We start from the raw sequence: 288358 nt of genomic DNA on the forward strand, positions 1-288358 counted from the left end.
AATGGGGGTAATAATAGTACCTGCATCCGGGGCATGATTAAGATTCTACCTGTAAAGTTTTTAGTACAATGCCTGACACAGCAAACTCTCAATGATGGATAGCTTCTTTTTTGAGTTGTTATTTAAACATATCTTAGTCTTGTGTCTTTGCAATCAGCCATTATAGCCACCCTTCCCTGGCTTCAAAGAAAAGGCTGCCCCTTGTGTCTTCCATACTCACCTGGGAGGCTGCCATGTGGTGCTGTCTTTGCTCCTTCAAGGCTGCCTCTGATGTTCATCAGGATGCTTCATCAGGATGGTTCAGAGCCAGATAGCCGATTTAGATCTTCCCCCTGAAATCACAAGGAGACAAGGCTTCATCGCCCTTCAGAACTAAAATCCAGGGAATTCCGTGGTGGTCCAGTGGTTAGGGCTCCACGCTTTCACTGCCGAGGAGGTGGGTTCAATCCCTGGTCAGGGAACTAAGATCCTGCAAGCTGCACAGTATAGCCAAAAAACCCCACTAAAATCCAATGTTGATAAACAGTAAGAACAGCCCCTCTCCAGTGGGGAGGGATGGGCTTAAGTAAACCCTGCAAGACAGAAAGACCAACCATCACCAGCTCTCTGGGAGCCACCTCCCCCATGCCATCCACAAGACAGCACACATGTCCTGTGTCTCCACCAGGGCATGATGGGGCTTGCCTCTGGGGTTCGGTTTCCTGGGGACTTCTCAGTGACCCTATGAAAACCCAGTTCACCTGGTTGTTGATCCTATTCCCAGACACCAGAAGGTTACTTAGGGCACTTGAAGGTTTTCTTCAGACAATGACAAAATCTTCATCCTCCTCTGGTGAAATCCTTAGCATCGGAGGTCCTGGTTCCTGGTTTCCTCTGTTGAGATGTGGCTCCCGTCTCTGTTATCTCTAGCCTTGAAACAAGGGGTCGGGAGGAGGAAGCAGACTCTTCTCAGTCGGGCGCAGATCCTGGATATGCAGAGGAGGCAGGAGCTGTGGCTTTTGTCTAGAGAGGCTTTGGACTGTGGGGCCGGGCACAGGGACCTAGGAACAAAAGCCAAGCACCTGCTCTGTGCTTCTGGGTCTGGTTAGCCAGGGTATCTGACACCAGGGAACATCTTTCCTTTCACACTCCATTGTCCTGTGGCTTCAATTACATTCTTGACTCAGAGCCCAGGAATGGGGATAGCAGGCACTCCAGAAATTCTTAGAGCAGTGACTCACTAGAGTTTGCAGTCTCCCTTCCTCCCTAACCACTCTGCACGCCACTGGTCTTGCAGGTGGAGGGTGTCACCACCACCTCCACACAGCTGGGCGAGGGTCCCTTAGCCTCAGAACTGGTGTTAAGTTGGGTCCTACAGGGCTGTGTACTGAGCACATCAGCAAAAGTAGGGGAGCCAAAAGAATGAGAAAAAAAGATAGAATTTAGTATTTTATATTTCCCCCCAAAAAAGCACTGATGAAATCATCATTGGAAAAATCTGAATATCCTTACTTCCACTTATTTTTTTCATTCTTTTTTTTTTATGAAGTATAGTTGATTTTGTGTTTCAAGTGTACAGCAAAGTGATTCAGTTATACATACATATATATTTTTTTCAGATTCTTTTCCCATATACGTTATTACAAACAATAGTTCCCTATGCTATACAGCAGGTGCTTGTTGTTCCACTTATTTTAAATTACAAATGTGTGAAGTCTTAAGCTGACTGTATATGTCATTGATGCCATGGCCCACCACCACGAAGAGCTAGGCCCCTCTGCAAGCTTCTCACTTGTACACTTGCCCTTGACTCTCCTGAGGACCCCAGCCCACTGTCCCCCAACACACGTTCACGCACGTGCACGCCTAGAGCCATCATCAACCTCCACCACTTCTCTCATACAGGGCAAAGGCCGCCCACGGTTATGTGTTAACATTTCACGTGTTTTGGTGAGTCTGCAACATGGACAAAACCTGGGTTCAGTCCCTGGTTCTTCCCAGGTAACAAATGGATGATTTGAGGCAAGTTGTTTTGGCCTCTCTGAATTTGTTTCCTCCTCTGTCTAAGCCTGTCCTTTATGGTTGCATGAAAGAATCAAACAGGAAATATGTCCCGGGTCTGGTGCGTGGCAGGCTATCAGTAAATACTGGGGTTGTTGATGCCCTTTCCCCACTCCCCATTCTGAAAGGAAGGGAGAACAGCTGTCTGTGTCTAAAAAAGAACCACCGCCATCCCATACTAGCCCAAGACCAAGGGGTCTCGTAGGGTGCTTTTACCCTTTGAAGTAGCCTCCTGAGTCTCCCGCCTCCACTGCCCCAAACTTTTAAAGGGAAGGGGCATCTCTGGAGAGAGGCTTGTTCAAAGGGTGGTGCTGGCATCATTCTCTGAAATTAATGCCTAATTTTTTTCTTTTGTTTTAGAGTCAACCATTAACAGAACACCAGATGTGTGTGTCTGAGGACTCTTCAGGGAGGGAGGCCCATCTGGGAAGGGCAGGGCCAGCCCTGAGCCTCCTTGCGTTTCAGCAAGTGGTGCATTTCCCTTTCCCAGGCCCCTGTGTTGTGAAGCTCAAGGCCAGCAGCAAAGGCCATACGTGGCGGGAGGGGCGGGGGGATGCAAGGTGTGGGTTAATGCTCCCCACACTTGCAGGCGCACGAGAATCACCTGGGGACCTTGTCAAAATGCAGATTCTGACTATGGTCTGGGGCAGGCCTGAGGCTCTACATTTCTCACCAGCACCGGGCAATGCCGGTGCTGCTGGTCCGTGGACCACACTTGGAGTAGCAGGGCTCTGAGGTGTCACTTGGACTGGAATGTTGGCATTACTCAGACTGTAGGTGGTGGGAAGAAACAGGAACCAACTCATTCAGCCCAGGAGTCGCAGGCCAGAAGGGAGCATGTGATGCCCACACCAGCCTGGACTCAGGGGGGAGGAGGCCCTGGGGAAGTCCCACAAGACCGGATACAGTGAGAAAGAAGTAATTCCTCACCAGGGAACTGGGGCGTCTCAGGTAACCTAAACTCACAAGTGCCGACTCCAGCCCTCCCAGGCTCACAGCAGGCACTGAGGGAGCTAAGGCACCAGTCAGGGCTACAGGGAGGCAAGTGCTAGGGTGCAAAATTCAAGGAGGTGCCCACTCTTGAGGTCATGCAAGTATGTGCATGTGAAGGCCTCCTTGGCTTTTTTTTTCTTTTCTTTTCTTTTAAATTTATTATTTTCTTTCTTTCTTTCTTCCTTCCTTCCTTCCTTCCTTTTCTCTTTCGGCTGTGTTGGGTCTTCGTTGCTGCAAGCGGGCTTTCTCTAGTTGCGGCGAGCGGGCTTCTCATTGCGGTGGCTTTTCTTGTTGCGGAGCATGGGCTCTAGGCGCACGGGCTTCAGTAGTTGCAGCACGTGGGCTCAGTAGTTGTGGCTCGCAGGCTCTAGAGTGCAGGCTCAGTAGTTGTGGCACACGGGCTTAGTTGCTCTGTGGCATGTGGGATCTTCCCGGACCAGGGCTCGAACCCGTGTCCCCTGCATTGGCAGGCAGATTCTTAACCACTGCGCCACCAGGGAAGCCCGGCCTCCTTGGCTTTTGCACCCTGGAGGCCTCACTCACCTCTGCCTAGTCCAGCCCTGCTAAGGCAGACACCAGTCACTCTTCGGTCTCCCTCTTTGATGTTCCATCTGGGACAGCCAGCTTGACCCTCTGTGCCCCTGTTTGTCCCTCAAGAAAATAGAGATAACAAAGTGAAAGCGAGGAAGACAGTGCTTACCATAAACATCTTCAGAATCTATTTATCTTGGAATGTCTGGCACCTAACCCAGGACCTGGAATGTAGTAGTAGGTGCTCAGTAAATGTTTTGTTCAATGAATGATTGAATCTTATCACTCAATGGAAAGGACCTTTCCTTATCTAATTGCCGTTCTCCCCTATCAGAGGGCGGGGGCTGTTTTTCATCATCTCTGTACTTAGTGTGCTCCTGGAATATAATAGAGACCAACAGAAGTCTGTTGAATTTACTAGAAGTGAAACTCATTCTCCCTGAAGGTAATAAAGTCAGTAGTTGTTTACAAGGCGGCAAATGAGGGGCCTTCTTCAAACTATTTCCCTTGTTCTTCTTGAAATTCCTGTGTTGATAATTTGTTCCTTTGACTTTCCTTTTCCTTACCCACTTATCTTACTTTATTTTTATTTTCATTTTTTTTAGCCTTATTGTGGCTTTTAATTTGATATGCCGTCTTCCAGAACGTGCCCCCGGTTAAAGGGATTTCAGCTCTCATGGAGGAGGCGGGAAGGTTTGGTCTTGTTCAGGGTGGGGATGCAGGGGTACCTTTACCACCAGAGGAAGCCCTGAGTGGTTCTTTTTTTCCCCGGAGTGGAATTTTTTTTTTAATTGAGATATAGTTGATTTACAATGTTGTGTTAGTGTCTGCTGTATGGCAAAGTAATTCAGTTATACATATATATATTCTTTTTTCATATTCTTTTCCATTATGGTTTATCACAGGATATTGAATATAGTTCCCTGTGCTATACAGTAGGACCTTGTTGTTTACCTATTTTATACATAGTAGTTTGTATCTGTTAATCTCAAACTCCTAATTTACACCCCCCCCCCACTGTCTTACTTTAAAATAACAGGCCCATAGGGAAAGGATTACATTAACCAAAAACAAAACTTTGCCTTCATTGAATTTTTTCCTTGGGGATTTTGTAAACCAGGCAGGCTATCTCTTGTGGGCCCTATTCAAGCCACTGCCTGTTTTTGTACAACCTGAGCGCTAAGAATGGCTTTTAAATTTTTTAATGGTTGAAAAAAGCTCAAAAGAAGAATAATAGTTCATGATATATGAAAACTATATAAAATTCCAAAGTCAGTGTTTATAAGTAAAGTTTTACTGGGACACAGTCACATGCATTCAGTTCTGTGATGTCTGTGGCTGTTTTGTGCTACAATAGTGGAGCTGAGTGGCTATGACAGAAACTTAGAGTCCACAAAGTCTAAAATATTTACTATTTGGCTCCTTTACAGAAAAAGTTTGTTGACTCCCTACTCTCAGAAGAGGCTGTTTGTACTCCAGCACTTATCCTATTGGCTTGTTCCAGTATTTTTTACAAAATCACTAAATACAACCTAATTTTAGTGAGGAAGCGACACTCATTTTAGAAGCTACCTGGATTCCCAGAAAGTTATGTGTAAGTAGAAATCTTATGAATGAAATCATGGTTTAAATATTTTTTATATTTCTACTTAAAATAATTATTTAGGTGTAGAGAGATGTTAATATTCTCTCTCTGAGTTCTGGAGTCAGGTTTGTTTGAAGCAGGCACTGTGTTACCGCAGAGGCACCTCCTCTTTATCTTGTCTTTTCACTGCTCATAATTCTTGGGGCTCAGGCCGTCGGCGCTGGTGCACTCCATGCTTAATCTCAGTCTCGGCTCCCTGGAGGCAGACTGCTTGAATTATGCTCCTACAAGAGAGGGACAGTTATCTCAGGGCTGGAGGAGGAAGTGATTTATTCCAGGTACTCCCAACAATATGCCTGGGAAATCATCTGTCTGCAGCTAAATGGTTTCCATACTGCAAGGAGTAGGGGTGGGCAGCAACAGGCAAGGATAGGAATTCCAGAATTGGTATTTCTCCCCTTGTCCCCCACACCACCCTCACGGTTAGCAGTAAGTGTGAGGTTGTCCTTCTGGCCCCCATATCCCCACATGGACTCTCTCCGCAAACTTTTGGTTTTGCAGCTGGTCGGCTTGAAGGAATGTGAACTTAGGCTGAGTTGGCAGCACAGAGATTTTCAAGTGTGACATCACCTCCCAGTCGGGAAAGCTGATGAAGTCTGATCCCAGCCTGAAAGTTGTGATTTCCCCTGGCTCTCTGGAATTCTGGGTGTTCCTGGATTTGCCGGAGATATTCTGTTGCTCTCAGCAGTGTGAGTCTTGGAGCTCCATTTTCCCTTCTCACCTTACTGCCGCATGAGAATTCACAGGCCACTGGCAGGATGGGAGCCTTCTAGCCAGCCTCCGGATTGCAGGTGAGCAATTTGAAAGTCAAGTCCACCTTCAGGATGGAGGAGAGTTAATGGAAGGCTACAGGCTTTCACTCTGCCTCCCCCAGTGAATTTTTCCATCTCCCGTTTTCGTAGTGTAATGTGGTATATGTCAAGAAATACCTTTAAACCAAGAATCCCCAATCTTTTCCTGAGGTGAAGAGACTTTGCCTTTGCCAAGAATCATAAAATCCCAGTAATACCACACAACACTTCTGTCACCAGATGTACGGGTTTTCCACACATCAAGCAATTCTCTGACACCAGCTGGGTGTCCTACCATTCAGTTCAGTTCTGCACTATGTACTTAGAGTTAGCATTAGATTCCACAGGTTAAGGGCTCCGTCCCACAAGACTGTTCCCACTCCAGGTGCCAAGCCCAAGTCCCAGGCTGTCATCCCTACTTCTGACTATCCACTGGCTATAAATCGAAGTTCCTTGACCCCCTCCTTGGGTTAAAAAATTTGCTAGGATGGCTCACAGAACTCAGGAAAATATTTACTTATGTTTACCAGTTTACTATAAAGGATATAATAAAGATATGAGGGAATTCCCTGGTGGTCCAGTGGTTAGGACTCGGAGCTTTCACAACCGGGGGGCCTGGGTTCGATCCCTGGTGGGGGAACTAAGATCCCACAAGCCGCATGGCGTGGCACGGCAAAAAAATAAAAAAGATTTGAATGAATAGCCAGATGAAGAGATACAGGGCAAGGTTCCGTAGGGTCCCGAGTGCAGGAGTTTCTGTGCCCATGGAGTTGGGACATACCACCATCCTAGCTTGGAGGTGGGTGGCAGGTAGAACCATGAAGACAGATTATTAATGGATGGGACTAAGTCATTAAAAAGGAGTGAGAGGAACTACTATATGCCAGACAGAGGAAGCACCATCTTTGATGCAGCTATCAGTATTTCTTTATATTACAGAAAGTATAAAAATACAGCTTCAAGACACGTGGCCTAGACTCTGCTCTCAGACTGCCAACCATAAGCTCCCACTGGTTCCTTGGACTTTGCACAGGTTCTCTTATTCAGCGCTTGCAATATATATGAACAGGTAATATTATCCCCTTTTTAAATGAAAACAAAATTGAGGCTCAGAAAGCACACAGAGCTGGGAAGTGGTAGAGCTGGGATTGGAACACAGAACTGGCACGTGCAAAGTTCAAGTTCTTTTTTTTTACCATTTTCTGCTACTTTTCTGCTGAGAATGCTAATGAGCTTCAGGGAGGAGAGGAGGGGCCCAGTGGGAGTGGCTGGTTTGAGGACGGGCCAGGCAAGGCTCCAAGGGAGAAGACAGATGTCCCCCAGGCAGAGAAAGCTGAGCCGCCTTCCCCCACAGTGTGGGCCATGGCTTTACAAGAGGATTGGGCAGTTGGACCCAATCCATGTTGACCCAGATGACAGAATCAGCCTTTTTAATTAGTTCATCTGGTTCACCTGGTGGAAGTGACAGTCACTCATAGCTCAGGAGGTGCCAATTTTCCATCCCCCGAGTAACACAACCATCCCTTTAAAGGGACTTCACTTGTAAAGTTCAGTGAGGAGACCCCTGCCCACCAGTACCACATTATAACTGCTGTGGACCCTGGGTACTCTGACTTTTATGGACTCCTTCCTCCATAAAAAATGTTTAAATTTTATTTTATGTCTGCATTGGTATGAAGACAAATATATTAATATTATATATTAAAACATTTTCTTCAACCTAAAAATTCTTTTTTTTCTGCTGATTTTAAAAGAAATTAAAACACATTCATGGGCCTCCTGAAGTGTCATGTGCCCTGGGCACTGCACCTCTCATGATTTAACAGAGAAGTCGGCCCTGCTGCCCACCCCTTCACCCTCTGCTCCATCCCACCTCCGTGGCCCTGTTTGCTCAAACAAGCAAAGAGTCTGTATTTGCTGAAGGAAATTCACGGTACACTGCATTTCTTCCCGGAAGAAAGCCGAGTAATAAAAGGCAGTCGAAGGGAAAGAGACCCTGAGAAAGCCCAGGACTGGGAGTTGAGAGGCCTTGGTCTCAGTTGGGACTTTGCCACCTGACTCCTCAGTTGTCCTGTGGAGACAGGGATATGTTGTTTCAGGGGTGTGTTGAAGGTCAGAGGACCCAGAGGCAGGACCATGAGCGGGAGTAAAGTTTCAATGAAGCCAGAGCTCAGATTGATCTAATTACTTTCTAACGGTGAAAAAGGCAAGCAAAAGCCTTGACCTGAGAGATGGGAGGTCCCCATCCCGGAAGTGGCCAGCAGGGGCTCCTGCCCAGGTGCTCTCAGGGTCTGGATGCACCAGATAATGCTTGTGAAAGGAGACAGAAAATTCAAGGGACCTGGAGAGTGCAGGCATTCCTGGCAAGTCTGCTGTTTGAGAGAGAAGCAGGCAGACAAGGGAAGGGGACAGTGTGACCTAGGCTCCCTGGAGAGCAGCCCTGGGCAGGGTGGCCACACTGCTGGCACAGGCAGCTTGGAGGATGTGGGGTGAGAGAGAGTGGGCACGGGGCGGAAAGGGTAGCGCCGACCAGATGGCAGGAAGCTGCGAGGGACTTGAGTGACCTCTCTCCACGGCCCTCAGAATTTGTCACATCTCCCACTTCATGAAATGTTCAGTGTGGTTGGATATTTTGTAGGAAACAACGAAGGAGCTGAGCTCTGTGACCAGTTTCGATACCAGCTGAAACCGAAACATGAGCAGATACGCAAGAGCAAAGAATCAGAAGATGCCAGAAGTGAGGTGAGGGACGGGTCAGAGTCTTGGGAAGGGCTTTTAGCAACAGCAATCAGGGCCGTCTGGCCAGCAGGCCCCGCTGGCACAGGGCCTCTTGCAGACCAGCTTTTTCAAAAGCCTGTGAAAACGTGTGAGATGAGAAAAAAAATTAATGGATCTAAAACACAAAAAGTATAAAATTGAAAGTAATACATTTTAATGAAGCATCCATAAGACATACAATTATGTCACCTTCATTCATTTTTCAATTTAGTGTTTATAAATTATTTACATTTGAAAAGAAAGCTACGGTTTGATTCTCTCACTCTATAAAATTTCCTGTGTGTGTGTGTGTGATGACAGCCCACAAATCATAGTCAGTCATATAGTCAGTGAATAACTGGTAGCTAAGTAATTTCAAAAGCAAAATTAAGAAAACCCTTTTGATTTCTTCCACAGCAAAATATGTTATATTTCATGTGAAATGTGGGTATACGCTAATGTGTTTGATATGATGTGGAATGTGGACTCCATAATTAAAAGGCCCTGGGGCTTGTTACGGTCTGAAACCAGCCCTGGTCATAGGCCCTGGAATTGGGGTGCAGGCCAAGTTGAACCAGATCTATGAGGAGTGAGATGGGAGCCTCAGCTGATGTCAGATAATAACTGCATCAGGTGAACTCAACGAGCCTTCCAATTCGGAGTCCATCTGTACACAAGTCCTTTCAACCCTGAAGGGCTAGTCAGATGTATAAGCTTTTATTTGTATTTTTATTTTTTATCTTTTATATACAATGTGTTTTGCATTTTTTAATCATTTTTAAATTTTTTTATTTTTTATACAATTTTGAAAGGTTACCCTCCATTTACAAAATATTGGCCATATTCCCCATGTTGTACAATACATCCTTGTAGCCTGTCTTAACACCCAGTAGTTTGTACCTCTCGCTCCCCGATCCCTTTAATGCCCCTCCTCCACACTGGTAACCAGTAGCTTGTTATCTGTATCTGTGAATCTGCTTCTTTTCTGTCATATTCATTCGTTTATTGTATTTTTTAGATTCCACATATAAGTGATATCATACAGTATTTGTCTTTCTTTGTCTGACACTGAGCATAATGCCCTCCAAGTCCATCTATGTTGCTGCACATGGCAACATTTCATTCTTTTTTATGGCTGAGTAGTATTCCTCTGTGTGTGTGTGTGTGTGTGTGTGTGTGTGTGTGTGTGTGTGTGTGTGTATCACCTCTTCTTTATCCAGATAGATGAGCTTTTAGATATAGCGAGCGTAAAGCTCTCTGGAAGGAAGAAGCACCTTACAAGTGTAGTGAACTGTTATATTAAGTCTCCACTAGGGCTAAAGTAACTCATGGAGGAGAAAGTGACCCAGAATGAGCAGGTGATAAATTACTACTTGGCTGGTGGCAGGGAGCCTACACATGTCAGGAGACCTGGGTATGAGGCAAGGAGCCACTGGGGGGCCTCTGGCCTGCACTGGCTGACGTGTAGCATCGCTTAGGGGTGGTAGGTGCCCTGGTGGCAGCTGGAATGTACTGTCACCCACTCAAGCACTAAAAGCCGACACTGATTGCCATCTTCCCCTTTTTTCCCCCCTTAATGATTTTACTCTGACACTTGAGAAAAGGGAGGAGAAATTAAAAGTGCTCTCCAGACTTCTCTCTCCCCCCTCATTTTTTGTCTTGGTCTTTTTCCCGGGCTCCTGTTGTGCCATTGCCCTTTCTCATCACACCCAGCTGTGTTCTCTCCCTGCCCCAGCCCTCCGCAGCCAGGTTTCTTTGCCTGCATGTTTCTTTCAGTGAGGCCACAAAGGTGGGACCAGTAGATACCCCACTGGAAGCCTCGCAGGCTGGGTGCAGAGCTGTGAGTGGTAGAGAGGGGGGAGGCCAGCCTGAGGAGCCCCAGGGGTAACGACGGGAGAACCCAGGCCCCCCATCACCCCACCACCAGTGGTTCTGGGCAGAGGACCTCAGCCCTGAAGTAGCAGTGAGGAGGCGCTGGCTGTAAGGCCCTTGGTGTTTGCTCCTCATGGCAGGTGACCTGGGGAAGGCAGTTTAATGGGTCTGTGTGTCTCTCTATCATGGGTGTCAGTGATCAGAAAGGAGCAGCCAAAGAGCAAAGGGGAGCAGTGGCCCTCCTTCCCCAAGGAGACCCCGCCCCTTCCCAGGGCTACCTCCATCACACCAGGGTCACTTCAGACCCTGAAGTCTAATCGTTTTCACAGCCATGAACTAACATTCATCTAGTACTTCTCTGCACCCTGTGATGCCAGGAACAAGGTGGGGCAGGTGTCAGAATTATGCCCATTTTACAGGTGAGGAAACAGTTCGGGAGTAAACTGACTGGCCAGTGTTCTGGGGCTAGTAATGGATGAGCTGATTGAGATGGGAACCTCATTCTTCTGACTCCAAGCTCACGGAGTGTGGGCTTGAGCTCTGAGCCCACAGGAAGCGCCGGCTCCCACTAAGCCGCCAGTTAGGCCATGAGTGAGTATTTGGAGTAGGAGTATGCACGCAGTGAGTACATTCGATCCCAGAACCAGAATTTCTGTCTCAGGCAACCCTCAAGGCTCTTAAAATGCAGACGTCACGTACAGCTGTTGAATTTTAGAGGGGAAGATTATTTCTTTTATGGCAAAATTCATTCATTCATTTATTCATGTATTTATTCACTCAACAAGTATATATATTAAGCAATACTTCATCTCCAATAAATGCAAGCCAATTTGCCAAAAATCAGCACCCCCCTAAAATCCCATCTGCAACATAATCAACTCACTCCATTTGTCGATTTAATCACTTTGTTAACTGACTAGTTTACTAGTTTTACCAAATTTACTCATTTTATGAGCTTGAACAGTAATGTTTTGTTTTTTTTTTAAAGGAGAGTTCCCTTTCCTTTGGTTTTAATTTTTTTTTTTTTTTTTAATTTTTGGCTGTGTTGGGTCTTCGTTTCTGTGCGAGGGCTTTCTCTAGTTGAACAGTAATGTTTTAACAATTAAAATATTGGCTACACAGACATAGTAGAAATTAACATTTTTTCCACATGAAATACTACTTTTCCAGGCAAAATTCCAGCCTTTAACTATACGATAGGATTATTTTGTCTACCTCTGGTTTCTTTACGTGCTTTATTTTCAAACTTGAAACATTTAAATATTTTTTTGTCAGTTTCTTGAAATGATATAAGCTTGAACTTTATAGGGGCAGTGCAGGGAAATGGCTACGTAGGAAGGCCTGGACCTGGACCCAGCCTGCCCGGGGTGTCAGCCCAGCTCTGCCACTTAATTAGGGACAGCTTACTTGTACATATGTGATGTGATCTCAGCCATTTTATGTACAAACACTGGGAGAAGAAAAAACACATCATGATAATAACGGGGTTATTTCTGGGTGGTGGGATCATGAGTAACTTTACTTGCCTTCCTTATAACTTTTGTCAGTAAAAAGAATTAATCAGACAGCAACAGTCAGCTCTACCCACCACCAGAGCCTATCATCAAGCCTCTTAGATAGCCTCAACCACCAGAGGGCAGAGAGCAGAAGCAAGAAAAACTACAATCCTGCAGCCTGCGGACCAAAAACCACAGTTACAGAAAGATAGAGAAGATGAAAAGGCAGAGGGCTATATACCAGATGAAGGAACAAGAAAAAACCCCAGAAAAACAACTAAATGAAGTGGAGATAGGCAACCTTCCAGAGAAAGAATTCAGAATAATGATAGTGAAGATGATCCAGGACCTCGGAATAAGGATGGAGGCAAAGATTGAGAAGATGCAAGAAATGATTAACAAAGACCTAGAAGAATTAAAGAACAAACAAACAGAGATGACCAATACAATAACTGAAATGAAAACTACACTAGAAGGAATCAATAGCAGAATAACTGAGGCAGAAGAACGGATAAGTGACCTGGAAGACAGAATGGTGGAATTCACTGCTGCGGAACAGACTAAAGAAAAAAGAATGAAAAGAAATGAAGACAGCCTAAGAGACCTCTGGGACAACATTAAACACAACAACATTCGCATTATAGGGGTCCCAGAAGGAGAAGAGAGAGAGAAAGGACCAGAGAAAATATTTGAAGAGATTATAGTCGAAAACTTCCCTAACATGGGAAAGGAGATAGCCACCCAAGTCCAGGAAGCGCAGAGAGTCCCATACAGAATAAACCCAAGGAGAAACACGCCGAGACACATAGTAATCAAAGTGGCAAAAATTAAAGACAAAGAAAAATTATTGAAAGCAGCAAGGGAAAAACGACAAATAACATACAAGGGAACTCCCATAAGGTTAACAGCTGATTTCTCAGCAGAAACTCTGCAAGCCAGAAGGGAGTGGCATGATATACTTAAAGTGATGAAAGGGAAGAACCTACAACCAAGATTACTCTACCCGGCAAGGATCTCATTTAGATTTGATGGAGAAATCAAAAGCTTTACAGACAAGCAAAAGCTAAGAGAATTCAGCACCACCAAACCAGCTCTACAACAAATGCTAAAGGAACTTCTCTAAGTGGGAAACACAAGAGAAGAAAAGGACCTACAAAAACAAACCCAAAACAATTAAGAAAATGGTCATAGGAACATACATATCGATAATTACCTTAAACGTGAATGGATTAAACGCCCCAACCAAAAGACATAGACTGGCTGAATGGATACAAAAACAGGACCCATATATATGCTGTCTACAAGAGACCCACTTTAGACCTAGGGACACATACAGACTGAAAGTTAGGGGATGGAAAAAGATATTCCATGCAAATGGAAATCAAAAGAAAGCTGGAGTAGCTATACTCATATCAGATAAAATAGACTTTAAAATAAAGAATGTTACAAGAGACAAGGAAGGACACTACATAATGATCCAGGGATCAATCCAAGAAGAAGATATAACAATTATAAATATATATGCACCCAACATAGGAGCACCTCAATACATAAGGCAACTGCTAACAGCTATAAAAGAGGAAATCGACAGTAACACAATAATAGTGGGGGACTTTAACACTTCACTTACACCAATGGACAGATCATCCAAAATGAAAATAAATAAGGAAACAGAAGCTTTAAATGACACAATAGACCAGATAGATTTAATTGATATATATAGGACATTCCATCCAAAAACAGCAGATTACACATTCTTCTCAAGTGCGCACGGAACATTCTCCAGGATAGATCACATCTTGGGTCACAAATCAAGCCTCAGTAAATTTAAGAAAATTGAAATCATACCAAGCATCTTTTCTGACCACAACGCTATGAGATTAGAAATGAATTACAGGGAAAAAAACGTAAAAAAGACAAACACATGGAGGCTAAACAATACGTTACTAAATAACCAAAAGATCACTGAAGAAATCAAAGAGGAAATCAAAAAATACCTAGAGACAAATGACAATGAAAACACGACGACCCAAAACCTATGGGATGCAGCAAAAGCGGTTCTAAGAGGGAAGTTTATAGCTATACAAGCCTACCTAAAGAAACAAGAAAAATCTCAAGTAAACAATCTAACCTTACACCTAAAGAAACTAGAGAAAGAAGAACAAACAAAACCCAAAGTTAGCAGAAGGAAAGAAATCATAAAGATCAGAGCAGAAATAAATGAGATAGAAACAAAGAAAACAATAGCAAAGATCAATAAAACTAAAAGTTGGTTCTTTGAGAAGATAAACAAAATTGATAAGCCATTAGCCAGACTCATCAAGAAAAAGAGGGAGAGGACTCAAATCAATAAAATCAGAAATGAAAAAGGAGAAGTTACAACAGACACTGCAGAAATACAAAACATCCTAAGAGACTACTATAAGCAACTTTATGCCAATAAAATGGACAACCTGGAAGAAATGGACAAATTCTTAGAAAGGTATAACCTTCCAAGACTGAACCAGGAAGAAATAGAAAATATGAACAGACCAATCACAAGTAATGAAATTGAAACTGTGATTAAAAATCTTCCAACAAACAAAAGTCCAGGACCAGATGGCTTCACAGGTGAATTCTATCAAACATTTAGAGAAGAGCTAACACCCATCCTTCTCAAACTCTTCCAAAAAATTGCAGAGGAAGGAACACTCCCAAACTCATTCTATGAGGCCACCATCACCCTGATACCAAAACCAGACAAAGACACTACAAAAAAAGAAAATTACAGACCAATATCACTGATGAATATAGATGCAAAAATCCTCAACAAAATACTAGCAAACAGAATCCAACAACACATTAAAAGGATCATACACCACGATCAAGTGGGATTTATCCCAGGGATGCAAGGATTCTTCAATATACGCAAATCAATCAATGTGATACACCATATTAACAAACTGAAGAATAAAAATCATATGATCATCTCAATAGATGCAGAAAAAGCTTTTGACAAAATTCAACACCCATTTATGATAAAAACTCTCCAGAAAGTGGGCATAGAGGGAACCTACCTCAACATAATAAAGGCCATATATGACAAACCCACAGCAAACATCATTCTCAATGGTGAAAAACTGAAAGCATTTCCTCTAAGATCAGGAACGAGACAAGGATGTCCACTCTCACCACTATTATTCAACATAGTTCTGGAAGTCCTAGCCACGGCAATCAGAGAAGAAAAAGAAATAAAAGGAATACAAATTGGAAAAGAGGAAGTAAAACTGTCACTGTTTGCGGATGACATGATACTATACATAGAGAATCCTAAAACTGCCACCAGAAAACTGCTAGAGCTAATTAATGAATATGGTAAAGTTGCAGGATACAAAATTAATGCACAGAAATCTCTTGCATTCCTATACACTAATGATGAAAATTCTGAAAGAGAAATTATGGAAACACTCCCATTTACCATTGCAACAAAAAGAATAAAATACCTAGGAATAAACCTACCTAGGGAGACAAAAGACCTGTATGCAGAAAACTATAAGACACTGATGAAAGAAATTAAAGATGATACCAACAGATGGAGAGATATACCATGTTCTTGGATTGGAAGAATCAACATTGTGAAAATGAGTATACTACCCAAAGCAATCTACAGATTCAATGCAATCCCTATCAAATTACCAATGGCATTTTTTACGGAGCTAGAACAAATCATCTTAAAATTTGTATGGAGACACAAAAGACCCCGAATAGCCAAAGCAGTCTTGAGGCAAAAAAATGGAGCTGGAGGAATCAGACTCCCTGACTTCAGACTATACTACAAAGCTACAGTAATCAAGACAATATGGTACTGGCACAAAAACAGAAACATAGATCAATGGAACAAGATAGAAAGCCCAGAGATTAACCCACGCACCTATGGTCAACTAATCTATGACAAAGGAGGCAAAGATATACAATGGAGAAAAGACAGTCTCTTCAATAAGTGGTGCTGGGAAAACTGGACAGCTACATGTAAAAGAATGAAATTAGAATACTCCCTAACACCATACACAAAAATAAACTCAAAATGGATTAGAGACCTAAATATAAGACTGGACACTATAAAACTCTTAGAGGAAAACATAGGAAGAACACTCTTTGACATAAATCACAGCAAGATCTTTTTTGATCCACCTCCTAGAGTAATGGAAATAAAAACAAAAATAAACAAGTGGGACCTAATGAAACTTAAAAGCTTTTGCACAGCAAAGGAAACCATAAACAAGACGAAAAGACAACCCTCAGAATGGGAGAAAATATTTGCAAATGAATCAACGGACAAAGGATTAATCTCCAAAATATATAAACAGCTCATTCAGCTCAATATCAAAGAAACAAACACCCCAATCCAAAAATGGGCAGAAGACCTAAATAGACATTTCTCCAAAGAAGACATACAGACGGCCACGAAGCACATGAAAAGCTGCTCAACATCACTAATTATTAGAGAAATGCAAATCAAAACTACAATGAGGTATCACCTCACTCCTGTTAGAATGGGGATCATCAGAAAATCTACAAACAACAAATGCTGGAGAGGGTGTGGAGAAAAGGGAACCCTCTTGCACTGTTGGTGGGAATGTAAATTGATACAGCCACTCTGGAGAACAATATGGAGGTTCCTTAAAAAACTAAAAATAGAATTACCATATGACCCAGCAATCCCACTACTGGGCATATACCCAGAGAAAACCGTAATTCAAAAAGACACATGCACCCAAATGTTCATTGCAGCACTATTTACAATAGCCAGGTCATGGAAGCAACCTAAATGCCCATCAACAGACGAATGGATAAAGAAGATGTGGTACATATATACAATGGAATATTACTCAGCCATAAAAAGGAACGAAATTGAGTCATTTGTTGAGACGTGGATGGATCTAGAGACTGTCATACAGAGTGAAGTAAGTCAGAAAGAGAAAAACAAATATCATATATTAATGCATGTATGTGGAACCTAGAAAAATGGTACAGATGAGCCAGTTTGCAGGGCAGAAGTTGAGACACAGATGTAGAGAATGGACATATGGACACCAAGGGGGGAAAACTGCGGTGAGGTGGGGATGGTGGTGTGCTGAATTGGGCGATTGGGATTGACAAAAAAAAAAAAAAAAAAAAAGAATTAATCAGTGGTCAATCTAAGAAAGAAAGGGAAAATTTTATTCGAGCCAAGCTGAGGACTATAGCCCAGGAGACAGCCAGCTACTCTGAGAAACTGCTCTGAAGAGGTAAGGGGAGAGGTCAGTAATGTGATTTTGGGGAAGAGGGTATGTACAGTCAAGCACACATCTCAGTAGAAGGTTGCTGCTAGTCACAAGAAACAGCTTAGTTGATGATTGTAGTACTTTTCTAAGTATGGGAAGATGCAAGAATCCAGGTCATAAAAAATTTTTCCTTAAAATATCTAACTATCTAAAGGCCTGTTCTGCCAGATTTCCCAGAGTACAGAGTGCTTTATTCCAGATCTTTACTCTGAACTCCTTTCTCGGGTGTACTGTACATCAGCAACTGCAGTAGCTAATGACTTGATTCTTGTAGAACTAGATGGTGGGCAACATTCTTTATTTTACAATCACTTACCTTTTGGTCTTAATTTCAACCAAGGTTTGGGAGGCATTTGGTGACCAATTTGTCCCACAGTGCTAGAAATGCTCATTCCCAGGTTAGGTGAGGATTTCATTCATAGGCCACTCAATGTGCTATTACTGGACCAGGCCCTGTGAACAGTAGCCCAAAGTCTGTTATGGTCCAGGAAATGGTCCCCTCTTGTTGCTTCTTCCCATATAGAGATACACCATTACAGTCCTTGATCATATAGAACTATATATTTGGCCAATCATTTCAAGTCACCTAATCATCATTAATTTTATCTGAGGCTCAGTCACATATTTGATAATGCAAGAAATAATCTTGTAAAATAGACAAAATACAAGTAATATAGCTGGTAACATTAATAAGATCATAAGTAAGTATTTAAGCTGAGAACTTCCATTAGCTGTGGCCCAGTATCTCCCCAGGTAGTCTAACCAGTCTGTTCTGCATTAAGGGATGATATACTGACGTGGTACATAAAGTTCACCAAAGATGTCTGCACACACAAGGTGAGTGGTGGGTCATCGTGACCCCTTGCAGGATTGAGAAAGGAATGTTATCTTCTAAGGAGTTACATAGCTGGCACCAGAAGGAGAAAAATTGATCTTTATGGTTGAGCAGGTATTTCCGCTGTTGGGGAAGTCTGGTTAACACATAATGCAGGTGCACAATGCACACTAGAGGGGAGAGAGGAAGCCAAAGGGCAGAGAAAAAGTTTTATGTTTAAATTTTTCTTGTCTTGCCTTAAAATGTGAATTTTATTGCAACACTTTTCTATATGTTTTAAGACATCCTTTTCATGATTTTAAGTGTAACTACATAAGAGGAACTATACCAGAGGGCTTCGTATATGTTGTTTTATTTAGTCCTCACAACCAACACCCAAGATAGGTAATATTATCACCATTTTACAGAAAAAGAAACTGAGGCTCCAAAGCATTAAGTAACTTGCATGTGGTCCCACATCCCCGAGGAATCTGGCTTCCTCATCTCATGCTAATATTACTTCCTCTGGCTCAACCTAAGAGTCCTTCTCTGTTAAATGTGTGATATCTGCATCTCAAAATATGGTGGAAGGATGGAGTGAGATGTTGATGTATGAAAGCCCACTGCAATGATACAGCCCTCTATAAAGAATAATATGAATGAGGAGCATGTGTTGTATTCACTGTGCTGTCCTAAGGCTCTGTATATATTATGTTCCTTCCATCAGCTCAATGAGCCTTCAAGGCAGGTGGCCATTATTATCCTCATTTTACAGAAAAGCGTATCAAGGAACAGAGAGGGTAACATGCCAAGCTCACACAACTGTACGTGATATTGATGATCTCAGTGGGAGCGTTTCCATTGTAAATGACTTCTGGGTCATCTTTCCTGATCTCCCCTTTGAGTTCCTCAGGGAGAGAGAGGGAAGCACCCTACTAGACATCAGACAGTCCACCTGGCTCAGCAGGAGGTAGATGAGGGGTGGGAGGCAGGTCAGAGATCAGAGGTCAGGCATTAGGATCAGCACCTTAATTGGTGCCTGTTGACCTTGCTTTCCAAGGACTGTAGGGGACAACCACAAACTCCAAGGACACTGCTGCCACCTGCTGTTCACACATTTTCCAACCAAGGGCTTCTCCCCAACATCAAGATCTTCACCACCGTCTTCCCCAGACCCCTTCTGTGGCCTGGGTAAGAGAATTTCAACCTTTGCTCAATTTCAAATGCGGGAAGGGTAAGCCCTTAGCAGAAGTAGAAGGGCTCCAATAAGAGAGTGCAGAGATGCTTCTGAGCCATGCAACCTGGGGGCAAGACCTTGCTTCTTTGAATCTGTGTCTTCATCTGTAAAACAAAGACAACCATAATATCTGCTTCATACAATTGCTTTTAAGATGAAATAAGATTTTTTCCCTCTACAATCTACCTTCTTTTTATATATATATATATATATATATATATTTATTTATTTATTTGGCTGCATTGGGTCTTAGTTGCAGCACACGGGATCTTCATTGCAGCATGCGGGATCTTTCATTGCGGCCCGCAGGCTTCTCTCTAGTTGTGGTGTGTGGGCTCAGTAGTTGCGGCGCACGGGCTCTCTAGTTGTGACACGCAGGATCTAGAGCACGTGGGCTTAGTTGCCCCGTGGCATATGGGATCTTAGTTCCCCAACAAGTGATTGAACCCACGTCCCTGCATTGCGGGGCGGATTCTTAACCACTGGACCACCAGGAAAGTCCCACAGTCTACCTTCTTTTTTTTTTTCTTTTTAAAAAGTTTTTTAAATTTACGTATTTATTTATTTTTGGCTGTGTTGGGTCTTCGTTGCTGCGCACGGACTTTCTCTAGTTGTGGCGAGCGGGGGCTACTCATTGCTGAGCATGGGCTCTAGGCTCACGGGCTTCAGTAGTAGTGGCTCATGGGGTCTAGAGCGGAGGCTCTGTAGTTGCGGCACACGGGCTTAGTTGCTCCGCGGCATGTGGGATCTTCCCGGACCAGGGCTAGAACCCATGTCCCCTACATTGGCAGGCGGATTCTTAACCACTGCGCCACCAGGGAAGACCCCAGTCTACCTTCTTACCAGAAAAAAAGTTAGCTATGTAAAGGACAAGTCAGGATGGGGAACAATTAAGCATCCCCAAATGTCTAAAATCAACCTCTGCTTACATTAACATTTTTAACAATTAAAAAATTTTTTACATAGTAAAGCATTTCCCTTTATATTTTGCTACTGATTTTGAAATTATCAAAATTAAGTCTCAAGTCATTTTTTGTGCATTTTATTGAGTATCTGAACCAGAATGTGAAATACTGAAAAGGATATCTGATTTTTTTTTTTTTTTAGGAGAAAAAGCTTTCATAATTGAAAGTGTCTCTCCCATCTGAGACTGCCAGAGTCATTTCCAAGATTCTGGTTCACAAGTTTCACATCACTTCTTTCAGGCAAGGCATCTAGCAAATGGGCAACGTAAAACTGAGAAAACTAGAGGGAGATTTTTCCACTCAAGTTCCCTTGGGAACTGACCCAAAGAGCAAAGCTAAGAGGCCTGGCTCCCTCTCAGCAGCTAAAAACATCACAACAGATTCTGTTTGCCTTAACATTCCTTCTGACTAGTTCTAGACGCTAGCAGTTGGATTCCAATTAACTTTCATGTTGCCAGTCTAATAGTCCTTCTAGAATATTTGCAATTTGTATTGCTGGTTTAAAAGTTCAGCGAAACTGAAACTCTCAGGCTTCCCTGGTGGCGCAGTGGTTGAGTATCTGCCTGCCAATGCAGGGAACACGGGTTCGAGCCCTGGTCTGGGAAGATCCCACATGCCGCGGAGCAACTAAGCCCGTGAGCCACAACTACTGAGCCTGCGCGTCTAGAGCCTGTGCTCCGCAACAAGAGAGGCCGCGATAGTGAGAGGCCCGCGCACCGCGATGAAGAGTGGCCCCCGCTTGCCGCAACTAGAGAAAGCCCTCACACAGAAACGAAGACACAACATAGCCAAAAATAAATAAAAATAATAAAGAAAAAAAAACCAAAACAAAACCTGAAACTCTCAATGGCTGAGTTCCGGTAAGTACCTGTAAACGATTTCAGGACTATCCACTCTACTACACATTACAGGCCTGGCTGTGATGTGGGTTCCAGGGGCAGGTCTGGCTGTTCTCATCCTGTAAAAGGGAGGTTGGGTACCAACTTGCTCTCTCACCTTCTTGGTTTTTGGACAGAGTACTAAATGAAGATACTATCTGCTGCCTGGATTTGTCTTGTGAGACACGAGTGTTTCCAGAACCTGGGAGAAGCACACAGTGCCCTGTTGGAGAACCTAATGGCAAGGTGGTTAAGGCAGAGTGTGGGACAGCTGAAGGCAGATGACTCAGGACCTCTGCACGCAGAGCAAGGAGGTGTCTGTGAGAGGGAGACAAGGCTTACGAAGGGCCTGATGGAGACTTTGGGAGGAAGAACTAATGGTGGACCTGGACTTAGGTCTTTGGTTTTTCAGTGATGAAGGAAGCTGAGAAGAAGACATTTCAGACTGAGCCCCCGAAACATAGAAATAAGAAGAATAACTCTTAAGACGGTATTTAGGTACCGCTCTTAAGAAGCTACTCAGTAACCACACAATAGGTGGTAAGAACAGCAGGATTTCCAGTGACTCTGGGCCGCTGTCGGGCTTCTCCACCTGGGACCTGCAGACTCACCCTCAGGCATCCGTGAGTGCTCTGTAAGTACTTCCACATTTTATCTTTTCACTTGATGCCTATTTGAAATAAGATTAATGTTTGCAGATTCTGGGTCATCTGTATAGCCACTGAGTACCATAACACAGTTTCAGCTTCTACATGGGCACTGTGTCTAGATAGGATTGGGGCCAAGTAATGCTATTTGAATTGTCAGAACTAGAGGAAAAAAGAATAGATATAGATTTAATATGTAAACAAGTAGAGACCAAAGGACATCACAAAACACTGTATGGGGGCTTCCCTGGTGGCGCAGTGGTTGGGAATCTGCCTGCCAATGCAGGGGACACGGGTTCGAGCCCTGGTCTGGGAAGATCCCACATGCCACGGAGCAACTGGGCCCGTGAGCCACAATTGCTGAGCCTGCGCGTCTGGAGCCTGTGCTCCGCAACAAGAGAGGCCGCGATGGTGAGAGGCCCGCGCACCGCGATGAAGAGTGGTCCCCACTTGCCGCAACTAGAGAAAGCCCTCGCACAGAAACGAAGACTCAACACAGTCATAAATAAATAAATAAATAAATAAAAGAACGTGAATTTCTAAAAAAACAAAACACTGTATGACGATCACTCACCCAGTCATTCAACCAGAAAACTGGTGGGTACACAGAGTTATCACCCAGCCCCTGGGGTATAGGCATGCCAAATACAGAAGAACCCTGTCAAGAAAAGATATACAACAAAGGTGTCATACAGGGATGACAGCCCGCCCAAAGATGATCTTTTTGGTTTCAGGATCTATTTACATCTTTAAAATTATCGAGAATCCCAAGGAGCTTTTGTTTGTGTGGGTTGTATCTATCAATATTTATGTATTAGAAACTAAAACTGAGAAATTTATTTACTAATTCATTTTTAAATGACAATAATAAACCCATTATATATTAACATAGCTAACATTTTTAATGAAAATATATTTTGCAAAACACAACTTTAGTAAGAAGAGTAGCATTATTTTACACTTTTGCAAATCCATTTGACATCCGGCTAAATAAAAGCTAAATTCTTGTGTCTGCTTATGTATTCAACCCATTTTGATATATTGTTTTGGTTTATGTTGGGATCAGGGCGGGCCGCCCCAAATTATGCCACAATGGCATATTGATTATTTTGAATTAGGAAATGGCCAGTGCAAGAGGGACACTCTTTTCTGCTTCCCTGAAAGCAGGAAATAAATCTCTCCTGTGAAAGGTGTACTCCCTGCATCTGGAGGTAGAAGGACACCCTTATCACCAGACAGGGAATTGGGGCTGAGAAGCCTGTATAAACAAACCTTGTTGTTTCTTTAATTTACTACCCCAAGCCCAAATTCTGTTGAGATTCTTTACTAATTGAGCACCCAAAAGCTAAGTTTCTTTGTCCTGTCAATTCCTCACAAATATATTGTCTCTTTGTCTAAAAAGTATAAAAGCTGCCTGCTTTGACCACCTCTTTGTTCCCATTTTATGAGACCTCTGTGCGCATGAATTAAAATTTGTTTCTTTTTCTCCTCTTAATCTGTCTTTTTTAAAAAAATAAATTTATTTATTCATTTATGGCCACATTGGGTCTTCGTTGCTGCTCACGGGCTTTCTCTAGTTGCCGCGAGCAGGGGCTATTCTTCATTGCGGTGCACGGGCTTCTCATTGCAGTGGCTTCTCTTGTTGCGGAGCACGGGCTCTAGGCGCGTGGGCTTCAGTAGTTGTGGCACTTGGGCTCAGTAGTTGTGTCTCGCGGGCTCTAGAGCGCAGGCTCAGTAGTTGTGGCGCATGGGCTTAGTTGCTCTGCGGTATGTGGGATCTTCCCGGACCAGGGCTCGAACCCATGTCCACTGCATTGGCAAGTGGATTCTTAATCACTACACCACCAGGGAAGTCCCTCTTAATTTGTCTTGTGTCGACTTTATTATTAGTCCAGCCACAAAAATCAAGAGGGGCGGGGGCGGAAATTTCCCCCTCCTGGACATTGACACATTTGAAGAAAATGTGACCTCACACATACACGTTGTTGGAAAAAAGGAAGAGTATTTTAATAGACGTTTCAGATAACTGTGGATGTTCTTCTTGGATATTGCACTAAAATTTGACAAATGGTAGCTTCTTAAACATCAATTGCAAGGTAGAATCTAGAACCACATTGATGAACTTTTCAAAATTTGGTTACATTAAAATTCAGGAATTCATGATGCATTTTGAATGTCTCGTGTATATTTTCCATTTTATCACACCGAATATTAAAAAGATTTATACTCAACGGTCAAGATTTAATGGAAGTAATTTTTACAGCTTCATCAAGGACATTCTTAAGTGAAACAAGCTTTTTTTTTTTTTCCCCATGAGTGCATGGTGATGAAGAATACAGGGGCTACTAGTTCTATTTGGTGCCACTGCCTTGATTTGTGTGAAAGTGACAGCAGTTCTACCCACCATTTCTTTTGCACCATCAATACAAGTGTTAACCCAGTGAAAAAGATAATGTCTTAGTATTATGATGATGATGATGAAGAAGAAGAAGAAGGAGGAGGAGGAGAAAGAAGAAGAGAAGAAGAAGAAAATATTTTTGAATGCAGAACCCCTGAAAGCTTCTCCAGGATTACTGAGGGGTCTCATGGACCAAATTTAGAACCACTGAACTAGGGTAAGTACTTAATTGGAGTCATTGTTTATTAAAGTTCCCAGACTTAGAGAAATTATTTGTTAGCTTATAGATTTTTGCCTAGTAGAAATTATTTTTGCTCAGTAGAAAAGGTAACTCCAAAGGTTTTAATCTATTGCCTTACAGGACATTAACCAGTTTTGAATGTAACCCAGCAATTGTATCCTAATATTCCTTTACTCAATTACTGAGAAGTACGTAATTTCTCAAACACTTTCTACACCGGTCTTTATATCTTCCTGTTTCCCTCATTAATTGATGAATTCAGTAAAATCTTTGACACACATTCATTTTATATTTGCATGAGTCACAGTTTTAACTTCTTTCAAAATTATCCTTTGGCAACCTCAAGTTTCACCATCAGCATCATTATCACGTTACTAGTGGCAAATCACTTGTTTAGCAAAACATCTTTAAATAATGTCGTTCTTAATTATTTGGGCTTTGTGGTTTTGAACATTTAAAGGGAAATATCTTGTAGCCCTCTAGACTTACTAAAATTAATTTTATTTGAATGCTACTTAAATATATACTGACATGGAATTATGTATAAACTGCTTATGCTTATAACTGTTACACAGCTGTAAAAACAAAACATATTAAATACATACAGAGCCACAAATCCAGAATAATACATACCTGAATCTATGCCACCATGAAGAATTCCTGACCCAAGAAAGATAAGTATGAGCAGAAAATCAGCACTTGACTGTGGTTGAGACTGGTACAATATTCATGAACCCACAGACCTGAAAATACCATTGTCATCAGTGGAAAACACACATGGACACGTAGCAACCTGCTGAGAAATTTTAGGTGCCCCTACACTAGAATTTCACCCCTCTGAGCTCCTCTGTAAAATAAGAGTATGTCTACCTATCCCACAGCATAATACAGGGATTCACTTGGGAGGTAAAGGTGCAACTGTTTTTGCCAAAGAAGGTTAAGAAAGCTTTTCACTCTTTCATTCTTCTCTCTCCCCTTTCAAGAACAGTCTTAGTCTCTAATTTTGTTCTTGGGCCTGGTCCCAGAGCCAAAGTTCTATCCTTCACTAACGATAGACCTTAAACAAATTATTTAATCTCTCACTTCAGATACCTCTTCTGTAAACTGGAGGTGATAATAAGCTCTACCTCATAAGTTTATTGAGTGTATTATTGAGAATAATGCACGTAAAGCACCTGACATATAGAAAAAACACAATAGATGATCATTATTTTTTTTTTAAAGCTTGACTATTTATTTATTTATTTATTTATTTATTTATTTATTTATTTATTTATGGCTGTGTTGGGTCTTCGTTTCTGTGTGAGGGCTTTCTCCAGTTGCGGCAAGTGGGGGCCATTCTTCATCGCGGTGCGCGGGCCTCTCACCATCGCGGCCTCTCTTGTTGCGGAGCACAGGCTCCAGACGCGCAGGCTCAGTAATTGTGGCTCACGGGCCCAGTCGCTCCGCGGCATGTGGGATCTTCCCAGACCAGGGCTCGAACCCGTGTCCCCTGCATTGGCAGGCAGATTCTCAACCACTGCGCCACCAGGGAAGCCCGATGATCATTATTTTTAACGCAATGCTCAGCACCTAAGAGCTAAATAAATGTTGGTTATCATTATTCAGATGTAAGGTGATAGGTAAGGGGATGGTCCCTCCTAAAATGATATTTTAAGAAGGAGGACAAGAAAGAAAACATAACATTTAGTGAATGCACACCTGTGCCAGGCACTTTGCACACATGTAATTTCATCTTCACAAATCCCTGTGATTCAGATATTAGTATCCAGAGCAGAACGAGGGTGAGGGGAGTGAGGCACCTAGGGTCCAAAATTAAGGAGGCCCCTCAAAAAAATTTAAGGAAGCACTCCCACTCAGGGTTGTGCTGAGGAAAATGAGGGTCAAACAGGGTAGCTTGGTAACAGAGTGGTGAGCAACAGAGATGAGATTTACCCTCTGGTCTGCCAACTGAAGCCAAAGTGGATGCCCTGAAGTGGACGGACCATGGGGCTTCCTTGCTACAGGTTCTCACCCTTCACCCCATCCTGATGGTGCAGATCTCTGAGAAACTGCCCAGCTCGTTCTAGAAAATTCCTAACTGTGATTGACCTAACTGTGACTCAAGTCCCTGACGATCTAAAATGTTCTAACTTTCCTTTCACAGGAGGGCCCTGCTGACATAGCTGCACTTTAAGCTTCTAGAAGGTATTAGATTAAGGGCCTCTTAAGATTTTTTTCTCAGTGAGCCCAGATTCTAACTTCTAACAACTTGATAAGAAAAGCCTCTTAGGCCAAAGCTGGGAAGTTCTGATCTCTCCTGAGAGAAGCTAACCCTTTGACCTCACACAGTGGAGTATGCTTCTGGAAGCCATTGCTGTCACTGGGGTGAGCCTTCAGGCCTGCACTTGGGATTGTTTTCCAGCATCCTCTTTACTTGAGTGTAAAATGGCTCTGGGGATAAGAAAAGCTTCCCCGTTAGTGTTTCCCTTTCCTTAAGATGGAAAAATTGGCCGGATTCAACAGAGCGTTGAATCCAAGGTAGAAGCCAGATTCTTAGAATTGGGGGAGCTTTCTCTGCGAATCCCTGAGACATTTGTGTGAATAACCAACCTAAGGGCAGGAAAAACCTTTGAAAGGAACAATTAAAGTCTGTTTGCATAAGCTTTCCTGGAGCCTGAGGGTAAAAGGTGCCCCTCCCTCCTCCCTGCCTCAGGAAAGGAGACTGAGCAGAGAAATGATTTATTGGGAAGGAATGTGTAAATAAAAAGATGACACTTGTGTTCTTTTCAAGATTTAGTGATTTCTCTAGAAACATGTTATAGACTGACTTGTGTCCCCCCCCAAATTTCTAAAGTGAAGCTCTAATCCCTAATGTGACTGTATTTGGAGATAGAACCCATTAGGAGTTAATTAAGGTTACCTGAGGTCATAGGGTGGGGCCCTGATACTATAGGATTGGTATAGTTATAAGAGAAACATGAGGTCCACCGTGTGATCTAGCCAAGAAGAGGGTCTCACCTGAACCCGACCTTGCTGGCACCGTGATCTCAGACTTCCAACTTCCAAAACTGTGAGTAAATAAATTTCTGTTGTTTAAGTCACTACAGTATGTTGTCATAGCAGCCAGAATTAATACAAAACACTTGGGGGTAACATACCCACAATTTATTCAGTGGCTCCCAATGACTCGTCTTATTTATACTAGTCTCACTAAATTTGCATCTGTATCTCTTTAATCCTCACCATCCAAGTAAGTGGGTAATGATTTTTGCTCTTTTAACAGCTGAAATTAGAATAATGGACTCTTTGGATGATGGAATCAAAAGCAGTAAAATCCAGAGCTGGGTGGTCTTATACGGAGCACTTAACCTTTCTGGGCATTAATTTCTCCAAGTGTAAAATGGGGAGCACATTAGTTCCTACTTCATAGATTGCCTATGAGGATCTAAGTAGCTGCCCACAATCCCCAGTGGGAGGTGTAGGCACTGACCAAGCAGGTCGTTGACAGGGAATAGGGACTGGGTTCCAACAGGAAACACAGGTGAGTGCCTTGTTGGGGGGAAGAATGTGCTGGACAGGTAGAACAGATGACAGAACAGAACTGAAGTGGCCATAGCTTGCCTTATAGGATCAGGTAAGGTACAAATGGAGTGAGTTGGGTGACTCACCTATCATGCGGCAATGATTGAGATCATTACCAAAGACATTTGTTTGTTGAAACCCTCATCTCCCACACCTCTACCTCCATGATGTAAAGGGCAGGTTGAGAATCACAGATGTTAATAATGAAGTAGGGGTTTGATGACGGTCAGGGCTCAGGTGTACATAGATCTCAACTATGAGATTTCGGAGTTAGATGTGCGTTGGATGCAATCGTTATTAAGCATTCGTTTGTTTTCCTCATTCCTTCCCCTTTTGTAATGTGTAATTGAATGTAATGGCCCAGTTCTGAGTTCACTGGCCATGCTTCCTGCTTGGGAGCCTTCAGGGATCGTCCCAGGATACACACTTCTCTCCTCACTGCCCCTCTGCTGAGCTGGGAGGTCCAGGTCTCTGACCCTTGAGTAGCAGAATCTGACAGGATGTTCCAAAAGAGCCCACTCACTTTAACAAGTGATTTTAATTAGGAACATCCAAGTGGTGCCACCAGGATACTTAGGACCAGAGACTCAAGTTTGAAATCTTAGAAATTCTGTCCCAGTGAAGCAACCAAATGCCTTGTTATAGAAAAGCATATCGAGAAAAACATGTTCATGCAGATTCTCATTAGACCAGAGAATCTGTTGTAACTGAGAAGAGAAAAGGGCAAGGATTCAGAGACCTGCCCAATAAAGACATCTAAGCTGAAACAATGAGCCAGAGATTGTTTTGGACTCCGTTGCTTTTGCACCCCAGAGTTATTTGGTTTGAATGACTGCCAAACCCTAAAGTTCAAAAGACAGTCACAAGTGGGGAAGGAGGCCAACATTCTTGGGGTTGAATTCCCAGAATCCTTTCATTTACTGTAAGTCTCTCAGTCTAAGGTCAGCCCACTCTGGCTGATGGTTTGGTTTTAGAGACAGCCTCTCCCCCTACTACGAAGCCTGTTAGAGGGATTCTGATGGTAAAATCGTCAACCATGTTGTCCTCCCAAGGACCTGAACTTGGGTAGGTCATCTTCTTCCAGAAGCCACCACTGTGGTCATTTCTGGGGTTCATAAGGATGGGCAACCCTCTTACAATGAATGCAGCTGTTCTCGTTAGGCCTGTCATAAAATACACCAGAGCGAGCATTTCGGTCTTTTTAAAAGTGTTTGATTGCAATTGAATGTAAACACGAATTCAGTTAATAGGAGTTTATGTAAGCCTCTAAGCTTGGTTTCATCACTGAAATCTTCCACTCTTTTGCCGCCCCTGTTAAACATTCACCATGCCCTGATGGGTTTTACCTCCAAGGAACCAGCCCCTTCTCTCCTCCACTGCCACCACGCTAGCCAAGTCACCTTCATGTCTTGCCTCTGTTACCCTGAGAGCCTCCTCACTGCTCTCTCTGCTCCAGTTCTGCCCTCTCCTCCCCACAAAATCTCCGTTCTCCATGCTCTAACCAGAACAATGGCAGCACCCCAGCCTGACTGTGTCACCCTCCCCTTGCTAAAAACCTTTTGCTCTTATTAGGCTAAAACTCAAAACCCTTCCCTTGGCCCCTGCCTGCCTCTGCCTCATCTTGACCCTTCTCCCCGGTCCGTCCCTCTCTGCCCGCAGCTGCATTAACCTCCCGGCTTCCCCCAACCTTTCCGCTCCACTCACCCAATGATCACAGTTCAAATGGCATTTCCTAGGGAAGTTTCCCATGAAACCGCCCTGTCTTGGGCAGGTCTCTTTAAGTTTTCATTAACCATGCTTCTTAAGAGTAATTACCTCCATTTTAAATTACATATTCATGAGTGTGATTATCTGATTAAGCTCCATCTTCCCTACTGGTCTCTAGGCTCCGTGAGAGGAGGGGCACAACTGCTCACTATCGTATCCCGGGACCCTTAACCCAGTGCCTGGCACATAACATAAACAGGTTCTCATGGAACATTCTTTGGATGAATTTCAGAGAGGTAGACACTGAGTGGAGAACACATACAACTATGAATCAGAATTGTTTTTTAAAAAGGTCAGTACAGGGCTTCCCTGGTGGCGCAGTGGTTGAGAATCTGCCTGCCAATGCAGGGGACACGGGTTCGAGCCCTGGTCTGGGAAGATCCCACATGCCACGGAGCAACTGGGCCCGTGAGCCACAATTACTGAGCCTGCGCGTCTGGAGCCTGTGCTCCGCAACAAGAGAGGCCGCGATGGTGAGAGGCCCGCGCACTGCGATGAAGAGTGGTCCCCACTTGCCACAACTAGAGAAAGCCCTCGCACAGAAACGAAGACCCAACACAGTCATAAATAAATAAATAAATAAATAAAAGAACGTGAATTTCTAAAAAAAAAAAAAAAAGGTCAGTACATTTGAAGGTAAAGTAAATTATTCTCAAAACTTCAAGACAGGGTTACTCATAAAAATCAACACATAATGGATGAGATTATCTGTGCACAGAATCCAGGGAAAAAAGAAATCCTAATAGCTTGTCAAAACCACAGAGGAAGGGCAGAGAGGATTTTGGAGTCTGGAGTATATGGTCAAGTCAGAGAGATAGGGAGAGAGGGCAGGGAGCAGTGAGGCCCTGGGCATACCTGGGTTAAACGCTGTCTCTGGAGACTGGTTGGTAACATTGTCTGTCAGACCACGTTAATGGGTACAATTAACGGGGACCCAGGGTGAGACAGGTGCCATCAAGTAACCGTAAAAAATGATTTGTAGACGGGCCCAGTCGGGGAGTTGGGAGCCAGCGAAATCTATAAGTAGAGATCAGTAACCGACCATCAGCGTGTGGTCTACCTGATGAAAGTGCATGGCATCTATGAGAAGGGAGGCCTGAGTACCAGAAGTTCCCACTCCCTGTTTTTTGGATGGAGGAGTGGTGCCCAGCTGGCTCATGGTTGACTGATGACTCTGACTGTGGAGACCATCCACACCGCGAGGCTTTGTCTCAGGTTCCCCAAACAGCCCCTGATCATAGACTAGGCTTAACGTGGAGCCTTTCCTGCTATAGTGGAGAGAAAAACTGGCCCACTGTGGTAGGTTGAATAATGGCCCCCACAGATGTTCATGTTTAAATCCCTGGAACTTGTCAATATGTTACCTTATGTGGCAAAAGGGACTTTGCAGATGTGATTAATAAGGATTTTGAGATGGGGAGATTATGCTGGATTATCTAGATAAACCAAATGTAATCTCAAGGGGGAGGCAGGAGCACAGGGTCAGAGAGAGATGGGAAGATGCAATGCTGCCGGCTTTGAAAATAGATGAAAGGCAAAGAATGAGGGATGTCTCTAGAAGCTGGAAAAGTCAAGGAAACATTCTCCTCTAGAGCCTCCAGAAGGAATGCACGCATACCCTCACCTTGATTTTAGACCAGTGAAACTGACTTCAGGCTTCTAAACTCCAGAACTGCAAGATAATAAATCTATGGGGGGTTTTGTTGTTGTTTTTATTTTCTTTTTATTGAAGTATAGTTAATTTACAATGTTGTGTTAGTTTCAGGTGTACAGCATAGTGATTCAGTTATACATATATGTCTTTTTCTTCAGATTCTTTTCCCTTATAGGTTATTACAAAATATTGAGTATAGCTGCCTGTGCTATACAGCACGTCCTTGTTGGTTATCTATTTATATACAGTAGTGTGTATATGTTAATCCCAAATTCCTAATTTATCCCTCCCCCCACCCTTTCCCCTTTGGTAACTGTAAGTTTGTTTTCTATGTCTGTGGGTCTATTTCTGTTCTCTATATAAGTTCATTTGTATCACTTTTTTTTTTTTAGATTCCACATATAAGACAACAATATTTGTCTTTCTCTGTCTGGCTTACTTCATTTAGTAAGATAATCTCTAGGTCCAACTCTGTGTTGTTTGAAGCCACTAAGTTTGTGGAAATTTGTTACAGCAGCCGTAGGAAACTAATACAGTAGGTAATAAGAGTATCTGGTCAACAGTTTAATACCTGGATCATACATGAGTCTCTGGAGAGTTTAGTTGTTTTCATTCAGTTCCCCTGGGCCAGACCACTGTTAGAGGCATAGACCAAATTTCTGGATCTGCTGAGAACCAGTATGGATGACCTCAACTTCCCTAAGTTCCTTCCTTCCACCCTGGGAAGCCTGGCCTGACCTGAGGCACCACTGGCTCTTCTTTGTAGAGATCACACTGGTCGCTGATAATTACTCATTATGTGTGGGCTATTAGGTGAGCTCTTGGGAATAGAGCACAGACTTTGCCACCAGAAAGGCCTGAGTTCAAATCCCTTCTCCATGCCACTTGACAGTCACAGATTGTCAACAAGTTACTTAACTTCCTTCAATCATGGTTTCCTAACCTGTAAAACAGAGGTGACATCTTCCTGCTTTATAGTGTGGCTATACGGATTGATAGAGGTAATGTATGTCTAACACCAAACACAGGATCAGGACCAGAGTAGGCATCCAAACAAGGTCACCCCTTCTTCCTCCCACATCCCACCTCCACCGTGAGCCTTCCCCGTGCTCAGCTGTTTTTTATGTGGGACTCTTCAGCTACTTCCTCTGTAGCTTTGCAAGCCCTATGGTGGCCCTGTCTTTTGTTAGCACCCTGACTACCAATCAATGACCTCAGTGTCACCCTCCCAGTGACCTGATGTCTAGTTGGGATTTCCCCAGAAATGGTATCTGAGACAAGGATTGCAGCACGGGTGGTGTGTCTGGGAGATGGTCCCAGGAAATACCAGTGGAGAGGTGATGTAGGGGGAGGAAGGATATGTGATCATGTAAGTTGCCACTGGGTTCATCTGGGGCTTAACCCCCTGGGAAACTCTGGGAGATGGTTATCCCACCCAAGGGGCAAGGCAGTTGGGGCATATACCTAATCTTTCTTTTTTTGGGGGTGTGGGCAGCAATTAATTCTCCAGTACCTCCTGACTGCTGCACTCATGGGCAGAACAGTCTCTGGCACCAAAGAATCCTCAGGCACAGGGATGCAGGTACTAACGGCTGGCAGGGGTGGCAGGAACTGTGGGTGTAACACCAACAGTTCTGCCTGACCTGAGGAGCATCTTCTAAATGCATGGGCTTCCTGGTCACAGCTCCCACTCTGGTCTTAACCTTTCCTTGACCACTAGTGAGCTTAACATACCTATTGCAGTGTTCTGGACTAATGGCCTCCTAGGCGCAGGCTCTCCCAATTCGCAAACTGATAAACAGAGGAAATTTATAATTGTCTTTGGATTTGGGATGGGAAGGAACACCATTTCTGCAGCAAACCAAAGGCTGCTTTTTCTGGTATATGCTTTGTATTATACTTTCAAATAACCTACATACCTACCTCCATTTGGCAAAGTTTAAAGCCAAAATCTGCATATAGTAATGGCTGTTTAAGCCCAAGAAAAAGTTTTCATCACCTTTTAAAACCTGTACTTCTGGGACTTCCCTGGTGGTCCAGGGGCTAAGACTCTGCACTCCCAATGCAGGGGGCCCGGGTTTGATCCCTGGTCAGGGAACTAGATCCCACATGCCGCAATGAAAAGAGCCCGCATGCTGCAACAAAGATCCCACATGCGGCAACGAAGATCCTGTGTGCCGCAACTAAGACACGGTGCAGCCAAATACATAAATTTTCTTTTTAATTTTTAAAAAAAGGAATATATTTTTTTTAAAAATCTTTACTTCTTTCCCCCATCCAATCACCTAAATGTTACAGCCTCTCAGGGTTTTTGTTATCATTACCTGAGAATATTTTAAAGCACCCAGATAATTGAGAGCCCTAATTAATAAGTTTGGATAATAGGAGGGTCACCATATGAAATGCCTGCTGATCATTGACTGGATAAAGCACAGAGGAGGCATTTCAGATGTGCCCAGCCCTGAAGAGCCCACTCTGACACCCTGATGCTATTCATCATTAAGCCATATGTGTCGAGTGCCTGCAAGGTGCAGGGCACTGTGCTGGGTGCCGTGAGGCACAGAGAGGCTTGAGAAGGTTTCAGGAAAAAAGAACTTTCCTTCCCCAAAGCAACTCTGACTCTGTTCCAACTTCCACTACTAGAGTCTTTTTTTTTTTTCCAGCCTTATCCAGCATCCTCTTATATAATGAACTTCTCACTAGGAGGGATCAAAGCCTCATACCAAATGGCTGACAGGGGCCTCCAAGGTCCTGTTGGTGTACAGAGACTCAGAGGGGAAATCATTATTAGCCTGAAGTGACCCAACCCACAGGTGGTAGAGCTGGGCCTGAAATCTTTGCCTTTGTCCCTAATGTCTGCTTTCTTCACATTTTAAGCTGTTACCTGACCTTTGCGCTTGGGGGGTGCAGATTAATTAAGAGCTGGGCTCTGAGATAGCTTTCTAAGAGCGCGTACTGGCAAAGGAGACTTCCCCAGCTGTCCCACTCTCCACTTGGCAGCTGGCGATCTTTGCTCCAGTGAGCCTGGCAAACCCTCTGCTGCCTAAACTCCTCTGAACACCCTTTTATCCAAGCACTGTTTCTCCTCTGACCACTATATCAAAATCCTATAGGAAAATCATTTTAAATGTGCATTCTTGGGCCCCTCCCCAGACCTACTGAATCAGAACCCATCCCTGGGACTCGGGCCAAGGAAGCTACACTTGTAACAAGCTTTCCACGTGTTTCAGACCACACCAGAGTTTGAGAACCATCAGCCTATGGGCTGCAGCCCAGCATCCTCAGGGTGGCTTAGAAGCCTGGCACCATCTGGCTCTGCCTACCTTCTGATCTACCTCCCTCAGCCAGATTGAGCTACTCCCTATTCTAGAAACAGATGTTGCAATGTCAAGCCCTGCATCTTTGCTCACTCTATTTCCCCTGCCTGTTTGCTTTTCTTTCACTAATTCTAACAAGCAAATTCCTGTTCCTCTTCCAAGGCCCTCATGAAATGTCCCTCAATCTCTGTCACTCCCGTTAACTCCTTCCCTACGAAGACTCACCTACTCTCTCCTTCCTTCTCGTAGCTATTGATAGCTGCCTCCATCACGGCACTTTTCTTATTGTATTAATGAGTTCTAAGGCTGTACCTCAGACCAGGGCTGTGGGGAGCACACATTGTTCACTTGCGCATATTAGAAAAAGGCACCTCTTCTTCCAGAGCTAGACACACAGCTCGGCAATAGGAGAACAGGCTGGATCTCAGCTCACTCGCCCTTCTGCAGGCACCTGAGTGCAGGACAGAGCCTGTCGACCATGTGCAGAGGCTCTGCGCCTGTTGCCTCTACTAATGGCGAGCTCCTGAGAGTCCCTGGTGCTTGTTCACGTTTGTGCATCCCCAGCATAAAAGTCTGGCCCTGTAACGACTCTCCATAAAAGGTTTTATAAGCTGCTGTGAACTGACCGCAGCCTGTAAGCACAGGCAGGCTTGCTCCACACAGGCGTCGTCAAACCCTGTGAACTGCAGAAAACCCTCAGAGCAGCAGAGGCATGATGAGTAATGTCATCTGTTCTGTTCTCCGTGGATTCTGGATATTTTAACATCTGCAACTGGAAATTGTTTAGAGCTGTGAGACTAAAATAGATACCTACAGCAGTCCGGGATCTCATCCTTCACTCTGTGGACCTACAAAAAAAAAACCCTTGTCTACTTCCCCAGGAGGTAAATCTGTCTGAGACTGGTTGTTACTAAGGCCACTGGAGAAATCACGTGACTGAGAAGCCCTCCGTTGGATCCCTTCTGCACAACTTGCTCAGCAGTGAAGTGGGGACACCCATCAGGCCCTTGGGGACACAGTCAGCTGCAACAACAGAGCTCCTGAGCCATGTTTCCGACTTCCTGTTGACCTGTAGAGAAAGGACATGGAATGGCTTTAGGGTTGGTCCCAGTTCCTAAGACTTTAAGATTCCCATTACTACAGTGAGAATGTATTCATGTATGACTTGATTAGTTTCTTTAAAAAAGTCATTATGACATTTCAAGACAGGGCTATTTGCTAAACTTCCATCAATCCCAATCCAAGAGAGGCATAGGCTGGCTCTTCAGATGATTGAAATTGAATTCCTATTTTGTCTTTAATCACTGAGGCAGTGACTAAACAATTAAGTTGACGAATTGAGGGAAGGAGATGCAGGAGGAAAATAACCATACAAACATAAGCTGAAAGATTACTTCACATGTAGCAGGAAAAGAACTAGGGACTTTAGTAGTTGACAGCTTGTTTTCTACTTTCACCAAAAATGATATTAGAGGGGAATACACAGTTCTAATCTTTCCTCCTACTCAGTCCACTTTCTAAGGCTTATATTTTATCGTTTTACAGGTTGAAGCACATTTAATCTTTCACAACAAACCTTCAATGTCATTGTTATTAACCTAACTTATAGACGGAGAAACTGAGGTTCGGAACTCATCACCCAAATTCAGACCCATCAGACCACAAAACAAATCCTGAGCTTTGCATGTGAGGGACATAAACATGTGTAAGACAAAGTTATGCCTTCAATGGTTTGCAATCTAAACCAGAATAAACAACATAAACAACAATTAGAAAACAAAAGATTGAGGTAGAAGAGAGAGCATTTAGGTCTTATATTGATCAAATAAGTCTACGTGCAGGAGACAGGAATTGAGTTGGGCTTTGGAAGTTGTGCGATAACCACATTCAAGACAAGACATGAAAATATTTTGAGGATGATAAGGTGTTTTTTGTTGTTGCTGGGTTTTTTAATTTATTTATTTATTTATTTATTTTTTTGGCAGCCTTGGATCTTCATTGCTGCACACGGGCTTTCTCTAGTTGCGGTGAGCAGGGGCTACTCTTCGTTGCGGTGCACGGGCTTCTCATTGCAGTGGCTTCTCGTTGTGGAGCACGGGCTTCAGTAGTTATGGTGCACAGGCTTCAGTAGTTGTGGCTCATGGGCTTTAGAGCACAGGCTCAGTAGCTGTGGCGCACGGGCTTAGTTGCTCCGTGGCATGTGGGATCTTCCCAGACCAGGGCTCGAACCTGTGTCCCCTGCATTGGCAGGTGGATTCTTAACCACTGTGCCACCAGGGAAGTCCCTGTTGTTGTTTTTATACAGTTAGTACCAGAGCAGGGATTTGAACTCACTTCAGTGCTCATCACAACTTCATTTGCACCCTAAGCCTTTTAAAATAGACTATTTCTTTAGGGTAGTTTAAAGTTACCAGCGACAGTGAGCCAAAGGTACAGAGATTTCTCTTATACCCCCTGCCCCACACATGCATAGCCTCCCCCATTATCAACGTTCCCTACCAGAGTGGTACATTTGTTACAACTGATGAACCTACACTGACACATCATTACCACCCAGAGTCCACACTTTACGTTAGGGTTCACTTTAGGGTCATTCTATGTGTTTGGACAAATTTATAATCATATAGAATAGTTTCGCTGCCCTAAAAATCCTCTGTTCTCCACCTATTTATCCCTCCTTCACCCCTAACCTCTGGTGACCACTGATCTTTTAACTGTCTCTAGTTTTTCCTTTTCCAGAATGTCCTGTAGTTGAAATCACACTGTATGTAACCTTTTCAAACTGGCTTCTTTCACTTAGTAATATGCATTTAAGTTTCCTCCTTGTCTTTTCATGGCTTGATAGCTTATTTTTTATTTTACTGCTGAATAATCTTCTATTGTCTGGCTGTACCACAGTTTATCCATTCACCCACTGAAGGACATCTTGGTTGCTTCCAAGTTTTGGCAACTATGAATAAAGCTTCTGTAAACATCCATGTGCAGGTTTTTGTGTGGGTATAAGTTTTCACCTCCTTTGTGTAAATACCAAGGAGAGTGATTGCTGGATTATATGGTAAAAGTATGTTTAGTTTTATAATAAAGTCCTAAACTGTCTTCCAAAGTGGCTGTGCCATTTTGCATTCCTACCAGCAAAGGATGAGAGTTCCTGTTGCTCCATATCCTTGCCAGCATTTAGTGTTGTCAGTAGTCAGGATTTTGACCATTCTAATAGGTGTATAGTGGGATCTCGTTGTTTTAACTTGCATTTCCCTGACGGCATATGATGTGAATCATCTTTTCATATGCTTGTTTGCCATCTGTATATATTCTTTGGTGAGGTGTCTATTAAGGCCTTTGGCCCATTTATAATTGGGTTGTTTGTTTTATTATTGTTGAGTTTTAAAAGTTCTCTATATATTTTGGATAATAGTCCTTTATCATACGTGTCTTACACAAGTTTTTTCTCCCAGTCTGTGGCTTGTCTCCTCATTCTCTTGATACTGTCTTTCACAGAGCAGTTTTAATTTTTATGAAGTCTAGCATATCAATAAACTCTTTCATGTAATCATGTCCTTGGTATTGTTCCTAAAAAGACATTGCCATACCCAAGATCATCTAGGTTTTCTTCTATGTTATCTTCTAGGAGTTTATAGTTTTGCATTTAGGTAATTTTGAGTTAATGTTTGTAAAGGGTGTAAGGTCTGTTTATGTATGTATGTATGTGAATGTTCAGTTGTTCCAGCACTCTTTATTGAAGAGACTATCTTTGCTCCATTGTACTGCCTTTCTTCTTTGTCAAAGAGCAGTTGACTGTATTTATGTGGGTCTATTTCTGGGCTCTTTATTCTTTTTTTTAAATTTTTTAGTTTTTATTGGAGTATAGTTGATTTACAATGTTGTGTTAGTTTCAGATGTACAGCAAGGTGATTCAGTTATACATATATACATATATCTATTCTTTTTCAGATTCTTTTCCCATATAGGTTATTACAGAGTATTGAGTAGAGTTCCTTGTGCTATACAGTAGATCCTGTTGGTTATCTATTATATATATTTTTTTCTATGTGGTACTTTTTTTTTAGGTTATTAGATGTCCTTATGTATATTACTTTTTTTTTTAGTTTATTTATTTATTTATAGGCTGCACTTGGTCTTTGTTGTGGCGTGCGGGGCTCTTTGTTGCATGCTTCTCTCTAGTTGCAGCACACGGGTTTCTCTAGTTGTGGCACATGGGCTCTAGAGCGCAAGAGCTCAGTAGTTGTGGCACATGGGCTTCTGTAGTTGTGGTTCACGGGCTCCAGAGTGCTTGGGCTCAGTAGTTGCGGCATGTGGGCTCCAGAGTGTGTGGGCTCAGTAGTTGCAGCCCAAGGGCTTCTCTCTAGTTGCAGTGCATGGGTTTAGTTGCCCCCCAGCATGTAGGATCTTAGTTCCCCAACCAGGAATTGAACCCGTGTCTCCTGCATTGGAAGGCAGATTCTTAACCACTGGACCACCAGGGAAGTCCCTGGTTATCTATTTTATATATAGTAGTGTGTATGTGTTAATCCCAACCTCCTAATTTATCCCTCCTCCCCCAACTTTCCCCTTTGGTAACCATAAGTTTGTTTTCTAAGTCTGTGTCTGTTTCTGTTTTATAAATAAGTTCATTTATATCATTTTTTTTTAGATTCCACATATAAATGATATCATATGATATTTGTCTTTCTCTGTTTGACTTACTTCACTTAGTATGATAATCTTTAGATCCATCCATGTTGCTGCAAATGGCATTATTTCATTCTTTGTTATGGCTGAGTAATATTCCATGATACATATATACCACATCTTCTTTATCCATTCATCTGTCAATGGACATTTATTTAGGTTGCTTCCATGTCTTGGCTATTGTAAATAATGATGCTATGAACACTAGGGTGCGTGTATCTTTTCGAATTATGGTTTTCTCCAGATATATAACCAGGAGTGGGACTGCTGGATCATGTGGTAGCTCTGTTTTTAGTTTTATAAGGAACCTCGATACTGTTCTCCATAGTGGCTGTACCAATTTACATTCCCACCAACAGTGTAGGAGGGTTCCCTTCTCTCCACACCTGCTGCAGCATTTATTGTTTGTAGACTTTTTGATGATGGCCATTCTGACCAGTGTGAGGTGATACCTCATTGTAGTTTTGATTTGCATTTGTCTAATAATTAGCGATATTGAGCATCTTTTCATGTGCTTTTTGGCCATCTGTATATCTTCCTTGGAGAAATGTCTATTTAGATTTTCTGCCCATTTTTTGATTGGGTTTTTTGGTTTTCTGATATTGAGCTGCATAAGTTGTTTGTGTATTTTGGAGAATAATCCTTTGTCAGTCGCATCATTCGCAAATATTTTCTCCCATTCTGTGGGTTGTCTTTTCGTTTCCTTTGCTGTGCAAAAGCTTTGAAGTTTAATTAGGTCCCATTTGTTTATTTTTGTTTTTATTTTTATTACTCTAGGAGGTGGATCTAAAAAGATATTGCTGTGATTTATGTCAAAGAGTGTTCTGCCTATGTTTTCCTATAAGAGTTTTATAGTATCCAGTCTTACATTTAGGTCTTTAATCCATTTTTAGTTTATTTTTCTGTATGGTGTTAGAGAATGTTCTAATTTCATTCTTTTATATGTGGCTGGCCAGTTTTCCCAGCACCACTTATTGAAGAGACTGTCCTTTCCCCATTGTATATTCTTGCCTCCTTTGTCATAGATTAACTGACCACAGGTGTGTGGGTGTATTTCTGGACTTTCTATCCTGTTCCATTGATCTATAAGTCTGTCTTTGTGCCAGTACCATACTGTTTTGATTACTGTAGCCTTGTATTATAGTCTGAAGTCAGGGAGACTGATTCCTCCAGCTCCATTTTTCTTTGTCAAGGTTGCTTTGGCTATTCAGGGTCTTTGTGTTTCCACATGAATTTTAAGGGTTTTTTTTTTTATAAATTTATTTATTTATGGCTGTGTTGGGTCTTTGTCTCCATGCGAGGGCCCTCTCCAGTTGCGGTGAGCAGGGCCCACTCTTCATCATGGTGCGCGGGCCTCTCACCGCCGTGGCCTCTCCCATTGCGGAGCACAGGCTCCAGATGCGCAGGCTCAGTAATTGTGGCTCATGGGCCTAGCCGCTCCACGGCATGTGGGATCCTCCCAGACCAGGGCTCGAACCCACGTCCCCTGCATTGGCAGGCGGACTCTTAACCACTGCACCACCAGGGAAGCCCAAGGGTTTTTTAATCCTAGATCTGCAAAAAATTCTAGGCTCTTTATTCTGTTCCATCGATCTAGCTGTCTGTTTTTTCCACCAATACTTGATATTAGCTTTACAGCAACTCTTGAAGTTGGTTAGTGTCAATCCTCCAACTTTTTTCTTCTCCTTAATTATTGTGTTAGCTATTCTGAGTCTTTTGCTTTTCCGTATAAACTTTAGAATCAGTTTGTTAATATCCACAAAATAACTTGCTAGGATTTTAATTGAGATTGTATTGCATCTATAGATCAAGTTGCAAAGAACTGACATCTTGACAATATTGAACCTTCCTATATATGAACATGAAATAGCTCTCCACTTATTTAGTTCTTTAATTTCATTCATCAGAGTTTTGTAGTTTTCCTCATAAAAATTTTGTTCATATTTTGTTAGATTTATACCTAAGTATTTCATTTTGGGTGTGCTAATGTAAATGGTATTACTTTTTTTAGATTAACTTTTTTTAAATTGAAGTATAGTTGCTGTACAATATCATGTAAGTTAACAGGTGTAGAATATAGTAATTCACAATTTTTAAAGGTTATACTCCATTTATAGTTATTATAAAATATTGGCTATATTCCCCATGTTGCTCAATATATCCTTGTAGCTTCTTTTATACCTAATAGTTTGTACCTCTTACTTCCCTACCCCTATGTTACCCCTCCGCCTTCCCTCTCCCCACTGGTAGCCACTAGTTTGTTCTCTATATCTGTGAGTCTGCTTCTTTTATGTCATATTCACTAGTTTGTTGTATTTTTTATATTCCATATATAAGTGATATCATGATTTGTCTTTCTCTGTCTGACTTATTTCACTTAGCATAATGCCCTCCAAGTCCATCTATGTTGCTGCAAATGGCAAAATTTTGTTCCTTTTTATGGCTGAGTAGTATTCCATTATATATGTGTGTGTGTGTGTGTGTGTGTGTATATATATATATATATATATATATATATATATATATATATACACCACATCTTCTTTATCCATTCATCTGTTGATGGACACTTAGGTTGCTTCCATAACTAGAAATAAAATTAGAAAATGAAAAACTCACTGGTAAAGGCAAGCATACAGAAAAGGTAGGAAATCATCCAAACACAAAACTAGTAGGGAGGTTAAAAGACAAAAGTAGTAAAATCATCTATATCCACAATAAGCAGTTAAGGGATACACAAAACAGTTAAATATAAAATATGATATCAAAAACACTAATTGACAGCACAAATGCAGGGTTTTTAAAATGCATTTGAAATTAAGAGATCAGTAACTTAAAACAATCACATATATATAGACTACTATACAAAAACCTCATGGTAACCACAAAGCAAAAATCTATAATAGATACACACACACGCACACACACACACACACTAATGGAATCCAAATGGTATTATATTTTAAATTTCAAATTCACTTATTCATTGTTGGTATGTAGGAAAGCAATTAACTTTTATATATTAACCTTGTATCTTGTGACTTTGCTATAATGGCTTATTCAGGAGTTTGTTGTTGTTGTTGATTCCTTCAGATTTTCTATATAGATGGTCATGTAATTTACAGACATAGTTTTATTTCTTACTTTCCAATCTGTATACAATTTATTTCTTTTTCTTGCTTTATTACATTAGCTAGGACTTCCAGTACAATGTGAAAAAGCAGTGAGAGGGGACATCTTTGCCTTGTTCCTGATCTTAGCAGGAAAGCTTCGAGTTTCTCACCATTAAGTAGATGTTAGTTGTAGGATTTTTATAGATATTCTTTATCAAGTTGAGGAAATTCTCCTCTATTGCTAGTTAACTGAGAATTTTTTATCACGAATGGGTGTTGAATTTTGTCAAATGCTTCTTCTATATCTATTGATATGATCATGTGATTTTTCTTCTTTATCCTATTGATGTGATAGACACATTAAATTGAACATTGAAGCAGCCTTCCTTACCTGGGATAAACCCCACTTGCCCATGGTGTACTATTCTTTTTATATATTGCTGGATTCAATTTGCTAATATTTTGTTGAGGATTTTTGCTTATTTGTTCATGAAAGATATTGGTTCACAGTTTTCTTTTCTTGTAATGTCTTTGGTTTTGATATTAGGGTAATGCTAGCCTCATGGAATAAGGAAGTATTCCCTCTGCTTCTAACCTCTGAGAGAGATTGTAGAGAATTGATATAATTTCTTCCTGAAATGTTTGCTAGGATGCACCAGTGAACCCATCTGAGCCTGGCTTTCTGTTTTGGAAGGTTATTAATTATTGATTCAATTTCTTTGAGATATATATATAGGCCTACTCAGACTGTCTGTTTCTTCTTGTGTGAGTTTTGGCAGATTGTGTCCTTCAAGTAATTTGTGCATTTCATCTAGGGTATGAAATTTGTGGGCATAGAGTTGTTCATAGTATTCCTTGATTATCCTTTTAATGTCCATGGGGTCTGTGGTGAAGTCCCTTTTTTCATTTCTGATATTAGTAATTTACATCTTCTCCCTTTTTTTCTTAGTTATCCTGGTTAGAGGATAATTTTATTTTCCTTTTCAAAGAACCAGCTTTTGGCTTCATTGATTTTTTCCCTATTAATTTTGTTTTCAATTTCATTGATTTTTGCTTGAATTTTTATTATTTTTTCTGCTTACTTTGGATTTAATTTGCTCTTTTTCTAGTTTCCTAAGATGGAAGTTTACAAGATTGATTTTACATCTTTCTTTTTATCTAATATATGCATTCAGTGCTATAAATTTCCCTATAATCATTGCTTTCACTGCATGCCACAAATTTTGATGTTCTGTGTTTCCATTTTCATTTAGTTCAATAATTTTTTAAATCTCCCTTGAGATTTCTTCTTTGATCTATGTGTTATTTAGAAGTGTATTATTAAGTCTCCAAGTTGGGAATTTTTCCAGCTATCTGTCTGTTATTAATTTCTAGTTTAAATCTATTGGGGTCTGAACACAGACATTGTAGGAATTCTATTCTTATAAATTTGTTGAGGTTTGTTTTGTATTTTATGGTCCAGAATGTAGTCTATCTTGGCAAATGTTTCCCGTGAGCTTGAGAAGAATATGTATTCTGCTGTGACTGGATGATGTTGTCTAGAGTTGTCCATTATATCCAGTAGATTGATGGTGTTATTGAGTTCAGCTAGGTTCTTCCTGCTGGATCTATTTCTGATGAAGAGTTGTTGAAGTCTCTAACTGTGATAGTAGATTCATCTATTTCTCCTTGCAGTTCTGTCAGTTTTTGCCTCGCATAGTTTGACTTTCTGTTGTTACAGAAAGGGATGTTACATCTCGTTAAAGAATTGATCATAAGGGTTTTTTAAATTGCAGTTTTTAATTAAACTTTTTATTTTTTGAGGTAATTGTAGATTCCCATGTACTGGTAAATAGTACAGAGAAATCCCATATATCCTTTATCCAGTTTTCCCCAACGGTAACATCTTACAAAACTATAGTATAATATCACAACCAGGATATTGATATAAAATCAATCCACCAATAAGAATCAGGTTTCCCCAGTTTTATTTGTACTCATTTGAATGTGTGTGTACTTAATTACATGTAATTTAGTCACATGTGTAGGTTCATGTATTCACCACCACAGTCAAGATAAAGAACAAGCTCCATCACCATCAATTTCCTTAATGTTGACTTTTTATAAAACACCACCCCTCTCTTTTCTCCTCCTCCCACCCCAGTCCCTAATGCCTTGTAACCACTAATCTGTTCTCCATTTCCATAATTTTGTCATTTCAAGAATGTTATATAAATGGGCAAAGGAACTGAATAAACATTTCTCCAAAGAAGACGTAGAAATGGCCAATAAGCTCAACATTATTCGCCATCAGGGAAATGCAAAGCAAAACCACATGAGATACCGCTTCACACCTGCAAGTATGGTTATTATCAAAAAGTCAGTGTTAGCAAGGATGTGGAAAAATTGAAGCTCTCATACTGTGCTGGTAGAAAATTAAAATGATGTAGCTGCTTTGAAAACAATCTGGCAGATACTCAAAAGATTAAACAGAGTTATCATATGACCCAGCAATTCCAGGTGCTTGGTGTATATCCAAGAAAAATGAAAACTTATGTTCACACAAAAACTTGTATATGAATGTTCGTAGCAGCTCTATTTGTAATAGTCAAAACCTGGAAATAACCCAAATGTCCATCAACAGGTAAGTATATAAACAAAATGTGGTATACCTATACAATGCAATGTTACTCATCAGTAAAAAGGAATGAACTATTATATACGAACTAGCGTGTGTTAATTTCAAAATACGTATGCTGAGTGAAAGAAGCCAGGTCAAAAAAAAAAGAGTACATACATACTATATGATTTCATATATAAATATATAATTCTAAAAAATGCAAATGAATCCATAGTGACAGAAAACGTGTCAGTGGTTGCTGGGGATTATTTCTTAACTTACCCTTTGTTATCAAGTTTTTCATGTTTTTATTTTGTCATACATGAACTTTTACATTAAAGTATAAAAAGATAAGATATAGACAGAATAGTGCACAAATCATAAGTGTACGAATTATCACAAAGTGAACACACCCATGAGACCTTGTTGTGGAAACAAGATCCCTGTTTCTCAAGGGTGGTATTTTGGGCAGAACAATTTTTTGTGAACTGTCAGAGATAAACACAGCTGGACGTTAGTTAAAGTGGTGAAAACAGATTTATTCAGAAACCACTGACAGTAGGGGGAGAGCTGAGCACCAGTTCTATTCGTGCAGAGGGAATGGGGGAGTAGGAAGGAGCTGAAGTAAGAAGTAGGAAGGAGCTGTCAGGGAAGTAAAAATTACAAAAAGCTGGACAAGGGTGTTAGTCCACATGAAAGCCATCTCGATTTGCTAACTGGCTTATTGATTGAAGTTAGGCTTTTTTTTTTTTTTAATTTTTAATTTTTAATTAATTAATTTATTTATTTTTTATTTTTGGCTGTGTTGGGTCTTCATTTCTGTGCAAGGGCTTTCTCTAGCTGCGGCAAGCGGGGGCCACTCTTCATCGCGGTGCGCGGGCCTCTCACTATCGTGGCCTCTCTTGTTGCGGAGCACAGGCTCCAGACGCGCAGGCTCAGTAGTTGTGGCTCACGGGCCTAGTTGCTCCGCGGCATGTGGGATCTTCCCAGACCAGGGCTCGAACCCGTGTCCCCTGCATTGGCAGGCAGATTCTCAACCACTGCGTCACCAGGGAAGCCCGGCTTATTAACTATTCATTGAAGTTAGGCTCCTGCCCTCGCATAGAGACTGGGAGGTAGGGGCCCTATCATCGGGTGTTGCTGAAGCAAACAGTACATGATTTTGGCAGCCTTGGGTTTTCTCAGACAGACACTTTAGGGGGCCCTTGAACGGTTAGAAACTGTTAGTTCCAAGTCTTTACAGTCAAAGTTGAGGCCTCGTCAAGAAGAGGGCTCAGTAGAGGCTGGCTAGAGTTTGGTCAAGGAGAGAATCTTTGTCAGCATAACTGTCTCACAGATTGAGGACTTTCAAAATCATCCCCCTACCACCACATTATGATAAGCAAAAAAAAAAAAAAAAAAAAAAATAGCTCTGTGCATTTCCAGATGCCCTATCTCACAGAAACCACACTAGGTAACATCTAATGTGCCTACCAGCTTTGAAATCCTACAGTACTGTCCCTGGCTATTTTGTCTCTATTTGAAGATAGAGGTAAAGAAACAGGCTGAAAAGACAGTACACAGAAGTGCTGGGCAGGGGGATGGAGGCTGTAGGAGGTTATGACCTTCCTTCCTCTGCAAATTTTCATGTGGAATGCACACTCTGTTGCCTGAATTACTTTGCACAAATTCCCAGGAAAACCAGGCAAGGAAGTGGGCAGACTGTGGAGTGAACCCCAATTCAAATTCTGATTATGCCATTTAACTTTATTTCCATGAGCAACTTAGCCTCTCCTGGCCTCACTGAGCTTTGCAAATCCATGATCTTTGGTGGGTCCTGCTCAAGGTGCACGCACAGCCACGCCTTCTGAGGCAGGTTCTCCAAGGCTCTGCCAGCTGCGTGGCCCAGACTCAAGGCCATACTCTCGGAACCTGCACCAACCACCATTCTCCAGTCTGCTTCCTTTCCCCACACCTGCTCCTGACAGTGGGTGTGGGTGTGAGCGACTGGAAGGAAGGCAACCAGGAGATGAAAGAAAGCGAGCAGACGCCCATCCCTGCACAACTTCCACTCAAGCCCTGCCAAGGCCTCCATGGAGGAGGCACCTGCCCAGCTCTAGGAGAGGGGGCATTGAAATGAACTTGGCCAAGGAAATATTACCTAAAGCAACTGAATATGCCCTTGAAAATACACTATTTTAATAGCTAGATATGGCTGAAAAGGTTTTGGACCAGAAAGAGATGTCACAGAAGTTCCCCTCTACTCAGCTGGAAAGGGATTTGGCCAAGCAAATTAGATAGCTAGGAAAGACAAAACCGTCTCTGTTTATATGCTTCATTGGGCTTGAGACCTCTCAAACGATGAGTTACAGTTGCTAACTACCCCCCTGGGGGGTAAGGAAAGCCCAGACCTTCAGGACCCAGAGGTCTGGCTACCCTCTTGGCAGGGGAGATAATGTGGTTCACTCCTTTGTGGAATTTTTTTTTCCCCTGGGGAAAAATAGTTTTTCTCAGTAGGATATCAACATGCCTAACCACAGGCATCTGGACTTTCTCCTATTGGTAAAGGGAACTTTAAAGCATTTCAAGTAGGGGATAGATATGACTGTATCTGAGTTTCAGAATACTCACCCTGGTTCCTACCACATCTTTTACTTTTTCTTTAATTTTTAAAATTTTTTTCTTTTACTTTTAAATAAGCTTTTTTATTTTAAGTAATTGTAGATTCACATGCAGTTCTAAGAAATAAGACAGAAAGATCCTGTGTATTCCTTTCCCAGTCCCCATGGTAACATCTTACAAAACCATGGTACATTAATCACAACCAGGATACTGACGATTGATACAGTCAAGAAACAGAAAAGTTCCATCACCATAAGGATCCCTCATGTTGCCTTTTTAAAGCAACATCTACTTCCCTCTCACTCCTACCGCCTCCTTAACCCTTGGCAAACACTAATCTGTTCTCCATTTCTATCATTTTGTCATTTCAAGAATGTTAAATGAATGGAATCATACACATACATGCCTTTGGGAATTGCTTTTATCACTCACCATAATACTCTAGAGATCCATCTAGGTTGTTGTGTGTATCAACAGTTTATTCCCGTTTTTTTGCTGAGTAGTATTCCATAGTACGGATGTACCACAATTTTTTTTAACTACTCACCCGTTGAAGGACATCTGAGTTGCTTCCAGTTTGGACTATTATGAATAAATCTAGTATAAATATTCGTGTACAGGCTTTTGTATGAACATAAGTCCTCATTTCTCTGGGCTAAGTGCTCAGAATTGCAAGTACTGGGTCATATGGTAGTTGCACGTTTTATTTTTTTTTAAAGAAACTGCCAAACTATTTTTCAGAGTGGCTGAACCATTTTACATTTCTGCCAGCAATGTATGAGTAAATCAGTTTCTCTGCGTCCTTGCCAGCATTTGGTGTTGTCACTGTTTTCTATTTTTGCCATTTCAATAGATGTGTATTAATGTTCCATTGTAGTTTTAGTTTTTGTTTCTGTAGTGAAATGATGTTGAATATCTTTTCATGTGCTTATTTGCCATCTGTATATTCTCTTCAGTGAAATGTCTCTTTATGTCTTCTGGCCATGTGCTAATTGTGTTGTTTGGTTTTTATACTGTCGAGGTTTGAGAGTTCTTTAAATATTCTAGATACTAGTCCTTTGTTGGATATGTGGTTTGCAAATATTTTCTCCCACTTTGTAGCTTGTCTTTTTATCCTCTTAACAGAGTCTTTCTCAGAGCAAGTTTTTAATTTTGATTGAGCCCAATTTATTCATTTTTCCTTTTATGGCTCATGCTTTTGGTGTCAAGTCTATGGACTCTTTCAGTAGCCCCAGACCCTAATGATTTTCTCCTAAGTTTTTTCCTAAAAGTTTTATAGTTTTACATTTACATTTAAATGTATAATCCATTTTGAGTAAACTTTTGTATAATGCGTGAGACTTAGATTGAGACTTTTTTTTGCCTATGAGTGTCCTATTGTTCCAACATGATTTGTTAAAAAGACTATTTTTCTTCCATTGAATTACTTTTGCATAATTGTCAAAAATCAGTTGGACATATTTGTATTGGTCTCTTTTTATGTTCTCTATTCTATTCCATTGATCTATATGTCTATTTCTCTGTCAGTACCACACAGTCTTAATTACTCTGCTATATAATATGCCTTGAAATCAGGTAGACTAGTTTCTTCCACTTTATTCTTCTTTTTCAAAATTGTTTTAGCTATTCTGGTTTCTTTGTCTTTCCATATAAATTTTAATATATTCTTGCCTGTATCTACAAAAAAAAAATCTTGCTTTTTTTTTATAGTAATTGTATTAAACTTATCTATCAATTTAGGGAGAATTGGCATCTGTACTATGTTGACTCTTCCAATCCTTGAATATGGTAGGTCGCTCCATTTATTTAGATCTTATTTGATTTCTTTCATCACTGTTATGTAGTTTTCAGGATACAAGTCCTATACATACTTTGTTAGATTTACACCTAAAACTTTGGGGATTTTTTTGAGTGATAAAACATGGTATTGCATTTAAAATTTTGGGGTCCAAATTGCTATTACATAGAAATCCAGTTAGTATTTGTATGCTTTTCTTATAGCCTATGACCTTGTTGGACTTATTAATTCTATGAGGTTTTATTTGTTTTTAAGATTCCTTTGGGATTTTTCTACCTAGATAATCATGTCCTCTGCATATAGGGATGGTTTTACCTCTTCCTTTCTAATCTGTATACCTTTTACTTTCTTTCCTACCTTATTGTACTGGTTAGAATTTCTAGCACTGTGTTGAATAAGAGTGATGAGGATGGAGGTACATACCACCAGCACAACCACTCAAGAAAGACTGACCAGAATTTCTGTACCACAGTTACAAAGTTCTGGGACAGAGAACCTGATTTGGCCTACCTTGAGTAAGGGTCTACCTGTCATCCAGTCATTTGTGACAAGTATGTACAGGCACATGAACTTCTGTCCTCTGCTCAATAAAAGCTTTGGAGCAAGTTCTCAGAGTAGGTTTTGCAAGAGGGTATAGGGATGGGATGAAAATGAATTACAATGCTGGGACTCCCCTGGTGGTGCAGTGGTTAAGAATCCGCCTGCCAGTGCAGGGGACATGGGTTCGAGCCCTGGTCCGGGAAGATCCCACATGCCACAGAGCAACTAAGCCCATGTGCCACAACTGCTGAGCCTGCACTCTAGAGCCTGTGAGCCACAGCTACTGAGCCCGAGTGCCACAACTACTGAAGCCTGCATGCCTAGAGCCCGTGCTCCATAGCGAGAGGAGCCCGCGCACCACAACGAAGAGTAGCCCCCGCTTGCTGCAACTAGAGAGCCAGCGCGCAGCAATGAAGACCCAACGCAGCCAAAAATAAATAAATAAATTTTTAAAAAAAGAAAATGACAATGCTAACACAGTATGTGATCCCTGCTAAGAGATGACATCTATCTATGTAATCATGACAAGGTTCACTGGAAGGTATGCATCTTCCCAGATCCAGATTTGGTTAAGCCCCACCATTCACAGCTCTTTTCTCTGATAAACATGGAACTCCATGATGCAGTAAGAAAAAACCTAGAATTTCTTGCTAACGACTTGAAGATAAGGGTCAGAAAATGAAGGACTTAGAGACTAAAATGATGGGAACTTGGCAAAAGATTGAGTGCTCCTGGCAACTAGTACAGTGCATAGAACACAGCAGTCTTCACTAAATGTGACTGAGTGAATGACAGAATCTCATAACGACCTGGAAGAACACGCCAAAGAAGAGACTTATCCTGAAATGAGCTTCCTACTAAATTTGTGTTTTATCTTTAAATTTTTAATTTCACAGAACACATATAAATGTGTTTTTAAAATGAGAACCTAACAGATAAAGCTAATATCCTCTCTGACTACCACTTTGAATTCTTGCCTCCTTTCCCACTCTCCAAGAGTAATCCCTGGTATAAGTTAGATGTATATACTTCTAGACTTTCTGTAATACTTTCATAAATGTGTTATATGTACCCATCAGAAATATATAATATTGTGTAGGTTTTAAGAATATATGAATGGTAGGGACTTGCCTGGTGGTCCAGTGGGTAAGACTCTGCGCTCCCAATGCAGGGGACCCGAGTTCAATCCCTGGTTGGGGAACTAGATTATGCATGCATGCCGCAACTAAGAAACCCGCATGCCATAACTAAGAAGCCCGCATGCTGCAACTATTAAAAGATCCCGCATGCCACAACGAAGACCTGGTGCAGCCTAAATAAATAAATAAATAGAGGTGCTTATTAAAAAAAAAAATATATATATATATATATATATATATATGAACGGTATTCTTTCAAATTGCTCTTCAGTTTCCTTTTTTTCATTAAAAAAAAAAAGTTTTTTATTTCTAGTTGACCTAGAAAGAGACCTAGCTCATTCGTTTCAATGGATACATAGTATTCCTTGGTATGTATGTGCCACAATCTGCCCATTCCCTTACTGAAGGGTATTTAAGTTGTTTTCATTGTTTTGTTATCATCAAAAATGGTGCAATAAACAACCTTATATTGTTTCTATATGCACCTGTGTAGAAGATGACCAAAAAAAAAAAAAAAGAGTCACAATCTCCACCCTCCCTGTATCCACACACTTTGCAATTTGATTTTGCAGCTCTTCCCACCCACAGGTCAAGTCCTTTTTCCTCCCCCTGAATCTAGGACGACCTTGGACTTAATTCAGCCAATAGAATGCAGCAGACACGTCAGTGTGCCAATTTCAAGCCTAGGCCTCAAGAGGCCTTGAATGCTTCTGCTTTCTATCCCTTGGAGTTTTGTCCAGCCACCAGGTGAACAAACCCAGGCCAGACTGTTGGGGAAAGAGAGACCACACTGAACAGAGTTGAGCTGTGTCAGCTGAGGGCATCCTACACCAGCCAGCCCCCAGCTATCCCAGCAGCGGACTGCTGACAATGACTGAGCCAGAGGAAATCAGAACCGCCTAGCTGGGTCCAGCCAAAGTTGCCAACCTGGAGACCTGTGAGCTAAATAAATACTTGTTCTAACAGCAAAAGTTATCTGATACAATGTGTGCAGATATTTCTTTAGAGTAGATTTTTTTCAAACTTTAGTATGTATCAGTATCAGCTGGTGGGGTTTTAAAATCAGATTGCTGGGCACCACTGATTTAGTAGATCTGGGTGGGACTTGAGCATTTGCATTTCTAACAAGTTCTCAGGTGATGCTAATGACGCCGGTCCAAGGGCCATACTTTGAAAATCACTGCTGTAGAATATATAACCTAAAAATGGTAAAAGGGGGAAGTAACTCACTAATTCTTGGGGTTGGAAGATGGAGCAGGAAGCTGATTAACAGTAATATTTATGACCAAAGCACAGAGTATGAATGATGAAGTAAACCTGAAATGTTAAGCCAAGAAAATAATAGTATTTCATAATATTACATATTACAGTATATACTAGAGCTGGACGTATAAGGAGAAGGTGCTCTAGAAGAGTATTCCTTCTTCTAAAGAAATAACAGGGGAGAGAGAGATAAGGTCCTAAATGGTCAGTCCCCACCCTCATCCCTCACCTCACTTCCCTTAGTTCTCCATGCCAGCTGCCATGGTTATCTTTTACTTCCTTGAATGAAACCTCCTCTCTCCCACCACAGGGCCTTTGCACTTACTGATTCCTCTGCATGGAACACTTCCTCTTTCTTTCTGCCCATATTCAACCAAGTTAATTCCCATTTAACCTTAAGGTTTTAGATCTAATTTCACTTAATCAGGAAAGCCTAATCTCCCAGACTAGGTCAAATTTCACTATTATAAACTCTCAACACACTGCATTTCTCCTACACAGCACTTAATACAGTTGGGATTTTACCTTTATTTGTGTATTTATGTGATTTATGACTATCTTACCCTCCCAGAAGGGCTGAGAGTGTGTCTCTTTTGAGTGACCATTGTAACCTCAACACTTTGTCTGGCAAAGAGCAGATACCCATAAATATGTGTTGGATGAATAAAGTAGGGTTTTGCAAAAGCTTTCAATGAACCTGAGGTCAAGATTGCAATGGGAAACATTCAGAAGAGGAAAAAAAAGAGGAAACAGAAGTACTATCTTCATAATAGTACTAGAGGGTCTATCACACTAGAGGGTCACAGAATAGCAATGATGAGCTCCTGTCTGTTTGAACAACCATATCAAAAGAGTATTGGATACTGGACCTCTGATCTCCTGGAGAGAAGTTTCTACTGGTGTACTAGTGGGTTCTATTTAAGGTCCAGCCCTATTCAGTATTTTGAACAAGACAGAAAGCTTGCCTATCTTGTTTGCAGATAAGATGAAAGTCAAAAGGTTTATTTTGACAGAATTTAGATTAAAAATAATACCATGGAAATACAAAGCCAAAACCAATAAGATAAAGGTCAATAGAGACACTGTCTATGTTAAATCAATCTTGCAAGTACCTGATACAGAAGAGAAGCTGGGTTTGACTACATGGTTTATGTAAAAAAAAGACTTGATTGCTGACAACAAATTCATTATGAACAAATGCCGTGATACAACTGGTAAAAAATGGTAACTGTCCAGAGGATGGGAACTGATGGTCTCACTTTACTGGTAGATTCTCGAGTACTGTGTCTAGTTCTTAGAGCCAGTTTGAGGCCTGGAAACCTTGAGAAATGAAGAATAGTTAGAGCAGCTGGAGACATTTCGCCTGCAAAAGTAAACACTAAAGGAAAACAAAAACTGACCTCGTATAGAGACAGCTCACCAAATTTGTACTTCCAACTTAGGAAGAGATACTCTTTCTGAAGCTCTCATGATTTTTTATTTACATGATTTCCGATAAGTTCTTTTGCATCCTTATGTTCTTGTTTCATTTATTCTTATTTCATAATTCCTTGTTTGTTTTGTGAATATTATGATTCATTTCTCTCTTTGAGAATTCTTTGAAAAGAACATGTTTATTTTGTTTTCTATTAATCCATCTTTTTTTAGCCAGGGAATGGCCATTTTTCTCTTCCTTTCTTTCTTCCTTTTTTTTCTTTTTCTTTTCTTTTCTGTAGATTGTTCTACTGCGTTCATTTGTCTGAGCTGATTTCACTTCTTTTTTTTTTTTTTTTTTGATTTCACTTCTTGATTATTGATTTTGGTGCCAGTCTTTTTAGAAATATTTTCCTTATATGTTTCAGAAATTTGGTTGGTAGGTTTATTTTCAGTGGAAAATTTCTTTCCTTCTTCCTTTGCCTTCCTCTCCTTTTCCTTTCTTTTTCTGTCATTGCACACCTCTCCCTGTCTTGTGGTTTACTTTTCTTCTACCTGGTTTCTGTGGCTCCCAGTCCAGAGCCAGCTGACATATCGGCGCTCTGGGCTTCTGCCTTACAGTGATAGTAAAAATCCTGCCAACGTGTCTGCCAGCTGCTTGGTTAAGTTGCCTCCTAGGCACCTGGCTTTCACGGAGAACATCTATTCTTCACTACCTTCACAGAAGCCATACTTTGTGTGGTCTCTACCTGCTTCTAAAGTGGAAGAAGTCCATCAGGACTTTGGCTTTTGCTCTATGGCTCTCTGCTTCTGTTCCATTTCTGATCCAAGGAGAGGTACAGAAGAGTGCATAAAACATATATGTATAGTTTTTAAAAGAATGATAAAGTGAGAATTTATTGTAACCACCACTGGCTATGTCTTTTACATTCTTCTCTTTATATTTTTTTCTCTCACTGACATGTGCTTGGAATAGTGGGGGCCCCTATGATGGGAACCTCCAATACCATCTTGACAGGCTGCACCTGTCCACTCTAACAGCAGGTGGTGCTCCAGGAACCTCAGTGAGTTTCACTGCCAAACCCTCTGGGTCCTAAGATACACTGATCTCTTCAGGGTTGTAGGCTTTATGAACAGCCCACCACTTTATAATTATTTAGCCCCAGTATCTTCTGACTAGATGTGGTTACTGTTATTGCGTTTTCCTTAAACAGTAGCTCAAGATGTTTATGCCTTTTTCTCTTGACAATAGCTTGTCAATTCAAGTCTGAGAATTCTCTCTCTACAAATTCCACCTGTAAGGAAAGACAGACTCATTTTATACATTGGGTATATTGTCCCAGTACTAAGGCTTACAGGCTTTCAAAAATCTTTGGGAAATATACATTTATTATTTATTTAAATAATTTTATTTAATATTTAAAATATTTTTAATTTAAAAAATAATAAAATTTAAAGTAGATAGTATATATAATATTATATGTAATATATAAAAAATAATTATATATCCCGAAGTATAAAGAGAAAATTGTAAAAATTGGAATGGATGTTTATCTTCAAAATTAACATAATTAACGGTTCAATTAGGATTATACACATTTTACATTTTGTAGTATTGATAATTTGAGGTTAGGTTTCTTATTTCATAAGAACCTCTGATCATCTACAGCTGTCAGAAATCATAGCTAACTAAATTATATGATTTACTTTTGGATTAAAAGTTTTAAGTGCAAATTTTATTTTATTTTTTATTCTTTTTTTCTTTTTTTTTTTGGCTGCATTGCATCTTCGTTGCTGCGCGAGGGCTTTCTCTAATTGCTGCGAGCGGGGGCCGCTCTTCCTTGCGGTGCGCGGGCTTCTCACCGCGGAGGCTTCTCTTTGTTGTGGAGCACGGGTTCTAGGTGCTCAGGCTCAGTAGTTGTAGCACGTGGACTCAGCAGCTGTGGCTTGCAGGCTCTAGAGCGCAGGCTCAGTAGTTGTGGCGCACGGGCTTAGTTGCTCTGAGGCATGTGGGATCTTCCCGGACCAGGGCTCGAACCTGTGTCCCCTGCGTTGGCAGGCGGATGCTTAACCACTGCGCCGCCAGAGAAGTCTGCAGATTTTATTTACAACTTTCTTTTTTTACAACAACAACAAAGTTTTTTAAAAATATGAGGCGTAGATATAACGATATGTTTGATGTGGTGTGGAGCTAGACTTTGAGAAGTAAGATTTTAAAGGGCCTCAGAGAAATGGAAGGAGCCCAAAAGAGACAAAGACTGCAGACAGTTAAGAGAGAGAAAAGCGGGTCCTGGGGGAAAAGGAGACGCCTGCTGAGCGGCTGCTGTGTGCCAAGCGCTGTTGCAGGAGATGAAGATCCAAAAGTAAAAGTCAAGGCTCTGCAAAGGGTCACAGTCTGGTAAGAAATCAGATTAGTTCAGTGAAACATAAGTGTTAAGTGTTATTAAGGAGGCGTGCGCACTGGGGGTCTAGGTGTGGCGAGAGCTCCCATGGGGACGGGGACTAGGAAGGCTTCTCTGAGGAGGTGACACTTGATCTAAGGGGAGGCAGAGAAGGAAAAGTGGGGGGCGGGGGAGAAAGATGAAGAAATATCAAGAAAGAGACGAGGCAAAGAGAAAAAGGAAAAGAGGAAGGACTCGATGCGATTGGCGCTCCAGCCATCGGGCCTCGACTGCTAGGGCCTGAGCGCAGTCACCGCCCCCTCCCCTCCTCCCCTCCCTTCCCCGCACCTCTGCCGCCCGCCAGGCCTGCGCGAGCTCTGAAGCTGCCGGCTCGCCAGAGACGCCATGTACCGGCTCCTGTCAGCCGTGACAACCCGGGCCGCGACCCACGGGAGCTGCGCCTGGGGCTGCGGGCGGCGCGCAGCTCACCAGCGTGCCAGGCTGCCGCCGCTCGGCCCCGTCTGGGTCGGGGGCCTCGGGCTGGGTCTGGGGCTGGCGCTCGGGGTGAAGCTGGCCGGCGGGCTGAGGGGTGCGTCCCCCGCGCCGCCCACCGCGGCCCCAGACCCCGAGACGCCGCCTCAGGCCGAGCCGCTGCCGCCGCAGGAGCAGCCCCTCGCCCAGTGGTCTCTGCAGACCCCGACGCCGCCGCACTCCAGGCGCTTTGCCAGAGCCATCGACCGCAGCCGCGATCTCCTGCACAGGATCAAGGTGCGGCTACGGGGGGCGTAGGCGGCCGGGAACCCGGCGCCCCACCCCCGGCGTCACCCCAGCATGAGGCCGTTTGGTGGTCATCTCTCGGGGCGAGCGGACGCCACCCCGGGCGGCTGGATGCCCGCGGTCGGCTTCCGAGAAAGACTTCCCGTTTCCCGACCTCCCGGCCACGGTCAGATGCTCTCGAGGGGTTGCCCAAGTCGGGGCGGAGGTCACGGCCCGCCTCAGGGACCGCCCCTTCCCCTGAGTGCTCCCAGTGGGCACACCCCTCACGGTTAACTCCCGGCTGGCCGAGCCGAGGTGGGCGGGGCCCGAGCCGAGGTGGGCGGGGCTCGGGCCGAGGGAAGCCCCACCGGAGGAAGGCGCTGGCGGACGTGCGAGGGATTTCGGCCTGTCTTTGAACTGTTCTTTCCCCTTGGCTCTTAGGATGAGGTGGGCGCACCGGGCATTGTGGTTGGAGTCTCTGTAGATGGAAAAGAAGTCTGGTCAGAAGGTGGGCTCAGAATAGTTTTATTTATTGGCTTGTTTTGTGCCAGTCGGTGAATGAAATCTTGATGTGTTACTGTTTGGCGTGAATCCCATGAAGTGCTGTTCAGTTTTCATAAAACCATACATACTGATACTGTAGAGAAAACTAACAGACTAAAGAATTGGACTTTCTATAAACAGCAGGGTTTAAAGTGTGACTCTGATGAGTAAACTGAAGTCTTAAAGATGGTTTGTTGTATTCTCAAAGTGGTGTATAGAACGGTCTGTTAACTGCACATTTGTAGATAACCCTTATGACTAGATAAAACGTCAGAATTTAATGTTTTTCTTTTTTAGTTCAGTCAACAATTTACTGAGTCCCCCATTCTGTAAAATGCACTGTACTAAGAACAGGGGATACACATGATTCCTTGTCCTTAATGAGCTTACAATCTACTTTATTAGTTTTTTTTTTGTTTTTACCTATGCAGAGGTGTCAGCTATTTTTTCAAACGAAAAGCTAGCAGTTTTGGAAGAGAGACTTATAATCATTTTATGATACTTTTATCAAAGCATTTTATAATTTGATTTACTTTTTCATTGCACACAAATTGGTCCAACTCATCACAGCAGGTTTTTAGGTAGTACCTTTAGAAGTTGATAGGAGCAGTAAGGTTTTGAATTTAAAGAAAAATGATTCTTCCTTCAAGTTTAAGTGTACCCCGATCAACATTTATGACAGATATTGTAATCCAAAATTATATAAAAGTCAGCTCTATAGGTGAGGGCTTTGTTTTTATGCAGATATTTTTCAGCATAATCTGCATTTACAGGTGAAAATAATTATTTTATGCCTTTTCGTTCTTTTCAGATCTCAGTTCATTGTGTCTCAGTTTTCCACATCTTTATCCTGTAGAAGATGAAACCAAACTTAAAATATTTTCTAGAAGGAGCTTTAAATTAGTAGTACATTGTTTTTCTTCTGACTTGCGCTGAATTAAATTGATGATTAACTAGATTGGGTTTGCAGGGCATCTTTTCACATTTGTTTTTATTGGTTATTTTAAGGAATTTAGTAGAAACTCACTGAAAAATCAAGAATAAATGTAATCTGAAGAACAATGATATTTTCTTTAAAGAATGTAGAGTTAACTTATTTAAAATGTGGAATAACCAAATTGTTTAGATAAGCTAAGAAACATTAGTAACTGAATCACAAAATTACTGTTGTGTACAGGGTACAATTTCAGTTTAGTTATAAGGTTAAATTGTTAGGCTTACTGTTGTCAGTATTGCTAAGACTCATCCCTTATATATTGAGTTTTAATTAATTTATACAAGTGGAATATCTTTTCCTTTAGATAAACACATAGAATGTTTTAAGATAGTATTATTACAGTTTTTGAAGACTCCTTTGACCATGAAGCCTATTAATAGTGACTTTTTGCTTTTTTTCCCAAAGGTTTAGGTTATGCTGATGTTGAGAATCGTGTACCATGCAAGCCAGAGACAGTTATGAGAATTGCCAGTATCAGCAAAAGCCTCACCATGGTTGCTATTGCCAAACTGTGGGAAGCAGGGAAACTGGATCTTGATATTCCAGTACAACATTATGTTCCTGAATTCCCAGAAAAAGAATATGAAGGTGAAAAGGTAATAAATCTCGCAGTTCATTTTTCTAATGACATTTAAGTGGTTTAAAAGCTTTCATAGGATTCTTTAGTTTGTTTTTAATTATTGTTAATGGATTAAAGTTTTGTTTTATCCAGATAATAACCGAGTGGGTATTTTTCTGAAGTTTGAGGCTAAAGGTGTGTACAGGACACATTATTCTAGCAGCAGTTTAAAATGGAAAATATTGCTGAAACATTATTCCAGGGCTACTAACTTTTTATTACGCAGTTTCATATTGTAATTAAATTTTCATGTTTTTACAATTAGGTTTCTGTCACAACAAGATTATTGATTTCCCACTTAAGTGGAATTCGTCATTATGAAAAGGACATGAAAAAGGTGAAAGAAGAGAAAGCTTATAAAGCCTTAAAGATGATGAAAGGGACGATGGAATCTGACCAAGAAAAAGAGTTAAAAGAAAAAGGAGGCAAAAGTAATGAAAAGAATGACTTTGCTAAAGCTAAGATAGAGCAAGATAATGAAGCCAAAGGCCGCAATTCAAAACCTTGCAAGAGAAAGAATGATTTTGAACAAGGCGAATTATATTTGAAAGAAAAATTTGAAAATTCAATTGAATCCCTAAGATTATTTAAAAATGACCCTTTGTTCTTTAAACCTGGTGAGTGTTAATTTCTTCTTTTTACAAAGTCATCATTACTGAAGTATTAATTTTCAGAAAATGCAAAGTGATACCATCCTGAGTGCATTCAGTGTGGTTGATGATTATGGCATGGGTTTTGTTGTCAGATGTTTGCTTTTTTGTCTGTAGTTCTTAACAAAGCCTAGCATCCAGGCAGTTAGTTGTTTGATTTAGCTTCATTGGAGGCTACCTAGACATTTAGAGGATTCTCAGTATCAAGATATTCATGGAAAAAATTAAATATTGGAATAATTCTCCAAATAAAATCTAAACCGAAGTTGGCATGATAAAGTATTGCTAATATTTTAGTATTTCATTAGTATTTAACTTAGTATTTAAATTGTTCAACTTCTTTTGTGCTTTCATTTCTTAAAGAAATTAGTATGCATCAACTAAATTTTATTTCCCAAAAAGCTGACCTATAAAAATAACTTTCTCTGTATATTTTTTGATATGATGCCTACTGAAACCACTTTATCTTTAAATTTATTGCAGGTTTATGTACTTGTATTCCATTTTCATTTTAAAACTTGATTGTGGGAATTCCCTGGTGGTCCAGTGGTTAGGGCTCTGTGCTTCCATGGCAGGGGGCACAGGGTTCATCCCTGGTTGGGGAACTAAGATCCCACAGGCCGCGCAGTGCAGCCAGAAAAAACCAAAAAACCAACAAAAAAACTGATAAGTGTATGGATCATCATTTTATTCTTGTGTTAGAGACATGGAATAAGCAGGGCCATTGCAAAGTTGACTAAATTTGTTAATATATCATCCATGATCTTTACCTAAATGCTAAAGTAAAATATTCCAGTTTTAAAGATATGCCAGTTTTCAGTGGGAAAATATTTTACATGTTTTTAAATAATAATGAAGCATTTTCTTTTTTTTCCCCCTTAAAATGATGTCTCAAGGTAGTCAGTTTTTGTATTCAACTTTTGGCTATACCCTATTGGCAGCCATAGTAGAAAGAGCTTCAGGATATAAATATTTGGACTATATGCAGAAAATATTCCATGACTTGGATATGCTGACAACTGTGCAGGAAGAAAATGAGCCAGTGATTTACAATAGAGCAAGGTAAATGAATACCTTCTGGTGTGTCTAGCTGTATTGCATCTTTACAATGTTATCAATTTAAAGTCACATTTTGCTTGTCTCCATTCCAAAATCAACTTGCCACATTTTGGGAGCTTTTCTACATGTCTGTTTTTCCACCAATAATGTAAGGAAAATAAAATATATTTTATTTTTCAAATACACATATATTTGAAGTACCCCAAGATCCTTAGGTGAAAGATAGCAATAATAATTTAAGCACATGAATAATTAAACCAAAATTGCACCCATCATGGGCATCTATAATTTGCTCTTCCATCATCCCTTTTTTTATGTTTTCGTTAACGCTTTATTTACCTTTTATTTTTTTAATTGTTTTTTTAATTTTGAAATTATCTCATACTTATAGAAAAGTTACACGAACTAGTACAAAGAATTTTCATATATGCTTCAACCAGATTCCCCACATGTTAATCATTTTACCACATTGCTTTATCTGTCAGTCTCTGTTATTTTTTTCTCAGCCATTTGGAAATCAGTTGCAGACATGGTACCCCTTATACTTAAATGGTACCCATAAATACTTAAATGTGTATTTTCTAAAAATAAGGACATCCAGGAAATTAATATCAACACAAGGTTCATATCAAATCTACAAACCTTATTCAAATTTTGCCAGTTGTCCCAATAATGTCCTTTATAACAAAAGGAAAAAAACTTTTTTTCTGGTGCAGGGTCTAATATAAGCTCACACATTACGTTTAGTCGTCAAGTCTCTCAGAAGTCACGTGAGTTCAATTTGTTCCATTACTGGTGATGGTAATTTTAATCACTTTGTTGAGGTGGTATATACCAGGTTTCTCCACTGTAAAAGTTTGAAAATCATTTTATTGAAATATATCAAACTAAAATTTTATCATAATTTTTACAAGTAATTTGTAAAAAAGGCATAGGAAGAGAATTTGGGGACTAAAGACTAACATGAGTTTTACGATTATGGTGTTTTCTTTTCCATTTTACTCTTATTATTTGGTTTGTTAGAAAGGTAACAACACATTTAACTGTGTTTAAATCAGCTGTTACTTTTACTTTTTATGTTTCCATTAGAGAACATGCTTTACAAATGGCTTAATGGTACTTGACTAGATGAAATGGTAGATTTTTTAGCTTTATCTTCCTATCCCCATACTAGTTTTGTTCAATTTTCTGTTGTATTTAGTTAAATTACCATTTTTAAATTACCAGCTTATTCAAAAGGATCAAATATGCATTGCAAATCAGCCTGAAAGTTTTTTTGAACCTAAAAGAAATTAGGTTAGCAGCAAGCAATGAATTTTAATTTTTAAATGGCCTGTAGTTTTTTTGTTTGGGGTTTTTTTTTAATATTTATTTATTTATTTGGTTGAGCTGCATCTTAGTTGTGGCAGGCGGGCTCCTTAGTTGCAGCTTGCGGGCTCCTTACTTGTGGCTCACAGGCTCCTTAGTTGTGGCATGCGAACTCTTAGTTGCAGCGTGCATGTGGGATCTAGTTCCCTGACCAGGGATCAAACCCGAGCCCCCTGCATTGGCAGCACGGAGTCTTAACCACTGCTCCGCCAGGGAAGTCCCTGTAGTTTTTTTCTTTTTTATTCTCTCTCTTTTTTTTTTATTGAAGTGTAGTTGATTTACAATGTTGTGCTAATTTCTGCTGTATAGCAAAGAGACTCAGTTATACACATATATACACTCTTTTTTTATATTCTTTTCCATTATGTTTTATCCCAGGAGATTATGGATACAGTCCCCTGTGCTATACAGTGAGACCTTGCTGTTTATCCATTCTAAATGTAATAGTTTGCATCAAGTAACCCCAAACTCCCAGTCCATCCCTCTCCCTTCCTCACCACTCTTGGCAACCACAAGTCTGTTCTCTATGTCTGTGAGTCTGTTTCTGTTTTGTAGATAGGTTCATTTGTGCCATATTTTAGATTCCACATATAAGTGATACCGTATGGTATTTGTCTTTCTCTTTCTGACTTACTTCACTTAGTATGATAATCTCTAGTTGCATCCATGTTGCTGCAAATGGCATTATTTCATTCTTTTTTTATAGCTGAGTAGTATTTCATTGTATATATGTACCACATCTTCTTTATTCATCTGTTGATGGACATTTGGATTGTTTCCGTGTCTTGGCTATTGTGAATAGTGCTGCTATGAACATAGGTGTGCATATATCTTTTTGAATTACAGTTTTATCCAGGTATATGCCCAGGAGTGGGATTGCTGGGTCACATGCTAACTCTATTTTTAGTTTTTTGAGGAACCTCCATACTGTTTTCCATAGTGGCTGCACCAAGTTACATTCCCAAGCAACAGTGTAGGAGGGTTCCCTATTCTCCACACCCTCTCCAGCATTTGTTATTTGTAGACTTTGTAATGATGGAAATGGCCTGTAGTTTTCAACCACTTCAGACAGTGTTTATTATTTTTAGGTCCAACATTATATTCTACTGGAAAGCATAAGAAAAAATGACAAATACCTGAAGTTGTCAGTTGAATCTAGAAAAGATTCTTTAATAAAGATGGCATAGACGCATGACCTTATTTTGATTCAAATCTAGGCATTTGATAACAAATGCCTACACTTAGATATAAGGGAGAATCATTGAGCCTCTTTTCTCAGCTGAAAATTAAGGCTCCATGAATGTGCAGACTGCAAGGCAGCTATCATTTGCTGTTTTGTTAATGAGTGATTAATTTATGATGCACAGAAATCAAAATATGGCATATGATGGTGAGTTAATTTCATTTTATCTCCCATTCTTTGAAAAAGGCAGTGGGTTTCTGTTTCTACTGTTAAAGGTTCCTGTCAACTCTGGGTTTTTTCTTTAGGTTTTAGTTGTGCCCGATAATGCTAAAGGGGTAAGTGATTCATTTTAGGTAGATTAAATGGGCTGCAGAAATAAAATAGGACACTAAAAGAAGAAGGAAATATGTTACCAAGGAAAATGTTCTGTCCATTTGCTTTGTTTTTATTTTACTTGATACAGTATCTGTTTGGGCCTCTAAAGCTCAACTCTGTGATTCTTTTTTTATTTTTGTAGTAATTATTTCAAAAGAGCTTAGTAATTATTTCACCAGCTTTGGGGAAAAGTTCAGGGAGTAAAAGAAATCTTTTCATAGATGTGTGTTTAAAAAAAAAAACCTTAAAGTAAAATTTAGTAAATGCATGTGTTTCTATTCATTTGTTTTATGGTACCATTGTACAAGAAATAAAATTCCCAGCAAAAGTTTGCAGCTTTGTTATCTAGTCTACTGACCCCTTGTTATAACCATAAATATGTTTACATTATCTTGACTTAGGCTTTTTAGAGTTACTGTATCCCAAGAGTAAATATTTATCATCTTTATCATTTCTCTGTATGTATGTGTGTGTGTTTAAAATAGTGCCTCCCAGTGTCTGTCACCTGTTTAAGGTATTCCCCCAGAATCTCACTCCAAAATACTACTTACATTTCTTTGGCCAGAATTTTAACAACAGGCCACATTCAGCTGTAAGGAATGCAGAGAAATTAGTTTTTAGCTGGGTGCACCGTTGTCCTGAATAAAACTGGGGTTTCTTAAATGGAAGAATAGGAACATTGATTCTGTATATGCAAATAAATACATTGATTCTGTATTTCAAGTATACTCTGTATAGGCAAGTAAACTAAATAACCCTTTAAGCAAAGACCACAGGGGAATGGAGTGAATGTTCTTGCCACTGAAAGACACTCAGTTTGTTGATGGGGGAATTCCTTAGTCAATGCATTAGCTTATTATTAGACTCTGTTCGTATTTTCTCTGTGTTTGGCACAATACTTGCAACAAAAATCTCTTTCATAATTGGATAGGACCAAAATCAAATAAAATGAATGTTTTCTGAAGGGTTTGCTGTATTTTGACAGTATAGATATGGTCTTTACCTTCTCTTATTATCTTAATTATTATTTATTATCTTTATTTTCTAGAGTATCTTCTAAAATTAAGCATTGTTCCTTATGAAGCTCTTTTTTATGCCTTTAGCTGATGGACTCTAGTAGTAGGTTCAGTCCATGTTAATGCTAAATGTTAGAGTGGGATTGGTGTTTATAATATGCATTTTAAATTCTGTGGTTTTTTTTAACTTCTCATAGCAATAAAATACAAAGTGATGCATAATTGTTTGTAAAGGCATTTAAGAAGCTTTTAAAAATTTATTTTGAATTTATAAGTTTGTAGATGTGTATTTCTTTGATAATATAATCTTGTGCAGAAACTAGGGATTCTTAAATAAGTAGGAAGAGGCTGTTTGTCATCTGGCATCATTCCATCAATTATTCAGTTACAAAGATGTCCCAGTAACTTAAGAACTTGTGTCTATAATTCCATTCTTTTTAGTGCAGAAATTCCTTAAGAATTTGAAATAGTAAAGTTATCTTTCAGCTGAACAGAATTATTTTCATGAGAAGTCATTAATTTGTCCTCTGTGAAAAGGAATTAAAGTCTTGAATTTACCTTTTTAAAGTTTAGAATTCTATATTAAAGTCTAAAATTCTCCATATATTTATATTTGAAAAAAGGAGTGACTGAGTCATCCTAATTTCCAGCCTTGATGTAGGTGCTTTGAAATGCTTTATTAAAAGTTGCACAAAGCTGATTATTAACCAAAATAGAGTTCACTGTAATAAATATATTTCTCAGTGAGAAAACGTATTTTTGTTATTCTGTTATGTGGCTTCTTTGAGATTTGATTGGCTGGGAATACAAGTATAATCAGAGTTGAGGCAGAAAGTAATGGGGACCTAAAATACAGGAGTAGCCATAGGAATGGAAGGAGGGAGAAAGGTCAGACAGAAAGCTGAGGTTGAATGAGGATTTATCATTATTGGATATGAGAGATTTGAGGGCAAGAGAGGCAAGAAGGGTATTAATGGAGAGGAGAAATATACGAAGGTTCAGCAGAGAGTAGTTTTGGACATGTTCATTTTGAGAACTGAGGAGACCACATATCAAATCATTGGTTCTCAGGAGAGCATATTAAGATCCTCTGTAGACTTTTTTCTTTTTTTTAACCTTCAGAGCACATACCTGTGGTCACTCCTGCTTCACCCAGTATTATGACTTGGACTTTTGGGGGACATATAAGAATCTTGACAGAAGAAAGAGGAGTCCTTTTTCAAATTATATATGCCCACTATCCCTTCAGAGTTATGAATTTTGAAGGGAGGGATGAGGCCCACTGCTGATTCTGATAAACAACATTGAGAAGAAAACAAATCTGAGAATTATTAATGCTAGTAGAAAATCCGATGGTACATTTGGGACAGAGTTTGTGGTACAGCTGCAGTTTTGTAGTTATCTCTGTATAAAAGAAGACCTGGGACACTGGAACCACTGGTGATTGGAGGGATATGGGGAATCATAGGATTGAGAGAAGAGAGAGCGCAGAGCAAAGTGGCTTGCGGGGAGTCTCAGCGAAGTGCTGGGTCACAGTGCTACAGGGGCAGTTAGGATGAGGACCATAAAAAGGGAATTAGAAGATCTTGATAACCCGCAAGAGAGCTGTTTAGCAGAGATGGGGGAACAGAAGCCAGATTTTACGGAATTGAATGAATGGAGAGGGTGAATGCATGGAAACAGCAGGTGCGGACTGTCTCATGTAGTTTGGCAATGAATGAGAGTGAAAGGACTGGTAGCTGGAAGCTGTAACAAGGGTAAAAAAAAAAAAGAAAAGTTTTTTTTTCCTTAGGATATAGAAAACTAGAGCATTTTGTGAACTAAGGTGAAGGAGTCAAAATTCCTAGCATGGCACAGAAAGTCCTTTGTGAGCTGTGCCCTGTCCCATATCTACTCCTCCGGCATCACCTTTTAAAGCTCTCTGCTTCAGTCAGACTGAACTATTTTGCTCCCCAGCAAAGTGAGGAACCATTTCAACAAGGCTAGCTCTCACTAGTGCTCAGGATTCCTCACGTCCATCTTGCTAGTCATCCCACAACCTGTTACTCAAAGCGATATTGGAATCACGTGGGAGCCTGTTAGAACTGCAGAATTTGGGGCCCTCCCCAGATGTACTGAAGCAGAATCTGCATTGTAACAAAATCTCCAGGTGATTCATATGGTGCTCTGAAATTTAAGAACTGTCCCACAAGATTATTGGACGGTTAGCCCTTTGAGAGCAGCCACGGGTGTATGGTTTTTCTTTGCTCTCCAGTGCCTTGCAAGGGGTCTCCATTAAATACTAGCCAACAAATGATGCTTTCATGTGTTCAACATATTTAACAAGTACTTAGTGGATGGCCAGTACTGTTCTAGATAAGGGAAGCATCAATGAACCAGGTAGATAAGATTCGTGCCTTTATGAAACTTACATTCTATGGGAAGAGACAGACAAGTACGTAAACTAAGAATCTCAGATATGAGAAGAAAATAGAACAGGGTGATGGGATATAGAGGGAGAGGATGTTAGTGGGGAGATCTATTTAAAATATATTGGTTTTAGGCCATGTTTGTTGAGTTGAAACACGAATAATAAGGAAAGCTAGTTTGCCTTATTGCAAATACGGAAAGAAGTCTGGCATGAAAGAAGTAAGGCAAGATGTTGTATGTGATGAGGTCAAATAGGTAAGCAAGGGCTAAATTATACTGGACAATGAGTATCAATGCCTTTAAACCCACTGCCCCTTAATTTAACAAATATGTTATAACACCTCCTGTAATATCTGAAATGAAAGAGATCATATAACCTACACTCAATACTCTAAAATATAAAGAAGAAATAAAAGGAATATTTATAATTTATAATAAATAATAGATATCTCAATATGATAATGTTTACTCAAAACAACATGAGAAGACATAATAAAGTCAACTGCAACTTAATACATAAAATTACTTTAAATGTGTCAACAAAATGCAGACCAATACAGGTTTATTGCATTGGTGCTTCAACTCATGTCCTTGGTGGCTAACTCTGGCTAAAGTTTTGAGCAAAATAGAGTGTGATCTTCAGTTTTCACAGTGGTTACATTCAAGAAAAATACATTGTAGAGTACAAAGTACTTCGTATTTACATATAAAATGGAGAGGGTTCTAGGCTCAGCTAGTTATAAACAGATTCTTTACTTACATGGGTATCTTGTAGGATAGTTGATCTCACAGGATATAGGAGAATGCACCACTGTGTGGGACTTTCCCATACACCACGGGACATTAGGACCCTTGGGCCCCTATCCACTAAATGTCAGTAAGAGCCCTCTAATAATTTTGACAACTAAAAAAATGCCTCTTAAAAACAATAGGAAATTTTTTAAAGATTGGATGATGATGTAAATGCATTTTAAAATAAAGATGGGAGTTTCTAGCTCACTTTGGATGGCCTCAATCTTCTCAGTAAAATGACTGGACCTGAGATAGGGTAGAGGACTGAGGGTGGAAGAGGTTGGGAATACGTATTATGAAGAGTATACCAAGGAGTAACCAGGAAAAGAATAAAAGGATTTGAGAACAGCAGTGAAAACCCTTAGCAAGAGTATGAATTTATACCAGTCAGCTTTGTTATATGAATTCCTGGAGCCGTTCTTGATAGATAAGGGGTACCTAGATTTATTTAGGATTGATGGATTGGTGTAGTGTTAGTTCAAAAACGTGCTAATGAGACCACAGCTGAAATAGTTGAAACGGCTGATGTAGTTCAGCCTAGAAGAGAAAATCAGGGGAAACCACTGGGAACTAAAAGACCTGGGAAAATTGGGACGACTCAAGGGGAATGGATGAAGGTCCCATTGAGGGCAGAAAGCAGGTTCATCTGGAGAGCGGGAAGGGCTGGAAGTCATAGTCCTAGGAAGAAATGTCTGAGTTTGAGACCTTAGTGATAAAACAGTTTAAAGTGATGATGAGATTCAGGTCTGACAGTGCTTATGAATAGCCAAGTTAGGATGAAGATGAAGGTCATTACAGGTGAGACTGTCAGCAAACTGAAAACCTAAGAACACCATTTTTTTTTTAATTTATTTATTTTATTATTTATTTTTGGTTGCATTGAGTCTTCATTGCTACGCGCAGCTTTCTCTAGTTGTGGCGAGTGAGGGCTACTCTTCGTTGCGGTGCACGGGCTTCTCATTGCAGTGGCTTCTCGTTGTGGAGCACAGGCTCTAGGCACGCGGGCTTCAGTAGTTGTGGCACGCAGACTCAGTAGTTGTGGCTCCTGGGCCCTAGAGCACAGGCTCAGTAGTTGTGGCTCACGGGCTTATTTGCTCCATGGCATGTGGGATCTTCCCAGACCAGGGCTCGAACCCATGTCCCCTGCATTGGCAGGTGGATTCTTAACCACTGTGCCACCAGGGAAGCCCTAAAACACCATTTTATTATGAAACTTGAAAGGAAGGAGGCTCATGAGCCAAGTGTCCTTTTTTTGTTTATGTTGTGATTTCATTTCATGTACCTAATGTTTATGGTACCGTCTCCTCATATTAGAATGGAAACCCCATGAGGTTATTCTCTTTTGTTTACACTTTATCCCAACATCCAAACAGTGCCTGGCACATAGTGAGTGTTCCATCAGTAACTGTTGAATGCTTGAATGAATAACAGCTACCATTTATTCAGTACCTATCAGAAATATGCAAAGTGCTTTATACATTTATTTCTAACTCTGCAAAGTAGCTGTTTTTGTCCCCATTTTACAAATTAGGATGGAAGCAGAGAGGCAACAGACTGCCTGGATTTTAATCCAACTCTGCCTCTTAAAAACTCTGTGGCTTTGGACAAGTTATTTATATTCTCTGTGCCTCAGTTTCCTCATCTGTAAAATAGGAATTATAATATTACCTACCTCCTAACATTGTTACAAGAATAAATTAGTTCATACTTATATAGTTCTTAGAACAATGCCTGGAACATAGTAAGAACTGTATAAGTCAGGGGTCCCCAACCCCCGGACCACAGACCGTTACTGGTCTGTGGCCTATTAGAAACTGGGCCGCACAGCAGGAGGTGAGCGGCGGACAAGCGAGTGAAGCTTCATCTGTATTTACAGCCACTCCCCATCGCTCGCATTACAGCCTGAGCTCTGCCTTCTGTCAGATCAGCAGTGGCATTAGATTCTCATAGCAGCACAAACCCTACTGTGAACTGCACATGCGAGGGATCTAGGTTGCGTGCTCCTTATGAGAATCTAATGCCTGATGATCTGAGGTGGAGCTGAGGTGGTGATGCTAGCACTGGGGAGTGGCTGCAAATACAGATTATCATTAGCAGAGGGTTTGACTGCACAGAGACCATAATAAAGCAACTGCTTGCAGACTCATATCAAAGCCCTATCAGTGAGTGGCAAGTGAAAACATGCTCAGAGCTCCCACTGATTCTGCATTATGGTGAGTCATATAATTATTTCATTATATATTACAATGGAATCATAATAGAAATAAATTGCCCAATAAATGTAATGTGCTTGAATCATCCCGAAACCATCCCCCCTCCACCCTGGTCCGTGGAAAAATTGTCTTCCATGAAACCGGTCCCTGGTGCCAAAAAGGTTGGGGACCGCTGGTATAAGTGTTTGTTAATCAAGTCAAATAAGCGTAGCCAGTAAGGGTGAGAGTTGGGATTCAAACTGAGATTTGCTAACTCCTGCTTCTTCCACTACACCAAGAAAGTACCATATCACATCATTATGCACAGTATATCTATGTATTTTTAACCAGGAGATATAGTCTCCTTACAAATATTAACCTTATTTCTGAACATCCCCATATGTACATTTTCAGTTATAAAATTTACATGTGGCACATGAATCATTGAGCCCAGGGACTGAAAATGTCTACCAAACATTAGGTGTTTCTGCATGTGCACGGGGAAAATATATATCATGTGTAGTACTAATCAGTACAGTTTTTACAGGTATTAGAAGTTTGATACACTTAGCACGGGCAAGCCTTGCCAATGGAAAAAACAACCCACTTTCTACACTTTAATTAGTTATCTGTGTTTCATTTGATTTGAATCATACTGAAAATTAGTGGTTAGCTTCTGAGAAAGTATGTTCACTACAGTGAAATACAATCTGTCTCATGTATACGTTTTCCTATTCATCTTCATGTATAAAGTCAATAAAAGACTATCAAATTTTTAATGACTATTCTTATTTCATTTTAGATTTTATGTTTACAATAAAAAGAGACGTCTTGTCAACACACCTTACGTGGATAACTCCTATAAATGGGCTGGTGGTGGATTTCTGTCTACAGTAGGTGACCTTCTGAAATTTGGGAATGCAATGCTGTATGGTTACCAAGTCGGGCTGTTTAAGAACTCACATGAAAATCTTTTACCTGGATATCTCAAACCAGAAACAATGCTTATGATTTGGACACCAGTGCCTAACACAGAGATGTCTTGGGATAGAGAGGGTAAATATGCAATGGCATGGGGTGTTGTGGAAAAGAAGCAAACATATGGTTCTTGTAGGAAGCAACGGCATTATGCCTCACATACTGGAGGTGCAGTGGGTGCCAGTAGTGTCCTACTGGTCCTTCCTGAAGAACTGGATGCAGCAACTATAAATAACAAGTTTCCCCCAAGAGGAATAGTTGTTTCTATCATATGTAACATGCAATCTGTTGGCCTCAACAACACTGCTTTAAAGATTTCTCTGGAATTTGATAAAGACAGATCAGACATGCCTTAACATCACAGGTGCAAAACGAGCCGTTACGGTTTTGTTTTTATTTGTTTGTTTTTTTGAAACATTAAAGTCCCCAAATACATGAGATTTTAAAGAATAAATTTGTAATAGAGGATAATTGAATGCAGAGAATTGTGTACCTCTAATTGCTTAATTTTGTAATTGTCTTTTATTGTAAGATGAATTCTTTATACTCAGGGAAGTAACTATATTTTTACTTTTTGAAAAAAGTGTTAATTCTTGAAATAAAATATTCTGATAAAAATGTACTTTTTAAATGTGTAATATAGAGAAAATCTCATTCCACAGGAACCACATAATATTGTTCTTTTAATATGAGAGCAGAAACAAGATGATGAGAAATGGTATATTAGTTATCTATTGCAGCTTAAAAGAACACACATTTATTATCCTATGGTTTCTGAGGCTAAGGAATTCAGGAGTAGATTGGCTGGGTGGGTCTGGCACCAGGGCCTGTAATGAGGTTGCAGATAAGATGTTGTAGTCTTCTAAAGACTTCTCTGGTCCTGGAGGAAATCCTTCCCAAATGGCTCATTCACTCACAGATCCTAAGACCTGTGAACTGAAGATGTTCTTTGTTCCCCACATCCAACCAGACACAGGTTGGCAGCTGCTTGATTAGTACTCAAGGCTTGAGAATAATTCTTGGCTCCTGGCTGTGTTCTCAGAGCTCTTAGTTCTGCCCTCTGAGTTACTGTTTTTTTCATGAAAGGCAATATGTGTTTGCATCTGAGTGGCTTTCTCAGCCTGCTTTCTGCTTATACAAGTTTGAGGGTCCAGAGGGCTCTTTTGTACTCTCCTTTCAGTCTAAGTTAACAGTCCTCCTGCTAATATAATTTTTAAAAACTTTGTGAGTCCCATTGAGGTTCTTGCTAATCTCATTGAGGTTCATGCTAATAAACAAAAGCCATACCCAAAAATCTCTTCAAAATATATCCCTCTCTAACTTGGAATTCTGCTGAGACAATTGGAGAAAACACTGTTAAGTTTCTATTAAGGCCTATTGTTTAAATAGCTTTCGAGGCACCATCTTGGTTCTTTCCACAGTCATAAAGGGTTTTATAGTCATACCCTCAACTTCGTCTTTAGACTGTTTTTTTTCCTGGAAGTGCCGTAAATTTTATCTTTGCTTTGAAATTGTTTCTTAATTTTAGCATCTTTTGTCATCTGGGGAGTCTGGGAACTTTCCAAACCATCAATTATTGATTCATTTTTGTTTAGTAGTCCTTCCTTCAGCTTATCTCTCTTCTGCTTTTTAGTATAAGCAACAAGAAGAAGCCAAGAGTCAGCACTGTGTCTGGAAATCTCAGCTAAATTCACCCGGTTCATGAGGCATATTTTCTACTTTCTGTGGTCTTGCAGGCAACAGTGTTGCTAAACTTTCTGCCACTGGAGAACAATAATCCTCTTTCCTCCAATTTCCAGTAACATTTTTCCTTACTTTCCTTTAAGTCCACGCCTGCAGCCTCCTCAAAGGCCGCCATACTTCTAAACAGTTTCTTCAGGGTTCCTCAGGCTTTCACTGACGCTCTTTTCAAAGTCCTTTCAACTTCTGTTCACTGTTCTCTTCCAAATTCACCCCCACGTTTCATGTGTTTGTTACAGCTGCACTCCACTTCCAGGTATCAAAGTCTGTAATGTAAAAAAATAGGTATTTCAGATAGAATTCACAATTCACATACCTTAAAATTCAACCTTTAAAGTGTACAATTTAGTGGTTTTAGTGTAATCACAAGATTGTGTACCCATTCAATTCCAGAACATCTTCACCCAAAAAAGAAATCTTATACCCATTAACATTTGCTCTACATTCCTCTCTACTCCCGGGCCCTGGCAACCACCAATCTACTCTCTGTCTCTTTGGATTTGCCTATTATGGATGTTTCATGTAAGTGGAATCATATAATATGTGGCCTTCTGTGTCTAGCTTCTTTTATTTAGCATAATGTGCATTAATTATCTATTGCTGCATAACAAACTACCCCATCTCACAAATTTTCTGTTTCTTAAGTTCTGGGAGCAGTTTAGCTGAGTAGTTCTAGCTCAGGGTCTCTCCTATGGCTGCAGGCAAGATGTCAGCAGGAGTTTCGGTCACCTGAAGGCTTGACCGAGGCTAGAGGATCTCATTCCAAGATAGTTCACCCATGTGGCTATAGGCAAGAGGCTTCTGTTACTTGCTGGCTTTTGGGAACAGGTCTCAAATGTCTCACTTCATGGACTTCTCCATAGGTCTGCTTGACTGTCCTATGGCTTCCCTCAGATTGAGTGATTAAAGAGAGAAATAAGGCAAAAGCCACAGTCTCTTTCATAATCTACCCTTGGAGGTCATACACTATCACCTATGCCAAATTCTACTGGTTACACAGACCCACCCTGATTCAGTGTAGGAGAAGGCTACACAAAGGCTAAACACCAGAAGATAGGGTTCATTGGGAACTATCTTGGAGACTGGCTCCATGGATGGCTTATTGTAGTGTTGATGTACTGGGAAATATTGTGTAACAGCCATAGATGACGAATATTGGAGACTGAATTCAGGAAAATTCAAAAAGAAATCAAAGTTTTAATACAGTGTAATAAAAGAGAGCTTTTCTATAGTTCTGAGCTCTCAGCCTGTTTCTTCACTCCACTTTGATCTGTGAAGGTAAGTAGATGGATATTTCTGAGGGGTCAAAGTACAGAGAAAGCAGCTCCCTACAACAGATGCATTTCATCTCCTTATTTTTTTCAGGCTTCTGACCTCTAGGTCTTCTATTCATATTTGTCAAATTTTTCAATCCATGCTGTCTTTGATAAATATAAAATGTCTTCCTTTAGTGTTCTTCTAAATTTTAAACATTAAATACTGTGACTAAAAGCAAATCAAATTAATGGCAATTTTAAAAAATATTTCTGATATTGGCAGATACATGTTTTTAGTTTGATCATGTGATATCAATGTGAGCTTTGAACCTTAGCACAGACCACAGAGCGAACTGCTTGGAGCTGCCAAGGAGGTGACATTTACATTGGGAGAGGAGGAAAGAGCATTGTCTGGGTGTCCGGGAGAAGTGCAGCGTGACTGAACTGTTTGTGCGGGAAGAGCCACAAAGTGTGAAGAGCCCTGTGAAGTTAGTGAATGTGCATTACGAGCAGGGTACTTGCTTTAGACTGGTTTTTCACTTTTTAGAATTCTTGTTGAAGCTCGGAGAAGAGCTGGGAATCTTCTCAGAAAATGAACCAATGTACAAACATCCAGGGGTTCACAGACCCCAGATGGAATTCCTATTTGCTATGATAACTTATTTTCTTACTTAATATTGTTAGAAACAGCATTGATACATTTCCACATCTTCCAAGGTGGTAATTCCGGTGCGGCTGATCCTTAGTATTAGGGAAAAGAACGCAAGAGAACTTGACACAACTTTCTTGTGTTTTTGTTCTTTCTTTTTTTTCTGAAATTTACAACTTGTCAAGGTGGTTATTGGCAACAAATGATTTGCTTTACCTTCCTATCACAGAATACAAAATTTTAAAATTCTACCCCAGATGTAAAAGCTGAGATTCTGGAAATATGCCTTTGTAGTTTTTAATAGAAAAAAGGTAGATGGGTTAGAGTTCATTGTAGCATTTTATAAAGAAAAAAGATTACTTTTATAGAATAATAACCTTGTAACCTTTTAGGATTTTACAGCTACATTTTCACAACTATAGGCTTAAAGAATTATATTGTTAAGATATTTGCTATTGATTCAGGTTCAAATAGTCTGAGTTCTGTTCCTTAGAGGATACCAGAATAGCTAATTGATGTTTTATTTTGTGGAAAAAAAAAAAAATACTAGAAAGCACAAAAGGTTCACATGGCAAATACCCATATAATCCCAATACCCAGAATTTAAAATGTTAACATTTAGTCAAATTTTCTTCATTTAAAAAATACTAGGGACTTCCCTGGTGGCGCAGTGGTTAAGACTCCGTGTCCTGGTCCAGGAGCTAGATCCCACATGCGTGCCACAACTAAGAGTTCGCATGCCACAGCTAAGGAGCCCATGTGCTGCAACTAAGACCCGGTGCAACCAAATAAATAAATATTTAAAAAAATACTAATAGATAAAACATAATAGATAAAGCTGAAGAGCCCTAGAACCACCACCCAGAGTCCCACTCCTTTTGCCCTGCAGGAATCTGCTGTCAGGAGTTGGGGTATATCCTTCCAGTCCCTTATTTAATACTTTCACAGCCAAGTATATATGTTCATATCTGATATAGTATTAAATTGTATTATTTACATTTACACAAATAGCACCATAGTATAGATGTTTTCTACACTCTCCTTTTAAATTTAACATTGTTTTGTGATCTGGTCAAGTTGGGAAATATAAATTCAGTTTATTTTAACTGCTATGAAATATTACACTGTATGACTATATCACATTATACTATCCATTTTCTTATTGATGGATTTTTTTTTTTACTATTATATGCGGTGCTATAAGGAACATCCTTTGACCATATGAAATTGCAGTTTTTCTACATCAAAAATGCATGAATATAAACAATTTTATATGGTTGAACCTAATTCTGTTGTTTATATGACAACACTGACTTTCAATATTTGACTATGCAATGGATGGGAGATGGTATCTGGTTGTTTTTACTTGCATTTACCTATTGTTAGTGAAGTTAGACCTATTTTCATACGTTCATTGGCCATCTGGATTTCCTCTAATGTAAATTTCCCACTTATATTCTGTGCTCATCCAGAATAGGGAAATGAATAAAGCATTTCTTTAAGAATTGACTGTGGACATGTTCATGGGTTGGAGAATGAATAACCGTGATAAATATTGGAGTTCTCCCAACATGTGGTAAAAATTTTAATAGCCACAAATTCCTCCCATTCCATTGTGCATGCTCCTTTGCAATGTGATTTTGCCTCTCTTCTCAACCAAAGGTGGTGTCTGTTTCTCCACTCCCTTGAACCTGAGGTGGCCTTGTGACTTGCTTTGACCCAGGGAACGTGGTGGAAATGATGTTGCACAAGTTCCAACGCTTAGGCTTCAAGAGACCATCAAACTTCCATCTTCACCCTCCAAGAACACTGCCCCCAAGACAGCCACGTAAGGAAACCAGACTACCTTACTGGATAACCCAGCTGACGGCCAGTACAAGACATGTGACTGAAGCCATCTTGGACCTTCCAGTCCAGTTGAGCCTCCATGCATGAGTGAGCCCAGGTAAGACCAACCCACAGAATCATGAAAAAGAATGTCATCATTATTTTAAGCCACTAAATTTTGGGGTGACTTCCTTTGCAGCAATAGTTAACACAGCTATGCTATGCTCCAGTGTGGTAATGAAGTGGGTAAATAATTTGGAAGAAAAAAACAGAACTTGAAAGTGCTTGATTTTGAATACACAGGATCCTTTTTTATTTAAAAGAATACTATTAACATAGTACTTACTATGTGTCAGGCATTGTGCTAAGCACTTTATATATGTTATCTTCAAAACAACCCGATTAAGTAGAAATTATTGTACTTATTTTGCCCAAAGTCACACAAGCATTAACCATTAGAACTCATTTCAAATCCAGGCATATCTGACTCAAAAGCCTGTTCTAAAACTATCTTGTCTTCCCATAAAAAAAGCATCTCTAAAAATTTACGGACCCAATAAAAGGACAGTTAGTGGCATGCAATTTTATAAGATGGAGTGCTTAGCAAAAAAAAAAAAGGTTAAGTCACATAAAATGAATAAAAAAAAACATGTATTGGGATTTTAATTAGTAAATCTGGCTGCAAATAAAGAAAAATACACAACTTTTGTTATTAATATGCAAATTAAAGACAAAACAAAGATGGCACAGTAGAGTCATGCTTTTACACACCCCCTCTCTTATATACATGGCATGATATATAAAATGTGAAATGAGGGGCTTTCCTGGTGGCGCAGTGGTTGAGAATCTGCCTGCCAATGCAGGGGACACGGGTTCGAGCCCTGGTCTGGGAAGATCCCACATGCCGCAGAGCAGCTAGGCCCATGAGCCACAACTACTGAGCCTGCGCGTCTGGAGCCTGTGCTCCGCAACAGGAGAGGCTGCGATAGTGAGAGGCCCGCGCACCGCGATGAAGAGTGGCCCCCGCTCGCCGCAACTGGAGAAAGCCCTCGCACAGAAACGAAGACCCAGCACAGCCAAAAATAAATAAATAAATAAATAAATTTATAAAAAAAAAAAAAGCAAAGCCCAAGAGGATTAAAGAAAAAAAATACTGTTTAAAAAAAAATGTGAAATGAAAAAATGAAAAAGACACTCATGGACTTAAGAATACAAACACAAAATATCGACCCGGGCTGAAGCTGGTGTCTCCTGAGCTCTGGGTCCAGAAGGCAGTGGCAGCTCCAATATTCTGTTCCTGTAGAATAATCGAAACTAAACCTGCTTCCCTAAGAAAAATTTAAAATGTAGGCTTTTAACTAAATCTGACAGGACTAGTCTCCCAAATTTTTTTCTAAGGTGAGGTTTTGCTAGGTAAGAAAATAACAGTCAACCTGGTATAGGTCTGCTATGAATATTGGGGTACACATATCCTTTCGAATTATGGTTTTCTCCAGATAATCGATATATGCCCAGGAGTGGGATTGTTGGGTCAAATGGTAACTCTTATTTTTAGCTTTTTAAGGAAACTCCATACTGTTTTCCATATCTAATTAGATAAATCAGACTTCATAAAAATTTAAAATGTTTGTGTTTCTAAGGACAAAAGGTGAAAAGACAACCTACAGAATGGGAGAAAATATTTGCAAACCGTATATATGAGGGATTTGTATCTAAAATACGTAAGAACTCTTACAACTCAAAAATAAAAAGGCAACCCAGTTAACAATGGGCAAAGGATCTGAATAGACATTTCTCCAAAGAAGATATACAAATAGCCAATAAGCACATTTAAATATGGTCAACAGGGGGAGGGAGGGAGATGCGGGAGGGAGGAGATATGGGAACGTGTGTATATGTGTAGCTGATTCACTTTGTTATAAAGCAGAAACTAACACACCATTGTGAAACAATTATACTTCAATAAAGATGTTTAAAAAAATATATATGGTCAACATCATTAGTCATCAGGGAAATACACATCAAACCCTAATGAGATAACTCTTCACACACACTAAGATGGCTACAATCAAAAAAATAGACAATAGCAAGTATGGCAAGGATGTAGGAAATTGGAATGCTTGTGCATTGCTAGTAGGAATGTAAAATAGTGCAGCTGCTTTGGAAAACAGGCAGTTCCTCAAAAAGCTAAATACAGAGTTACTGTATGACGTAGCAATTCCACTCCTAAGTCTATACCCAAGAGAGTTTAAAACATGTCTACACAAAAATGTGTACACATAAGTTCACAGCAGCATTATTTATAGTAGCCAAAAAGTGAAGACAACCCAAATGTCCATCAACTGATTAATAGATAAAATTTACATATATATATATATTTTTTCTAAATAGTTTTTTTGTTTTTTGTTTTTGGCTGCGTTGGGTCTTCATTGCTGCACGTGGGCTTTCTCTAGTGGCGGCGAGCAGAGGCTACTCTTGTTGCGGTGCGCGGGCTTCTCCTTGCAGTGGCTTCTCTTGTTGCAGAGCACAGGCTCTAGGTGCGCGGGCTGTAGAGCGCAGGCTCAGTAGTTGTGGCGCACGGGCTTAGTTGCTCCGCAGCATGTGGGATCTTCCCAGACCAGGGCTTGAACCCGTGTCCCTTGCATTGGCAGGCAGATTCTTAACCACTGTGCTACCAGGGAAGTCCAAAATGTATATTCTTACAACAGAATATTATTCAGTCAAAAAGGGAATAAAATACTGATACATGCATGAATGGCCATGATATACATTATGCTAGTGAAGGAAGCCAGACACAATAGGCCACGTATTGTATGATCCCATTTATATAAAATGTCCAGAGCAGGCAAATCCAAGGAGATAGAAAGTCTGTAGTGGTTGCCAGGAGCTGGGAGGAGGAAGAAATGGGGAGTGAATGCTAATGAGTATGGAGTTTCTTTCTGGAGAGATGAAAATTGTCTGAGATTAGATAGTAGTAGTGGTTGTACAACGTTGTGAATATACTAAAAACCACTGAAATTTACATTGTAAAGTGTTGAATTTTATGGTATCTACATTATATCGCAAACCAAAAACACTGACCTTTATCAGATGACTTACAGGGGCAACCAGATAAGAAACCATTTGTCACCCGACCAGGTCAGAAGCCAAGAATTTCATTTTATTTTTAATTATCTTTATGTAACTTTTTTTTTAATTTATGGAAGAGAGATATAAGGTTTCCTTTAAAAATACATTTATGTTAAAAAATGAAGACAATATAAATAATAGTATTAAAGAAAAAATTTCAGTAAAAATGTATGTGGCAAACCTTGAAGTTTGGAAAAGTCTGAGTGTTCTCTACTGAGCATTTTTCAAACCCAGTAATATGTTTAATCATGAAGTAAAACTTAATATACCATTCAGTTCCCAGTGCCAAGTATCTCTTTAAATTAATCCTTAGATAGATTCTTTAAAGTACAATACTTTCTTCCAATACTATTTCCAAGAAAATTTTCAGGAATTTGCTCCTTATTTACCACAGATTTTTCCAAGGTTCCTAAACTGTGCAAGCTGAGGTGGCTTGGAGCATCATGGGAGAAACATTGATACTTGACATCTTTTGGATACCATGCAAACTTCTAGTTCCAGGTAACTGTTACATTAGATAGCACCACATTTCCTTTGATGATGTATCTTTGTGAAGCTGGGTTTTGGGCCATTGCTGTGATAAAAAGCTAGTACTATGCAAAAATCAATGTGAAAAAAATGAGGATGGAAGTGTCCAACATGATCCCAATTTTAAGAAACTGCAGTGCCCAAAAGGCACACTCATTCCATTAGTAGGTAATTTAAGAATGAGATAAAAATTATCACTTTGCTTTTAATTTATGTGTTCTTTTTTTTCAAATGGCTACTACAGTTGCTAGAACCTAACTACTTAATAAATTTAACTGTTAGGTATTTCTTTTGGCCAGGGGACTCCATGAAAAAATTACTGAGACTAAAGATGCCATAAACCAAGAAAGTTTGGGAAGCTCTGAGTTATTTATTTCTCCATATCATTAAATACGCTCCAAACTTTCCATAGTTCTTCAGTTCTCATGCAACATTCCTCTGATATACCAATCAGTATGTTAAAGGATCAGTCTCTAGGATTGGGGGTGTATATGTAGGAACACCTCTTGATAGGAAATGATCGTCTTCAGTGCCTGCCTTAAAGGTAACAGGTAAAAGAGAAGCGGTTACCTTCCCAGTCTAACGAGCAGTCATATAGGTGCTAGAGAGGGAAAGATACACTCTACCCCCTAACTCCCAAGGGTCACTTCATAAACCATAAAAGTGACAATGAGACAACAGAACCACTCAACACATTTTTCAGTCAGGAGTGCTCACCTGTCTGGACCAGAGAATTCAATACCATCTACTGCCCCCTGCCAGAACATCCTGAGTAAATCATGCTACTCCTGATTCCTCCTCTCCAGTTTTCTACCCCAAAAAGAGCTTTCTATAACTCAGACCCCAGCTGCAGTTACTGTACTAAAGTATACAGTATGTTATGGGCATGTAAATCCAAGGCACTACACTGTGATTGTTACTGCATTAAGTATGTACTTCTATAAATATGTTTCCATAGTTACAATACCAAAACTATATTTAGAATTAATAAATAATGAACTTCTTTCCATTTGTAATCATTTAGTCCCCTCACAGAAATTTGGAAGAGGACTGAAAATCAAATATTTAAAGTTTCTACTCCTGAAGCGAGACACAAACTAATCAGAATACCCTTTTAAAAATGTTTAAACCAAATTCATATACACAGCATATATAAACGTATAGCACATTAACACATACTTGAAAAAAAGAAAAGGAGTAGTTTGCCCGTAATCAAAACTTTATTGAAAAACTGACACCAAAATAGGAGAGCGCTGCTGTATACCTTACAAAATTAAACATAATTACATTATCGTGGTAGATTAGCTGGAATTACTGAACTGATAAGGCTTTCTGCGATAGAAGGCAAATTCAGGAAGGTGTGGGGATCATTAGTGTTGCTTTCTTCTAAACGAACACCCTGCAAAGGAATCCCAAGAGCATATTAAACACAAGTCTGCTCTATCTTTGGTACAGAGTTTTAATGACAGAAAATACTTTTTACGTAAAAGCTTAAGTTTTAGAAATACTAGAGTAATATTCATATACAGGTTATTTATTTTTTTATACCAGAAATTTGCTAAAAGATATCTTTTATATTTGAATTTACTCTGATGTGACTGTCACTCCCTGTTCTCAAATGTTATAATGGAGTTCAAGAAAATAATTTTGATTAGAGTTCATTTCAGGTCTTTTAGGAAAATTCTGGTACAGATGCACCCTTTTAATCATCTGTCAGCACATGGACACAAAATTCTAAAATCATGGCATGATATAAAGGTTTTGGCAATCTTGCAAGTACATTTTTTAAGAGCGATACTGCATTTAAATATTGTGCTAATTTCACAGTTAGATCTCATGAAGTCACACCAGATAGATCTTGGATTTATTGCCAATCCACTTATAACTCTTCCAATGAGAATAACATGGAATTCACAGCTCCCCAAAATACCACAAGCAAACTTCAAATATCACTATTGAGCTGTAAATCTCTAAGTACTACTATGGAAAATTATATACATATGTATTATTTTTTCTTCACAAAAGTGAAAGAATTAAAATTAGACTATATTAATCATAAGTAGTTGCTCAGAGAAATCAAACCTCTGACATTTTAATTATCTGTTGCTCAGCTAGCAATGATTAAAACTATCTTAAATCATATGTACCAAATACATTTGAAACAAAATATTTACAGGAGAAATTTTTAAATCCTATGTTTTTAGATATCTTATGTATTTATTCTTTTGCTCCATTCTGATTTATGTCTAACATTCCAAGTTCAGCAAACTGACTAAATACAACAGAATCAGGTGCTCTAAACTAAGAAAAATAATAAAGCAATTCTTTGCAAGGTCAAGAGTACAAACTTATCTCATTGAACAGGGCACTCTTTACTAAAAGAGCAATGAAAGATAAAGATATTTTGGTAATTATGAATTTAAGATTTCTTTAAAACTGATTTTTAGTAAAGAGAGAGATTTTAAAATCATAAAATCTGATCACTGGGTTAGAAAATGCCAAATGATTTACCTTCTGTGAGTCTGGCCTTTCCTCCTGTCGGCTGGCACAACACGGTTGAACAACCTACACAAAGCACCACAGTCTGAGCATGGCTGAAAACCGTGGTAATCTTGTAGCAGCCTGAAAAAGGGAAGTGTTAAAAGTGAAAAGCAGAAAAAAACACAGTACCTGTTCAACATATTTCTAGTAAAGACTTGTAAAAGATTAGGAACTTCAGTGCTGTGCAGTAGCAAGCCACATATGTAACAAACTTTTCTAGTAGCCACATTAAAAACAAGTTTTTTTTAAAGGTGAAATTAATAATATATTCTATTGAACTCAGTATTTCCAAAATATTATCATTTCACCATATAAACAAAGCCTTTTTTTTTCAATGCTACATCTTCAAAATCTGGTGTACATTTCACACTTAAAGATACAGCATGAAAAAAAAAAACAAGATACAGTATGGTGACCATAGTTAATAATACCCTACTGAATATTTGAAAGTTGCTAAGAGAGTATATCTTAAAAGTTCTTATCACAAGAAAAAAAAATTCTGTAACTATGTATGGTGACAGATATTAACTAGACTTATTGTGGTGATCATTTACCAATATATACAAATACGGAATCATGAGGTCACACACCTGAAACTAATATAATGGTTTATGTCAATTATACCTCAAGAAAAAAAGAATGAGAAAGAATTTTTCCATTTTGACTAGCCACATTTCAAGTGCTCAGTAGCCACATATGGCTAATGGCCACCATACCGGACCCCGCAGCTTTACACTGAAGAATCAATATACTTTTCATTGCATCGTGAAAAAGAAAACTTATCATCTGAACAGCTTAAAGACTTAAGTTCAGTGTCATGTCCCCTCTGGAGTCCCATCTTCACACACCCCACCCCCGAAATGTTTCTAAAGTGGTTTATTATGGAAATAACCCTTATGACATTCTAATTCTGTAATCCCACTTTGGGTCCTAATATCAAAACATACACAACACACTATGAGCAACCCTTATAGAAATTCTGTAAGTAATCCTTACAGAAATTTTCCTTAGGAAAGGAGTTAAAGTTTGAAATTTTACCTGGACATTTTACATCCATAAAATAAGAATTTGGACTTTGGACCAGCCGTTTCTTTTTATGTTTTTTCTTCTCCTCTTCCAAGGAAGGATGCAGTAAATCTCTAGCCAACTGAATAAAAAAGCATATTATTACTACTAGAATGACACCACAACTCTGGCCGATTTAACCATATGTGAAATATACATGCAAAAAACAGGAATAACGGTCATATTCAGCAGAGACAACACTTTAGATGTTACTTATTTTAAAGCCTGTTAACTTTCATCAACACTTTTTATAATGCTTGTGTTCTCCAAGTTCCGGTTAAGGGGAACGATCAGGAAACATGTGGTAAGGTTAGCTCCGTTCTTTTTAACTAATAACAGTCGCCAGTGAAAATAAAACTGTGGTGCTAAGTAAGAACGTGATCTGGACCCTGGACCCGCTGAGAGTAGTAGTCGCTGAGGTAGACCCAGCGAATACCAACGCCGAGGTGATTTCTGCCCCCAGGGTTCAACATCTGATAAGAACTCTTAAGTGGCTGACGCGAGACGGTCCTTGATAGAGTTAATTTGTAAGGCAACTGCGAAGACAGTTTTTAAAAAGGAAACAAGTAGGAAATCGCTTCCGAGAGAAGGCACGGGGGGCAAGACCCACGAAGCAAAAGGAGAGCAAGAAGACTTCAACGATCACAGCCTCGCGGGTTCCCACCGAAACCCAGGAGGGCTGAGTAGGGTAGCCGGGGAGCTGTCCCCTCCCAGCCATCGACTCCAGACTGCACCCAGGGCGGCGCCGGGTCCTCCCAACTCCACGCCCAGGCAGGGCCCGACTCGCCGCGCCGCCGGGCAAGTCCCAACAAGTCCGCCACGCGCGAAAGAGCCGCGGGATCCGAGCCGCCGAGCCGTGTTCGGCAGGGAGCCCCGGGGGCCCGCGGAGCCATCGAGCTAGCCCGCCCCTGGGGCCCCTCGGCCGACCGAGAAGGCAGACACAAACGCGAAGCCCGAAAGTAAACAACTCACAGGCATGTCGATCCTTTCGCAAGCCCAGCCCGTGCAGATCTCTAAGGCGACACCCCTAGCGAGCAGCACGCGACCGGGAGCGCGGCGTCAACTTCCGCGATAGAGGAGACTGGGAGGAGCGGAGCGGCGGCCCCGTCGACTCTAGGCGCTCCTCTCGGTGGTGAGGGCTGGCTCCGGCCGGGATCCGCGGGCGGCGGGCGAGGGGAGGTGCTGAGGCGCTCGCCCATTCGAGCTCCCAAAGCCCGCGATCCTAACGGGCTCCTGGGCTAAGGCCGCTTCGCCCTGGGCAAGTGGTGCCTGGGGCCAGGCTCAGGCGGTGCACGCCCGAATGGGAAGCCCCCTCGAGCTTCGGGAGCGCCGGCACCGCTGCAGAGCGGACCCGGCTGGGCACGCTGGGTCACTTGTCATAGGTCCCGCCGCCAAGCCTTCCGCCCTCGGCTGCCCTGCGGGCGAGCACACGGGCGGTGCCTCTGTTCTGTTCTTTTATGTATTAAAAACAATATTATTAATTAAAACCGTTAACACGTCCCAGCGAGATTATGAAAGAGGCTCGTTTACTTGCTCATCCTGCTTCCAAGGTACCGGTACCGGTTATTAAGTTCTTTGCGGGATGTAGCTGTGCCTTGGGTTTGCTTGGCCTTGAAAAAAGTTTTTAAGAAGCACCGATTCGCTGCCGTGCTTAGTTCACCGTGTGGCTCCTTCCTGTCCTCCGTGGGTCACACTTTCCAGAGCAGACAGCTGGAGCCTGAAAAAAACAGCGAGTGTCACCGATGGCCAGACTTGAAATATTTTTGATGAAGAGGACCATCCTGTGAGCGCGTGTGGTCAAAAGCTAAGAAACCAGGGAGACGCTTCATCAGAAAATTGTCCTAGATAGACGTTCTCGATCAACTTTTATTTCTCTTCGAAAAGATAGTACATGTGTAATGTACATTTTGGAAAATGCAGAAAAACAGAAGAAAATTTAAATCACCATCCAGAGATAAGCATTGTTCATATTTTTTCCTTTATCATTCCAGACATTTTTTTATTCACTTGCATGTATGTTTGTTTTGGGTTTTGGTATTACATAATTGGTATCATCTTGTATATATTCTTTTATAGACTTGATCCCCTCCCCCCACAACTTACTGTGTAATGAACATTACTCGATGTTACTACATGTTCTCCTACATTATGACTTTTAATGGGCACATAGCATTCATCCTGTGAATATATATCCTTATTTCATCCATACACTAAAATAGACATTAGGGGGACTTCCCTGGTGGTGCAGTGGTTAAGAACCTACCTGCCAATGCAGGGGACACAGGTTCGAGCCCCGGTCCTGGAAGATCCCACCTGCCGTGGAGCAACTAAGCCCGTGTGCCACAATTACTGAGCCTGAGCTCTAGAGCCTGCGAGCCAAAACTACTGAGCCCCCATGCCACAAAAATAATAAATAAATAAAATAAAAATTCTGTCTGGAAAAAAAATAAAGTAAAATAGACATTAGGGCTGGGTTTTAAATACTTAATATTTAAAATATTAATTAATATTAAATACTTTCAGACAGATAAGTATATGGAATAATACAATTGTGTACGCAGAATCATGGCCCCCAAAGACTTCTTAATCCCCAGGACCTGTAGTTATATGGCAGGTGGGAATAAGATTGCTAATTAGCTGGCTTTAAACTAGGAAAATTATCCTGGATTATCCTTAAAAGTGGAAGAGAAAGAAAGAGAGATGTGGTGATGAAAGAAGAGCCTGAGAGATGCCATGTTGTTGGCTTTGAAGATGGAAGAAGGGGGTGGTGAGCCAAGGATTGCAGGCAGCCTCTTAGAAGCTGGAAAAGACAAGGAAATGGACTCTCCCCTAGAACCTCCAGAAGGAACACAGCCCTGCCAGGCCTCAATTTTTCTCCCAGTGAGACCCAGGTCAGACTTTGAACTACAGAACTGTAAGATAACAAATTTGTGTTGTTTTATCTATTTTTATCATTTATTTATTTATTTTTTTGGATACAGTTGACATGTCACATTGTATAAATTTAAGGTATACATGTGTTACTCTGATATATTTATGTAATATGGTTGCCATTGTAACAATAATTATCACATTACATTCTTACAATATTCTATGTTCAATAAACTGTACATTAACTCTTTATACACTAATGATGAAAAATCTGAAAGAGAAATTAAGGAAACACTCCCATTTACCACTGCAACAAAAAGAATAAAATACCTAGGAATAAACCTACCTAAGGAGACAAAAGACCTGTATGCAGAAAACTATAAGACACTGATGAAAGAAATTAAAGATGATCCAAACAGATGGGGAGATATACCATGTTCTTGGATTGGAAGAATCAACATTGTGAAAATGACTATACTACCCAAAGGAATCTACAGATTCAAGGCAATCCCTATCAAACTACTAATGGCATTTTTCACAGAAGTAGAACAAAAATTTGCACAATTTGTATGGAAATACAAAAGACCCCAAATAGCCAAAGCAATCTTGAGAAAGAAAAATGGAGCTGGAGGAATCAGGCTCCTGGACTTCAGACTATATATACTACAAAGCTACAGTAATCAAGACAGTATAGTAAGTATGGTATTGGCACAAAAACAGAAATATAGATCAATGGAACAGGATAGAAAGCCCAGAGATAAACCCACGCACATGTGGTCACCTTATTTTTGATAAAGGAGGCAAGAATATACAATGGAGAAAAGACAGCCTCTTCCATAAGTGGTGCTGGGAAAACTGGACAGCTACATGTAAAAGAATGAAATTAGAACACTCCCTAATACCACACACAAAAATAAACTCAAAATGGATTAAAAACCTAAATGTAAGGCCAGGCACTATAAAACTATTAGAGGAAAACATAGGCAGAACACTCTATGACATAAATCACAGTAAAATCCTTTTTGACCCACCTCCTAGAGAAATGGAAGTAAAAACAAAAATAAACAAATAGGACCTAATGAAACAAAAGCTTTTGCACGACAAAGGAAACCATAAAAAAGACGAAAAGACAACCCTCAGAATAGGAGAAAATATTTGCAAATGAAGCAACTGACAAAGGATTAATCTCCAAAATATACAAGCAGCTCATGCAGCTCAATATCAGGAAAACAAACAACCCAATCCAAAAATGGGCAGAAGACCTAAATAGACATTTCTCCAAAGAAGATACACAGATTGCCAACAAACACATGAAAAGAAGCTCAACATCACTAATCATTAGAGAAATGCAAATCAAAACTACAATGAGGTATCACCTCACACCAGTCAGAATGGCCATCATCAAAAAACCTACAAACAATAAATTCTGGAGAGGGTGTGGAGAAAAGGGAACCCTCTGGCACTGTTGGTGGGAATGTAAACTGATACAGCCACTATGGAGAACAGTATGGAGGTTCCTTAAAAAACTAAGACTAGAACTACCGTATGACCCAGCAATCCCACTACTGGGCATATACCCTGAGAAAACCATAATTCAAAAAGAGTCATGAAAAAAAAAAAAAAAGAGTCATGTACCACAATGTTCATTGCAGCTCTATTTACAATAGCCAGGACATGGAAGCAACCTAAGTGTCCATCGACAGATGAATGGAAAAAAGATGTGGCACGTATATACAATGGAATATTACTCAGCCATAAAAAGAAATGAAATTGAGTTATTTGTAGTGAGGTGGATGGACCTAGAGTCTGTCATACACAGTGAAGTAAGTCAGAAAGAGACAAACAAATACTATATGCTAACTCATATATATTGAATCTAAAAAAAAATGGTTCTGATGAACCTAGGGGCAGGACAGGAATAAAGACACAGACATAGAGAATGGACTTGAGGACACGGGGAGGGGGAAGGATAAGCTGGGATGAAGTGAGAGAGTGGCATGGACTTATATATACTACCAAATGTAAAATAGGTAGCTAGTGGGAAGCAGCTGCTTCATACGGGGAGATCAGCTCGGTGCTTTGTGACCACCTAGAGGGGTGGGATAAGGAGGGTGGGAGGGAAGCCCAAGAGGGAGGGGATATCGGGATATATGTATACATATAGCTGATTCACTTTGTTATACAGCAGAAACTAACACAACATTGTAAACAATTATATTCCAATAAAGATGTTAAAAAAATCTTTATGGCTATTTTAGTACTTGTTACAAGTTTGTACCCTTAAACACCATGAATCTTATCCCCCCACTCCCCATTCCTTGGTAACCACCATTTTACTCTGTTTCTTGGGGTATTTTTTACAAGTTTGATTTTTTTAGATTCCACATATAATGTACAGTACTTGTCTTTCTCTGTCTGGCTTATCTCACTTAGCATAAGGTGCTCAAGGGCCATCCGTGATGTTGCAAATAAATTTGTGTTGTTTTAAGCCACTAACTTTATGTAGTAATTTGTTACAGCAACAATAGAAAATGAATACAATAATGAAGACCCCTCTACCCACCGCCCAGCTCTGTCAAATCTAACACTCAATACTCCATCCCCCCAATTTTTCACTATTAAAATAATGCTGTAGTAAACATTCTTGTAGATAAGTCTGGGTGTCCATCCTTGATCATTTCCTTAGGATATTCCTAAAAAGGAACTGCTGAGTCAAAAGTTATGCACATTTTAAGATTTATAATATAAACTGCCAAATTACCCTCCAGAAAAGTCAAACCAATTTACAATCCAGATGTAAATGTCTGAGAATGCCCCTTTCTTTGCAACGTTGACAATACTGGATATTATGTTTTTCCCTATCTCAGTCAATCCAAGAGAAGTAAATGGTATTTTGTCATAATATCATGTATTATGGAATAGTAAATGAAACTTTGCTGTAAGTCTTCCATGAAAATTGAGAGCAGTTGTTTGCAAGTGTCTGGACTTGTCACTGTCTTCCCCTAATTTGAAGGAGAACATTGTGTTGTCAGCTCTCTTGTGAGCCAGATGCAGACATTTTAGAGACCCATGCATATTCTCTTTCTCAAAAAATTATCTTCCACTATCACTACAAATTACAAAAAAAAAACCAAAAACCTGTAATAAGAAACAGGTGTGAAAGACTACGCTCATGGTAAACACTGAAAATGTTTAACTTTTGGAAAAGCTGACTATGCTCTCCTCTCATTTCCCCATAGACTAGCAAAAAAACTTCACCATCTACTAGAGTTTGGGAACTACTCTCTGGAAAGTCTCCAAACACATGCAGGGATAAGACTGAGTATTAAAGGAAATTCATTTTCCTGTAAGCTCTTTAATCTCTTCTCCCTACCTAAGATTTCAATTCTTTGCACATAACTTATATCCTTTTCCCTCCCATTTTTTATTGTAGTAAAATACACGTAAAATTAACCATCGCAAAACATTTTTTATCATATTTCACTGTTGTCTTCATTAATATTTTTCAAATGCTCATTGGCCATTAGCACTTACAAAGTGAGATGATCATCTATTTCTTCTCTATGTATCCTTTTAGATTAAGGATATTAACCACTGATCATAGATACTGCAAATATTTTTCTCAACTTTTTTCCTATTAATATTTTGGCAATTTTTTAATCATAGAGGAATTTATATATATTTCAAATCTATAATTTTTTTCCTTTTTGCTATTGTGTTTAGACAGGCCTTGGCCCCCTTAGGATCAGCTAAATATTTGCCTATGCTTTCTTTTAATTCTTTTATTGTAGCATTTATTCTTTAACTTTTTAATTAACCTGGAATTTTTTTTTTTTCTTGCTGTGCAGCTCAGCTTGCAGGATTTCAGTTCCCCAACTAGGAATTGAACCCCTGGTTAGGGATAGAACCCGGGCCATGGAAGTGAAAGCCCAGAATCCTAACCACCAGCCCACCAGGGAACTCCCTAACCTGGAATTTATTTTGGCACTTGATGTGTAGTAGGTCTCAGAACAATTTCTAATCATCAGGCCTAGTTATTGCTTCAGTTACTTAACCAATGCCCAGTACAGTCACATTGTCAAAAGCCTTCAACTTCTGAGACACTGTAATAGTGTGAGAAATAAAACTCAAGGTCAAGAAGACCTGGACTCTATTTATAACTCTGCCTCCTCGTCCAAAGCTCAGTTTCTCCTAACATGTCCCCACGCCCTTGCACTGATGGCAGATAAAGGGACATGCAGGCAGGTGCAGGGACACAGAGTCCCTTTGCCTTGGCAGCCTACACTCAGGGCCTGCACAAGGAGCTCCTGCCTGGCTTCCCAAAGGACTGAGAAGTGCCAGTTGAAATTCTGTGTGCTGGGGACTTCCCTGGTGGTGCAGTGGTTAAGAATCCGCCCGCCAATGCAGGGGACATGGGTTCGAGCCCTGGTCTGGGAAGCTCCCACATGCCAAAGAGCAACTAAGCCCGTGCACCACAGCTATTGAGCCTGCGCTCTACAGCCCTCGAGCCACAACTACTGAGCCCGTGTGCCACAACTACTGAAGCCCACGCACCTGGAGCCCGTGCTCAGCAACAAGAGAAGCCACCGCAATGAGAAGCCCACGCACCTTAACGAAGAGTAGCCCCCGCTCTCTGCAACTAGAGAAAGCCTGTGCACAGCAACGAAGACCCAACACAGCCAAAAATAAATAAATAAATAAATTAATTAATTAATTAATTAAAAAGAAAGAAATTCTGTGTGCTGCCTGAAAACTTTCCAGCTGTTCTATCTGGCCAGGTCTGAGAAGGTGCTGCTGAACCCTCCTTTTCAGCACCCGGCCCCCTTCACCTTAGAAGTGTGCGGCCATTTTCACCCCCTTCTTCCTTTGCCAAACTTCAGATGCTGGGAAAACTCACAGGTGTTCAGGGTAAGCCAGGAACCCACTGATGCTAAACTTCAAGCCGGCCCAAACCAGTTCTAAATAGGTCAGTTACCCACTTTCCCCTGGGTTGGAGTTCCTCAGGCTTGTGCCCTTCTTTTCCCAGAAAGATGGTCAGAGGTTTAGTTTAGTCTTGACTTTAAGAAATTCAGGGTGTGAGGTGGGGCCCTAAAGTTAACTTTTCTTACCCCTGCCTTTCTAAGTATTTTTCTGAGAAGCTCAAAGAAATCCATGTTGTCAGCAAAACTTTAACAAGGCAGCATTCTTTTTCTCTTCCTTCTATTGTCCACCTGTTGGCAGGTTGCAAAGCACGTGTGGCTTATTCTCAACACATTCCTGAAAGCAGCAGCAACTTCTGAAACCGACCTCTTCTCTGCATATCAGTTCTCCAACAGGGTCACAAACATTATCCCCAAAGCTCTGCTGTTCGGGTTGCGATTCATCTGCCGCGCATGAGGATCCTTGACACTTCAGGTAAGCTCCAATCTTAAGGGGTAAGAGTCTCAGATACAAACGCTGGTGTCATTTTCTTTATTTTCCATACCAACTTAATTTCTGACTGAGGCTGAGCCCCCGTTGGACTGGTACTATAGACAAAATGTTTGTGTCCCCCGCAAAATTCATATGTTGAATCCTAACCCCCAATGTGATGGTATTGGAGGGTGGGGCCTTTGGGAGGTGATTAGGTCATTAGGATGGAGCCCTCATGTTGGAATTGTTGTCAAACCCAAGTTCGTGTGCCTGACACGCAGTGAGGCCAAACAAACTGAAATGTTGGAGTTGGGAGCAAAGAAAGGTTTATTGCAGGGCTGAGCAAGAACAGGCAGCTTGTGCTCAAAAGACCTGAACTCCCCAATGGGTTTCAAGGAAGCATTTTTAAAGACAAGGTGAGGGAGGGGAGTCACAGGGTGTGTGAATCGAAGAATTGTGGTTGATGGTGAGGTAACAGGGTGGGGTCACAGGGATCAACATTATCAATCCTTAGGCTCCAGTAGGTCTGGGGGCTAAGTGCTCATGGTCATCAAGTAGTTAACTTCTTCCATTTGGTGGCAGTTTTAGCATCTGTAAAACAACTCAGGAAATGTGCATCAGATATTGTTATCCAGGTACTTCAGGCAGGAACTAAAAATCCTGTGACTGCCATATAGCTGTTTGACTGTTTAAATTCTTAGCAGTTCTCCTGGCCCAACTGCTATTTTTGTCACTACATGTTCACATCCTTTCAATCATTAATTCTTGAGGCAGGCTTTTGTGACTCAGGGGAGGCCTGGGAGACTACAGCTTTTCTACAAACAAGAGGCAGGGGGAGGACATTGCGGCGGTGGGGGGGGGGCGGTCTGTTCCGGGAAGGCCCCATAGGGTCCTACTCCATTATAGAATTCGTGCCATTAAAAAAGAGGCCCCAGAGAGCTCCCTCACTCCTTCTGTCGTGTAAGGACACAGAAATATGCCATCTATAAACCAAGAAGCAGGCTCTCACTAGACACCAAGTCTGTTGATGCCTGGATCTTGGACTTCCCAGCCTCCAGAACTGTAAGAAATAAATGTCTAGTGTTTAAACTACCCAGTCCATAGTATTTTGTTATAGCAGCCCAAACAGACTAAGATAGCTGGCCTGGCGAACACTTCACCTCATTCTTGAGGATTGTGCTAAGTTTCCTGTATGTGTCCCCCACCAGCTCTGTGCCCATCCTTCACCCTGCTCTGTGCCCGGGAGGCTGACTTTGATGGGCCGTATCAGCTGGCTTCTCTTGCCCTCTGGTTTCTAGACCCCTTTTGAGTGGGTCATCTGTGATCTGCCAGTATCCCCTGACAGGATATGCTCCCCTTTTAGTCTAGAAGGCTTTGCAGATGGGGTCCATCGGCTTTTCAGTTGTCAGTCTAACCAGGTCACTGCACAGATGTCTACTGTCCCTGTCTGTGGAACCCTTCAGGTTTGACAGGTCATGGCTCCTCCTATTCGTTGCTTTAGATGGATAGGAGAATCTTAAGGGAGACGGCCTAGGCCTTGGCTATGCAGATCTTTGCCAGTTTGTGGACCAGCAGCATTGGGATCACCTAGGAACTTTTTGGAAATGCAGACTCTCAGGCCCCATCCAGACCTACTGAGTCAGAATCTACATTTTAACAAGATCCCCTGTGATCCGTGTGTATATCCCAGTGTGAGAAGCCCTGGCCACCACACAGCCATTCTCTCTGGAGTCTTCCTACCTCCCCCATGGGGCTGTGCGGAAGCCAGACCCAGATTCCTACTACTCCAGGGTAGCAAATCAAGGCTATTTCTCTAGATGGCAGCAGGGAAGTTCCCCACCTCTCCTGTTTCTCCAAGATACTTTGTTCATTCTAGCAAATTTCATTCTCTCTTATCATGTCAAGGAACCCTTTAAGTCAATGATACTCAAACTTGATTGCTCATTAGAATCACCAAAGGAGCCCCCTAGGTCAATTAGAGTATTTGGGCGTGGGACCCAGGTGGCAGTGTTTTAAAAACTCCCCAGGTGATTCCAAGAGGAGCCAAGGTTGAGAGTTCTCTGGAGGGCTTAAAAATTTCAAAAGCGAAGTCCAGGACTTCCCTGGTGGCGTAGTGGTTAAGAATCCGCCTGCCAATGCAGGGGACACGGGTTCGAGCCCTGGTCCAGGAAGATCCCACATGCCGCTTAGCAACTGGGCCCGTGAGCCACAATTACTGAGCCTGCGCTCTAAAGCCCACGTGCCACAACCACTGAAGCCCACCCGCCTAGAGCCTGTGCACCTCAACAAGAGAAGCCACCGCAATGAGAAGCCCGTGCACCGCAAAGAAGAATAGCCCCCCCTCGCCGCAACTAGAGAAAGCCCGCGCGCAGCAACGAAGACCCAACGCAGCCAAATACAAATAAATAAAATAAATAAATTAAAAAAAAAAAAAAAAAAAAGCGAAGTCCAGGAAGAACTCCAGGCTACTTTTGCTTAAAGGTAGAAAGAGGGAAAAATACAGAGAGAGAAACATCATTAATTAATAATTCAGAACATCCAGGCTCAGTAGCCACATGAGCTGTCCCAGCACCATCTTGCTGGTCTTGATGATCAGGTCTCTGGTCTTCTCCTCATCTCTCTATTACTTCCTGCAAACCCCCTCATGATCTGCTCAAGTCTCCAGGGAAGAAAGTGAGCTCCTTGGAAGCCAGGTGCTCTCTCAAACGTCATTGTCTTCCCACAGCTCATAGTGAAGATGCTGAGGTCAGCATAAATTTATGCAAATATAATCGCTCCCTTTTCTGAACTCCTGCAATGCTTATTGCCTGCGTTAATCATTTCTCAATAACCACCGCTGTCTTGTCTGCTTTTCATTTTTACACTCTCGTACTGCAAATTCACTTTCCCTATGTGTATGTGTCTATGTCTTCTCTTCCCTAAAAGCCCATAGGCTTCTCAAAATCAGGTTTTGGTCTTATCTCCCCCATGCCCACTCCAGTGCTTAGTAAGCACAGAACCCTGTCCATTGAGTGACATACTCAGCAGAACTGACTTGTGGTCACTCTTTGAGGACTGTTTCCCTCCGGGTTTATCTAGAACCCTTTTTTCTTGTCATAACTTTACTAGGTTCTTTTTTTTTTTTCCCTTTATGTTCAAGCTCATTTCTTTTTTTTTTTATTTTATTTTATTGAAGTATAGTTGATTTACAATGTTGTGTTAATTTCTACTGTATAGCAAAGCGATTCAGTTATACATATATATCCATTCTTTTTCCTATTTTTTTCCATTATGGCTTATCACAGAATACTGAATATAGTTCCCTGTGTTATACAGTAGGAACTAAGTTCTTCTTAATGCATGCCTTTGGTCTTTCCTCTGCCTTGACTTGGTGTGATGAAAACATCAAAAGACAACCTAATTCCAGCTAAGCCTCCATTAACTTGTTGCTAAAATTGGGAAAGTAATTCTATGTCATTGTAGGGTTAATGAGATATTACAGGGAGCTCTGCCCTTGGAATGTATGTAGAAGCAAAATAAATGAAAATCATTCTGATTTTCCATTAGATAAAAGCTGCTTAAAAGGCTAATAGGTCAAAGGGCTCAAAGTATTAAGAAGAATGGTGCTCTATTTATTCACATTAAAAAACTGATTCAACTATTTATGGAATGTCTGCTATATACAAAGCAGTAGGCAATGTAAACCCTGTTTCCTAGGAGCACAGAAACTTTTTAACTCTAATAGCCACTTAACCACTTGAAGTTGTTTCCCCATCTGTAAAATGAAAATATTTATACCTATTACATAAGGTTATACGAAGATAAAATGAGACAATGCTTGTAAGGTACATAGTATACTGAGAGTGTTCAATAAATGCCGACTGTAATTCCCGGAGCTTGTTGATGATAAAGAAACCAGTTGGCCCTGGGAATCTTGGGCTGATGGTGATTTCCCTCATAACAACGCGTACAATGCAAAGTTTTTACAATAGTTCTGCCTTAAGGAAGATTACGAATATATTCCATCTGCAGAAAATACTTGCTGGAGTCTTAACCTTTGAATCAAAAGCTGAGAGATTGTTCTTTCAAAATCCAATAGGTGGCACAAGGAGTACTGGCCAGCAGAGAGCTTTATCTTCCCACTTCCAGAGGGCCTTCATCTTGGACATGTCTTCCTAGTCTGTCACATGGTCACTCCATAAGTAGCTGTGCATAATAGACTCTTCAAATATACAGACCATGGTTATTATGGGTTTTCCTTAAAGAAAAAAGAGATGTAGTCTAGAAAGCAGTTGAGAATGAGTCCAGTTTTTCCCAAATACTTTCCCCTAAATATTCCGCTCATCTGAAACTAGTTAATTGCACTAAACTACTTAAATTCGAAATTGCCCTTATATGAAAGTTAAATACCGTTGTCTGTAAATGTATTTCTTATAGAGACACATGGTCCAAAAATCTAGTAGAAGGTCTGTCATCATTATTAACAGTGCCAGCTCTGTCATCACTGGGTGGTGTGGATGCTAAAGCAGTGGGCACTGGTCGATGAGCTGGGGGAGTGGGGGAAGATGGTCTGCCGTATTTGCTAATTTCTGTAGATGTTTCCACCATGGCCAGTTTCAAGTGCTAAGATGAACTCCCTTACACAGAGTAGGGAAGAGATGAGCACAATATCCTGATCAGGTAATGCCAAAGTCTTATTTTAGAAATATTTCCATTATCATCAGAAGTGCTACTAAAATACCCATGTTGATGATTTGAGGCTTCCTTTTCTCTGTCCTCTGATCAAAAAGCAGAGAGTGGGAATGAAAAATGGGAGGAAGAATGGACTACTAGACTCACCCAAACTGAATGATTGGCCTTAAGTAAAGAAGGGGTCACCTACTTGATTGTTTCACCCACCTGAGCTCGACACATAACAGAGTCAAAGCTCTATAAGGCGTAGCTCTCTGACTTGCTATTAAAGAGGTAATATATTAAATACAGAATTTCAGGTTAGGAAGGGACAATCCACTCCAATTTTAGACAGCTCTGATTGTTCCTTTATATCATGTCAAAATCTGCTTGCTTCTATTTGCAATAGCCAGGACATGGAAGCAACCTAAGTGTCCATCGACAGATGAATGGATAAAGAAGATGTGGCACATATATACAATGGAATATTACTCAGCCATAAAGAGATATGAAACTGAGTTATCTGTAGTGAGGTGGATGGACCTAGAGTCTGTCATACAGAGTGAAGTAAGTCAGAAAGAGAAAAACAGATACTGTATGCTAACATATATATATGGAATTAAAAAAAAATGGTTCTGCTGAACCTATGGGCAGAACAGGAATAAAGACGCAGACGTAGAGAATGGACTTGAGGACACAGTGGGGGAAGGGTAAGCTGGGACGAAGTGAGAGAGTGGCATGGACATATTTACACTACCAAATGTAAAATAGATAGCTAGTGGGAAGCAGCTGCATAGCACAGGGAGATCAGCTAGGTGCTTTGTGACCACCTAGAGGGGTGGGATAAGGAAGGTGTCAGGGAGGCACAAGAGGGAGAGGATATGGAGATAGATGTATACATAGAGCTGATTCACTTTGTTATACAGCAGAAACTAACACAACATTGTAAAGCAATTATACTCCAATAAAGATGTTAAAAAGCAAAAATCTGCTTGCTTTTAACGTAAATTCACTTATTGAGTTCTGGCCTAGCGAAAGAACATAGGAAATACATGTCATTCATTTTCCAAATGACAACCCAGAGCTACTTGAGGATGGGGTTTCATTTCCTCTTTGGGTTTACTTCTCCAGGGTGAATATCACAGGCTCCTACAAACAGTATTTGCTGTTTCTCGTCACCCTTTTCATGTTTCTCTGGACATGCTCCAATTTGCCCATATCCCTCTTAAACTAGGCCCAAGGTCTGAACACATGTCCAGCTCAGAATGACAGGGAACCACTCTCCATCTTGTTCTTATCATCACATGTGTATCTGTACAGCCCAAAATCGCATAAGATTTTTTGGCAATGCAATGGCACCACACTCTTGATTTATATAAAATTATAGCTGACTAAAATCCTACGTCTTTTTTTTTTTTAATTAGTTTATTTATTTATTTATTTTTGGCTGTGTTGGGTCCTCGTTTCTGTGCGAGGGCTTTCTCTAGTTGTGGCAAGCGGGGGCCACTCTTCATCGCGGTGCACCGGCCTCTCACTACCGCGGCCTCTCTTGTTGTGGAGCACAAGCTCCAGACGCGCAGGCTCAGTAGTTGTGGCTCACGGGCCCAGCTGCTCTGCGGCATGTGGGATCTTCCCGGACCAGGGCTCGAACCCATGTTCCCTGCACTAGCAGGCAGATTCTCAACCACTGCGCCACCAGGTAAGCCAATCCTACGTCTTTTTAACTGTTATTAATCCTCATATCCCTTATGCTATAATTACATTTTAAGAAATCTAAGTCCAATGAATATACTAAAAACCATTGAATTGTACCCTTTAAATCAGTGGGTTGAATGATATGTGGATATCTCAATAAAGCTGTTAGAAATATAAGTTCAAGAAAGAAAGACAGATGTGTTTTATTAAATGCTAAATTTGGTGGGGACTTCCCTGGTGGTCCAGTGGTGAAGACTACACACCTCCAATGCAGGGGATGCAGGTTTGATCCCTGGTCGGGGAACTAAGATCCCACATGCTGCGCGGTGCAGCCCCCGCCCAAAAAAAAAAAAAAAAAAAAAGCTAAATTTGGTGTTTTATTAAATAACTACTATATTTTGACAGGCACATTATCTCATAATTCTTTCAACAATACCTTATACCCTTGAGTCCTACAGACATTAAGGAACAGGTGCAAGTGGAGGAGCAAGGATTTGAACCCAGGTCTGCTCGGGATGCCCACGTTCATGTCATGCTCATTCCACCATGCCATCCCGCCTCCCTGTCACCTTGCTGTGTGCAAGGCTTTGTGATTGGTGCCCAACTGAAGTCAGTGGAGGAGGTCTGCCAGGCAGGCAGAGCTGCAGGACCACATGGGTCCTGAGAGTAGTAACAGGTGACATGATAATTGAGAGAGATTCAGTGTTAGAAAGACCTAGAAGGTAACAAAAGGTAGGTGTCCCATACGTGGAGCAAATAAGATTATTGGCAGTGGTGAAAGTGGGGGTGGGGGAATAGGAGAAACAGTGGGAGTGACCCAGACTGGCAGTGTGGGACAGACAGGACAAGTGGCAGTTAGCAAGCTCCCAGCCTGGTCTGCCTTTCATGGGTGTTACCTGGAGAAAATAGACGTAAGCAAGTTAGGGTCCTGATTTTGAAGAGACCAGGGTCCTGGTCAGGTTATGGAGGCAGGAGCTAAAGCCTGAGGAATCAAGGACTCATGCTTTACAACAAGGAATTAGAATAGGGACTCGATGCCTGGTTGAAGGCAAAAGCCCAGAGGCCAGAACCAGGGCATTTGATCAGAGCAGGACAAGTCACAGGATAACCTAACTTTGTCCCCTGAACTACTGAAGCAGGGCTCCTTAAAGCCTTCAGCTAGAGACAGGATTGGGCCCTGAATCTGGGGGAGGGCCAAAGCTATAGATGAGTGTCAAGTGGCACGGTGATGGGGACTGATAGCTCCTTAGGAGAGACCAGTGCCTATCGCATTGTGTTTTGCTTTGTTTCCTGCAACACGCATGACCAATGACAGCTCTAGGTACACGTACCCCTTTAAAAATAATTCAGGGATAGACACAATTCTGGGTGTGCCATCTATAATGCCAGCTGCTTCCTACTACACAAAAAAGCGTTTCAGGAAGTGACTAGGAGAGAGCACTGTTTTGGAATAACTATGAATCTGTTCTATTCAGTTTTATCATCAGCAAAAATTACTTGTATGCATGTCTGATTTTGGCAGGCCTGTGTGATGGGACCCCCCTGGGTGGGCATCCCCATGTGGACCCCGCCTGGCGTGGCCTCTCTTTCTGTGCCAGCTCCCTCACTCAGCCAAGGCTCCTTGGGTTTCACGTAACAGATACAGTTCAAGCTTGCCTGAGCTAAAACAGAGAGTGGACTGGACATGGGCCAGAGCCAGAAGGGCAGCTGGGCCTCAAGGGGGTTAGAACAAAGCCCTGAGAGGCCCATGGGAATGCAGACAGCTATTCTCTTGCCACCTCCCCTTTTCTCCCAGGGGCGACCTGGTTTCTCATCTCTACTTCTCCCTGACGTTTTTAGTCATCTTTTGCTACATTCCAGTTTTTTCTGCCTCCCAGAGTACATCGTGAAAATGGCCATGCCAGCCCCTTATTGTATGCTGTCCTAAATCTAGGGCCAATAGTGACTGACCAGAAGGGCTGTGTCCGCATTCCAGATGTCCTGCAGACAGAGTCTCAGCTTGGGTCAGGAGCGTCTCCTCCAATCAGCTGTAAGCGCTTGGGGTGGTAGTGACTCCTGGGGCCCACCCCTGTGGAAGCGGATACACAGAAGCTCTTTAAAAAGGAGGCACAGACTGAACTAAGACCCCCTAAGGTGCCTACTCTCTCCAAACTGTTGTCAAGGCAGCCAGTGGCTCTAAGTCCTCCCGTTCATGCTGCCTCACTGTAGCTCTGCCTTCTCCCTGAAACACTGAACAATACCTAAACATAGTTTGTTAACTGAAAAGGCCTTCATCATGAACTTCATTGATGATGAATGTCTGCAACAAAAACTTTTTTTTTTCATGTAGAATAATCAAATCTAGGGACCACACATTAAGGGGAGAAACCAGTTTAAGCAAAAGACCCACCAAGTACATTGGAAATGAGCCTGTTTACAAGGATCTACATTGCCTAACAATATATTTTACAACCAACAGAATTACTTAGGCATATGTACAAGTAGTTAATTTGCAAAGTGCCTTTTTAAACAGCCCTCAAATTATGTCTGAATGAAAACTATCTTATTCATACTTCTCTAGGTATCCAAAGAATAAAACCTGAAATCAGAGACTAGAAGCAGAAAATCTGGAGGTTCTGACTTACATGGCTTCCTGCTTCAGATTAATAAGGTAACATTAATGGAACCATGGGGCAGGTTACTAAATCTGAAGGCTGTACTCTTAGGCTCTGAGAGCAACCAAGACTCCTTCCCCTATAATCTCTAACGATGATGATGATGATGATGATGGTATTATCTGAGCACTGATTTTGTGCCAGCCACTGTGCTAAGCACTTTGCATAGATTATCACATTTAATCTTTATAACTTCTCTATGAGATAGATTAGGGGTCCCCAACCCTGTTAGGAACCGGGCCTCACAGCAGGAGGTGAGCGGCGGGGCGAGTGAGCGAAGCTTCATCTGTATTTACAGCCGCTCCGCATCGCTCGCATTACCGCCTGAGCTCCGCCTCCTGTCAGATCAGCGGCAGCACTGCATTCTCATAGGAGCATGAGCCCTACTGTGAACTGTGCATGCGAGGGATCTAGGTTGCGCGTTCCTTATGAGAATCTAACGCCTAATGATCTGAGGTGGAGCTGAGGCGGAGGTGATGCTAGCGCCGGGGAGAGGCTGCAAATACAGATTTTCATTAGCAAAGGGTTTGACTGCACAGAGACCATAATAAATGAATTGCTTGCAGACGCATATCAAAACCCTATCAGGGAGTGGCAAGTGAAAACACGCTCAGGGCTCCCACTGATTCTGCATTATGGTGAGCTGTATAATTATTTCATTATATGTTACAATGTAATAATAATAGAAATAAAGTACATAATAAATGGAATGTGGTTGAATCATCCCGAAACCTTCCCCCCGCCCTCCGCCCCACACCCCACTCTGTGGAAAAATTGTCTTCCACGAAACCGGTCCCTGGTGCCAAAAAGGTTGGGGACCGCTGTGATAGATAGTATTATTTTCCCCACTTTACGGATGAAGAAACTAAGGCAGCATGCTAGTTAAGGTCCCATGAATGGTAATTTGCAGAACAAGCATATAAGCCCAAGTCTGGCTGAAGCTGAAGACCTTAACCAATATAAAATACTTAGATCGTCCAACAAGAAATTTTTGTAAAAAATTGAAAACGAAGCTCCCTAATGGACAGTGGGAGTTCCTATCATTTTTTTATCTCATGAGGAGTTTTCATTTTCAATGCATCTAAACAAGTTGTTGGGGGTTTTGTTTTTGTTTTTTGTTTTTGTCTCCTATAAGGAAGGCACTGATGTCAAGGGTAATGCAAAAATGATTAAGACCCTCTTGGGTTTCTCAAGGAGCTCAAGGTCATCTAATACTTAACAAGAGGCTGTACAAAATAGTTAGAACGCTGAATATAGTGTCTCATCCCAGTAACATCCTAGCTCTAGGAGATGAAGGGAAGGAATGATCATGTCTACTAAGTATATAAAAGTTACGATTTGCTGCTGTTAGCTGAATCATGTCAGAGAGACAGAAATCCCCTGTTGGCCAAAGTAATCAACAATTCTCAGGTGTGATTCTCAGCAGGACCAGTACAACTTCTGGTTAATCATGTACCCGTGTCTTTAAGTGAACTGTGGGTTGTGACCCTTATGAATAAGACACAAGACTAAAGGAAGAAATGGATCCTAGACAGGATTGATCCTTGTGGCCTGTTCTCAGTAAACACTGTCCCTGAAGAAAACACCTCTGCTGTGAGCTGTCAGCCGGCAAACCGAGGCAGGGACAACAGGGAGAAGGGCAGGGGAGATCTTTGGAAAGAGCTGTCCCCTCAACGTGACACTTTCAATCTCAAGGATCTTTCCAGAGCAGTCCCAGGAATAAATGGGTACACCTGTTCTTTGTACTTTGATTGCAGAAACCAGTCCATCATCTGCCGCCAGCTGGACCCAGTGGATCTCAGTGCTGCCTGCCATCAGAAATCTGAACCATGCACCGATTGCTTGCTCTGTGCTCCACTTCCATGACCGAACCCTGCTTTCTGTTCAGGTAAGGCGAGCCCAGCTGTGTTTTTCTGAAGTTTCTCTGTTTCTCTGTTTTCCTGAAGTCTGCAGCGGTCTGTGATCAGGACGTAAAGTCTTATCGATGGCAGTGGAAAGCAGGATGCACTCCAGATTTTGGATAAAATAGCTCCAATGCTCCTTTTCATTTATATATGACTTTACATGACAAAGCCCATCACAATCATCATTAATTAAACCCGCCGCTTGGTGCCCTCTGAGGCAGGGCTGAAATAGTCTGCTCATTTTACAGCTGACAAAACAGATAGCAAGGCTTAGGGGTTTGCTGAAGTGAAGTGGTGTGCAACCAAGGAAGCCTGCCCCAATTCCCTTTCTAGTTCATTCTTTTTGGCCTGGAAGAGGCCTTCAAAGTGCCCAGCTCTTAACTCCAAACAGCTTAAGGAAGTCAGCTGGGAAGAGCTGCTTGGCAGGGGAACGGCAGCTGTCACAACCAGAGCACAGTGTGGGGCTTGAATTCTTTGAAAACAGCCAAGTCATATTTTTCTGGCTCTCAGTGGATGTTAAACACACATGCACATAAGGTTTCTCCTGCCAGGCCAGAGAGCAGGCCAGGAAATGTGGGCAATTGTAGCAATGTCACATTTGACCTGGTGGAAAGCCGCCTACCCACTACCCACACTTCACCCGTCTCTTACCAGATCCTTTATATTAAAATTTTAAATGAACTCAGAATTGAACCTATTCCAAGAGCAGACCTAGTCCCATATTTGTGGGATGTGGGGAACAGGAAAAATGGAGGCCCACCTATCATGTGTCTAAATATTAAAAAATTATAGCTGAAGCTAACAAGTTAGCCTTGACAGGCCAGTTCGCCTTTCCTACCTTGATAGATGTTTATAATGACCTATAAAATCAGTTTGATTGATGCAAAACTCCTCAGAGCTCCACACCAGAATGTGGTGGTTCCAAGAAAGCAGTTCTGGCCTGATGTCATTTCCCACCCGCCACCCTGGCCCATATCATAAAGGGCCTTATATACACACGACGATGATCCCACCCCACATACGTTCAAGCTCCTGCCACATCGGCACCCCCTCACAGCCACCGCTTTGGGCCTGTGGTACCACACCAATGGCACGGTCTCGCTTTGGAAGGGTAGATCGGGAAAAGAGGTTCATACCAGTCCTGGAAGCAGGGACTTTGGCAGGGAATTCTGGACCTAAAAGCAGGGCAAGGCTCTGAGTGAATAAATCACTTGGCCTGTGGATTCCTCACCCAGTGAAGAGGAATGAGCAGAAGAGAGCAAGAGTAGGGCTCTCTAAAGAGTGGGCCCCAGGGAGGGGCCTCTTGCCAAGACCTAAGAGCAAATGCTCTCTGGCCAAATAATAAATCAGCCAAAAGCGTGAGTTAATACTGGAGACGGCACAAATCTGGATACCGTAAATAATTTCACTTCAACTACAAGGCACAGAGGCATGAGCTGTTTCAAGTACTATGTCTGCTGCCTCCCACAAATAACTTACTTACTCTGGGCAGTAGGCGTGGTCTCCAGTAGGTGTCAAGGCCAGAAACCTAATGAATAAGCTCTGTAATTAAATATTTTACTCAAGAGGCTGAGCTCCCATAAAAAAACAGATACCAAAGCTCTAGGTGGTGACCCTAGGTTGGGTACCCCTACTATTGCCTCCCCAAAATGGACCAAGTGGGTAGAAGGAGAGATTCCCCGGGCCCCTGGGCGTGTGCCGCCTTGCTCTTTGTGGAGGGGTCCTTGGGTCAGCCGAGGTTTCAAGGAGCCATGGGACAAAACAGATCCCTCTGCCCACATCATTTCCCTTAGAGTCAGAGTCATGCTCCCAGTCCTGGGGCTTGAGATGCAAAGAGGTTAACATTACCAGCTCCCGTATTAACTCACAGATCAACTTTGTTTAAATTAATGATTTACAACATTTAATTTTAGGGGAACCATGTCCACATCTAAAAAGTACTTTTATCATCAAATTCTCAAGGCCAAAGATGTAAATAAGGAAATGTGTAAGATGTATATTCTGATGCTAATTTGTGACTGTGCTGTATGTCAATGGTAACAGCATTGAATTCTGGATTCTTGATTCAAAGGCTTTAGTCCTACCTTCTCTGACAGCATTGTTCCTAATATATGAAGGACATATTTCCTTAATGATCTTTCGATGGTGGTTATATAAATTAATACATTTAAATTTTTTTTTTTTTTTTGCTTTTAAAATGGAGATAAAAACAGAACCCAAATCAGAATAAAAGAGTCAATTCACACCATCACATAGTGGTCACATCTGTGGAGTGAACAGACAGGTCCTCTTCCTGCCCCTACAGCCTTCACCCCCACAGATCCACTATCTGTTCAGACACCCATTCTGTAGAGCCAGGGACAATCTGCGTGCCTATACTGACCCCATCTCTGGTTGTCACTTGATAACATGGCCCATCTACTTTTGTGTTGCCACCCACACAAGTATCCAACTTCCTGAAGGCATGCCCTCAGCCTCCCCACCACAGTTCAAGTTCCCACATTATCTGATCCATCCTCCTCGCCCATCCAGTTCAGGTGAATTGTATGTCCAAAGAAGGTGATGTGGTGCTGTCAATAAGACCTTGCTGGAACGGTACAGTCCTGTCATCGAATGAGATGAATGACTCTCAGACAATGTTGATGGCTGCTAGTAACACCTGATGTCACTGATATCGAGGAATGTAACCTTTCATTTATCCAGAATAGTCAGGGAACAGGGAGTTCTAATATACTGGATAATCCGCTTAACTATAGACTACCAGTTTTGAAAGAAAAATAAACTAATTTGGAAAGAACTATAAATAACACAACAGCACTTTACTGGCAGATCATAACTTTACCTGGCATTGTAATTATTTACCAGTGTGCTCCACCTCCCCTGCAAGGCCATCAGCTTCTTTCTTTTTTTGTTTTTTTGGCCCCACTGTGTGGCATGCAGGATCTTAGTTCCCCAACCAGGGATCGAACCTGCACCGCCTGCATTGGGAGTGCAGAGTCTTAACCACTGGACCACCAGGGAAGTCCTACCTTTGGCTTCTTTTTTTTTTTTTTTTTTACCATCTTTATTGGAGTATAATTGCTTTACAATGTTGTGTTAGTTTCTGCTGTACAACAAAGTGAATCAGCTATATGCATACATATATCCCCATACCCCTGCCCTCTTGCATCTCCCTCCCTCCCACCCTCCCTATCCCACCCCTCTAGGTGGTCACAGAGCACCGAGCTGATCTCCCCATGTGGTGCAGCTGCTTCCCACTAGCTATCTATTTTACATTTGGTAGTGTATATATGTCCATGCTACTCTCTCACTTCGTCCCAGCTTACCCTTCCCCCTCCCCGTGTCCTCAAGTCCATTCTCTATGTCTGTGTCTTTATTCCTGTCCTGCCCATAGGTTTATCAGAACCTTTTTTTTTTTTTTAGATTCCATATATATGTGTTAGCATATGGTGTTTGTTTTTCTCTTTCTGACTTACTTCACTTTGTATGACAGACTCTAGGTCCGTCCACCTCACTACAAATAACTCAATTTCATTTCTTTTTATGGCTGAGTAATATTCCATTGCATATATGTGCCACATCTTTTTTTTTTCTTTTTTAACATCTTTATTAGATTATAATTGCTTTACAATGGTGTGTCAGTTTCTGCTTTATAACAAAGTGAATCAGTTATACATATACATATGTCCCCATATCTCTTGCGTCTCCCTCCCTCCCACCCTCCCTACCCCACCCCTCTAGGTAGTCACAAAGCACCGAGCTGATCTCCCTGTGCTATGCGGCTGCTTCCCACTAGCTATCTATTTTACTTTTGGTAGTGTATATATGTCCCTGCCACTCTCTCACTTTGTCCCAGCTTACCCTTCCCCCTGCCTGTATCCTCAAGTCCATTCTCTAGTAGGTCTGTGTCTTTATTCCCATTTTGCCCCTAGGTTCTTCATGACCATTTTTTTTTTTTTTTTTTAGATTCCATATATATGTGTTAGCATATGGTATTTGTTTTTCTCTTTCTGAGTTACTTCACTTTGTATGACAGACTCTAGGTCCATCCATCTCACTACAAATAACTCAATTTCATTTCTCTTTATGGCTGAGTAATATTCCATTGTATATATGTGCCACATCTTCTTTATCCATTCATCTGTCGACCACCATTGGCTTCTGAAGAGATGGTCTGGATCAGTTTCATCTTTATTACACTTATAGTACCTGGAGAGTTGCTTTATATATTGTAGGTACTAAAAATTTTTTTTATTAAATAAAAATATAGTTGACCCTTGAACAATGTGGGGGCTTGGGGTGCCTACCCAACACGGTCAAAAATCTGCATATAACTTTTCACTCCCCCGAAACATACTGCTAAAAGCCTACTGTTGACTGGAAGCCTTACCGATGACATAAACAGTCCACTAATATATATTTTGTATGCTATATGTAATGTATACTCTATTCTTATAATGAAGTAAGCTACAGAAGAGAAAATTTTATTAAGAAAATCATAAAGTAGAAAAAAATTTACAGTACTATACTGTACTTATACTGTAAGTTTATGTTGTCTGTTTACAAGATGAATCTTCTGTCAGTACCTACATCAATATTATCTTATATAATACAAAACACTGTAGATGTTATCCAAGTAACTAACACTATTACCCAAAAACTGGGTTCACCTCTTGGTGGATGTTGAGCCAAAAGACACAACCAAGCCAAAGAGCAGGAGAAGGAAGGACTTAAGCAAGTAAGGAGAACACTGGGGATCTTTCCCAAAGAAGTGTCTCCGCTTAAGCTAAAGGTACATGCATATTTATGTAGGGGCTTGAGCAGAGGAGAATTCAGCATAGAATTGGGCAAAGGTCGACAAGAGTCCAAGCTTTAGTTGATTGAAGTCACAAGAGTCAGAAAAGGTCAACATCATCATCCTTTAGGTTCTGGTTGATCTGGTGATTGAGTGCTTCAGGCTCATCTTTACCACTGAAATAGAACTGGGAGTCTTTACAGCTGATTTGCTCTCTTTGCTATTGTTACTTACTTCTCTTGCCTGGTAACAGTCATTTGTTCCTGCTTCTTTTGTTCCCTTAAGATTATTAATTACTGAGATCTGTTCGAGGACAAGCACTGTGGCCAGGCTTAGATCACAAAATGACTTAGGCCAAAAGTGGCTTCTCTTTGTCAAGAAAGCCATGCCTGGTTCACTTTCTCTGGGGACCCTCTACCCAGTCTGCTTCCAAAATCCCCCCTTGAGATATTTCATTCTTCAATCCTGAGGGGTACTGGACTGAAGGTAAGTCTTCTGTAACTGCTTCCTGCTGAGAATGGATGTCTTAGTCTCCCTAGTTAGAGAAGTGAAACTCTCTTGCTGCTAGAGCTAGGTAAGTTTTGGGGTCCACCAAAGTAGTGTCTGAACCTTGCTTGAATAGCATTATTCTAGCAGGTGTAGAAGAGGCACAGTGGGAGAGACAGTTAACAGCAACTTTGCAACATCATTAGCACAGACTTGAGCCAAGAGCCCCCTAAACCAAACCATTTTTCTAATATTTTCCCTAAACTGGGAGGGGATCATTCAGAGAGGAGATTTGATTTTTTATGTGCATCATAAGGTGAGTTATATTAGAAGACTCATCAGGTATTAAAAACAGCATTTGGTATATATTATAGCATAAGTTCCTCCTTGAGAGGCTGTTAAAATATCAAGGGCCATGCAGTTTTGTAGGACCGCTTTTTCATCATAGAAACTTCTGAGTTCATTAGACTGACAGCCTGATTACTGTTGTTAAGGCTTGCTGGATAAATTTTGTTAAAGCCTCTATGTGAGTGATGATGACGTCCTCTCTGTTTGATTTCTTTCTTTCTATTTTTTTTTTTTTTTTTTTTTTTTGGCCACACCATGCAGCTTGCAGGATCTTAGTTCCCTGACCAGGGGTTGAACCCCAGGCCCACTGCAGTGAAAGCTGAAAGCACCAAGTCCTAACCACTGGACCACCAGGGAATTCCCCTCTATGTTTGATTTCTAAAAGCATTCCTCTCCTCAATGGCCAAAGCAGATGTACAATGCATGTTCTATAGGCCACAAAACAGGCCATTCTGGTCAGTAAAGTTTAAGTTAAACCATGTATAAGCCAGCATGACTTCCCCATATCTCAATATGAAGATTTTTTTTCATCATTTCCCCTCTTGATTGAAAGTCTTTCAACAGACAAAAATATTTTTCCCTTGATGCCAGGGTGGTTGCTGCCTGCCCTGGGTTCATCATGTCTCTTGGTGCTAAGCCTACTTTTTGTTAATATATAGCTATTCTTCTAGTTATCCACATTGGGGGAAGTTAATCAATATTGTGAACAGGCTCAGAGGTATGTTAATGGGGAAACATTTTGTAGGTTATATATACGTTTATCCATTATACCAAATTGTAACACAAACATTGTGCATGTGCTTATAGCAGTGGACTTAAAGCAAGCAGTGATACATGTCATGAGTAGTTACGCTCTGTGATAACTTCACTAGATAATTTTCTTTTCCTCCTGAACATCAGGGCAAACATATGGCTAACACAATAACATTCAATTTTGATAGGGCCTTGACATGGGGCATCTGATCTTCTTCTAGAGACACATTGTTGTGATAAGCTTCAGAAACAAATTTAGAGTGTATTTTTAGCAATTCATTTAAAATTTACAATTATGTAACGTAACAATACGTAGCTATCTGGGAGGTGAGTTTCAGGCAGTAAATACAGACCTCAATTAACAAAACTTGATTTTAGTATCCACTGATTCATTAGTTCACTCAATAGCTAATCCTTTTTGTTAACAGTTTTATGAAGCCATCAGGTTTTCATTAAGATTCTTTAATTTCTTACCCAGTTCAGTGGTATGATCAGAAATTTATCAGAGACCTGTACTTATCAAAACATCCTTCCTAAGAATCTTCTTGAAGATGAAGCACTTTTGCAAAACATCAGAGTATAACAATAACTGTCTGTAAATGACAAAAGACTTAAAAAGGCGTGATTAACACCTGATTACAATGTAATTGACAAAGAATGTTGGTTACTGCTGTGACATACAACATTTTAAGATAATACCTAGAATTATGACAGATAACATTATATACCAGGACATATCCAAATTTTAGAAATTTCATATAATTCTAGAGTATCTATATTAACAATAATAACATTTATCCCTACAGTATAACCTGAGAAAGCTTATCACTCATTTGACAATGCTTCCCATGTAATTTAACATACCAAATAATCCTAGTTAATTTAATATCTCTCTCTGAGGTGCTTCAGGGGTCCTCTGAAGCATCATAGTTATAGCTGGAGGTCAAAAGAACTTCAGTTAGAATTTGATATTTGGGGGACTTCCCTGGTGGTCCACTGGTTAAGACTCTGCACTTCCACTGCAGGGGGCACAGGTTCAGTCCCTGGTTGGGGAACTAAGATCCCACAAACCGTGTGGCATGGCCAAAAATTTTTTTAAAAAGAATATGATATTTGGGAATTTTGTCAAAAATATCAAAAGGAGGGGGTGGAGTCAAGATGGCATACTAGGAGAATGCAGAATTCGCGTCTCCTTCTCCTCACAACTAGGTCACCTACCAGGCACCGGTGGGGGACCACAGACACCTAAGGGGACAGGAGGAGCCCCCAGCGACCGGGTAGTACGTGGGGCGTGAGGGGAGTGAAGTGGGGGAGAAGGGGAGGTGGGATGGGACTGGCGCCCCTGAGGGGCGGCTGGGGGAGGGGAAGGGATCCCACACCCAAAGGGGGAAATTGGGGGACCACTGGGAGGGCAGAGGATCAAAAGGGAGCGTGGCCACACTTCCCCTGCCCACTTGGGCCCCCAGGAGCCTGCTGAGATCTGGGGCCTGATCCTCTGCCCGCCGAGGCCCCCTCCAGCTGCGGGTCCTGAGGGAGTGGGAGGGAGGGAAGGGGGAACAAAAGTAAAGGCCGGACCTCGGGACCAGCATCCCTGAGGGTTAGCTGGGGGAGGGAAGGAATTCCTACAGCCAGCGGGACCCACCCACAGCGGCGTCGGGGGAGACCCTGGGGGAGATAATGGGGGAGGGGTGCAAAGGGCCGGAAGGGAACTCGGCCAGTGCTTTCCCTGTCCACTTAGGCACCACGGCCTCCCAGGCCTAATGCTCTGCCCTCGGAGCAGATTTAAATTTTGCAAAATAGCTCAAGATGGTGCTTCAGGCTAGTCTTTACCATTGAAATAGAACTGGGAGTCTTTACAATTTGTTATCTTTGCTATTGTTACTTCTCTTGCCTAAATTTGTCCTTTTGTTCTCTTAAGATCATTATTACTGAGACCTGTTCAAGGACAAGTACTGTTGCCAGGCTCAGATAACAAAATGCCTTAGGCCAAAAATGGCTTCTCTTATGTCAAGAAAGCCATGCCTGGTTCTCTTTCTCCAGGGATCCCCTACCCTATCTGCTTACTGGACAAGATTAACTGCACAGTTCTTGAGTCATTCCTCCTCCCCTGTTGAGATGGGGACAGAAGCTGATTTGCTGGGTGAATGCCACTCACTTCTTCAAAGGGACCCTCCAGATCAAGATGTCTGGAGTAGCCTCTGAGTCTGATAAGTGAGTTGAGGTGCATGGACCTGACAACTCAGGCACCAAGAGGGATTCTCCTATGCCGTTGCCTGCAGGTCCCCAGCAACATAGAGCTGGGAGAACCCAAAGGGGCTAGACGAGATGTCCCTTCGTGGTCGCCAAAAATTTTTACCAAAAAACTGTGTTGGCCTCTTGGTGGGGGTCAAGCCAACAGATACAACCAAGCCAAAGATCAGGAGAAGGAAGGATTTGTTACTTGCAGCAAGTAAGGAGAACACTGGGGATCTTTCCCAAAGCAGTGTCTCCCTGAACAGCAAAATTGGCAAAGTTTTTGTTGTTGGTGTTGTTTGTTTGTTTGTTTTAATATTTATTTATTTTGGCTGTATCGGGTCTTAGTTGCAGCATGCGGGATCTTTGTTGTGGCATGCGGGATCTTTCGTTGCAGCGCGCAGGCTCCTCGTTGAGGCATGTGGGCTTCTCTCCAGTTGTGGCTTGCGGGTTCTAGAGCACGCAGGCTTAGTTGCCCTGCAGCATATGGGAATCTTAATTCCCTGACCAAGGATCAAACCCACATCCCCTGCATTGGAAGGCAGATTCTTAACCACTGGACCACCAGGAAAGTCCCAAAATTGGTGACATTTTAAGCTGAGGGTACATGCATATTAATTCATGAAGGGGCTTGAGCAGAGGAGAATTCAGCATACAATTGGGGGTTGACAGAGTCCAAGCTTTAGTTAATTGAAGTCACCAGGGTCAGAAAACGTCAACAGCATCATCCCTTAGGTTCCAGTTGATCTGGTGGTTGAGTGCTCCAGGGGGCTTTAAATTCTACAAAACAGCCCAAGAAAGTGCTTCAGGCTAATCTTTACCATTGAAGCAGAAATGGGAGTCTTTACAACTGACATGTTACCTTTGCTATTGTTACTTCTCTTGCCTGATAACAGTCATTTGCTCCTGCATTCTTTTGTTCCCTTAAGATCATTAATTACTGAGACCAGTTCAAGGACAAGCATTGTGTCCAGGCTTAGATCACAAAATGGCTTAGGCCAAAAATGGCTTCTCTTATGTCAAGAGGAGCCATGCTTGGCTGTCTTTCTCCAGGGACCCCCTACCCTATCTTCTTACAACACTAGGCATCAAAAATGAAAAGATAATGTGAAAAAGAAATTCATATTTATTTACAGATAAAATGATTCATGCATTAATAACAAAGGAGCAATATGATTGCTTTACGGTAGCCTAGTGTAATTGATACTATTACTTCACTGTAACTTAGCATATACCCACATGAATGGTTATACCATTTTTACGGCATACAGTATTACAGTCATATTCATACTACAGTATTAGAAACATTGTTATATTTTTTTCAAAAACCACGTACCTGTGATGATAGGCATATATGCAGTTTCTCCAGTTACGAGAGAGAGACAGATAGAGAGACAGAGAGAGAGGGAGGGAGAGAGAGGCATACTATATGGTCATGTAATTCTTTGAAAGCAAAGCTATAAAACAGTAAGAAAACTAACATATTAATTTCGTATTAAATATCACTCACCTCATGCTTACGTAAGGATAGGCTATCTACTTCAAGTCTTGCACAGGATGTTCCATATGTATATTTTTGGATATTTATTGAAAAAAAAATCTGCATGTAAGTGGACCCATGCAGTTCAAGCCCATGTTGTTCAAGGGTCAACTGTATAGAACACATACTATAATTTACCAACATGACTTAATCCTTCTTTGATGACTCAGAAGGCCCTCCAGGATCACACATTTCTTCAGGCTTATTATTATGTGTTTTATCTCTGGGGATGTTTAATATAGGCCAAGTGACGAAAGCAGAATTCTGTAATGACTGGAAGACAGAACTTGATGTCCACTGACTCATTCCAATTCTAAGTCTATGTGCATGTGTCTCAAAGTCAAATATAGAAGTGATCCCATTTATTACTACCTAAAAGAAACACCACATCACAGTGCAATTGTTTATGAAAATAGGTTACAAATAAGGAGTGTTAACCAGCTTCTGATTATAAACCTTAACCAGGGCAAGGAATGTATCTTAGAGATTTTTGAAAAGGTAGGCTATCATTAATTAGTACCATTAATATGTTATTACCAGGGGCCGCCTCCGCCCCCGTCAGCCGGGGTGCTCTAGCTCCTGCGCGGAGACCCCCTGTGCCCCTGCGAACATGGCGCTGCGAGCGTGCAGGCCGCGGTCTGCAGCCTGCGCGCCATCTCTGTGCCCGACGCACCCTGCTCGCCGCTACCTTGGGTACTGCGGGCTGGCGCCCTTTGGGCGCTGCGCACCGGCCCCAATCTGCTGTCGGTGCGTAAATTCACAAACATGAATGGGTAACAACAGAAAACAGTGTTGGACTAGTGCGAATCAGCAATTTTGCACAGGAAGCTTTGGGAGATGTTGTTTACTGTAGTCTGCCTGAAGTTGGGACAAAATTGAACAAACGAGGAATTTGGTGCTTTGGAAATTGTGAAAGCTGCTAGTGGACTCTATTCTCTTATCAGGAGAAGTAACTAAAATAATGAAGCTCTAGCAGAAAATCCAGGACTTGTCAACAGATCTTGTTATGAAGATGGTTGGCTGATCAAGATGACACTCAGTACCCCTTCAGAACTAGATGAACTAATGAGTGAAGAAGCATATGAGAAATACATAAAATCTATTGAGGAGTGAAAATGGAACCTCAAAATATACTAGTTTGAAACAAACAAAAAATATGTTATTAACATTATTTTATTAAAGCCTAATCATCAGATTATAATCTACTAATTAATGCAAACGTATTTATCATTATGTGCCTGATATATGCCAAGCCCTGTGTTAGTCATTAGGGATACAATGTAAATATAATTCATGCCCTCAAGAAATTTAAGTAATTCACCTTTAAAACCATTTTATTGTGCAGTTCATTTTACAGAACTTTAGATGTCACTGTAAGAAATTAGCCTGGGCGTGATGGGACTGTCTAACACATCCTATAACTCACTCAAAATATAGAATAATAGAAAAGAAAGAACGCGAATGTTAGCTTAATTACTTAACATTCGCCTTTTTTTCTGAAAAACACAGCATCCAGAATGTTCCTTTAAGGATCTAGTCTTTTGCACTTTCAGAATTCTGGGTGAATTTGCTTCTGCACATAAAATGATTTTCATTTCAGTTAGTACAATATCTGCCAGTCCCCCAGGACTTGACGGTAAAGCCCCAGGCGGGAAGGGAACAGCCATCACATTGCCCCCACCCCTTGGCTGGCCTTTCTGTGGGTGTGATGGTGACAGAGGCAGCATGAGGGAGCCCTGCCCTGGGAGTCAGGAGAAACCAGGAGGCAGAGACAGGTGCTCTGAGTCCAGTGTGTCAGGCACTCTGCTAACGGATGCTGCCTTGCTTCTGGACAACTTCTTGTAAACATGCTGATTCTCATCGTGACAGGAGGACTTTACAGCTTAGATCTTCATGTCTAAAACTAAGGGTTTAGGTTACATCAGAGTTTCCCAAATTATATTCTGCAAAACACAGGTCCTTTTTAAAGACATTTCTTCAGAAAGCAGCCTGGGGCAGCAGTGTAGGAAAAGCTGCCCACCACACCCAGTGGTGGAGAGTCACAAGGCACAGCAGCATATGAAGGGTTCTGAGAAGCTGTACCTTCAAAACACTTTGACAGCAGCATTTCTCAAACGAGTTTGACCATGAAACCCTCTCTTCTAGTTTCACCTACTAACATCTGCTGATTCACTTAGTATTCTGAGGTACAAACTTTGGAAACATTAGAATAAACGATCTCTTAAACGCATTGATTTTATAGCATCTTAAAGCAGAAAATAGTCTTAGAAATCAGAGGGCCATGAGGTTAAGATCTCATAGCTAGTCAATGGCCAAACTAGGTCCCTTTCAGTTGCCAATTTTTCACATTCTATGCGCTAACAATCGCAGTGAATGAAATTTTACTGTGAGGAAGTTTAGAAAAAGCGTCAGTAATTGAAATCTACAGATAATCTTAAAGCTCCAGGGTTTCCACTTTTGGTAAAACTCTGTCGTTTGAAGTTACTCCTGATGAAGCAAAACTAATGGTGTGTGTCCACAGACTGGTGGAGATGCTACTGAGCAGAGAATTATCCAGAATTCAAGAAGCTAATGAGAATGGGGGAAGGAGAAACAAATGGCACTGAGTCCAAAGCCAGGGTAATTAGCTCCTGGGTGACTAAGAGTAAATTACCTTTTTTTTTTTGATACTGAGCTCAAGGAGATCCTTGGCTTTTTTTTTTTTTTTTTTTTAAGTACTGAGTCATATATTCCTTTGGTGTCAGAACTAAGAAAAGAGAACCGATGCTTGCTACACTGACCTCAATGTCCTGTGCTCTGGATAGTGTCTCCTTAATGCCAACTCGAAAAACCCTCACACGTCACTTCACAATGGTCTTTGCCTCTACTTAAAAGGACGAAGATAATTTTAGGCTTCAATTTCTTTTCATGCCATTTGCTTGAAAAGAATTCTTTAAGTTGGTGGCTAAGTAAACAACAGTATTCTAGCAGTGAATTGGCTGTCCCACAATCCCAACTGTAGTATAGCCTAACCCCAAAGTAATTAAAGAACCAAGCGATTTGCATTCTTTTTCTATAAAACTACTCTTGAGTAGCAGATGGCAAACACAAATGATTTGCTCTAGAGACATATGGAAACCTCTCTGTTTCGTAAAAGCCTCAATGAATATTAAACGCCGAGTGATGTCACTCACTGCAGAAATAAAATGTTGTGATAATCCCCCAAACAGGCCTAATTAGGCCATACAGCTACTTGAGTTTCAGAAAGTAATAGGAGGGAAATTACTATGTGATTGGGATTTCATTAACAGTTCTTCTTAATCTGAATATTCATCCTGGCCCCAAAGAATTACCTATTCAGCCTTATTTCTTCAGCATGCTATTAGATTGTACCATAATTTATCAATGTAAATCTTAAAAATGAGTAATCAAAGAGATCTGCTTGATTTCATGTTAACTCTTCAGTTCTGCCTGAACAGCAAGAGCAAAAATTTCAAGAGAGATAGGGTGTTTTATCACAGGTTTGGGAGCATTCAACGTGCTCCCTGATAAACTCCGTTTTATAAGCCCTTTTGCTGCTGTTACATTGGTGGTGGGGGCGAAATCTATGTTTAAGGTTATTCAGGAAATGATTCTCCATATTAAGTAGGAATTGGAGGCAGGAATCTGATTGAATATGGCTCAAAATACAAAGGAGAATTTCATTTTTCTCTTCATCCTGTAGATTGGCAATCCAATAAGTTGTTGGCAACCCAGTAACTTGTTCTCGTCACAGAAAGGACTGAAACTTTGCACTCCTTGGAAAGAGAGAAGTACTGATAACTGAGTCATAGGGTGAACTGAATGCTTTTTAAAATAAGGAACTAGGTGTCTTGGGCTCCTTTCCAGCCCCACACTCTGCCTGGCCTCCAAGGCCTCCTAGGCCTGTTGATGAATCTCCTCAATTCACTACGGTGTTTAGTTGGCCTTGGAGACCAAAGTCTGTAAGACCAGAACCCCTAAGGCAGATCTCAGGACATCTGTTAGGAGCTTGGGTTCAAGAGCCAAAGGATTTTATAGACAGAAATGGATTCTCTAGTCCAGCCTCTTTCATTTTACAAATGAGGAAACTGAGGCACAGAAGGGTTGTTGTCCTTCTTTTAGGTCACAGAGCTAGTTAGGGGCAGAGCTAGGAACGGAACCCAGGTCACCTGATGCTTTGTCCAATCTTCCTTCCATTACAAAATCCCAGGACAGGCTTGTCAGGGCCTGACAGAGAATTTAGAAAGTTCAAGGCTATCAAAGTGTTTAACCTTAGCTGGTTGCTGAAGTGGGGTAGAAAAGGGACCAGGTGTCTAAGTGCCTGTGTTAATTCTAGCTTTGGACCACCCATCCCCTCCTCAAGGAAACAGTATTTCTCTCTTGCCTCTTCTTTCCAGTTCAACATCAATCCATCTGTTTAAGAGAAAGACAAGTCAGAATTTTCCTGGATTCAGCCCCATGACCTCTCCAGACATTCCAACATAACTGAACACGATATGAATATCTATATGCATTTGACACTGAAACAGGTAGTAGTTTTTGGTTTTTTTTTTGAGAAGTTTTTTTTTTTTAATTAATTAATTAATTTATTTTTGGCTGCGTTGGGTCTCGTTTCTGTGCGAGGGCTTTCTCTAGTTGTGGCAAGTGGGGGCCACTCTTCATCGCGATGCGCGGGCCTCTCACTGTCGCGGCCTCTCTTGTTGCGGAGCACAGGCTCCAGACGCGCAGGCTCAGTAGTCGTGGCTCATGGGCCTAGTTGCTCCGCGGCATGTGGGATCTTCCCAGACCAGGGCTCGAACCCGTGTGCTCTGCATTGGCAGGCAGATTCTCAACCACTGTGCCACCAGGGAAGCCCCAGGTAGTAGTTTTCAATGGTTGCTTCTACAGCCTTGTTGCCTCCTGTCTTCTCTATTTCTAACAGGACCCTATGATTTAGGGTGAGTTTGACCCCATATTCAGCTTGAATGACTTAAGCCAGTTGGGTTACGCCGTTCTCTTGGACCCTAGGATTTGTTCACGGAAGGGCAGTCAGGGCCCATGGAACTGAATTCTAGGGTATTAATTTGAACTCCTGAGAAAGAGGATTCTTTACATTCTGCTCTCTTTGAATCTAGGTGTCCCAGGAGTTTCAGCAAGTCATTTTGCAACCACATGAGGCTGGTCTGTTGAAATCAGTGTTACTTTGAGGAAGCATTGCTAAGAAACCAAGAGAGAGAAACCAGGTCCTGGGCATGTCATTTGAGCTGCTGGATCACTCACCTGTCACTAGTTCTAGATCTGATTATTTTAGTATATGATTAAGTAAATATTTTTATTATTTAAACCATTTATTATTCTATTTTTTACTGCCACACGTATCTCAATACCTCTTATGATGCTGATTGTGAGTTTCACAACATCTTGACTTTGCCATTGGATCAAAGTCCATTTTAAAGTTGGTTCCAAAAGGCTTTCTTTAATCACTCATTCTAACAAGAAACTCTACCCAAAACACATAGTACTTACTGTGTATGTGCCTTATTTGACACAAAATCCTACATAGCAATGCCCAGGCTAATGAAAGGAATGAATTTCACTAACATATTTTATTGTCAAAAACTTTATTATTAGAGAAAGAAATAATACAAGTGTATTAGAATAGATTCTTTCCAATCCACCCTATAGTAGAGTAAATTTCATGTAGCCATTTTTTGGTATTATCATGTCATTTTTATTTAATTTTTACATTCAGTGGAGATATGCAAAATATTTAACAATCAGTTTGACATAAGCACTTGACCAATCAGATTGGAGGTCTGACCAATCCGAATTAAAAGCCAATCAATCAGAACAGACACCTGACCCATCAGAATAGATGAAGTGTGTGTCTGCCAGATATCTGCCTCCCATTTATCACTGAACTTTTCGCTTGTGGGATCTCCCCTTAATTACCTGGGAAGCAAACTGAGGGCAGGGACCACATGATAGATACCTTTGTATCCTCCAGGTAGGCCTTGCTGAGCTGGTTTCACAGGGTGAGCTTGTTTGAGTAGATATTATTCAACCAGTGATTGCTCAGGAAACATCAGTGGGTGGAAAGAGTACAGTGTGTCCCTCTCTGATGAAGAAAATTGTAGAATTATCCCACTGGATTATCACTAAACAAATAGCATGGTTTGGGATGACAGACAGTTGATAAGAGAAATTGGTATTTTTGAGGAGTTATCATTCAATATGATCTTGACAAGCTAGAGAAATAATATATAATCACACTGATTTTTTAAACACAACAATAAATAGTATACTTTCAAAATGAATAACATATAAATACAAGGTAAAGTACAACCAGAAAGGTATTGGTGAGGCTAAAAATACCTAGGTCTTATAGCAAATAATAAACTGAAGGTGTCCCAGATGTTTTATAAATACCTAGACTGGGGACTTCCCTGGTGGTCCAGTGGTTAAGACTCCGCGCTTCCATTGCAGGGGTCACAGGTTCTATCCCTGGTCAGGGAACTAAGATCCCGCATGCCATGCGGTGTGGCAAAAAAAAAAAAACAACCTAGACTTCTGGCATGATAGTCAGATGTTCATTCATTCATTCAGCAACTTAACTGAGTACCTACTATGTGTAAGGCATCATTCTAGGCATGCTGGCGACACAGAAATCAGCAATGTCCCTTTCCTCAAAAGGCTCAAGTTTTAAGGGAGAAGACAGAGAAGTACACAGACTTTAGAAAACAGAGAGAGAACTTATTCGATGACTGAGTCATCTGTCATTGAAAATAATCACCATGAAGGACATCTCTGTAGCCCACCAGGACAGCTGTGCTCAACAGATGGCAGAAGACCAGAACCCAAGGGTGGCTGGACAGAAGCATCAGCACTGATGGGTACAGACTGACAACCAGAGGTTGCTTTGTCCCTCATTTTTCAGGACCATGTAAGCACCTGGATTCTTGTAGGATACAGTTAAGGGAAGGAAAAGTCCCAATAATGTTTGGTACCAGTTTTGCCAGCCCTTGATGAGTAGGGGTCTCAGCCAAGTTTAATTTCACTTAAGCAATTAAGAAAGGTGACATTTCTCGCATTCAAGTGTCATGGAACAATTTAAACCAGTTAAGGAATGCTTGAATTAATTTGAAAATTTGCCTAGAGAACACACAGACCCTCAAGAATGTGTTTGTAGATTCTTGGGGGTTAAAGACCCCCAGGATGAATAAACTACTGTAAGAAGTGAATAATGGCTCTTGGAATTGTGCAACATGGCAGTCCTGCTTGCTACCATGAGGAAAGCCAGACTGAGGACAAAGTAACCATATAGAGGAGGGCAGCAACAAGAGAATACAGGAAAATGAACTACATTCTGATCAACCAGCCTGAAGCTCACGAAGACCTCACATCAGCGAGACCTCCTTTCATCATCATCACCCCACCTTCCTAGAAAATTCACGGGTAAGAACTCAGTTTGACCTAGCCTGGCCATATGCCCACCTCTGTGGCTGAAGGAATAAAGTACCATGATTCACAGCCACCAGAGGGGGAGGAGCGGCTGCCCAAAAGCAGGAGGAAAAGAGTACTGGCCTGACAAAAACCACAGAGGGTAAACTCCTTGGACAGCTAGATTCCTGTTAAGTCAAGCTGCCATGTACATGTTAAACTTATCAAAGGCTTCAATAAACATTTACAGAATCAAATTGAAAGTGCTGGTCTGCCTAGTATCTGCAGTGACATAGCATTTTAAGGGTGGGTTTGGGCAACTGGCAAAAAAGTATTGATGTGGTTTTCTCAGAACATAGTAACGTGCCACTTGTAGAAAGAAAAGAAAGTGGCAGCCAGCAACCTGTTATCTGTGGGACCCTTAGGTCTACAAATACACTTATTGTCCAGTCTTTTGAGCAAAGTGCCTTGATTCAATAGTAGTTACTACCACCCAAATCTGATCTCTAAGTAACATGTTGTTATACAAAATATGAAAATTCACAATTCACAAAAGGAAAAAAATTGGATTCTTCTTGAAGTAGTGTCAGTATTTCAAAATGCTTGAATGGTTCAACAGTGGTATACAGACTTATCAGCTAGAAAGTCCCAAATGTTATACACACTTGCTAATAGAGAAAAGCCAGGGAAGTGAAAACAAGACAAAAAAATTTTTAATTCCCATCAATTAACAAAATTCCCCTAAGGAAACTTAGGGACTTTAAAATTCCTAACCCTAGCTTCTCTTATGAACTTAAGTTCTTTGCCACATCAGTGTGTTCTTATTCATACAGAGAGAGAATGCCAATAGTTGCATGCAGGTAGTGGAAATAAAAGTTATTTTAATCAGGACACGTTTTACAGAAGAAAGAGGATTCCAGTGGTCTTTGAAGATTTTTTTCACTTCTTTTCCAAATGAAGAGGAAGGTGCTGTCCACATTTGTTCATCCCTGGCTGAGGCCAAGTTCACAGACTTGCCCAAGAACTGGCTGGGACAAGGAGGCTCAGCCTGTGCCAGAGGACAGAATCCCTCCTCATTAGGGGATAGAAACTGTGACTTTGGCCTTCTTAGAGATCTGTTCCCATCAAGTGGACTCTAGAAATTACACATTAGATTAGCAGCAACCCTCTGGGTACTGTATGATTAAGATGTGTGAGTTAATGACACATTTTATCTTTTTTTCTTTTTTCACATAGAAGGTGAAAGCAGCTACTAGGCCCAACTGAATTTTCTCGTCTTTCTTGTCTCGCAACAAGACGAAGAATGGAATATCACTGGCATTGAACATAAAGTCACAAGGCACACAAGATGTGTTTTAGAAAAGCCTGCTGTCTTGTTCAACTAACTGTCCAAGTTTTCTCCTTAGTCTACTAATGGTTGAGTCCACTGGTTCCCTTAATAACCTTCTCTAACTTTCCAAAAGGTGTTTCCTTAGACCTAAGAATCATAGACTGTGGTTCTCGTATATTTTGGCCTCAGGAACCCTTTATCCTCTTAAAAATTATTGAGGACTCTAAAAAGTTTTTGTTGGTATTTGACATGTTAGAAATTAGAAGGGAGAAGGGATGAGAGACAGAGAGCCCTGAATGGATAGAGCTTCTGGTCCCAGACCTCCTTAGCTATTCGCTTGCCCTTCTGCTTTACCTGAGCCATTAAATCCCCCTTTCATGAGAGCGTGATCTGGTTGGGTTTCTGCCCCTAGCGACTGAAAGAGGCCTGAATCATACATCCACAAAGAATAGTCTAAGACAAGAAATAAAGGATTAAATTGAGTTTAACAGAATGCTGCTTTCCCCCCATTTGTTATCCGTAAAAGTGAGAGCCTACAGAGGGTTGAAGAAGGTAACCGTCACCACTAACATTTCTACATTGCCTTAAGGATTTCAAAGTGCTTTCACATTCAGTATTTCACTTAATTTTTCCTACAACCCTATGAAACAGCTTGTTTTATACCCATTTTACAGATGAGAAAACTGAGGTGCAGAAAGCCTCTGTGCTGTTAAGCAGCTGAGCCAAGACAAAATCCAAATCTTATCCTCCAGATCCCCACGGTCATAGTTCCTGCCTCGCATGAATGATTGCAGTTTTATAGGGCACAGGCCTGCAGCACAAGCCTTGAAAATTTCAATTCCCAGATTTTTTGTCCATCTTCCTGCGGGAGGAGGTAAGCGGTCTGCATAGCAGATCCTCTAAAATATCCACTGTACTTCGCTCTGCTCTGGAGGCGTGAAGAAGAGAACAGGAGTGGGGTTCAAGTGAGAACCGCAATCATTCTTTTCGAGCTCCGTAACTGACGGACTGCGGGAGGGGGCTCAGACGTGGTTCTGGGCAGCAGCTGGAGGAGAAGCCAGATAAGGCACTCTGCAGATAATCCACAGCCTGCGCCAGGGCAGCGGGAAGGAAAGAAAGCATCTCAGCTGCGGGTCGCGGTGGAAGAGATGCGGGATCGGCTGGACACAGATTCCGAGGTCCTGGATTTGAAAGGCACCAGCACACAAAGAAACGACGAAGTTAAGTTCCGGTGGTAGGACACGCAGAGCTGGAAACCGGCCCTCCCTGCCTACCTCGAGTGGAAACGCCTAATCCCCGATCACCCAGCCCAGAGCGGCTCTTCTTTAATCCTTTGGGGCCGCGGGGACAGGCCGCCCCGGGCACGCCCGAAGCTCCTCAAAGGAACTACAAGCCCCACCAAACACTGGGGCGCGGGCGGTGATGACGAAGCCTCTGCGGATTGGCCATGCGGGGCGGGGCGCGCAGGCCTTCTCCGAGGAAAGGGGCGGGGCGCGGGGCGGGGCGAGCGGCGGCGGCTCAGCGGGCACGCCCCCTCGCCCGCGGCCCCCTCCCCGCCTCTCTCCGCCGCTCCTCTCGCTCCGCGGTCAGAGGGCCGGAGCGAGAAGATGGCGAAGACATATGATTATCTGTTCAAGCTGCTGCTGATCGGCGACTCGGGGGTGGGCAAGACCTGCCTCCTATTCCGCTTTTCCGAGGACGCCTTCAACACCACCTTCATCTCCACCATCGGTGAGGGAGGGGCCGCGGCCGGGGACGGGGAGTGAGAAATGGGGAGCGGGTGCGAGGGGGCCGGGAGAGAGCGGTTGGAGGGCTTGGGAGCCCCAGGGAAGGGACCCCGGGGACAGCAGGGCTGCGAGGACAGGGGGAGAGGGTGAAGGCATGAGGGAGGGGGGCCGGTGGGGACGTGAGGCTGGGGGGGCGGGCGGTTGAAAGGAGGAACTTGGGGGCAAAGGAAGGGGAGGAGGAACCAGAAGAACAAGGACTAGGGGTGTTGAGAGAAATGAGAGGGTTGGGGGTGTGACAGGGAGGGGTCTTAGAGGGACAGAGTGGGGGGGGACACAGGAAATCTCATGGAGAGAGAGAAGGGAATAGTGGGTGTGAAATGGATTAAAAGACAGGAAAGAGGAAGGAAATGTGAAGGGGGAAATGAAGGGTTGGGGGAATGGGAATGGGAGGTCCGTGAAGTAGAGGACAGAGGACACAAGGGACAAGAGAGGTGAGAACTCGGGAATCCGGAAGGAGTTCGGAGGAATGAGTGATCAGGAGGTAAGGGATGAGGGGCACTGGCTACAAGAAGTCTGGTCATAGATATCATGGGAGGGGGCAGAAGAAAATTGCAGGTAGAAGATGAGTTCAGGGGGCCAGAGGATGGAATGAGGATACTTGGTGGAGAAAGTAAAGGAGAGCTGGCTGTGAAATAGAAAGGAAAAAGGGAAGCAGAATATACAGTAGAGAGGTTGAGCAGAGAAGAGAGAAGATGGGAAAGGGAGAGGAAATGGAAAGTAGGACTTTCTCCAGTAACTGGGAGCACTGGTTACCATTTTCTCTCTCTTTACTCCCTTTGGATCAAGTGCAGGAGAAAGAGCAAAAAGTGACTGATAATGAGATGCTGTCTATGGAGCATTAAATTGTTCTGTGAGTGTTAAGGGTGTTAAGAGGATGGGTGACTTTGGGAATGGTGTGGTCAGGAAAATGTGGTTCATTCCTTTACTATCTCCTGTGCCACAGCACTTCTCAATTTTTAAAGTTCTTAGCCTTGAAGGTTTAATAATTCTCAGCTGGGGAATTGATCTTACATTCTGCCTGCCTCCCTGTATATTTTCCTTTGGTTTTAATTATTACTTGCTAAACGAATCACAACATGCAATATACCCCTCAGTTACTTTCAATTGATTCTGATTTTTCTGGTCTTGGCTGGGAGCTGTCCTTCCTACTTTTGGAAGACTCTGGTCAGGTAACAAGATCTCTAACTTAACGTAAACCTGAAGAAGAGCAAATCAGAGCTGGTTTTAAGCTGCCTGTACAAGTGACCTTAACATCATTTCCCTTGTTAAATAGCTGTGGTTAATTAAGTACCTTAAGGATCTTAGCTCTTGGTTGTCTGGATAATGTCATGGCTTCTCATAGCGGCTCACTTAAGCATCTTTCAAATGGTTCTTACAGCATATTTCGCCAAGAATTGCTGGGATTATTAGGGGGCTAGTGCTATGGTAATGAGTTATGTTTTAAGGATAATTTATCATTTATAAAAGAAGAATATTGGGGTATAGAGCACTCTTCAGCCAAGCACTAGGAAGGGCTATGGTTTGTTTGTTCTGGCGTCTTTCATGTGGGTTGAGTGGTCTGAAACCTCCCGGGTGTTATGATGTCTGGGCTTAGGGAAGTTTGAGTTGCAAGTTCTTGGCAGTCATTCTTGAGTGGGACTTTTTCTCTTCAGAGGAAGCAGATTTTAAATGTCATGTCTCAAGTATATTCCTAAGAGATTTGATGGGAGCGGTTGCAGCAACCAAAAGGCGTTAATTTTTGATGCTGGTACTCATTTCAAAACCCCATAACCCTTTTTCATTGTTGAATGCACACTGCAGTCCAGATGGTAAAGGACGGTTTCTAACAAGTCGAGTGGGTCGCCTTTTGTCCGTTCTACGAGTGACCCTCCCAGAAGTATTCCCCTGCGTCGAAAGTGACTGAATCTCACTGATGCTGTTTCCATTAAGCTCCTTAAATGACTTTTGCTTGTTTGTAATAGTTTTATTAGTTTCCTCTTTTTTGGTCTTAATTTTTGTCCCACCTTTTCTGTGAGGGTGCCTGCTTCCTTTTACAATAGTAGCTTTGAAAAGTTACCTTTCATTCTGAAGGAGTACAATCTTTCTTCCGTGGATTTTTAAATTTTTTTTTTTAATGATTGAAATTTGGTTTTGTGGAGGGTTGCAGTTATTAAGGCAGGAAAACAAGTGTCCTGAAAGAGCTTAGAACTGGAGGTAGACGTTAAATGGGGTGAATCTCATGTGTGATGCTGGCCTTTGTATTTTCCGTAGGGTGGATGTGGTAAAGAGAGGCTCTGAGCTGTGTCTTCAGTTGACATGGAGGAGGGGAAATCCCATGCCTCTTATTTAGCCCCAGAGCTCTGACAGGAAGTGGTGGCCCACTGCCTTCAAACAGCACAAAAACTGTACATACCTGCAACCTAATGCTTTGGAGTTGAAGTTAAGCTAGGAAAATAAGGTGAATGTTAACATCATTCTAGTGAAAAGTTCCACACACACTGATCACAAGCATAGGCTTGGAGTGTACACATCTCTGGCAGCAATATCTACCCCCCTCCAACCGTCACCCCTGTTTCCAGGTGATCTGAGGTTGCTGAGGGGAGAGTTGGTGGTCCATCTCCTCCCAGTCATAATTATTTCTTGAAGCACCTCAGTGTGGAAGTTTCCAGGGCTTTTCTGACTGCCACATCATTGCTGACAAAACTTGATGAGGTCTGCGTCCCAGGAAATGTCCATTCTTTAATGGGCATTTCTTAACACATGAGGTTTGTGTGTGTGTGTGTGTGTGTGTGTTCTGGGAGATACGTATGGATGCCTCTTTCTTCCCTTGGAGATACATTTACAGTCTTAATTTTGCTTTGTTAAAATTTAAGTAGTTTTAAAAAAGGACATCTGCCACCTCTAGACACTGTTTTGATAGGGGTTCTGCATTCATGAAAGGAAGGAGACAATTAGTCATTTTGATTACAGAAACAGTTGTCTCACAGATGCTTTCTTCTTTCATGTATCTAAGGTTCTGGTATCTTCTCTGATGTCCCAGCTCCCCTCATTTCCTTTCTGCTCTTGGGGGTGGTAGAGGATACAGTTTTTCAACTGACTTGTTGGGACGCTTTTCGTATATCAGTCAGATAATATTTAACTTTTGAGTAGGGATGTTTTATCCATTTGAAGTTGTAGACCCAGTGTCTAGGACCAACAACCAACTAGCGTTTCAGTTCAAACATTTAAGAACTGAAAAAAAATTTTTTTGATTGACTCCCCAAGCCCCTTACATGATCATTAATAACGATTAATTAAATGTATGTAAAATGTAGCATTAAGACAACTAGGAAACGGTAATACAGTAGCTCTGAATTATATTTCCTATGGGATGTGGGTACATTTTAATATTGATGCGAGGGTCGTATCGATGTCTTGGAATGGACTGTACCGAACAAGGTGCTGGGAGAACAGAAAGAGAAAACCCAGCCCTGTCCTCTAACAGGACAGTCTAAGCTTCCTCCCTTAACTGTCTCTCCCCTGCCCTGCCCCCTTCTTCCTGTTAGGGTATTTCCTGAGTGGTTTTATTATTTAGTATAGTCATAGTTTGACAGCAGAGTCTTAGAAATTATCTACCTTATGCCCGTGGCCCAGTTTTATAAGTAAGAAAACTGAGCTTAGGTTGATACTGTCAAGATCACACAGCTGGTTGTAGAAGAGCCTCTAGTGAAACCCCAGATTCAAGTCTGGATCACTTTTCACAGCTGAGCTGCTGCTATTTCTGATCAGTATGATCACCACCATAGATTCAAGTCACCATCTTTTCCAGGGAGGAATTCGCTTTTGCACATTTGCTTTTATGTGAGGAAAGTTAAGGTGTTCCCATTTGGATTAGCTGTATCACTTCAGGGAAAACAGTAAATGCTAATACAACTCAGAGTCCTGTAGGAGTTTATATGGGCTAACTCAGCACGTTCTAACTGTCCTTTGCCCTTTCTATGTCTGGAGTTTCACGTTAGGAGATCAAAGTGTATCCTGCCATGAAAATTCCTTCCATGTGCAAAGTAACTAATGATGTCATATTAATGTGTGCTGATAATCGTTGCAGCCTAGTGCCTAACATTTTTATTCCCTAACATTTTTTTCTTGGATTCACTTACTTTCGTTTAGGGGTTGGCAAACTATGGCCCACAGGCCAAATGTGGCCTGCGGCCTGCAGCCTGTTTTTGTGCAGTCCACAAGCGAAGAATGGTTTTTACATTTTTAAAGGGTTATTAAAAAGTAACACAAAACAAAGAATATGCAACAGACACCATATGGGTCCCACAAAGCTTAAAAATATTTACTAACTGTTCCTTTACAGAAAGAGTTTGCTGACCCCAGCTTAAAATGAAAAACTGTTTTTGGTTGGTAGCAATTCAAAGTTTTTATCAAGACTGATTGACTGAAAAACAAACTTTGTCATATTTACATTTTTATCCAAGATGATATCAACATTTGGCTGAGCATAATCCAGATATGTAGTGCAAGTCTATTTTAATTTTCATAGTTGTTTTCCGTGGTTTCAACCTCTCAAACAAAAATATGTAAGGGACAGGCAACTTCAAATTGAACATTTTGTACATAAAGCCTTATTTTAATGTCACTGTCTTTTTTTTTTTTTTCCTCTTGTGAGTGTCAGTACTTTATTTTGGCATGAAGACGGGAAGCTGGAAAATACACTGTATTTAAAATTTTCTTGGTTCCTCCTCACATTGTGGAAACCCCCTCCTCCCAGAGCTAATCTGTTCAAACTCAAATACTTAAAAATTACAGCAACAAAACAAAAGCACTGAAAAAAGAAAACCGGATGGAGAAGGTAGCCAGGCCAGTAGTGTCGCTTGGTGTGGATGACGGAGGTGCTGAACAGGAGCTTCTGTTTGTTTTTTCTTTTCTTCCTCCTTTCTCTTCAGAGAGGGGATCTGAAGTAGCTGGCGTGTCCAGTTTCGTGAAGGCTGCTTCAATAGCTTGGCTGAAGGAATTCTGGAAACTGGGCACAGGAACACCGTCTGCGTTATCACTCTCCCCATCGGTGTCCACAGGGGCAGGAGGACCTGAGCTCTTTTCATCTTTCTTTGGAGCAGTTTTGGGCCACACATCTGCTTTTGCTTTTCCAATTCTCAGCATCTGGGCAAAGGAAGGGAAGGGAGAGTCTTCCTCCAGACTCCCAACGCAGAATGAAGAACTGCCCTGACTGGTGGTGGGTGACAGAGGGGTCAGCAGAAAGTCTGCTTGGGAACCTGGACTTCTGCTAAGAGGAGAAAGGGAGAGAGCCCCATGGCCCTTTCTTTCAAAGCTGTCGATAGACTTCCCATCTAGGTGATAGCTTTGAAAAGAACACTGTTTCAGGATTTTAATGCTTGATCATAAAGGGTTAAACTCATCTCCTCAGTTAGTGTTCTAGCGAATGCAAAAAGCCATTCAACAAATCAAGGATGGGAGTGGGAAACTGAGTCTTGGAGACAGACCTGGATGTGTCTTAAGAATAAGCGTACTTTCACAAAGAGCTTCACCAGCTGTTCCGCATGGCAGCAAACCAGGGAGGAGGTTCTCTTGGCAACAGCACCAAGATTGTTTGGATCCTCTAAGAAAAGCTGGAGGGAGATAGGTTTGGATATTGTCTTTGAAGACAAGGCAAAATTCAGCAGTTGATATTTTAGTGGAATCTGATAACTGAATCTAGAAGGAACCATGGAACCAGAAGTGGGAGACCAGGGAGCTGCCGGCATGGCCTGAGGCTGGCTGTAGGTCAGATCTGCCTGCCTGCACACAGGACCATTCTGGAGACCCGCTCTCTGGTGTGTGTTAGAATGAGTACGTGGGAAAATTCTGCAGGAAAGAGTTTTCATAGCAGGATGAGAAGAGGGTGGGAGTGGGGAATGGGGAAGTAGCTGTTAGATGGTGAGTAATATCGTGGAACATAACATAACATGGATCTTCTGAAACTTAAGTAGCCGATGTAGCGGCTTGGTTCATGTTTGCTGTTAGGGAGATTGCGTGGTCAATTAAGAGCAATAGGTCTGGGGTCAGATCAGGGTTCATGTCCTGACATCTGCCATTCCTACATTTCTTGCCTTTAGTGAGTCAGTCGTCCTTCTAAGGCCTTAGTTCCTTTATCTGTACTAGAGTATACTAATACTATACCAACTTTTCAGGGTTGATGTGAGTTCCCTAGGGCAGGAATCAAATCTTATTCACCTTTTAAGTCTCCAAGGCCTCTATTAAATGACTAATCAATTGGATGAATGAATTATGAAAGCACTATATGAGCTATAAAGCATTGCTTAAATTTTAGTTATTATCTTTCATAATATTCTAGATAATTAGACGATGTCTGAGGCAAGATTAATAGTGCTTAATTTGAATTCTTAATACAAGAATGGTATTTCCCCCACTATAAAATGCTGTCTTTCTATAATCAGTTTTAAAGGGATATTTTAGACTCTGAAAGATATTTCACTTGTCTTTCAGTCTCCATAATAAGCTGTTTAACACCCTGCTTCCAACCCCCCACTAACATAAATACCAAATAGAAAATGAGTGAAATCACTGGGTTTGCTTTAGAAGAGCCATTTCAGCTTTGTCTTTGCCCATTAGCTTCAAACAATGCAACAGATGCCTATTAACAGTTTCATGCCCGGTTTTAATTAGCAGATGGAGCTATGTTTGTGTCTGTGTTCTGCCCAGCACTGTTTGAGTGACAGGGTAGTGAGTGGTTTGGAATTGGGCTGGGCGTTTGGGTTGAATAAAGCCAAATTCTATTTTTAAAAAGATGGATATAAACATTTATTATATAGAACCGCTTGTGTATCTCAGTGGAACAGCATAGTGTCTAGAGTAAAACTAATGTTTGCAGTTATGTTTTCTGCTCTTATTATCCTTTAGAAATTACATAATATGAAAAAATACCTTTTTATGGCTTAAATGATGGTTTTTGGGTTGTCTTGAAGCTGTCATGTAGTGGCTTTCTCTGAAGATCTGTTTCAGTATTTTGGTATAGTGGGTTGAGGACTATGCAAAGCTGGGACGAAATGGGCTTCAGCATGAATGTCGATGCTGATGGGTTGGTAGCTGCCTCCCAGCATGCTGTGTTGTATAGAGTTCTGAGGTCCTGTCTGAGCTCAGCAAGACCGAGGGCTGTGATAGATTCCTGATGTGGGCCATGGGCAATGGATGGAGAGAGTGGATGGCAACATCCTACACATTTGCTATCTATTTTCTTTTTCTTTTTCTTTTCTTTATTTATTTTCTTTTTTTTTTTTTTTGGCTGTGTCGGTCTTAGTCGCGGCACACGGGATCTTCGTTGAGGCATGCGGGATCTTTCATGAGGCATGCAGGATCTTTTGTTGCAGCTCTCTGGCTTCTCTCTAGTTGTGGTGCACGGGCTTAGTTGCCCCGCAACATGTGGGATCTTAGTTCCCTGACCAGGGATCGAACCCGTGTCCCCTGTGTTGGAAGGCAGATTTTTTACCACTGGACCACCAGGGAAGTCCCTGCTATCTATTTTCTAAAGTGAATATGTAGTGTCTGCTGTGCAGTGTGTCATGGTTAAATTTCAGTATTAAAACATTATCTGTCAATGACTATTGCATATATATATATATATTTCTTTTTTAAAATAAATTTATTTATTTTTGGTTGCATTGGGTCTTTGTTGTGGTGCGCGGGCTTCTCATTGCGGTGGCTTCTCTTGTTGCGGAGCACTGGCTCTAGGCATGCGGGCTTCAGTAGTTGTGGCACACGGGCTCAGTAGTTGTGGCTCGTGGGCTCTAGAGCATGGGCTGTAGAGCAGAGGCTCAGTAGTTGTGGTGCATGGGCTTAGTTGCTCTACGGCATGTGGGATCTTCCCGGACCAGTGTCCCCTGCACTGGCAGGTGTATTCTTAACCACTGAGCCACCAGGGAAGTCCCTATTGGATACATTGTGTCTGGAGATGTGTCCTTTTCCTGTGTTCAGTTTTGACTTTTGGGATTTTCCTTATTTTGCGTTGAATTATTAAGAACCTTAAAGGAAGTAGGTGCCTGATTGTCCTTAGAGGAAGAAATGTCTGCACTGCTTTTTTTTAAAAAGTTACTTAGTTACTTAGGACTTCCTTAGGGAAGCCACATAAAGTGATGGAAACAACCTGGAAACAGTTCTTGCAGCAGCCCTGTTTCTTGACTGTGACAAAGTATTTTCTTGCTGTCTTGCCTGTAGCATCCAGCATCAGTTTAATTAGGCACTTTGGTATTTACCTGTTGCTGAAACTTTGGACGTTTTCTACGGAGCTCTCATCTTCCTCAGCCCAGAATTTTAATTCTTGGCTCCCAGGAGAAAGTGAGAAAGCTCTGCATGTCCTCATGTTCATTAGATTAGGCTTGCTGTCACTAAGACAGGCTGGGTGACAGTGCTGCTTGCAGTCCCATGACGGCATTGCAGGGTTTCAAAGCGCTTAGCAGAAGCTCGGTTAGGTATGGAATCCCACCTCATCGTGATAAAAACCAACCACAAAGTCGTTAAGCAGTATGTCGTGTTTCACAGCTTCCTGCTGGCAAAGTTGGGACTGGCGTGACTTACCCACATCATGTCGTAATTTTGCATATTTGAGGGAAGAACTTGGCAGTAATTCTTTTAATAATTCATAGATATTTTCCTGATGTATAAAGTAGAAGGGCAGTCTCTAAAATGTATGATCAACTTTTGACCTGAAATATAGGGTGATCTACTTAAAAGTTGAATTATAAGAGTTCATTTCTTATGACCCTATGCAATATTTGTTTAGCTGGAATAGGTCTCGCAAAATAGTTTAATCTCATGCAAATCTCATACACGAAATCCATTACGAAAAAAAAAGAAAGTTTGCATTGTGAGATGTCAGTGACTAACCCTACTGTAATTGGTTGCTTATGAATTTGGATGGGATAGCTGTTTATGTTTTTCAACAAGGAATTTTTTTATTTTTTCTTTTCTTAAGGTCTCTGAATAAAATCTTGAGATGGCATGGAAAACAATTCTTTATTGAGAGTTAACTATTCCATTTTTGGGATGATTCAGACCACTTAATCATTTCACTCTCCATTAACACCTCACCCCTATCAGGGTTTGGGGAGAGGGGATTGGATTGGGAAGAGAAGAATGAAAACAGCATTCCACCCTTCTCCTGTATCAGTTTCTTTGACTACTTGTTCAGTCTCTTTTGCTTTTGTTAACACTTGGAATAAACTGTTGGGTGAGGAGTTAGAAACTTCTGCCTAAGATATGGTGACTTTTGACTGCATTGCTTTCTTACATTGTTTAAAACTAAATAATAAAAAATCGTCATAACCATGTCTCAGTCATAACCAGCAATGAACAGATTAGGATGTTGTCCATAAACAAAATAATTTGAGTGAGTGCATTTCCTATTTTGTCTACTTACTATTGTTTTGAAAATTTCCAGTCTTATAGAAGCATGAAAAATTAACGAAACAAGCAAAATAATTTCTTTCACATCCACAAAATTCCATAACAATTACATTTAAAAACATGTATATATAAATATCATCAGAGGTGTGTCTCTGTCTTGGCCCTTCAGCCTTCAGCTTCGATAAACACCATTGTATTTTATTTTCTGTTGGAATCTCATTATATGATTTACCACATTTTTTTGGTCAGGTCGTCTCCTTGTTATTGCAAAATAAAGTATATAGTACGCTGAAAAACAATTGTTGCACGTTTCCAATCAGTGATGGCACAAGTCCTTCCTAAGGACATTAGACCAGGCCTGTTTTCTCATTGTGAAAGGCAAGTTCAGGCTTCGATGGTCTTCAGTCTCTTCTGGCTGCAGCATTCTGTGAGTCTATGAAATCAAGTAGTGTCTGTAAAGAAAAAAAGGGTTTGTCCTTTTTCAGTTAATGATTGTGGGGAGGTTTCTTTTTGCAGGTAGACACTAGGGTTTTGATGGCATGAAGACAGAAGGAAGAAGAAGTAGCATTAGTTAATCCAAGCAGAGCCTGTGTTGATCTTGTAATTTGATTAAACTTTTTATAGTACCAAAGAGACTGCTTAATGTTTTTGAATCCTGTCCTTAAAAATGTCTTGGTTTAAACAATAAAGCTAAATGTCACCAGAAAAATAACTATAGTCAGCCCTTTGTATCCATGGGTTCCACATCCACAGATTCTACATCTGAGGATTGAACCAAACTTGGATTGAAAATACTCAGGAAAAAAAACTCCAGGAAGTTCTTAAAAGCAAAACTTGCATTTGCCACGTGCCAGCATCTATTTACATAGCATTTACATTGTGTTAGGTATTGTAAGTAATACAGAGATGATTTAAAGTATATGGGAGGATGTGCATAGGTTATATGCCAAATACTGTGCCATTTTATATAAGGGACTTGAGCATCTGCAGATTTTGGTATGCATACTCTTCGGGGCGGGGGTGTCCTAGAACCAGTCCCCCACAGGTACCCAGGGATAACTGTACTTGAAAGCTGTAAAAATACTTCTTTGAGATGTATAAAGTATTTTCAGATTACCTCATTTTTGTCACATAAAACATGGCGAAGTGGGTGAAAAATAAACAAACAACAGGAAGCCTTTTGCTTCTTAGGTATGCTGATGCTAAATTTCTGTTTGACAGTTGGGGGGCCTGAGACCCAGAGGCATGGAGATTGTTCAGGGTCACACAGAGCCTGGCCTTGAGCAGTAGTTTTCTGATTTCAAGTCTCTTTTCTCTTACAACTCCTCTACCTTCAGTTCTCTTGCTATGGAAAGACATTGATGGTATAGCATAAAACCTGGACATAGTAAGTATTTTGTGGGAGAAAAGTCAGAGATTGAACTAGGAGACGTAGGGTGATTAGTCATTTGCTTTCGGGCAAGTTCTTTTAGCTTCTCGTGGCCTTTGTTTTCTTTTGTCTTTTTTTTTTTTTTTTTTTTGGCCTTTCTTTTCTTATCAGTAAAAAGGAGAGGCTGGGGTTGGGAACTGTAGTGATTTGTTAGTAGGCTACTAGTGTCAGACACTAAGTTATTTTCACTAAATTCACTCATTCAGTGAACAATGTTCTTTAGTCCACAAAATATTGAGAGGAGAAAAGAGTAGTGAGTATCCAGGCAGTTTGAACACAATGATTAAAAGGGCTTCAAAGGGATTAATGTAAGATGTTAAGAAAGCATGGAGGAGAGGTAGAGGAGGACGTCGAGGGGGGAATGACGTGGAAGTTAAAATCAGGCCCCCAGGACGGGCTAGTTGGGTAGAATGTGGAGTGTCAGGAGGGGGGGCTGTCCCCTGCAGGTGTGGGAGTCACAGCCCCTGGAGGAACTCCTCAAGTGACGGGCGTGTGACAAGAGGTCAAGTTGAAGGGTAATTAGAGGGCAGATTGTGAAGGGACTTTACACCTGTTCAGGAGTCTGGACTGTTATCCTGAGAGCAGTGGGGAGTCACTGGGGATTTTCCACACAGAGACCAGTTAGGAGATAAGCAGACTTCCTCGGCTGCCCCTTCGCTTCGCTTGGACCTTTACTGTTTACAGAGTACTTTCACTTACGTCCCTGTTTAAACTCCTCAGTAATCATGTCCATGGACAGAGATTGTCTTCATGTTCTAGGCAAGGAAGCTAAGGTTCTGAGAGGGGGACAGACTCTTGATCAATCAAGTAGGTAGGTGGAGGAGCCAAGACTTGAGTCTTGAACTTCAGTTCTGGACTGTAGTCTGTCGACAACAACCTGTTCCTCTCAGAATGGGCCCTGAAGTTTTCCGTGGGACTCAGTGCCCTGGCACTTAGCCTGTCTTAGCGGTCACTTCCAGTGGTCTGTAAGAACTGTGTAAACTGACCAGCAAACCCTTGAGAAGTGTGTTGAGTGGAGGGCTGAAATCAGCCTCTCCCTGGACAAGGCCCAGTAACAGCTACTACAAACATGCATCGTGTCGCCTGTTGGCCCTGGGACGTCAGTGAACTGTGGTTTCGGGTTGTCTCCTGGTCTCTAACCCAGTCCCTTAGGAAGCAATCAAATATATACACAGCAGGACGGGGGCAGGAGGAGACAGAGTTTAATTATGGATCCAGCTCTTTTGTGGAAAGGAAACTAATTATGTCAGGAATCTCAGCATTGCTTCTCCACATGGGGCCGATGGTTTGTTATGCTTGTACGTACGTTGTTGGCCTCAGATAGACTGTAGTGTGCTAGGAACAGCTGCTTTAATTGTGAGCTTCCTTCCTTTGACAAATTAAACTTCTCGTTAGCCTGTCCTTTCTTTTCTTCCAGGGTGAAATTGTCTCTACTCTGGGTTTTGTTTGTAAAGCCTCGTTCAGCAGTTTTCCTCAGATTCACAGTGACATTGTAGACCAGACCGACACCTGATTTGTTTGCTAACCCTGAGTCTCCAGAACGCTGCTGTGAGCCAGAAAGCGGAAAGGTCTAAGCAGCGAAACTGCATATAACCAAGTCCATTTGCTAATGAACTTGCCTCACTGGGGAGCCCCTGGGTCCAAACTTAGCCTTTGCATTCTTGATTTATACAGTGGTCATTGGAGCAGGGCTGGGGGCCTCCTAGAGACAGGCCACCAGCATCCAAGAGGAAAAAGCGGCAGCGTGGCACCGTGGCAGTGGCATTCATTATGTGACTTCGGGCAAGCCAGTAGCGAGCCTCCCAGGCTTCCATTTTTCTTCATAAGCAAACAGGGAATGTTGTGCTAGATACACTCAAAAGTCCCTTCCAAAACTCCGATCCTAAGTGATAGCAGTGGACTCACCAACACAATGGGAAAAGTAGACGTAAGAACTGAAGATAACATTGTGTAGATAAAAGAACTTGGGCTTTTGAGACAGAAACTCTCAAATTCCAATCCTGATTCTGCTACTTCCTACTTGAGAGCCTTGGGCGAATTATTTAACCATTTTCCTTATTGATAAAGGAAGGGTACTGACTCTCTTGCAGGAATTTTGTTATGTTTTATTTCGAGACTGAAATGCATTGTTGTGTGCATAATGTCTTTGGCACATGGGAGATACACAAAAAGGTGTGTGTGTGTGTGTGACTGTGTGTGGGTGAACTCAGTCTTGGTTCCCTGAGGGTGGGTTCGCTATGAGAACCTTGGTGATCCGTGGGGTTTCATTGTTCTAACACTTGCTTTTAATGATAAGAGCTAACATTTACCTAGTGTTTACTATATATCAGGTACAGTTCTAGGCATTTTACATGAATTAACATTTTTCATGGATTGACCCATTTAATTCTCACAACAACCTCTCAGGTACATTCTGTTATTATTTCCACTTTTTCCAGATGAGGTAATTGATGCACAGAGTGGTTGAATAACATCTTAGTGTCACACAGCTGGTAAGTGGTGGAACCAGCCCCGATCTGAATCCAGGCAGTCTGGTTCCAGAGTCTGTGTTTTTAACCACTATGCCTTTCTGCCCCAACAGTGACTCAGAAATGTTAAAAAAGAAACAAAAAAAAAGATTAGCTATCTTTAAGGAGGTGATGTGGCGCAAGGTGCACTGTGGGCGCTACTCCTTACCAGCTGGGTGACATCATCACATCCTTTAAACCTCCTTGGTCCCTGTCCCTTCTTCTGCAGAGAATTGGCGTGAGGCAGTTCAATGAAGTCCTGTAGGGAAGCATTTAGCATAGGGCCTCGCACGCAGCCAGGGTCAGTAGGTGGTGAGGGTTTGGTTTTTCTCCAGGTAACTTGAGAAACACCTGCTAGCACAAGTTCCATAAAAAATTTGAACGGGGACATTTTGGTTGCTTAATGGGGTGTGCTTTAGTTTTCTAGAAAATTAATCCTTAAAGTTTAGGACTACATGCGTTTTACTAAGCTAGAGTGAGAAGTATTTCTTTAAGCCCATTTCCAAAGTGAAGGTGATTGTCCTTGGCCTCAGCTGGTGTAAGGAGGTGTCCAACACAGCCCTTGACCTTGGGTGCAGGATGTCGGTATGATATAAGCAGCAAGTTCTTCAGAACCTTTTAGCTGCTGCAAACTCTCAGGCATCTTGAATTCCTCCTTCTGGTGAAAACAAAAACAAAAACAAAATCAGTGTCGAATGCCCTGTCTAGAAAGGACAAATGTTTCAATTTAAATATTCCAGCTCAATGTCCTCTGTTAGGGCCCTGAATTTTAAGTGCAGTGAGTTTCTGAGTGAGGTCACCTGAATTTTAATGAGTTTGTTTGCATACATGAATTTGAACAATACATTAAATCTTGAAACATCGTAGCTGATTTTAATGGAGTAAATTACCCTACTTGAAAGTTAGTTAATAGGCTTTTCTTTACCTAATAATCAGGATGATGATACTTTCATCTCAAAAAAGTCATTAATCATATTTTTGCAATATTGATACATGCTATTAATTTCTTTTTAATCATTAAAGTGTCTCATCAAGAGAATTAGGGAAATAAATGTGTCAGTGTGAGTGTAAAGCATGATCTTCCCCCCTTTTAACCCTTTTCCCCCCTGTGATATTTAGTACATACTGAATGGTTAAATGTACATGGTAGGAATAAAGCCAGAACTGGGTTTGGTTTTGTACAGTGCTTGCTTGGACCAGGAAGGTGAAGTGAGATGCTCTTTACTAGCATAAAAATGTTTTTAAACATTAAAAAAAAATTACACCCCCCCCACACACAAGGATGGTACAAGAGGTGACAGGGAACAAGTCATGAAGGGGTAAGGAGGATAGCTTTTATTGTGACTGTAGTTGAAAATACATATGTAGCGTTATGTGCAGGGAAGTGACACATTTAATTTATAATTTGAAAAGCTGCGGTGAAGAGAGTTCATCTTGGGGTTTAATGGCACTGAAAAACCATGCCATGGAACTTTCTGGTCCAGTGCATTCCCTAAAATCATGTTGCATCCAGAAAAGTATTTGTTAAAAATGTTCAGATAGCCAGTCTTACCTCCTAATGAAGCATAGAGATTTTGAGGGTTGGTTCAGTTAATGTTCTGAGCACTCAAATGTGCCAAAATGTTGGAATGAGCGGAAGCTTTCAGGACATCCCATCTGATGGTGACCTTCTGGAGGACAGGAACCATGGCTTGCCTCTTCAGAGCTCATTTGTCTGATGTTCAGGCATGCAGTATCTGTGGAATAAATGAACTAACACCATATATTTCCTTCTGATGAATGGATTTGGGCTCCTGTAATAGTGAGAATCTCATCCATTAGCACATACATAAGCTTCAAAGGATATGTAATTATCACCTGTTACTGCTTATGGTCTTTTTCTAGATGTGAGAATGATAAAATCAACCTGTTTCTCTTTTACCCAGAGTATTTGCCTATAGTAATAAATGCCTGCTGACTTCACTTATGCCCATGTGTAAATGCACAGTTTTTGGTGCCTGGAAGGCCCTCCGTAAATGCTTGTAGCGTGAATGTACAGTTGGTGGCCAATGGCACTTTCCAGCTGTTCATGTCTCACTCAAATCACAGCAAATGTCTCCCCCTTTCCCCTGTTTTCCAGCAAAGACCCCATGACCCCATAACAAGAGCTTCCTCAACGTCCTTTCTTGCCATTATAATTTCTGCATATTTTCACCTTCCCGTTGTTTCCTTTCCCCTTCTCTCCAAGGAGCCGGTGCTGACCTGTTGGTTGATGTTCTTGATGTAATACCCTCCTGCTCCTGGGGCTGGGCCCCGGCAGTCCTCCTCCTCCTCTCTTACATCTTCTCTCTCCTCTTTCTCTGCTGGCCCTTTCTGCTCTGCTCTCAATCCTGTTGAAATCATTCCCATTTTGATAAGGAGATCGCTTAAACTCACCCCTTCCTCAAGTCACCTTTCTCCCCATCGCCTTTCCTTTTGTCGTTTAACTTCTTGAAAGAGAAGTTTTGTCACTTGCACTTTTCTACCATCTCCTCACTCATTAACGCCTTGAAATCCGGCCCCGCCTGCTTCCACGCTGTGCTCAGGTTGTCCTGTCCTCAGTGAACAGGCCAGTGGCCTTTGCTCTTTCCTCATCCCTCTTGGCCTCTCAGCAGCACTTGGCACCATTTGTCACTTGTTCCTTGAAACGCTTCCTCCACCAGCTTCCAGGAATTGTCTGCTCAATTTGTTTCCTACTAACTGCCTTCTGGTTCCAGTGGCAGTCTCATTTTGCCTTTTAATTGAAGTCATTTTCCAAGTATCTGTTCTCTATTTTTTTTTTCCTTTTTCCTCTTTTGGAAATTAGGCATTCTAATGCAAGTTGTAATGACAACTGCCTGTGTGATTACTGCATGAACGTCTGTCTTTCCTGCCAGATTGGAGGTCCATGAGTGCAGGTCCCAGGTCTGCTGGTCTTCAGCATATCTGTAGCACCTAGTACAGTGCCTAGCATGTAGTGAGGGTTCAGACATGCCCAAGTGATGAAGGAGGTAAGCTTGCCCCCTTCCAAGCCTTCCATGTCTGACTCTCCAACGTCCTGTCTCATGTCCCCACCCTTTCCCAAACTCCTGCCCGGCATGTCCCACCCCAGCATGAATTCATTTCCTCCTCTTATCTAGTCCCCTAGATCTAGTACCCTTTCATGAATTTTCATATATCTGTTGACGCTACTGTCATTTTTTTTTTTTTCTTGTATGTAGGTTCAAAATCTGGAAATCTCTTTGACTCTGTCCTTTTCCTCAAGTCCTATTCAATATATGTAATCTGTTGCTAAGTCCTTTCCATTCTTCCAGCGCCCTGCTTTAGGCCCTCAACGCCTCTCACCTGGACTTTGCAATATTCTCCTAGGTGGCCTGAGCACCTCCAGTCTCACTTGGGCAGCAGCGCCCCCCTACCCCTCCCATTCCATCCCACACATTTTGATCAAATTAATTGTGGAGCATAGCCCTGATTATACATCATGTTAATCCCTTACCCCTTCCCGAAAAATCTTATTCTTCACTTTGCCGAATTGAATATATCTTCCTCAGTCTACCATTCCAAATCCCTACCATGTGGCTTCACCTGTATTTCCTTCAGCTCCTTACAGGAGTCCTAGACTCTAACCCACAGACTCCTACTAAACAGAGGTACCCGGTGGGCAGTGACCAAGTTTTCACCTGACCAGTGTAAGGTTTACTAGCTGCCCTTGCATGAGAAGGAATGCCATTTTTAAGTTTCTGAGGTGATGTGCTTCCTACATTTTTGGAATGAAAATGCTCCTTTACTTATAAAATGACAAGGCTAATAGATAGCCATTATTTATTTCATTATCATTTGCAAAATAAAAAATGCAATAGAATTCTTGCTGTTTTGTTTCTCTGAGGGGGAAAAATCTTTCCAGTCCAGTTTTCTCCCCAAGCAAATTTTTTAATTTTTTTTTTATTTTTTTAATGCTATTCTTGTCTGCTTACATTCTTTTTAATTTTTATTTTATTTATTTATGGCTGTGTTGGGTCTTCGTTTCTGTGCGAGGGCTTTCTCTAGTTGTGGCAAGCGGGGGCCACTCTTCATCACGGTGCGCGGGCCTCTCACTACCGTGGCCTCTCTTGTTGCGGAGCACAGGCTCCAGACGCGCAGGCTCAGTAGTTGTGGCTCACGGGCCTAGTTGCTCCGCGGCATGTGGGATCTTCCCAGACCAGGGCTCGAACCCGCGTCCCCTGAATTGGCAGGCAGATTCTCAACCACTGCGCGACCAGGGAAGCCCTCCCCAAGCAAATTTTATGGAATACACAGTTCCTAGCTTAGTATGTTCCGTCTTTTAATTTCTTTCATTCTCCCCACCACTACCCTTTTTTTTTTTTTTTCCTGGAGATTTTACTAATTCACAAAATTAAAGAGTCTAAGAATCACCGCTCTACCAGAATGGGTGGTTCCACGAACACACCCCGTTCTGCCTGTTGTCATCCTACCTTTCCTTCCTGATGCTCCTCAGGTGTTACTTTCTTTATGCTGCCATGTCAGAGCCTTCTCCCTGCCCCCTCCCTGCACTGGAAGATGCTTTCTCTTTCCTCGGTGGTACTTTATGCCCTGTAGTACTTTGGACTTTTACATGGCACTTCCCGTGTTCTTCCTGTGTTAAAAGTAGAGCCGGCTTCCTTCTCCACTTTCCCAACTCCCCACTCCCATGATAACCTTGTTTGGGGCAGAAGCTTGTTTTATCTTGGTGTTCTCTGCATTGCCAGACATTGTACTTGGCACATATTTGGTGCTTGGAAAAATTGTCATCAAACTGAAATTTCAGGATGATACTGATGAAGTGATTAAGTAAAGCTCTCATCTTTGGGGATAGGGGTCCCCTAAAGGTACTAGTTCAGAAGTTTTTTCTTGATAATTCTGAAATTAGAATTAGTCACTTAACTAAAACACGTTAAGAATGATTGTCCGTTTATCTTTTAAAGATAAAATAATCTTAGACTGCAACTCTAGATATCTCAGTGTGGAGTGAAGGTTTGCTGTGGTTGAGTTGAGAAATTACACATTTCATTTGGCCTTTTTCTGTGAAACTTGTTTTGGAACGTTGATTTTGATTTCATTTTGACAGAGGAGGCCCTGAAAATCTTCTTTCTCCCAGGTGATAGGCTGCAATTTGTTTGCCTCTGGCTTTCTCTAGAGCTGTCAGCAATTGGCCTGATCTAGACAATGAGGCTTTCCCTGTGTCTGTGCGAAAGCCATCTTTGAACTATATACAGGCCTGTCACTTTTATTCTTCTTTAAAAAAAATTTTTTTGTAAGGAACTTCGTTTTTCTTCCCACTTTGTCTACGTCTACACTCTCCCACCAAATCTTTTGTTACTGAATTTGGATTGTGGAAAGTAAACCTGGCTGGGACATAGATAGGTAGCACCACAGCTGGACCTCCTAGTATACACGCCCGAGACAACCTTCTGTGCAAAGTACCTTCTACCTTGACCTCCTGTGCTGGAGCCATTTTTCAACTTTTTCCACAGAAGCACTGAGATTATTTTGGAGTTGGGGAAAATGGCAGGGTTTCTAACATGGAAGACCCTGAAAGGAGAAGGAAGAGGAAGCCACTGCCTCTTCTATCTTGTCTTTTCTACTGAAAAAGGGCCGGAGCGGATGGTGAATAGTGATGGTAATGGTGGTGACTGCAGCTATGGGTAGTTCTTGGCCTTCTTTTTCTAAACTGGCGGCTGGATTTGTGTTCTGAGTGACTGGTGTGTAAATAGAAGATGATAAATTGAATTGTCTCTTGAAGAGGATGAAAGCTTAACATCATACGACAGGCCTGTTCTAGCAGCGTGCTAAACAGTGCTATGTGGTGTGGTTCTAATTAGCTTTGAAGAGCCGGGACTTAACTCCTCCCAAGGAATTTTTTTTTTTTTTTCCGAAAGATACCACTGCATAGTGACCCACTGGAGTTCTTGCAACATCAAAAGATAAAAGCAGGAGTAGAGTTTGGGGAGCATTCTGTGCTTTGTTTGAGATGTGTGTCTTATCTGCAAAAGCCCAGATAAAAGTGAATGATCAACTCTGCTCTCATTGGCTTAAGTGTTTTACATTTAAATCTCTTTTGGCTTTTTTGGCCTAACTTTTCTGACAGGGGAAGAAATGAATAGAATATTATTGGTAGATCACAAGTATAGAAATTACTGGGATTAGGGGGAAATGTTTTACAGATGTTCCTGAAACTACAGCCAAATTGAGTGAATTCTTGCCCCTTTACGTGTTGGGAGCTTGGAGAGTACTGTCTCACTTACTGGGCTATTATAACTGTGCTGTGCTCCAGGCTGCATTCACTCACTGTCTCTCATTGACAGGCTTACGTAACCCCGTCATACCTTAACAGTTGATGGCCTTTTGAACAGGAAAGAATGTGTAAGACTTTAGAGTCATAGTTTGAAAATTTCCTTATAAAGCTTCTTGATATTGTACTTAGCAAATACTTCCTTTAAATATATCTTGTTAAAAGTAAAAGTGAGTCTGGTAGAGTTCAAAATTAACTTCCACTTAAATCCAGTTATGGCTTTGGTGGATTTTTTGCCAGGCACCTACATTTTCCTTAGTCTCACCACATATCGACTGACCAGTGCATCTCATACGTACCAGATCTGAAGATGAAATGCCCCTAGTTGATTGTTCTACATCATTCGGAGCCCTGTCTTCCTAGGACAATGCACTGTGGTCCTGCCTTCTAAGTTGTCGTGGAAGCATCCTTGGTGCAGGACAAGCAGAGCCTGCTGAACTAGTTCACAGCAAAAAGCAAACGCAACAAAAAGTTGATATCCAGGTTGTTGCATAGGTCACCATGTTTATCATTTTTAAGGATAGTTTTTAAGGGAGGGATTTCACCAGCACATTTGCTGTTTCAGTTCATGTTCAGCTGTGACTCATATTTATTCTAGTCTAACCCAATTTTTGCTTGGAAATTTTTTTGTAGTAGAAAATGTCACTTTCAACCAGGGGAGGGGAAATTCTGATTGGGGATCAGAAGAGCCAAGATACTGTAGTGATAATTTGGCATCACTGTTTTGTTTTGTTTTTTTTAATTAATTAATTATTTATTTATTTTTGTTTTTGGCTGTGTTGGGTCTTCGTTTCTGTGTGAGGGCTTTCTCTAGTTGTGGCAAGCGAGGGCCACTCTTCATCATGGTGCGCGGGCCTCTCACTGTCGCGGCCTCTCTTGTTGTGGAGCACAGGCTCCAGATGCGCAGGCTCAGTAGTTGTGGCTCACGGGCCCAGTTCCTCCGCGGCATGTGGGATCTTCCAAGACCAGGGCTCGAACCCATGTCCCCTGCATTAGCAGGCAGATTCTCACCACTGCGCCACCAGGGAAACCCTGGCATCACTTTTGACTTGAGGAAAAAATAGAGAACCCTTACAAAAGAGAGTGTTGAAAAGTACACAGTGATTCTTATAAACAGATAGGGGAAAGGAAAGTCACCTCTGAGCTTTACTGTGGGAAGGAGCGGGGGTGCGGGTCAGGGAAATTACTATAGAATTTTTATATGTGGCGGGGAAAGAGCCTTTGGACTTCCCCGCGTGTTGCCCCGTTCACTAAGCCAGCTGTAGTGAATTGCCTCACGATTGGTGTATGAATATAGAGAAAGACACTGGAACTCTCACACTTGATCTTTTTTTTTTTTTTTTTTTGTAAACATCTTTATTGGAGTATAATTGCTTTACAATGGTGTGTTAGTTTCTGCTTTATGACAAAGTGAATCAGGTATACATATACATATGTCCCCATATCTCTTCCCTCTTGTGTCTCCCTCCCTCCCACCCTCCCTATCCCACCCCTCTAGGTGGTCACAAAGCACCTAGCTGATCTCCCTGTGCTATACGGCTGCTTCCCACTAGCTATCTATTTTACGTTTGGTAGTGTATATATGTCCATACCACTCTCTCGCTTTGTCCCAGCTTACCCTTCCCCCTCCCCGTGTCCTCAAGTCCATTCTCCAGTAGGTCTGTGTCTTTATTCCCATCTTGCCCTTAGGTTCTTCATGACCATTTTTTTTTTTTTTTTTTTTTTTAGATTCCATATATATGTGTTAGCATACGGTATTTGTTTTTCTCTTTCTGACTTACTTCACTCTGTATGACAGACTCTAGGTCCATCCACCTCACTACAAATAACTCAATTTCGTTTCTTTTTATGGCTGAGTAATATTCCATTGTATATATGTGCCACATCTTCTTTATCCATTCATCTGTTGATGGACACTTAGGTTGCTTCCATGTCCTGGCTATTGTAAATAGAGCTGCAGTAAACATTGTGGTACATGACTCTTTTTGAATTATGGTTTTCTCAGGGTATATGCCCAGTAGTGGGATTGTTGGGTCGTATGGTAGTTCTATTTTTAGTTTTTTAAGGAACCTCCATACTGTTCTCCATAGTGGCTGTATCAATTTACATTCCCACCAACAGTGCAAGAGGGTTCCCTTTTCTCCACACCCTCTCCAGCAATTATTGTTTGTAGATTTTTTGATGATGTCCATTCTGACTGGTGTGAGATGATATCTCATTGTAGTTTTTTTTATTTTTTTATTTTTTTATTTTTGGCTGTGTTGGGTCTTCGTTTCTGTGCAAGGGCTTTCTCTAATTGCGGCAAGTGGGGGCCACTCTTCATCGCGGTGCGCGGGCCTCTCACTATCGCGGCCTCTCTTGTTGCGAAGCACAGGCTCCAGACGTGCAGGCTCAGTAGTTGTGGCTCACGGGCCTAGTTGCTCCGCGGCATGTGGGATCTTCCCAGACCAGGGCACGAACCCGTGTCCCCTGCATTGACAGGCAGATTCTCAACCACTGCGCCACCAGGGAAGCCCTCATTGTAGTTTTGATTTGCATTTCTCTAATGATTAATGATGTTGAGAATTCTTTCATGTGTTTGTTGGCAATCTGTATATCTTCTTTGGAGAAATGTCTGTTTAGGTCTTCTGCCCATTTTTGGATTGGGTTGTTTGTTTTTTTGATATTGAGCTGCATGAGCTGCTTGTAAATTTTGGAGATTAATCCTTTGTCAGTTGCTTCATTTGCAAATATTTTCTCCCATTCTGAGGGTTGTCTTTTCGTCTTGTTTATGGTTTCCTTTGCTGTGCAAAAGCTTTGAAGTTTCATTAGGTCCCATTTGTTTATTTTTGTTTTTATTTCCATTGCTCTAGGAGGTGGGTCAAAAAGGATCTTGCTGTGATTTATGTCATAGAGTGTTCTGCCTATGTTTTCCTCTAAGAGTTTGATAGTGTCTGGCCTTACATTTAGGTCTTTAATCCATTTTGAGTTTATTTTTGTGTGTGGTGTTAGGGAGTGTTCTGATTTCATTCTTTTACATGTAGCTGTCCAGTTTTCCCAGCACCACTTATTGAAGAGGCTGTCTTTTCTCCACTGTATATTCTTGCCTCCTTTATCAAAAATAAGGTGACCATATGTGCGTGGGTTTATCTCTGGGCTTTCTATCCTGTTCCATTGATCTATATTTCTGTTTTTGTGCCAGTACCATACTGTGTTGATTACTGTAGCTTTGTAGTATAGTCTGAAGTCCGGGAGCCTGATTCCTCCGGCTCCGTTTTTCTTTCTCAAGATTGCTTTGGCTATTCGGGGTCTTTTGTGTTTCCATACAAATTGTGAAATATTTTGTTCTAGTTCTATGAAAAATGTCATTGGTAGTTTGATAGGGATTGCATTGAATCTGTAGATTGCTTTGGGTAGTAAAGTCATTTTCACAATGTTGATTCTTCCAGTCCAAGAACATGGTATATCTCTCCATCTGTTTGTATCGTCTTTAATTTCTTTCATCAGTGTCTTATAGTTTTCTGCATACAGGTGTTTTGTCTCCTTAGGTAGGTTTATTCCTAGGTATTTTATTCTTTTTGTTGCAATGGTAAATGGGAGTGTTTTCTTAATTTCACTTTCAGATTTTTCATCATTAGTGTATAGGAATGCAAGAGATTTCTGTGCATTAATTTTTCTCACACTTTATCTTGAAAGGCCCATCTTCATATATAATCATCCACAGATGTCTGTGTGTGATTATATATTCCCGTAGTGAGGGAATGATAAATGTAAATGAGAACCATGATAAAATTTTGCCTCGCTTTCTTGCACATTTTCAGAATATGATTGAAAGCACATGCCACTGTCAGTAGTTAACTGTGAGGTTTGCGTTAAGTTTTTTTTTTTTTTTTCACGTTAAGTTTTTATAAGACTTTGTCAGAAACCTAAAGCATGTTTTAGTATCAGAGTCTTCCCTCTCCCCTCTCTCCTTCCCTCCCTTCCTCCCTCCCTTCCTTCCTCCTTCCCTTCCTCCGCTTTGGAATCAAAAGGAAACTCTCGTACGTTCTGACTAATCTCTTTTCAAAACTAGGGACAATTCCAACCTGTACACAGATTAAATTAATTTTCATTTCTCTGTTTCCTAACTAGTACCTGAAATTGTAGCTGAGTTATACTAGATAATTGCACTCTGACGTCTTTCTTCAAATAAAATCTGAAGGATAAATGTCTGCTAGACACTATTTCGCTGCCCCAGACAGGTGGATACGTAGGGAGATGGGCTTGGGAAGGGAGGCACAGGTTAGGTTAGGGAAGCAATCATAATATGACTTAGGTCAGTGGATCAGTGTGTGGTAAATCTTTTTCCTCCAAATAGTGCCACATGCCCAGAAAAGCCACTGTACCGCCTGAAGAATGTCTTGTTCACTTAGTAACTCGTACTTACGCTTAAAATTAATGTGTGCCTCTTTTAAATTCAGTAGGCTGTGCATTTATGACCACCGATAAAGCAATCTTCATTTAAAAAATGATGATAACAGCTTACGTTGTAATAAGGACACTTAAAAAAAAAACGAGGAAACAAAACAATCTTCCTCTGATTAAGGGGAATTCTTACACGAGGTCTCTTTCCAACCACTTTTGTTTATGAGTACTGAAACTTAAAATGAGTAAATTGTCTTCCAAATAACATTCTACATTTTCCATTTATTCCTATCTCTCATATCTGTTCTCAAGAACAAAAAAATGTGGCTTCCTTCTCTCCACCAGTTTTGTATAATGTAGAAATTTCCAGTGCTTAAAAAGTCAAAGTAGTCATTCCTTTCAAAGCATTACAGTGTGGGCGTAAAGGGTCTGTTTAATGTAGTCATCTGAGAGCTTAATTCCAGTTTGGAAAAGAATTCTGCGATGGTGTTGAATTCCTTGGAAATGGGTGTGCTCAGCTGCTAACACTTTCCAAAGCTTGTGCATTTGACAATGGATGTGACCAGGGCGGGCATTTCCCGCCTCCAATTTCAGCAGCATGTCATTTCTCTTTTCTTACATAACCATCAAGATTCGAGTTTCTGCTTTTGAGAGTTCACATTTCCTTTTTTTCCCTCCTAACTTAAAAACTGCATTTTTTTATTTCTAAAGAAAAATATATTTTCTGTGGAATACATATAGTATTTATTTTTCTTGTTTACTAAGGTCTTTAAAATTGAAGAGCTCTTATGTCCTCATACCTTCCACCTCATTAGTGTAGAGTCAGGTGTCAGCAGTCTCTATAGGATTCTGAGCTGCTTCCCCATTCCAGACGGGCCACATACCTACTGTTCCTGTTTGTGACCAAATACCATGTTGGTCCCAAACCACCAACTGGGGCTCAGGGAGTCTGGAAGTTGAAGACTGATGTCTGCATAATTCAGTCCCAGGGCCCTTCCTCTCTCATACCCATCCCTCTTCCACTCTCTGATTTAGACTTCTGCCTTCCTCCATCTGGACCTCAGTTCCCTCTTGTGTAAAATGGGAATAACAGCCCCCATGCAGGCTTGTTTTGAGACTAGTGATAAGGTATATTAAGGACTTAGCACAGTCCTGAAGTTGTCATATTTTTCCCTCCTCTCTCTCTCATTAAAAAGTGAAGCTGGAGTGGCTTTTCCTTATCAGCAAAGGATTTTTTAAAAGGAAAGAAATGGCATGTGACCTTTGGTCGACTTCCAGAATCTTCTTTAGGCCAGTGTTTTTCAGTGTGGATTGCAACCCAGTATTGGGTCATGGAGTCTGTTGAGTGTGTCCAGACCTACTTTTTTTTTTTTTGATGGAAGGGAAAAGAATAGATCATAACATAAGAATAGAAAAGAAAGTACATAGAAAAGAAAGTACAAAAGAATAGAAAAGAAAGATAGTTTCCAAAATATACAAACAGCTCATACAACTCAACAACAACAAAAAAACAAACAACCCAATCAAAAAATGGGCAGAAGACCTAAACAGACATTTCTCCAAAGAAGACGTACAGATGGCCAATAGGCACATGAAAAGATGCTCAACATCACTTATTATTAGAGAACTACAGATCAAAACTACAATGAGGTATCACCTCACACCAGTCAGAATGGCCGTCATTAAAAAGTCTACAAATAACAAATGCTGGAGAGGGTGTAGAGAAAAGGGAACCGTCTTACACTGTTGGTGGGAATGTAAATTGGTGCAGCCACTATGGAAAACAGTATGGAGGTTCCTCAAAAAATTAAAAATAGAGTTACTATATGATCAAGCAATCCCACTCCTGGGCCTATACCCAGACAAAACTATAATTCGAAAAGATACATGCACCCCTATGTTCACAGCAGCACTATTTACAAGAGCCAAGACATGGAAAGAACCTAAATGTCTACTGACAGATGAATGGATAAAGATGATGTGGTATATATATACAATGGAATATTATTCAGCCATCAAAAAGAACGAAATAATGCCATTGAGCAACATGGATAGACCTAGATATTATCATACTAAGTGAAGTAAGTCAGAAAGAGAAAGACAAATACCATATGATATCACTTATATGTGGAAACTAAATATGATACATATCAACGTATCTACGGAACAGAAACAGACTCACAGATATAGAGAACAGACTTGTGGTTGCCGGCAGGGGTTGGGTGGTAGAGGAGGGAAGAAATGGGAGTCTGGGCCTAGCAGAGGCAAACTATTATATATAGGATGGATAAACAACAAGGTCCAACTGTATAGCACAGGGAACTCTATTCAGTATCATGTGACAAACGATAATGGAAAAGAATATGAAAAAGAATATATATATATATATATATATATATATATATACACACACACACACATATATACAAAACTGAGTAACTTTACTGTTCAGAAGAAATTAACACAATATGGTAAGTCAACTATACTTCAATAAAATTTAAAAGAAAGAAAAAGAAAGAAAGGAAGGAAGGAAGGAAAAGAAAGTACAGAGTCCACTGCATATACAAGAGTAAGCAGGGGTAAGGGTCAAATGTGATTTTATGAAACCTTTTCTTTTAAATATTTTTAAAAAATATTTATTTATTTTTATTTGGTTGCGCTGGGTCTTAGTTGCGGCAGGTGGGCTCCTTAGTTGCAGCATGCAAACTCTTAGTTGCAGCATGCATGTGGGATCTAGTTCCCTGACCTGGGATCGAACCCAGGCTCCCTGCATTGGGAGCGCAGAGTCTTAACCACGGTGCCACCAGGGAAGTCCCAATTTTATGAAACTTTTGTTTTAGTTATGTAAGTATGTACAGATGTGTAATGTACTGTGATATAAAAAGTATTTCTAAACTGTGGGTCAGAAAAGCTAGAAAGCCAGTGGTGTGGCTGCTTTTGCCACTGAAGACTTTAAAAAAAAATTTAAGCCAACTCTATGGAGGCTGTATTTAATTGGATAAATCCTTTTTTTTCCCCGTGAAAGAAAATTGGGCCTTTTAACTGTCAAGCTTTTATTGATGGAGGGCTTCCACTGATGGTTTGACCTGCTGTGTCTCTGTTAGGGTCTTTTGGGTAATCAACCTATTGTCTCTCTCCTTTTCTTGGCTTTCTGCTTTTTCTCTCTCTAAGTGGACTGTGGAAGCCATTCTAATTGTTGGAGCAGTGGCAGAAGTTCCCACACAGCAGAGACATCTGTAACATATGGTTTTGTGGTTGTTGCCAAAGTTTTAAGAAAATTATGGTTTCTGAAGAAAGTAAAACTCTCTAACCAACATGAAATATCCAGTTCTTCCCCCTTCCCCCCACACCCCCACTGGGTGGTATATTGGTCCTCCTAATATAACTGCAGAATTGGTATTTATTTCACTGTGTGTGTATTTTTAAAAATCACCTAGATTCCTAAGCCTATCTAAAGTGACATGTGATTTTAAGGGTTAGAATTGAGACCATGGTAAGAGAACCTTTTTTTTTTTTAATAAGTTTATTTATTCATTTATTTATTTTTGGCTGCATTGGGTCTTCGTTGCTGCACGTGGGCTTTCTCTAGTTGTGGCGAGCGGGGGCAACTCTTCGTTGCGGTGAGCGGGGGCTACTCTTCGTTCCGGTGTGTGGGCTTCTCATTGCGGTGGCTTCTCTTGTTGCGGAGCACGGGCTCTAGGCGCGTGGGCTTCAGTAGTTGTGGCACGTGGGCTCAGTAGTTGTGGCTCGCGGGCTCTAGAGCGCAGGCTCAGTAGTTGTGGCACACGGGCTTAGTTGCTCTGCGGCATGTGGGATCTTCCTGGACCAGGGCTCGAACCCATGTCCCGTACATTGGCAGGCGGGCTCTTAACCATTGTGCATGGTAACAGAACCTTTAATTCAATTCTGCTTCTCTAGAAGAGACTGCATTGCTGTCTCTTCTTCATTCTAAAAAGAAAAGACATCTGTTTTATGTGTGCTTAGTACTGTGTTTTTTCTTTTTGGTTTTTATTATTTATTTATTTATTTATTTATTTATGGCTGTGTTGGGTCTTCGTTTCTACGCGAGGGCTTTCTCTAGTTGCGGTGAGCGGGGGCCACTCTTCATCGCAGTGCGCGGGCCTCTCACTGTCGCGGCCTCTCTTGTTGCGGAGCACAAGCTCCAGACGCGCAGGCTCAGTAGTTGTGGCTCACGGGCCCAGTTGCTTCGCGGCATGTGGGATCTTCCCAGACCAGGGCTTGAACCCGTGTGCCCTGCATTGGCAGGCAGATTCTCAACCACTGCGCCACCAGGGAAGCTCAGTACTGTGTTTTTGATTTGTTATTTTCTCAATAATTTAGTGTTTGTGTGTCTCTCTCCTTTCTTCTTCCTTCCCTCCCTCCACCTCTGTCTTTCTTTCTTTCCCTCTCTCTCTCTCTCCCCCTCTCCCTCCCTCCCTCCTTCTCTCTCTCTTTCTTTATCACCTAAAGTTTTCCAAATATGTAACCTAATTGTTACCCATTAAGATGCATTCCAATAGGATCAGTTTGGAGATATGTGACCCTAATTGTTTTCAGAAGTGATTAATCAATGTCAAGAAGTATTTATTGAGTGCCTGTGATGTGCTTGGCGTGGGAGGGAAGTTTGCAAAGAGAATAGCTTGTAAAAGACGAAGCTTAACTTTCATTCATCTCTTTAAACATGTATTGAGCCACCTACTTAATCAGCTGCATACTGTGCTAGATGCTGTGCCTAAAACTAATCGGGAAGGCAAAACATCATATGAAACAAGAAAAATTAAATGCCACTGCTAGTGGTATTCTAAATTCAGTAGGAATTTAAGGTAGAGAGTAAGCAGGGCTGGCTGGGATATCTGGAGGACAGAGGAAGTGGAGTTACTGAGTCTTAAGTCACTGTCAGGATTCCAGTGGGAAGGATGGAGAATGTTCCAGACAGTGGGGGAATCCTGGAAAATGCTTCGAGGCAGGGAATATCAGAGTGGAACATGAGGGAGACGTTTCTGAGGGTGTGTACTGAGGCACTGTGAAAACTAGGGTTGGATATGTTGGGTGAGGCTGTGTACTTTAATGTGGGTAATTGTAGAGATTCATAAGCTCAAAAGGCACTCCACATACTGTGGGTGTGTACAGTCTACTTTGGGAGAAGGGATTATAAATAACTAACCAGGATGTCCTGTGAGTACTGTGATGGAGGCTGGTACCATGATGGAAACAGTATAAGGAAAAAACTTGGAGCCACCATGTCGGTGGCTACCCTTGAGCTATATTGGTACTGCTCTGGCTTAGGGCTTAGCAGCGTTGCTGACTCAGTGACAAACTTCCTTTTTGGAAGCCTGGCTCCTGACTTGCCAGCATATGACACTGTAAGTTCACCAGGTCTTCCTGTCCCGAACTGCCCAGTTGATTGTGAAGCTGCAAGATAGTAAAAGTCAGGTAGTAATAGCCAGGGCTGCTTTCTACTTCCAGCTGGAGATCCCGAATGTGCTTTTCTTTCAGGACCAGGGCGTGGCTGGGGATCTGTACAGGTGCTTGCCCTCTGCCTCAGGCTCACACATTAATGGTGGAGATGTTTTCCTTAAAGCAATTCTTGAAAATAATTATTCATATGATTCCACGTTTGAGTCTCCATTTATCTGACGTTTCTGTCTGCTTATTTATTTACCTACCTAGTGTTGTTTGTGGAGGTATCCATCAATCAACTTTTGCTGTTACACAGCCCCCAAATCTCAGTGGCTTAGAACAGTAACACACATTTAATTCTTGTAGCTAAAGGCTGATCATATCCTTGGTCAGTTTTCCATCAAATCCATTTCCTCCCTCTTCCCCTGCCCAGGCTCATGAGTCAACTGGCTTTAGACTGAGTTCAGCCAACTAGAGACACTGGAGGGAGGTTGGACGGGAAGAGAAGGGGAGCAATCAGGGTACTTCTCCTCCCTTCTGCCTCAGATGGCTTCTTCAGCAGAGACTGTTTCTCTGGGGCTCCAGCTCCCACTGGACAGGGCCACCATGGTTCCACCCTCTTGTTATTATAGGCCTTCAGCTCCAGTAACATTATCTCCTTCTTTTGTCTGTCTGGCTTGGGGGTGGTAGTGGCTCCCTGCTGTTGCTAAACCTTTTACCATCCCTTCTTTGGTGCTCCGCAACTTCATGGCTTGTGTAACCAATTCCCTATATTAAATTCCTCCTGTGTAGATACTTGAAGTGGTTTCTTTTTTCTGATTAGATCCTGACTGATACATTTTTCAAAAAAAGGAGTATTTCTTTTGTCTTTTATGTTTTTTTTTCTATAGTGCAGCCTCAGAAATAGGTATCAAACAACCCATTTTATTATCCCATAAAACACCTCCTAATAAAGCAGTGTAATGCGAAAAGAGCACTGGGTTTGGAGCCTAACTGATGTCACAGAACAGTCTATCAGCTGGTCACATTTTAATTTTTTGTGATCATTTGTAGTTATTTCCAGCACAGTTTCTTTCTCATTATAAATTCAGAATTGGAAGATGCACCTACAGTTATAAAGTTATATAAAGCATTCATGTCATATTGGAAGAAATTTATGTGCATTTAAAGGATATTCTCTAAATGGCCAGGAAATACATTTGGCCACTGATGATACCCTAGGTATTCCAAATTTTTTGGTTCTTCCTAGCTTTCCTGTGGAACCAAAAGCATGTTTCCTGGGGCAGCATGAGTGTCACAATCCCTGTCTTGCAGGCCGACTTGAGATGGATTTCCATCTCAGGAGCAAAAGTTGCCTCTTGCCCCTTCTCCTTAACATCCCCTATTTGGGGACTTGCTCGAGGGGAGAGGTTTGCTTTGATTCGAAACAGACTTGCTGTGATGGAGTCTTTTCCAGTTTGAAAGATGCCAGGATGATCAGATCTATTTTGTGTTAATCTATCTATAGAATAAGAATTCTTTATGGAATGGCTATACTAAACATACTGAGAGAGCTCAAAGAACTAATACCTAGTATTCAGGTCCACCCAGAGTGGACCCATTCTCCTTTTGTGATCTAGAGATGACCTAGAGCTAGGTTCAACTTTCAGTGCTCTGTTGGAAACTGGTTCCTCCCAAATCCTTTGTAATCTGAGTTGGTACCTTCAAGGCTGACTCTGAAGGGTGATTCCCCTATTAGTGCCACTTGAGTCCCAGAATTCTCATAGCATATAGCCCAGTGAAGGGAGCTAGGCAGGCACACATAAATATCCCAGCTCTGCTCTTACTAGCTTGTCATCTCGGACAAGTTACCTCTTTGAGCCTCAGGCTCTTTGGTGGTGAAGTGGGGGATAATCGTGGGTATTTCTTATGGTTATACCTGGCACATAGTAGGTACACAGTAAATGGTAGCTCTTTAATATCATATCATCATACTTATCAGATAAAAGACTTTTGAGTCAGGGGCTCAAGACTACAACTGAGCTACAGAGGGTAGCTGAGCCCCCTAGCCTTTGCTAATATAACTTAAAAACTGACAGTTTTTATTTAAAAAAAATTTTTAAATTTTAAATTAATTTTTTAAATTGGAGTATAGTTGATTTACAATGTTGTGTTAGTTTCTGCTGTCTAGCAAAAACTGACAGTTTTTAATATTACCATTCTTCGTAAATGTGATGTTTGCTCATTTTGACTTCTAGCTGGTCATCAAAGCTCTTAGAGTTCAGAGAAAATGTCAAACTTGACCAAGACTATCGTTTATATATTGGAGTGCTGGGAGGGAATGTGAAGGTGATGGTAGAATGAGTCCTTTTTTTTTTAGACTGTTTTAAATCCTAAGCCAAATTGGCTTCTAAACAACAGTGAAAAATTGCTGTTACCATTTTTGCCATTTGTGATAGACAAATGCCACTTGTTTACTCTCAGCCTTTGGGAGATAATTGTATGCTTGCTTGTAGAAAAGACGAATTAAAGCAGGCAGTTTCATGTCTTAGGAAATCATGTTTTCTGTTGGTTTATCATCTGTTGTTAGTTCCTGCTCCCGAAGAGCAAACCTTATAATATTATCTTTAACAAAAGATGTAAGTATGACGTGGGATTTTCACGTTAGGAGATTTTAGTGCCTACTGGCCTGTGAGCTCCCTGAGACCCATAAATTTTCATCTTTGTATTCCTCAGCACGTAGCGTCATGTCAGGCTCAGGACTTCTTGTCAAATTCAATATTGAAATTTGCCCTTTCATTAGTCAACTTGATTTTCATTAAGTGTGACTTAACGTCTGACTAAGCTAAACGTCATTGTATCTATCATATGTGGTTGAGCACTCTTTAGCCATGTCTTTTATGCAGCCAAAATGAAGCAGTCTCAGTCAGTTTTCTGTTTTATAATTTGCGTCGTGGATTATACTTACAGACAGGCTGAGGAACTGGTTTCACAGTCAAAAAGGGGGCCATGTCTGCCACTTCTTTGCCTCAGTATCATAATTTCCACACACAGACTGCAACCTTGAGGTCCACAAAGACTTATCTGAAGTGGATGAAATATCAGTTTTTCTGAATGCATGACTTTTTTCTGGTTTCTTCTGTCACTTTCAGAAATTCATTCAAAGAACTGCAGTCCAATGGGTGTGATCTCTTCTGTTCCCAGAGTGGCCAGTGACATTATTCTTTACCCTCCTCAATTCTGCTGACAGACCATTTGGGGTTAAAAATACACAGTCATTGTGTATCATGTTTCTTAACTTCTTTGCATCACTGTCGTATGCATTTCCTGACCTAATGACTACACTGTCCAAACTGGGAGCACTGACGTTGTGACCACCAGATGTGGAAATCCTGCCCCAGGCTTGCCCGAGGACATCATTGAAATGACAGTGTGTCTATAAAATGATCACATGCGTGGAGAGTTCTGTTTTTGTTTTCCACTTTAGTAACTGAGGGTTACAGTTAGGGTGTTGCCAGTGTACTTTTGGATCACTCAGAAACTGGGTAGATGAATTTAACATTGTACAATACCACCTTTTCAATTGCAGAAGTAAAATTTTCAGCTTGATGATCAAGTTTGTTTTGTTTAGTTTTTTCTCAACCGTTTATATGTAGCAACACTCTGGCTTGATCCACCCCTACACACCCAAGAACCTGGAATTATCTACCCTCTTTACCCCTGAGTTTACTTTTAAAATAATCTGTATATATCTGCTGTTTCTTTTTTCTAAACCACATTGTAATATGGAGCCTTAAGTAGAAAGATGAGTTAAAAATATACAAAGCAGATTATTCACCAAGGCCACTCCTGCCCTTTGTGTGTGGGAGGGAATTCACTGTGAGCCTCAGCTGAGCAGGTTTTAAAGGCGCTCCCTTTATTAAAGCTTGCACTGTTGGACTTCCCTGGTGGCCCAGTGGTTAAGAATCTGCCTGCCAGTGCAGGGGACACGGGTTTGAGCCCTGGTCCGGGAAGATCCCACATGCCGCGGAGCAACTAAGCCCGTGCGTCACAACTACTGAGCCTGCGCTCTAGAGCCCGCGAGCCACAACTACTGAAGCCGCGTGCCTAGAGCCCGTGCTCCACAACAGGAGAAGCCACCGCAATGAGAAGCCCGCGCACCACAACAAAGAGTAGCCCCCAGTCGCTGCAACTAGAAAAAGCCCATGCGCAGCAATGAAGAGCCAACACAGCCATAAATAAATAAATAAATAAATTTATTTTTTAAAAATAGCTTGCACTGTTGCCTTCTCCTGTTTTACAGCTGCTTAGATCAATTGAATAAAATTAATAAATTATAGTATGGCACACTCAGAATTATGTTGTTAATTAGAGACAGGGATAGCATGGGAAAATGAAATCTGCCGGTGATGCCTTTCCTCCTGGTTTTGTTCTGCCGATGCCACTAAGAAGCATCATGTGAAAGCAAGCTCACATTTCTGTATCCCTTTCTTTGTCTTGCCACACGTTCTCTTGCAGGTGACAGCAAATAAACTGCAACTGAAGGAATTAGGGGACAAGGGACACATTTGTCCAGGCTGTTTGGTAGATAATGATTGCAGTGCTTCAGTTAAAGACTCTTTCAGGAGCGTATGAATTACTTATTTGGTGTGCCTTTTTATGCTTTTTTTCCCCCCATAGAAACAGTATTATATTCATTGGTAAGATTTTGTAAGAGCAGTCTCTCAAAGCTTCTTTAATCCAGAATTTGAAGTATAGTTGTAGTGAGTACTATTTCATCTATAGCATAAGTAACATTTTCTTCAAAATTGCTTAATACAAAGGTAATACAGGAGTATGTGAACATTTTAAGTTCATAAATGTGAAAATCATCTCATGGTAACATACCCTAACATAACTGCTTTATTGCTTTATATGTTCCTTTCCATATATATTTTCTTCATAGTCATAGACATAGTGCCTTTTATATTTTGCTACTTTTATCAAATTATAACATAAATACTTTCCAAGTTTCTGTGTAATCTTGATAATGATCAAGGATTACTTTTAATAGACTTAAAATACTCCCTCTTGGTGAAAAAGATGCAAAGACTTCAGTGGCTACTCTAGCATAGGAAATAGGGGAGGAACTGTCGGTGGGGGGATGGGCAGCAGGCAGATGCTGTTTTCAAGGAAGTGTGTCTGTGTTTGTACCTGTCTAAGAGAAGATGTAGCTCTTGGTCCCTCACTACTCCTGGTCACTGACTCCTGATGTTCTGTTGTGGGAAATAAGGGGCATTGCCCTCCAGGACCCAAGGAGACTTCCGATGAGTCGTTTGTATCTTACATGTCTGTTGGTTGGGGCAACTGCCTGTTTATGACCTGTTTAAAGAACATTCTTGGATTTGTAACTTTGAAACACTTGCCTGAGAAAGACAGGTGCTAACAGACATTCTTTGATCCTTAACGTGCTTCTCCAGGATTTGGAAAGAGCTGTCTATTTTGAAAGAAATGGGTAAAAAGAAGCATAAGGTAAATAATTCTCTTATCCAAGATTGAGGACCAGTCAGAGGAAACTGTGCAGGTAGTTTCTTGCTAGAACGCTCAAGGCCTTAGTTATTGGGGATGGGGGTGGGGTATCTTGAATGGGATATTCCACTTTGAAGTTGGTTTTATAAAAACATGCTGATAAAAATATAATTTGAAATAGATTTTTTGTCAATTTTAGAAAAGTTATTTTATGTGGCACTAAATGAATCTCCCAGCCATTAAAGTATCAGGATGGCTTCTAAAAAACGGTCTCTTGTCAATATTGTCTAGGTTTCCTTCTCCCCAGGCCCCTCTACCACTTCTCCCCACTCCCCGCCTCACCAAAACACAGGGCTTTGGAAGTAGGGAGAATAATGACTGAATGTGAATCCACTGTAGCGTATCTTGACAACCCACTCATTTTATGCTTTAAATATAGTTATTACTCATTCTTTGCATATTTGAAGTTTAAAGTGGCAATTAGCCCGGGGGACAAGGGAGAAAAAAAATATGACGTGTTCTAGCTGCTTCACTGGTCCAGACTATAGGTCAGAGAAGATCTTGGATTTACCAGCCCAGTTGTAACATTGTATTCTGTTTTAAAAGTCAAGCCAAGGAAGTAGTAGGCGGCATAATCCTTTGTCACCCTGTAAAGTTACAAAAATGTCTCAAGTATTTAGAGGTGTCTGGCTGTATGTCTATGAGATATGCATAATAGGCTGGTAGAAGTGTTTATTACATGCATGAAGGTTATAGGGTGTTGTCAACTTTAAACTTTTGTCTTGTAGGGAAGTGTGTTTACAAATCAGAATGATATAATCACCTGAAAAAGGTTTTCATTTTTGATTGGGAAAACTGTATTCTGTTTGTGCCATTTTTGTTGATTTTTGTCTCATCCTTTTGCTTGCATATACCCCATCTGTCTTTTTAAATCCTACTCATTAGCAATAGCTTATTATAATTATCCATCTGCTACCCTGGCTCCAATGAGCTGTAAGTGCTTAATTTTACTGTACTTTTTGTGGCATTGATGTTGGTTTTGATCAAGAAAAGCCTTTTTTGCTAACTAGATTCAGAGCAGTGTGAGTTTGCAGTTATGTTTGTTTATTTTATAATCTCTGATCATCTTCCTTTTATCTGGAGAAAAGTCAGTGGGGGAAGAGGATGGGAGGGGTGAGGTGGGTACTGTATGACTTTAGATGATTCTTCTCTTCCAGCCTCCAGTAATTTGGTTCAGACCCTTACCTCCTCCCCCATTATAAGCTGATCTGTATTAACTGGCTGAGGAAAATTACTGAATTTTCACATTGTGCACCAATATAAGCTGAAGTCTTAAACAAGTGATATGGATATTTTCCAGGAAAATAATAAAATTGTAGCTAAAGTTTATTTCAGCCCTAGTTGCTAACTGGTATATTACATTGATAACAATCTTTTTTGGTTTTCCTCTTTTAAGAACTCATTCTCAAAGGGAAAATATATATCATTTGCTTTTAGTTAGTTGTACCATGTAATATTGTTGCTTAGTTATTTTTTTCTTTTTAGCTTTCATTTACCTCCAAACGAATGGAAAATATGATACATAGTCAGTACTTGGAAAGATTTAAAGGATCAGTTTTGCTGCATTTTTGGTGCAACATCATTGGAATGTAGTTGTAATTTTTTCCAGTGGTAATTCCAGTGATTTGGCAGTATGGTTTTCCCATGGCAATAATATGTAAAATCTGGGATTTGCTTTTTTATCTTCATCTTTTGCATAACCACAGTATTCCCTTCACCCTTAAATGAAGCAGACCTGACCCTGAGTTGTCAAAGTACAAACAAAGAAATTCCAGGTTTAGGACTTGTAACTGGAGGGCTTTGCCTGTTACAAAGGTACAGTTTTTCAGAAACAGTGGATAGAGCAGAGGAGATGCAGCTGGTTTCACTGGGGAGCAGTTTGGTTCTTGGAGTGGTCATGAATTAATAACGGGAAAAGAGATGGAAATCTCAGAGGCATTCTGAACTTTTACTCTTCAAGGAAGTCTAGTTCATAAATTAGGCTTTTTATGAAAAGAGATTTTATTGAAGGGAAAACATCTGTTCATTGAAAGCCTTTAAAATCCACATTTTGACAACTTCAAGCACATTGCTACTTCCAGATTGAGTAACACTTAAAACACATTTCCTTTTGAAAGTGCAAGATTTGCAAAAGAGACTTGTGCATTCTTTGGCCATTCTCAAATTGTGAGTTGAATGCTGGGTAATCGCTGCTGGCTCCTAAATCAGATTTAAAATTCTCAATCCTTCCTAGGTGTTTCTGCATACTTTATCTGAGTTGTTGTAGCTGTGTTATTACACCTTATTTGCCAGTTCTGTTTTTCTCTCTTGACATTTTGGCAGCTCTAGCATTAAAACCCTTTCATTTGTAATTCAGTTATATTTTAGTAGTTATCATTTGGTATTATAGTGATTTGTTTTGTTTTGTTTTGTTTTTCTTTACACTGGTATGAAAGTGATGGTATTATAGTGATTCGTTATTTTGCCCTTTCATTGCCCAAAGACATTTTAAGGGTTAATTAAATCTTTATATTTTAATCTATAAAGCCCTTTGAGACTCTCCAATATAGAGATTCCTTAAAGCTATTCTTTTTTTTTTTTTTTTAATAAATTTATTTATTTATTTTTGACTGCACTGGGTCTTCATTGCTGCATGCGGGCTTTCTCTAGTTGCGGTGAGCGGGGGCTACTCTTTGTTGCAGTGTGCGGGCTTCTCATTGCAGTGGCTTCTCTTGTTGTGGAGCACGGGTTCTAGGCATGCGGGCTTCAGTAGTTGTGGCTCTCTGGCTCTAGAGCACAGGCTCAGTAGTTGTGGTGCATGGGCTTAGTTGCTCCGCCGCATGTGGGATCTTCCCAGACCAGGGCTTGAACCCGTGTCCCCTGCGTTGGCAGGCGGATTCTCAACTACTGCGTCACCAGGGAAGTCCCTAAAGCTATTCTTTTTTTTTGTTTTAAGAATTTTTAAAAATATTTATTTTATTTATTTTTTTGGCTGCGTCGGGTCTTAGTTGTGGCACGCAGGGTCTTCGTTGAGGCATGCAGGATCTTTCGTTGAGGCGCGCAGGCTTCTCTCAAGTTGTGGCGCACGGGCTTTCTCTCTAGTTGTGATGTGCAGGTTTTCTCTCTCTAGTTGTGGCGTGCGGTGTCCAGAGCGCGTGGGCTCTGTAGTTGCAACTTGTTGAGGTGCGCGAGCTCAGTAGTTGTGGTGAGCGGGCTTTGTTGCCCCGCGGCATGTGGGATATTAGTTCCCTGACCAGGGATTGAACCCATGTCCCCTGCATTGGAAGGTGGATGGATTCTTTACCACTGGACCACCAAGGAAGTCCCTCAGAAGCTGTTCTTAAATGCACTGTTTTTATATCTGTCAGGCATATGTTTATGGCTCAAAGAAAAATTAGTAAATCCTTCATAATTTCTAGAATTAGTTTATGAATTTATCTTTTGTCGTCATGATTAGATTTTATGGGTTCAGCTGTCTAATGAAGAATGCCAAGAATTGAATTTAATTCAGTAACAAGTAGGAAATTCCAAAACAGTGTAAAGATGTGCAGCTTTTTCAGCAGGAAGTGGTGATGTGTCACTGTTGATTTACACCATAAATGGGGTTTCATTTACCACTTCCTATTCACAGAGTAGAAGAACCAAAGAAATCTGAAAACTTCTAGTCTGTCTTCTTTTTAGTATATCAGGTGTCCTTTCCTTTAAGGGCAAATAATATTCGCAGACCACTTGTTAGTCCACCTTTAAAAATAAAAAATCCCCCTTTTCTAATATTGGATTTAACAAAATTAACATATTTGGCTGCCAGTGCTCATTTCACACTGTTGTCAAAACGTCTTCTAAATTTACTTTTTTTTTTTTTTTTAATTTACTTTTAATGTGTTTTTCCTTTTGAACTTTATAATGTTTTATCTTTAGCATTTTTAATGTTTATTTATTTATTTTTGGCTGTGTTGGGTCTTCGTTTCTGTGCAAGGGCTTTCTCTAGTTGTGGCAAGCGGGGGCCACTCTTCGTTGCGGTGCGCGGGCCTCTCACGTGAATCGCGGCCTCTCTTGTTGCGGAGCACAGGCTCCAGACGCGCCGGCTCAGTAGTTGTGGCACACGGGCCTAGCCGCTCCGCGGCATGTGGGATCTTCCCAGACCAGGGCTTGAACCGGTGTTTCCTGCATTAGCAGGCAGATTCTCAACCACTGCGCCACCAGGGAAGTCCCCTCTTTTGAACTTTAGATTTTCTAGTTCTCAAATAAGAAAACAGATAGTAAATTTGAATATAAGTGAATAAAATAAAAAATAGTTCTAAATATATGCAGTAAAGTTGGCACTTGGTGGAAATGTGCTTTTATGAACTTATAGAGTGTGTTTTTAAAAAAGAACAATGCCTTGAATGCCTCTCTTTCAATCTAAGTAACATTCTTAACTTTATTTCTACTTTTACACATTTTTTCCAAGTCCCTTCTTTATTTTGGAAAAAAGAAAGTAGTTTAAAGCTTCAATCTATGACTCATATTTTATCCTATTTCATTAATCTGTTTTTCTAATTAGAGCTTTTAGCTAATTATCCTGAAATCAGCTACTCTAAAATTTTATTATTCTCCATGTTTAAAAGTCCACAGAAAAAACAAGCAAAATATGGTTGTCAAAGTTTCAAAACTGACAGGATCCATCTATACTGTATCTTCGTTATTAATAATAAAAGTCTTGAGTAAGGAAGTGAATGTACCATTTCTTTAAAGTGGATTTCAATATTTGAGAAACTTTTTTTCTATTCCTGGAGTATCTCTGAAATGTAAATAGAGAAACCATAAAACTCATATTCAGATAGCCTAAAATCACAGATGTTTTTTGTTCCCAAATGTACTTTTGAAACAAAGTACATTTTTTTCTTTTTAATTGTAAAAGTGCAGTGTTAAACTTATACTTCTTAAAGTGGGTCAAAGGGGATAGATGACCCGTGTTTTTTCCCCTCCTTGTGCAGCACTGGGGTAAACGCAGCATTGGAATCTTACATTGCTATCATTCATTGAAAGGCTCAATATCCCAGAAATCGTGATTTTTTTTTTTTTATGGCTCTCTTGACTTCAGCCAAATTGGACTTTTAGAAGAACATCAGTGGGAACCACATGTCTAAAACTTCAGTTGAAGGAAGGTCCCTACTGTTTCTCCACCCCTGATTTTCCTGGGCCAGGCAAGGAAAAGTGACCATGTGACCCAAGATAGAAGAGAGAGCTGTGTGTGTGTGTGTTCTAACCTCCAGCACCCACAGAGCAAAAATAAATCAAGTCACAGCTTAGGCTGAAGGTCGAGACAACTCCCTGGCCCCCCAGAGTTAGTTCTGAAGGCCAGGAAAAGTCCTTCTTCGTACTCTTTTCCCACACTTCAGCAATGGTATCCTTTTACCCATTCACAAACCTGGGCAACCTCCCTGTTCTCTTGAAACAGAAAAGGTTTTGTTATTATATCTGTTGGCTGACTAATGTGACTTTGGTGTAAAAGAATTTTGTCCATCTGTTCGCTCTCCATGTTAAATCGTATCTAACTTGCGGAATGAAAGGAGGCCCAAGACTGCTCATTCCAAACTCCTTTTCCCTCTAAGGTCTGTTAACTGTGGACTTGGGCCAAGTTCAAAGTTTCTGTCCCTTTCTTTTGCTGGTCAAGCCCTCCCTCCAGGCCCACCACTGGTTTCTGAGAACTGTGATTGATAAGCAGTGCTTTGGGCATGTGCTTGGTTCATATCCCTCGCTAGAGCCTCACTGCCAGCCTCTGCCAGGTCTTGTTCCTGTGGGTCGCCCTGAACAATGCAGAAGCCTCAAGTATACTCCACCTTCTCCTCAGAGGTGCAGGGCAGACCCCTGCTCCCCGCAGCCGAAGCCTCTTCCCTGTCGCATTAGAGATGGAAAATCAGAGCTCCTTTGTTCCTCTCCCACGGTACCATTCCCAACGGTGACCACATGTGTATTCCTCCCTTGTCCTTGGCCCACATGGAAGCTCCTTTTCCTCCAGTTGGGGAAGGAAATGTCCTTGATACCCTTACTGGAAATCTGAGTGGCCAGCACTCCTTGCAGCCCCAAGCCACTCATCTGCCCCCTCACTTTCTGAGCTTGATCCCGTCTTTCTGTCACCCCGTAACTGGTCACCAAGGGCTCAGTCTATTGAACTGAGCACCAAGGCCCTCTTGGTATTGAGCAAGTTGGGGAGGGGGTGGTGCCTGTTTTTCCCTGGCCTAAATCTTCTCGGGTGCCTTTCATCTCTCAAATTTGGTTTGATTTTTCTCCTGCCATGAATAAATGTGTGCCTCCTTATGTCATTTTTCTAGTAATTAGCCATTGCTTTTAAAAAATGATGAACAGATTTAGGCATACAAAAGTATACCTAATAGAAAACACTCCCACGTTCATGTACCACCCCTCACTTTTAGAAATAATAAATAACAAGAAGAGTTGAAGTCCCTGTGAACCCCTGTCTAATCCCTCCTCTTCCGTTTCTCTCCAGAGGTAACAGCTATCCGGATTTTGTTGATAACCATTCTTGCATATTTTTTTATATTTTAATTACACGTGGATAGATGTATAAATGATCCATACTGTTGTTTTTGGTATTGAAATTTTACAGAAATGGTTTGACTCTGTGTGCATGTCTGCAGTTGCTCTTTTCCCTGGACGTTGTTTTGATATATACCAAGGTATTCTTGGCCTTGTATACCAGGGCATTCCTGTTGTTGCTAGTGCTTTGCTACGACCCGTAAAGAGGAGGCCTCCTCAGGGAGATGTGGACATTCTTGTATGCATCTCTTCAGGAAGGCCTGATCTTTAAATGCCAAAATTTGACGTTAACCCCGTTTTGAATTGGCCTCTGTGAATCTGGGTAAGTTGCTGCGTCTCCCTGAGCCTCAGTTTTCTTCAGCACAGGGGGAGGACTGGACTAAATGGTCACTAGAATTCTGTGGTTCCTTTCATCTTTCCCTCGGTGCCTCCTTATGCTGCATAATATGTATCAGTGATGAGCAACCGTTTAGCATGAGAATCAATTCAGAAAAAATAAAAATCTATTAGTGTGTGTGTGTGTGTGTGTGTGTGTGTGTGTGTGTGTTGTGTGTGTGCGTGTATGTATGTATTTAAATTCAGAATGAAAAATGGTTTTGTGTCCCTTGCAAATGTTTTCTTAGAAATTTAGATTTCCTGTTTTATTGACTAGATAAATATTGAGAAAACTGGCGCTTCTTTAAAGCCATCAAAAAATTAATGTCAGGGCATATTCAAGCAACATGGAAGCAATGATGGAGTCTTCTCTTGAGCATAGATGTTGGCTGTGCTGCCAGCCAGGTAGGCTGCATGCAGCCTGGTGGCTCATGGATTGCTCATGAGGTGGGATGACTCAGGGTTGTCATTTTGAACATGAATTATTGTATTATGTGCTGCCAAAAAATGATGCTTTCTAAAAGACTATTGAAATACAGGGGGCTTTGGACTTCCCTGGTGGCGCAGTGGTTAAGAATCCGCCTGCCAACGCAGGGGACACAGGTTCGAGCCCTGGTCCGGGAAGATCCCACATGCCGCAGAGCAACTAAGCCCGTGCGCCACAACTACTGAGCCTGCGCTCTAGAGCCCGCGAGCCACAACTACTGAGCCCACATGCCACAACTACTGAAGCCCATGTACCTAGAGCCCTGCTCTGCAACAAGAGAAGCCACCACAATGAGAAGCCCTTGCACCACAATGAAGAGTAGCCCCCGCTCGCCACAACTAGAGAAAGCCCGTGCGTAGCAATGAAGACCCAACGCAGCCAAAGATAAATAAATAAATTTATTAAGAAAAAAGAAATACACGGGGCTTTTTGTGACCCTAAATGTAATCCTCTTCGGGAGCTATGTTTTTTGAGATTGCATAGTCCTTTTAAAGGGAGGAAAAAAAAAAATTGGTCCCTTACTGCTAGGATGAGCTTTGGTTCTTGCTGCTCTCTAATCATCTGGGGCTAGAGCACAAGTCAGGTCTTTGGAGCTGTGGGCTTGGGAACTCTCCTAACAGTGAAGATCATGGTTTAACCCAGAGATGTTGTGGCAGCTACTTGGGTTGCTCGTTGTCCTTTTTTTCCTTCATGTTTTCTTTCTTGTTCATGGCTGAACATGAGGAGAAATTACCTTCAGAGAAGTACTGTAGTTATCGTGAAATTTAATAACATTCATGCCAGAGTAGTAGTGATAGCTGTTAGCATCTCTCTGTTTCATGTAGCTATGAATATAAAATTTTATTAAATAAACTTGTATTATTCTAACAGATATTATGATTGATCCAACAGCTTTCCCCTCTCTCCTATTTTTACCAGGATCGGGGGAGTGACCCAGCTCCAGGGATGGGCCTTGATTAATCTGAATTTAGGGATGGGTTTAGATTCATCCAATCTTGGTAACTGCCCGGGGCAGTGATTAGTTCAGGAGCTCAGTCTTGGCCCCCAGAACATGACATTCCCTTGGTTATAAATCCAGAAATGAGACATGAAGGAAAGGTTGCTGGAGGCTTTGGGGAAACATTTCCTCACTTTTAAGAGAGAGGCACAGGAAGATGATCTCTTTTCTTCTCAGTATTGCTGTTGTAGTCAGGAGCTGCTATCAGTCAGAGGATGAAATTGATACTCCCATAAGGGCAGAGCCAAAGGAGGTGCAGAGAAATGAGCCAGAACTCCTGGACTGAGCCGTCTCTGAACCCCAGCTCACCACTGGGCTTGTCATATGAGTCAACAAATTACCTTAAGCTAGTTTGATTTGGAGTTTCTGTTATTTGCAGCAGAAAGCATCCTAACTGATATAATTATATTATCATTCTTTTTTTTTTTAAATAAATTTATTTATTTATTTATTTATTTATGGCTGTGTTGGGTCTTTGTTGCTACGCGCGGGCTTTCTCTAGTTGCCGTGAGTGGGGGCTACTCTTCATTGTGGTGCGCGGGCTTCTCATTGCTGTGGCTTCTCTTGTGGAGCACGGGCTGTAGGTGCGCGGGCTTCAGTAGTTGTGGCACGTGGGCTCAGTAGTTGTGGCTCGCGGGCTCTAGAGCACAGGCTCAGTAGTTGTGGCGTACGGGCTTAGTTGCTCCGCGGCACGTGGGATCCTCCCGGACCAGGGCTCGAACCCGTGTCCCCTGCATTGGCAGGAGGATTCTTAACCACTGCACGGCCAGGGAAGTCCTATATTATCATTCTTATGACTGGTTATTCTTTTAATCCTGGAGTAGCCTCAGAAAGTTGTCTTTCCTTTATAGTAAGTATTAATGCACTATATATTCTACTGATATTATTGTCAAAACTAATTGTAATGTAGAGATCTTCATTTTCTTAGTGTCATAAGATTTCTCAGCACCCCTACTATTCTCACTAGAGTATGCTGACAAAACTTTGAACTTCCAAGGTTTTCTTAGCTCTCTCCACACTTAGTAGAATTTAACCTTTACTTAATTACACAGGGGTATTTAACCTTTCATTTAGGATCTACTGCATACATGTTTCTGTGTGCAACCTAACTGGCAAAGAGAGGATGGAACCCTTGCTTGATGTGAGAGCAATTCAGGACAGTATGTTAATAAACCCAGTAACACAGTATTGAATTGCTGTGCAAAAGCCAGGCCTGGAGGTAGGGATGGACAGGCCTGAGTGGAGAGGACCGTGGGGTAGGGCGGCACCCTCAGAGAAGGCTGCCGAGTGAGGTAGCCATGCACGGGCAGAGGGGAGGAGGTGCGGGGCCCAGTGAGAGAAACAGAGGCCAAAGTTGGAGAGAGGCTGGGAGGGTGGCGGCGTCGGGAGAGCGGTGCACTTGTGGGGAAGGCTGGATTGCCAGGCCGAGGAGGTTGGATCCATGGCTTCTTGAATAGGGAGGTGACATTACCACAGGGATTGTTGAAAGCTGTTCTCACAGTTGCATGCAGGGGATTTAGACCAGCAAGAGATGTTGGCACAGCGCCCTGGGAGGCTATTACCATAATCCATGCATGAGGTGACGAGATCTGCCGGATAACAACATCTGAATGTGTAATACCTTACATCTGTGTGGAATTTCAGAGTTCCCACAGCACAATCAAGCACATTATTTAATTTATCTAATGAGATTCTCTCAACCTTTTCTATGGATGGGAATGTGGAGGTTCAGAACAGATAGGCAACCTCCTAAAAGTTGTTAATGACAGAACCCAACCTGCAATCTAGGTCTTTTGACTTCCAGGGCCAGGGCTTTTCAATAATAACATAAGTGATATTTCCCATTTTTAGTGAAATTCAAGTTGTGCTAATTTGACTGTGCTCTACAGCATTTGTCTGTCAGCTGGCTCCTGATAGCAGCATCAACCAAAGCTAAATACCAGTTCACAGCTCTTATAAAATGTTGAAAACCTCTGAATAGTGAACAGACGGTTAAGTATCACAGATAATGGTAGAACCTCCTCCAATAACAGAAAGGTAATCCTTCTAACAAATACAAAAAACAAAAGGCTGGGTCAGTAGAAAGTTTCCTCAATGTTTCACATGAATGGAGAGTAACTGAGACTTAAGGGCGCCTCAAAATGGCTTTGTTGAATGAAGGTGGAAAAGTTGCCCATGACTCCTGACTACAGGTAAAAACAACCTTGAAAGAACCGGAGTTACATCTTAATAAAATAGAATAAGGAAAAGTATTCATTTGGCAGGCGTTTTGATAGACATCATCTTTTACTTAAAATGTGAATGAACTATTAAAAGATGGAATGTTGGATGACTTTAGTCTTCCAGTTAAGAAAGTTATTTTCTGGAGATACAGTAAGTGTTTTGAAAGTCATGAATTTTTCTTCTTTTTTACTGTGCTAAAAAAAACCCATACACACACATAAAATAAAGTTTACCATCTTAACCGTTTTTTCAGTGATCAGTGCAGTAGTATTAAGTATATTCACATTGTTGTGAAATAGATCTCCAGAACTTTTTCATCTTGCAAATCTGAAACTTTATGCCCATTAAACAACAGCTCTCCTTCCCCACCCCTTCCCTTCAGCCCTTCATAACCACCATTCTATTTTCTGTTTCTATGAATTTGGAAAATTGTGAATTTTTAAAAAATGTTAACATCAAGAAACATTTATTTCTTGCTTACCGCGTGTTGGGCATTGTTCTTGATGTGAAGAGCAAAAAGAGATAAAGGCTAGAGAGAATCCCTGGAGGGTCTTTGTTACACTGGATTTGGAGATATATAAAAAGATAAATCACAATAAAAATCAATGTGTGTTAAATCTTAAATGAATGATGGCCACAGTGAATTCTGTGTGATGCTGACAATAATATTTGTGCTGTGTTGCTCAGTTTTGCTTCAGTGACTGCAGACCCTGCAATACTGAGGTACCTTAGAGGAGGAAATGTGAGCCAGATAACCTGGGGGTATTGGGTATGAGATTGTATTTGTTAACATTACATGGTTATTAGTGAAGGGAAAGAATAAGAAGCTGTTCTGCTGGATTAGCTTGGGTGTGATTGTTGCGTATTTCAAGATTCACAAGCATACGTGAAAAGGTTCCCTGGGGGAAAAGTGCCACGCAGAGAAGAAGGGGCAAATCCACTTGGTTTATGCCTTTGCCATATATGAAGCTGGAGCGGCAAGCAGCCTTTTTGGGCGTTGTCAATGTTAATATGTAGAAATACTGTAATAATGTAGCCGTTGAAGGCTTTTCTCCCTCGAAATAGCTGCAGTTAATGTTTCAGTCACTTTAGAGGATGCATAATTGACGTTTTCTTGAAATGTCTTAGAAACCACTTTAAGGGGTTCTGTAGAGAATGTGAAGGAGTAGAAACATCTGAAACAAAGCTGAGTAGCCAGATGATGAGGATTTAGCAAATTGCAACCGAGCTGTATTCACTAACTGGTCCCTTCACAAAGAGCAGCAGCCTGTTCCTGTTAAATGGTAGAGGACGCTTATATTTGTCAGGGACTTTGTGGTTCTTTGTAGCTGAAATTGCTGAGTAAGTTTTGAGCTACCATAGTGGGGGGAAATAGGTGAGGGAGGGGTTGAACTGTTGAGTGCTGGAGCCACAAATGACTTTCACATGCTACCTGTCAGGCTGGTTGAGTGCTTCTTAGCTTTGGCTTCAGGTTGGAATCACTTGGGGAGCTTTTGAAATTACTAGTGTGCAGATCCCATCCTTGACCAATTAAGTCAGAATCTCAGAATTTGGGGAAGGGAGCAGGCCTAGTCATGAGTAGTTTTATTTTTCTTTTAAGTTCTTGAGGTAATTCTAAAGTGCAGCCAGGGCTAAAAGCCCTTTTAGCTATTTTAGCACTAGCCAGAAAGATGCAGGGAACATTTATTAACACGTATGTAAAGTACTTGCTAACTGTGTAAAATAAATATGCAGGCTTTCTCATCCCTGCCTTCAGATAGGTGGGTTTTGTTTTGTTTTTTCTTTCTTTTAGCCAGTTGCAGATTCTAAAGAAGCAAATGGAAGGAGGTGGAAATAAAACAAAAAGAGGCCTCACGGCCTTCTTTAGGGAAGGACGGGGCACGAGGGGTGGGTAGGAAGCTTTGTTTATCTGTATTTCAGGAAGTGGACAATATGGCATGTTCTCCATCTATCTAAATTATGTACCTTTGAGGGATGTGTTCCATTTGTGTCAAAATAATGAGGCATATAATACATTTCATTTAACATGTGTGGGAATTCTTTGCAGAGTAATTAGCATTTCTTTCTTCAGCCTGTATTCAGAGGAAACATACCGTTCACACCCTCTCTGTGTTCACATTTTCCAGTGCGTTGGAGAGCTTTTTTTCAAAAGAAATCTTTGTCCTTTTCCTAATAAGACTTGGATTATATTTGAAGAAATTTAGCATGTCTTTCTTTCTTTTTCTGGCAGGAATTGATTTTAAAATCAGAACGATAGAACTAGATGGAAAGAAAATCAAGCTTCAGATATGGTAAGTAAAAAAAAATATATGCACACAGCATTTCTACCTTAATCAGGAATTGAAAGTGGGAATTAAAAGGTGAATTGTGGTAAATTAGAGGTATCGTTCGGTAGCTAAAACTTCTTTATCAGAACCAAGGGGAAATGGGTAGGTATTCAAAGGTATCTTCACCAGGAGTGGGATGGTGAGCATGATATCACTAAGTCTCACAAGCAGGGGAAATTTGAGAGCTCATTCTTCCAAAATGCTAATTTTATAGGGGAGGAAACTAAATTCTAAAGCGTGTCAGTTATTTTTCCATTGTAGTTGTTGCAGCTGTGAAATCAGATAAGGCAAAGTAGTCAAGTGGTAGGAACCCCAAAGTTCCTACCCCAAAGTGCTGATCTGGAGTCCGGCCTCTAAATTAAAGACTTGGAGTTATTTGCTTCCCTCCTTAGGGACTACTTGTCCTCATTTGTAAATTGATTGGTCAGACTGATGACATCTGAGTTCCCTTTCAGCTCTGATATTTTCTCATTTATTTGCATATTTCTTCTCCTTAAATAAAAAATGGGGAGCACTGCACTGGGGAATAAGGAAGGGAAAGGGCATGCCTGTCATCTCTCATGTTATAATATGCGAGGCAAAGATCTCTTTATGATCAGCCAACTCCGACTGGTAATTCCTCAAAAATTTGTCACACTACAATGAATAAACAGGGTTCCTGCAGATTGCCTGGTTGAATATTTTTGGCTTGAACTCAAACTCTTAGATTTTTTTTTTTTTTAACCTCCTTAATTGCTTTCAGTGTAGGGCCTTCCATGGAGCCACATAGATTTGGAGCCTTGAGGAAGGTTTTTGATGATGTTTACTGACCTAATGTGTGACAATAACAGCAGGAAACAAAGCTTAGAAATTTAGAGCATCATAGACTTAAGAAGGAAGCAGGGCAAAATAATAAAGTAATACATATATATCAGCTTTTTCCATAGGCTGTTTTTCTTCTTTGAATTTCAGAACCGGGATAGAACTAGAACTTTATATTGAAATCCGCCAGCCTTTCTTTGATAGGAAACTGGGACTTAGAGTGGTTAAGTTCATCTGAAGGCATATGTCTGGGATAGTGATGGAGCTGGGACAACTACCCAAATCTCCTGGAACCTTGTGTCAGCTTCATGTATTAGCCTTGTATAGAGGTTCCCCGTATACTTCACTGGAAAACATTGTGTAGGTCACCACAAGCTACTCTTCTCATCTATTGGTATTTAATAAGAGTCAAATATTTTAAAGAAAAAAAAATTTTTTTAAGGGGGAAGCAAAGAGAATCTCTGACTCTGTGCTGTACAGTCCTGATCATAGCAATAAGGAATGTTTCTAGGAGCCTGTGGGTAATCAGCTAATTAGAACCCCATGGCACTATTTATCAGTCCTCTTGGCAGCAAAGTAGTCTCCATTCAATCTTCATGGCCTGCATTTAGGATGGTAGGGTTTCTCCTCCATCCTTGCTGCAGAGCTGGTTCTAAATCAAGTAGCATGTTAGAATCAAAATATGGTTATTCTGGGCTTCCCTGGTGGCGCAGTGATTGAGAATCTGCCTGCCAATGCAGGGGACATGGGTTCGAGCCCTGGTCCGGGAAGATCCCACATGCCGCGGAGCAACTAGGCCCGTGAGCCACAACTACTGAGCCTGCGCGTCTGGAGCCTGTGCTCCCAACAAGAGAGGCCACGATAGTGAGAGGCCCGCGCACCGCGATGAAGAGTGGCCCCCGCTTGCCGCAACTAGAGAAAGCCCTTGCACAGAAACGAAGACCCAACACAGCCAAAAATAAAATAAATAAATTAATTAATTAAAAAATTTATTTTTTGCTGTGGTGCGCGGGCTTCTCGTTGGGGTGGCTTCTCTTGTTGTAGAGCGCGAAGAGTAGCTCCCGCTCGCCGCAGCTAGAGAAGCCCGCGCGCAGCAACGAAGACCCAATGCAGCCAAAAATAAATAAATAAATAAATAAAATATGGTTAGTCTGCTCAACAGTGTTTGGCTCCTGTTTTCCTCATGATTTGTTTGCTGAGTCCTAAACAAGTGCCTGTGTATCTAATCCTGATCAGTGAGAGGATGGCAGGATAAGATGATGGTAGTGTGAGGCCAGGGCCTGCACTGAACAGCCAAGGCCTAGAATGCTTGAGTCGCATTCAAGGGTATGAGCTATTTAGTGGCAGAACTGGGACCACAGCCCACCTGAGCCTGTTTCCTCTTCTGTAGAACAAGGATGATGGTAATACCACCACACTGGGCTGTGGTGGGCATCATTTGAGCACCATGTGAAAGTATTTTATGTAAGGTATACATTTTATTTAAGGTATACATAAATGGTAAGGTATTTATTAATGTTTTAAATTTACTATATTTCCCTTAGGCCTTTATCTCATTTGGGTTTGGTATGTGTTAGATTTTTAGTATATTTCCACAAATGCTTCTTTTTTAGTGTATTTCCACAAATGCTTTTTTTTTCTTTTAAGAATATTTATTTTTCCCAGGTATCAAGGAAATTTGACTTCCTTTATAGGGGTTGCTTTGGTAATGTAATTCGAAATGTTGGCATTTTTCAGAATGTATTTAGATGGTACGTCATCCTCCAAAAAAGCAAGAATAAATGCAAGTTGATGTAATTTTGAGGTATTGTTCATATTTTGAAGTCTTTGTCAACAATTATGTGTTGAACTCCGCGGTCTCATTTAATCACGGGCTCTAGAGCTGAAAAAGTTCTTGAGGAGACCCATTTTAGTGTGCTCTGCTGAGCAAATTCACATGGTAGTAAGTCCAGTCCAACTGCTTGCTTTGTACAGAAATCAGACTTTCAGTCAAGAGAGCAGAATGCCTGAATCATTGGGCATTTATAAAAAGGATTAGAACTGCCTCTAGTAGTCCAAGAAGTTAGAACTATTCTCTATTCTGTTCCTCATCTGACTGGCGAACACAACATTGCCAGTTCCTAGCAGGACCATGCATTTTCCTGTGGCTGCTTTTGTCATCAAGGTCCAAGTTTTTCACCCAAGTCATTTTGAGCTCCCGACAGGCTTCCAGAGGCACAACAGGCTCCCTTTGTGTCTTGTTCCCCATCTCCCTGAAACCACTGCATTTGTGAGCAGACCACAATTGTATCTCCTACAGCTTCGAGTGTCTCCTCAGCGATACTGGTGATGACTTTGCAAACCACTCTCTCCTTTGTTTCACATTTTAGGGACACGGCGGGTCAGGAAAGATTTCGAACCATCACGACAGCATACTATAGAGGAGCTATGGTGAGTGTGTTTTAGGCTTTTGTGGAAGTAAAACATGAATGTTCATTCGTCAAGTTTGTAGGATTCAAGCTAGAGTCTAGTACATTGGAGAAAATAGATTTTTTGATGTGCAAACAAGACATTTAAAGGGGATTTTACGTTTTGTGTTTAGTAGCTGTGTACTCTGCCATTGGTCTTCATTATATTAATCACGTAATTAGCTTGGAGATGTCTTAGAACTCCTCCACACATTCTGAGTGATCGTATAGTTTTGTGCTTTGTCCTTTTATTAATACCTTTGCCAAATCTTAGCAGACCACAAGCTCTGTGACTAAATATGCATTTCTTGCACCCTCTCCCCATTCAGCCCTGCCACCATCATCCCTTATCTCTCACCAGGTCCACAACGTCCACTCCTATTGGCTCATCCCTCTGGAGTCTCCTCCACCAGCATTCTGCCAGCTGGCCAGGAAGTAGCCAAATGATCTGTGACTCTCTGAGGCTTAGAATCTAGTGAATCTTGACTAGCAGGTCCTTCTGTGCTATATCCTAGTCTTATCCTTGTTATCATAACCTCGTCACTTGGCTCTTTTACGTCCTAAGATGCTTCATCTCTACAACCCATTATATTGTTGGCTCAGGGTAGATTCTGTGTGGTGCTGTGAGTACAGTGGTGAATAAGGCAGCTTAGAAGCTGAGCTCTACTGAACCAAGCCTAAAACGTCTGACCCAGAACAGGGCTTTATCTCTGGCTTTTAGGCCTAAGCCAGGTATAACTTGGAGCTTTAAATGATGATGAAACCCAATATGCTCAGAGAGTCTTGGAAGGTTGAACAGTTGAGATCATGTAAGCCCAGCCTAGTAGACTCTGGGGTGCCAGCTGCCAACTTACCCAACTCATTGCATAAAAGACCGTTGTGCTCCTGAGAGTGGTGTGGACGTGACGGAGCTGTAGGGGTCTTAGCTGTCCCTTTGCCGCAGGAAGGTGCGCTCTGAATCCACAGATCCCTCTATTATCATGCTGCTCTCCCTTCCTCCTCCACTGCCACTCACCCTCCAGTATTTGAGTGCCAGTGGCATCCCCACACAGAAGTTGGGGATTCCTTTTGGGAATTCCTTTTTGAAACTCTACCACCTTGGGACTCTATACCACTAACCATTTTATATGTATGTGTTCTCCACCCTATAATACTTTGAAGGTTGTAAAAGGTCATCCTTTTAAGAAGGGCAGTTGTCAGCTACTCTCTACTTTGCTTAGATTGGAATCAAAGGGAAGGGACTTACCTTGTGTGGAGAAGTTCGTTTGTTTTTGATTTCCTCCAGGAAGGATTTTGGGGGTAAATAAGAACATCTTAACAGGGATGATTTAGAATAGTTTATAGGTAATTTTGATTAGAAGCATCTTATAAACACAGGCCTTTATATTGACCAATTTTTTTATTTTCTAGGAATGATGTATTGATACCACTTGCAAGCTTGTTTTCACTACAGAGTGGGCAAGAACACTTAGAATGTGGAGCAAGTGCCTTCCTTGGCTGTGTAGCTCTAGTTCATGGTATAAGGAAAGAGATCATTGAAATGTGTTCTTTAATTTAGATTTTATTTATCTACTGCCTAGCCTTTTTTCACATTACTGCAAATAATTAGAAATTGTTGCTCTTCTAAGATATCTTGTCCTTTTCATTTTGAAGGTAGGGATTTTTGTCTCTTGTTTTGCTATGAATGCCAGTGCCTTACACATAGTAGATGCTCAATAAAATCTTGCTGAAGGAGTGAATCAGTGAACAGTTTCAGACCTAGAAACAGTCTTAGATACGTGTTCAGGAAATCCTGCTCTGCTTGAGTCTTGGATCTTGCATGTCATCTGTTCCAGTGGGATGTGGGGCCGTTGTGTTCTCATTTCAACAGGTGGTGGTTCTGGCAGGTTTAGTTTGGTTGGCTCAGGTATGCAGCGTTTTGGTAAGCACAGTACTGAGTCTGACACCGTGGCAGAGTCCTTTGGTCTATTTCAAACTATTCAGCAACATTTGTAGGCATAGCAGTAACCCTGATGGACAATCGGGCTTTGGGGGGAAAAGGGACCATATCATTGCATTATCGCCATTTCTCAGTACTGTCTTGTGAACTCTTAGGAGGCCGTTGTTGTTAAAGGTATGTATACTAGATATATAAAGTTTTTACATGGTATACCGGAACTTGTATTTCCAGCTGATTCATAATATCAATTAGCTTACAAACATAGGGAATAGTCAAAGGGTTTCTGCTACTGAAACCAAAGATATAAATTAATAATTGTTGCCAATTTTTGAGTCCAAGCTGTGTCCTGGATTCTAGGTAAAGTACTTTACAGATAATATCTCCGTAGATCCTCAAAAATCCAGTGTGGAAGATGTGCTGTCCTCATTTCCCAAACACAGACTGCGAGGGATAAAATAACTTCTCCAGGATCTCCCAGGTAGCATGTGGTGGAGCCCAGACTTGATGCCTCTGACTCCAGAATCTGTGCCTTTAACCACTACACTGTGTTCACACTTCCTGTGCTAACCACCCAGAGTGCTACTTGACAGACAGCAGTAAAGATCAAGGTTGTCCACATAGCCCAAAGGGAAGTAAAGCTCTGGCAATTTTTTGCTTTATTTTACTATTGTAGGTAGCTAAGCTGTTTGAATCAGGAATTATTCAGATTGCATTTTGAGGCTTTTAAAAATTATGATAAAATATATGTAACATAAAATTTAACATTTAAGTGTACAGTTCTCCACTTTGATTTTTTTTTTTTTAATTACCTTGGTAATTGTAAAATCTGCTTTACAGTGTAGCCAAAGTTAAACATTTGCATTTGAGGCTAGGAGGAGGGAGGATAGAGAAGAATGTTGTTTGTCATTTAAATTTAAATAATAATGTATATTTTTCTGGTTGTCAGAAGGTTACATGTAGTATAGAAAGCTTTGAAAATCCTAAGAAATCATCTAAAATCCCACCACCATAAGAGATAGCTTCTGTTAACATTTTGCTATGTTTCCTGGATTCTTTTATCTATGTGTATTTTATCTATGTGTATTTGATTTATATTTATTTACATTTATATTTTGTATTTATTTACAAAGTTGGAAGCCAGAGCCTGAAAGATTTTGCCTGCTATTTAAGGAATTTTAATTATGAGTACGATGGCGAGATGCCAAAGGATTTTAAGCAATGAAGTGATAACTCTGGTACCCTTATGGAGAGTGGATTAGAGGAGGTTAAGAATGAAAGCAGGGAGACGTAAGTCATCCATCTAAAGGCTAATTGATGAGAATGTGAGTAAGGCCTTGCATGTGGGGTATCAGACTGTGGAAATGTGGAGGTTGTTGAGTCTACAGGACTTAGTGACTGACTAGTGGTGGAGCAGATTACTCCCAGGGGTCTGCTTGGGCTTGCTGGCAGGGATGTATTGCCCTCCTTCAAAACGAGAGTACAAGGAGGAAGAGAAGATTTGAAGGGGACAAAGACAACTTCCTATTTCACTTAGTTGAGTTTTCGGTGACCACAGGGGCCATCTGGGAGCCGATGCCCTGCCAGTGTTCTCCAAGGCACACCTGACCCCTGTCTATGTCTTCGGCCTCATCTTGTGCCCTTCTCCCGGTGGATCTGGGCACTCTTGCCAAGCTGACAGTCTTTTACTCAACCTAGTAGGTTCTGGGCCTTCCTGGTGAGCAAGATATTTATCACATTTCTGCTATGTCCCAGGCACTGAGGGCTTTCCCTCTTCACTCCAGCCTCTACCCCTTTGCCCAGTTCAAGTCTACTCAGTCCTCAGGCCTTGGCTTTAATGTCATTTTCTCATGGAAACCTTCCGTGAGCCACCCCAGCCCCTCAGCCAGATTAGATTAGCATTTTTACTCAGAGCTCCTCATGCTTCTTCATAGCGATTGTCTAAATTATAATTAATTATATAATTATTGGTTCATTGTTTTCTTTGCTAGCCGTCCATGAGAAGAAGGGGCCTTGTCTATCTTATTCACTACTAGTAGCATTTGGTATACTATCAGGCACATAGTAGGTGCTCACTAAATATTTGTTGAAAGGGATGGACGGGGGGTGGATCTAGCACTTAGTACACAAGTGTGGTCTTGTGATACAGATTTTGGAATAGGTAACGTACAGGTGTCAGTTGAAACATTTAGAAGATAAACCGTTTAAAAATACCAGACATGGGGTCTTCTAAAATATGATGAGGATGCTTTTCATCAAACTGTGTAACAAATGCATTATATTTTAAGTGTCTGTGATTTACTTAGACAAATAGTAACTTTTTTTAGTTTAGTAACATTTCAATCAGTTCATGTAAAAAGAAATAAATCTAAAGCCATATGGTTACAATCTTAGTATAAGAGTCAGAAACAAGATAATTTCTACTTAGACTAAACAAGTGCACAACAGAAGCAATTACCTCTTACTCTCAATGTTACCTCTATTTTAACTTAAACATCCTTTTAGCTTCAGTTGGTGCCAGTTTTATTATATGAGGTCAGGTAGAAAGGGTGTATCACCTTTACCATAATTACTAATTCATTAAAGGTTAAAAGTGAAAAAAATGTTAACAGAGTATTTATTTACATGGTGAGACAATGGAAGATTTTATTTATTTCTGTTTCTCTGTACTTCAAATTTTTATTATAAATTCCTTTTATAAAGACAGAAAAAGGACAAACGCAAGGTTTCTGGAGGAGAAGAGTACATTGACATTATATTCTTTAACTTTAAATGTATAAAGTACTAAATAACGGTCTTTTTTCCTCTTATAGGGAATTATGCTGGTCTATGACATCACAAATGAAAAGTCCTTTGACAATATTAAAAATTGGATAAGAAACATTGAAGAGGTATGTATAGAAAGAGGATGGATACTAGAGAAGAGTCCTGCTGGGTGCTTATAAAGGGCTTCTCTGTCTCCCTATCACTCAGCTGAGCTGCTAGGAAGTAGGGCGCGGGCAGGTCAGGCCCTCTGCTCTGAGGAGTGCCAGGGAGGGTGACATCTCTGGTACCGCCAGTCTGACTTCTCTGCTGGACTTGGGGGGTGCAGACAGAGGAGCAGTTTCACAGAATTTTAAACTTGGCCCTGATCTTGAAAATAATTTAATCCAAGCCCCCATTTTACACATGAGAAGACTGAGGCCAGAAAGAGGTGACTTGCATGTGCTCATAGAGCCTTTAAAAAGGAGAGCGAGGATTAAAACCTTGGTTCTCAGGTTCTGTCTGTTCCACCAGGCTGTTTGACGGGCAAAAATATATCTTTATTCCGGCAGTTTATCATTTTGCCCTTCTAACATTTTCTTCATCTTAGATATTTAAAATTTGGTTTAGTTCCAGTTTGATTGGTATGAAGATTTTTTTAAATGTCTTTGACATTTCAGAAAGAAATCTGACTCTGAAATAATTTCATACACATTTATATTAACCTGCGTGAATTTATTGTTTAAGTAGTTCAGAATCCAGAATACCTTCCGCATTGGCTCACTTAGTACTGAGGTTTTCTCCCTTCTTTGACGCAAACTAACATTTGGAAGTTTTTTTGTTAGATAACTTTAACTTTTATTTTTGTTTGTTCATGTACCAAAAAAGACATGAGAATGACTGCAAGCCTTTGGGAAAAAAGTTCGCATGGACTCTTATGCTGTAGCTTTCCCCTCCTCTCACCTTTAAAATTTTTCTGTGAATCAGGCCTTGTGTTGAGTGAAAGGTTATTTGTCTTAATTAAATTTCTGGATCTGTTTCTGACAGGTTAAGATTTGCCTGTTGAGTAACTGTGTTTTTCTCAGGTTGTTAGTCTAACATATACTGTTTTCTCCCTGCAGCATGCCTCTTCAGATGTTGAAAGAATGATCCTGGGCAACAAATGTGATATGAATGACAAAAGACAAGTGTCAAAAGAAAGAGGGGAGAAGGTAAATTTGAACTGAATGCATAAAGATTGGAATCTACTCACGTTAAGCATTCATTTTCTTACTATTATTTAATTATTGATTTAAGGTTTAAAAACATCTATATTTTAATCTGTTAAAAAAACAACAAAAGGGTTGTAATCCATACTTGAATGGTATGAATTAGTATTCGAGCTCCAACTCCATATACTGTGTAGTCATGACTCATTCCTAAAGAATTTGCTGTTTTCTGGGAGATACAAATTGGTCCTTTTTCAGATTCCTGCAGCTTAGAGTTCAGGCTGTTTCTTCCATATCTGTGTATAAGTACCCAGTTTTGAAGTTAAACCAGTTCATTCTCTTTGAAAAAAAAGTAGCAGGATAGGTGAAGTTTCAACAGTAATCATTTTTCAATTCATTTTTTTTTTCAGGAATATTTTACTACACATTAGATTTAGGTCATTATGGAGTTTTAGACTCTTCATTAAGCTATGGATATCATTTATAGGCATTTCTCTATTTTATGTCCTGCAAAACAAGAGTTTATTACATGTACGTATTCATTTCTATGACATTTTCCAAATTGACTTTAGAGGCTTCAATTTTTTAAGTCTTGGAATTTTGCTTTAGACTTTTTTTTAGTGATACGCGCAAAATGCATTTTGTTTTTCAATCTGACTGCGAAGTTTTTTCCCCTAAAAACATTCACTTAATCTTGGTGTTGCACATGAACTGGGAACTCTTTGGAAATAGATGGAAATGTAGAAGAGTTCACAATTTGCCACAATCAATAGAAACCCAAGCAGTGAGTACTTAGTATTTTAAGCATTTGTTCTTTTATGCACCAATTTATTAAAAAATAATGAAAAGTTACAATAGTAACTGTTGGAGGTTTGTACTTTGGCAGCAGATAAAAGGGGTAAATGTATCCCAAATTAATGATAGGGGTGAATGTCTCATAGGTTTGCTAGTGATTTTATTAGAGAACTACAGGTATAATAAAAAAAAAAAGGGAAGTACTTAAGTTATGTTTTGAGTGGAAGTGGTGCCATTTTACTTACTTGTGGTGATGAAGTTAGATATCTAAATTTCAAACATGATACAGTAGAAGAAAGCAAAGAAATTTGAGAACCACAGGAGTTCTGAACTAGGTACTCTCCCTTTAGGACTCTGAAAAACCTAAAAAAATATAAATGCTCTATATGTTCAAGAAACTTGCACTGAATTTAAATGTTTCTCTTGTCTTTCAGTTAGCAATTGACTATGGGATTAAATTCTTGGAGACAAGCGCAAAATCCAGTACGAATGTAGAAGAGGTGAGAAGGAATTGTTTGGTGACTTGTTATGTAGTAGCATTAGTGTCTTAGGTGCCTGTGTTCAAGCAACTCTCCAAGCCTTGATATTTTCTGACTTAGTGAATGCCTTGTGGGAACTCCACTTCCATTCTGTAAATGTTTATGCTTCTGACTTTTATGTGGATCCTGGTTGTTGGATTTCTACCACCCGTCCTCCACATGGGATATATTAGATTGCTCAATTAAGAGTCACTGAACAGGGCTTCCCTGGTGGCACAGTGGTTAAGAATCTGTCTGCCAGTGCAGGGAACATGGGTTCGAGCCCTGGTCTGGGAAGATCCCATGTGCTGTGGAGTAACTACTGAGCCCTTGGGCCACAATTACTGAGCCCGCGGGCCACAATTACTGAAGCCCGCGTGCCTAGAGCCCATGCTCCTCAACAGGAGAAGCCACTGCAATGAGAAGCCTGCAAAGAGTAACCCCCGCTCACTGCAACTAGAGAAAGCCCGCGTGCAGCAACGAAGACCCAACACACCCAAAAAAAACCAAAAAAGGGTCACTGAACAGAAGATGGAAGTTCAGGTTAAGTTCAGTTTTGCCCTTTGTTTGGGAAGCTGGAAATCCTGCTCTGGCCGACCAAGCACAGTGTCCTCTGCTCATTTATCATCGTCCATGTCATCCTACAGTAGCGTGTAGCACAGTCTTAATTACTTGCATGCCTGCACTCTCTCAAGAGAGAATTAAACTGTTAGCTTATTGAACAGATTCCCTTAGTGTCCATGTTTGAAGTCGATTAAGCATGATACATTTTAACACTATGGCATTAAGTAGAAATAAGAAAGTGTTTATCAGAGAGTAGTTTTAATAAGTTTTCAGTAAGTTAACTGTTAAGACCAAATTATCTAAGGTCTTCTAAGAATAGATTTTCTTTGCCAAGCGCAGAGTTGTTGATAATATTTCCTTTTTTAAAAACATTTTTAAAACTGATCATAAAAATAATACATGTACTATGTGTTAATACATGTAATTTATTTAACAATAAAACTGATGGTTTCATAAACATTTAATTTCTCAAGCTGTTCACTCTTCACCATGACATATGGCTAAAAATTGAGACTTAAGTGACTCGACTAGTGGACGCTGATCAGAACTTTTTCTTTCTTTTAAATAACTAACAGTCATTTCTTCAGGTTGGCTAATGGGTGTTAGGAAACAGGAAGCCTCTACTGATTTATTTACTCAAGCATAGATACGCAGAAAAATGCTTCCTTCTGCTTGCTACAAAAGGATTTCCTTTCATCAGAAAGAGGGGAGCCTCTTCAGTCAGGTTTAATGGTGGAGACAGGAGAAAAGCTTGCTCACTGAGATGGCCCACGTAGGATTGCTGCCACGGAGTGAGCTCTGTGCCCTGGCTTAATGGAGCAGGCTTCAGTCTCTGTTAGTCCTGTGCCCTGATCATACCTGTGATTTAGAGAGAGTATTGAGCTGGGAATTCCCTGGTCAGGGAACTAAAATCCCGCAAGCCGCTCGGTGTGGCCAAAAAAAAAAAAAGAGAAGAGAGCATTGAGCTATGGAAATATAGACCTGGGGATTGCCCGAGCTGCTTATTCTGGCCAGGTATTCTGCAGAAGTTAGCAGTTTTCCCAGAGCTTTAACTTAGCCTCAAAAACTGAGATGGGCTTACTTAGAAACTTTGACTCACAGGTGACCAGTGTGACAGTGAGACACTGACAATGAGTGATAATAGTAGTTATCATATTGCTTCTTTTTGACTGGTTTAATAATAATCCTTTTGCTGAACATTTTTGGGCATTAGGAGTGATTGGGAACAGACTGACATACCAGTGGTTTAGCATGGAGACAACTGAGGAAGCCTTAAGAGTCATGTAGAAACAAAGTAGGGATGATAGTTTTTTTTAAATTATTAATTAATTTATTTATTTTTGGCTGTGTTGGGTCTTAGTTGCAGCACAGGGGATCTTTCGTTGCAGCGGGCAGGCTCTTCAGTGCGGCAGTTGGGCTTCTCTCTAGTTGTGGCACACGGGCTCTAGAGTGCACAGGCTCAATAGTTGCGGCTCATGGGCTCTGTAGTTGTGGCACTTGGGCTCTCTAGTTGTGGCACATGGGCTTAGTTGCCCTGCGGCATATGGGATCTTAGTTCCCCGACCAGGGATCGAACCCCTGTCCTCTGCATTGGAAGGTGGATTCTTTTTTTTTTTTTTTTTATAAATTTATTTATTTTTGGCTGCATTGGGTCCTCGTTGCTGAGCGTGGGCTTTCTCTAGTTGCTGTGAGCGGGGGTTACTCTTCGTTGCGGTGCACGGGCTTCTCACTGCGGTGGCTTCTCGTTGCAGAGCATGGGCTCTAGGTGCTCGGGCTTCAGTAGTTGTGGCTTGTGGGCTCTAGAGCTCAGGCTCAGTAGTTGTGGCACACGGGCTTAGTTGCTCCGCGGCATGTGGGATCTTCCCAGACTGGGAACCAGGCCTCAAACCCGTGTCCCCTGCATTGGCAGGCAGATTCTTAACCACTGCGCCATCAGGGAATTCTCTGGAAGGCGGATTCTTAACCACTGGACCACCAGGGATGATAGGTTTTAAAAACGTTTGGCTTGGGTTTGGGTCAAGAGGCACTAGGCATAAAATGCCACTGAGATTTGTCCTGCTTCTATTTCACTGATTTCCACGGTGGGGAATTTAGCTGAGCTGTAGGAACTGTTGGGATTTTGGAGTGTTGCGACACGGGAGGTTATATATTCTCAGGTATAAGAGGGAAAGCAATTTGAAAGAGAGGAGGTGGGGAATAAAAGGTGGAGATTTTTGTGAAAACAAATTTTAGAGCTATAGGGTAATTCATAATTATTCCTTCAGTTATTAAACAGATATTCAGCATCTCCTAGACCAGAAACTGTGCCCCACTCTGGGGATGCCCAGGAGCTTTAGAGCCTCCGCCTCCCAAGTGATCTTATTATACCCATAACTCAACAAGTGTCATACTAGGAACTTGTGCCAGATGTTATGTGCAGAAAATATTCGATGAATGACAGTTTGATTACACTGGAAAACCTTTATGATATGATAAATGAAAAATAAGTTACAATAGTCATGTGTCTACTGTGATGGCAATTATGTTCTTTTCTCAATTAAAAACCTCAAAGTAATATATTTTATAATGAAATAATAAAAAAGGCTACAGTTCTATTTTAAAAGATAATATAAACATATAATAATGAAACCTTTGGTTTACCTTTAGGCATTTTTTACACTTGCACGGGATATAATGACAAAACTCAACAGAAAAATGGTTTGTATGACATATAATTTTTATTTTCCTTATGCTGTTTTTAAATTTGTTTTCTTACTTGTGTTGTTTATTTATTTAATTAAAGGGATAGGCCTGATTATAATATATTCAGATTAACCCATTTTTTTTCCCTGCCTTACATTTTCACCTGCTTAAACTTTGATTCTTATTTCTGTTTCTTCAAATTTCTTATTTCTGAGCTGCAGCGGTTTCAGTTCTTTCCTCTGGCTCTTTAAGTGGTCTTTATTTTTATTTTTTTTTTAACATCTTTATTGGAGTATAATTGCTTTACAATGGTGTGTTAGTTTCTGCTTTATAACAAAGCGAATCAGCTATACATATACATATATCCCCATTAAGTGGTCTTTAATTGAATTTTGATCAGAATAATTAAAGTAATAATGGCAAAATTAAATTTTTTATCTTTCTCTATATCAGTATATAATTATGATCTCAAAGTCGCTGAAGTTTGCTTAAATTTGAAACAATCTCAGTGATGAATCATTACGACATCCCGACATCCCGGAAAGTTTGCTTTAACCTGAATCTTGCATATAATTGTATACCTTATGTTACCAACTCTTCTTACCTCCAACAAAGGGGTTGCCTGTACCAGTATCTTAACATTGTTTACATTATTACCCTTGAAACTTTACACTCTTTTGGTTATAATTTTTTTGAACTGGACTTAGGAACTTCCTAATATGTGGTTAATATATTAGGTGCTAGCCTTAAAATATTTTTCCTATATTAACCCACCGTTTCCAAAGAAACAGACAACATCAGAGCTTAACTAGTTCCCTTCCTAATTAACCACACTACTGAGGACACATTTATGGCATGGTTAGATATTTTTTTATTTCTTAGATAATTGGGCTCAAACCATGAAACTTTTATTTCCTTGCTAACTCCATCTTCTGTTTTTTTAGAATGACAGCAATTCATCAGGGGCAGGTGGACCAGTGAAAATAACAGAAAACCGATCAAAGAAGACCAGTTTCTTCCGTTGTTCGCTACTTTGATGAACTCTTTCTGAGAGACTGCAGCTCACCTAGAGGACCCTTTCCTGCTTCTCTGAAAGCACAGGTCACCCAGCCTCAGAATCATCCTGCCTGGCTGCTACTGAGAGCACCGCTGAACCTAGACCTAGATTCTGCACGCAGAATGTGCAGTGGATTCCAGCCTCATGGCCCATCAAGATAACAGGCTTCTTCTTTCAAACGTGGAAGCAATGAAGTGGAGACACGTGCAGGACTTAACTTGTTTTTCCTCTGTTTTATTGCGTGTTGCGGAAGCTGCTATCTTTTTCTTTTTCACTTTGCACATCAGTTGTTAGCCTTTCCTTGTTACAGCACAATCTGAGATTCATATCTGCACACTTCTGTCTGATGAGGTTCTAGACAAATTTGCATTCGGGAATGTTTAAAAAAAGAGTAGAACATTTAAAGCAGAGGTTAATGTACGAAAATTACAGCATAGCTGGTCAGGTTCATATGGGCAAATGTTATTGCATTGATAGCATTTATTTAAGGGCTCTGATTTTCTTAAATAAAAGAGTCATTAAATTCTGATAAAATTTATCTTAAAAATTCATAAAAATGCCCATCTGTTCATCAAAGGCCACAGTTTCTTTATTTCTTCAGATTGTTTAGAGTTTTGCTTCATTCCTGACTTTTTTGCCAGAGTCCGGGTAGCTGAATAAATCACTTTTTCAGGTGATTTATTGATTACCTCTGCCTAATCTATTGACACTGCATTTGGAAATCACTTTAATGTCGCTTTTCTTGAGTTTGTATTTGCTCTTCTTTCCTATGTTTGACCTATTATAATCACTCACCTAAAACATAACATATTTGAACATTGTTGTCTGTTTCTAAGTGTAAGCTTCTTAAACTGAAATTTTACATAGACAGACACACTACTTAGGGTTTTATTTCAGCATCTAATTGTTGTTCTGTCACATCAGCAAACATAATATATTTTTTCTTAGATTCACTCCTTAGCTGTTGGTTTAGTAGTAATGCCCAATTCTTATCATAATCCCTGTCTGCAAGAATTAACAAGAGTTAGATTTAGACTTAGTTCACAGAATGCTTACCTATAGGGATAGAGATTAATTTGTGGATATAAATTTCATAGAGATAGCTCTTGGTAATGGTGAAAATAATGATTTTTTTTTAATTTGGGCTTTTTTTTTTTTTAAATAAGATTAATTAGACCTAGTGCAGCCTCTAGGAAAAGTCTTGCCTTTTCATTAGAGCAAATATGAGCATGGTTTCAGTTTTACAACAGCTGTTGTTGAATGTGTAGAACCCAGTTCCATCTGTTCAGGTGCATTGCTATAGAACTTGGTCCAGCCATTTGGACCAAAGCCAACCAAAAAACTTAGCTGCCTTTCTCACCAAACACTGGTACTGGTATGCCTTTTGTAGATGAAACCGTCACATGAGAAAAAAAGGTATTTAGTGTTAACTTAATGTGCCAAATTCATTGTTGTTATTCTAGCCTTCAGTGTCATAACACAGAAGGGAGTAATAAAGAGGTGATTAGGAAATAATAATTATTCTTCCTGTTAGGCCTGTTTTGTTTCACAAAGGTTACCATCATGCTTTATAGTTAAGTCCGGGAGTTGAAAGTGGGAATGGATTGCTTGTTACCGCAGAGAATTCTGCTTCAAATTAAGATGTATCATTAGAATACGTGGACCAGTCAACCTTTACTACTTGTTTGAAAACTTATGCACAATTTAGTGGCAGGAAATATATACCAGAGCTATTTTTGATGGGTTCACTAGATTTATTGTTCACAAATTTCAGTCTCCTTGATTTTTTCTTTTTTTTTTTTTTTTTTGGACTTACTTATAGGCTTAAAGGCACCAGTTGGTGTCCCAGTAAAATCAGTAGTTCCTTGATCACAAGTTGACTGTAAGTCTACCATCTGAAAATTAGATAGGTTTCTGGAACAAAAAAGACAATTTCTTAGAAACATTTTGTATTCACTGATTTTCAGAAAAAGATCCCAGCAGTTAAGCTTTCTGGATGGTAACAAGGTAATTTCTAAAAGGCAAGTGCTATGACACCATGTATGAATGTAACTCTCTTAGTAATTTACCTCCAACTCTTTGGTGTCTTAACACTTTGGTTTATATCTCAGGGGTTGTCTGCAAACCAAAACTGACATATTCTGTGGTTAGCCTTTTTTTTTAAACAGAATGCTTTGCTTTTGTTTTTTTTTTCCTTCTCTCTTCTGTTGTCTCATATGGGTTAATAACTAGTCTCCATGAACTTCCCTTTGAAAGAGCCTATGAAAGTTAGATGAGTCTAAAAGTGTTCTTTGAAGTAGCAGCAAACTGGGGGTATATACTCTGTTATATAGAAATAAATTGTCCTTGCTATTTTCTTACATTTAGCTTTGCTAAATTGTATATAATTTGAGCTAAGACCATAGGAGATTCACTTTCTGCATGGTAAAATGCCCCAATAAATACTCCACTTTGCTTAATAATGTACATATAGTGCATTATTTTTTCTATTTGTAGATGAATTTAGTGACAGATAATTGTCTGTTCCCTGCTGAAATCTAGTTTTGTGTGAACATTTTTGTGGTTTTATGGATAAAGGTACATGAAGGTTTATTGCAGCAGTATTAGTGGTTCAGTGGCTGCATTTTATTATCAGTGTGCTAATTTTTGACGATGATTGGCTAGACCTTTTCAAATAGAGTCTGAGGGTATCAGACAATGAAAACGTGCTGTAACTAAGTAGCATGTAAATCAGTTGATTGTAAAGCGTTTCGCTGGGAACTTATTTTAGCTATATTTTACTTCAGACAGATTATGAGAAAATAATCCACCTGTGCATCAGTTAGGAGGTGCTGCAGGGTTTCTTACTATTTACATGAACATTTTGTGCAGTCTTTGTTATAAATTTTCAGAAGACTATACTCTTTACTTTGAAGGACTATTTTTTAATTATACCTCATTTAGCTAACTAGTATTCTAATACCTAGTAGAAAAACAGTGAGCCAGTCTTTAAGTATCCAACACAATTTAGACTATATGTTTTGTTTTGAACTAAAGGCATCATTGGAAAAAGTAGCAGGTAGTTTAGGATAGAACATACATGTCATATCCAGTAGCGCAAAAAAAGTATTATCTTCCTGTCTCCATTAATAAATTTAGCTGTGCAATATAGATAAATGTTTGCAGAAATTTCTAAATAAGAGATTATAACTCCATTTTACAGGTTCTGAATGCTGAGAATCTGTATTAAGGCTTATAGTTTTTCCTGTGAACAGTAAGTGATACGTGTAAGCAGACTTCCTTTCCTAGTTCATGACTTAGATTTCTTTATAAATTTAGTTCTTAATCTTTAAAGATGAGCTTCTAAGCTTAAAATTTTAAAATAGCATTTCATTATGTTGGTTTACTTTTCTCTGATTTTAAGCACTCATTTCTGCTCTCAGATTTTTAATAATTTTTCTTTTAACAGAAAGGACATTCCTTTTTCCTTCTTGTTATATCCAAAGAAGGGGGTGGGGGAATGTCTAAAAATGAAATTCCTTGTCCTAGAGGGACCTAGATGGACAGGATATACTAATAAAATTTCAAATGCTAGCACAATTTTACAGTAGAATTGGTCTTTTTTCAGACTAATAAAATTAATGGGTGTCATGTTCACTATGAAAAAAATCTAAATGAAATTTACAGAAATGAAAATTAGCAAACAATTATTTTAGGGATATTTTCAAATTTTACTTCATTTTTTGAAATGCTTGTGCCATACGCAATTGCATTTCTTATTGCCAAGAACTAATAGAACTTCTTGTTTTATTTCTTACCTTTTTTTAAAATGTGAATTTAATTATAATTCATTCCTATGGCCTTACAGATGGGTTTTGTTTATTTGCAGCTGACACTGTCCCTTTAAAGCAAAATACTGTAAACTATTTGACTAAAATCATGCCCCTAATGGGAAATATCCGTTTTTTCCATAGAATCATCCTACTGTAAGTTTCAGCATATTTTACTTTTGCTCCAATGGCTTAATGTGAAAAAGCTCCTGCAGATAAAGTGGACCTGTCATGTTGTTAATCTTGTTTAAGCCAATTCATTAACTGTGTACTGATAATGATGCTGTGTTTTTTTTAAGAAAAAATGGATTTTATTCCAGGTGAACTTTTTTTTACAATAATGTTCGTCTAAAATAAAAACTACATAATGAAAATACTTATGTCTCTCTGAAGTGGATTGCACAGTTTTTAAATGTTTCTTCTAATTTGCTAGGTGTGTGTCTCAAACCATGGTAGACTTGAGATATTTTAGCAAACTTTACATCTTCGAGTTCTTTTTGTTTTTTTGGAGGGAAATTTTATTTATTTATTTATTTTTAAACTGAAGTGTAGTTGATTTACAATGTCATGTTAGTTTCAGGTATACAGCACAGTGATTCAGTGATATATATATATATTTTTCAGATTCTTTTCCCTTACAGGTTATTACAAGATGTTGAGTATAGTCCCCTGTGCTGTACAGTAGGTCCTTGTTGGTTATCTATTTTATATATTTTAGTGTGTATGTGTTAATGCCAACCTCCTAATTTATCCCTCCCCCCCGCCCTAGAGTTCCTTAAAGACAGAAAAATGGCCAGAGCTCCTGCTTATTCTTAATTCAGCATACATTGAGGTTATTCTGTTATAGAACTGCAGCCTTAAATTGATCGTGCTTCCCTTCTTAGTCCTTGCCAGTTTAGTTTCTGTTGTTTTCACTTTCAAACAGCACAATTGGATGTCGATGTTCTGCCAACGTTCTACCCCTGGGCTGGTGCATGTTCCCAGTAGCTTTTGCCGTTCATCCCCAGAACCATTTTGAACCTTCACTATTCCTCTCAAGCTTATTTTCCTTTCACTCTTTTTTTTTTTTCTTAAAGGTCAAGTCTTTTATTTATTTATTTTTGGCTGCGTTGGGTCTTTGTTGCTGTGCATGGGCTTCCTCTAGTTGCGGTGAGCGGAGGCTACTCTTTGTTGCGGTGCACGGGCTTCTCATTGCGGTGGCTTCTCTTGTTGCGGAGCACGGGCTCTAGGCGCGCGGGCTTCAGTAGTTGTGGCACGTGGGCTCAGTAGTTGTGGCTCGCGGGCTCTAGAGCACAGGCTCAGTAGTTGTGGCGCACGGGCTTAGTTGCTCCGCGGCATGTGGGATCCTCCTGGACCAGGGCTCGAACCCGTGTCCCCTGCATTGGCAGGCGGATTCTTAACCACTGCACGGCCAGGGAAGTCCAGCCTCTAGGATCTTGAAAAGGTGAGGTTAGAGATTTTCCCCTAAAGCCTCTAGAAGGAAACTATCCTGGCCCTGACACCTTGATTTTAGCCTGGTAAGACTCATTTCATAATTCTGACCTCCAGAACTATAAGAGAGTAAATTTGTGTTGCATTAAGCCATTAAATTTGTGGTAATTTGTTTACAGCAACGATAGGAAACTAATACAGTTTTCACATTTGTATCTCTAACTCCAGCCTCTTTCCAGAGGGCCAGACTTCAAAGTTGATCCGCCTACTGGACACCTCCTCTTGAATCTGCTACAGGTACATCAAACAACATGTCTGAAATTCCAACTCAACTCTCCATCTTTCCTCCTTCTCCAGCAATTCCCACCAACAACTCTAAATCCCAAGAGGAGAAACCTATTCTTTCTCCTCTTCTCTCCATCTTGATAGCACCGTCATCTACCCAGATCCCCAAACAGTTAATCAACCTCCGAGCCTTACATGTACTAACTCCTTACTCTCTAATCTATCTCCTTGCCCATTATTTTTGCCTCTTCGTTCAGGCCTCCTTATCTTTTGCCTAGATTTCTGCAACCTCTCCTAACCAGTCTTCCAGTCTCTAATCTTATTTTCCTCCAATCCAGTTTTCACAGTGCTGACAGGTTTTTAAAACAAGTCTTACACCCCTGCCAAATTTAATCCTCATAACCTTGGGAAAAAAAAAAAACTAAACTCTGTAGCCTGGCAAACAAAGTCCTTTGCGATCCCCACATCTTTCTTTCCCGCCTTAGATTTTGTCACTCTTTAACTCATATGTACTTTTTGAACCGCATCAGTAATTGCATTTCCCCGAACATAACATGCTTTGTCATTCCTTTCCTTATGCTCTTCCTTCTGCTGACTCCCTGCCCCTTGTCTAACTCCTCCTTCAGTAACTTCTACTTATCTTCATTCAGTAAGGGTTTCTCTGGGAAGACTTCAGCCACAACCCATCCCTGGTTAGGAACTCCCTGCTGTGTCTGCCCAAAGTGTCACTCACTACCCTGGATTCGAATCATCTGTTTACTTTCCTTCCCCACTAGACTCTAAGCTCTTGTAAGGTGGGGACCGAGTCTTTGTTTGGTTTTTGTAATCACAGTATCAGGCAAAGAGCCTGGCACATAGTATGTGTTTAATAAATGTTGAAAGAATCAGTGAACTTCAGTAGTCATCACAATCAACACGTTGCTGAAGAAAGCTAAGTGTAATTTAGGAGCTGTTTGGTTCTCCATTTACTTTTAATTTGAAGGAAGAATGGAAGTAAATTCATCAGTGCCTCAATAAGTTTGGCAATAAAAAGAGAAGCTTCATTATCTGGTTTTTATTCTGGCCCTCATCTTACACTATTTTAATCTTTGTTAAATATCTTACACTCTTTTATCCTTTATTAAATATAGAAGAATTTTCTTTTAATGAGATAAATCACCCAGAATGCTCTCTATGTATTGATAAATTGAGTAAACCCTCTCTTCCCCTTTCTTCATGTTTTCTACTCTCAAAATTTAGGTTTTCCAATATTAGTTCCAGGGATATATGAGAATGCCCCCATAGCAAGTGTGGATGAAAAATGTCGCATGCCATATCAGTAAACAAAGGATGCTGCGACCATCAAGCCCTCAGCCACTGCAGCTGCCCCCCAAAACTGCACCCAGAGGGGACTCAGGATGAAGAAAAGCAGGATACTGACCCTAGATAGCTAAGGTGCATATCAAAGGAATGTTTTCAATGAGCCAAGACTCTTGCGTCTTCCCACACATAGAAAAGTGCTAAATTCATTAACTTGAGATGTCTGGTTTTTCTTTAATTAACAGTAATCATCAGCTGCTCTAACCACCAGGTTTTGTTTTTGTTTTCAAAACTCCTATATATCTGGTTCCTCTCTTTGGCTCTTTATTTAGAGCAGTCCCGAGCCCTCAGCAAGTCGGCTGAATAAAACATAATTCTCAACTTTTAGGTTGTGCATTTTTTTTTCAGTCAGTACAAGTAAAATTAATTAATATTAATTAATTTAAAAATATGTATACCTTTCCAGAAGTCATCACCCTTGATTTTTTCCCCTCCTTCACTCCATGTAGCTCATCAGGTCATTAAATTGTGTTTGCACAGTTCCTAAATCTCTTCAGTCTTTCTGCTTCTCTCCAGACTCCTGCTGTTTCCCTGATTCATCTGCAGATGCCAAAGACCTCTTATCTGAAATCCCATTTTCCATTATCTTTACAAAGGAGATCTGAGCCTGTCACTCCGAGCTTGGATAAACTCCGGACTTGAGGTAAACTCTAACCTGCTGGCCTTTTCTGTCTTATCTCTCCTCACACTGAGAGGACATCCTGAACTACTTTCTGTCCCTCAGAAATGCCCTGCTTTCTTTCACTTTGAGGCCTTTCCACTTGTCCTTCCATTTCTCCCCTACTTCCTAGCTTTGCTGACTCCAAAGCTGAGACCTGAATGAGTGGGTGTCATCTTCTTTAGCAACAGCTCCCAAGTTTGGATTGGCTGTCCTTCCCCCGTCCTGTATATCCTCATAACCCCTCTACTTGCCTGTCTGGCTTCTCCACTAGACTGTAAGCTCAGTGGAGACAGGAGCACAACTGTTTCATTGGTGTCCTCCCAATCCCTAGCGTTTTGCCTGATACTTCATGCTCACGCAGCATGCATTTTGAATGAATGAATAAATGGTTGAGTATAAATCTATCAGCACTATCAGAAAATAAAGCTCAAGTGAATTCATTAGTATATTGTGAATTACTGGTGGGTATGTCCAAGCCTTATTGGATAAATTGCTAAAATGTGGTATTGCTTTTTACCCAGCAGTGGATATCCTTATCCATAGTGTGTGTCAGCCTCTTTCCCCCAGGCACCTTTTAGAGATTTAACTCTCAACATCAGTTAGTATGTTTTCAAGTCTTTGGAGAAAACTCATAGTATGTTCGTAAAAACTTAAGGAGTCAATAGCACTGCTTCTTAGCCTCACATTCCTCACTTGTAAAAGAATTGTGGAAATCAGTGTAAAAGTGCTTTTTAAACAGCCATGCATCATATAAATGTAATTCAGAGAATACTTGAAATAAGTGTTTCTAGTAAATAACCATGAATGCTGAAGAAGTCTATCTTATTGGTGATTTTGACAGTTTGGTCTAGTTACTTCCTTTCCTATTTTATTCCAACAGACATCAGTTAAAGATGTCTTCATAGATAGGGGGGGCAGAGTCATTACATTTTGCATTGCCTTCCCATTTTTTAACTGGACTTGGGGACTAAAATTGAACTGAGATATGGTCAAGATAACGTAAAGTGCAAATTCCCCCAATTTATAGCTCTGCATGTTGAGTTGCCTACTTCCAAAGTATTTGAGGCACCTTTAACAGAGACACAGATCTTGGTTAAAATCAGGATAGTCAAATCAAAATAGGGATAAAAGAATAAGCCATATTCTGAAGTCATGGCAGTAATTGTAATTAAAAAAAAGAAGAAGAGTTGCTACAATTGACTATTAAATTTAGCTCCAAGCTTCCTGGGAATTAAGATAAAGCCTGAATATGATGAGTTAGCTCTCAAGCTGAGCATATGCATTTGTCAGGAGAAACAAAACTTTTTTCTAGCCCTGAACTCAAACAGTAAATTAGAGATATTGAATAATGATAATGAAATAGTTTTATGAAATATGCAAGAAAAAATGTAGATGGCCATTTTGCTACCCAAAAAATGGGGTTCGCCTCTTGGTGGGTGTCGAGCCAGAAGACACAACCAAGCCAAAGATCAGGAGAAGGAAGGATTTATTACTTGCAGCAAGTAAGGAGCACACTGGGGATCTTTCCCAAAGAAGTGTCTCCCCAAATGGCAAAACTGGGGAAGTTTTAAGCTAAGGGTACATGCATATTTATGTAGACGCTTGAGCAGAGGAGAATTCAGCATAGAATTGAGGCAAAGGTCGACAGAGTCCAAGCTTTAGTTGATTGAAGTCACAAGGGTCAGAAAAGGTCAACATCATCACCCCTTAGGTTCCAGTTGATCTGGTGGTTGAGGCTTCAGGCTAATCTTTACCATTGAAACAGAGCTGGGAGTCTTTATTACTGATATATTATCTTTGCTATTGTTACTTCTCTTGCCCAATAACAGTCCTACATTCTTTTGTTCCCTTAAGACTATTAATTACTAAGGCCTGTTCAAGGACAAGCATTGTGTCTAGGCTTAGATGACAATATAGCTTAGGCCAAAAACAGATTTTCTTATGTCAATGAAGCCGTGCCTGGTTCTCTTTCTCCGGGGACCCCCTATCCTATCTGCTTACAATTTCTTGTATTAAAAAAGCTTAATTTACACCAAGGATGTGAGTAGGATATGCCTCTGTGATGGCACTTCTGCATGAAGCTGAAGTAATGTAATTGTATTTGACAAATTTGATTCAGAATAGAACCAAAAGAATCTATCTAATGGTGAGTCACTCTATCAATTTCAACTGTTGTCTCAACCTGAGTTTTAACAGGTGCTGGACAAGACATTTCAAAATGAAGAAAAATTCTGTGGAGTAATAGGAAAATATGTATGTCTGTTTTAAATGGACAAAGGTAACATTTTACCACAAAAATTAAATACTTGTATTATTTGAAGGCCCATTTTTCAGAGGTGAGCTGCGAAAACATCTTCAGCCAGGTCCCAACTTTTGTCTTTTCAGTGTTGATTTCCAAGAGCTTTATTCACGATAGACATTAAAGAATGAGTAGGAATGGCTAACACTTACATAGCACTTAACTGTGCAGGCACAATCCTCAAAATAACCCATGACGTATTATTATCCCCATTAGGCATGGAGGTAAATCTTAGATGTGAATGATTACGGAAATTAACCTTCTGGTTTTAATTTGTAAACCTCTCAGAAATTGTTTAATTAATACAAAATAGCAAATGTTTTTAAGTTCCACTTTTTAAATTATTTCACTCATTGAACAGATATTTACTTCAGCACCTTCTTGCTGCTGCAAAAGCAACAAAGAACAAAACAAAGACCCTGCCCTCCAGAAGTTTACATTTTAATCGGGGAGACAAATGAGCAAGTAAAAACTGAGCAGGGAGATGTTACTGTTATTACGGGGTGGTCAAAGAATGCCTTCAAAAACAACTTTTTTAAGACTTGCCGGGAGTGGGGTACAAATAAAACCAGCTCGCCAAAACAACCCCGAGATGGACAGCTTCTACTGTGAGTTATCGCCTGGGTCACTGCCCTCCCAGCTAGAGTTTTGTACGTAGTTTCACGAAGTTCCCGCAACTATACAAATGGCTTAATGTGCTTCAAAAAAAGACTCCTTTGTTTATAAATGGAATCCTGCCTATGTCCTGCGCGGAGTTTTTCGTTAGCTGATCTGGACTCTTCCCCAGTTCTGGCTCCAAAGCGGGTTGGGGACCTCCCCTTCTCTTAGCCACGTCGTGGGCGGTGTCGTTGGCCTGATGGATGCGTACCAGTGGTGGTGGCGGGGGGCGGTGCCAAAGCTCCTACGCTAAAGTCTCCAGATACCGCCGCTTCTGCATCAGAAGCTGCTAAGTCTCCCGGGCTGAAAGCCGGAGGTGAGCCCCGCCCCGCCTCCTCCGCCGCGCCCCGCCTCCTCCGCCGCGCCCCGCCTCCTCCGCCGCGCCCCGCCTCCTCCGCCGCGCCCCGCCTCCTCCGCCGCGCCCCGCCTCCTCCGCCGCGCCCCGCCTCCTCCGCCGCGCCCCGCCTCCTCCGCCGCGCCCCGCCTCCTCCGCCGCGCCCCGCCTCCTCCGCCGCGCCCCGCCTCCTCCGCCGCGCCGCGCCCCGCCTCCTCCGCCGCGCCCCGCCTCCAGCCCCTCGGCCTGCCCCGCCCTCGCCGCTCGCTCTTCACCGTTGGCGTTCTGCGCCCCCGCGTCCCCGCTAGGCCCCCGGGCGGGCTTCTGCGGTCGCCATGACGGCGGCCGTGTTCTTCGGCTGCGCCTTCGTTGCCTTCGGGCCTGCCCTCGCCCTCTACATCTTCACCATCGCCACCGAGCCGTTGCGCATCATCTTCCTCATCATCGGGTAAGGCGGTTGCGCCGGGAAACCCGGACCTGGGGCTCCCCTCCCCCGCCGGGGGTACCGGCGATCCCTGGCGTCCCCACCAAACGGCTCGTCCTCGTTGGGCTTTGGAGCGGAGAAGGGTTAGGAGGGGGGAGAGCGGAGACCCCACTCCTGGGACTCCTCGCCCTCCTCCGAGGGTCGGCGAGAAAAGAGCAAGAGCCCCGCGACCCCAGAGGGCGAGCTCTAGGGAAGGAGATCACACCGTGGGTCTCAGAAAACCCTGACGCTTGGCTCCCGAGTTTTTGCCTAGGGTCCGTGGGTGGGCGTTAGTGAGTCATACATTAAAACTGTATTTAAAAAATTGTGGATAACTTCAAATATGCATCTTTTATTTTTTTGGAGGGGGAGGTCCCTAGTTTCCCTCAGATTCTGACAGGCATCTGTAATCCCAAGCGAGTTAAGAGCCCTTAAGCACCTGGGGATCGGGTGCTTTAAAACATACGGATGCACAACACCTATCCCTCCCTGAATCAACTGAATAGGAATGTCTAGGGGGTGGAATTCGGACTTTTTAAAAGCGTCCCAGGTGATTCAGGTGTGCGGCCAAAGGGTAGAAACCTGTGAAAACTCCGCAGCACCTGTAGTACGTCTCCTTGCAGGAGCTTGGTCAATACCGAACTCTGGTGGCGAATGTAATCATCATCCCAGTTTTCACCTGTCTGGCAGCTCTTACTGGAGCTCCCCTACGACCCTCTCCGCCACTGAGTCTCACTTGGTACCAGGAGAAACAGCCAGGCGAGGCCAGTGAATCCCACCTTTTCTGAGCTTTCTCACCTCTCACAACTGTATTGAAAATGCTGCATCACACGTGTCGTTTAAAAAACAATAGAGATTTGGGCAAGAGGTCTGTAAAGCTTGTTATAATCATTAAAATCCACAGGAATGTTGTAAAAACCAGGCCTGGAAGACTGATGTAGATCAGAGCACAGGCTTTCAACCTCTGGATTTTAAACCAATCGCTCTGTTAATAGAGATGTAGACATTTTCCTGGAAAAGACATTTGCACATCAATGGGCAAAGCTTTAATTAGGAAGCTTAGCAAATAACCAAGTTTCCAGACAGACAGTCCTTGGCAGTTAGTCTGCAGATTTACTTACAAATAGCAGGGTCACTGAAAAAAGTGATTTTTAGGAAAAATCTCAAATTCCTCTTGGCCTGCATGTTTATTTCACGGGGGAAACTGCCCCATTGATTAGGACCAGTTGGTTAAGAGCATCACTTCATGAACACTTTTTTTGTCAGGAAATCTCTTCCTTCTTAAGCAGGGTTTTTTCTGCTTTTAAATCATTATTAGCCCTGTTCACTTGTAACTCCCCCCAACCCCTAATTTTCAGAGCTTTCTTCTGGCTGGTGTCTCTGCTGCTTTCTTCCTTCATTTGGTTCATGGCAGCAACCCTTACTGATAACAAAGATGAACCAAGACAGAGAGATCTGCTGATCTTTGGAGTGTTAATCTCAGTCCTTATCCAAGAAATGTTCCGGTTTGCATATTATAAACTTTTAAAGTAAGTTAAATGCTTTACCTTTTTTTCCCAGTTTTATTTGAATTATGATTTAGTAGTTTGAAACATTAATGTATTGTTGTATTTGAAGGTCCATGTCTTCCTACATAGTTCCAAGCCAAGGGATTGTACATTTCCAGCCTGAAAATATTGAGTATTTTAACTCGTGGACATTCATTCCTTCCTTCACTCGTTCAAAAAATATGTCTTGAGAATTTGCTCAATGCCGTGCATACCCTAGGTACTGGGGATACATCATGATTAAAAGACAGTCTCATGGTGGTAATATTTTAGTGGGAAGAGATAGACAACACATGAATAAACAAGAAAAGACATTGTATATTAAAAGATAATAAGTGCCATGGAGAAAAATAAGCTAGAGAAATAGTCATTGAAACAAGAAGAACAAAAACTGTACCAGATCAGAATTTATATGCACTTCTCTTTAACATCACCTAAAATAGGTAATTCTTATGGTGATTATGCCTGCCATTATTTTTACTGTATTAGGGAGGAACAGGGGTTCATTTTGTGATATGTCATTTGATTTCATGTCCAGAATAGAAAAATACATTAAAAAAAAAAAAAAAAAAGCCGTGGGCATGAGTTCCCTTTTTAGGCCAGAAAGTAGGTCATCTGTAGGATCCATGAGGATCTCACATGAAACCACTGTTTTGAAACACAGCTTGAACTTGGAACCATATTTTCTTTCAGGTAGTCATGAGGTTGGCTTTGATTATGTAGTAAGGCTTAGTTAGTAGAGTGATAAATGTGCTATGTCTTCTCATCTCTGCAAATGAGATAATTAAAGCACTTTATGAATTTTATGGATGCAACCAAGACAGAACCTCAAGAACATCTCTTATAATAGGCTTCTGATAATTTGTTCTTGCCAATATGCCAGTCCTTTTGTATTTTTTACTTGTTGCTTTTTATAACAGATATTGAAATTTAATAACGAAGCAATTTAAATCACAAGTAGAAAACCAGGAAGCCATTGCTTAGAAGCAAAAGTCATATCTGAGAAAAAGTTTAAAAATGAAATTTCCATTAGTTCCTGGAAATATTAAAGAACAACCAATAAAAATCAAACATAACAGTTCAGGTTCCATGGGAATACAGTACCCTTAACAGATGGACATTCAGCTGTGGTTGAATGTTTCTGGTATGCAGCAGTTACTACTATTCCAAAATTTAATTTTAACTGTAGAATATATTAAGGTAATAAAAATCTCCTTCTTTCTGACCTCTGCCTTACACAGGCAAATGCAGTCTCTGTCACATGGTTATCATCTTGTCTCTTTTAAGGCTAAACATTCCTCATTTCTTCAGCTGGCCCTCAGGAGACATGGATGTGGCTTCCAAACCTTTTCCCATCTCTGTTCTTTTATGTCAGTGGACACACCCCTTTTTGTCGGTGCCTGGGATTTACCTGTGCCCGGAACCCAGCACAGTACCCTGCTGTGGTCGAAGCAGTGCAGAGAGCAGGGCCCTTCCCACCCTTGACAGGGCACTGTTCTCTTAACTCAGCCTCGGGTTGCACTGGATTTTCCTGTCTCCAACATCACTGGCTCATGTTGGTTTTGCATTTACTAATTTCAGTAGATTTTCATAGATCAGGACATGGCTTTAATAACCCCTTAGGACTTGAGGTTCTAAAACCTCACTTACCTGGAGTGGCTAAATGGGTATCTGCTGTTCTTCGCTATTGTGTTTCTTCACGGTTTCCACCTGAAAAGCAACCCTTTATTGGCACTAACCTAAGGTTCCAAAGGACTACAAGCTGAACATGGGTTGCCTTTTTTTTTTTTTTTTTTTTTTTTGGCCATGGCTGTGTGGCTTGTGGGATCTTAGTTCCTCCACCAGGGATTGAACCCGTGCCTTCGGCAGTGAAAGCGCAAAGTCCTAACCACTGGACCACCTGGGAATTCCCCATGGGTTGCCTTTTTTTTTGGCTGCGCCGGGAGGCGTGTGGGATCTTAGTTCCCCGACCAGGGATCGAACCTGCGCCTCTTGGAGTCTTAACCACTGGACCGCCAGGGAAGTGCCAGAGTTGCCATTTTTAATGAGGGCCACATGCAGAAGGAATTATGGCTGTCAGTCTGCAGGCTCTCATGCCAGGAAATTCACAGAAGCCTCTTTGGCCTTCTGGGGAAACCGTGTTTGCTCCTCTGAAAGGACCTTTGGAGATTTGCAAACAAATAATAGGACAAACCTGTATTAACAGGTGCCTTTGTTTGCCTTTACAAAAGGCATCTGCTACAAACCTTTGGAATATGGTACAGTATTTTCCTAGCACATTTTAGAAATGTTGGATGTTATGTAGTTACGTGTTAAAACAAGTTTGAGAATTATTATGATACTTTATTCATGACTAACATTTATATAGATGCACTTAAGTTGCTCTCTTAGGCTTTACTACATTCAAATATAGGAACTTCAGTTTAATCAGTATTCTAACTATCTCCACTGCCAAAGTAGGTTTTGAACTTTTAAGTTTAAAGTACTGCCTCAATCACATTTTCTCTATCTGAATTTGGTGCCAAGATTAAAATGTGGAGAGCTTGCACCAGTTTTTTTTTTTTACATATATGGAATTGAATCAAAGTATTTATCATTGTAGTCCAATATAAATTTATTTCATGGCTTAGGTCTTAGGACCAGTACTTCATCTTGAATGAATGAATTGACACTTTCAGCCTAGCAAAGAGTTGCACTGTGAGAAATTGACATGTGGCCACATGTGATAGCCCTTTCTACCTTAATCAGAAGGAAAAAGAAAAACCCAAGTTATGGTCCTGCACATTGCCTAAAACATACCTTAGAATTCTTTGGCTTGGATTGAAGCTTTTGTAATTTAGTTCAATTGTCTTATAATGCTGATACCATAAATATTTGGTAATTTGAGAAAATCATTTATAGACAAAATAATAAGATAATCATTGCTATAATGTCTTAAAAGGCATAAGTCTATTTAAAAAATTTTCTAAAATGGTGTATTTATATGCATATTCCTTGGTACTTTCCCTCTCTTACACACACGTATAAAGTGAATCAGAAGAAACAAGAAAGCTGGTATGATTTATCATTTGTTTTTCAAAGTTTATATTTAAAAAATTGAGCTTTTTCTTTTTTGTTCTTGGAAACAATAATAAACGCAAACAAAGAATTTTCCACTTCAGTAAAATGGTCAAATTAAAATCACCATCACTTACATCATCAGTTGTGTGATGTATCCGTCAGGAACACGGAAACTGATGGTGTTTTGTACTTTTTCACTTCCTGATGTTGGCCCTAGACCTTTCCTTCCTCATTGAACAAGGATGTTTACTAAACTTTTAAATTTATATCTTTAATATATTTGTGATAGCTGTACTTTGTTTTACTAAATAGCAAAAATCTTTTATTCATTGCTGAGCAATTTACATAAAACAGAAATCCTCCAAAATTTATTGATTCTATTATACCATTATGTCTGTTTGTTGATGGAAGTTATTGCTATTGTATAGGTCTCTAAGCATTCAGTAGCCTTTAACAACATTCCTGTGATAGGTAAGTTTATTTAGGAAAATTGCACATTTCAGGTGGTTACTGCTCCAGAGAAAGAAGATGACAGTCACTAAATTTTGGCTCATGTCCCTGCTACCAAATGATGCTTCCAAATGGAGAGCACTGAAATGGCAAATTGTTTCTTTTGAGTCTAGAAAAGAAAAAGGCCTTTTTTTTTTTTGGCCGCATCTGGGATCTTAGTTCCCTGACCAAGGGATTGAATCTGTGCCCCCTGCATTGGAAGCGTGGAGTCTTAACCACTGGACCGCCAGGGAAGTCCCAAAGACCTTCTTCTTTATGCTTATTACAATTCTGGTTGAATTCTGTGTTGCCTTAATGTAGTCGATATATTTATGTCATGAGGTAGGCTCACTGTAGTGAATATACATACCTTAAAATTTAATTAACACAATACCCAGAATATAATTTCCATGTTCTAGTTAATTTTCTACTCTTGCAGTTAACTGAACTCCTTTTTGTTTCAGCACTTGTTGAAAAATCGTTGTAAAATGTTTGGTTTCTTCATTGCTTTAATAAGTATACTTTAAATATAATTTAAATATCCTTTGCATCAGGATTGTTGTTGCAGACTTTCTACCCAACAAGGGGTAGCAATAGTGACAAGAGTGGAGCCGACCTGCCGCAGTCCTCACACATTTGTGTGGGGTGCAGGGGCTTATGGTCAGTTTGCAAATTGTCCATGACAGAAGCATGGATATGATCACTCTGAAGATCATTTCTTATTGCGCAGTAGTCTAATGTTTCATTCAGGTATTCATTTATCTTCTTTTCTGAGGGTAGCATTTTATTCTCCCCTGATTACTTCTCCCCTGAGGCCTGACTGGGGTTATGAAACAATGTTTTCGAATCAAAAGACCATTTGATTAGGTATCCATATGAGAGTTCACACTGTCAGTGTTGTAGGATTTAAGAGTAAGGAGAGATGGGGTGAATAATTATCAATCATTGGTAAAGATGGCTTCTTTGAGCAATTGTTGCACGAACTAGACTTCGAAGAGTGAGTACCACTTACGTTCTACGGAGTGGAGGGTAGAAGGGAGAGTGGCAGAATAAGTCTAACCCAGGCGGAAATACAACAAAGTACCAAAGAAGTGGAGTAGAAGATACAGTACTTTGGGAAGAGGAGAAATTCAGAGTGGTAGATGCCATAAGATATTGAATTAAATACTTCCTAAGCTTAGTCATAAGTATTACTTTTTTTTTGTATTATTAAACTCAATCCCTGATGGCTTATTTACTTATATTCTTCTTCTTTTTCCTCCTCTTTGTGAATGTCAGATAAAAGGCAAAAGTTGGTTGGAAATTTTGGTTGACTTTAGTTAATTGAAAACTTGCTGTGTTCGTTTAAATGGATTTTAGATTTAGAGTATAATGTGATCAAAAACCTCATTAAGTATCTGGATTTCAAAATATCGTATGTATTTTTCTGATATACTACTTAAAAAAAATTATCTGTGTGGTTTTATTTCAGAAAATCCAGTGAGGGTTTGAAGAGTATAAACCCAGGTGAGAAAGCACCCTCTATGCGATTGCTGGCTTATGGTAAGTTAGAACTGCATAGCGTCCTAAAGATAAAAGATCAGACTTGACATAAAAGCCATTTTTATCTTTTAAATCTTTGTAGGTTTCAAGTAGTATTTTACTACCGCATTGGCCTATTGGTGTACATTGTTTATTTTTCTAGCTTTCCAGGGCCCTTATGTAAAGGAAAGTGATTGCAGGTGACCATTATCTGTGTGTCCATTAAATATTAACCAGATTTGACAGTTACGTTTTTTAACATGCATACACTCTAGTTAACAATTTCTAAGGGATGTTATTGTTACCTTCTCTGGGTTGTTTCCATGACTTTGTCTGTACTGAGAGGACTCTTCATATTAATACAGTTAATACCTCTTTGTATTTTTCTTTCAGAATTATGGTTTAAAGGTTGGATCCGGGTCCCTAAATTGAGTCACCCAGCTTGACCCAGGGATCCCTCTTTACAATACAGTCACCCCTCAAGCTCAGTTCCATCAAACTTAATTCTACAGATTCTGTTGTCACGAATTAAAGTCAGAGCTTCAGTATCGTATTCTTCTGTCTCTCCTATCCCTTTGGAGCCTTTCTGGATCTCTTTCTCTCCTTTTTCATTTCTCTGCTACATTTCACTGACCATTTCCTTTCCTCTTTTCTCCCCACTTCTCTCTCGGTTCATCATTTAGCCAAGCGCTTGCCTTTTCTGAGCCAGCTTTCCACTGCTCCTCCAACAGCATGTGCACCCTTTTTCCTTCAACAAAATAGCGTTCCTTAGTCCTTGGGAATTTGATTTGAAGAGAAATCACAGCGTGAGTAAGGTTTAACAGTGTTTTCCTTCCTCTTTAGTTTCTGGCTTGGGCTTTGGAATCATGAGTGGAGTATTTTCCTTTGTAAATACCCTGTCTGACTCCTTGGGACCGGGCACGGTGGGCATTCATGGAGACCCTCCCCAGTTCTTCCTGAATTCAGGTATGTGTCTGGTAGCTGTGAATGTTCAGATTTATGATCTAAATGATCGTCCTTAGTGGAGTTCCCTGGCTTAGGAAATGAAGTGAATAGAAATTTATGTTATACCTTCTAAAGGCAAGATACTGTTAGACACTGTGATGGAAAGGACCTAGGAAAATAAAAATTACAGTTAGAGTATTGTAGAATCTTAGAGTGGAACTAAGCTTGCATAAAATTTATTTTTCTGTTACTATACTAACAGTGTTGCTGTATAGCTGATATATTGTAAGTGAACTTTTATAGGCTATATGCTTTTTTTGTTTTTGTTTTTATTAGTTTATATTTCTCTTCACTGTAGCCCTAATCTTAATTCATTTGTCATCTTGGCCGCTTTTTGGAATGGGAAGTATAATTTAATCTTGAAATTGAGAGGAGAGAAAATAGTTCTTATTTAATGTGAGGTAATGTCATATATCTAAAAACGTATATTTAAACATATATATATTTAATTTTAACTGTAACATTCCATCTTCCCTGTTCCTTAAGAACTGGGACACCAGCGGGAACTTAGAGTCCCTTGTTCCTCCTCACTCTGCCCGACAGGTAACTGTTGCCCTGATTTTGTGTTGTTAAGTCCCTGGGTTAGCCAGGTCTGAAAGTTAGGTTTTTAACATGTATCGATGTTTTACTTTGAAGGTAAAACCTGAAAGTTTTACCTTCGTGTGTGTATCTGAAAAAAAAAAAAAAAGTTTAGTTTTCTTGCTTTTGAACATTTAAAAATAAATTGTACTATATTCTTTAAAAAAAAGAAATTGAGAGGAAAAAAATAATAGATGAGTTGACCTTTATCCAAAGATGCAGGTAAAAGGACCAACCCATTTCAAACCGCTTTTCATCCACCAGCTGAAAATTGTCCCCATGATGCAGTGGTCACACATTTGAGAGTTGGTAATATACATAATTAATATAAGATCTCTCCTAAATTACACAAGAAGAATCTTTTAAAAAATAGTTTTTAAAAACCCCACTGTATTTTTTTGTCTTCACAAGTTGTATCGTTGAAATAAGTGACCCTATGCACAGATTCTTTTAATTAAATCATTGTTAATTTATCATCTGTACTAAAGTAATTTCTGTCTTCAAGGAGCTTATCATCTTGTAGAGGGAATAAGACCAAAAAAGTGAGAAAGCGTTTCAATGCAGTTTAACATAATAATAGAAAAGATATAAGGAGGTATGACCAAATTAAACAAACAAATTGCTGCAGTAAAAAATTGAGAGACATGCTGCACGTTATAGTGATCCCCAAACCCAGTGGACCCTTGTTCATCATTTCAGTTCAGACCTTGGTATCTCCTGTCTAGATTACTACCATTAACTCCCACCCGGTTAGTCTTTCCTCAACACATTTTCCATGGGAATCCATCCTGTATACAGCCCCCCAAATGACTCGTCCCTGTACAAAAATGTGTAAGGGCTTTTCAAGGCCTACAAGTTATTCAGGACCCTTCACATCCGGCTACAAGTTAGAGGACAGGAAAGTATGTCAGTGGAATGGGTCCTACTTATTTAGTTGCGCCCCCAACATAGCAAATTATCTTCCTTTTAAACATTCCATAATTAGAATATTTCTGACAGTCTTAAAAAATGAACATAATAAATGAGTATTAGATTTTTAGAACAACTGTAATATTAATGCTAAAATCTGTTAGCGTCCAATATAAGTTAATAAAACATAATCAGGAGGGGGTGTTACTGCTGCAGTTTTCTATATTTTCTTAAATCAGTCTATTAAACTGCTACATACGCATTTTTTTTTTTTTGGTTCTCAAGTAGCAGTCTCCTAATGGAACTTATTTTTCTACCAGATTCTCTCACTAGATGGCGCTAATTCCCTTTTGTGAACTAGGCTGTTTTCGTAAGATTGGCTTAAAATGATTCTTTTGGAAGAAAATAAAACATGTGCTAGCAATTTGGGGATTGTATTTGTGATTTCTATAAATTCAAAGAGAATAAAGTGTTTTAATATCTTTAGCTAAGTTAGGACGGCAGGCTGACCATGCTGTGGATGTGTACCTATAGAGTCAAGAATAGCTGTTACTTTTATCATGTGCTAGAGTTTATTTGTTATAACATCATTCTTTGGAGCATAACCTTTGAATTAAACAGTTAAGAAACTACTTATTGCATTTAAAAATAATAACCCCAAATTTGCATGTATTTGTGTTTATTGCATATATTATTTGTAAGTGCTGCTGTTACCATGTATTTAGGCATGAGCTCCTTTTTAATTTTTCAGTTAAATAGTTTAACATACTCCATTATAAATGCCTAAGTAATAATCAGGAATATGGGGTATAATTAGTATGTCTACGTTAGTACAAGATGTACACTATATGATACCTATATGTACATAGGTTTTCATGTGACAAGTCAGCATAGTTTACAAATTAAATGTATTATAAGTTAATTATTTTTGTTTGTAGTTGTATAGTAGGCTAACATTAACTTTTATTAGAATCATTACCGTATCTTGGTTATTCTGTATAGAGTCAAGGTATAGGAATTGGAGTTTTAAGTTCAAGTCTTACCCTGGCTCATTAATTTAGTATTTTGGGCAAGTCCATTTGATCATTTAATCACTCATTCCACAAATAATTAAGTATTTTTATTTAACAGCCCAGTTAATGTTTATATAATGTTTAGCAGGGAATAAAGACAAACAGCTGATTACAGCAAAGTGTGATAAATACTATGGTGAGGAAGAGCCATGAGTGCGCGAAAAAGCTGTAACCCCCTCGGGTGGTATCGTACTTCTCCTTTGTAGTACTTACCGCATTTGTAATTAATTAATCAACTGTGTAGTTATTTGTTTATGTCTTTCTCCCCAGCTGGATGCTCAGCCATATAAGTGCAAGGACTGTCTGTCTTGTTCACTGCAGTATCCCCAGCACCTTGTGGAGTTCTTTGTTTCTAGATGAACTCATAAATATTTATTGAAAAAAAATGAAAGGCAATGCTTATGGAGGAAGGGCTATCTGAGTAGAGATTTAAAGGATGAATGGTAGGTGGCAGGCAAAGCAAGGTGGTTGTCAGGGAAGAATGTTCCAGGTGGAGGGAAGCAGTCTCCCTTGTAGTCCTGGAGGTTAGAAAGACATTGTTCACGGGGCACAGGAAATACTGGACTTCCATCTAACCCCTCAATTTCCTCATCTTTCAGCAGAGGCAAAAATAATACCTAGCTCAAGGTCGTAGAGAATGAAATGAAATTAGAGAGTATATATTTAAGTGCTCTATAAACTGTAAAATAGCCCAAGGGTAGAGAACTTGGTTCTCGAAATGAAGAATAGAATTTAGAGAAAGGATAATTTCTCTAATTTATGTGGTATCTGGATTTATCACTCTGAATTGCCTCCCTTATGCTTTAGAAGAAAAATGTCTTTAGTACTCAGTAAGGATAGCCGATATTTTATTTTTAAAACTTTCCCAAACCATTTCATTTGTATTGGGTTGGCCAAAAAGTTCACTTGGTTAATGAATACATTGTTCAATGAAGTTCTTGGTGAAAATGAAAAATGTGTCTTTTATTTTTACTTGAAACTGAACGAACTTTTTGGCTAACCCAGTATTTTATTTTCTTAGCAGTGCTCTTATCTAGGTAGGGTTTTCAACTTTTCAGCCGCTAAACCTTTTACTAGGAGAAATCAGTATGGGTCAGATCACATGTAGAGTATCGTGTTCAATTCTGAGCATTGTGATTTAATAGGAATACTGAAGAACTAAAGTTGGTATAGAAGAACATCATTAGTATGGTGAAAGATCTAGAAGCTGTATTATTGAAGGGAAGAGGAATATTGAGCTTGAAGAAAAATAAAAGTAAGGGGAATGTGGGAGATTTCATTTGTGTCCAAATTTGTCATTCTGCTGTAATAGAACTATACATCCACACCCTTGCATTGACCTCATGGTGACTAGAACGTACTTGCCTACCCCTGACTGTGAGCTCAGCCCTGTGACACGAATTGGCCAAATAGTGAACGTAAGTCCCTAATTGGATGTAAGTGGATGTAAGTCAGAGACATAAAAAGCACTTGCATGGCTGGTTCTGCCCTCTTGGGCTCTGATCATGTGCCAGAGAACATGCCCCCATAGTTAATGCCCCCTTAGCCTGGACCACAGGATGAACAAGTATAGAGCAGACCTGGGCCCAACCTGAAATGACAAGGCAAACCCAGCTGTACCAGCAGGCTGCAGAAGAGCTGTCCAGCTGACCCCAGCCTCACTTAATCAGCCAAAGCACAGTCAACCTCTAGACCAGTGAGCATGAGAATAAATCCTTGTTGTTGTAACCCAGTGAGTTTTTTTCATTCATTCACTTTTTTCCCATAGTATTTTAAGTATTGATATAATTTCTATAATACAATGTGGCAGTTTGTTAAATGTTTAAACTTTTAAGCGAAAGCACTTTTCATGCAAGCCTGTCTCAAATAGCTACCAATTCCAGAGAGGTAGAGAAAGTATAGCATTGTTAATGATACAGAGAAAATGATCTGCAGTAGAGCTTAATCTGCAATTCTTATCCTTTTCTGAATTTGTTAGACTCTTAATTTCTTATAATAAATTATCACAACTGTCACCGCTTATGACACAAGGATGCTCCATATACTGTAACGTGTCATTGGTTTTGTCACCAAATACATATTTTCATTATATGTTTTCATTACATCAGTAGTGTAATAGTCTTTCCTTCAAGCTTCTCAAATAACTGAGAATCGAAAATTATACTTTTGGAATGTCTTTTCCCCAAACCTTGGCCTGTTATAGGCTCTAGTAGCCTATGATACATTATCAAGTATGCAGAGCCCAGGTAGCCATCTTTAGGCAGAGTGCAAACAGGCAGCTCAGTGAATTGCTTCGCAGAGTGACTGAAAGAATGACACAGGCTGTGGCTCTTCCACATGTGTTCTAGGTCACCTTCTGTGACACTGACATCTCTTTGCCCACATGGCTGGGTGGAGAGCCCGTGCTGACCCCTTTGCAGTTCAGGCAGCCTAATGCCTTGTGCTTCTCTCTCTCTTCAGGCCTTGTGTCATCTTCACATGTGAATTGGTCCTTATTTTCTTCATCCACTGCTGCCTTTAATTTTTGGTGGTTTCTTTTGTGTGTGTGTGTGTGTGTGTGTGTGTGTGTGTGTGTTTAGTTTCTTTTTCTTCGATGAATCTTACAGAGATTTTTTTCATAGTGTGATGAGCAGCATAGTACCCTGTAAAGATGATTTGCATTGGGAAAAGGTAATATTTTTTGAATACCATTCAGCATAGTATCTTCCTTCATTTAGCCCCATAGGAATATATATTTACGCACTATACCCAATATTTATAATTTGAAAGGAGAAAAAAAAATCCTGTCTTCAACTTTATTGATGAGCCTCGCCTTGCTCAGCAACCTCAGCTTGATCCTCTGCAGCTCCATGGCTGCGCTGGGAGGATGTGCTGGAGTCCCGGCATTTACTGAGTTGCTCCATGCGCACTTCTCACCAAGGACGCTCGTCACTACTGGGACCGCTTGTACCAGTTCACTCTTCTACCTCCCCTCAGCTCTGCTAAAGAGAATCACAATGTTCACGTCAGTGCTGCTGCTGTGCACAGTTTCTGGAGGAATCATTCACATTGTAACAGGTTTCATTGGTGTGCTCTGAGGTTTTCCAACACTGTTCCTGGAACAGGTTTTAACTAAATTTCCCAAAACCACTTTTCTTACATGCATAGAAGTTTGGAAATCTTCATGGTTCTATGAAGGGATTAATCAAGCTTGAGGTTTATTTTAAGGCAGTGGTCCCCAACCTTTTTTGGCACCAGGGACCGGTTTCATGGAAGACAGTTTTTTCCCCGGAGCCGGGGGTGGGGGGATGGTTCAGGCGGTAACGCGAGCGGTGGGGAGCGATGGGGAGCGGCAGATGAAGCTTGTCTCGCTCGCCCGCCACTCACCTCCTGCCCTGCGGCCGGGTTTCTAACAGGCCGTGGACCAGTACCAGTCCGTGGCCCGGGGGTTGGGGACCCCTGTTTTAAGGGATAGATCTATTAGATTTTCTCATCTTTTTCATTCTAAAATTCTTCACCAAACATTTACTTGAATATTTTCATTTACAAAGATCTACGTGGATATTTCCATCTTGAGAATGAATTGCCTTGTTTCAGATGGTAGGCTGCTTTTCCATCTCTCAGGAGACTTTCTCCTTATATTCAGTGGAACAGTGATTTGCAGTACTGCTGATTTACCAGCATTTCTGGAGGACAGAAGGCACGGATGGCATCTTTAAAGCGGGGTATCTCTGCGGTCTCCCTCATCTCAGTTGAAGCCCTTCCATCCTTCCTGTTGCTCAGGCCCAAAACCTTGGAGTAATTCCTGATTCTTCTGTTTTTCTCGTTACTCACATCTAATCCAACTGCAAATCTCACCTCCCACTGCCATTTAAATCTCCATCCAAGTTCTTATGCGCTAGCTTTTGCTTTATATATGGAATCAGGAATGGATGTTTGAGAGATGCTTTGGAGCAAACATTTAAAGAAAAGGTAAACCTGATGGTGCTGAAACTACTCCAGGGCAGAGACAGACATGAGAAGGTCCTAGTTAATTTCATGAAGTCTGTGAAGCATTAATACAAAGTAATAGAATCCTGAGAGCCCACACTCACTGAATTAAGGAATTGCACCCTAGGTTCCTGTGAGCACTGCCTTAGACCCCATGCTCCCAATGGCAGCTCTGGCCAGTGAGTTTGCCTTGGTTTGTTATGCAGCATTTTTGTGATAATAATTGACCTATAGAGAGAGTTTCAAGTATTTTTTAATATGCCACATATGGAAAAAAAGAGTTGACTTTTGCTTCTTCAAAGGGCCTTCCTAGGCTTAATAAGCAGGAGCTGGAGCAGGGTTTCTCAACCTCGTTACTATTGACTTTTGGGGTTCTTTTTTCGGGAGGGCATTGTCTTGTGTACTGTAGGGTGTTCAGCAACGTCCCTGGCTTCTGTCCACCAGATGCCAGAAGCAGCCCACCCCCAGTGTGGCAACCAAAAATGTCTACAGACATTGACAAGTGACCTCTGGGGGCAAAATCCCCCCACTTGAGAATCACTGAGTTGAAAGGCCAGATTTGGGTTTGCTTTTAGAGGGAACTTTCCCACAGTGACTGTTTTGGTGAAATAAGCTCCTAAACTGGAAGTATTTGAAGTGGACCCTGTGGGATCTGCTTTTTCATTGCACAGGGGACTAGATCAGCAGCTTCTAAGGGGCTTCCCAACACTGACTCTCCACACTGATGGGCTAATTGGGGGAGGGAATTTCATCATTCTTCACCATCTGCTAGGGGGACTGTAAATGTAACATAGTTTCCTTGGCAGTCTGTTCAGCTCATGAACATCCTTCAGGAGCATTTTCATAAATCTGAAATGATATTTTGTATCATTATATTTGTTTATATTCAGATTGCTTTCAGGACATTTTCTTTTTGATCTGGTTGGTATTAAGGGACAGTACTCCGCCTTTCTTATGGCTGTGTCATATGAGATGGTTTTCAAAATGTGTCTTATTTTTATCTGGGAGAATGTTACTTGTTTAGTAATATATGTACGTCTACATTACAATAAACTAGGTCACAGAATTCTGTTACATTTTTTAAAGCAAAAATGTAAAGTTAAATCCTTATTGCAGGAAAGGCATTTTCAAAAACACTGGTTTAGTTCTGGGTCCTGACTTGGGCTAGGTCATTGGAGATCTGTCCAGGATCTGGTGAGTTTCTGCAGCCAAGAGGGATGGAGGAGAGTCTGTCACTTCACAGAACCTTGAAGTCCCAGACCCTTCTCTTCCTCGGAAGAAGCATCCAGAAGCCCTTTGGTAATCACATCCTATCTCTGGGCAGCTGAGGCTGAGCCTTGGCTTTGGCAAGTCCTCCTCTGTCTGTTGTTGCCACCATCCAGCAGCAGGCCTTGGAGCTCTCTGGCCTGGTTATAGAGATGCTCTGAAGTTGTCAGGGGAAGCCAGATGATAGCAGTTTCCATGCTGGCTGGATCCAGTATTAGGATCTATAGCTATATTAGGCCGTTGCCTTTGCAAGGACAGAAAAGTAGATATCAAGAATGAGGGAGAGAGGGACAAGCGTGAAAATGAAGATATTTATGAATCCATGTGCTAGAGTGTTTGGGCTATGTTCAGGAAGGATTAAAGAACCAAATAGTAAATGTAGCATCTTAAAGATAACACTGAAACATTTTGCTTAGAAGTAGGTTAGATTGAAACATTCTCTACCAAGAGAATGTGTAAAAGATTATTAGAAAAGGAAGTGCATTAGCAAAGTATTGAAATACAATTTCACAAACAGATGTAAAATACTTGTTAGAACTCTTCAGCTTTCTGATTAATGTTCTAAAACATTAAAATTATGGGAGCTCTTTTTATTAATCTGGATTATAAAAGGATATGATTTTGATATTCTCATGGTTAACTTAGAAAAGTGTTTTTGTTTTTTCTACTTTTAAGAATATTAGAACAAAGCAATGGGAATTCCCTGGTGGTCCAGTGGTTAGCACTCCGCGCTTCCACTGCAGGGCACATGGGTTCGATCCCTCGTTGGGGAACTGAGATCCAGCATGCCGCACAGCGTGGCCAAAAAAAAAAAAAAAAAAAAGAACAAAGCATATTTTAGGGTTAGACTCACTGAAGGACTTTTAGAATTTTATATATTTAGGAACATGACATGAGAAAGGTTTAGTAATTAAAAGATAGTACCCTAGAGATACTATTAACAAATCTTCATTTCTAGCTGCAGTTAATTCCATTTATTAGAGAGAAGTATCAAAATAGTATGTGTGTAGCTCTAGCTACATGTATGTGACAGAATAGTTTAGATATCCAGGGCTCAGTTTCTGTTGGACCTCTAACCAGTTGCAGAGGAAACAAACAATAAATCCCAGTAATCTAAATAGCACATTGTAATAGTAAAGGCTTATGACTATAGAAGCTAGCCAGAAAGTAGTGCTAGCTGAATAAATAAGCAGTCAAGTAGGAATATACAATGTTTTAGTAAATGTCTGACAGATCCTTTTTAGATATTGTGTTAATAAAACAGTAAACTGAAACGATGCGCTTCTTTTCTGAAAAGGAAGTTCCATGGGACTGTATTTTGTTCACCGTGATAGCCCTATTGCCTGGCCCATAGTGGGTGCTAATAAATCTTTGTATGAATTAATAAAAGAGGGGAGGAAGAAAGTAAATGTGCGAGTAATACAATGTCAGAGGAAGAAATAATCTACAAGAGTGAACAAGAGTGCATTTTAAAACATAGTCAAGTGCCCAGGAAGCTTGGATGAATGTGGTAATTGCTTGCTGCTTTGCTTTACTTTCCCGCCTGTTAGTACAAATTCACTAAATTAAAGGTCCTGGCTTATGTTCATCTTTGAATCTGGAGACCGTAGCACATAGTAGTTGTCATTTATTGAAAAACTGTGGTTGGCAAAGCACTGTTCTTCCCTGCGCAGCAACCCAGGGGCATTATTTGCATTTTAGAAATAAAGGAAACAGAAGCTCAGAGGGGTTGGAAGAGCTTGCCCAAAGCCACACCATGGAGCTAGGATTCCAGCTCAGGAGTGTGTGACTCCAGAGCCCATAGGCATCATCTTCAGGCCAGACTCTCTAGGTGCTCAGTAAATGTGTGTGGAGTGTTTAAAAAAAAAAGAGTAGGTATCAGGATGAGCTTACCAAGGAGATGGCACTGAGCTAGATGTTAAATAAAAGTAAGATTTGGATGGAGTGAAATGGGTAGGCTGGTGGTGAGGGGTAGAGCATTCAGGCAAAAGGGGTAATCAGTTAAAAAACAAAAAGTGAAAACATAGAGGCATAGACAGAGTATAAGTAAGAGTTCTGGTTTTCTTCCATGTAGGATATGTTTGAAGATTAGTAAAGGATAGTAATTTGGGTCTAGGTTGTAGAGGGCCTTCGATCTAACCTGAGATGCTTGGACTTTACTTTGGAGACAGGGTCAATCCATCAGAGATAATTTTTAGCAGGAAAGAGGCTTGCAAACAGAAATGTCCTACCTAGAATTTGAAAGAAAGTTGAGGGCTAATGATATCTTGAGAATGTTTGTCTGAAACAGAGTAATGCTCTTTTGGATGAGAATGAACTGAAAAGTCCATAAGTAAGAGCATTTTCCAAGTAGCTGAACTCTAGGACTTGATCACAGGAGGATAATTGGCTGGCTTCAGTATATGTGGCAATGCATAGAAGAAAAGGCAAATATAGCTGTCAAACAAAAGATAATGCAGGAGGCTGCAAGTAAGAAAAGAGATTATTTGGGGTCTTAAGAATTGCAAGTCAGGGACTTCCCTGGTGGCTCAGTGGTTAAGAATCTGCCTGCCAATGCAGGGCACACGGGTTCGAGCCCTGGTCTGGGAAGATCCCACATGCCACAGAGCAACTAAACCCGTGCGCCACAACTACTGAGGCTGAGCTCTAGAGCCCGTGAGCCACAACTACTGAAGCCCGTGCCTAGAGCCTGTGCTCCACAGCAAGAGAAGCCACCGCAATGAGAAGCCCGCATACCACGAGGAAGAGTAGCCCCCGCTCACTGCAACTAGAGAAAGCCCACGCACAGCAATGAAGACCCAATGCAGCCAATTATAATTAATTAATTAATTTAAGAAAAAAGAATTGCAAGTCAGGAGACAGATTTGTGTAATCTTGAAAGAGTGTTCCAAGGAAGAAATAGACTCGGGCTTATTAAGACAAAAGACGATGAAGTTGTTAAAAGTTGCCTGGTGAGAATTGTGATTGACATAAGTCGGAAAATACTTGTCCTTAAGGAATCACAAGTTGTTTTAGAGTAGGGGTCCAATAAGGGGATAGACTGTCATGAGTTATTTTAGGGTGAAGTTTCAATAAGTGTCTTGAGTTTCTGGCAGGTGTCCTGGATGACTTCATCAGGTCAAAATGTCAGATTCCATCTCGGCTGAGCCATGCCTAAGTTACACTTCCTTAATGGCCACCCGGCTCCATGTGGAGAATTCTCTTAGCAATACTGACTCCATTTTGATCTTTCTTTCACATAGCTCACGAACAGATGACTCATTAATGATGTCATTTCTTTCTCTTGACATGTAATTGACATGTAGGCTTTAGAAAAACCTTAGAGTGTGAACATCTGTGTCTATAGATCACAATTTCTACTCTGGTCTTTTGTGACATAAAATTAACTCCTAGGTGTTTTCAGTCGTCTCAACTCTACACCATCACATAAACAGGCATCTGTCTTCAGGGAAACTGACCTCTGAGGGATCATCGATGGAATTAAAATGCATCATTTTAGTTTCGTCTACCATTGTCCCGAAGTTTTTTCTTTTTTAAAATTCCTCCTCTACTTTAAAGTATTTACCATCATTTGCTGAAACACTATCACTAGATGTAACAACTTGCTTTCCTCCAGCCTCAACAGTTATGTCTTTTTAATAGTTTGCTTTTGACTTTGTATAACTGAAATAATGGTCATTTTCCCACAATATTCTTTTCCCTCACTCAACATTATATTCTTAAGACCATTTATATTATAGAACATGTAAGTATTCCATTGTGTGAATACACCACAGTTTATCCATTCTGGTAATGATGAACATTTTTGGTCATTACAAACAGTGCTGCTATTAATATTCTTGTATATATCTCCTTGTACAAATATACTAAAGTTTCTCTACAGCAGTGGTTCTCAAACTTGACCATGCATTAGAATCACCTGGAGGGCTATTTAAACATAGATTGCTGGGTGTACTGTGTCAGATTCAGGAGGTCTGAGGTGGGTCCCAAGAATTTGCATTTCTAACAAGTGCTCAAGTGCTAGTGATCTATTGATTCAAAAACTAACTGCTTCAGAGTCCATACAGTCAGCCCTCCATATCTGTGGGTTTTGCATTCACAGATTCAGCCTACCATGGATCAAAAATAATTCAGGAAGAGAAAATTCCCCAAAGCAAAACTTGTACTTGCCTGGCTCCAGCAACTATTTACATAGAATTTATACTGTGTTTACAACTATTTTCCTAACATTTACATTATATTAGGTATTATAAGTAATCTAGAGATGATTTAAGGTATACGGTGGAGGATGTGCTGTGCATAGGTTATATGCAAATATTATGCCATTTTATATAAGGGACTTGAGCATCTGCAGGTTTTGGTATCCATGGGGGGGTCCTGGACGCAATCCTCCACGAATACTAAGGGAGAATTGTATAGGTCTAGCTGTGGAATTGCTGGAGTGCGATAGAGAATGCACATTTTCAACTTTGCTAGGTAATGCTAGATTGTTTGCCTACCAGCAGTGTGAAAGAGAATGGTCAGACTTGACTTTTTGCCAGACTGGTGGGTGTTAATGGTGGAAAAGGGAAATCTGTGTGCCTTTTTTCATGTTGAAACTTTCAGAATATGTGGAACTTGATCTTTCTCTTTTTTTTTTGGCCACACCTGTGGCTTGTGGGATTTTAGTTCCCCGACCAGGGATCGAAGCTGGGCCCTCAGCAGTGAGAGCGCAGAGTCCTAACTACTGGACTGCCAGGGAATTCTGAAACTTGCTCATTTTAAGTAAGGAATGTTGTCCAGGATGCAGGACACACACGCACACGCATGCACACACACAGTATTCCATAGAAAAACCTGTGTGTGCCGATCAAGTTCAGTTTCAGTTGCTTAAGAATCTTGGATAAAAAATGGGCAGAAGACCTAAACAGACATTTCTTGAAAGAAGATATACAGATTGCCAACAAACACATGAAAGGATGCTCAACATCACTAATCATTAGAGAAATGCAAATCAAAACTACAATGAGGTATCACCTCACACCAGTCAGAATGGCCATCATCAAAAAACCTGCAAACAATAAATGCTGGAGAGGGTGTGGAGAAAAGGGAACCCTCCTGCACTTTTGGTGGGAGTGTAAATTGATACAGCCACTATGGGGAACAGTATGGAGGTTCCTTAAAAAACTAAAAATAGAACTACCATACGACCCAGCAGTCCCACTACTGGGCATATACCCTGAGAAAACCATAATTCAAAAAGAGTCATGTACCACAGTGTTCATTGCAGCACTCTTTACAATAGCCAGGACATGGAAGCAACCTAAGTGTCCATCGACAGATGAATGGATAAAGAAGATGTGGCACATATATACAATGGAATATTACTCAGCCATAAAAATAGACGAAATTGAGTTATTTGTAGTGAGTTAAAAAAAAAAATGGTTCTGAAGAACCTAGGGGCAGGACAGGAATAAAGACGCAGATGTAAAGAATGGACTTGAGGACACGGGGAGGGGGAAGGGTAAGCTGGGATGAAGTGAGAGAGTGGCATGGACTTATATATACTACCAATTGTAAAATAGGTAGCTAGTGGGAAGCAGCCGCATAGCACAGGGAGATCAGCTCATGCTTTGTGTCCACCTAGAGGGGTGGGATAGGGAGGGTGGGAGGGAGACGCAAGAGGGAGGAGATATGGGGATATATGTATATGTATAGCTGATTCACTTTGTTATAAAGCAGAAACTAACACACGATTGTAAAGCACTTATACTCCAATAAAGATGTTAAAAAAAGAAAGAATCTTGGATAATTACTGCAATTTCTAATACTTTTATCTTCCATTGGCCTTAAAAAAAAAAATCCAAGGAGAAATTCCACTTTAATGAGAAGACTTGTTTAAATTGAAGACACCTCTTTTAATGGAGAACAGTTTCTCAGGGACCTCCCTGGCAGTCCATTGGCTAAGACTTCGAGTTTCCAATGCGGGGTTGGGGGCGTGCTGGTTTGATCCCTGGTCGGGGAACTAAGATCCCACGTGCTGTGTGGCATGGTGTTGGGGGAGGGTGGGAGTTTCGCAATTAGTGCAGAAGGGTAATTTGGAGAAAAGCTGATTAGATATCACAGTAGTTTTATTGCATTCCTAAGAGAAACTCCTTGAAAGCCAGATCCAAGTTGACTTTTTGTTTCACAAGTTCACGTTCTAGATGAGAAGATGCTTCAGAGTTGGCCCCCTGGTTCAGGAATGTTGCTCTCAGAGTTACTATTCGAGCAAATATGTGTCAGGGTCCCGCTTCTGTCAGATAGGGTTGAACCCTCCCAGTAGTGCGGTGTGTACCCCAAGAGCGTTGTCCCAGGACTAGGTGTTCAGTGGGCTTTGGGGTTTGTTGTCCTGTGACTGGGCAGTGATGGTTGCCTGTCTTTCAGCTTTCATGACGCTGGTGATCATATTGCTGCACATGTTCTGGGGCATTGTGTTTTTTGATGGCTGTGAGAAGAAAAAGTGGTACACCCTGCTTGCAGTGCTTCTGACGCATCTGCTGGTGTCAGCCCTGGTGAGTATTGCTACCGTGCTCAAACTGGTTTTTGGAGCTCAAGTCTGCATATCTAAAGTGGTAGATTCCACTCTGAATGAAATACATGCTCATAGGAAAATGAGGAAATTCAGAAAAGTCATTTAAAAGAATGAGTGAATGAATGATAGATAAATCATCTATTTCTTACCATAGAAAGATAACTATTAATTTGTTGGTTGATCTCATGAAAGTTTTTTGGTTTTTTTTTTCGTATGTGTCTTTCTTTTAATGGGTAGAGTCAAACTGAAATAGGCTTGCATTATGCTTATGTTATGTAACACATCTTAAACAATTTCCATGTTATTATAAATCCTTTTAATATTTAAGTTTTAGTGGCTTTAGATCATTACATAAAGTTATAGTTTGCTTAACTGATTGATAACTTGTTTTTCTACTTTTGGTTATTATAATGCTGTCTGGAACAACTTTGTATGTGAAACTTTTTCAATACATTGTTTAGAGTCCAAGGAATGGATTTTTGAAGTCAAATGGTGTGAATATTTTTAAAGCCCTTGATGCAAATTGCTAAAATACTCTCTACAAGGGTTGTACTATTTTTACGCATTCTGATGAATGTCAAGAGTGCCCATCTCACTCTCTCCTCACTGACATTATAATGCCGATTTTCAAAAGTAATTTAAAACGAATACTTGACTAGATGTATTGTTTAAGCACTGTTTAATGCTTTGGTCTTAGTTTAATTGTAACATGTCATGTACTTGCAACAGAATTATCCCAGCCACTGCTTTGTCCAGACCTTTATCATTTCTCACCTACAGTATTGAAAAGCTTCCTTTTGATGGTGTCCTGCCTCATGTTTCTCTCCTCTCCATCCATTTAGAGTTCATATCAGGTTTTCTTATACTGGGCTTCTTGTTCTCTGTTCCATCTAAAAAACAATCTTATTGCCTTTCTTACCTAAAACCTTTCAGTCATACAGGATGCTAAAGTTACCCTTAATATGATGGCAGCTACATAAAGTCAAATCTTTTTTTGTTTTTTAATTTTTTAATTTTATTTATTTTTTTATAGAGCAGGTTCTTATTAATCATACATTTTATACACATCAGTGTATACATGTCAATCGCAATCGCCCAATTCATCACACCACCCCCCCAACCCCCCGCCGCTTTCCCCCCTTGGTGTCCATATGTTTGTTCTCTACATCTGTGTCTCAATTTCTGCCCTGCAAACTGGTTCATCTGTACCATTTTTCTAAGTTCAACATATATGTGTTAATATATGATATTTGTTTTTCTCTTTCTGACTTACTTCACTCTAAATGACAGTCTGTAGATCCATCCATGTCTCAACAAATGACCCAGTTTTGTTCCCTTTTATGGCTGAATAATATTCCATTGTATATATGTACCGTATCTTCTTCATCCATTCATCTGTCGATGGGCATTTAGGTTGCTTCCATGACCTGGCTGTTGTAAATAGTGCTGCAGTGAACATTGGGGTACATGTGTCTTTTTGAATTATGGTTTTCTCAGGGTATATGCCCAGTAGTGGGATTGCTGGATCATATGGTAATTCTGTTTTTGGTTTTTTAAGGAACCTCCATACTGTTCTCCATAGTGGCTGTATCAATTTACATTCCCACCAGCAGTGCAAGAGGGTTCCCTTTTCTCCACACCCTCTACAGCATTTGTTGTTTGTAGATTTTCTGATGACGCCCATTCTAACTGGTGTGAGGTGGTACCTCATTGTAGTTTTGATTTGCATTTCTCTAATAATTAGTGATGTTGAGCATCTTTTCACGTGCTTCTTGGCCATCTGTATGTCTTCTTTGGAGAAATGTCTGTTTAGGTCTTCTGCCCATTTTTGGATTGGGTTGTTTGTTTCTTTAATATTGAGCTGCATGAGCTGTTTATATATTTTGGAGATTAACCCTTTGTCCGTTGATTCATTTGCAAATATTTTCTCCCATTCTGAGGGTTGTCTTTTTGTCTTGTTTATGGTTTCCTTTGCTGTGCAAAAGCTTTTAAGTTTCATTAGGTCCCATTTGTTTATTTTTGTTTTTATTTCCATTACTCTAGGAGGTAGATCAAAAAAGATCTTGCTGTGATTTATGTCAAAGAGTGTCCTTCCTCTGTTTTCCTCTAAGAGCTTTATAGTGTTGTCTGGTCTTACATTTAGGTCTCTAATCCATTTTGAGTTTATTTTTGTTTATGGTGTTAGGGAGTGTTCTAATTTCATTCTTTTACATGTAGCTGTCCAGTTTTCCCAGCACCACTTATTGAAGAGACTGTCTTTTCTCCGTTGTGTATCCTTGCCTCCTTTGTCATAGATTAGTTGACCACATGTATGTGGGTTTATCTCTGGGCTTTCTATCTTGTTCCATTGATCTATGTTTCTGTTTTTGTGCCAGTACCATATTGTCTTGATTACTGTAGCTTTGTAGTATAGTCTGAAGTCAGGGAGTCTGATTCCTCCAGCTCCGTTTTTTTCCCTCAAGACTGCTTTGGCTATTCGGGGTCTTTTGTGTCTCCATACAAATTTTAAGATGATTTGTTCTAGTTCCGTAAAAAATGCCATTGGTAATTGGATAGGGATTGCATTGAATCTGTCGATTGCTTTGTGTAGTATAGTCATTTTCACAGTATTGATTCTTCCAATCTAAGAACATGGTATATCTCTCCATCTGTTGGTATCATCTTTAATTTCTTTCATCAGTGTCTTATAGTTTTCTGCATACAGGTCTTTTGTCTCCCTAGGTAGGTTTATTCCTAGGTATTTTATTCTTTTTGTTGCAGTGGTAAATGGGAGTGTTTCCATAATTTCTCTTTCAGATTTTTCATCATTAGTGTATAGGAATGCATGAGATTTCTGTGCATTAATTTTGTATCCTGCTACTTTACCAAATTCATTGATTAGCTCTAGTAGTTTTCTGGTGGCATCTTTAGGATTCTCTGTGTGTAGTATCATGTCATCTGCAAACAGTGACAGTTTTACTTCTTCTTTTCCAATTTGTATTCCTTTTATTTCTCTTTCTTCTCTGATTGCCATGGCTAGGACTTCCAAAACTATGTTGAATAATAGTGGTGAGAGTGGACCTCCTTGTCTCATTCCTGATTTTAGAGGAAATGCTTTCAGTTTTTCACCATTGAGAATGATGTTTGCTGTGGGTTTGTCATATATGGACTTTATTATGTTGAGGTAGGTTCCCTCTATGCCCACTTTCTGGAGAGTTTTTATCATAAATGGGTGTTGAATTTTGTCAAAAGCTTTTTCTGCATCTATTGAGATGATCATATGGTTTTTCTTCAATTTGTTAATATGGTGTATCACATTGATTCGTTTGCGTATATTGAAGAATCCTTGCATCCCTGGGATAAATCCCACTTGATCGTGGTGTATGATACTTTTAATGTGTTGTTGGATTCTGTTTGCTAGTATTTTGTTGAGGATTTTTGCATCTATATTCATCAGTGATATTGGTCTGGAATTTTCTTTTTTTGTAGTATGTTTGTCTGGTTTTGGTATCAGGGTGATGGTGGCCTCATAGAATGAGTTTGGGAGTGTTCTTTCCACTGCAAGTTTTTGGAAGAGTTTGAGAAGGATAGGTGTTAGCTCTTCTCTAAATGTTTGATAGAATTCACCTGTGAAGCCATCTGGTCCTGGACTTTTGTTTGTTGGAAGATTTTTAATCACAGTTTCAATTTCATTACTTGTGATTGGTCTGTTCATATTTTCTATTTCTTCCTGGTTCAGTCTTGGAAGGTTATACCTTTCTAAGAATTTGTCCATTTCTTCCAGGTTGTCCATTTTATTGGCGTAGAGTTTCTTGTAGTAGTCTCTTAGTATGCTTTGTATTTCTGTGGTATCTGTTGTAACTTTTCCTTTTTCATATCTAATTTTATTGATTTGAGTCCTCTCCCTCTTTTTCATGTTGAGTCTGGCTAATGGCTTATCAATTTTGTTTATCTTTTCAAAGAACCAGCTTTTAGTTTTATTGATCTTTGCTATTGTTTTCTTTGTTTCTGTTTCATTTATTTCTGCTCTGATCTGTATGATTTCTTTCCTTCTGCTAACTTTGGGTTTTGTTTGTGCTTCTTTCTCTAGTTCCTTCAGGTGTAAGGTTAGATTGTTTTTTTGAGATTTTTCTTGTTTCCTGAGGTGGGCTTGTATAGCTATAAACCTCCCTCTTAGAACTGCTTTTGCTGCATCCCATAGGTTTTGGATTGTCATGTTTTCATTGTCATTTGTCTCTAGGTATTTTTTGATTTCCTCTTTGATTTCTTCAGTGATCTCTCGGTTATTTAGTAACATATTGTTTAGCCTCCATGTGTTTGTGTTTTTTACGTTATTTTCCCTGTAATTGATTTCTAATCTCATAGCATTATGATCAGAAAGGATGCTTGATATGATTTCAATTTTCTTATATTTACTGAGGCTTGATTTGTGACCCAAGATGTGATCTATCCTGGAGAATGTTCCGTGCGCACTTGAGAAGAAAGTGTAATCTGCTGTTTTTGGATGGAATGTCCTATAAATATCAGTTAAATCTATCTGGTCTATTATGTCATTTAAAGCTTCTGTTTCCTTATTTATTTTCATTTTGGATGATATGTCCATTGGTGTAAGTGAGGTGTTAAAGTCCCCCACTATTATTGTGTTACTGTCGATTTCCTCTTTTATAGCTGTTAGCAGTTGCCTTATGTATTGAGGTGCTCCTATGTTGGGTGTGTATATATTTATAATTGTTATATCTTGTTCTTGGATTGATCCCTTGATCATTATGTAGAGTCCTTGCTTGTGTCTTGTAACATTCTTTATTTTAAAGTCTATTTTATCTGATATGAGTATAGGTACTCCAGCTTTCTTTTGATTTCCATTTGCATGGAATATCTTTTTCCATCCCCTCACTTTCAGTCTGTATGTGTCCCTAGGTCTGAAGTGGGTCTCTTATAGATAGCATATAGATGGGTCTTGTTTTTGTATCCATTCAGCAAGCCTGTGTCTTTTGGTTGGACCATTTAATCCATTCACGTTTAAGGTAATTATCGATATGTATGTTCCTATGACCATTTTCTTAATTGTTTTGGGTTTGTTTGTGTAGATGCTTTTCTTCTCTTGTGTTTCCCACTTAGAGAAGTTCCTTTAGCATTTGTTTTAGAGCTGGTTTGGTGGTGCTGAATTCTCTTAGCTTTTGCTTGTCTGTAAAGCTTTTGATTTCTCCATCGAATCTGAATGAGATCCTTGCCAGGTAGAGTAATCTTGGTTTTAGGTTCTTCCCTTTCTTCACTTTAAGTATATCATGCCACTCCCTTCTGGTTTGTGGAGTTTCTGCTGAGAAATCAGCTGTTAACCTTATGGGAGTTCCCTTGTATGTTATTTGTCGTTTTTCCCTTGTTGCTTTCAATAATTTTTCTTTGTCTTTAATTTTTGCCAATTTGATTACTATGTGTCTCGGTGTGTGTCTCCTTGGGTTTATCCTGTATGGGACTCTCTGCGCCTCCTGGACTTGGGTGGCTATTTCCTTTCCCATGTTAGGGAAGTTTCCGACTATAATCTCTTCAAATATTTTCTCTGGTCCTTTCTCTCTCTCTTCTCCTTCTGGGACCCCTATAATGCGAATGTTGTTGTGTTTAATGTTGTCCCAGAGGTCTCTTAGGCTGTCTTCATTTCTTTTCATTCTTTTTTCTTTATTCTGTTCTGCAGCAGTGAATTCCACCATTCTGTCTTCCAGGTCACTTATCCGTTCTTCTGCCTCAGTTATTCTGCTATTGATTCCTTCTAGTGTAGTTTTCATTTCAGTTATTGTATTGTTCATCTCTGTTTGTTTGTTCTTTAATTCTTCTAGGTCTTTGTTAAACATTTCTTGCATCTTCTCGATCTTTGCCTCCATTCTTTTTCCGAGGTCCTGGATCATCTTCACTATCCTTATTCTGAATTCTTTTTCTGGAAGGTTGCCTGTCTCCACTTCATTTAGTTGTTTTTCTGGGGTTTTATCTTGTTCCTTCATCTGATACATAGCCGTCTGCCTTTTCATCTTGTCTATCTTTCTGTGAATGTGGATTTTGTTCCACAGGCTGCAGGATTGTAGTTCTTGTTTCTGCTGTCTGCCCTCTGGTGGATGTGGCTATCTAAGAGGCTTGTGCAAGTTTCCTGGTGGGAGGGACTGGTGGTGGGTAGAGCTGACTGTTGCTCTGGTGGGCAGAGCTCAGTAAAACTTTAATCTGCTTAAGGGTGGGGCTGGGTTCCCTGGCTCTTGGTTGTTTGGCCCGAGGCAACCCAACACTGGAGCCTACCTGGGCTCTTTGGTGGGACTAATGGCGGACTCTGGGAGAGCTCACACCAAGGAGTACTTGCCAGAACTTCTGCTGCCAGTGTCCTTGTCCCCACGGTGAGCCACAGCCCCCCCCCCCGCCTCTGCAGCAGACCCTCCAACACTAGCAGGTAGGTCTGGTTCAGTCTCCCCTGGGGTCACTGCTCCTTCCCCTGGGTCCCGATGTGCACACTACTTTGTGTGTGCCCTCCAAGAGTGGAGTCTCTGTTTCCCCCAGTCCTGTCAAAGTCCTGCAGTCAAATCCCACTAGGCTTCAAAGTCTGATTCTCTAGGAATTCCTCCTCCCATTGCTGCACCCCCAGGTTGGGAAGCCTGACGTGGGGCTCAGAACCTTCACTCCAGTGGGTGGACTTCTGTGGTATAAGTGTTCTCCAGTCTGTGAGTCACCCACGCAGCAGTTATGGGATTTGATTTTACTGTGATTGCGCCCCTCCTGCCATCTCATTGTGGCTTCTCCTTCGTCTTTGGATGTGGGGTATCTTTTTTGGTGAGTTCCAGTGTCCTCCTGTCGATGATTGTCCAGCAGCTAGTTGTGATTTTGGTGTTCTCGCAAGAGGGAATGAGAGCACGTCCTTCTACTTCGCCATCTTGGTTCAGGGCCGTAAAGTCAAATCTTAATGGATAAAACACTGGCGAGAGAGTGCGTTAAAATATTAACAGCTTTCATCTTTGGGTAGATTCTTTTATTCTTTACGGTTTTTGGCATGTTCCAAATTTTCTACTGTGTACACTTTAATAAACAGAAAGGAAGTTGCAAGGAAAAGGAAGTATTCTTCTTATGGATCCAATTGGCCATTCATTCATTCAACAAATAGCCTTCTATGTTCCAGGCACTGTTCTAGGCGAACAAAACAATTTAGTGAAAAAAAGAAAGACCCTGCCTTTACCATCTAGTGGAGAGAGAGACAGTAAGCAATAGACATAATAAAAAGAAGTTTTATAGTATTTTAGAAATTGATAGGTGCTGTGGGAAAAAAGGGAAAGTAGAGCAGGTTAAAAGGGTTCCAGATTGTGTGGGCTGGGGATGTTGAATTTTTGAACTATATAGTCAAAAGTAGGCTTTATTGTGAAGGTGACATTTGAACAAAGAAGTGAAGTTGGCCATGTGGCTGTCTGGAGAAAGAGCATCCAAGACTAAAACAGCCAGTGGCAAAGTCCTAAGACTAAAGAACATGCTTGGCATTTTTATGGAAGTGAGGGTGGCCAGAACCCGTGAGCCTGGGGAAGTTAGTAGCAGATACTGTCACAGATTTGAAGCTGGGGACGGAAGTAGAGGTTGGAAATGAGAACCACATCTAGATAATGCAAGACTTGAGCTTTTTACTGTCAATGAAATGGGAGTCATTGTAGGGTGTTGAATACAGGGACATGACTTGAATCACATTTTAAAAGGATCATTTTGACTGCTGTGTTCAGAGTAGACTGTAATGGGGGAGGGGATTACAGTCATCAGGAGAAGGATGGTGACAACTTGGGTGAGAGAGCAGTGGAAATAATGAGAAATGTTCAGATTCAGGACATATTTTTGAAAGTAGAGCCAACAGTATTTCCTGACAGACTGGATAAGGCAAGGGAGAGAAAGAAGAGGAGCCAAGGATGTCGTCACAGTTTTTGGCCTGGATAACTAGAAGGATGGAGTTGCCACCAGCTGGGATGGAGAAGCTTGTGAGGGAGATCAGGAGTTCTCTTTGGGCACGTTACCTTGGGGGCGCCTCTTGGACATTCAAGTGGAGAAGTCAGTTAGGCAGTTGGATGAAAAAGTCTGGAGTTTGGGAGAGAAATCCAGGCTCGAAGAGATGATTACAAGAAGTGAATATAAGCAGAGAAGAGAAGAGGCCCAAGGACTAAGGCCTGGGGCATTCCAGCCTCGAGATTGGGGCAAGAAGAGGAGCCAGCCAAGGAGACTGAGAAGGAGCAACTTAGTGAAGTAGAAGAGCACCAGGAGCCAGGTGTCCTGAAGCCAAGTGTGCTGAGGAGGAGAGAGGGATGGGCTGTAGTAGAGGCCAGTGGAATAAAACCCAGACTTCTTTGTTTGACATAAGCCTCTTACTGGTTTTACTGGTGCAGAACTTACCTCTTGCTGCTCTCCATTGTTCACATCATACACTCCATCTAAATTGATCCAGTGTGGCTCCCCAGCAGGGAGTGCCTTTGTTCATGCTGTTTTATCTGCAATGGCTCCTAACCTAGGTCAGTTTGGAAAACTCCTGAGCATTTCATGTGAGGCCTCCCTGGAAAAGGTGCCCATTTCTGACTCAGCACTATCACTAGCCCTTATTTATAGCTGTGTTATAACCCCTCTCCCCGGCCAGCATTATTTTATTTGATACAGTTTTTACATCTACCTCTCTAATTAGAGTTTGATCATCATTGATGGGACCTTATCTTGTCACTCTTTGTATCCTGAATCCAAGGGCATGTGCAGGCAGGGTGAGGGTGAGGACAGTGAGGTGCCTTGGAGGCACTCCCCCGCTACCCCTGCTGGGCAGAGGTGACAAACTGACCCAATCAGAGCCTCTTCTTTGTTAAGAAGAACCCATCTCCCCACCTTACCCGGACCCAGAACTGGAAGTATCCTTTCTTCTATCAAAGGCCAGTCCCTCCACTTGGGCTCCAGACCTAATTCCTTCCTACTTAAGGACTTTACTGCTTTGACTGTGCCCTCTCTCCTGTCTCACCAGCCTATCCCTCTCTTCACCAGCATATAGACATATCTTAAATAAAACTCTTCATTATTGCCTGTTCTCTTTCTAGCTATGACTTTTTTTTTCTGGTTCCCATTGCAGCAAAATTTCTCAAAGAGTTATCTCCACAAATTCTGTCTCCGCTTCTTCTCTCATGCTTCTAGTGCATTTTGCCTTCTGTTCAACCACCCTTCTAAGACTGCTTCATTTTTTTATACAGCAGGTTCTTATTAACTCCAAGTCTTTTAAGCTTGGTCTTCCTCAAGTCTTTTGTATCTCATTAAATAGCACCACCATTTACCTAAAGCCAGAAACATGGAAGTCATTCCTAGCCTCTCCCTTTCCCTCACATTCCATCCACCAGCAACTCCCATTGTTTCCTATCATCTGCTCTCTCCATCTCTACCACCATCACCCTGGACTAAGTCACCAACCTGTACTCTCCTCATGCAGTGCAGAGTCTTCCTAACTAGTCTCCCTACTTTTACCATAGCCTCCTTGAATCCATTATCTGCAGTTTAAAAAATCTAAAATCATGGGAATTCCTTGGTGGTCCAGTGGTTAGGACTCGGCGCTTTCACTCCCATGGCCCGGGTTCAATCCCTGGTTGGGGAACTAAGATCCCACAAGTGCAGGGCGGCCAAAAAATAAATAAATAAATAATCTAAAATCATTCAGCTCCCCGACCTAAAACCCTTCTGTGCACCTCCATTGCACTGAGGATGAAATTCACACTCCTCACCAACATGCTGGGTAGCTGGCCCCTGCCTTCCTCTCCTATCTCAGTGCTTGCCCTTCCATCCCTACACATCATTTATATCACCTCTCAGGTTCTCAGCTGCAGTGAACTCCTTGCCCTCCTTTGGTTCCCTCCCTTGGTCTACACCAGGCTGGCTCCCTCCTCCTAGTCTCAGATTAAATGCTGCTTCCTCAGCACCTTCCTTGACCCCCCCCATAGGTAGATCGCCTTGTTCTTACCTATGCTAGCACCATCTCAGTTGTAGTTATTCTGTCCTAGCATTCACCACAATTTGGAATTATTTATTTGTTTCTTCATTCATTACTTGTCTCCCTTACTGGTATATAAGCTCCATCAGGATAGGCACTGTGGTCTTCACTAATACCTCACAACATCTTATCAGCAGTTTTTAAATGAACTTTTGGAACCCTCAGCAATTGTGCAGCTGAAAAAGATGCTGTTCCCTCATGTTCCCTTAATACTAAGGATTTTTACTAAAGTAACCTGGACTTGTCTCACTTTCTTGCTAACTCTAAGAGCCCGTTAACACAGAAGTGGTTAAAAACTGGGCCCTGGTTATGTAACATCTATCTTCTGTTGGGTATTTCATTAGGTCTGGCTTCTGATTACCTTCTAGGGTTGCCATTTGAATATATTGGGTTGGCCAAAAAGTTCCTTCAGTTTTTAAGTCAAAATAAAAGACACATATTTCATTTTCACCAAGAACTTTATTGAACAGCGTATTCACTGCTTTGTTCCACTACCTTTTGCTATTTTTCAGGCAACTTCATAATTCTGTCTTCCTAAAACTGATTATCTTTTTGAGCAAAAAACTGTCCCAGGTTCCTTTTACAGTCTTCCAGGGAATTGAAATTTTTTCCATTAAGAGAATTTTGTGAAGACTGAAATAAATGGAAATCCGAAGGTGCAATGTGTGGTGAATACAGCGGAAGAATCAGAACTTCCCAGCCAAGCTGTAACAGTTTTTTGCCTGGTCATCAAAGAAACATGTTGTCTTGCATTATCCTGATGGAAGATTATGCTTTTTCTGTTGACTAATTCTGGACGCTTTTCGTCGAGTGCTGCTTTCAGTTGGTCTAATTGGGAGCAGTACTTGTTGGAATTAATCATTTGGCTTTCCGGAAGGAGCTCGTAATAGAGGACTCCCTTCCAAAACCACCATCTACACAACATCACCATCTTTGGATGAAGACCGGCCTTTGGTGTGGTTGGTGGTGGTCCATTTTGCTTGCCCCACGGTCTCTTCTGTTCCACATTATTGTACAGTATCCACTTTTCATTGCCCATCACAATTTGTTTTAAAAACAGAACGTTTTCTTTATGTTTAAGTAGAGAATCGCATGTGGAAATACAGTCAAGAAGGTTTTTTTCACTTAACTTATGTGGAACCCAAACATCAAAGCGATTAACATAACCAAGCTGATGCAAATGATTTTCAACGCTTGATTTGGATACTTTGAGTATGTCGGCTATCTCCTGCATGGTATAACTCTGATTGTTCTCAATTAATGTCTCGATTTGATTGCTGTCGACTTCAACTGGTCTACCCGACCGTGGAGCATCGCCCAGCGAGAAATCTCCAGCACGAAACTTCGCAAACCACTTTTGACATGTTCGATCAGTCACAGCACCTTTTCCATATACTGCACAAATCTTTTTTGCATTTCGGTTGCGTTTTTACCTTTCTTGAAATAATAAAGCATAATATGCTGAAAATATTGCTTTTTTCTTCCATCTTCAATATTAAAATGGCTACACAAAAAGTCACCAATTTTGAAAAGTCTTTTTTTAAATGCACGCTGATATGACAGCTGTCACATACAATCTAACAAAATTGTTTTGAATGAAGTTAAAGACAACTAAGTGCTACTAGAGCCACCTTACGGAAAAAAAACGAATGAACCTTTGGCCAACCCAATATTTTCTCTCCACAGACGCAAAGAGAAGCTTGGCAGCCAGGTTACATTTCCCACCTCTAAAAAGCTGTCCTTTTTCTCAAGGCAAATAAACTCTCTGCATCTCGGCCTTCCTGCATCTTCACCAGCCCTGGGCACTTCCCTGCCCATCCTCAGCTAGACAGAGATGCCCCCTGCCTCACTCTAGTCAAAAGCTCTCCTACACGCAGCATCTTTTCACTGTGGGAGCCAGATCTGGCTTCACTTTTCCTAGCTGCCTAGCCTGTCAAGTCCTGAAATCTGAGATTGTTCTTCTATGAAATGGGCCCTTAGCTCACAGGTTATCATCGTGGGACTGGAATGTGTGACCCAGGTGATAAGTACACAGCACAGCACCTCGGGCACGCTCGATGGCCCCTCCTGCTGCTGCCCTCAACGTGCCGCGTGTGCCATGGAGACCAACACGGAAGACTTGGGGAAGCTGGGACAACACTGACTCTGCCCCGTGTGGCAATGATTGTCATCAGGACTATTCTCAGATACCCTGTGCCAGAACCTGTCATAAGCTCCTTACTGGTGTTATTTTAGCTTCACCTCAGTCCCATTTCACTTACACAGAAACAGACTTACGGGCTAGTGTCTGTTGACTAGGTTAGTCCTATGTGTCTTTGTGGGTGCATGACATACATCTCATGTTTGGTGAAGCACACCCCAGCTATTGAAAGTATTTCATATTTTCCTTTTTCTTTGGTTACTCCACATGTTTAATAAGCTTGCTGTTATTTTCCCCTTGCAGACCTTCATAAGTCCTTATTCTGGATTAAATCTGGTGTTGGCATACATCATCCTGGTGCTCACGGGCATCTGGGCCTTCTTTGTTTCTGGAGGCAGCTGCCGAAGCCTGAAACTCTGCCTGCTTTGCCAAGACAAGGACTCCCTCCTCTTCAACCAGCGCTCCAGATAACCTCCAAGGACCAGCGCTTCTCAAACAGTAAGCTGCCTCTTTAGAGGAAGCGCAACGGTGCCTTTTTCTAAAAATCCCTTTTCCTGGTGGAATTAGAAAAAAACCAAACTATCTAGATACAGCATGGCTTTCATGCAACAGCTTTCTGAAAGGGATTCATCAGTGGTGTGCAGCCAGGCTGCACGTTAGAAAGAACTACCTGGGGAAGCATAAAGAATACTGATTTCTGGACTCCACCCTCCAGATTTAATTGGTCTGGGCATTTGGTGACTTTTTAAAGCTTCCCAGATGACTCCGATGTGCAGCCAGGTTGAGAACCATCGGTGTCCAAACAGGAACTTCCTGAGAACACCGTAAGTGAATAAGAATCAGATGTTTAGCTGTCTCTTAACTCAGCCTGCATTGGGCAAGTAAGCATCTGAAGGTCAAATCCTGGTTAGCCTTTGTCTTTTCAAGTTTTGAAGTCACAGAAGGCTAAAGGGCTATCATCTCCGTGAACTGTTTTCACGTCCTTCACTGGTACCCTGTTTTATGAGAACATGGTAGGCCGTGCTTCTAACTATAATAATACATTGCACTGACTAACTATGATCATTTAACCAAAGTAAGCTATTGATTAATGGACTGTATTCTCCTCTAGTTTTTTCATTCTCGATTTTGCTTGTTTGAAGCATTACATTACATTACATTTTTGAGCATAGATTATGTTTCTTTAACTAAAAACCAATTATTTTCCAACTTCCTGGGAAGATGATATAAAACCAAGAATTTTTGTGCAACTTCTGTAAGTCTTCCCTGAGCTCAAGGCTTTCCATGGGCTCTGCCCCAAGGCAGTGTTTACCAGCTGAGCACTTGCCGGACTAGTTGAGTTGAAGCCCATGTTCTGTCTCTGAGCAGCTCTGCAAGTTGCTGAGTGATGTACCCTGGAACAGGCTTCCCTGGAGCTGGCAGAAGTTTACGAAAAGCAGGAGGAAAACAAACCAGTAGGGTGGTGTTGACACTTATAATTTGCTCCTGTGATATTAACTAATACTTCTCCCCAAATGGTGTAGTGAAAAATTGGAAATATGACTTAAACTGCCAAATTCCCGCTTTTAACATAGCCCATATAATCTTTAGATCTTGTAAATGTTTCTGGGTTTTGCTGACAGATACAGCATTCCCTTTATAGGAATATATAAGATGTTTGTTCAGCTTCCAAACAACGCTTTTGGTTTCCTTTGTAAAGAGTAATTGTTCCCAGTTGATGGCTTTTAGGAAGCTGATGGTGTGAAATGTAAATTCCCTACACATTTAAGTGAGAAGCTCAGTGAATCCCGTATGTGCAGTAGAACAGCCAAAAGAAATAGAAGCAGCAAATGAGAGGGCTCACCAGTGACGTGACCGATGGGAGAATTTGACAATACTGTGGTGGGGAAGAATAACAGACATGTTTAAAATGGAAACGCAGCCAGTGTTTTGGGTTAGCCACACATCATTCCAGGGACCAGAACCTTACACGTGAACTAGACCTTTATCAGAGAAATTCCCTCTCATGTTTAAATTATTTGAATTTTTCAATCTAGGGATTCAGGAGCAATAGGGTTTCTCGCAAGGCTGTAAACAGTCCCATAAGCAATTATAGTTATTCCGCTAAAGCTTACTTCACCACTAATACCAATGTTTTTGCTGGGGTTTACAATTTTCCACCTTTTTACAAGATTTTCTTTAAACTAGGTGAGTCATAGAAGAGTCAAGGACATAGAGACTGGATAGTGAAATCTATTGTGCAGAGTTGAGGGGAACAAGATACCCACTGAACTGGGCTTCATTCCTATTGGAGCATGGTGTTCTTTGATGAACAGGATAAGAAAAATATAGAGTTGGCTATTACTGTTGACATACACATCTCTTTAACGGATAGTCTGGTTAAATATTTGCTGATCTGTAAAGTGTAGAAATATCTGAGAATATTAATAATACTCATGCTTGAGCTCTGAGGATGTCCTGTGTGCATTCATAGTTTAATATTAGGTAAGGAATCTGGGATATTGTGACATCTCATTTATAAAAGCATCTCGGGCAGGAAGAAAATTTTCTTTGATGGTGAGACTGTTGTCTTAGTTCTATTTAATAGTTCATTTAATAATCCTTGATTACCTATGAATAAAGGAACTTTGTAATTCCTTATTTCTCTTGTGAGCATTGCCATAGTCAGCTTAGGCACTGTGATTGCAAGTAGCCTTATTTGCCTAATGCCAAGGAAGCCCGGGGGAGAGTAGTCTTCCTCTGTTGTGTGTATATATTGAGATGTGCTTTATTTTTTTAATTTTTATTTTTTGCGTTTGTTATCTCTAATGAGCTTTCTGAGCCCTGATAGTACTTGGAGAGGAGTTGGTGGTGGTAATCTTGTATGTTCTCCTCCACACGAGGCTTTCTCAGTTTGGAGGGAAGTGTGGCTATAGTTAAAGCTGACCTTGGAATGTGAATGCTGTTGCAGCACCTGACTCTGTTGCCATGTGAATAATTGAGATCGATTTTGGTTCTCCAATAAATTTGTGTTTATTTTTAACTCATCTGAATTAGCAGTTGTAGTGGGAGGAGTTTTGTTACCCTTGATCCTAGCCTGTGTGACTGGCAATATAGTAGCAGCCTCTTTTCGAGCAGCTTAGTGAAAACATGGCTGAAAGGAATAAATGCTATCTGAAGACTGTATAGAAGATGGCTTTTGTTCCCAATGTTAATATTTTTCTTCTCAAGCACATTTCATTGTTTGCTGAGAGTGGCAGGTACACGTCAAAAGTGCTAGGTGTTCTTATCCTGTAGAGTTGGTACAGGATAAGGAGTCGTGACAGAAGCTTCCTCTTACCTGGTCCTCTTCCCGCTCGCCTCAAACTAGCCCCAAGACATGGATTAATGGTCAGAGTGGGCCTGAGGGCTCCGCGGAAGCCAGGGTGGCAGCCTGTCTCAGGCATCAGCAGCCCACTCCCTGAGACGGGATCCTTGAGAGTGCTAGCTTTCTATTTGGCTAAGTTTTTCCTAGGCCGCACCATTCCTAACTCCAGGTAGATAGATGTCACAACAAAACAATCTCAAAGTTCTTCGCTTAGAGCACTTTGTTTATGATTGCGATGTTTACATTTCTCATTTAATAAAAGACTTTACTTCATTCCGTTAAATTTTAGTGTTTAGAGGGGTGGGCACCGTCTGCATGTACAATACGTATCGTTTTATATAAGTTACACTGTTATGTCCTGTATACTTGCAATGTCAGGCCTTGTGTTCAGTACACGATGCAATAGACTCTTTCCAGAGCTGTATTTTTCAGTAAACAATAAAAAGATTGTTTGTCACTACTTGTTTCTCACGTTTCCTCTTCTTTGGAATAGTGTATCCTGCAGTATTTGTTTTATAATTTTTGTCTCTTATAAAACTTGGCTGTACATTATGTTATTTGTCACCGGTCAACTCGGAGACTGTTTTCAAAGAGAAATCTTTGTTATCTGATTTAAAATTTATAAGGCCTGTTTTGTTTCTGTGTGTTCAGAAGCAGTTTGGTGCAGAGGAGTTGCCTGAGGTGTCATAAACCAAATGGAGGAGAATCCTCAAAGGTCCTGAAAGCCCTTGAAAAGTCTCCTAAGTAACTGTAAAATAGTGAATGTATAAAACATCATGGAATACTGGCTAAAGATGGGAGTTGGTTGACTAGGAGAGTACAATTTAGTTTCTACCCAGTGACCCCGAGTAGCCTATAGCGTCGTTTTGTTTTTTCTTCCCTTGGTGAGGAGTCAGTGCAGCTAAGGGGCTGAGCTTGGCCTTCACCATCAGACACGCTACACAGAGAATTGTTAGGGCCTGAAACGCAAAACCATGTGATGCCTTTTCACTCTGGTTTGAAATGAGGCTGCTCCAGGTTTATGTTAATTGTATTATTAGATGAAATATCCTCAGGAGTCAAGGACTCTTTGGTCTAACTTGTAATGGAAAAGGTGTACATTCCTCAGGTAACAGCCCAGATTCATGTACAATTTCTTTGGCCGTTCCACACTGAAATCGTGGCTCTAGTTTAATTGTTATTTGTTTGATATTTAGTTGGAACAGGGATTTCCCTGTGACCAGCCTCAACGTATGAGAAACCCCCAATGGAAAGAACTACATATTTTACCTTCGCCTTATTGAAAATGCTGAATAGAAGGAACCACTCCCTGGCTTATGGTCTCAGCCTTAGTAAAAGAATTGGGGATTTGACACATTCTAAGGGGACGACAGTAGATTATGAGCTCTGAGTGGCTCCTGACTTTAAGGTTCAATAATTAGTAGGTGGTACTTTTTGCTCAAGTGTGGGTCACTGTAAATCCTGCGTATACCTAATAGTAAATCCATACATATTTTCTGTGCTTGAGCAAAATCAGAGGTAGAGTCTACAGCATTTAGTCAGGGCTTACCATGCACAGAACGTTGTGTTAGATACTTTATCTTGTGTGTGTGTGTGTGTGTGTGTGTGTGTGTGTGTGTGTGTGAGAGAGAGAGAGAGAGATACTTTAAAAGGATGGAAAAGAACAAGATGGTGGAGATCTTTGTTTTTTAGGACATATATAAGGCAGCTACAAATGCACTACAAATTAGGAAATAATATAGAATAGCTTGAATACATAGGATGATACTTAAAATTTTTGGAGTGGATGAAGGGCAGGTGGGTCATGGAGGTATGTCAAAAAGAAAAGGTGGGGACTGAGGGCTGAACTCTGAGGCGCTCCACTTGACAGGAAAGGGCAGGTGGGGTCATCACTGAGGAAAGAAGGAAAACCAGGAGAGTGTGGTGGCCTGAGAGCCAGGGGGAAGTATGTCAACAGCTGCTGAGCAATGAATAAGATGAGGAGTAGGAACTGATTGCTGCACGTGGAGAGATGGAATTTTCTGGTGACTTTGATAAAAGCAATTTTAGTGTAGGGGTGAATGTCTAAATGGAGTGGATTATAGAGATTGGGAGATAAGGAAGTAGCCACAGCATGTAGAATACAGATAACCATATAATTATAGTAGGGGAATGGGATGATAGCCTGAGGAGGATGTGAGGGCAAGAGACGGCATTCTTCTTTCCTTTTCTTTTTTCTCTCTAACGTTGTACTGTAACAGCATGTTTATATGAAGATGGGGATGATTCAGTGGAAAGGGAAACATTGATGCAGGAGAGACGATAGTTGCCAAAGCAAAGTCCCTAAGTAGAGAATAGAGTGGGAAGCTTTTTAGCATTAAATGCTTACATTAGATAAGTTAAAATGTTTAAAAACAAGAACTTAAACTTCTACTTAAGAAACTAGAAACAGAGGAGCAAACTAAAGCTAGAATAAGCCGAAGAAAGGAAGTAGTGAAGAGAATAGCAGAAGTCAGATAGAAGGCAGAAAAAACAATGGAGCAATCAATAAAAGGAAACTCTGGTTCTTTGAGAAAATCAATACAATCGGTAAAGCTGTGTCCAGATTGATAAGGAAAAAAAGAGGGCACAAATTATGAGTATCAGGAATAAATGGAGACATCAATACAGCCTCTACATTATTAAGTAAAAAGGGAATATTATGAATAGCTTAAAGGCAGTAAATTAAAAACTTAAATGAAGTAGACAAATTCCTTTTTAAAAAAGCTCACTCAAGAAGAAATAGAAAATCTGATTATTGCTATATCGCTTCAGAGTGTTTTTTCTTGCCTTGTAATGTGCCTTGTGATTATTTATTGAAAGCTGTACATCATGTATTAGGTAATAGGAACTGAAGTAAATAGGCCTTTAGTGTAAGTTTTATGTCAGTCTGGGCAAGAGCTGGACTGTATTTAATGTCTGCTGCAGCTGTAAGTACCAGAGGCTTCAAGTTCCTCTCGTGTCCTTGTTGTTGTCTCCCCTCTTGACTTTGGGCTTCCCCTGTGCTCCTTCTCAAAGAAAGTCTATGTCTTGCGTATCTTTGAACTGTAACCCACTGTTTTTATATTGGAGCCCTACTGAGGTGGCAGTAAGGTTGGTGTGGGAGAGGGGCCATGTCCTATAATCTTAAGACTAAATCTCAGTTTTTTGGTGGGGCTACATCCCTTAACTAAGTGTGTCTTAGTTCTTTTCCTCCCCTTAGGTGAGACAGGAAGGCTAAAGGGGGCTGGAGTGGGAGAAATGCCCTTCTTCTAGGTGGGATAAGGCTCTTGTACTGTCTTTGCTCCTGGAAAGTAGGCCTTTGTTATGGAGAACGCTCTGGTCATATTTTACTTTTTTTTTTCTTTTTTTAAAAATAAATTTACTTATTTAATTTTGGCTGTGTTGGGTCTTCGTTGCTACGTGCAGGCTTTCTCTAGTTGCGGCGAGCAGGGACTACTCTTCGTTGCGGTGCGCGGGCTTCTCACTGTGGTGGCTTCTCTTGTTGTGGAGCACGGGCTCTAAGCGTGCAGGCTTCAGTAGTTGTGGCACGTGGGCTCCGTAGTTGTGGCTCACGGGCTCTAGAGCACAGGCTCAGTAGTTGTGGCACATGGGCTTATTTGCTCCGCGGCATGTGGGATCTTCCCAGACCAGGGATCGAACCCATGTCCCCTGCATTTGCAGGAGGATTCTTAACCACTGTGCCACCAGGGAAGTCCCTCTGGGCATATTTTACAATGATTATCCTTACCCTCTCCCTGCCAGAGCCACAGAGGGCTCTTCACTGAGAATTTGGCAGGTCTCCTGGAGGTAAAACCCTCAAAAGTGTGGGGCTCTTAAGACTCTGTTCTAGACTTAGGAATTTCTCACTTTTAAGCTATTCCATACTTAGGCTCTAGCAATTTGTCAAAATTAGCATTTAAGTGTCCCTACCTGTTTGTGGCTCCACCAACTTCTGCTCTAGGTAAGCAAATCTCAGCTGTGGCTCTCTGGATTCACCTGCCTCTCCAGATTTCAGGATGATGGCTTGTCTTGAGACCTCAGTCCTCTAATGGGGGTGAGAAACATTACTGATTTTCAGTTTGTTTAGTGTTTTCCTTTTCTTTTCTTTTTTTTTAAACATCTTTATTGGAGTATAATTGCTTTACAATGTGTTTAGTGTTTTCTTATTGTAAGTGTGAGAGTGACAGCTTTCAAGCTCTTTACATGTTGGAGCTAACCAGAAATCCCCAAAATCTATTAAAGGCATCGAATTTGCAGTTTACGTAAAGAAATTCCTAGAAGGCTTCACTGAAGAATTCTACCAAACTTTAATAAAACAAACAAACAAAAAAGGAGATATGTTATAAAACTGTAGTAATCAAAACAGTATGGTATTGGCATAAAAACAGACACATAGAACCATAAAACTTCTAGAAGAAAACATAGGCAGTACTCTCTTTGACATCAGTTTTAGTAGTATTTTTTTGGATATGTCTCAAGGGAAACAAAAGCAAAAATAAACAGGACCACATCAAACTAAAAAGCTTTTGCACAGCAAAGGAAACTATCAACAGAATGAAAAGGCCGCTTAATGGGAGAAGATATTTGCAAATAATATATCTGATAAAGGGTTAATATCCAAAATATATAAAGAACTCATAAAACTCAACATCAACATATGTATATGTGTGTGTGTGTGTATGTATGTATGTATGTGTCACATCTTCTTTGCCCATTCATCTACTGATAGTCACTTGGGTTGCTTCCATATCTGGGCTATTATAAATGCTGCAATGAAAAAAGAAAAAAGAAAAAAAAAACCCACAAACAATCCAATTAAAAAACAGGCAGAGGATCTGAAAAGACATTTTTCCAAAGAAGGCATTCAGCTGGCCAACAGGCACATGAAAAGATGCTCAACATCACTAATCACCAGGGAAATGCAAATCAAAACCACAGTGATATATCACCTCACACCTGTCAGAATGGCTGTGGTCAAAAAGACCTCAAATAAGTAGTGTTGGCACAGATGGGGAGAAAAGGGAACCCTTCTGCACGGTTGGTGAGTATAAATTGGTGCAGCCACTATGGAAAACAGGATGGAGGTTCCTCAAAAAATTAAAAATAGAACTACCATATGATCCAGTAGTTCTACTCCTTGGTATTTATCCAAAGAAAACAAAAACACTAATTAGAAAAGATATATGCACCCCTGTGTTCATTGCAGCATTTACAATAACCAAGATATGGAAGCAACCCAAGTGCCTATCAGTAGATGAATGGGTGAAGAAGATGTGATACATACATACACACACACGCACACGCACACACACACACACACACACACACCATGGAATATTACTCAGCCATAAAAAGAATGAAATCTTGCCATAACAGAGTTATAGATACAGAGAACAAAACAGGTGGTTAGAGGAGAGGGGGGTGGGGAGAGGAAGGAAATAGGTGAGGGAGAGTAAGAGATATAAACTTCCAGTTGCAAAATAAATGAGTCATGGATATGAAATGTACAGTGTGAGGAATATAGTCAATAACTATGTAATACCTTTGGGTGGTGACACATTGTAACTAGATTTATTGTGGTGATTATTTTGAAGTGTATAGAAATAACAAATCACTACATTGTATAACAGGAACTAACATAGTGTTATAGGTCAGCTATACTTCAAAAACAAGCAAACAAACATACAAACAAATGGAAAAAGATCAGATATATGGTTATCAGAGGTGAGCAGTGGGGGGAGGGGGAGTTGGATGAAAGCAGTCAAAAAGTACTACAGAGTTGCAGTTTTAAGATAAATAAGTGCTAGGGATATAATGTACAACATGATAAATATAATTAACGTTGCTGTACATTATATATGAAAGTTAAGAGAGTAAATCCTAAGAGTTCTCATCTCACACACAAATTTTTTTGTTTCTGTAATTTTGTGTCTATATGAGATGATGGGCGTTCACTAAACTTACTGTGATAATCACTTCGTGATGTATGTAAGTCACATCATTATACCGTACACCTTAAATTTATACAGTGCTGTGTGTCAATCTCAATAAAATGAAAAAAAAAAAAGAATTGTTTAGCATATGGTAGAAACAGCATGTTGCTGTTTGTCATGTTTAGCATGTTGTAAGCAGACAAATCAGTACAATCCTTTTGGGTGGTAATTTAGCAAAATTTATAAAATATCTATAAGATTTTGAGATGTGCGTTTTTTGAGCCAGCAGTTCCTTTTCTAGGAATTTATCTTGCAGAAATACATCTGAATACATAGGATCTTGTAATAGTCTTGTAACTGTAAGGAATTTGCAATGAACATCTTTCAACAGAGCTTGGCCTCCAATTGCAGAACGCTTTACAGCCATTAGAAAGAATGAGGATATTTGGAATATGTTAGAAAACAAAAGCAAGGTATAGACCATTCTTCCATTCAGTAAATATTTTTTATGCCAGACATTGTGGTAGATACCAAGAATACAATAGTGAAAGTAGGTAAGATCCGTTTATTAAATATTTAAAAGTGAATGTTAACACACAAACATACATAACTATGACTATTTTGGGAGTTAGGATTATGGGGGACTTTTGGCTTTATTCATAATTAAATATTTGTATTTTTTAATGAGCATATATTATTTTTTTTTAAATTTGGAAAACCTCTTATTTAAAAAAAATATTGGTCACAGCATTATTTATAGTAGCAAAAAGCTAGAAGAAAAATATTAATGTTTAACACTAAGGAAAAGGTTAGACCAACAAATCCATCCAAAGAAACATTATCCAGCTAATAAAAATTAGGTTTATAAATATTAAATAACAATATGCTATCATGTTAGTTACTTAAAGACTTTTTAAAAGTGTCAATACATAGAAAAAATATCAGAGAAAAACACAAAAACATTAGTAACATCTGCATTAGAGAAGAGGTGACTTTAAATACACTTTCCATTTCTCTGCATTTCCAAGTTTCCTTTTTTTTTTTCACACACACACACTGTATTTCATTTTTACAAGAGATAAATAAACTGACACCAAGCATTGTACATGGATGACCACAACAAAAGCAACAATGATTGCAATTACCAAACACGAAACACACTCATACTATGTCATAATATTGACATTCAGTCCAGTAATCCTCCACTCTAACAGCTCCTTTACTTTGCAGTGAAAATTGATTTGTATATTCTTTGCCTCTGAGTCCTTGTGGGATTTTTTTTTTTATATTCAAACAGAAAGTCACAAAAATTATAATCATCCTCATCAGTTCACTCAGTCCCATGTAATTAATTTTTTTTATCTTGATCTTTTGTTTTGCACTTTTATGAATTCATTAGTTTTCCATTAGAGTTCTGAAAAGGCTTATTCATTCAGTTCAGCAGTACAGTCAGTTACCAGAAACCTGTACTTGTCAGAGTCTTTTCCATGAATTTCTTGAAGATGAAACCCTTTTATAGGAACATTTTTGCAAAAGCATCAGAGTACACCCAGAACTGTCTGTAAATGACAAGGCTTAAAAATGACCACGGTTAAAGATTTGATGAAAGTTCATAATAATGCAATTGACAAGGAAATTTAGTTATTTCTGAGATATACATTTTAAAGTAATAACTAGAATTATGACTTATAACATTATACCAGAACATATAAGATTTTTAGAAATTGCATGTAATGTCTGAAACATTTATATTAACATATTTCCATACAAATAACCCAAATAAAGTTTAGTATTAGTTGTTTTGTTGGTTTGTTTGTTTTTTTATACTGCAGGTTCTTAGTAGTCATCAGTTTTATATACATCAGTGTATACATGTCAATCCCAATCGCCCAATTCAGCACACCACCATCCCCACCCCACCGTGGTTTTCCCCCCTTGGTGTCCATACGTTTGTTCTCTACATCTGTGTCTCAACTTCTGCCCTGCAAACCGGTTCATCTGTACCATTTTTCTAGGTTCCACATACAGAGCATATATTATTTATGTAGTCAGACAAAACCGTAATCTAAGCACTTCTATGATTTCTTGTTGTCTTTATTAGAAAGTGTATATCATAAAAGGCCTTTCACACTCTGATCCCAGCCACTTTCCTGCCCCCCACCATTCCCTGTCCTCCCTTCCCAGACATTTTCAAACACATCCCCGAGGCCTCTGTTTACGATGCACCGTGAGCTCTCAAACCTCCACATCTTTGTTCTTGTTTTTCGCTCCAGGTAGAAAACATCGTATTCCTCCTGCAAGGTCCTGCTCAAGTGTCAGTCTTTGTGAAGTCTTTCCTGATTAGACTTAGAAAAACAAGTGGCTTTTTCCACTGTGATTCCTTAACACATATATATTTTTAAATCAAGGAATAATTTACATACAGTAAAATGCACCGATCTGAAGCATACAGTTGGATGAGTCTTGACAAATGTGTACGCCTGTGTAACCACCACCCCAGCAAGCTATAGAATGTTTCCTGTTCCCCAGGTCGTTCCCTTGCTTCCTTCCTAGTCAATCCACGTACCTTCCACAGAGGCAGCTGCTGGTTCCAACTTCTATCACCGTGGATTAGTTTCACTTTTGAACTTCATAAAAACGGAATAACACAAAGTGTACTCTTTTGTATCTGACTTCTTTCCTCAGCATAATTTTCTGAGATTCATGTCTTGGGGTATATCAATAAGTTGTAACTTTTTGCTGAATGGTATTCCATCTTATGGAAGTACAGTTTGTTTAGTCCTTCTTCTGTTAATAGACACATAGCATCTTTTCATACTACTCTTCTATATATTATGGTTAATGTTTTCTGTCTGTCTCCCTAAATGAGATTGTGATACCAATTATCTATCTAAATCGTGGTTGCACTTAATTTGTGCTTAGCAAACAGTGGTTGCTCATTAAATCTTTGCTTTTGAATAAGGAGGTATGAGAAAGAAAGTCAATTGGAAATTACTTTGAATGATAGAAGAGAGATAAAGGAAAACGCTGTTTCCTTATAACACTTTTGACACCAGAAGTGTGGGTTTCTCTACACCAAGCAATTCTCCAGTCCTCGGTGGACACCAGCTGGCTGTTCTACCATTTAACTCAATTCTGACACTAACTGTCCAGAAATATTGCAGACCCCACAGGTTAAGGACTCAATCCCACAGGCCTGCCCCCACTTTAGACATCAAGTGCAAGTCCCAGGTTGTCACTTGTACTTCTGACTGTAAGTTACAGGTTCCCATGACTCCCTCCTCAGGTCTGATAATTTGCTAGAAAACTCAGGTAAACATTTACCTACATTTGCCAGTTTATTATAAAGGATATTAACAAGGGATATATTAACAAGGGATTATTATAAAGGATATTATAAAGGATATTAACAAAGGATATTAACAGCCAGATAAAGAGGTCCATAGGTGAAGGTACGAAGAAAGGGCACAGGACTTCCATGCCCTCTCTGGGAGCACCACTATCCCAGCGCCTCTGTGTTGGGAGCATTCTGAATCCCATTGTTTAGGGTTTTTATGGAGGTCCCATTATGCAGATGTGATTGATTAAATCATTCCCCATTGGTGATTTTTTTTTTTTTATAGATTTATTTATTTTTTGGCTGTGTTGGGTCTTCGTTGCTGCGTGTGGGCTTTCTCTAGTTGCGGTGAGCGGGGGCTACTTTTTGTTGTGGTGCGCGGGCTTCTCATTGTGGTGGCTTCTCTTTGTTACGAAGCACAGGCTCTAGGCACGCGGGCTTCAGTAGTTGTGGCACGTGGGCTCAGTAGTTGTGGCTTGCAGGCTCTAGAGTGCAGGCTCAGTAGTTGTGGCGCACGGGCTTAGTTGCTCCGTGGCATGTGGGATCTTCCCAGACCAGGGCTCGAACCCGTGTCCCCTGCATTGGCAGGCAGATTCTTAACCACTGCGCCACCAGGGAAGTCCCACCCCCCACACACACACTGGTGATTGAGCTCAATTCCCAGCCTCTCTCCCCTCCCTGGAGGCTGGGGGTGGGGCTGAAAGTTCTAACCCTCTAGTCACATGGTTGGTTCCTCTGGAAACCAGCCCCCATCCTCCAAGCTTCATCACCTCTTTAGCATCAGCTGAGGTGTGGCTTAAAAGGGCTTCTTATGAATAACATTTAGGAGCTTTGTGCCAGGAACCAAAGACAAAGACCAAGTACATATTTCGTATTATATCCCAGTATCACAGGAGATTAATCCAGATTTCACCCAGTGGCTAAGAGGGAGTGATGAGCTCCTGACCATGCTTGTTCTCCATGAAAAGGATGTACCATATTCAACTTTTCAAATGGAAAACTTTTCAAATGGTTATGTGTCGAGTGGTTGGGAAGGAGAGAAACTAAGATGCATGAGACCTGTTGGATGTCTAGGTAGCTTGGGAAACTAGTTTCAGCAGATGAACTAACTGGTTATGTTACCTGCCTCACCAGAAGAGTCTTTGCTGCTTTCAGAGAAGCTGGTCAACTCTGTCATCACCAGCACAGAGTTGCTATAGAGGTCTCAGTGTGCCCTTGAACCCGTAGGCCCTGTGTTTATTGTCTTCATAGCGGGTGATTAAAAGTTAATATTTGAAACAAGTGAACTCGAGCAGAAATAATGACTTTGACTTACAGTGTGGAGAGGTCATAGTGGCCCTGTGAGTAGAGATCACGCTCCTTCTTGGGCTCCCACCCACAGGACAAGTCCCAGAGAAGTGTGCCAGGCCTGGCCAGGCTTCTCCTTTTTTTTTTTTTTTTTTGACATCTTTATTAGAGTATAATTGCTTTACAATGGTGTGTTAGTTTCTGCTTTATAACAAAGTGAATCAGTTATACATATACATATGTTCCCATATCTCTTCCCTCTTGCGTCTCCCTCCCTCCCACCCTCCCTCCCTACCCCACCCCTCTAGGTGGTCACAAAGCACTGAGCTGATCTCCCTGTGCTATGTGGCTGCTTCCCACTAGCTATCTATTTTACATTTGGTAGTGTATATATGTCCATGCCACTCTCTCACTTTGTCACAGCTTACCCTTCCCCCTCCCCAGGCTTCTCCTTCTTGATGGACCAAGGGGATAAGCTCTGAATGGAAATGCCAGGATGGGGCAGGATGTTATTTGGCTGTGTGGTTTTTCTTCTTCTTCTTCTTCTTCTTTTATGGCTTTATTGAGGTATAATTAATGTAAGATAAATGACACCTATTTAAAGTATAAAATTTGAGCCGTTTTGACATATGTAGAGAAACCATCACCACAATCAAGATAACGTACATATCCATCACCTCAACAATTTTCCATACCCCTTCGTAATCCCTTCAGCCACCACCTCATCCCCAGGCAACCGCTGATCTGCTTTCTGTCACTATAGTTTAGTTTGCATTTTTAAGAATTTTATACAAATGGAATTTTTATATGTGTGTGTTTGTTTATATTTGTGTGTGTATTTATTCCTTGTCTCCAGTTCAGCTTCAGGAAGAGAGAAAGTTCAGTGCACGTGTCCCTGGGAATTTGGTTCGCTGAATTAGAGGTGAGGGTAACATCCCGGGAGTTAAGCTGACTCCTTTGTCTGCTGGCAGTTGGCAGAACTTGCTCAGACTTTTCCGGAGCAGATGGCAGAGTTTAATGTTATGAAGCAGATTGGAGGCGGGAGGTTGTCGTTGATTTTCCAGAAATTGTTGGCACAAATACCTTTAGGGCCTTTATCCTGTGGGGTTTTATGACGTTGTGGCATGATTATGATAAGCATATGGCAAATTCTATTACGAGAAGGTGTTTCCGTGGCACCGGAGCTGTGGAGGGTGGACCCTGCGCTGCCGCTGGAGATCAGAGCACTGCGGGAGCTGCGTGGCCTTGGCTCAGCCCAGAGCTCCAGCCCTTGTTTCGTTTTCCACTTATAAGATATAGGGGCAGCGCTCCCTCTTTCCCTGGGTTGTTACATAAAGGCGTGAAGGTGCGTCGAAACAGTCAAGGGTTTACAAGCGGGAGGCGTTACTGAATCCCCGGTTGACCTGCAGTCATGATGATATGCTGACCTGCAATAATTTTTTTTGGTGAATAATTCCATACCACAGAGCACTTTGGCCCTTGTTTCTGCCGTCATTCTATAGTGAAAGGGCATATGGGTGGGGCAGAGGGACTCTCCTCTGCAGTGATGTCTCGGCCTCGCACCTTTCCCCTACACCCTGCGGCAGTTGAATCCCAGCCAGAGGACCACGTAGGGCCAGGCGTGCCTGCCCGCCGTGTCCAATGTGGATATGCATGGTGACGCCAAAATGGTACCCACTGCCCAGGAGGCACCTCTGCTGCCCGGCAGGTGGCCCCGGAGGTCTCATTTCCTCCTGTAAGTGGGTCTCGAGCTTCTCCCCACATCTCGAAGGAAGGTGACTCCTTCTAACGTGAGGGACAGGGCACAGCTAACAAGTCAAGAGACTCGGGTTTCAGGCATTCGCCCCCTTCAGGATGGCAGGTTCCAGTAGAGAATGCTTTCGCACCACGTTGCGCGGCACGGGAATGTTCAGACTCCGAGGAGATCAGGAGGGGGTGTTGGGGGCACAGGGGTCAGGTAGCACCTGGCACCTGGCCAGGGTCCTGCAGCGAGGTCCCCGGAAGTTAACCAGGCGCCCTCATGCCCGCAGCGGGAGCTCCTGCAAAGGCAAGGACGCCCTAGGCCGGGTCACTGCTGAGCACCTGGACCCCAGGGCGTGGCTGAAGGGTGTGGCCAGAGCAGGGAGGGCTGGGGACCCCCGGAAGGAGTGAGGGGAAGGGGTGCAAGGACAAGGGGAGCCACGCCTAAGGGCTGCTGGCCTGCTTCCCTTGGGCCTGATTTTCCGTATGCCCTCTTTTCTCCCATCCTCCATATCCACCCTCTCTGGATTCCCCCATCTCTGTATCCTGTCCCCCATCCTCACCTTCCAGAGCTTTCTTCCAGGGTTTATTTTGTGTGCAAGTCATCTAGGTTTAACCCTTCCAAAGGATATGTCAAAGGAGGTTAGGGTTCCATATCTGCACAGTGGCTATACTGGCCACTGGCCATGCGTGGCTACTGAGTACTTTGAATGTGGCTACTGAAACTGAGAAACTCCATTTATTTTATTTTATTTTAATAAATTTAAATTTAAAAGCTGATAATTGATTCAGTTATTTGGAAAACTTTGTGTTTGGAGCAACTTGGGTACGTGAATATGCTTTTTCAAAGGTAAATTTTTATGAAATCTAAATATAGATCAGATATTTTCAATGAAAATTTAGAGTTGAGTGAAGGGGAAAAGAATTTAAGGTGGAACCTAAAATGGGATTAATAATCAATGCAGCAAAGTCCTAGAATGTTTATTAAGGAAATAAGTGTAGGTTTTTACCATTTGACAGTAACCAAACAGAGCAAAGAGACTGAAGACCTCCCCTTCGTGAGAGGCAAAGAAGCCAGGGCCTTCCCTGTGTCCCTGCCCCGGCCGGGGCCTCGTCTTTGTTCCCTTCGCCTGCTGTGCGCCCAGCTCAGCACCTGGGCCCTCCCAGTGGTCAGTGGGAGGCAGAGGAGCTTCAGCAGCGCCTTCCTGTAGAGGCAGCCAGTGGCAGGGAATGAGTGAGAACCTGAGGAAAGCTTTCCCAGCTGCAGGGCTGGGTCCTCAGGAGTCCACACGGAGTAGCAAGGAGGGTGACATTGTTGATCCCTGGAGCCCTCTCCCTGGCTTTGTTTTGTCTGAGCCAGGAGGGCCGAGAGCCCAGCCTGTGCTGAGGAGGGAGAGGGCAGGAAAACTGTCACTGTTTTCACCTCCCCCATAACTCTCCCTTTTTATGAACAGCCATTGTGCCAGGTACAATGGTCTCTCTGTGCTCTCACAAAATCTGTCCCTAAAAGCTGTAGAGAGCTCTTTGAAAGACAGCCTCACAGCTCTGGAGTGGTTTTTGTTGGTTTCTGATGGGCAACTTTGGGACGAGGCCGAGAAAGCATCGTCTAATTCCCGCTGCTCAGTCCTGAGGGCTGTCGCTGCTGTCATTTGATCAGCATCAGGCTGGTGTGCTAATGGCAAGGCCGGATGCCACCCCTGGCTCCAGGGCTGTCAGAGGTCTCATGCACGCGCGCGCGCGCGCACGCACACGCACGCGCGCGCACGCACACACACGCACACACACACACACACGCGCACGCACGCACGCACACACACACACACACACACACACACACACACACACACCCCCGAGTCTCCATCTGTAACTCCGCCTAGCAAACAAGCTACAAAGACATAAGGCTCGCCATCACTACAAAACGTTAAGACAGTAGAGAAGAGAGAAGACTTCTCAAAGTCAAGGGAGGAGGAGAGGGAAAAAGATGATCTAAAGAAACCTATGCTTCAGGAGGACATCTCATGCTGTCAAAATGAGAGTGGGAATCAGAAGGTTCTCTGTGAACTGCAAGGTGCCAGCCAGGAGAGGTTGGTGGTGGGGGCCTCCTTCTCAGTCATGGAACTAACTGGTCTCTGCTGGGCTCTTACATCGGTGGGCGGAGAACAAAGGAGTCATGTCATCTCAGAAACTGTCTTTGTCACTTGGAGGGAAGACCATGAAGGATCTTTGCAACATTCCATTACTTCTGGTCCCTGAATGCCATGATGCCAGCCCCTGCACAGATAACTTGCTGCTTTCATAGTTTGAAAATATACTTTAACTCAGCCATGGCTCCATATCTTCTTCCAAGTCAGAGAAGTTGGTAGGTCCCAATTCCAGGTTGACAGTAGGGACACAGACCACAAAGGTGGCAGAGGTAAAATTTGGGCAGGAGAGACAAAACTCTTCAACCATTTTGCTTCTGTTTCCTTTAGACGCAAAAGCAGCTTAGGTCATCTCAGAGTTCATGTCTCCTCGAGGAGAGAGAAGGCAAAAACACATTTTCAAGGAATAGCCAAATTATTTATAAAATCCGTAAAGTATGAAACATAACGACACCCCTGACAGGAGGTTGGGTCGGGCTTAATATTCTGTCCTCGCACTTGACAAGCAACTTCTGATTCCAGTTGTCATTCCAAAGTGAGACTCTTCCAGATCTTACGTGTCTCCTCTCTCTCTGAGGTCCATTCAGTGCGTCTGATTCAATTGTAAAGCAATTATACTCCAATAAAGAAGTTAAACAGACAAACAAAACAAACAAAGGGCAGGACTTGGAAAATGCCTCTACTATATTACAAAGAATATCTCTTGTTTTCTTTTTGTCTCGGACACCTTGACACTTCCTGTTACCCTCGTCCCCCCAGCTGTAAGGTCAGACTAAAGGTGTTGTCATAGCAGAAGGAAAGCAGACAACAAGCCCTTCCCTGGGGAAGGAAACTGAGTCTCAAGAGCGGAGCCTAAGTCTGAGCGCAGAGAGAGTCCGTGTGCTGGTCTGAAGGCATGGATGAGAAACAGAATTCCCGGGACACTTGAAACCACGTTCAGGTGAAGCCCCGGATAAGAGTGTGTTCTAACCAGTAATAGCCCGCAGCGGGCGACGGGGTTTGTGCTCCCAGAATCCGGACCACTTCATGGTCTCACACTCGCGAAGCAGACAGCTCAGACCTCCTACCTCCGAGGCGAGCTCTCCCCATCCACGCTCCCACTGGGGGTGGCATGGCATCAGGATGGTGGGGTCCCCCAAGGGTCTGGGGTGCTTGTGGGTGGAACTCCAGAGAACCCTCAGGTATTTCAAGTGTCCAGGGAGCCACAGCAGGTTGTGTCCAAAGCCAAGTCCTTCCTTGGACACGCCTGGGCATGCCAGGGCCTCAGGCATGGGCCTTCGTCTCCTGCTTGATGGCCGGTTTGTAGATGACTCCTTTGTTGGCAACTTTTTTGCTGCTGGAACAGCAAGGACACATGAGTGTTGTTAGTCAAACTGGAAAGAGAGGCAAGAGCAGCCCAACTCAGCTATGGAATGAGGCAAGTCAGATTCCTCTCTTGGAGACCTTTCTCCAGTTCTGTTGGTCTTGGGAGGAAACGCCCCCCAATAAAGCATTAACCAAAAGGGAACCTGTTCATTTTTCAACTGTTCCCTTTTAACGCTTGACGATACTAGACCTGCATTTTGACGAAGGTCTCATTACCACCCTGCTTCAAATCTCTGATTCCTACAGGGTTTCTGATAACCTCTTTTTTTCATACCAGGAAAAATAAATTAGGTTTTAGGAAAAACTAAACATGACAATAAAAACACAAGCAAAGGGCATCAATGTGAGTAAGAAATCAAAAAATTTCCCTCAGTTTTCTTCTGGGTTCAGAGAAGAAAAACCAGATGTCAAGATCTTAGAAAGAAGACAGCCTTGGCGCTTGTGTGTAGGTAAATGGGGCCTCCCTTCCAAATCGAGAGGCTCGTCCAAGGTCTCAGCAGTGGCAGCAAAGCTGGCAGACGCACCTCCAACTCTGAGCGCACTGACTCTTGAACCACCAGCACCCAGTGTCTCACTGGATCAGTGGTGTTTGGGAAATGGCACTCCTAGGATAAGTGTTGGTACAGGTGACAGGGCTCTTCGTTCTGCAGGCCGCCTTTCCAAACAGATCAATCCTCATGGACACAAAGCCACCCACTCCCATCTTGGGCCCAAGCCAACTCACCTCTTCTTCCTTCTGAAAAGCCAAATGGATACTGCCAGGACAATACTGATGCCCAGAACGCCAGCCAGGGCCACAGAAAGGGCGATACCTGTTGAGGAATAGTGCACACTCATTACAATCCTCCCTTCCCCTTCATCTCATCCCCATAGCACATGTGTGCACAGTCAAGTGACAGCTGCAGAATCATCCACAGAAAGGTGTGATTTCCCCATCTCTGTTCTCACGTTCTGGTCTTTGGCCTAGCAGGATTGGCTGGAGTACTCACAGGGGGCCATTCGCAAATTGTAGCGATTCTCCAGCAGGGTTTCTCAAACTTGCACCAGCATCATCTGAAGAGCTTGTGTCTAATGTAGACTTTTTTTGAGCCCAACCCTCAGAGACTCTGATTCAATCTGGAGTTAGGCCCAGGAATCTGCATTTTAACCAAACACCTCTAGCTGATGCTGATATATGTGGTCCATGAACCACACTTTGAGAAACCCTGGGCTACAGAATAAGAACTTATTCCATTTTTGCTTGCTGGATTTAAGGCCCCTTGAGATGCCTCTTTATCAGCTTTGGCCCCAAGTTCCATTACACAGTCCTAAGCAGTCCAAAACAACCAGGGCCCATTGCCAAGGTCAACTGGCTGGTCACCCAGCCTCCATACTGGGCTTAGGCCTAGTTTTTAGGCAATGGCTTCCCATCCTGGCAAACAGAAGGTCTTGGATAGGCTCTTTGAATGTACACATGCTATAAAGTGATTAGGTCGTTCATCAGGGGAGCATTTGATTGGCCGCTCATCTTTAAATCAGAGAGTGACTTGAGGGTAAGACACACAGTGAGGAGGGGGTCAGGAGTCAGAGTGATAGCACGGAGAAGCAGAGAGGATGGGCTTGAAGAATCACAGGCCCAGATCACACCGAGAATCACAGTGATCACCCAGCTGCAGCATGCACGGCCGGTTGGCCACGTACCCAGACTCAGTCCTGTGTACGTAGGGTCTGGCCCTTCAAAGGGGAGAGGAGAAGACTGGAAATTAACCGAGTCAAACCCTGGCAGATTTGACCAGTGTGTTGAGCAAAGCTCTACCTTTTGTTTGGGTGGAGGTACAGGGCTGATGCAGCCCTTTTGGGGATGTTCACTCTTGGCTCAGGTGCCTGATGGGGTAGAGGGAATTGCCCACCCAGGGAATTCACACCGTGATCCCTCCCTCTGATGCTCCTTTAATCACAACAGTCTCTTTGCGCGGCTAAGACTTCAGGTTTTGATACAATATGGCCAACTTGGAGGGTGAGGAAGGGTGAGAATCAGAGTCTACCTTGGTGAGCTGTCATCTGCTTCTCTGGCACCTATCTCTCTTCCTCAGCAAGGAAGCTGCCAGGTTCTAGCTGGCTGGGGCCAGCAGAGCTTGGTTGGAACCTGTCACCAGCCTTCTACACCCATCCCCATCCAGTAATGTTGTCATGGTTTGGTTCTATTTATATTTATATTTATTTTTATTTTTTTTTTTATTTTTTTTTTTATTCTCTCTCTCTCTCTCTCTCTCCCTCTCTCTCTCTCTCTGTCTCTCTCTCTCTCTCCCTCCCTCCCTCTCTCTCTCTCTCTCCCTCCCTCCTTCCCTCCCTCTCTCTCTCCCCCCCTCCCCCTCTCTCTCTCTCTCTCTCCCCCCTCCCCCTCTCCCCCTCTCTCCCTGTCTCCCTCCCTCCCTCCCTCTCTCTCTCTCTCTCTCCCTCTCTCTCTCTCTCCCCCTCCCTCCCTCCCTCCCTCTCTCTCTCTCTCTCTCCCCCCTCCCCCTCCCTCCCTCCCTCCCTCCCTCCCTTCCTTTCCTTCCTTTCCTTCCTTTCCTTTCCTTCCTTCCTTCCTCCCTTCCTTCCTTCCTTCCTTCCTTTCTTTCTTCTTTTGCTGTGGCCCCACTGGACACACTGGAGAAGCCCCTCCGCCATACCAGCCTGTCTTCCCTGCTACGTGGAAGCAGAGGAGCGTGGCTTCTTCAGCAAGTTATTGTTGGAGATGGATGGGGTGAGTTAGTGCGGTCATCAGTGGGGCTGAAATAGTGCCCGGTGATCTGAGGTGAAACCCCGTGGCCAGCCTGCTAGGAACCTCTCTGGGGAGGGCCCTGAGTGAGTCTGTCCTCTCGAGTAGCACAGAGGCGCCCAGTCACAAAGCCCCCAGGTTACCCCAGCTGCTTCCAGGTTCTCAGAGCTACTCCTCATTCTTCCACTCAGATTCTCCATCTAAAGAAAGTCTCTGCTTACACACACGCCTGTCTGGTGGTTTTCTGATCTCAGTAGAAACTTCTAGCTTGTGGCGGGGGGGGAGGGGTTGGGGGTGGTTCCAGTTCACACTGGAAGCCAGAGTTGTGCAGATGGTGGCCACCCAGCCAGACACTCAGGAGAGCCTGTGCCCATAGAGCCCACCATGGCGACGGAGACCCTGGGAGAGCCCCTATCAAGTGTGAGATGCAGGCCGAGGGCCAGGGACCACCTCCCCTTGGGGCACTTGATACCCTGGGGAACCAGACCTGAGACTGCAGGGTGAGGTTTTGCTCGCCCCCTTCTCCTGCCATCTGGCCCCAGTCTGGCTGATTCCCCTGGGGCCATCAGCCCCGAGATCTTTCCCTACTGTCTTCCTCCACAGTCTAATATTGAACCATAGCCTCCCTGGTCCACGGCTGGGCCCTAGTTGTCCCTGGTCTGGCTTCCCGGGTGGCCCCAGACTGTGGAAAGGATAAGCAGGGCAGGTATGGATAGGAGCCGTCCACAAAGGGCAGGGTGGCCTGTTCTCTTGGCTGTTGCCGGCCACCACTGGTAGCCCGCGGCCTCCCAGCTGGCAGAGAGCGTGGCTCCCCTTGCCTGATTCCCTGCCCTGAACACAGGGACCAGTCTGTGGCTTGGGGAGATTCTCAGGACGTGAGTCTCCCCCTGGGGAAAGCATCAAGTGTTTGTACAGCACATGCTCTGTTCCCTGCATGGCCTGTGGCCTCTGCACACTATAATTTGTTTTTTTTTTTTTTAAGGTACCTAGAGGTAACCAAGGCCCCTAGGATCTTAAAAACAACAACCACTGAAAAAAAACCCAACTAGTCGTGATTTCTTTTCCAAGCCTTTTTGATGAAATACACTTTTGTTTTTTGTTCCTAAAGCTCCAGATGCTTGTGGTACTAAACTAGTTCTCGCCACATAAGACCGTTACTAGTAAGCCTAACCACTTGGCTAAGCCGTCCAAACTGGACGGTTTCTAAAGTCGTCGCTTTCACAGTCACCTCAAACATCCGCAGAGCCACACAGGCCCCCAGACAACTGACAGCCCCGCTCTGGGGCTGGAGGAGGTACCCTCAGGCCATGGTCTTAGGGAGCAGAGTGAAGGCTTGGAAGCAAGGCCCCAGGCATGAGACTTTTCTCATGCGCATGTGGCGCAGCTGGGTGGCTGATCTGGAGGGAGAGTCTGGCTTTCCTGTGTCACTGAGCAGTGTCCTTGGCTGTATTAGGCCCTATAAACAACAGCCTAATTTAATCCAGGGCGCTAATGTGGGTTCCTTGCTCCTGGATGACGACTTCTTAGGGCCTAAGTTGCCTCTCCTTGGAAACAATGAAACAAGACCAAGCAGGTATGAAGACAAGGAAGTCCCCAGAGACTGGGACAGATGCTTTACAGCCAAGTGTTTGATGCAGCAAAAAACAAAGCAGCTTGACTGAGCAAGCAAAGAGCATAAGCCCCTTAGGAAGAGGAATGGCAGTGAGGGCGGCGCCTCGTGGGAATTCTACCCGCCAGGAAGCCCGGGGCAGAAAGATGACGTTGGGATGCTATCTCCTGCCAGGTGAGACAGCACCAAGCATCAAGGAGCAGAGCTCCTCTGCTGAGCTGGATAAAGCGCAGGGCTTGGGTCCCACAGGAGGCAGATGCCAGGGCATCTGCTAACTAAAGGGAGAGGGGAGGTCACAGAAGGCATCAGGAGAACTGTTGGGGCGACTAGAGAACTAGTGCCCAGAGAGAGAAGCCGAAGCCTGCATCCCTGCAGCGCCTCTGGGATGTTGCAGAGAACAGGCATCAAAGATGGTGCAGGGAGGGGCAAAGATTCACTTGCAGATTAAACACAGAAATGGTTTCTGAATGGCAAATGAGACAAGGAGTTCCCACTGAAGAACAGTGGGACAGACAGGAGAAACGAGACAGGCTGGTTGACAGAGACGGCCCATGAGAGGCACGGGGTGAGAACGCAACGAAGGGGCTCCTGAGCTGGCAGGTACGAGGGTACGTGCCATTACAGACGTGGGACAGCTGCCTGCTCTCCATACGAGGCTCCGGTACGAGTCAGGGTGAGCAGAAGTAGGACGGTACGCCACACAGAAGGAAATCACACAGATAGAGAAGAACTCCAGTACCACATGCCTCACCCGGGAAGGTACAGACCCCCGAGAAGATCAGCAAGCCACTTGCCACGGGGCACTGCTACCTGTCTGGCTGGCTCAGGTGCTGCGTCTTCCACGGGCATCTTGCTGGACCGAGGGATGCTGGTTAACTGCGTCTGAGGTCTTCTGAGGCCTCAGGTGCACACACAGAAAAGTCCAGCGGGAGGAACAAGCAGCTGATTTACACAGCTTGTCGTTCCTGAAACAAGTCTAGCATTTTCTAGGTCTATTTGCAATTCTGTTTATTCAAACAGAGTTTTGAATAAAAGGAATACACTCCTTTTCCTTTCAGTGTATTATTTTAAAGTATGGACTGTTTTAGTAGGTGACATGTTCCACAGTGATTAGATACGTATATGTATAGGTGTATGTCTTTAGCAGTCTCCAGTCTTATAAAAGAGGCAGGGAGAGTTTTGGTTTAGCAGGGATTTGAGAGTTTAAATATATAAAATCCAGTTTCAGATGATAAAACTCTAGTTATTATGCTTAATACAAGTCATAGACTCAAGTAACTGAAATGCTGGTCCTCTCTTTGGATGATGCTTTGGTAAGAAAAGCAAGGAAGACGCCCTCCGTAACCACAGAGCATAACTATCTTAAGAGGACATATTTTACTGGAGTTTTTCTTAACACTGTGGAACCCGTTGAAGAAATAATTTCTACAAATAAGTCTGCCCAAAAGATGCCGCCAGATTACACGTGGGAACTGGTTTTCTATGACCGTGCTAGGGCCTGAGGGCTTTGCCTTCCAGATTGCAGGAATGCAGGCCCAGAGAGAGAGCCGCGCTGCTCTGAGGGGGCCTAAGCCTTGGGACAGTGGGCGAGGGTTATTATGCAGCACGGGGTGCTTCATGCTCTCAGTTCCCTTTGGGGGTCAGGCTGCTTGTGCTGCAGGAATGACAGGTGGTGGGACCGGGGCTCTTACCCCTGTCAGGCCACATGACAGAAGGCCTGACGGCATCCCTCAGCAACCCCCTCCCAGACCTTCAACACTTGACAGCTACGTTCTGATCTTTACGTTTTCCTCAACAAATAGATTGATTTGAATGCTGTTGGCAAATTGATAACAAAGCAAAATAAGACTTAATAAAACTAAAACCTGACAACCGGTCAGGCTTCTGTTTAGATCGTTCTGCAGAGAAGACACTGGTGGGGAGAGGGGAAGGGAGACGGGTCGGCTCCATTCCTTCAGACTTGTAATGAGCACCAGGCACGGTGCCAGGCACAAAAGGCTAGTAAGACGCCCACAGCCCCTGCTTTTAAGGGGCTCGTGGTGTGTGGGTAATAGAGGCATATTTTTTCTTTTTCTTTTTCTGCGTGGCAATGCATCATTACCCTGTGGTGTGCTAAAAACTATAACACAGATGAACAAGTTCAGCTGCACTGAAGCAGGAGACTGTAAGTCACCCTCGGGGGGATGGGGAAGACTTTGGCAGGATATGGTTGGAGTTGGGTCTTGAAAATTTTTCCTGGTGGAAGAGGCGAGGGGCATCGCAGACAAAGGGACTCGTGTGTGCAAAAGTCAATAGCATGCACACATGAAAGCACCTGCCATGTTGAAGGAGGCCCCACAGGGCAGGATGGGAGCAGGGGAGACATGCTGGGAGGATCAGCTGGTGCCGACGAGCAGAACCGCGAAGGGTGGTCCCAGGTTTCCGCCTGACCCCTTCTCCCGCTGTCTGGGCCAGAGGCTTACTGCTGGGAGCAAGAGAACATCCCTGGTGGGGCTTTCTGTTCCCCGCAGTGGCTAACGTGGGGCGTGCTCAGTAACACGCGGTGTGTTGAGCTGCATTAGGTGTGACTAGGACTCCGCTTCTTAGCACATTTGACGATCATTCCTGACTATTCAGACCCTGTATCCGGGGTAGGGGATTTTAAGGGGAACGCGTCTGGTCTTTCATTTGGATCCTTTGGAAGAATTAATCTTTTTCCATCTAATAGAGTTTATTTATAAATAGGGACTTTTAGAAAGTTGACAAGGTCAATAACCACAAAGCATACATTCTAGTCTCAAAAAATTAGGTAATTAGCCATCTTAGCTTTGTAAGGTTTTTTTCTCTCTCTTTTTTAAACATTTTATGAAACTACCCAGGTCCCTCAGGGTCAAGCAGATTCTATCAGGCTACTCCACAGCTCTGCTGAGGGGGAAAGCCCTACCCCTCGACTGCCCAGCGTTCTTGTCTAAGTGTCGCCTCAGCTGGCTCCAGGCTCTGAGGCATGTGACATGCACTTGCTCAGAGCAAGCGCACTGAAGACACGATTATAGAAACTTTTTGGCTTCCTCTTGTCCTTCAAGTTTTTCTTGCCCTGACATGTTGAAAATAGAACTTGATAACATTAGCATTTGGGTTTTATTGGTCTGGCTTTATTACCCTTTGCCATCTGGACCCAGTGTTGGTGTCTTTGGCTGGGAAGAGGTCAACTTTGGGGAACCAAGAACCGGGCCCCTGAACTATATAGATGTGCCTCTACTGTCTTTCTCCTTCCTCACATCGGGCAGCTGACTCCTACAAGATCTGGACTGCTCCCAGGGTGTGTTCCTCCTCTCCAAGACCCCACCTGGAGGACGCGAGTCTTGTTTCCTCTCTTCAGCTCAAGACTTCCATTTGTGCCACTTGGAAGAGGCACTTTTTAAGAGCTGAAAAAAAGTGCCCGGCCTGACTTTCATCTCTCCACAAGGAGAGGGCATTTTAACCAAAGGCAACAGGAAACAACATACACAAGAGAAAAAAAAAAATCATACAAAAGGGAAGGAACAGAATGATGAGGGGATTCTGAAGAAAGTTGCTACCTCAGTGGTGAAGGAATTGGTATGCTTCTTTGAAGGGTGAATAGTTAGTTCTCTCTCATCTACTTCTCTTAGCCTTGGCCCTCCCCAACTATACAAGAAGAGTACCTACTCAAATCCTAAAGGAAGATGGGAAACGGATAGAATAGAATAAAGACCAGGGCATGTGATATAAAACCCTAGAATCCTGTGATAGGAGTGGGAAAAAAAAGTTCTGGGCCTAGGAAAGTCACTGTACAATCCGTAGGGCATCGGTTCTCAGTCAGGGGCAACTTTGCCCCTCCTCCCCCAGAGACACTTGACAATGTCTAGAGATGTTTTGGCTGTCACAAGGGGGGGATGCTGCCGGCATCTAGAGGGTAGAGTTCAAGGACGCTGCTAAACATCCTGCAGTACAAAGGGCAGCCCTCACAGTGAGAATTATCCCGCTCCAAGTGTCAGCATTGACGTGCTGATGCCAAGGCTGAGAAACCCTGCCCTAGGGCCGTCATAGACTCTACACCTCTTAAGGACAGAAACCAAGCTCTGTGTTCCTTTTCTAGTTGAAGAAAATACAGGGTCCAGTTAAGTGATTCACTCCCAGTTGTTCCAGTTTGGTTAAACCTCAGATCCCCCTCTCAAGGTCCGTGCACTTTCTTTCATAAAGGATTTCCTTAACATTACTTTTTTCCTGGCAGAAAACTCCAGAGTTTTCATTTTCCAACCCCATAGTTCCTGTTAACTTTCAGAGAAGACCCTGAATTAAACCAGCCCCTAATTACAGACATGTCTCAGTGGAAGAGCGTGCAAACAATTGAGTCCAAATTGCTCAAGGTTCCCACTGACAAACAAGCTTACCCCATCGACCTGAAAGGGCGTGTTACAGTCTGAGACCCGCTCCACGTTGGTGTGAGAAGGCCCTTGTGACTTGCAGGCACGCCTTGGGGGGATGAGGTTTGGGGCTTCACTCCTTTGGGGCTGCCTCATCCTTGTTTCTTAGGGGACAGCCCCATTTGCTGCCCGAGTCTTTGGGAAATGAGGGGAAGAGGAGAATTCTGGCCAAGTTTCTATAATCAGCCTCCAAATGAACAGGTTTGCCTTGGACTGCCACAGATTCTTACTCCAGGGAGAAAGCCCAGCCCAGCCCAGCCTTTGGAAGCAGCAGCTCTGGGTAAGCCGTGCAGGAGGGGCAGCGGCAAAGCTGCATTTGGGCTGTGATCTCCACGTCCTGAGCTGGAGCCGGTCCGGGCGCTTCTGCTTAGAGGCCCCTCAAGCTCCCCCAGCCAGACTGGGAGGGTCTCCTGAAGCGCTCTGTTACCAGCCTGACTGCACTGCCTGCTCTGCAGGCGCCAGCTCATACCTGCACTGGTCTACGAAGATGCCTAGTTATCCCCGAGGCTACAGTTCATTGTACGCGTGGGGGTTACTTCTGGATGTCAAGTTCCTGCGTGCTTTCTTCTGCTCCTCTGTAACTGCCCTCACACGCTGTCCCTGCCACGTGAAGTCGGGATGGACGGTTGTTAATGTCCACTTAGAATCAGAACATGTTAGCACCGAAAGGACCTTAACTCACCTAGTCCAACCCATCATTTTATGGCTGAGGAAACCAAGGCCAAAGAAGGGACATGATTTGCCTGCGTCATATAGCCAGGAGGAAACAAGGTGAGGCCTTGAACCCGCGTCTCCTGACTGTTGGGGAGTATCTGTCACACTATCCCTGGTGACTTGTAGAGACTTAGCCCAGAGAACAGAGCTGACTGTTATCCTTGAATCACAAGTAAAATTCTACCTGATCTATGTGGGCAGTGTCCCTTATCTCCAGGAGGAATTTTATTTTATTTAAGAGTTGAAGTATTTCCGTTTAACCCTTGACTACTACATACTTCATTTAGAAAAATAGGAAAAGAGAATGTTATATCCAGAATAGAGCACCAGGGGATAATTCTATGCATTTGAGGTATTTCCTGGAAAAGAAGCTGCTATAGTTATCCTCATGTACATCCTCAATTTTTAGGAGGGGCCATTGTTTATAGATTCAGTTTTCAGACCAAGAAACAGGTGAAAAGAGGAAAATGACCTTAACTAGTGACATCTGGAGAGGAGAACCCAAAAGATAAATTCTTGGACGGTTCTTGATTAAGTAACTGACAGAGAAGGACATAATTCTAATTCATATGTGTGGGTCAGTTCAGAAGGGCATGTTTCTAAAGCTTTCTGGCAAGGGCCTTGAAATTCAGTCTTCATGTGGTCCACTAAGCTTAGCAGGTGATAGTTATAATCTCACACGCTGTGAAAGGAACAACAACAGAACAAAGTGCCCCATGTGAGACGAGGAGAGCTGATTCTCTGACAAGTGGGTTAATGGTCATCCTTAAATATGAACCCTTGGCCCAGCTTGGCCACAAGTGATGTGAGAAAGTGAACTTAGCGATTTGAAGAGTGTGGGCCCCTCACCCCTTTCCCCGGACCCCCAGCTTCCGGCTGTCTTGATGTAGATACCGAGCAAGTCAAGATGTTAACTGTCCATCTGGGGAGTTATTGGTTACGGATTTAAAAGGAAGAACTGAGCTTCCATAGCTCAGGAAGAAACCAAACTATTAAGCTTCATTCCATATAGATCTCGGATGCCTGTGCAAGCTTCAAGGAGATGAGACAAAAGGCAGTTCTGAAGATACTTTCTTGTCTAACGGGCCCTGCTACATTAGACCCTGAGCTGCTTTTGGCTCGGATGTGGGTTATGCCCACTTTCTAAAACCTTACAAAGGAGCATCCCTGGACCTTGGTGGTGCTAGTGGTGCCAGGAATCACCTGGCAAGGCCAAAGATGGGCCTTGATGCCAAGAAAGCCTGTAAGAAGTTAGAAGGTTTGATCTCATGAAAAGGGCCCCATCATGTATCTTAGGAGAAGGCGTAGGTAGTTCTTCAGGGCAGAGAGGCCCCCAGACCATCCTCTCTTCCCCATCTGTGGGAGACTCCCAGACTTAATGAGGGTTCTGGTCCGTGCGCCTGGAGGCCCTGGCTCGTGCTTCTCTACCAAGGCTCAGGGAAGTCAAGGTCAGTGGAGGGAGACCTCAGTAAGCCCACACACAGTGGCTCCTCATGCATCTGGTTCCCTTGGCAGCCAGAGTGCTCTTAACCCATCTCCTAAGGGTGTCAGTGACAGTGCCCAAGAGCAGGGCACCCGATTTCATACAAAACAGGCGTCTCGGCACCACACTCGCCACACGCTGCATCTCCTCACCTTGTCGGAAGGAGACATACACCAGCCTCTCATCAAATTTCTGGACCGGCCGGAAGTTGTTGATCATCTCTCTAGGGGACGGGTCATCCACCCGTGTGCAGTACAGGGCTGTCTCCAAATCCACCAGCTGCGGGGGAAGAGCAGAAACACCCGCCACAGGCAGAGTGACGCCCCCTTGCCTGACCTCGAGGGAGAGGACCACCAGATCTCACCTCCGAGGCCCGGCGGGAGACCCTTGAGAAAGCAGTGGGGAAGCCAGAAGCTGCCCCTCCCCTGCGGGTGTCTGAGTGATGGGGCTCGGGCGAGCCCGTGTGTCTTCCCACTGTCTTCCCACCTCCCGGGGCTGCCGGAAGGGTTCGTGCTGTCAGCTCCTGATTGAGCCTGAAATCTGCCCTGCAGGGAGGGAAACCTGGGGTGGTGAGGGGCTCCTCAGTCTCCCACGGAGACTGCATTCCTCTCCTGAGCCTCATTCAGAGCCCAGCTCTGAATCAGAGGGGCCTGGGGCTTAGTCTGATGGTCCCGTCAAAAGGAACAAAAAGAGGGAGGCAAGAGTCTCACAGGTCATCTGACTTCTAGTTCCATGGTATTTTCATACACCCACATAGATCTTGTAACTGTTTCCAAGGCAGTTTCTGGGTTAGGACATATTACTGCCTTTCTGATCATTTTATCTCTTGATTCATCATGTCTTTATTCCTGTCAGCTTACTTGCTGCCATTTATCGAGGCTACTCAGATCAGTAGCTCATAGTAGAAAGGAAGGAGCAGCAGTGAGAGCTGTGCTGGCTCATGAAGCGGGTGGGGGCCATGAGCCAGTGTGTGGGGGCCATGAGCCAGTGTGCAGTGGCCCGCTGGCCCCGTCTCCTGGGCGGCCATGCTTCCTTCTGATGAAATTCAGCTGCAGACTAGAGAGACCGGCAGTGACCTGGAACTCAGCTCTATCTTTGGGTCTTAGCTCTGTCACTAACCAGCTGGTGATCCCCAAGTTTCCTCAACTCTCTAACCCTTGCTTTCATCACCTAAGAAATGAGAGGGTTAGAGATGATTCCTAAGGACTCTGTCCCCCCCAGTTTTGCACTAGACTGTGAGCTTCTTGAGGGCAGAGATCCTCACTTCCTCATTGCTGTAATCCCCATCCCCCCGGGCTTGTTAAACAGTCTAACCTGATCCTATCTTTATTCTGCCCCTGTAAAGGAGCCATGCTCTTTCCTGTCTGGGAGGTAGACACTATCCACTGAGGGATATATTAGGAAACGCAGCTTAACAGCTCTTATTTAAAGCACTGTGGAGACAGATTCATTTTCCCCACTTGACTTGATAGCTCCACTTTTGAAGCTCAGCCTGTAATTTCTGAAGTGCTTCCAAGCCCCTGTGATATTTGGAGAGGTTTTGAATAGCTGCCCATGAAACTCTAAGTGAGGAAATCAAGCCGTTGATTATGATATGGGTGGTGGTAGGGTCCGAGATGCCACGTGCTCTCTGACAAGGAAGAGCACGACAGTTACCTGCTGCTGGGAAATTTGCACAGGGTTCCGGAAAACCGTCCAGATCACGGTCGGGTAGCAAGGAGGTGTGGTCAGGGACCCTCGGTAGCGGTAGTACTCCTCAGGCCTCTTCGGCAGCAGCTCTTCAATGCTGAAACCCGGAATGGACACTTCTTGGCCTGGAGAGACATGTTGGGGGATGATGTCACCTTGCTCCCCAAGGCAGAGGTGCAGCTGAGCATATGACAGACTAGGAAGGTGAACTAGCTCCATTCTGAGCCATCTGATCCTAGGACTTGGTCACAGACAGTACCCGGCCCCCTGCATGTGTTCTTCTTCAGATCACACAAGGGTGAATACACTCTTCTCCAACAGAGGGTGAATAAGCATCCAAGGACCTCTCACCTTTGTACTTTACATCTTTAAGGTGACTGAAGATCTTGTCATATGATGGATTGAAGGAGCCCATCTGCAATAGAGATGGGGCAGGTTGAACAGGGACAGAATTCGATAGGCTGAGCTTGGCTTGACAATTGTGAATGGAAGGGCTCTGCTGAGGGTGTGTAATCACCACTGCTGAGATCCTCCCCAAAGGATCCACTTTACTAGGACAGTTATGATGCATCACTAGGCTGTTAGGGGGTTGGCGGAATGGTCCTGCCCTCTTGCATCTCAGGACATCCTATTTCCAGCTCAAGGCACTGGGGCTGGGGTGTCCCCGAGCAATAGGTATAGCTTGTGCTCCTGATTATCTGGCTGTGAGCTTGAAGGCCACAAATAGCATGTTCTCTAACCAGAACTTAAGGGAGCTTGAGTTCATGCAAGCCAAATCAGGCAAGTAAGCCTGTTGAGAAACGACATACGTGCTGTCTCCTTAGGGGGAAAAATGCAAGCAAATCAGGAGATGTTCCCATTTTCTGGGGCTAAGGAAAGAACTTATGCTGGGGTTCTTATAAAGGATGGAGCTTGGATACTGGAAATTGTATCAGGCATCTGATGGGGCAGCAGTGAATGATTCCCCCACCCACGACAGGTCCTATCCAACTTGGCAATTCCTTGATTATGCAATAGGGCTGGGGACTAGGACTCATTTTTCCAGTGTCACCTAGGACATGCCCATTTCTGCTGTCCAGCCACAGAAAGTGCTGCCTCCAGGCCAAGAGAGCAGGAACCCTATGGGGAAATACCCCCTGTTCTAGAGTCAAGACACAGCCGAAACGGAACAGACAGGTGTGCATGGAACCACATGCCAAGTCTGATGTCATCCTGACCTCAAATTTCACGTAAAATGCCTCTCAACATCTCTTACCTCTATGAGAACAGCTAGGACCGCGAGGCCTTCTGGCTTGTCACTGGCGATGCTGGCATTGGGGTACAGGTCCGAGTTATAATAGACCATATGCAGCTGCAGTGGGAGAGGGGAGGTGAGTTGCTATCCATCAGGGGATAGGGACCCATGGGAAGCTTTCACTTTTGCAGGAGACTGGAATCCAATGGGAGGGACAGACCACCCCCATCCCCAGCTAGATTCGGCCTCTCAGGCCTCTCAGACCCTTGCCTCATGGCCACCCCAGTGTTCCCCTTTTCTCTCAGTCCTCTAGACTGCAAACTCCACCAGGCCAGTCTGTCCGTCTTATTCACTCATGGTATCCCAGTGTCTGACATGGTGCTTGAAAAGTACCAGGTACACAGTAGATATTGAATGAATGAATGAACAAATTGGTTTTTATACTAGCAGTGAAAAAGCTTGGATACTTTGGAGCACTTCTCCCTTCTGATTTTTCCTACTTATTCTGGAGCCTGGGGCAAAATGGTCCCATGTGGCTTGCCCAGCCTCAGCCCGGCCACTCTGCATTTGATCTGGGGGCCGGGGTAGTAAACCTCCAACTGTAACTTAATCATACTTGCACCCAGAGCAGGACATGCATTTATCTCTCAGGTGGAGACAATCACAACATGACTTTTATAAAGGTTTTATCAACTATATTTTAAGAGACCATGAAACAAAAATGCTACTCCATGAATGTAGACTCCAAGATACCATTCTAAACTTGTTTTTTTTCAAAGCAGAAATTACTTATCATTATTAAAGTGAGGAAAAGAGAAGTTTTTGAGAAATCTTGGGTTTGAAAAGTCTAGGTAAACTCTGATGAGGGATGTTGATAATGAGGGAGGCTATGCACGTGTGAGGGCAAAGGGTCTATGGGAAATCTCTGTATCTTCCTCTGCATTTTGCTGTGAACCTAAAATGCTCTAAAAAAAAAAAAAAAAAAGTCTTAAAAAATTTTAAAAAAACAGTCTAGGTAAGCATTAAGACATTGTTATGACAAACTCTGACAATGTTTAACCTGATTTTTTTTTTCTTAATCAAGCAAAAAAAATGTTTATTTGGATCAAAGAATGCGATTTGGGGCACACAGATTTGGGTAGCTTCCCAAACAGTGTCCTGCTAGGGAGTAAAAGGGGCTTTTAAAGGTAAAGAAGGGAGGTTTGCATTACAAAGAATTTTGTAATTTTCAAGTTGGAGGCAGAAGCTAGTCTTGGCTAAACATGGTTGAATACTAAGGCTGTTACTAGAGGGAGGGAAAAGTTCGTTAATGTGACAAGTTGCAGGTGTTCTTGCAGAGTCCTTGGAGTATTTGTGGTTTGGCCCAGTTCAGAAGTTCATGGTTCCCGCTGGTGAGGACATGCATAAGGTTCACCTCCTTAATGGCCTCCCAGCTCCATTTTAAAACCCCTTGGCGTAAGTGACTCCATTTTATTTCACAGTCCTTTCTCCTAATTCTTTTGGAATCTGTCATCCTCCCCCTACATGACAAGGTTAAGTCTGTGATCTGAGACTCCCCACCAATTGGTTAGTAAACATTTCCATTTTCAGCTGCATTGGTGTTTGTTTCAATTGTCATTTTCTTTGTTGTCTCTTCTCTCCAGATGTGGCTTTTGCCTCAATATTAAAACAATTCCAGCCTTCAGGAAACAGGTGGATAGATATTTGTAGAGTGAAAGTGTTCCTAAAAATCTCAGATAATCCCTTGTTTCCTGCCAGAGGCCGCTCTAGCCCATTCTAAAGGGTTATAGCTGGACCTCTTGGCAGTTGGCAAAAGGGGAATAGTTTGTATTGCTTGTCATCAGCTTTATACAGGAAATGAAGTTTGTCTTAGGTCTACCAGCAAGCCTGCTCTGGTCTTTGTCTATTCTCTCTTGCCTTATGTGATGTGTTAAAATATATCCACAAATTCTTTGACTCGTTCTTCAGAAAGTAGAGCCTAATTCCTCTCCCCCCAGGTGTGGCATTGACTAAATGTCTTGCGTCTAATAAATCATGTAAGGTGAAGTGATAATATATGCCTTCTGAGACCACATCATAAAAGGCATTGTGGCTTTCCCCTTGCTCACACTTGGATCACTCACTGTGGAGAAAGCCAGCTGTCATGTCATAAGGGCACCCAAGCAACTCTATGAACAGGTCCACGTAGTAAGGGACTGAGGCCTCCTGCCAGTAGCCAGCATCAGCTTGTCCAGCATATGAGCCATTTTGGAAGCAGATCCTTCAGCCCCAGTCAAGCTTTCAGATGACTGTAGCCCAGCCAATACCATGACTGCAGTGTCATGAGAGACTCTAAACCAGAGCCAGTCCCCTAAGTTGCTCCCAAGTTTTTTACCCACAGAAACTGCAAGATAATAAGTGTTTGTTGTCTTAAACTGCTAATTTTTAGGGTAATTTGTTATGTAGCAATAGATACCTAACACACTTTCCTTGGTTGAACCCCTATCTGGGCATCTTCGCATCTTCACTTACTCCTAAATAACTCCTTCTCACACTGATTCACTCAAGGCTCCTAAGAACATATCTGTTTTTCTCCATCACCTTTGAATACCTCATATTTAAGGTAATATTTGTATCACAAACTCCCTTATGTCATGCCTTGGATTGATTTTTATACGATCAATGTTATATTTTCTTCAGGTATTAAAGCTTTAAACAATAAAGCATGTTGTTGGAAATCTTTATCATTCTTCACAGAAAAATTCCTGTAATTTTTGGATAGTTTAAATATATTATGTCTATTCTACATTCTCCTTCTAGACATTAAGAGCTTATAGACATGACTTCATACTGATAAAGCCCCTTAGACATGCAGGAGTCTCATCCTCCTACTTAGTTTAACCTGATTTTTAATCCTAAAGGTGGTATCACCTGTCCTCCAAAAAACTATATTATATATGATCACATGTATTTTAGTTGATTCTTTGCCTCTTGAGACTATGACACACTGAGATTTTACCTCTCTTTTTCTTCGTTAATCTCTTTTCTCGTCTTATGTGATTATAAATGGAAGTCAAGCATATTTTAATGAATACAGCTCAATGTTCCCCACTTTTCAATTGGCCCTTTCTAATTAAAAGAAAATTATATCAAATTATTTCTTCTTTTTAATGGTCCTCTATTAAGGATTTCTTAGGGGCTCCTACTTTACCATCTTTCCCCCCCAAAGGATGTAGCCTCCACACTGCCCCACACCATCTTGTCCTGGCATTGCTTTGGGAAATAGTGCAGAACTCTATGTGGCTAAAACCCTGAAGGTCCTAGATCCTTATTTCTTTTTTATTTATTTATTTATTTATTTATTGTCTATTTTTGGCTGCGTTGGGTCTTCATTGCTGCTCACAGGCTTTCTCTAGTTGCAGCGAGCGGGGGCTACTCTTTGTTGAGGTGTGCAGGCTTCTCATTGCGGTGGCTTCTCTTGTTGCGGAACACGGGCTCTAGGTGTGTGGGCTTCAGTAGTTGTGGCACACGGGCTCAGTAGTTGTGGTTCACGGGCTTAGCTGCTCTGCGGCATATGAGATCTTCCCAGACCAGGGATCAAACCGGTGTCCCCTGCATTGGCAGGCGGATTCTTAACCACTGCGCCACCAGGGAAGTCCCGATCCTTATTTCTTTTTACAGCTGACCTTTGAGCTTGTGTTCTGTTTTAGCACTTTTCTCGGTTGTTCAGATGAAATCAAGAGGAGGTGAAGACTAATACAAACAGAAGGGAGTTCCCTGCTGAGAGGATTAAGAGAGTCTTCTTATATAGACTCAAGCCAGAAGAACTGCTACACTTTCAAGGACCCTCCATAGAGAATCTGCCACTTTAGGGTCACCTTGATGTTTTTTCTCTATTATTGACATTTATGGTCCATCTTCACCAGGCTCTTGGTCTGATGATGTGGCTTAATAGCAGAAAATACAATAACTATTTTTAAATGCCCAAACCCTCTCAGCCTACACCCTAACTCCTTTACTCCCTGTGGGAAAACAGAAGCCTCCTTATTGCAGTTAGGCTGAAAGAAATTGCAGTCCTGGAGGTTCAGAGAGGGGCCTGGTCTGAAATATGTGCACCTCCAGTAGGGCCATCCATTGGGCCAGAATTATAGCTCTTCCACCTCTTGTAACTCGACCTCTAATTAGCCTAAGACATTAAGCAGTTTGGCATTTAAGAACAGAGGAGAATGGTCGTGTCATTGTTTACCATGGGCTCCATTAGCTGATCAGTAGCATTTATCCCTTTGTATTTACTGCCCTTTAGACATTCAGAACCACACCCCCAAGTGCAATCCCACGGGAGCTCTGAAATGGAGCACCTCAATCCCCCAGCCTCCACTGAACACTTGTAGTGCAGGAAAAAAGCTCTGCTCCTCTTCCTTTTTTCTTTGGTATTTGGGGTAGCACCTCAGAGCAATGTAACGCAACACTGTGATGATGTCCCAAGCTATCCTCAGTGAGTCTCTGATTGCCACAATGCCCTACACGTTATAATGCCAGTCATACCTTGATTTGTGGCCAGATAGAAGAGTGACCCTGGACCCGGGTCCCCAAGCTCCAAGCACAACTCATGCCCAGGGAAAGGAAAGATGGGATGGGAAAAACTTATGCAAGCAGCATGGCATATGAAGAAAACTGAAAAGTTGGGGGAGCATTTCGCCTAGTATGATTTGGCAGTGGGATGGATCAGCCACACAAGCTGCTGGGATCTTAATCTGTGCAAACAGAAGGGCGACGTCTAGAACAGGGGCATGTGTGTCCCACTGTGCCCCCCTGGGAGCACTCACTGCCTCTGAGCAGCATCACTCAGTAAAAGACACGGAAACAAACTCAGCAAGTTCAGGAGAGGAAGGGAAGCGGGACACCACAGGTGAGCTGCAGCGTGGCCGGAGTGGCTATACCTCCCTGTGCTGTCAGCAGGGCTGGGGTGGGTGTGTAGAGCGGGACGGCACCCTCCACCTCACCCCCTATGCTCTGATCTTATCTGCACACCAGCCGAGTGGAAGGGTGCCAGACCACCCACCGCCGGGAATCCTCTGCCAGCCGGGCCGCCCCACTCACCTCGGCAGCAAAGTGCTTCCCACCGACAGTGTGCTCCGAGCCGTGAGGTTCATTCTGGTCTCCCCAGTGCAGGTGCAGCTGCGAGGCATTGTAGCGGGCCCCAAGGCCCTGGATGTGCATGTCCTTGGGCAGTTTCAGCTTCACTGCAGGGAAAGGAGGGGCAGTCTTCAGAGCCCTGGCCAGCTGAGTGCTGCCTGCGAGCAGGTAGGCCTCACCTGCCCAGGGCCCAGACAGGGGCGCGTGGATACAGCGAGGTGGGGACCAGAGAGATGCAGCCTGTAGGTCAGAAACCTGGGCTCTTTCTCTGACAGTGTCCCCCTTTCACTAAAGCTATTCCAGTGGCACAAGCACCTTCTTGGTTCCCCTTGGAAAATGATGGCAGGAACTAATTGAGACCAATGGATGAACGTTTGTTTATATATCCATGTATTACACACTTGGCTATGAAGATAGAACCTGTCATGAAGTATCTGCCAAGCTGTAGAATTATATAACAACAACAACAATAATAATCGCTATTTATTAAGCACCTCTCTATTGTGGATATTAACATACATAATCTCTAGTCTTTACAGTACCCATCAATATGCCCATTTTCCAGATGAAACCTCAAGGAGTTTAAAATTCTTATCCAGAGTCTCATGACTCATAAGTAGTCAAGTCACGATTCAAATTCGGGTTGGTCTGACTCCAAAGACTGGGTAAGCCCCCCAGTAAACTGCGTGGCCCCATGAGTTGTTCATGGTGCCCCAGAATTCACTCCCGCACCATATCCAATAGGCCAAGGGGCTCAGGCCTGTCCCCTCTCCCATCCCAAGAGATGTGCCGCTTCTGAGAGGTACCACCCCGGCAGAACCGCCCGAGCCCAGGACCTGCAGCATCCCCTGGAGAGAGTGGTCCAAGCATCCCACAAGGCTCCCCTTTGACCTCCTTCCTGGGTGCCTCAGTAGAACCCACCCTACCCCCTGCCCCGGCAGACAGAAGAGGCCAGGGAGCTGAGGAAAGCTCAGACACCCCTTCAGGTCTCGGAGGTCGCTCCCTCACCTGAATGGCCATTGTTGGTCAGGACAAATTGCTGGTCGGCAGACTCACTGTAGCCTTGGAAGCCGAGGGGCACAAGGCTGGCGTTGTACTGGAGGATGTCATTGTGCAGGTCTATTGGGGACTGCATCAGGCCCCCACATGATGGGTAGCTCTTGGACCAGCTCTTCTCCCCGTCGGGACCTGGAAGGAGAGATTCAGGTCCATGGCTTAATCCGTTTTCCACTAAAGATTTTTCCTCACCTTCTAATTCTGTGTGCAATACAATTACTCCTTTTCTATTCTTTTCTTAATCCCCAGAGGTATACTCTTAAGGCCCAGAGACCCCAGCCTACAGAATCAGGTCATGCAAATGCCTCCAGACCCTTTGCTTTTGAAGTGATGTGGGGAAAGAGGGACCAGAGCAGTCCCATGGCAGGGACTCTGCGTTCTTCTGTCCATTGTTCATATTTCGACCCGATGCACATCCATGCCACATGAAGACCTTGTGACTCTCAGCAATTTAGCATCTGTGTGTTGAACACCTACTATGAGCAGGAATTGCTCTGGGTCTTGGGGCTGCCCAAGCTTACATTCTAGTGGGGAAGAATTTTTTTTTTTAATTTTATAATTTTGTTGTGTTTTTAGAAGCTAAGGACATTTTGTTGTTGTTGTTGTTCAAGTTCAGTTTAAAACCTATGGCTCTCTTTCCTTTGGTACTTTTTAAAAATTGAAGTATAGTTGCTGTACAATATTATATGTTACAGGTGTACAATATAGTGATTCACAATTTTTAAAGGTTATACTCCACATAGAGTTGTTTTAAAATATGGAATATATTCCCCATGTTGTACAATATATCCTTGTAGCTTATTTTATACCTAATAGTTTGTACCTCTTACTCCCCTACACCTATATTGCCCCTCCACCCTTCCCTCTCCTAGTGGGGAAGAATTTATTTAATCCACTGGGATGTCCCACATTGGAAAAATTGGAGTCTGTCTCCAACTGCAGGTAGGTCTTTGAGGTTGGTGATTTACAGGTATGATCTTCCTGATAGAAAACCCTTGAGGACATTGACTCTGAATACCCACATCTAGAGCAAGTAAAAACCCCCAACCTGATAGGGAAGCTTGGAAAATATCAAGTAATTATAAGCCCGGAATCACGGAGCTAAATGCAGTGTTTACGCTGGGGAAAAGTATGACAATATTACAAACTAATTATTACAATATAATTGACAAACTAGCAGTGAGGAGGAGCAGACTTATCAAATAAACCCTCCAGGGCTCAGGCTTCTTGCTAACTACCAGGTAATAGTCCTTCCCCTGGAAATGAAAATAAACAGTCCAATCCCATGTTCAGGTACACTTTCTTACTCCCACAGGGAAAAGTCTTTCAAGGATGTAAGGCTGTGTTTAAAAGATTATCTCCCATGGTAATTAAGTGGATTTTCAAGCTGAGGTTTCTCCGGAAAAGCAAATAATTGGCAGGTCACGGCTCGTTCGAGTAGAACCGTGGTACCCTGTGGGCTCTCTAGGAGTTGGGAACCAAGGTTTGCCACCTGGAGTTCATTCATCAGTATTTCAGCACACGGAAGGGTGTCACCTAGAGCAGAAGGGGAAGGAACACCACGTCTTCTGGGCACCCTTGCCATAGACCACAGCACCATTTCACAGGAATGCGTGTGTGTATACTGGCCTCACAGAATCCCCATCCCCTACACCTTGTTCTCTAACTAGAGGACCTCACCTGAGAGTAGGGAGAGTCAGAAGCAAAACTTGGTGCCCACATTCATTTGAAATGCTATGAGGAGTTGGTCCTAGGTCTGGATACACACAGGCGAACCCTCTAATATTTCAGGCTGTCAACCTTCGGGTATACCTTTTCAGAAATGTTGGAGCTGGAAGGGATTTCAGACTCTCCAGCCCAACCCCTCACTGGACACCAGTTTTCCCAACTCTCACATGTCAAGAGTTTCCGCTGACCTGTATTGTTTTTCTTTCCACGGCCTCAAAGCCCTGGACTCAAGGCAACTAAACTACACCAAGATGGCGACTGGCGGAGAGGCCGGCTGGAGGACACCAAGGCAGTCACTCCAGGGCGCAGACTGGATTAGGGCAGTTACTCAGCTGAGGGCAAAACCGAATTCCTTAGAGACCACAGGGTTCAGAGATGAAGCAGTCAAGAGGTATCATGCCAACCCTGAGGGTCAGGAAGCAGCGCGGCTCCCAGGTGGCAACCCTTCCAGAGTGAGGCTGCCGGCCTTTCCTCTGCTCACAACAGCATCTGGGCCCACAGCCAGGGTGGCAGAAGCTGCCAGACAGGCATGAATGGAAAAACTCAGGAAGTGAAGAGGCGTGGCAAAGAGATCTCCCCTTGAACACATAGCTAAAGGGAACTGAGTAAGAAGAACTTTCTTTTCCCAGAGCCAGAGCTCCCCTGAAGGTTTCATGAAGAGGGGACTGGGCCATCCCATTTCATCTCTGTGAACCCACGTCGTGCTTAGGATCACATGCATAACAGGCACTGAGTAAACATCTTCCCCAAAGAAAGAAAGACCCCCAAAGAACAGAGAGCTTGGGGAAAGGTTATGAGGAGGAATTTTTCTTTTGCCCTAAATACTTTCTTGGAAGTTGGCCAAATTCGGTATTTGGGAGCAGAAAAGACTAAGGATATAAAAGGCAACAGAGTCAGTGGTGGCAAAACCTTCCTAGGAAATAGAAGCAGCTGTATTGGACCCGGAGACTCCAGAGTACCAGATTCCGGCACCAGCCGTCCCCCGCCTCCACCTCCGTGAGTGACCTCAAGCCGGTCACATTCCCTGCCTTAGTCTCCTTTGCCCTTTGTACAAATGGGAGGGGTGGACACTATGTTCTGGAAGGTCCCTTCTGACTCTCAAACTCTGAGATTTATTAAGATTACTAGGACTAAGCACCTTCACCTCTGTTATCAGGCCGGTTGGAACGGGTTGGAGAGAACTGCTCATCCAAAGGCAGCTCCTGGGCATGTGACGAGGTGCCCAGTGGGAAGCAGCTGTGGGAACGAGGGCACAGGGCGCTGCTGCTCCTGGGGCTGGCGGGAGAGTGGGCAGTGCCGCCGGTCTGGGCTGCTGACCACTGGGAGCACCTGTCCTGAGTGCCCATCACAGGCCCTTTGGGCAGCAGGATCTAGGAAGCCTTTTCTGTTCCTCCTCCTCCTCCTCCTCCTCCTCGTGACGATGACGGTGATGACGATGATGGTGATGTTAGTAGTTTTGGTCCTGACACCTCTACAACTCTGTGGGGTCAACAGGGCAAGAATTGCCCCATTCTGTAGACGAAAAACTGAGATGACGTGACTTGCCCAAAGACAGACTTTGGCTTAGTAACAGAGTTACCTTGCCTGGGTCACAGGACCTCCATGCCTTCTATTTCATTATTTATCCAGGAGATTTCATGCACGCTCGTATCCTCCTCCTCCCATGATCTCCTTGAAGGCAAGGACCATGTCTCATTCACCCCTGCCTTGTCCACAATGCCTGGCATAGAGCAGGCCCTCACATGTTTACTGAGCTGGATTCTCCTGCTAATTTTGTGCTTGTTCCTCTCCAGGGAAGCATGCACGTATATTAAACCTCCTAGTTTCTCTCTATTCCCCCACATAATTTTCTTTTTCCTATAAAAAGTAAAGAAAAAGGATGTTACTTGCTCAGGTTCAAATTTACCCTCCTAGCTTTCTAGTGTACCTGCATGAGGTTTTGTTCTCTTTGGGGCCACTCATTGAAAAAGAAATCCTGTTGCTGGCCGGTAGCCTGGGAGACGATCTGCTGAGTATGGGGTTTCATTGAAGTTCACGGGACCCTCCGCCAGCGTGTGATGGCTGTGTCCCCTTCTTACATGGCTAGAGACATTGTCAGAGCAGCCTCTGATCTCTGTGGCTTGTGAGTGAGAGAGAGAGGTGCCATGTGGCTGGGCACCAGGACACCCAGTATCAGGCACGTAGGCAGCAGGCTCCCTTCTGCCCTGCAGCCTCTGTGTGAGCAACGTGTGACTCATTGCTGCTCTAACACTGCCCTTACTTTCGCTGGCAGCTGCGGCCCAGGCTGTAATTTTTCAGCTTGGTCTCAGCTTTCACACTCATGCCAAGCGCTCTGCTGCCAGAAAACCTCTCCTGGGACTGACTCTTCCAAAAGAAGCATTTATTTCCAGCTACCGTCAAAATGTGACTTTTCTCTCGGGTTGTGACTTTGCCTCTTCCGTGGATTAGATTCCTCCCATGATCATGATAAAGGAGATCATGTGTATCTCCCAGTTTGTTTTTCCAACTAAAATCAAGGCATTATTTCTTTCCAGTTCATGAATTTTTCTGTTTGAGGCAAAACAGAAGTGGACCAAATTTCTGTTTTGAATTGTAACAAGAGATTAACGTGGCACGGCTCAAAATGCCTCGCATGCTTTCCAGCTGGGCATTATTGAGGCCCAGAGTACAAGACTTGCATTACCCGAGGACCAGGATTTCCTTCAGGGAAAATGTCAAATGCGTGCAACCGTAGAGAGAGGAGCAAAATGAACCCCACATCCCCGAGCTTCAACAACTAACAATCCACAGCCTATCCGCCTTCATCTCTACCACACCCGCTCTCCCCTACCCCTGGATAATTTTGAAACAAATCCAAATGTATTTCATCTGCGCATATTTCAGTATGTCTCTAAAACATAAGGGCTCTTAGAACGAAAGCACAATACCATTACCACAGTTAAAAAGTTAACAATTCCTTAATATTATTAAATCCAGTCAGAATTCAAAATTTTCCAATTATCTCATATCTTTTTAAAACATTTCTTTTTACAAACAATAAATGCTGGAGAGGGTGTGGAGAAAAGGGAACCCTCTTGCACTGTTGATGGGAATGTAAATTGATACAGCCACTATGGAGAACAGTATGGAGGTTCCTTAAAAAACTAAAAATAGAACTACCATACGACCCAGCAATCCCACTACTGGGCATATACCCTGAGAAAACCATAATTCAAAAAGAGTCATGTACCACAATGTTCATTGCAGCTCTGTTTACAATAGCCAGGACATGGAAGCAACCTAAGTGTCCATGGACAGACGAATGGATAAAGAAGATGTGGCACATATATACAATGGAACGAAACTGAGTTATTTGTAGTGAGGTGGATGGACCTAGAGACTGTCATACAAAGTGAAGTAACTCAGAAAGAGAAAAACAAATACCGTATGCTAACACGTATATATGGAATCTAAAAAAAAGAAAAAAAAATGGTCAGAAGAACCTAGGGGCAAGACGGGAATAAAGATGCAGACCTACTAGAGAATGGACTTGAGGATACAGGGAGGGGGAAGGGTAAGCTGGGACAAAGTGAGAGAGTGGCATGGACATATATACACTCCCAAACGTAAAATAGATAGCTAGTGGGAAGCAGCCCCACTGCACAGGGAGATCAGCTCGGTGCTTTGTGACCACCTAGAGGGGTGGGAGAGGGAGGGTGGGAGGGAGGGAGATGCAAGAGGGAAGAGATATGGGGCATATGTATATGTATGACTGATTCACTTTGTTATAAAGCAGAAACTAGCACACCATTGTAAAGCAATTATACTCCAATAAAGATGTTAAAAAATAAAATAAAATAGGAATTTCAGAGTTTAAAAAAAAACATTTATTGAAGTATAGTTGATTTACAGTGTTGCATTAATTTCTGCTGTACAGCAAAGTGATTCAGTTATACACATATCTATACATTCTTTTTCATATTCTTTTCTGTTATGGTTTATCGCAGGATATTGAATATAGTTCCCTGTGCTTTACAGTAGGACCTTGTTGTTTTCATATCTTTTTAATGGTTGTTTGTAAAATTCAGGATTCGGAGAAGGTCCACATAGTGAAGCTGGTTGATGTGTTATGGCCTAGATCTCAATTTGATGGCACTAAGCCTTGTCAGACGACAACTGGCCCCGCTCTTCCAAGGCTCAAAATCTCAGAGCCAGGCTGGCTCAGCCCATCCTTTGCCCTCAGGGTGGGTCATGGGGTCCCAAGTTTCCACCGTCACCACCGCCACCTCCACCACCCTGGTTAGGCCCTTACCAGGTCACACTGCAGAGGCTCCACGCGGGGTCCCCGCCCCAGCCTTTCCTGTTGCAGCCAGAACCAGGTGTAGCCCTGCTCCTGTGGTACCAACTGTCCGTCCGCTCCCTTTCTCCATAGCACGCCCTGCCCTGCCCCCGCCCCCAATAAAACAAAGCAGAACCACAGCCATGTTTCACAGCTTCGGCTTCTCAAGGCCTTCCAAAAGCCCTCACACCCACCCCAGTTCGCCCCCATGGTCAGGCCAGCTCCCCCATCCTCACCTTCACAAATGTTCTTATGCTAAAAATCTGCTTAAAATGCTGCCTTCTTTCCTCTCTACCTTTCCAAATCTTGTCCATCTCCAAAATCCAGCTCAAGTCCTGGGCAAGCTACTCCAGCACTTTCTTCCTGCCTTGAACTCCTAGGCCAGATTACCCAGCTTCCTACAATGGTACAGTGCCTTGAATTGTCATTTAGCCATCTCACCTGTGACTGTTACTCTAAACCTGTTCCAGACTAGAACTCTGTCTATAAGTTTTGAAGACCTTTGGAAGCCTAGAACTCTGTCACGTCCCTCCCCCGTGTCTGAGCATATAGTGGCATTTCCTAGACACTTAATGAATTGATTTGGAGGGTTTCTTAAGCTCATTTCAGAAATCTAGCCATAAAGGGATGGGAGAAGGGTGTGTGTATGTGGGTGTGTGTGGTGTTTGTAGGAAGAGGAGGGTGACGAGAAGCATTTTTTATTTTTTAATGAAGAGACTTGAGCACACTTCCACGCAGAAGGAAAGGGGAATAGAGAAGGAAGGATGGTTCCAGGAGAAAGAGGGGCTGATTCATGGAGTGTGGCCCTTAGAAGACAGTGGGGGAGGGGTGGACCCAGCCAGCAGAAGTAGAAATTACCTCTGGACTGAAGGAGGCACTCAGTGTTTGCTGAATGGATCAGACCAGAACACTGAAGCCTTCCTGGAAAGGAAGCCCACAGAGTAAAAACCCAGTCAGAAATCCTAGAACCCATCAGGCCTGCAGAGGTGATCAGAGAAGAGGATGGGCCGTGGGATGACAGACAGTCTCAGTTTCTCACATTCTGAGATGCATGCAGCCCAAGTACACCCGTGAGCCTAAAAGAGTCAATGTGATTTTTAAAGTGAACCTATATTTGGCTATTTTCTTACTACACCTTATGACTTGTTTTAAAATTTAATACAATTTCAAAGCAGGTACAACAGTAAAGAGCATAGTAGCATGGCCCCGTGTACCCATCTCTCCATGACTAATTTAGTTTCATCCATACCCCCGACCTATCCGTTCCCCCTCCACTGGATTCCTTTGAAGAAAATCTATGGATGTATATAACTATAGGTATGAACTCTGTAAAAATAACCACAATATCATCTTCACATCTAAAAACTATTAACAATGATTTCTTTTTTTTTAAACTTTTTAAACATCTTTATTGGAGTATAATTGCTTTACAATGGTGTGTTAATTTCTGCTTTATAACAAAGTGAATCAGCTATACATATACATATATCCCCATATCTCTTCCCTCTTGCGTCTCCCAGTGATTTCTTAATGTCATCAAATATCCAGTGCAAATTCAAATTTTCCCAATTGTCTCATAAATCTTTTTTGGTTTTTTTTCCTATTTTTTAATTGAAGTATAGTTGATTTACAATGTGTCAGGTATATAGCAAAGTGATTCAGTTATATATATATATATATATATATCTATATATATCTTTTTCATATTCTTTTCTATTGTAGGTTATTATAAGATATTGAATGTAGTTCCCTGTGCTATAGTCTCATATATTTATGAAATAGTTTGTTTGGATCTGGGTCCAAATAAGGTCCGTGTATCATGACTGGTTAATATGTCCCTTGAGTTTCTTTTAATCTATAGGTCCTCCTTTTATTTCTCTCCAACATGGGTATATTTGCTCTGTACATATGTATGTAGAGACTCACTACTGCCTTGGGCAAATAACAGTTCATGCAAGTAAATGAATGATAATTTTATTATTTTATAATCTGTTTGCAGACATGGTATGGGGTAAGTAAAACACTTTATGGGTTGAGTAATTTCTTATATTTATACATTTACTACATATACGTTACAGCATGTACTGTAATAATAAAAGCATATAGGGCTCCTTAGAAGATCAGAACTATGTAATTACTGGTACAATTTGATTGCTGTTTCTCACTGATTACTCTTTCTCACTGACTGCATCCTGTGTGCTTAAGAATAACAAAAATTCTAGTGAAAATAAATATTGTTTGTAACTTGACTATATCTGACGAGTCTGGACAAAAAAAAAAGTATTCATTATTATCCTATTATGACATTTACCTTTTTGGGCCTTTCTAAGTCTGTCCCTCAGACCTACCTGGTGCCCCTGACATTTGTGGTAGCCACACTCTTGGGGTAGAGCCCTCAGTGTCTGTGTGAACGCCTGGGCAGCCCGTCCTGGGCCACCATCCCCAGGGCCTGTCTCTTTGGACTGGCTACCAAAACGCAGTCAGATCAAAACTTGCCCCAATGGATAAAACTACAGTGGCAAGGTTTTACACATTCTAGATGTTAACACACCTTTTTTTAACCAACAGTCAAAATTTTCGTATAATAAAAGCTTTTGGTCAGTTGCCAAGGTTTGTTTTTTGTAAGGGGATCTGACTCTAGCAAAAATGCCCCCAGTCTGGACATGTATATTTATATGAAAATGATCACAGATTGTGTATCAAATTTGAACACACAATTAAATAGATTATATTTGCAATTTAAAAATGAGTATTCAAATGTTGAATAAAAGAGAAAATTGCTAAATACCCTCCTTGGAATGCTATTTAATTTTGAAGTTAATTTGTTCATTTCTTCAACAGATGTGCCTCCTGTATTTAGTATTGAAGATACAATGGAGAACACAACAGATCTGGTCTCTGTCCTCATGGAACTTACGTTCCAGTGGAAAAGACTGATAATAAATGACAGATAAGCAAACCAATACATAAGTAAAATTATTCCAGTCTGCAGTCAATGCTATGAAGGAAATAAGCAAGGGCTATGATGGAGAAAAACTGGAGGGACCACTATGGACCAGGTGATGCAGGCAGGCTTCTCAGAGGAGGCACCATTAAAGTTGAGACTTAAAGGATGGGACTGAGCCCACCGTGAGTCAAACCTGGGGAATGGCATTCCAAAGGGAGTGCACAGAGCACTCAGAGACCCTGCTGCAACAGAGAGCCTGTATATTTTATGTGTATGTGATGTAAAGACTCAGAATGAACCTAGGGTTCATCTGGCTTCCCCCTGGCCAGGCTGGGTGCTGCCCTACGACAAGGCTGCGTGGGAGTCATTCAGCACCCGCTCAGGTACACTCCTCCGTCTGTTAGAAAGGTCCTCCTTTCAGGGGGCTGGGACCCAGCTGTCTCTGGAGGTCACCCATCCTTCGTGGTCCTGTGGCTGGAGCCATAGAGAACACAGCTAAGCCACAGGACCCCATTCAGAAGGGAAGGCAGCCTCTGTATCCTCTCTAAATCCATCTCAATACCACACATTCTCAGGATGCTGTTAGGATGCAGAAGTCACATTTGTAAAATATGTTTTATACATATTTTACAGCTCCTGCAGTTCACTTCTGAAGTTGATTAAAAGATACATGGCTTCCCATAAAAGTCCAGCGGGTTCAGCTGGTCAGTAGTGTGGGGTTCCCACAGCATCTGCCTTGGCTGGATTCTTGCCCCCTGAGCCCAAAGCCACACTGTGCTGACTCTGCCTGTTTCCCTGCCAGTCAAGTGGAGAGGCATGGCCATAAAGCCCAAGATCCTACCCAAAAGGAGAAGAGGCTAGCAGAGGGGTGGGTTAATGATTGACTGGTGATGTCTTATGATTTTATTATAAACAGAGGTCAAGGAACCAAACTGGCATTGAAGCCTTTTCTTTGTTAATATTACAAGTGAATCAGAGACAGGGCAGAGCAAGGGCTGGAGAGTCAGTGTTACTTATTATTTACAAAGCTTAAAGCTGGACTGCCATAGCAGGCCCATTCTGCTTCCTTGGTTTTTACTGTTATAGATCAATAAAAATAGGAATGTTTTCTAAAGATGCTGTTAAGCCATACTTTATTATCGAACTTTTCTCTTTATTATTTAAATTTTTGTTTGGGTCGGCTTGAGAGGGAGGAGACTGGGAAAGGGTAAATTCCTCCCAAGCCACTCTTTGGCATCCTTTCTGGTTTAGCCATGGCAGTGGGGCCAGTACTGCAGGCTGGGGAGCAAGAAGAGGTGAGCTGCAGGACTGGGGCCGCCAGCTCAGCTCTCTGCTAAACCTTGCAAAGTCCTTCCCCTGCATCTTGCCATACTTAGAGGGCCCCTCCCTCTCCAGTAATCCCCTTCCAATATTGCTGGGATGGAGAGGAGAGGGGAGGTATGGGTGTAGCTAGAAGAAAAGGCTTTGCAGTCATTTACCCTTTGGCTTCCAGGCATTTGTCAGGTCCCTTCTGGAGGGAAGGCTTTTATAGGGAGGAAGGTGGGGTTTCCAGGATGCCAAAGATAAACGGTGACAACTGTTTGCTTTTGCTTCTGCATCTCTGGCACCCTCTTAGGTCCTGTTGCCTTAGAGCGCATTCGTTGTGGCGAAGCTCTGCCCACCTCTTTGGACTCCTCTGAGCCTGCTCTCCCCTCCCCCTTTTATTGCAGCAATGCTGAGACACACCAAGCTGCATCCCAGCCCCCAGAAACACCCTCTCCCTGCCCCTCATACCCCCCAAAAGGCAGGACCAAATGTTTCCACATCCTCCATGCTCCTGTGGAGCCCTTTACACTTCTCTTTCCTAGAGGCACCTACACTTATCAAAATAACATTTTATACTTTCCTACCCCAGTAGACCAGTGGTTCTCAAAGCGTGGTCCCTGGACAAGCACCGCCACCATCATCACCTAGGAACCTGTTAGGAATGCAGATTCTTGGGCCTCCCCTCCTCCCCGCTTGACACCCTGACCCAGACACTCTGGGGGTGGTGCCCGGCATCTGTCATTGAACAAGCCCAGTGGGAGACTCAGTGCTCGCTGACGGTTGGGAAGCACCGCACTGGGCTCTCAGCTCGTCCCATTCATTCCTGTATCCCTGGCTCCTCCCACTGAGCCTGCACATCAAAGTGCTCAGCAAAGGGTTCCTGAACAACGACAAGCCACTAATACGTTAGACAAGTTGCTAAGGTGGTAACGGCCTAACCCCAGTAGGGAAACCAAGCCAGGCCCATCACCTGTCAGTGCTCAGTACATGTTATTCTTGTTTGACTTGTTCACAAAGGAATTTTGGTCGATGTAAACACACGAAGTCCCCAGAAGAAACCGACATCCTGCCCTACCCTCCTAAAAAAAGAATATTAAAAATATTCTTTCTCCATCCTCAGGCAAAGACCACCTCTGAATAGTAAGAACTGCAGACACCATCTTTTTAATGCACTGTTATATGTGTAATTATGGAAACAATTAGGGTGTTTGAGGTCATTTTTATTCAGTGTTGACCATTAGGAACATAACTTCCTTTTCTAAATCTGTTTTCATGGCTCATTTCATGTCTTTAATGTTGTGTGTGTATGTGTGGTAAAATATACATAACATAAAATTTACCATTTTTAACCATTTTAAAGTGAATTCAGTGGTGTTAACTACAGTCACACTGTTGTGCAAACATCATCACTAGCCCCTTCCAGAACTTTTTCCATCATCCCAAACGTACATTCCTGGTGGTGCAGCCGCTGTGGAAAACACTTTGGTGATTCCTTAAAAAGTTAAACATAGCATTGTCATATGACCTGACAGTTCTACTCCTAGAGTAGAATTTTGAGGTATATACTCAAAGGAATTGAAAGCAGAGACTCAAACAGATACTTGTACACCAATGTTCATAGCAGAATTATTCATAATAGCCGAAAGGTGGAAATAACTCATGTGCCCATCAAGACATGAAGGGATAAATAAAATGTGGTATACACCTACAATGGAATACTGTTCAGCCATATAAAAGCTCAGCTCATTTTAACATACAACTTCTTTTCCAAGAATCTAACCAACTAGATGTTTGAGGAGACCTGAGGTGACTTTCTGTATTTTCACATCTATCACAGAAGCAAACTTACAGTAGATGCTCAGTAAACACTCATTGGTTGAGGAAAACTCTCTGTATCTTACTTGGTCTAGACTCAGAACAGTTGGTGTCAGACTTTGGTGTGTATCAGAATCCCCTGGAGGACTTGTTAAAACACAAATTTCTTGTTAAAACACAGATTGTTAAAACACTCTCAGGGTTTCTAATTCAGAAGGTTTGGGGTACAGTCCCAGAATGTGCCTTTCTAACCAAATTCCCAGGTGCTGCTGGTGCTGCTGGTCTGGGGACCACACTCTGAGGACCACTGGTCTAGCTCAGTATTTCTCAACCCTAACTGCACACTGGCGCTTCCTAGAGCTCCTAGGTCTGCCCCTGGCCCCCGCCCCAGAGATCAGGTTTAATGGGTCTTGGGTGGTGTCCAGATACAGGAGGCTTTAAGAAGCTGCTCAGGTGATTCTAATGTGCAGCCGAAGTTAAGAAGAGCTGGTAGAAAGCCTTCATTACATCGACACCGTTGGGGCTGGAGCCAGGGCTTTTTGTTCTCTGGTGTCAAGGTAAGGTTTCTTTTTTCCAAAGTAATTAATTTTTTATTGTGGCAGAATATATATAACATAAATTTACCATTAATTACGTTGAGTATATTCACAGTGTTGTACAACTGTTCACCACTGTTTAGTTCCGGGACATTTTCATCATCCCAAAGGAAACGCCATACTCACTAAGCAGTCATTTCCCTTCCTCCCCCCAGCCCTTGGCAACCACTAATCTACTTGCTGTCTCTATAGGTTTGTCTCTTCTGGATATTTCTTATAAATGGAATCATACAATTTGTGTCTGGCTTCTTTCACACAGTATAATGTTTTCAAGGTTCATCCATGATGTAGCATGTATCAGTACTTCATTCCTTTTTTATGGCTGAAGAGTATCCCATTGTATAGATGTATCACGTGTTTCTCATTTCATAGGGTTGCTTTTTGTTGTAGTTTAAATATTTGACTGTGTTTAACTTGCTATTCTCTGCTATAAAATAGCTGTTGACTGAAATAAAGCATTCATGTTCCTCTTGTGTGGGTTTTAGAAAGTAAACTGAACAGAGCTGGCACGAAAGGAAGCTGCAGATAATACAGCCTGGTTTCCTGGAGACGAGGGTCTGGGGGCCAGTAAGGCTATTATTTGTAACAAGCTTCTGAATGAAGAGAGAAAACTTCAAATAATCCTGATAATAAAGGCGTGTTCCATGCAAGGTGATGAAGCAATGTTCCCTGGCAGCAAAAGGAAACTGATGGGAGAGCAAATAATGTGAGCAGAGGTTGCCTTAGCGACCCGCTCCTTCCCTGGCAGAGAGAGAGAGAGAGAGAGAGAGAGAGTGGAAAATGTAACAGGTGCTTTTAATCATCGGTATAGCTGCCTCTGCTGCCGAAAAGCTGCTCTTCTCTCCCTTGCTGCCCCTCCACCTTCTCAGCACTCATCTTTGTGAAACGTGTGAGGCTGTGAGTGAGGAGCCGAGACTGGATGGGGCGGCTAGACAGCAGGTCAGGGGCCATCCTGCATATCTAAGTTGAATGCGGCCCTGAACAAGCTATTTAGTTGTGGACTTTGATATCTGTTTACTAGGACGAGAACCTCCCCTTCCCTCCTGCTCTGATTCCTCACCCCCTCTTTGCAACCAAACATCGTCCGGCCACTTCTGCATCTCCACTTCCTGCTCAGATCTCCCTGCTCCAGGACTCTGGCTTCCAGGCCCACATCCCACTGGATTCAAATAGACTCTTCAGCCCTCATTTCTCTTGCGGCCCTTGGCCCCGGTGCCTCCCCCCCGACCCCACCCCATTTCTGAACCGGTCCTCTCTGGGTTTCTGGGGGATACTGCTTTGTCTGAGTTATCTTCCCATTTCTCCTGCCCCTTCTCAGCTCTCTGTAGCTACCTGCCCTTAATGTCAGCTCTCCCTGTGGTTTTGTCCTTGGCTCTTTTCTTTCTCTCACTTACACTCCCCTGGGGTCATCTTATCCCTTCCCATGGCTTCAGCACCACCTCTGCCCTGTCGGGGTTTCCTCCTGAGCTCCAGACCCATTGCCTACTGGCCACCCCCATTGGACACTCCATGGGTTCCTGAAATCAGACGTGGCTGGAGGGGGAGGCAGATGGGCAAACAAATAATTTGAAAAATAACCAAACCTACCATCCTTTCCTCTCTCGCCCTCCTCCACCCCCTTCGAGGTTCTCTATCGCAGCTGATAGTACCGCCCACCCCCCCAAAAGCTGGGAATCCCAGTCCGCTCCTTCCTTTCCTTTGGCCCCATTTTTAGGCACAGAGATGTAACAATTTTACTCTTTTAGGTGTCTTTTTTTTAGGACAATATTTTTTCTTTATTTTTAATCTTTTTTTAAAAATTTAAGTATAGTTGATTTACAGTGTTGTGTGAGAGTCAGGTGTACAGCAAAGTGATTCAGTTATATATGTGTGTGTGTATATATGTATACGTGTGTGTGTATACGTAGACGTGTGTGTGTATACGTAGATGTGTGTGTGTGTACGTAGACGTGGGTGTGTACGGAGACGTGTGTGTGTACATAGACGTGTGTGTACGTAGACATGTGTGTGTGTATACGTATACGTGGCTGTGTATGTGTATATGTGGGTGTGTGTATGTATACGTGTGTGTATATGTATACGTGTGTGTATATACGTGTGTGCGTATATGTATACGTGTGTGCGTGTATGTATGTATATGTGTGTGTATGTATATGTGTGTGTGTATATATATACATATACATATATATTCTTTTTCAGATTCTTTCCCATTATAGGTTATTACAAGATATTGAATATAGTTCCCTGTGCTATACAGTAGGACCTTGTTGTTTATTTTATATATAGTAGTGTGTATCTGTTAATCCCAAATTCCTAATTTATCCCTCCCTCCCCCCCTTTCCCCTTTGGTAACCATAAGTTTGTTTTCTATGTCTCTGAGTCCATTTCTGTTTTGTAAATAAGTTCATTTGTATCATTTTTTTGAAGATTCCACATATAAGTGATATCATATGATACATGTCTTTCTGTCTGACTTACTTCATTTAGTATGATAATCTCTAGGTCCATCCATGTTGCTGCAGATGGCATTATATCATTCTTTTTTATGGCTGAGTAATATTCCATTGTGAATATATGTGTGTATATAGATATGTGTGTGTATACATATATAATATATAATAACAGTATATACTTCTGTATATACTGTACTCTTCGCGCCAAAATGGACAACCTGAATCTCATGAGAAACCCTCAGACAAACCCAAATGGAAGGACATGCTACGTGGTATCTGGTCTGTATGCTTCAGAAATGTCAAGAGCATGAAAGGTCTAAAGAGATGCCACAAATAAATGCAGTGGATTATCCGGATTGACTCCCAGTTCAGGAAGAAAAAGCTATCAAGGACCAAATTAAGTTTCTTTTAAATTTGGCCTTCATCTGTCCCTACTGGCATAGCCCTGTTCAGCTGTATAGCTCCGTATCTGTAGGCCTCACTGGCCTTGTTTCTCCAGCCCTCCACTCCCTACGCTAGATCCAGATCCAGACGTTTCTCTGCTGAAAGTTCTTCAGTGGCTCCTCAAGCCTTCAGGCTTAATCCCAAGGTCTGGAGTGCAGCCCACAAGCCCGTCATGATCCCACCCCCCTCTCTAGGCTTTGCTTCCCCTACTACCATGTGTCACAAAGCGGGGCTGGGAGTCTTAAGACTTCACCCCGACTAACAAGTTAGCCTGCCACAGTTTCACGGATGCTGGTAAAGACACGAGACTCCTGAGTCAGAGACGAAGGACAGTTTAATACTCACAGGGGTAGCAGAGTGACATTTGCAGCTGTTTCTCAAGCCCCAGTTCCATAGGGTGATGTAACCAGGGCCTTGTAACACCTCCACTTGCAAGCTGCTCCACACAATGAACATCCCTCTCAGCTTAGGAAACCCCAGTGTGTAAAGGGGGGTGGTTAGGAAACTTGCCCAACCTTTACCTCCAAGAGAGACATTATTTTACTGGACAGCAAACAGATCTGCTGTCTGCCCTGGAAGGAGACACTGCCTTTATCTATGCAAGATGACTTGCTACATAAACATCTTTGAAAAGGTAGTCTGGAACGAAAGCTGTCAGAGCCTCTGCTCACAGACACAGGGAGAATCTTTTCCCCACCACTTCTCCGACACTGGGCTGCTGCCAACCTGATTCTCTGATGGCACCCCACACTCTCGTCTGGTTTCGGAGCTCTGCTGCCTGCAGTGGAATGCCATTTTCATCCCTAAAACGCACACCACCATGCACGGAAACATGCACGCACTCTCCTTGCCCTGCTAACTCCTTTATCTTTCAAGAATCAGCTCCTCAGGGAAGCCTGACAGCCACCGTCACCCCCAAATATAGGAATTCTGCCCCACCTTTGTGTCCCCAGGGTCTGTGTACATTATCACAGGACTTAATCTGCTCCGTTGTCATTACCTGTTTACACGTCTGCTTGCCCCTCAACTCTCAGTGCATGGAAGGCAGGGGCTGTGTCCTGCTTGTCTCTGATCCCCAGTGACCAGCCCACAAAGGGAATCATTAAGGATTGGTCAAAAGAATAAGTGGATCAGTGAATAGACTGTTATTTTATAGTTTCTTCCTGTCACTTGAGGGGGAGTAGAATGTCAAAAACAGATGAGGATGGAAAATCTTCATGTGGGAAGGGGCAGGACAGCTGGGGCAGTTCATAAGCATTTTCTACATTCTGGAGGAGGGGCCAAAAATTTGTCCCACTCCCCCTGTTGCGGGACAGATCACTTGGATAAGCCCTCTTAGTGACCCGGACTTGAGGCAGGTAACTACCCAGCGTTTCTGTGAAAGCTCAGCCCCAGCTGTAACAGTCCAAATGCTGGCGTTTCAGGCTGAGATGCCAAGCGTTCTGTCTAGTGATCCAGTGATACAAATTGGGTGCATCTTTAACTGGTCTGTGCCCTTGCAAAGAGCACTGTTTTTCTAAAA

At 41.8% G+C, this 288358-nt stretch overlaps 5 protein-coding genes, 2 long non-coding RNA genes and 1 pseudogene across 25 annotated transcripts in view; 5 read left to right on the plus strand and 3 right to left on the minus strand.

The window, feature by feature from the left end:
* The first annotated feature begins 5915 nt into the window (after positions 1-5915).
* Positions 5916-36875, plus strand: LOC309654287. Its single transcript, XR_014260111.1, has 7 exons — positions 5916-6000; positions 6940-8742; positions 21460-21956; positions 24287-24584; positions 26755-27660; positions 30058-30235; positions 30565-36875. It is a non-coding gene; the product is annotated as an uncharacterized lncRNA (long non-coding RNA).
* Positions 36876-54447: 17572 nt separating this feature from the next.
* On the plus strand, positions 54448-78277 carry LACTB (lactamase beta). 3 transcript variants are annotated; one of them, XR_014258886.1, is made up of 6 exons: positions 54448-57211; positions 57641-57707; positions 59145-59335; positions 59624-59975; positions 60909-61070; positions 71205-71343. XR_014258886.1 is itself a non-coding variant. In XM_082446727.1 (6 exons), the coding sequence occupies exons 1-6, from the start codon at positions 56849-56851 to the stop codon at positions 71734-71736; spliced, it is 1671 nt and encodes a 556-aa protein (XP_082302853.1). In that variant the 5' UTR covers positions 54453-56848; the 3' UTR covers positions 71737-78277. The 3 variants fall into 3 exon arrangements, 2 of the variants coding, with proteins under 2 accessions (XP_082302854.1, XP_082302853.1); XM_082446727.1 differs by having other exon boundaries at positions 54453-57211; positions 60905-61070; positions 71205-78277; XM_082446728.1 differs by lacking the exon at positions 60909-61070 and having other exon boundaries at positions 71205-71443.
* A 3433-nt stretch (positions 78278-81710) lies between these two features.
* On the minus strand, positions 81711-85243 carry RPS27L (ribosomal protein S27 like). 3 transcript variants are annotated; one of them, XM_082448234.1, is made up of 4 exons: positions 85088-85243; positions 84089-84197; positions 83021-83131; positions 81711-81908 (listed from the first exon to the last, which is right to left on the minus strand). In XM_082448234.1, exons 1-4 carry the CDS (start codon positions 85091-85093, stop codon positions 81880-81882), a joined length of 255 nt encoding a protein of 84 aa, XP_082304360.1. In that variant the 5' UTR covers positions 85094-85243; the 3' UTR covers positions 81711-81879. The 3 variants fall into 3 exon arrangements, with proteins under 3 accessions (XP_082304360.1, XP_082304359.1, XP_082304358.1); XM_082448233.1 differs by lacking the exon at positions 85088-85243 and adding an exon at positions 84780-85081; XM_082448232.1 differs by lacking the exon at positions 85088-85243 and adding an exon at positions 84726-85081.
* A 172-nt stretch (positions 85244-85415) lies between these two features.
* On the plus strand, positions 85416-119975 carry LOC309654718 (glycine cleavage system H protein, mitochondrial pseudogene; annotated as a pseudogene). The gene is made up of 3 exons: positions 85416-85665; positions 103134-103264; positions 114011-119975. The product of its transcript is annotated as a glycine cleavage system H protein, mitochondrial pseudogene (transcript).
* A 1735-nt stretch (positions 119976-121710) lies between these two features.
* Positions 121711-123613, minus strand: LOC309654931. Its single transcript, XR_014260516.1, has 2 exons — positions 123458-123613; positions 121711-123364 (listed from the first exon to the last, which is right to left on the minus strand). It is a non-coding gene; the product is annotated as an uncharacterized lncRNA (long non-coding RNA).
* Positions 123614-123709: 96 nt separating this feature from the next.
* RAB8B (RAB8B, member RAS oncogene family) lies at positions 123710-190805 on the plus strand. The gene is made up of 8 exons (XM_082448208.1): positions 123710-123914; positions 171774-171834; positions 175041-175101; positions 179868-179945; positions 180918-181007; positions 182234-182299; positions 185528-185578; positions 186508-190805. Exons 1-8 carry the CDS (start codon positions 123791-123793, stop codon positions 186598-186600), a joined length of 624 nt encoding a protein of 207 aa, XP_082304334.1. The 5' UTR covers positions 123710-123790; the 3' UTR covers positions 186601-190805.
* Positions 190806-197681: 6876 nt separating this feature from the next.
* Positions 197682-288358, plus strand: part of APH1B (aph-1 homolog B, gamma-secretase subunit) — a 112579-nt gene continuing 21902 nt past the window's right edge. For 3 of the 7 annotated variants that reach the window (XM_082448192.1, XM_082448195.1, XM_082448193.1), the window contains exons 1-6: positions 197682-197903; positions 199277-199447; positions 204486-204556; positions 205379-205501; positions 219742-219869; positions 232321-232515. In XM_082448192.1, the coding sequence (XP_082304318.1) occupies positions 197791-197903; positions 199277-199447; positions 204486-204556; positions 205379-205501; positions 219742-219869; positions 232321-232488 (774 nt within the window). In that variant the 5' untranslated portion in view covers positions 197682-197790 and the 3' untranslated portion in view covers positions 232489-232515. Of the gene's footprint in view, positions 197904-199276; positions 199448-204485; positions 204557-205378; positions 205502-219741; positions 219870-232320; positions 235824-243569; positions 249439-280117; positions 281338-288358 lie in introns of those variants that run through there. The other 4 variants (XM_082448191.1, XM_082448194.1, XM_082448190.1 and 1 more) reach the window with 4 other exon arrangements.
* CA12 (carbonic anhydrase 12) overlaps positions 236371-288358 on the minus strand; it is a 74057-nt gene continuing 22069 nt past the window's right edge. The window contains exons 3-11 of one of the 8 annotated variants that reach the window (XM_082447111.1): positions 271183-271362; positions 270139-270281; positions 265081-265176; positions 264177-264240; positions 263793-263950; positions 262289-262415; positions 252847-252879; positions 251891-251978; positions 250918-251134 (exon numbers count right to left, since the gene is read on the minus strand). In XM_082447111.1, coding sequence (XP_082303237.1) covers positions 251065-251134; positions 251891-251978; positions 252847-252879; positions 262289-262415; positions 263793-263950; positions 264177-264240; positions 265081-265176; positions 270139-270281; positions 271183-271362 — 959 coding nt within the window. In that variant the 3' untranslated portion in view covers positions 250918-251064. Of the gene's footprint in view, positions 239409-240101; positions 242856-250197; positions 251138-251890; positions 251979-252846; positions 252880-262288; positions 262416-263792; positions 263951-264176; positions 264241-265080; positions 265177-270138; positions 270282-271182; positions 271363-288358 lie in introns of those variants that run through there. The other 7 variants (XM_082447117.1, XM_082447116.1, XM_082447113.1 and 4 more) reach the window with 7 other exon arrangements.

This window comes from Balaenoptera physalus, assembly GCF_965194825.1.
Source record: "Balaenoptera physalus genome assembly, chromosome: 2".
NCBI classification, from domain to species: domain Eukaryota; kingdom Metazoa; phylum Chordata; class Mammalia; order Artiodactyla; family Balaenopteridae; genus Balaenoptera; species Balaenoptera physalus.

Bases quoted from the DNA above. Each gene is read 5' to 3' on its own strand.
- RPS27L (XM_082448232.1), bottom strand. From the start codon at position 84,833: ATGGCTGGGAGGGGACAGCTCCCCGGCTACCCTACTCAGCCCTCCTGG. The intron at 84,198-84,725 runs GTGGGTCTTGCC...TTTTTTATTCAG, and splicing joins TCTTGCTCTCCTTTTGCTTC to TTGGCTAGAGATTTACTGCA. The intron at 81,909-83,020 runs GTAAATCATTTG...ATTCCTTTGCAG, and splicing joins AAAGGCCAGACTCACAGAAG to GGTGTTCGTTTAGAAGAAAG.
- LACTB (XM_082446727.1), top strand. From the start codon at position 56,849: ATGTACCGGCTCCTGTCAGCCGTGACAACCCGGGCCGCGACCCACGGG. The intron at 59,976-60,904 runs GTGAGTGTTAAT...TGATGTCTCAAG, and splicing joins CCCTTTGTTCTTTAAACCTG to GTAGTCAGTTTTTGTATTCA. The intron at 61,071-71,204 runs GTAAATGAATAC...ATTTCATTTTAG, and splicing joins GTGATTTACAATAGAGCAAG to ATTTTATGTTTACAATAAAA.
- RAB8B (XM_082448208.1), top strand. From the start codon at position 123,791: ATGGCGAAGACATATGATTATCTGTTCAAGCTGCTGCTGATCGGCGAC. The intron at 123,915-171,773 runs GTGAGGGAGGGG...TTTTTCTGGCAG, and splicing joins CACCTTCATCTCCACCATCG to GAATTGATTTTAAAATCAGA. The intron at 181,008-182,233 runs GTAAATTTGAAC...CTTGTCTTTCAG, and splicing joins CAAAAGAAAGAGGGGAGAAG to TTAGCAATTGACTATGGGAT.